Raw genomic sequence first — 288358 nt, forward strand, 5'->3', positions numbered from 1 at the left:
GCAAATGTATCATCTTACTTATCTCTCTTGTTGGACAAAAGAGATCATGTCTGCCCACTTAGATAGTCCTAACTACGTTTTCCCAGAAAGTCTAGCAGCAGCAAAATGTCCCAGCTTCCCCCTGGCAACTGCAGCTCCCAAGTCTCCCTAGCATGAAAAGGCCAAACCCCATAGCAGAAAGCCCAATGTCACTTGCTCTCAAAAGGGTCATTTATTGCCCACATCACAGAATTGCTTTCACAGTGCATTTCACAGAGAAATTCTCTCTTTAGGCCTTCTGATGCCTTTGCTTGGAGATCCTTGTGGCTAATTAAATAAAACTACAGTGTGAGCTCCCACCCACAAGTGGCTCTAGGAAAGTAAAATTAACCTCCCCAGTCACCTTTACCATCTCTCAAGAGGCTTTTAGGAATGTAGAGTCACACATACTTTACCGTTTGATGGGAAAACAATAGCAAGACATCTGATAGTCCTCTGTATGTTTACAAAGAAGAAAATAAGCAAGTCTAATCTGTGCATCAGGAATTCAGTCCACCCTCCTATTCCAGTCCCTCTTATTAAAGGGTTGGCTTGAGGAAGCCTGGCCATCGCCAGGGCACTTGCACTCTTTGGCTTCCCTGAGAGTTCACCCTTCCCAGATGACCTCCTCCAGCCCTGAGACAGCAGCGTGCCAAGGCCTTCTCCAGAGGGGCAGCTCTCCACAGAGCCCACCGCTGCCACCCTGCAGCCCGCCCGGCCTGGGGCTCCCTCTGCCGCGGAGCCAGCTCGGCACTGCCACCATGTGTCAGGCCCTGCTCGGCACTCACACCCAGCCCGGGCAATGGGTCCTCCCCGAACAGGGAGGTTTCGTGCGGTACAGCAGTGCAGGAACCCTAGCCTCCTTCCAGGCAGTGCCCTGACCGCTGCTTGTGGAGTGGGACTCTCCCTGGCACGATGGAAACCTACCCCATTCTGCAGGGACCATACACAGCAGCAGGATGGAGAATGTCCCACCCTGAGACATCCTCTAACCTGCTGATCGGGACAGCCACGTGGGAGATGTGGGTTCAGACCTCCTCTGGTAGAGAAAGAGATGGAGGTCGTGTGTCCCACATTCTGGCTGAGTGTCTTAACCACAGAAATATCTGGACACAACTTTTAGGAGAAAGTTCTGATTTTGTATGTGTGCTCTGGGACGCCTTTTGGCTCAGGCCCTAGGTGACAAATATGAGCAGGAGAGGGATTGTGGATCATGTAGGGGAGGTAGGCACTGCTCTACTCAAAGCAAAGCAGAAGCAGAAACAAAGCAGACATGCCTAGAAGCAGAGATGTTAGGGACTGCCAGAACTTTGTTGGTGAAAACCTGATGCCTGCTAGCTTTATGTACCTCCTAATTTGTAGTAGATTAGTTCATTTAATGTCTGGGCTTGCTCTTCGCTAGGCGTGAGACTTCAATGCTGAAGTCTTTCTGTGAGTTCATTGTGACTATAATTAAATGACTGGTGTACTAAGAGCCCAATACCAACGTCTGGGAGAGTCACGTTCCAGTCCCTGCTCCAAATAATATTTTTTAATGTAGAACAGAAGCCCGCCATCCAGAGGCATTCATAATGATTCACAAAGTCCCAACCAACATGGAGTTGCATGCATACCCCAGTGCTCTACTACCAGCCAAAAGCAGATCTGAGCCCTGGCCTCCCACATGCTGTAAGTGCTCCCCAACACGCTCGTCCTGTCCAGACATGAGGGGATTTGGTTTCGTATGCTGTTTTCAGAGTCAGACTGGACCATCACAGCAAGACAGGTGGAAGTACACGTACCTTGTGAATCTTATTAATGAAGAAGCAAACCATGGCCTGCTTTCTCCACAGAATCATGCAGAGATGCAAATGTAGAAGTAATGAAACAACGGAGACATTCCTGGCAGAAATGGCAGTGCCCACAAACAAAAAAATGAGAGAGATGTTTTGAGGATCTAAGTTGGCAATTAGACATTTAAATCCTCCTTTCAAGCCTGCCTATCTCCATCCTTCTAGATCATGAGGACTCTAAGTGTACTTCTACTTACAGCAGCTCAGCACCTTTCTGCACTACCTGTGTTTGTTTAGTAGAAGCAATATTGATATTGTTGTCTCCACACATCACCCTTGCAAGCAATGGAGCTGACTACAAATGAGGTCATTAGAAACAGGCAAATAAACTATTATATCCATTAAATGTGTGGATATAAATGCATGTAGTCAGGCAGGACAATTAGGTTCAAGGCATCATTATATTCTGTACTTCAGATGCAAACATAAGTGCTGGATCCTGCCTGGAAAAGGTAACAAGATGAAATGGAAAGTGGTTATTGGGTTGAGGGGTACTATTCCTTCACATATTACACAATTACCTTATTTCCTGGGGCATTATAATTAACACCACAGCTCTGCCCACAGAGGTAAATACCTCCAGGATAGAGCTGAGGGCCATCACCGGAGCAGCACAGGGAGAATAACTTGTGCTATACTCCCTGGGGGACTTACGGGTATTTTTTCATAAACATTAGACTTTGACCTGTGTTTCCTGTCAAAATCCAATGAATCTGGAGCAACACCATTGGGACCAGCAAAGTGTTCAGAAATGTCCAACAACATATTCAGAGCTGTTAATGCACTTCTATTCTTCTTGAAGTGACACGGGTGTAAGAGACAAGGGGGAAGTAGCAAAAACAGTGTCTTCTCCCTATGCCTTTTTGATCTCTCCTCAGCTCCTGCTCAGCCATGGGAAATAAGTTCTAGAGATATGATCCTAACAGAAGGGCAGACCAACAAGAGAGCATGTGACACCTGGGTGAAAAGTACCGTAGGATGGTAAGGAGCAGGCTATGTTTTGAAAGCAGACTCTGACACAGGGTCTTGCATTTCATCTTGCTGTCACACTGTGTTACCACAACACATCACACTGTGTGACATAACCGACAAACCCTGTTGTAACCTGCCTTAGTATGTGTCATGGGAAGGCAACCTGCTGCTTGATGCTTGTAAGGGCGCTTCAGGAAAAAGACAATCCTGCTACTTCCACACACCCAGAAGTGTACCAGAAGCAAAGCTGAACATAAAGAGCTGCTCTCTTCCTGTCCATCCATAATCAGCTCCAAGCAGTCATCACTTGTCCCCCAGAACATTTCAGAAATTCCAGAGTACATAGCGATATAAAGCTGCTGAAATGGAGTAACGTCCCATGAAGAAAGAGGCTGCCTGTTGAAACCTACTATTTCATATTCAAGTAGGAGGAGGTATGATAGAGCACACCACAGCAGAGTCCTGGCAGCACACATCAGTAAGGACAAGTGAACTTTTCAGCGCTGTCTCAAGGCATTTCAGTGTTGACTTCCACTGAAGTTTGCTCCACTAAACCTCTTTGTGCCTTGCTGTCTTCACAGTAGTGATATCGGTTAGGAAGTGATACCAAGTAACTACTCAGAATCTGAGAACTTTACACTTTCCTTTTTGCTACATTCCCCAGGAATTACCAGTTGCCTCACTTCGTGGATGTCCCCACAGATGACATTTAAGCAAGCGCTGTCCTGATTTATCTTGTCCCCAGGGGATTTCTAACCTATGTGGACTATGTCTGTGGATAATGAAATACATTGTCATACCACAAATTAAACACATTAAACTAAATGACTGTGTCTCGCGCTCTTTCTCACTTTGTGAACTTCTAACCATGTATCATTGTCCCTGACATCTTAAATACCACAGACTCACCTTAAATCCAGAGAAATAAATTCTATCCCACAGCTCAATAAGCAGCATTTTCAAAAGCCTCTTTTTATATTCACCAAGCAGGTCATTCACCCTTGGGTGCCAGCTCAGCAAAATGGCGAGACGCTCCCTTGCACCTTGGCATAGAGGTGGATTTCATCCAGCAAGAAAAATTTGCTTCCCCAGCAAACAGAATTTCGCTGTGAGCCATGTAGGCCAAGAGTTGAGTTGTTTCTCTTCTCAAGACCCCCCAAAGCATTTTTTTGTCAACAAGAGGTATTAGGAAGAAAACATTACTCTGTGCAATGTGATGTACAGACCCCCCTGATGCCCACCTGTCCCACCAAAAGCATCATGGAGCACAGGCGGGAGCATCTGGTCTGTAACACGCTCATTGCAGAAGAATGAAATACTCACATCTTTAAGTGTTTATAGTTTGGGGTGAAAAAATAGAGCAAGATACAGGTCAAATTCTCCCACCCAACCTGCATTGCAATGCACTGGGCTCCACCTCGCGAGGCTGTATGTATATCCTCCAGTGTTTGCGGCCTTGTACCTCTGCGTTCTTGCTGAATTTCCTCAGCAGACCATACAGCATGATCATGACAGAGCCACTGGCAGCTTGCCTGGGTCTCTGCCTCGAGCAGCACTCAGGGGCCATACAAAGCCAGCAAATCCCCAGGTGCTGAGAGTCCTTCGGTGCATCAAGGCAGGCATTTCACTGCTTGCAGGAGTAGCCCAACGTGACATCAGTGTGAGTGGTATGGGGAGGAGAGCAGCTCACCCTCTGTGTACACAGCAGCCACCTAGGCAAATGGCTGCGGGTGGTGTGATTAATAAGAGCTGGGATGTGCAGCTATCTTGATGAGAGAAGCATATTGGATTGCAGTATGGGTTACTGTTCACATATTTGCAGGGACAGAGGTAAAGGTTTCCATGGACAGATGGACACAACCTCAGCACCAGCTGTATATCCAGGCACCTTCAGGAGCCCCAGGGCCCTGCAGCCATGGGCAGGCAATGGAGGAGAGGCGCACTGAGGGTTAAGGCTCAGGGAGTGGGACTGACTGTGTTGCCAGGCTAAAGACCAGATGGCGGTGGTGGGACTTTACAGCCAGCACCGTTCTCAGCTTTGGGGCTGCAATGTGGGCCAGCCAGGGCCCCCCCATCAGATGCTGCTGCCACCATGGGCCACAGACGCGAGGCGAGGGCCGGGATGGCGGGCGGCACCTGGCCCGCAAGACTTGACAGGCCCCTGCGCTGGTGGCACACGTGGGATGGTGACACAGCCATCAGGGCTGAGCGGCCAGCTGCCCTCGGGAGCGGGACCGGGACTGGCATCTGCAGAAAAAGAAATCTCTGGCTCCTGGCAGGTGGCCTGCCCTCCTTGCGCTGCGATCTCATTGGATCACCTCAGAGAAAATGGCTGAGTGCCTTGGCCGGCACCCAGGCGGGACAACAAAGGGTGAGCGCAGGTGACTCACCCACTGTGCCAGACAGCTCTCCCTCCCCACCGGCGCCTGCCCTGCTCCACAGCAGCACTCCACACGGGCACTGGCGGCCTCTGCTCTGCAGTGTCCCCCTGACACCATTTTTAAGGCTTTAAGGTTTTAATCCCAGCAAACTGGCCCAGCTTCAGCGTAAAACCCTCCCGGCTGACAGCACCCTCTCGGGGCATGCAGGCTCCCACCTCCCCCCAGAAGCGCCCAGCTTCATCTGCAGGCCAGCCCCTCTCAGCCACCACCCGACTGCTTCATACAGCCCCACTTTCCTCCCCAGACTGCACGTCCAATGGGCTGTTTTGGAGGAGGAACAGGAGCAGATTGCTTTTAATTACATTGCTAAGTCTTTGGTTTCCAAAGTTTTGTCCTTGTGTAGCTCCTACCACAAATCCCCAGTCCCTACAGGGCCCAGGCTGCTATAATTAGTATTAGGTAAGATTAAGATAAAGAGTAGCTAACTAGCTAATTTATCAGGGATCCAAGAAGGAATACATCCTGAATGTTGATGCACGTTACAGTAAAGGTCTACCTATCATTTCTCACATCTTCACCATCTTTAGTAATTTGGGGATTCATTAGAGCAGCAATTTCAACAAACTTGTTCACTGGGCATTTGAGACATTCATCTCTCAAAGCACTGAAACAACATTCGTGCTTCTCCATCCTATTTCTCAGCAGCCTTTATGTAATGTATTGCCCAGCTTTCAGAGACAGCAAGGCACAGAGGAAAGGGTTGGAGAGGAGGTTTACAGCCTCCCCTTTCATGGAATTTAAAATCTTGATGTTTCTTCAAAAATACAGAATTGAAAACGATTCAAGCAAATGTGCAGATGGTCAGAGGGGAACAGAAGGCTCACAGCTGGAGAAATTTTATTGAATGTACATATCATATCAGACACTGAATCAATACATTTCAATGCCCAGATAGTCCCAGAGCCCCAGCCCTCTAACCCAGAAGCCCATGTTTTATTCACTACATGTCCAATGCTTTGAGACTAGTACAGTTACATATTTTAGTAAACATACATGAACATCTCTATTGCATTGTTGTTATCGTATTTCTACCTCATACATAGATACAAAATATTTTGTGTTCCCTGTGGCTATGTATGTACTTCTTAAAAGCATAGTATTTTACAACATTGCTGTACAGTGTTTTCACAAATAGATGTATTATTAGTAATAAAATATCCTACTCCAATTTACATTCAAGCATCTTTTGCTTCTGGCTGGGGAAGCATGTTTGCAGTGACTTCACAACCTCTTAAACTCTATAAATACAGCTATACATCTTCTGTAGAAAAAGAAAATCTGTCATGATTTATGGGTAACTCTCTCTGTTAATCTTAATAATAGGGTTAGGAGAAGCAGTTTGCAACCTACTTTAACCTTTAGATTCAAGGATCTTCAGACTGTGTCCTTCTGCTGCTCTTCAGCACAAAGGCAAACGGGCAGTGAAAGAGGAGCAGCACACTTGGCCATCCAAAGCCAGAACTGCCAGATGAAAAACAGGAAACCGATCCGGTTTAAGAGCAACAGCAAACTGTAAATATGCATCTCAATGGAAACACGTTCTCAATCTGCAATGTTCTGAGCATACACCCTTATGCTTCACAAATGCCTGGAGGAGGACAGCAACATTGTAAAACTGACTCCAAGCAATCTCATCTTCTGAGCTACAGCCTGGCAGCCATATAAATGGCACAAGAATGACATTCCTCTGTCCCTCACCACTGAGTCACTGATTCCCACCTGGGGAATGGACACACAGTCTCTTCTGACCCTGTATTTTATGGTTCCCTGACCCCATTAATGCCTGCACAACCCTTACAGTAATATGGTAGGGACCAAGCGTAGCCTTTGCATGAAAGCGAGTCTCTCATCTGTCTCCGTACCTGTCTGTCCCAGCTAATGTCATTTCTGCTTCCCAGTCTCCATCGGTTACTAGCCTCATGCCTGCTTCTTGCTGCATGAGCTAGACTCCCTGGCTGGAGTCCGTCTCCGTAATGCACTGCAGTCATCAAATTGCCATGATGCATCCTGTCAGTGTAGACAGCACGGAGACTACAGTGCGGTAAGTAAGGGTAATGTAATGCAGCCACGGGGCCAAGAGGCCCAAGAGGAGCTGAGACTGGAAGCACAGGAAGCCTTCTCCATGAGGCATTAGAGATACTCATGCAGCCGCACTGATTAATATTGCCTCTCCCAAAATGGAATATGCCATCTCAAGGTCAGCATGAATGAAAAAGCACACCAGGGTAAAACTCCCAGCTTGCTCAGACTGAAAGAAGGAAAAAAGGAGTGCAGAGCAGAGGGAAGCAAGCGGTAATAGCAATAAAGATTATAGAGGAACTTAATAAGGATTACTGCCTGCCATGTAGTAAAGACGGTAGCTTTTTCTCTCCCTTTTCCTTTTTTATTTCTTTCTAAAGAAACAGCCTAGGCTGGTAATTCTGCAGATGGGCACTGAACAATGAGCTGATCTCAGTTCAGGAAGAAGTTCCCTTTACAGATGGCAAGACATGGAGACGGAAGAAAGTTCAAATGGCTCCGCAGGAAAATTGGACAAATGGTATGTGGAGTACAGAAGTTGCCTCAAATAGGGGCCTCTAAGGGTTACAGCTGGCCTTGAAGGCAAGGGGAAGACACTTAAATAATGTACAGACAAAGGAAGGAAAGGAGTAATACAGCAGGTGAGGATTTAGACATGTTTTTGCCTCTAGACTCCTGGCAGGAACATTTTTAATGGTCTGTGGGGGTGAGGTATTTTGCAGGAAGTCCAAGGAGGCTACAGAAGTTGGTAATTGCTTGCAGTAGATTTGTTTCAATGAGTGCTGTGGTTTCGCTACACCTCTGTAGATCAGGCCCCATCATGTTTGTGAGTGATACGAGCTCACGGCACTGTCTAAATGCAGTGGTTATTATTAGCACCCATGCACTGTGGATGTACAAGCTTTAACCACTCAGGCCCAGCCTTTGGGAAGAAACAGCCTGTGTTTAGCTGTGTACATTTGCAATGATTCATGAGTTTGTCTGCAATCACTGTAAAAATAGTACTTACGCAACTCAGGAGCTACTACTGAAATCCTGACATTATTGGGTCTTCCCCTCTTAGTCACACTCATTTCAATTAATTTCCATGCCGCCAAGAGAACTTCATACAGAAAAGGCATAAACCTGAAAGAGGAACTGGGGGAGTTAGGAAATGCAGCGAAAGGGGATGATCATTTCTTTGCAATTGTGATGAGGAAAGATTGCAGCTGTTATTCCCCCTGTAGAAGTGAAATGTGCAAACTCAACAAAAAAAAGGAGACAAATCTGCAGAGACCTTTTTTTTTTTGTATTTTGCCGAACTGATGTTTTTCTTTACTTTTAAACTGAGGAGCTAAGGCATGGCTAGAAGGTATGAAGGAACATAAGTTTTTCCACCCATTTTCTACCAGTGCTGTCCAATCCTTTCTCCATTTCTATCTAGGCTCTGCACTTTTTGCTGCATTTGCAGCCTAGTGCGTGTCAGCTCAGCAGCACCCTGATGAGGACCACTTGAAGGATGGCTCAGAGCACACATAAGCACATGGGGTTTAGCCCTTTCACACATAAGCAACCTGCCAGACCTCATCCACTGAGCCGTTGTTCACACATGGGGCCCTTGTCCCCCATGCCTTGTGGGTTTACCTGGTCTAGGCCCTACGCTTCCACCACACAACCACAAAGGCAGACAGAGAAGAGACCTGGGGGTCTGGATAGAGACAAGGGCTTCTTTCAGTGTTCACAGCTACCCTTAAAAAACTTTCAGAGTAGAACCTGTAGGGCCAAATCATGAGCCCTTTTCCTATATTGGCAAAAAAACTACAGCTGCTGCTAGATCTGTTGAACCCATGGGTGTTGTTTGGTGCAGGAGCTGCTCCCTAATGTGAGGAACACACAGGGTAGCCCACAGGCCCAGACCATCAGGACAGGGGCACCTTTATCACAAGAACTCCATGGATTCCTGTTCACTCCCATATTAGCTCGAACCTGTGCTGTTACATATCCATGGAGTTACACTGGTGTGAAAGTTCAGTCTCAGCACTGCAGATTGGACTGGATTTGTTCCTGGTTTATTTTCAAGTCATCTGAAATCCAGCTGAAATTGGTAGAGCTCTGTGCATTTGGAACACTGGAGAACAAGGCTTTTGGACTGCACTCTCTCAAAATGCCTATTTGATGGGACTGGGGTGGAATATCATTTGTGTGTGCAGGAGTACTAGATGAAGGCCTTCAGAATGTTCTGGCCATAAAGTTTGTTATGCACAGTGAAGGAAACCCAAATGACAAACTGCTTTATAGAAATCAAGCCTGAAGGAGTACTGCTCAACTTCGCATTCGCAGCAAAGCAGGCATGAAAAGTGGGGTTGAAAAACAAGTGGATGTACCTGGGCCAACTTGTACAATAATATGTGGTACATAAGCCCAATCTGGGTCCCTTATCACAGTAGGTGACAATGATCTAACGTCTGCTTGAATCTCACTACAGTCCTGCTGAGGCTGCCAGATCATTTCTTTGCTTTCTCACTCTGGGATTCTTCCTAATTCTTCATCCTGGCCCATGGAAATAGGATTTCAAAGCTCAAGGTGTTCAACACAAGCAAAAGCAGTGTTGGCTTCCCAGTAGGTTAAATACAACTTATACCTCACTGGGCCAACAGTTTGCTTCTTCAAGGCTACATGGTAGAGGATACAAAGAGGCACATAGGTTTTGTAGAAAAACAAGAACACAACAATCAAGCACATGTGCTCAACACACTGGAAGATCCTTTACCTGTAACCCTGAGATACCTTTTAGGCCTCCAGGTGTTATGAAAAGGAACACTTAAACAGAGAGACGCAGTCAGGGCAGAACATTGAGTTGAAATGCAAACACTGAAAAGAGATTCTTAGGGCCATCACATCAGGCTGGGCACCTTTTACACAAGCAGTGTTTCAGAACAATTTACAAGATTAGACCACAGCCTCTCAGAGTGCATGATCAGGCAGCAGTGTAAAAAGCATAGCCCATGGATCTCAGGAACCTGCCTGAAACAATGAGCAACAGCAGAGAGCATTCAGGTGTGAAAGAGATAGGTAGGACATGGGGAAAAAAGCTCTTTTCTAGTGTTTCCTGTCCTTTCTAGCAATATGATGCAACGTGATGTTAGTTAAGGACATTGGTGTAATCTAGTGCCAAAATGCGCATTTGCTTACTCTCCACAGAACAGAGACAAGAGATGTAGCAGGTCAACGTTCTTTTTACTCAGCTCTCTGTGTCTCCTGATAACTGAAACAGAGACATGTCCTTCGGAGAGATGTCCCCTGTACCCATTCAATTTGGTCTCTAATGCCAACAGAGGTGGTGATTTGCATATAGACAGCTTTCTACTGAAAAACTGCCCTTTCTCCTAGAGCAGAGAGCAGCCTTCAGTTGGTAATTAATGATCCACTTGATGCAATGGTGCCATACAGGCACAACCATTCAGAGGTCATGTTTTTCTATCCCACAACTGGACTTCTGCAAGCAAGCCCCCTCATCCGAACAAATCTTAAAAAAAAAAAAAAAAAAAAAAAAAAACCTCAGGATTGCAGAAGAAAAAAGAGAAGACCAAGAAGAACAGGAAGGATGACAGGGAGGGATACAGATTAAGAAACATCTGGACAGCTTAATGTGAAAATACTCCCACATGTGAAACAAAGTGACAGAAAGGAAAATATAAATCTCTTTTGTGCCCCACCTGATTCTCAATATAACAGCCTGCCTGAGCACTCTCTTTTCCAGAATACAATCATGGACCCTTAGTTCATGGCAATCAAAAAGGCCAAAAGTATCCAGAAGTAATCAAAACCTGAAGTAGCTGAAGAAAATACAAGATACTGGGTTTTCTCTGCACACAAGGAACCTTAGGTAAGGAGCAGACATCCACTGAGGCATCCATTGCCCCAGATGCAGGGACTCCTCCGAGTGTCAAGTGTTTCCTTTCTACTCTGCTCCTGAGAAGGGTTCCCACTTATTCAACACTCAGAAGCAAGCCTGGAATTTCCATGTGGTTTGGGTCCTTGTTGCATGAGCTCCTTGCTTCAAATCTCATTGTCAGAAAGTTTTCTCCTGAAATCCATCTTCATATTCCCTTTCTCTAACTGTCTGTCATCCTCCCATGCTGCACATTTTCCTTTGGTCAGGGGAACCGAAAATTGTGTTTGCCCACCAACCATATTAGCTTTCCCTTAAAGCTGGAGTCATCACTCTCACCAAGCAACACAGGCATGGGGAGCTCAGGGCAGTGGGAAAGAGAGCTGAGGTGTTCATGGCACAGCAGTGAGCTGTACCACTGGGAACCACATAGTACTGGAGGGCCCTAATGAAATACATTGGCACCAGTATAAACCATTGTCTCTCTGATTACAAAATGGTTGTGTTGAAATGACTACCAGGCCCTGCTAAAACACCAAGCTCTTATATACCACTTGTCAGCCATCATTTTCAAAGCACTTTCAGAGGGTGGGAAATGATTTATGCAAGGTCACTGAATAGAAGCAAAATTAAACCCCTCTGTGCCTGAGTCATCTGCCAGTATCCTAACCACTGAGACACTCCAGGAAACCCTGGCTTCTTTGTCATGTTAGCCATCCACAGGGCAGGGTATAGCAACAGCAGCAGCAACAGCTATACAGCTGGGATTTGCTTAGACAGTTATCAGGACAATTTTAAGTAAGTGGTGCAGCTCTGAAGCACTACATGTGAGAAATAGATCTTCTTTTCATATGCAGCAAAGCGATGCAAGTCACAGCATATTTTTTCTCTGGAATCTGTGGGACAGAGGTGCTCAGGAAGGCCATGCTAATATCACATTTATGCTTAAAGTCGTCAAAGCAGGAAACGAATAATTTGTGAGGTAGGAGAAAAACTGCAGACTCTACAGTTCCACGTGGTTAATGATCTTTCCGTGACCTTTCAGTTTTGCACCTCATCTTTTATTTAAACTATTTAGAGCCACAGGGCTTTGTACAAAGCACACGTCTGGATCCATTTTCTTACAGCATTTCAAGATTAAAGTGAGAGGTTTTGGTGAGGAAGCTAGAGGGAGAGGTGCTTAATATTTGTCTCTAAGCAGTTTTACAGAGCTAAGCAGGGATTCTGCACAGTACGGCACAAAGGAGGCTGGGGGATAAGACTCCAGTCTTGGCTTGCCAAGTAGCATCACGTTAGCCACTTCATCACTCAGCTTTTGGTACTTTGTTAAGCTGGTAAAATGGTTACCTCAGCTCCCTGTACTGTCAATGGAAAGAGGTAATAATGCTGAATCACTACCTAAATTCAGGGGCTATGGAGAACTTAGGGTAATGTCTCTATCAGCTGTAGGGACACTCACTACTAAATTTGGGTGGCCTGGCCTCATTCCTTCTATGTCCAAGGTCACCCCTCTTGAGTCCTTCGATTTGTTTGACAGAAGGATTGGGAACCTTAAAATAGCTCTCGAGAGGGCAAAAAGTATTCTTTTAAAGGAATACACTGAAGGACTGAATTGGACAGGATTAAAAAAAACGGCCAACTAAACTTTGAGTCAATCTGCACAGTTTTCAGAAGTAGGGAGCACTGGAAAGCTTTCTTTAATCTGCAGGGTTGCACATCACGTCACTTAGCAGGAGCCAGAAGCCCAGGCTGAAGCCATCACTTTGAACATCTCCTTGGGAAACAGCTTGGCCTGGCATCCTAGCACGGTCACTCCCACTGCACAGCCGGCACTGAAGTGCTGTGTGTCACTCCCTCAGTTTGCTGGAGCCATAAACTCATCCCATTCAGTCTTCTGGGAACTGTTTTGCCATTAAAAAATGTAAATAATAGTAGCTAAAAAACTAACCCATAAAAAGCTTTGAAGTTTGCTTACAAGCAAAATACCTTCATAAACTCTCCCAATCATGTTTGTGCTAAAATATTGACTTTTCAGGGAGGTAAATATTTCTCCATTGCTCATTGCATAGAAGCTTGTTCCTGCTGTTTATTCACATGCCAAGGCCAGTAAGTACTGCTGCAGTGTATATAATCCCAGTTTAGAGGCTGCAGTACAGTTCCCAGCCTGTTCCTCGGTGGCAATGCTTTCATTAACTTTGGGGAGAGCCAGGTTTTACTTGCCTGCCTGTAGTGCTACTCTATGCCTTAAAGTGTGCTTCAAAGGCTGTTGTGGTCTTTAAAAAGACCTCTTTTGCAAGCAGACTGCTGATCTCTCGTGTCCTGTTGCCAGACTCCAGTGCCTTGCACATGCCCTTCTACAAAGTTTGAATCATTTGTTTTTCTGAGGTAACAATCAATTGCGGATGATATTTGCAGGTGAGTCACTTCTAGCAAGGGCAAAAGGTAACACCTGTTTGTGCAAGTGTAAGCCGTATCCCTTCTTGGGGCTGTGCCATTTGACTGTGGAGGGTAATAATTTTGCCCATCCTCCTCTCCCTTACGTCTCATTCAGGTTTTATTTTGCATGTTTTATTTGCAGAACAAGGGAATTCTGTCATTATTTTTTTTTCATTGCTGTGACTATACCTCAGAACAGCCATCTCAAACGCTGGACAAGTACATGTAAAGCGCAGCTATCGATGCAGAGGAATAACCTCTCCTATCTGCCCTAGGAGGAAAGAAAATATTTCCGTGGAAACAGGAAAAATAAACCAACCTATTGTATTTCCCTGACAAAGTCACCTCCATATCCTCCAACTCACCTCATTCACTTCCAGCCTCCCAAACATCCTCCCTCTCTGCTAAGCCAGGAAAAGAAGGGCCACCACAGCACTGAACTCAGGCTGTTCCCAGGCATGGAGAAGATGGGCCAAACCTGGCCTTCTGCAGTGGAAATCCAATGCTCAGCCAGAAGACTGCTGGGGCCTGAGGTCACAACCTTATTACAAGAATGAGGAAAAGCTCCTGCAGAAGACAAGCTTACACAACTGGTTGAGGCAGACAAGGAAGCGAGCTACACAGCCACATAACTGCTAACCTCACGTGATGGGAGACACGTGCCTGCCGTGTGCAGGCTTAGCGGCGTGGAGGCATAGATAGATCTTCCTTGTCCAAACCCTTCCTCTTCCCTCTCCTGCCCTCAGCACTTCTGCAGCTGGAGGGAGGGGGTAGAACAACCCAAAGAAATGACAGAACTTAACTAAAGGTATATTTTAGGTCAGTGGTGGAGGTATGACTTGAATCAGCCTTCTGGATCCCAGGGTAATGTTCTACACACAGGAAGGTTTTCTTGTCCTGCTTTTTTTTCTTTTTACCTTCTTTTTGCCTTTTCTCCCTTACTCAGGCCCTGTCCAATCCCCAGCCTCATCATTTCTCCAGACACCTTACCTCCACTAACAGCCCCAGCAAAAGTTTCTCTTTGCCTAGTCCAGATAGAGGATTTTGGGAAAGGTGAGTCAGATTGACTGTAGTGGACTGGACTCAAAAATCTAATGCACACACCTGCCCAAGCCTGCCTGCTTTCCTGACAGACAGAAAAATTAATTCAGAGGTAGCTCCTGTCCAGATGCAGTGGCAGATGTGTGGGATAGACAGATGGGCTGAAAATAAGGAGATCCAATTCTCTATTTTTTCAAACCGCAGTCAGGAAATGAATCTGATTCCTGAACTTCCCCGCATGGCAATTTCCTCCTTCCCCACACACTGACACATCTTTATATAGTGACAGACTTCATGCTTACAAACAAAGAAAGACTGATCTGGGATATGAAGGTCAGGGGCAGTCTTGACTGCAGTGACCATAAGGTGGTGGAGTACAGGATCCTGAGAGGAGGGAGCAGGGCAAAAAGCAGGATCACAACCTGGACTTCAGGGTTTCTGCATGTATATCAGCAGCAAAAGGAAGACTAGGGAAAATGTAGGCCTGGTGCTGAATGGGGCAGGGGACCTGGTGAAAAGGACATGGAAAAGGCCAAGGTACTTGATGCCCTCTTCACCTCACTCTTTACTGGTAAGACCTGCCTTCAGGAATCCCAGGGCCCTGAGGTCAGAGGGAAAGTCTGGAGCATGGAAGAGTTACCATTGGTGGGTGAGGACCAAGTTAGGGAATTTAAAGCGAACATACACAAGTCCATGGGACCTGATGGGATGCACCCACGAGTGCTGGGGGAGCTGGCCAATGTCATTGTGAGGCCACTTTCAGTTATCTTTGAAAGGTCATGGCAATCGGGGAGGTTCCTGTGGACTGGAAGAAAGCAAATGTCACTACTATCTTCAACAAGGGCAAGGAGGAGGAACTGGGGAACTACAACCTAGTGAGCCTCACTTCAGTCCCTGGGAAGCTGATGGAGCAAATAGTCCTGGAAACCATTGCCAAACATATGAAGGGCAAGAAGATGACTAGAAGTATTCAGCATGGATTTATGAAGGGGAAATTGTGCTTAACCAACCCAATAGATGTCTACTATGAGATGCCTGGCTTGGTGGATGAAGGGAGAGCGGTGGATGTTTATCTTGACTTCAGCAAGGCTCTTGACACTGTCTCCCATAAAATCCTCATAGATGAACTGATGAAGTACAGACTAGATAACTGGATAGTGAGGTGGACTGACAACTGGCTAAACTGCCAGGTTTAAAAGGTTGTGATTACTGGCACAAACCCAGCTGAAGGCCAGTCATTAGTGGTCTACCCCAAGGGGTTGATACTGGGGCCGATACTCCAAGATCTTAAACTTAAACCCCTTAAACTAAAGAGGGGTAGATTTAGACTAGATATAAGGAAGACATTTTTTATCCTGAGGGTGGTGAAACACTGGAACAAGTTGCCCAGAGAGGCGGTGGATGCCCCATCCCTGGAAACATTCAAGGCCATGTTGGACGGGGCTCTGAGCAACCTGATCTAGTTGAAGATGTCCCTGCCCATGGCAAGGGGATTGGACTAGATGCCCTTTAGAGGTCCCTTCCAACCCAAACTATTCTATGATTCTATGATTCTATGATCTTCATTGATGACCTGGATGATGGAGCATCATCAGGAGTTGATCCTGCCCCTCTGCTCGACCCTGGTGAGTGTTGTGTCCAATGCTGGGTGCACTGGCCATACTGAAGTGAATCCAGAGAAAGGTCATGAGGTCGATTAAGGGACTGCAGCATCTGTCATATGAGGAGAGGCTGAGAGAACTGGGACTGTTCAGCCTGAAGAAGAGAAAGCTCAGGGGCATCTTATCCATGTGAATAAATACCTGATGGGGGAGTTAAGAAGATGGAGCCAAACTCTTCTCAGTAACACCCAGTGACAGCACAAGAGGCAACAGGCACACGTTGAAATGCAGCAAATTCCATTAAATTAAAAAAAACTGTAATGTGAGGGTGGTCAAAGACTGGAGCAGGTTGCACAGAGACATTGTGGAGTCTAAATCCCTGGAGATATTCAAAACCTGACTGGACATGGGGCTGAGCCACCATCTGTAGTTGCCCCCACTTTGAGCAGCAGGTTGGACTAGGCCATCTCTAGAGGCCCTTTCCAACCTCAGCCATGATGTGATGCTGTGATGCTGGGCTACCTAAAATATGCTGTCCAACACCCCAGGTAAACTGAAGGGGAAGGATCTCTAAAGATGATCTTTCTTGTTTCAAAGCAAGGTCCTTTAAAAACAATAAACTGTACCTATGTAATTCCTGTCAAGTTTGCCTAGTTTGTCCTTCAAGCTCTACAATTGATTCTAGTGTTTCATTATCTTTGATCATTAGGTTTTTTTCCCGGTGACTAATCTGAATCTTTTCTAATAAAATTTAAGCCACTCTTATAGTGCACTATACATTTAAGAAAGATTAAGTACTCTTTTTGTATTTGGAGAATGGTGTTGTGTTCCCCTTAGGTTTTCTCTAAGCTGACCACAATTTCTTCAGTCTCAGCATGACAAAGTAACTCTTTTCAGATCTCTGATCATTCCTATATCCCCCTTCTGTGCTCTCCCCAGTTAACCCACATCTTTACTGAAGTGCCCCAGACTCAACATAATACCCCAGTCAAGGCCTCACCAATGATAAGTAGAGCAGAAGGATGACTTCATCTGTCTCGCAAGCTGCATTCCTTTTACCAGAACCCAATACAATGTCTGTCTTTTTTGCAATCCCATGACACAGCTGATTCATGTTCAGCATGTGATCTACTATAACCCTAGAGTCTTCTCGAAAGAGAACTGCCAGCTAAACAATTGTTCCCTGTCCAAATTGGTCCAGTTACTCTATGTCTGCTCACATGTAGCATTTTGCACCTGCACCACTGAACTCTTCCTTTTTCAGCCCACTTCTGCAACTTGCCCCAAACATTTTGAATTTTGACCATGGCTTCTAGCATACATGCAGCTTTGGTATCACCCAGGTTGTTATAGAGGAGGGTGACCCAGGGCAGACCCTTACATAACTCCACTGGCTACAGTTTTCCATATCGATGGTGATTAACTCATAGTTAAACTAATAGTGTACTTTCCAAGCACAAGCCAATTTGCTGGCTATTACATAGTGATTTGTATAGATCATATACAATAGAGCATATTTGCCTGTCATGTGGGACTACATCAAGACAAAAATCAAGATGGAAGACCCTTACCTTCTCCCCATCCCCTAAACCTTTTACCCTACTATAAAAGGAAAGATCTGTTTTACATTACTTGCTTTTAACAAATCCTTGTTGACTGCTGCCCATCTCTTGGGCTTGCAAACAGTTTGTTTGATATTTTTTCCAGAGCTTTCCAGGGTTTAGAAAGTGGTCATCCTTCCACCTCTTCCTTCTCCTCTCCTCTGTTCTCCATTTAATACTGCCCAAGGGATGCCTATTTCATGGAATAGTCTAGAGGGAAATGATGCAGGAAGATGTGTCAGAGCTTCGAACTGGAACCTCAGGACTGGCCAGGCCTGTGAGACTCTTGTCCCAGCTCCAAGTCTCTGATCCATGAGTTGGCTCTCCTGTCTGTCATAAGACAGAGGACATTGACCTACTAATGTATGGGTAAATTTGAATAACACTTTCAAAATGCCCACCTTTAAATGTCAGCACTTGGAGAATAATGTCTGACTAGCAGAAATTGATGGCTCCTGTGCCAAAACCTGGAAAGACCAAGAATTTTAATATGCAGGTATCTTAGACTTCCAGTACTTGAGAGTAATTGGTTTCAGAATAATATATCTATGTCCTGGCATTTTGTTATGAATCCTTTCCTGATTACTGCTCTGCTTTATGGCTTTCTTGAGATAAACTGGTACATTATATCATGGGTCTCATCTATCAAATGTAGTTTTAAAAGTAAATCGTGCATGCTTTTGCAGAACATGTGTACTTCCAGGCCAGACTGCCTTGAGCAGTCAAATCAAATCAAACTGCTCCAGTCTCTGCGCTGTGAAGGACCTAATCAGTCACAGAAAAGGGCAAAATCTCCCACTAAACCTTTCCCTTCTCTCACCTTTCCCCTGACTGGCAGGTTTTCTCTCCAGTATTACACTTGCTGGCTCCCTGTCAGGCTTTATTTTCCAGCAGCCCGCCTGTCACCGGCCCTGTTTTCCCAGAGATAACATTTCTGTACGTCAATGTTCACTATCTATCCATGTCACATTTAGCTTTAATCCTTTCTTAGACTTTTGTGTGAGGCCTTTGCAGTCAGTACCTGTTGCAATGGGGGTCTTGTAACATTTGCTTGCAAACTTAGTTAGGCAACCTGATTGTGTTTGATGGAAGTATCTTGAGTAAACAGCTTGTTATGTACATGGCCACTTGCTCAAGAGGTTGAACGTTGCATTACTCATTTACACATGGGATGTTTTGAAAATAAAACCCAAAACACTGCCTTCTTATCAGATAGTGTTTAACTCATTCATGTTTGCAAAGGATGATTCTGAAATTCCCTTTCTATAGTTCCTTTCCTCTTATGACTGTTTATAAAAGGTGACCAAGCTTATGAATACCTCAGGGAGGCAGCCGTAATTAATCAAGGCACAATTGAGGTACTTACATCCCGCCTATCTGAAATCTCCCTCTAGTTTCAATTGAACAAGGCTTTCCTTTCCATTTCCTAGCCTAAATTGTTGCTCTGGAATGTTAAATATTTGCCACAGATCACTCCAAAGCTGGCTGTACTTCAGCAGGAGATAAAGTGGCCTCTGGGAACTATTTGTGACATTTTCAAAAGGTTCTGAAATCCTACAAGGAGGGAAAAAAAAGGATCTATATACAGAATAAGATTTTTTTCATGAGTAATTAATTAGCATTATATTCATTTTGCAAACAGAAAAACTGGATCAGAAAACCCTCAACCTTATCTGCACACCTAAACTAGAGCCAACTGGAACTGAAGAACATTTTCAAAAATTTGACACTAACACCGTGATTCCCAATAAAAGGTCTCAAAAGCCCAACTGGAGTGTCTGCAACTACAAGCGAGGTCATGAGTCTGACAGAAACTCACTGTAATCCAGATTTATCCTAGTCCTGGGGTTGTGCTGAATGACCAGCACAGCAGGAAAGAGTTTGAGGAATGCAGTCCCCAAGTAACGAGGCTGATGAAGAGAGAACATGTTAAATCACATCAAATTGCATTTGAAATCTTCCTTGCTATTAATCTAATGTGAATTAAAGAACAGTAGGTAATGTAGCTGAAGAAATATGAAAAAATTGCTAATAGAAAAAAATCCTATTATGATCCTCAGTGAAAAAAAGTTTTTTGTTCTAGTGCTAATTAACACCATTTAAATAATCAGTTTAAATCACCTGCTGCCATGATTCTAGTGCTGTGGAACAGGTATCCAGCAGCCAGAGCTCATGATGCTCGAATAGCCCCAGGCCTCCATTTTTAACCATTCCTGCTCTTTTTCCCTCCTGGACTCTCAAGGATTCCACTTTCTAGCTTGGCAATTTTCTCTGAAAAATGTTGAGTAACCAATTTTCTTTAGTCTCACAACAATCTGGTCAGCCACAATAAGCCACAAATTTCAGAAACTGCAATAAAGATAAAACAAACAAAAACCCCAACTCAAACCACCATGGAAATAGCAAAGTCAACTACTCCTATTGAATTCTGCCAGCCTTACACAGACCCATGGGGCCAGGTTTTCAAGTGTTTATTATGCACAATTACTGCTTTTTTTTTTTTAAAAAGTGCGTATTGGGTGCTGAGCACCCACCCTCTTTTAAAGATCTGGCACACAAAATTAATCCAAGCAACAATTGTGCGATCCTAATTACCTGTTTACGCACACTTAAATAAGTGGTCACAACCAAAGGCTATGTCTATACCGGTAAAATAAATGTGCTTGGGACCATTTCTGGCCCTGAGGCCAACTGGCACAGAACAGCATGTCCGTACAGTTAAATTCCTTTACCCATCAAAACAGGGTAGCCATATCCAACCTGCCCATTGAGAGCTGAATAGCCTGTGTTGACTCCCAAACAATGGTGCCTGGGAATTGCTTGGAAGCCTGCTAGTTAACACCGGCCAGCACTGCACAATGGAACATTTTAACCATTCAATAGCATGGATGATTGTGTATCAGGGCCCAGGAATGTGTGCTGCTTAATATACTAATATGGACATAGCCTGAGAGTCAACTATGACCTGAAAACTTTTTGTTAGATGGTAATTATTTATTTTATTCAGAACAAAAATAAATGTCCCACTGTAAAACTAGTGAAGGCTGTCTATGCCTCTCTATGGACTTCATTCAATTTTGGCTCAGCTGCTAGAAAATATATATTTATAGTGCATATTGTGAGTATTTATGTTGCAGTACTGCCAAGGAATGCCAGTCAAGGACAGGGACCCTTGCACGAGCTGCAAACACAAAACAAGATGTGTCTACTTCAAAAGTTTTGGGAGATAAGTGTTCTAGCAAATCCAGGATATATTATCAACATCTACGGGACTGACTGCATTGGCTGTTGCAGATAGATGGGAGCTTTCTCTGCCCATGCTAATCCCGGGGTTGGATGTGTGGGAAGCACGGTGTTGAGAGATTCATTCGAGCTGGCCAGGAGCCAGGTCGAGTCCAGATGTAGTCTAGACAAATCAGGCTGTAGCAGCCAAGAGCCAGGGCTTGGGAGCTCGTAGGCAGCGCCGTGTAAATACAGCCTGGCTTCTCCAACCTGGAGCTAGCTAGGCCCTCGCTGTGCCCTGTGGGTGTGCCAGCTGGGTCTCGGCTACCTCGGGCAGCCCCATGCTGAACCCTGTTTCATGGCGTAGATGTGCTCTTGATCTGCACTGATCTCCTGGTGCAGCTCCTGGCCACTGCGGTCTGGACATGTCCGCGTTAGAGCAACTGGGTCAGTGTGAGACTACCTGCCTTTAGCCAGAGCTCAGCGCAGGCTGCAAAACTCACCTGTGGAGCTCCCCCAGCTATTTCCCTGCTATGGACAGCACCCGCAGGACTGGCCACAGCCTGAAGACGTGTCACTGTTGGGGAGAACCCGTGGTTAATGCATGTGGCTGAGGCAGTGAGTGACAAGTTTGCAGCTGCACAAACCTAAATTAATCTTAGCACTTGGGCATAAATGAGGATGAATTGTGCCTGACCCACGAATGAATGAGAATGATACTTTGCGACAAGCATTAGATTTCTTTTAATATTGCAAAATATATATTTTATACAAAAAAAGGGAGGGTCTTTGCCCTTTTTCATGCCCGTTGAAAATTATTGATTTTTTTTTTCTCTCTGTGGTAAACAAAAAAAGCAGCACCAAACAATCTGGAAAAATTACACAGCCTGGTTGTAGCAGAAACAGTCTCCTGCATTCAGCATCACAGCCTTAGCTGCTGCTGGCCTATTAGCAGCCTCGCAAGTCACTGATTAAATCCTCCATACCGATTCATGGATTTCATCTGTGTACTGCTCCTGAGAAACTCCTGATCTCATAGCTCAGCTGTGGAGCCCACATCCGCATGAGCCCCTTCCTATAGCTGCAATGTTGGGGCTGCTGTCGGCCCCAGGGCAGCTCATCCCACAGCCTCCCCAGGAGCCTCCACTTCCCACTGCTTCTTCACAAAAAAAAGCCTTTTCAACTTAACTCCTCAGCTGAGCTCAGAACTGAGCCTTTTGATGTCTTCCTCTACTGCTGAGGAGCTTTAGGGAGGTCTGAGCCCAGGTGAGGGCTGCCAGCTCTGCCCCGCCAGCGTGGCTGCGTTTCATCTTCAGGTCTTTGCAGCACCACTGCAGCTGTTTTCTCCGCTCAGTAACGCTGTCTGATTAACCCAGGCTTGCAGCACCTCAGAAGGACAGCTTTGGAGTTTGCTCATTATTCCCTCTAATCCCAGTGCTTCTGAAGGAGCTCAGAGTAATTAGTATTATTTACAAATATGGCAGGAGATGTCTTAGCATGCATCATACTGGGGTGTCTGTGCACCAGATGGAGACAGAGAAATGCTGCCGCTCTGGGACTCTCCCATGAATCTGGTACTCTTGAAATTTATGTTAAGCTCTGCCTAGAGGAAAAATATTGGAGTCCGAACCCCCTACCCAATCTCACAGTGAATTATCTCAATCAGCAGCCAGCACTGAGACACACATTGATTGTGTTTAAATTTAATTTCAGGTACAGTAACGTGCCAGGGGCTGTAGGGCACTCCTTCCAGGAAAGGGCGATTCCCACTCAAACAGGTACCTGAGAGGAGGGAGGAGGATTGGCCATCGGTTTGTGAAGGACAGTATGTGAGCGCTTATCCGACAGCGACAGAGCTGACCCCCAAGGAGGTGAGGAAGAGCTTAATTCAACCAAGAGCTATCAGCCCATCCCCCGAAAAAGGAAGAAATCAAGTAGTTTCTGGGAAAACAGGTAAATGCTGCCAGGCCCTCTTAGTGGATGTCCAAGGGCAGGCAGGCTCTGAAACTACCCCAATCCACTGGGAAGGCAGATGGTCTTTCCAGGATGCCCCAGGGGTTTAAGAGCCATGGAAGAATGGCAGCCCCTGCACCTCCACATCAGGAGAGGCAGCGCATGTTAGCAGTGTCCAGGGGAACTTCTGCAGCTTCATCCTGGTGTGAGCAGATAAGGAAGGGGGGTCTCCACCTCCACCCTTTAGAAATGAGTCCTGGCTATTTTTTTCCACCATGCATCAGTGCTTTTGTCTGCATCCCATGTCACGCTGGCTGGTGTTGTGGGCGATTTTGAGATAACCATGAACAATAAGGCTTTCCTCACCCAAGGGTGTGGCAAGTGAACAAACGGGGGTATTGGGACACCTCAGCAAGTGCCCTGTTCCCCGGCACACTGCCTGCAAGGCCTCCTTGCCCAGTCACCCCACCTCCACGGAGGTGTCTCCAATGACTAGGGGAAGAGTCTCACTCTGTGTCATGATGTTGCAGCTGTGCCCAAGCCCTGAGGGTCCCCAGGAGGCTCTCCCAGGCCCACCACATCTCTTTTGGTTGTTACCCTGACCATGCTCTTGGCATTTGCTGACAGGACCTAGGTGGGTGCATGTTGGGGTCTCCAGAAAAAGCCAGCCATTGCCACTATAGCGAGATGGCTGGGGGTTCAGTCCTGTGCTGGGACCTCAGGAGGCTGCAGCGGGGTGTGCCGGCTCCATGCCTGGTTTTTGTTGCAATCGTACAGCTGGAGGGGTTAGAGTTTCTGCTGATTTTCCTGGGCGATTGGCTGTAATTACAGCATGGAGAGTGTTGTTACTGATAAAAAAAATGCCAGCACATATTGTTACAGGGCTGCAGCCAGGTAGGGCTTCCCAGCTGCTCTCCAAGCTCAGCACCTTGGCTGCTGTGCAGGCAAGCGCTGAGTTTCAGCTCCCTGCCCCTGGAGACCCCTGAGCTCAGAGGGGATTTCTATCCACATCTTCATTGCCACTGCTCCTGCCGCTGTCCCCAACGCCACCATGGGGTAATCACCCCAGCCTCGGGGGGACCTGCCTTCCTCAGGCGTGGGAAATGGCCTATTCAGGGGGCAGGCGCAGGAGCCCAGTGCTGGACCCTGCCCTTCCCGGACCATCCCCAGTATGACGCTTTCTGTCCTGTGTTTTGTTTATTAATCATAGTATTTTTTTTCATGAAAGCCCAAATGGGTCCAGGTGTCGGTTATTCCTGCTCTCTGAGTTGTTGGTCCTAGGGGAGATGTCATAGCTGGCAGCAATCCCATGTCAAGCAGAGGCACTGCAGAGGAAATAAAATGAATCTTGCTGGTTTCCAACAGATAATAAAATATTTGCAAACCAGTTATTTTACTTCATTTCCCTCTTCTTTTTTTGATAAAGACTCTCTCACCCTCACCTTCAGAACAGCTACTGCTTCTCTCCCTGCCATGCACAAGCCTGGCAGGGAGCAGAGCTACAAGGGAGGGTGCAGGGCAGCGCTGCTGTAAGCACTGCCTCCCCGAGGGGTTTCTCATTTCTTCTCCAGCCTTCCCAGGACAGAACTGGGCTCTACTTGCAGCCTTGCAGACAGCCCCCACCATTAAACCAGGTACCAGCTGCTGCTGAAGGGGTACTGAAAAACTTTGAGACACAAGCTTTTTGCTGTGCCAGCTGTAGAAACAAAAAATAAATGCACATATTAAAGTTTATCTTACCCGGCTTCTTCCTACAACTGTGTTTAACAGTCACATCAGCCTGTGCAGTACCCTGCAAGCTTATATTTCCTGTAAAGAGTCAGGTTGTCAGGAGAGAAAACAAAACAAGTGAAATGATAAATTAGGAGCAAATACGTGATGAGCACATTAGCATACAAGAACTTGTTTTGTTAATCTTCTATCAAACATTTAGTAACGGAAGAGGGTGGGGTTTTCTTTAAATGAAGTGCTGCTCCAGTTATTTGATGGTGGAAGTTGATGCATGTGCTGGGAAGAGAGCAAACAGTCAGTGCTGGCCAGCGGGAGAAGTTCTTTTAGGCTCTGCTGATGTCAATGCCTGCTCCTTGCATGGAAAAGATGCAACATGTGTAAGATAAGTGAGTCATCCCGGGTCAGGCCCGGAGCCAGTGACTGCTGCGCTTTATTCCCAGCCCTGCTACTGATTTGCTTGATGGCCTTCGTGGGTTTGTCAGGCCAGAAATTTGATATTGCCTGCCCAAACTGCCCCTTAAGAAATCGGCTGGTTTCTCAGCATCCACTGTTTCTCACAGCTTCCTAAAATAGCAGCCCATCTCTGTTACCTCCTTGTTACCTTATTATCCACTATCCTACCTGGATAATGGAGGTAATTGCTCAGATGTATCCTAGTGCTGTGCAAACAGACAAGACTTTGCCAAGACAAATGTGCAATGTTAAGCTCTCTAACCCTTTACTGTAGGATGGAGATGTTTGAGTTACCCAGACTGAAGCTACAGAAACACTGAACTTCATGTGGCTGACTTTACCCCTTTGAACATCCCTGGCCTGCTGCCATTTCCCCATTAATAACTACTTTTTTACGTCTGTCACTCAGCCAACTTTTAATCCAGGTAGTGTGTGCCCTATTCATCCCGTATAATGCGAGCTCATTAATCAAACTGTCATATGGTGGAGAAAGCCAAAGGATACTGTGTCAACCAGATCTCTAATCTTGTCTGAAGAAAAAGACAACAGGTTTCTTTGACAAGACTTACCTTCCACAAAACCCTGTTGATTAGCATTGGTTTTCTTTTTAGCCTCTAATGCCTTCTTGTTGGAGGCCTGAATTAACTTTTGGTGATTGTGTTGATAGATGCTGTCCTGCTAACCAGCCTGTTGCTCCCCGGAGTGTCCCTTTTACACCTATTAAGTCCCAGAGCTACCCTGGCAGTCTCCCATGTCTTTGGAGTTTCCCCAGGTTTGTAAATATAAAACTTCACCAAGCATTTTAGCTGGCTCCTTTAAGACGCAAAGATAGCCAGACCAGACGATGTGAAAAATGCTTAATTTTAGCAGATGCTGCCTCACATCCTCCGCTGCTCCAGATGGTAAATGCTGTACTCCATCCGCAACATCATATGGGATGAATATCCCGCTCCTTTCCAAATGCAGAGCAGGAATAGCTATTGAACATTTCTGCCTTTTTTTTGCACCACTGTTTATGATTTTACCATCTGCATTTAGCAATTGATCTATACTGCCATGGGGATGGGTTTGGAGAGGAGGCAGCATTGTTCCTGACATGATTTTTTGAATGTTTTCTGCATTTCTTTCACTCTGCTGGCTGTTGATAGTCTATTAATCCTTTTGTTTCCTTTTATCAATCACTTACATTGTTTTAACTTGTAATTTATAATCATCATAATTCTATTTCTTGGGGGGTTTTGCCTGCTTTATACATCGTTTCTTGATGTCATATTGTTCTTTCTACATCTCTTTTTAAACAGGCTGTTTCTTACCCCACCTATCTATTTCGCATTTCCGTGATATCATTGATTTTTGAACAGCCAGTAGAATAGTCGGATAATTTCCAGTTTTCATTAACACTTCACATTTTACATTTATCTTCCCAGTCAACTAGGCTAGCAACTGCTTTAAATATGTGCACGCGCATACATGCACGCACACATAAACAGAGCACAACCTTGGAAACTCAGACACAAGGGGACCACAAAAAAAATGGTCGTGTTAGCAATAATTTGTATGAAGTGGGAACACCAAAGAACAGACTTGGCAATGTGTTGTAATGACACCGAAGTGAGGGAGTGCATTTAACCCACCCTCGATATGGTGAGCAGGCCTTCAGTCATGTCATTACTAAAAAAAGTCAGTGATCTTTGTCTCCAGGACGGTGCTCTCTGCTGCTCCGCAGAGGTCTCAGTTCCATCAGTCACAGTGAAGTAATGTGATGTACCAGCCTGTGTCTCCAAGAAGTGACGAAGTTTGTCAGTGTGTGCTTGGGCTTCTGACAATGATACATGTTCTTCAGGTCTGCTGACTTCAGCAAGGGCACCAGCATCACTTGGATTTTCTCCTGAAGAGGCCACAGCTAGAAATTTGACCACCAAGTCACAAGGGCTTAACATGCCCCATGGCTACTAATGTTTCATTGGCAGAAACCCAATCTTCGATGCAATCTCTTCCAGTCCTACCAGGCCATACATTTGTCTATGGCTTAACTGTTGTTCCACCACCATCACAAGCTTTGCCAAATCCTCCACCTCCAAGATACCATCTTTATGAACAAGCCCAGATGACTGAAGCATCAAAAGCTATTGATGAAGTGGAGATTGTCCAGCACCACAGATTTGGAGATCCTCCTTCCCACACTGGGCAGCAATAACCTCCACTTGGGTTTTGAGTTCAACCTTGTGTGTATTTCTGAATATAGAAACATATGGGTGTTTACGTTCACAGATGTGTATGTGCACACTGCATACATAGGCTGATAATTAGTGCTCTAATCTACTTGCATGAGATGATAAATCTAATTTGATTATGATCTGTGGTACAAAAACAACTTCTAATTTTTAGATTGAGTGATTAGTCCTTCCATTTTCATCAGAAGGAGGCTCTCTTTTGAGTTAGCCAGAGCTGTCTGAAGTTTAAAGAATGAATCCCTATTTTTTTAAACTCCAGAGAACTGCTGTTGGCTGAATGAAGTAACCCAGCTAACGGTGAATTAAAATCCTGGTGGGGTTTCCTCCTCTGAGCTGTGAATAGGTGATTGGAGGATTGAATGCCCTGTTCTCTTGCGCAGTGAGGTGGTCTTTTCACAGCCACCCATCAGTATCTCATTTCCAGTTTTATTAAGTAGAACTTCACTCCATAAATCACATCTCGTTACTTGCAGCACCAGAAAGAAGACATTTCCTGCTGGTACTGGGCACAAATGCTGTGCAGGCTTTTAGAGCTTGGCAGCTGTACAGAGCCCAGTCCTGGTGCAGAAGCACAAAGGTCCTGGGTTTCCCAGAGCATCAGAAGTGGTCTGACTCTGCACCTCTACAACTGATCTGAATAGAAAGCATGAGTTGATGTGGATGCTGTTCAACTGGTTCAACTCAAGAAGGTAGGACGAGCCAATACCAGTATGAGAGGGGGATAGCAGACAAGCTTCCCTGACGTGCCTCAGCTATGCACTTGCCTCAGTGCCCAGAACTTCTGTGTACAGTTCGGGGTTGAGTTTCCGTATGCTTTTCAGGTTGAACATTTACCTGCGCTTAATGACCGTGTGACAGTAGCTGCTGCATCCCCTAGTACAGTGTCCCAAACAGCCCCCTCAATAGTACAGTAAACAGTTGCTTTGTCTTTTGTCTTTATTAGTCCCACAGGAGACAATATTGCCTTTGCTTATGACCCTGTGCTCTTGCTGGTACAGCTGTCTTCCTGCCAGAGCACGTATTAGTTCCTGAGCTCAGGGTGCGTACAATGTGTTTTGTTATGTGTTGACACAGACACACACATGCTGGTTTACCCTAATGACGTGGGTCTCTCTGAAAACTGAGAGCTAAATTCCAGGCGGCCATGGGGGCTACACAGGATCCAAAATATTACAGGATGTCTCCCTACATGTCAGAGCCGATTTCGGAGGGACAGGGAGGCCAGAGCAGGGGGGGGGGGGGAAGAAAGAAAAAAAAAAGATGATTTACGGGCCTAAACAGTCTTCTGGCATTGGTGGTCATGATTGAGCTTTCCCTTGCCAGAGGATGGTCTTTGCCTAATTGAGCTGCCCATCCTGAGAGCGCAAGGGTATCTGAGCTGCTCTTGGGTCCTGCTCCAAATCCCGGGGTTGAGGAGACATGGCCCCTGCACTCCGCTAGCTTCAGTTTCGTCATTCCACACATCTCCTGGCGCAGGCAGGCATGGGCAAGCAATTCTTGGCAGCCACTTCTGGAACCACATTAGTAGTGTACTATAGGAGCTACTGCCACCGAGATGTCCTCGTCTTCATCCGGCCCCGCCAAAGGGCACCTCTGCCCTTCCTCCAGGAGGGACTGCGGTGATCAGCAGCACAGCAGGTACAGAAAGCGAAGCCTAGCATCCGGAGGGGATTGACGTCTGCTTCAGCTGGGAAGCCTGGCTGTCTACAAAGCAGCTTAAAAGGTTATCCTAGGTAAAAGAAGGCAAACAAAGCAAACTTGTGGGCTTGTTTCCGTGGATACTTGCCTGGAAGTGGAGGCATCCTTTAGAAGTCTTCATAGCCTCAGTGCCACAGATTGTTATGAATCACTTGGGACAAATACATCCTCAAAGCAACAATGACTTTTTAGTCCATTGTAAGTAGCTCATGTGTTGATGTTTTAGAGAATAACATTGCTTAATGTGTTTATACTTTCTTAAGGATGACGCAACAACGTCTCTTTATAAGGTAACCAGCTCTTGTGGAAAGACCCATATGGCAGGTACAGCATCTACGGCACTATTATCCAGAGCATCCTGTTGTCGCTTGCACAGAGTTTTTCTTTGGGGTGTTCAGACATATGCTTTTCTCCGTTACTTGTTTTACTCCAGCAGATACGTGCATGGCACCCGTTTATAGCCCATTCCAATTTTGCTTGCCGCAGGGGCAAAACTTTTTTCAGAACCTCCAAAAAAATTTAGTAAATTCCCTTATGTGTGTTTATGTAGCCTTTCATCAAAGACTATAGAAAGAGGCCATGTGGTCTTGTGGCTAGATCAAAGCTAGAAAGCTCCTGAGATCTAATCTGGGCTGAGCCAATGACTCACTGGGTGGTTTTGGCAAGTCACATGATCTCAGTTTGCTTAAGTCTATCCATCTGAAAAAAGCAGGTGAGAAATACATGCTGAATCCAATCTGAGCTTTCCAGCACAGATGTATTTACAGGAAAGAATCTAAATTGATATACCACACATGCAGGCTAGAGTTAATACTCCATAACAAAGATGCCAGGCTCTCAGTAATATGTATTGACTTTGGACCTGTGGCTCTTTCTTTGCAGTTGCTGTTCTCAAACGACCTTAACATATGCAGGATTACCTGAACAAAAGGCTGTATATATGCATGAATCCTTAGGATCTTGTGCTGCAGTCACGCTTTTCACTCCATTCTTTAACCCACCTCCAATAGCAGGTATCTTACATTGTCCACTTTGCCGGCAAAGGAGTGTGTTCTGTTCTTTTTTCCATTGTTTTATTACCATTTTACCAGATTCTCTCGGAACGCAACATGTGAGTGCACAGGCAATTACCGTCATGCATGCATGCAACAGCATTTCTGCTGCGCATGGGCCTGCAGCCCATAATGCTGCTCCCAGGCTACCTCCGAGTGGGAAGAGCCCAGCTCAGCAGCTGTCTGATCCAAATCTCCAGTTAGTATTTATCCAACAATTCCTCCTGGAAAGATTCTCCACTGGCAAATAATTTCCCTCACGTGTTTTCCCCTTACACCTGTTTTGAGGCTGAGAACATTAAGAAGGCAGCCCTGATCCTAATCTATATTGTAATCCTTTCAGCCGAGCATGGGATGGAGTGAGCAATCGCTTTGCCTGGCAGTCGTAATATCTGGAGGACGATTGTGTGCCTGGAGTTACGCTGCCGTGTGGCGACAGCGTTGAGTCACAAGCAGGGCGGCAGGGAGGAAGGTAAAAGACTAAAAGTAAAACGTTCCTACACAAATCAGATTTTCATTATTACTGAAACCCTCTCGTTCTCTGCTCACGCTTGCAAGCCCAGGGAGCAGGTTGAAGGGTGCTTCTTGGCTTTCAGTAGGCTGGGTGCAACCTCAGAGTCATCCGAACATGTGCCCCACCACCCCCTTTTCTCCCCTCCCCAGTCTGAATAAGCCCGGAAGCTGAGCTGCCATCGCTTATTGAGGCAAGGGCCAGCAGGAGCAAAGTGGCTGGCGGCCTGGCATCAGCCACACAATTATAAAACTTGACCAGCATCCCAGGCAACGCTGGCATCACCTGCAAAATTCCCATCCTCAGTTGCTCCAGTCCCAGATCACCCCTCCACATCCACACTCTTCCTCCCCTGCCGAAGCACTGGTGGGTTCCTGAGCATCTCTCGTGCCAACACACACACCATCACAGCGCAACATTTCCATCTCATGGTGCTGGCGCTGGGTGTTCCCATGCTTCTTGAACCTCCATGGGCTGGTTTTACTTCCAAAAATTGCCATTTTTGTTTTATTTTCAGTCATTTACAAGTGAAGCTGCAGCTGAAGAGCTCAGAGCCATGTCTCATAGCTGGAAGTGTTAAAAAACTGGAGTCAACCTTTGAAGATGTTTTGGGAGGCAAAAAGAAATTCAGACCCTAAGTCTGAATCTCAGAAACTGTTTCGAAGCACTAAGGAACTACTCAGATTCATCTGCAGTAGAAGGGAAGGGAGTTTTGAACCAAAACTAAGCAAAGCACTTAAACATATATTAAAACCCACTCCTAGTTAACACTCTGCAACTGGCCATCCTGCCAATTTTATTCTAAACCCAAAAGAAATGATGCATGTATTTGCCCCAGGGGAAATAAAACCAGTTTTCCCTGAAAATACATTTGGTTTTGCCTAATGGGCACAATGGGGCTGCGAATGACTTCTCAGTGCCGGGCTCGTCCTTTCCATCGCAGCAGCTGCCACCACAGCCAGACACTCATCCCTGGCAGCTGCTGCCCAGGTCGGATCCAGAGAAGTGGGACTGCCTGATGCAGGGTTACAAGTCAGGATCTGAAGTGAAACAAAATGTCAGCAGGCTCCAATGGTGTTGGTGTCCCTTGTGCTCTATTATATATTAACAAGTAATGGCATAGTGAACTCCAAGATGCAGTGGAGTAATTGAAACAATAAAATCTTTAAGGTTGAAATGATGCCTTTTGTTGTGGGTGGAAGGTGAGCAAAAAAAAAAAGAGCTTTATATCTGCATCAGCTCTTTGAAAGAGATTCCTGAAAACAGCCTGGGAAGTGGTACCCTTTCCCTGCATAGAAACAAGAAGGGACAGAGAGGGTGTGAGTCCCCAGGGTAAAGTTCACCCCTCTGCAAGGGTGTAAACATCTCCTGCTTCTTCCCATCTTCCTATCCCACCCCTCGGTCCCCCCCAGAGCCTCTCCAATAAACCTTCGACACTGGGGCTCATCGGATGTGAGCAATGAGCAGTCCTTGCATTTTGCACGTGGCTGAATTTCACTCCAGTGAGTTAAAAAAAAAGACGACAGTTGAATTCAGTAAAAGGAACTTCCGCGCCTGTGTGTCGAATATGGTAAGAGTCACAACTTCTGCCCCAGGCTCATACAGCTCTGCCCTGGATGGAGAGCCCAGAGCAGCGTTTTACTTTGCACAAAGTGCTGATGCCAACAAATACCATAATAGTGGAAGTAGCTTTAACAAAACACTGCTGGCTAGCACAGCACTTCTGAACCCCAGCCGCTTTTTTTTTTTTAAAGCTGTTTTGAAAGTTAATTGTTGAGCCTCACAAAAAAATATTTGGAGTTGGGCAACTATTTATGCCAAGGTTAAATTGGGTCAAATCCTGAAATCCTGACTTCAGGCCAGACTCTACAGTTCCCATTGATTTACACAGGAATGTTGCATGCACTGGAGAATTTCTCCCTGGGTTGCTCCTTAGGCTCCACTGGGTGAACACTGAGTTAGGATCTTTAGGTTTGACCCAGCGCACAGCAAGCTGGATGGCAATGCAGTGGGCTGCTGGGGAGGCCAAGCCTGACTTTGCTGCAGATTACAGTGGTTGCATTAGAATTTATGCCAGAGTAAAACTCCTGAGTATATCCTGAATATAGTTGCATTATAGTTCACGTCAGAGCAAAACTTCTGGATATACCCTTATGATCCGGCTGGGGATTTTCTGCATGTGGGATCTGTGGGACCAGATACCCCATGCACAGAAACTGGCTCATCCCTGCAGAAAATGTGGTGGGGCTGCCAGGGTTTCATTGCAGCTCTCTGCTTTCTCAGAGGCATCTGGTTTGAGTGAAGCCTTTCTCACTTGCACCAATGGGGTAGGACCCACAAGGGCTCACAGCAGACAACTCAGTGACATGCTGGTCGTTCCCATCCTCGGTTGTCTTTGCCTCTGTAACTCCCTAGCATTTTTTGACACTTTGCTAGCAAAGGAGGAGCAACTGGGATATGAGATGGCTCCGTTGGTATCATGCTGTGTGTCCTTGTCACCAGGAGCATCCTCAGCTGGCCCATAAAGGAAAACTCCAGCTCCCTTAGGCTGCCCAGCATAGCAAGCAGATAGATGAGAAGCTGTTCTTGTGTGTTTTCAGAGCACGCATTTTCTATACTCACAGAGAGTGATTTATTTCTCATTACTTTGAACTGCTGCAGCAGCCTGGATCATGGCTGTATCATTATCCTCATACTTTTTTTATTTTGGTTGATTGCTTCCCAACTTAGCTCCTCCCTATTAGGTCTTTAACTGAAGAATTTCTCCCTTTGCTTTTGAGGGCTACACACGTTCTTTGGCGGCTGCAAACATACCTAAGGAAAGTGCATTATCAAGCACTGGTGCATTATCCTGTTGGGTGTTTTATATGATGGTCACTGGAAGAATCTCAGTGCTGAACAGTACTTTGTCTATGTTTGGCATGCGGTGAGACTAAATAATCCTGTCTGTTACAAAGTCACTCCTGCTAGTTGTTTCCGAATGAATCAATAACCCTTTTTAAAGCCACAGCTGCAGGACCGCGGTCCATCTACTGCTGGCTTTTGAACTGCCTACAGTCATACCCGGCATTTGTTACTCTATGCAAGTCATCCCATTGACTCCGAGAAGCGCTGGGGATGTTCAGGGCCTTGTGTTGAAGTGCCAAACCATGGACACGCTTCCACTCACGCGGTGCTGGGAGTCCATTGCAGCCGGAGTGCTTTCCAAAATGATTCATCCTGCCCTTTGCTTGAGACATGCAACAGCTTCCTAGCAAAGATGAACCCGATTTCTGGAAGAATCACTCTAAGACTGTAGTGGAAAATTTCCAGAACTAATTAAATACAATCATTTGCAGGGGTCAAGAGATCTGGACACCTGTTTCCTGGCAAGGTGGCGGGCGGCCGGCTGGACCATTGCTCAGCTGTCTCAGTGCCCAAGTGAGATTAGCACCTGGGTAAAGAGCAGCTGACGGTTGCTGAAGATAGCAAGACTGAGGTCAAGCCGACGGGAAGAAGAGAGGTAAAGACTGCATTGCTTTTCCAGAGGCCTCTGCCCAGCATAGAATCATAGAATGGTTTGGGTTGGAAGGGACCTTAAAGATCATCTAGTTCCAACCCCCCTGCCATGGGCAGGGATACCTGCCACTAGATTGGGTTGCTCAAAACCTCATCCAACCTGGCCTTGAACACTTCCAGGGATGGGGCATCCACAACTTCTCTGGGCAACCTGTTCCACTCTCACCACCCTCACAGTAAAGAATTTCTTCCTAATATCTACTCTTTCAGTTTGAAACTGTTACCCCTCATCCCATCACTACACTCCCTGATAAAGAGTCCCTCCCCCTCTTTCCTGTAAGGCCCCCTTTAAGTACTGGAAGGCTGCTACAAGGTCTCCCTGGAACTTTCTCTTCTCTAGGCTAAACAACCCCAACTCTCTCAGCTTGCCCTCATATGGGAGGTGATTCAGACCCCTGGTCATCTCCATGGCCCTCCTCTGAACCCACTCCAACAGGTCCAGAGCTGAACACAGTACTCCAGATGGGGTCTCACAAGAGCAGAGTAGAGGGGGATGGACATGGATCTGCTCAGCCTTGCTGTGCCTTCTTACTGTGGGAGATGGGCAGCAGCTTGGGATGTGTGTGCTGGGAACTCCCAGCAACTCCTTCAGCTCTAAGGTATGCAGATGCCAAAAGGCAGGCTCTGAGCCGCCTCTACAAACCCATGCCGCAGCATTTGCATTGAACCTCTGACAATGCGGTGGGAGACCTGGTTAGCTCCAAACCCCCTTCCCCGCACCACGGGTGCAGGGATTTTGCCGAGGGAGGCTGTCAGCAGTAATAAGCAATCTCCTCCATCAGCACACAGCCCGAGCTCCCTGCGCCGCTCTGCCTGCCGCTGGGTGAGGCCTCTTCCTCTCGGGCTCTGACTCATGCCCACATGCGTGAGCAGGATGTGCATCACGGGCCAGTCCCGGGTCACCAGCTCGGCCCCCAGTGCCCTGCGGGAGCAGCCTGGACTGCATCCTGCAGCCAAAGACCTGCCGGCGACCCCGAGCCATACCCAGTGCCAGGGACTGAAGCTAGATGCAACTCCAGCATCTTCCCTCCAGCACAGAAAGACATCTCAGGATGGACCATCTCCTGGCTGTGGCTATTAAAGGCGGTACTGTCTCCAGCAAGCATGGCTTGCCCGACGAGCCTGCAGGCAGGGGGGTCCCTCATGGCTGGAGTCCAGGTCCCATCCTGATGTGTCAAAAACACTCTCCCTGCAAAACCACCCTTGCCCCATGCTGGAGAGAGATTTTTCAGGGCTTTTGCTGCGGTTGGCGCATGCATATGAAGCGCTTGGGCCACAGCACAGCACGAAAAGGTGCTCCCCCTCCAGCCGAACCACAAATCCTGCTTTTCCCCATGCGCCTGGAGAAAAAGAAGAAGAGGAGATTGAGAAAAATGTTACCAAGTCAGGAAATCATTCTGGAGAAGGGGGAGTAGTTCCTCTAACCTCGCGCATGTGGAAAGAAAAATATTTGCTGACTTTGCCTTATTTTTTAATTTATTGTTTTGCCAGCTGCTCAGATAAAAGGACAAAGCTCTGCCTGCTGTAATGAGGCAGCCAGTCAAGCATGCCTTTGCAGCACGGAGCATCTGGCTGGGACACCAGTGACGAGTGGGGAATAGTCCAAAGAGTTCACAGGACACATCCTTTCAAATCCCTCTGCAACAGCAAGGACCGGACACTTGCTTGTTCTTCCGCACATGAAAGTTTGAAATCTCCTGGAGATCATTAACTTCAGCAGACAAGGCTCTTACATATTAAGAATCACAAGACCCGTGATAAAAAATCCCATGAGTTCACTGATTAAGCCTTCCTGCCCACTGGGCTCAAGTCCCTGTAGCCCCGTTCACCATGGCCGCCTCCGAAGGCTGCTGCCCTGCACAGAGCATGGCCATTCTGCATTGCCTCCGGTCCCCACAGGGAGCGAGGGCAGCACGAAGTCCCTCCAAAACTGGGCCAGTCGGTTCTCTTCAGTGGTTCCAGTTGTATTCTTGTGTTTTGGAGCATATCCCCTTTCCAAGCAAGGTAATTTAATGGAGCAGTGCCAAGCTCTGCTCTGGAATTCACTGCCACAGGATTTCGAGACCCCAAAGTACAGGTAGGGTCAAAGGCAGCCAAGCAACTGTTCGGTAGGAAGGTCCTCGGAGGATGGTTAAACACCAAGGAGAGCATCAGTGGGCCACGGCATCATAGAATCATAGAATGGTTTGGGTTGGAAGGGACCTTAAAGGTCATCTAGTCCAACCCCCCTGCTGTGGGCAGGGACATCTTCAACTAGATCAGGTTGCTCAAAGCCCCGTCCAACCTGACCTTGAACACTTCCAGTGAAGGGGCATCCACAACTTCTCTGGGCAACCTGTTCCGCTGTCTCACCACCCTCACAGTAAAGAATTTCTTCCTAATATCTACTCTAAATCTACCCTCTTTCAGTTTAAAACCATTATCCCTCATCCTATCACTACACTCCCTGTTAAAGAGTCCCTCTCCATTTTTCCTGTAGGCCCCCTTTAAGTACTGTGTCCCTGTGCTGCAGGGGGGACCTCACAGGGGGAGCCCAACGCGCACCTGCCCTGCTCCCATGCACATCTATAGGCATCTGACGGTGCTTCTCCTGGGGCCGGCTGGACCTGTTGGCCTGAGAGCATCCTGCCTTCGCCCAGATCCAGGCAGCTTAAGCACGGGCACAAGGGTGGGGAAGAGCAGGGTTCACCACCATGCTTGTCAGCCAAAAATTCCACACAAGCACCAGGGCTGGTTTTACCCTTTTGCCTGGGGTTTGAGAGCCGTTGCCCCCCTGCTTTGCAACGAAGGCTGCCGGCTGACCTTTATGAGCCTTATTCTGCCGCCTTTACTCACTGGAGGAAACACTTACTCACACCAGGCATCCCACTGCCCATCTGCAAAGTCATTATCATTGGGCTTGAGAGTCTTGCACAGCCTTTTGCCCCAAATTATGTTGATACTTTGCCCCCAGTTGCTAACACGGCAAAGAAAACTTGCAGTATTTGAACCTCAGCGAGACTACGAATCTGACAAGTAGAGACTTGACAGGGATGTTATCACAAGGCCCAACAACGGCTTTACACTCAATTACATTTATGGTTTCCGTGATTCATCTAAATGTTTATGGCTTTGTCACTACCTGGAAGTTAAGAAAAGAAAAAAAAATGAAAAGGAAAAAAAAAAGCCCTGTAATGAACAATTTGCTGGTGCAAGACACTGGGTGACACTGGAGAAACTGAGCAACTACCTTAGGTGGTGGGGAAGAGTCATTTTCTGCGGTGACTGGAGCTATATTTGATTTCTTAGGCAATGTCAGCTTTTGCATGCTGCATTCTTTGGCTAATCGCCAGTGCGATGTGTAATACTTTAGCCACACTGTTGTTACTTAATCCTTTCCTAATCTGCAATTTGCGCAAGAAGAGTAAAATCTAAGCAAAGCCACTGAGAATATCTCCACGAATAATTTATCAAACTTGACTTTTGTTGTTGGCAGGAGACGGTAGTCGGTGGAGGTGAATGTTTTCCCACAACAGCGCCGTATGATAAACACGGGGCAGCTGATTCATGCTGCACTTATTTTCTGTCATCCACCCTTCGTGTCACCCTGATATTTCTTTGAATGATAAGCCCGCATGTGTGCTCACAACACACCGCCGAGGTCCCAGTTTCATCTCTTTCTGCAAATTACACATTAATTAACCATTAATAACAGTGGGAGTTGCATGCAGAAATCCACACCCGCTGTGATGAGACCGTGCCCTCGGTGAGCAAGTGCCTTATTAATCACCTGCATTTCGGTGCCGGAGCTGCCTCCGCAGCCCTGCAAGACAAACGTCCCTTGAGAGAAAAGCGCACGGGCGCTCGCCAGCCCTAATCCTGCCGTAAAGAAAAGCGTTACCTCTTGCTCTATGAATTTTATTTATTTTGGTCCTCTGGGCAGTGCTTGCTGTTGTTAGAAACATGATTGCTTCATACAGTTATGTTAATGTTTGCGTTTGACAGAATGTAATTGATACTTCTGCTGCTCTGCCTTCAAAGCCAAATTAGGAAATGAAGTGCTGCACATTAGCTTGTTTAGCTGGTTAAATACCGTAAATAAATACATACAGTGCAATGAAAACTAATGAGTTTTCTTTAAGGCATTTTCTAAATAGCTGGCTTCATAAAAAAAATTAAAAAATGTTCCTGCTGTGAACTCATATCCTGAAGGATTTGTCGTTTTGCTGCAATAAAAATTGACCCTGGCTGAAATCTGAACTCTGGATTTCACCTGGAGACCGGGATGTTGCAAGTCATGGAGGATGATGGTAAGAACTGTTGCAAATTTCACGGTACTTTTACCAACAATAGTTCTGAGAGACGTTGCATTTAACAAAGCCATTTTTTGCAAGGGATTAATTCAAACTGTGGTTACATGTCAAGCTATTCTTCTCAACGCTCACTAGGAAAACATTATATTTGTAAGGAGCATTTGCATAGGATATTTCTTTGTGCTGCTAAATCTGTGCAGTGCCATAATGCTAAACGTTGGTTTTTTTCCCTGACAGAATGCAATAGCATGAAAAAAAGTGGGAAAAAACCCTGCTTTTGTATAAAGAGATAATCTGAAGAGATTTGCTTGACAGAATGCACTCAGTACTGATTGAATAAAATGTGTTTTTCAAGTTATCTCTCAGGCCTACCCTCCGTGCATTAAAACAGCTAGAGAAGAGCATGCACAGGCTTTACAAGCACGATGAATCTTTGTCTTGCACATCTTTATAAAAAATTGCTCTTTTCCCCCTTTTCTTTCATAAATAATACATTGATTCTAAGTGCCTTTGACTGACTTGAAGGTGTTCTCCTAAAATCAGGGCACTTTTTAGCGTAGGTAGAACTGCACCTCTACCAGTCCTTCTTAATTAACTGCAAATAACCTCAGCAGTATCATCTGCTTGGCAAAGAGATGTTGACCTTAAACCTGAGCTTGCTGAGCTGGCTATTTTACCTGGCGCTTTAAGAGGAAGCTGGTTTATAAATTCTGCAGTGCTACTTTAAAAAGAAAATTACTGAACTGATGCCTAAAATGCAGCTGAAGTATCAAGATTTGATAAAAATGTATATCTAGGATGTAAGATCTATCCTGACTGGGAGGCAGTTTGATGCCAGTTTAGGATGGAGCCCAGGATGTAGTGAAAAACCTCAATTTTTTTGTGTTTTCAGCAGCAAACAGAGGAGAAGTGAAGGCTCCCAGCACTTTTCAGAGAGGCCAGCAATATCTTGCAACTTCAAGATGAAAATGGTGACCAGCTCTGAGAAATACATAAGAGATTCAGACAGTCCTCATCCAAAAGGACCATTTAAAAATAGACAAATTATGACTCTCTCAAAAAGAAATGTATGCATTGCATAAATCAAAGTTCTCACACCCACCATCAAAGTTTAATCACTTAATATGCTGGTTCTTTCAACATGCTCTGAAACTTTGTATACAATAATACAAACAATGGGGTTACGAAGCAATAGCAATTTATTCTGCTGTACAAACGGATGTTGCATTATAATCCCCAAAGCAACACAGAGGCTGTTTGCAGATGTTACTACAATTTGGCATTTATTTTAATTGCTCTACAGTGTAGCGCATGTGAAATAAAGTCATGGGATGACCTACACATTCACCTACTCAGGGTGACTTAACTGCAGGGGAAAAAAAAAAGTGTTTTGAAAGTTTTCAAGGTTTCACCAAAGCACAAACCTCCTGCAGTTGTTTTAAGTTGTTTCAGGCTTCTGTCCAAGCCTGAAAGCATGGTAGGGCAGGGGGTAATTTAATCAGCCAGGCTATGTGGCGCATGTATTTTTACAAGTCTTTCAAGAATAACATCGGTAAAGTAACTTGAGATATTTTGGTGTCTGACATTCACTCAGCAAGTGCTAAGAAAATATGCTTACTGCACAGATTGCTGATTTCTCAGAGTGGGAGTCAAGGTGCCTAATTAAAGTCAGTGCACTTGGCTTTACCATTGACCAGGTCCCTATTCCCTCCTTTTCTCTTTCCACTCTCCTTCTAAAAGCAGAGCGTATTTAAAAGTTGCTCCTGCTCAAAGAACTGCCTGGAAGCAGTTGTTCTGGTGAACAGATTTCAAGCAAAAGGACAAAGTTAAACATGAGGCAAAGTATAAATAAAAATCAAGACTCTCTTCCTCCTCCTCCCTACTTGTGAGCGATGATCTCACCGCTCCGGGTGGATTACAAGGGTGGCTTGATCTCTTTCAGGAAAGCACATTCTCTAACCTTGATACTGCTGCTATTTATACTCCTCTCTTCTCACCACAAAGAAAAGCGGCTCTAATAATCTTTCCCTTCGTTTTTAAAGGGAGCACTGGGTGGCCTCTGCATTGCCTCCTGGCAGCGGGGTCAAGCCCCTGCCCACTGGCTCCGGCTCCCCGTTAAAGCCGATGCTCTCGACCACTGCCTCTGCTTCTGGCTGCTTACTTTCAGACACCTGAGATGTGATTTTCCACTGGCTTGAGCATCACATTGCCACGCACACAGGTGCAGGATGACAGCCTTGCCGTGCCATAGCATTTTCTCCTCATGGGGCACAGATGGAAATGAATGCACGTGCTGAAAGGCAATAGGGTTTCTAAAGTTCAGAGGCAGAGCTGTAACTCCTCTCCCCCTCGTTTATCAGATGAATAGGACACCCCGTTTCACATAGCTCTGGGGACATCTCAGGCCCTTCCCACCCCCCGAGAGGCAGGAGTCATCCCCTGTCCCCACTCATCTCCATGGGGATTCAACCCCAGTTAGAGCTGGGGGAGTCAGGGCTCAGACCCCGGCAGCTCAGGCACGATGGAGCATGCATAGGGACTGTAGATGAACTGATCCTCTCTGAGGCCAAACCCCATTTTTTCAGATTAAACCAAACATACTCAAGCTGCATTCCCCTCAAGACACCGCAAGAAATAGAGACAAACATTATGAAACGAAGTTTATTAAAACTTTCTACAAGTCAGACTTTATCATCCAGGTTTCCATATACATATACATATTTACAAGTTGGACATAGTGTTTTTAGCTTTTCTGGCAGAGTTTTCTACCAATATATACAAATGTACTGTTTTTCATAGAAGGGTTAAACTGTATCACAGATACAAATGTCAAGCAATCATGAGAGGTTTAGTGCAACGGAGAGCTGTAGTGCCCTGCTCTTAATGCTCATGATTCTGTCAAGTTAGTATTGCCAACAATAATTCACATTAAATTGCTCTTCGACACCTCTTATTAGGACAAACAAAGTACAACAAAACAAGAAAACAAAACCCCAAACAGTAAGGTATGTACAAAGTACACAGTCCATGAGGTATACATGGTATTCTTGCAACGCGTGGTGGGACTGCAGCTTGCCGGGGGTTTACCTTAAAATGACTTCACTCGAACTGTGCCGTGTCCGGGACGTACGTTACCCACCCACAGCCATTTCAGAACCTGCGCTCTCGCCTAAGGCGAATGGACATCTCTTTGCATAAGCCACTGGACACAAATGTGAAACGAAGCAGAAATTTTAGGCAGGACTAAGCTTTACTTACCCCCAACCCAGGAAGCTAATGATTTAGATATATTCATTATCCACGCACATTGGAAAGACTATGAATAATCATGCAAAAAAAAAAAAAAATTAAGGGGAAAAAAAGAAATGTAGCCAGAGGCAAACAACATACCTGAATAATCAACTAAGGGCATCTGGAGATTTTACTCTTAAGACTAACTTTTTGGGGAGTGGAGGGGAGAAGAGGAGAGGGGATGTGATGTTTTTAAGAGTTGAGCCTGTAGGAAAACACAACCGTGTTTACATGTACTGTACAAGATACCCCTTATCGTTTTCCAAGGGAAGGCGCCCCAGCCGATAGTGTTACGGTTTGGTAAACGGATATGTTTTGGCACTCAGAGCTAACGAGACCTGCTACTTGACAAGCTCGCTGAGGGCATAAAGTTATACAGGCTACACCATGGTAACACGAGGCTTAAGTCTATTTAAAATGCTTTCCTGGTCAGCGAATGGAATCGGAGGGGATCCAGCTGGGAGATCCACCAGTTTCTGCTTCGGAAAGAGCCACAGCAGTGGTTTGTCTTACGGGTGGATCTAGGAGCTTCATGCCTCTGAAAGCAAGATCAGCTGGAGGAGCAGCAGCGAGCAGGCAGCTGGCCGTGGCAGGTGAAGACCTCCTTCCCTCATTAAAGTGCGCTTACAGTCAGAAAGCTACTTTGCAAGCCGGCTGGTGTGGCACGCCGAGTCGATTCCCCTTTTTACGCATTTCTGTCAGATGTGCTCAGTTAGAGGCGCGCCTCGTGCCCCCCACCCCCTAAGCATCACGGCCAGGGCTCCGCACCCCCGTAGCCACCGTGGGAAAGCAGAAGGGGCTGCCTTTCTGTCTCACACCTCACCAGCCATAAGACTCTGCAGCCAAGATGCGGCCAGTTACACCAGTGGAGAATGCGGGAGGCAGGAGAAAAGCCAGGCGGCTCTCGCAAAGCTGCCCGGGTCCTCCAGGGCCAGCGGGTCGGACCTACCAGCAGAGCAAGAGGATGAAACTCTGAGTACGCTCAGGGAGCGGAGATCTATGGGTTGGCGTTTATTTTAAACAAGGTCACTTTTCTGACCATACTGGCATTTTAAGATGCTGTTGAGTTTGCAAACGTTGAAAAATGAAGCCCTACGAAGATGCCGGAGGTGAGAACCATGGAGGATTTTGAGATTTCGGGGTTAGCAGAAGAAGGAACTAATATCGTCATTGTCTCCGTGGTATTCTGGAACAATTTGATCTGAAGTTCCCGTCTCCTGGTCTGTATATCCAGGCTCCAAGACCGCCTCAAACCAAGGGTGAAGCAAGATCTCCGGAGCAGTGAGTCTTTCAGAGGGCTCCCGCCGCAGGAGGCTGCGGATGAGGCATCGGGCTTTGGGGGAGACGTGGTCAGGAATACAGAACTGTCCACGCCGGATTTTGGAAAACAGAGTGCTAGGGTCCGAGTCATGGAAGGGATAGCGTCCCACCAACAGGGTATAGAGCATCACTCCCAAACTCCACACGTCGGCCGATTTTCCAGAGTAAGTCCCTGTTGTGTTTAGGATCTCAGGGCTGACGTACGCTGGGCAGCCGTGCTTGTCTGAGAGCGCATCGTCTTCGCCTTTGATGATGTGTGTGTCTTCCAGGCTCTCCAGCCGCAGCTGAGTCCTAGGGAGGGCAGGAGAGGAAGCCACAGGTTAGAAATAGCAACACCCAGGCATAAGCAAGCACGGCGAGCCCCCCCCGGCTGCAGCAATCCTCACTCCCCTTCTCGCATAGGCATAAAAAGGAGAGGAAACACTTTTTAATTTGCAGCAGAGAAGTTGCCTGGACTCCTGGACCCGGGCAATGGAGCACAGCTATGTGCATCGGGTAGGCACTCAGCAATGCCTGCTTGTTTCATTTACTGGGGATTTTAACAACACAGAAGGCTCTCGAGGAACACCAGCAAGTCACCTTCTATCTACGCAGGTTGCACTGCAACTGCAGGGGGTTAATCGGCTACAATGCATCGTACACGCTGCTATTTGCGGTTCAGGCTTTGAGCAAACAGCGTCCAGCTGCGTGATTTTGCAAACCACAAAGTCCAGCTCCCTTCCGTGCTTGCGGGAATCATCGGCTCTCCCGAGTTTTGTATGTTATTTTTTAATTGTTACTCTTTTTGCCTTTCTGGAGGGTACCACCGCACCCACCACCTCCCGGGTGGAGATGGGTCCACCTTGACCTCCCATTTTGCGGGGAAAGGGGAGCTTCGCATCAGCGAGGAAGCCGTCGGCTCGCCCTGGAAGGACTCTACACTGCCTTGCAGCCCGCTGGGGTGTAGATGCATTGGCTGCAGCCTGTCCTCAGCGTGACCTCGCCAAATACCCATTGGTTCTGCAAACGGAAAATATGACTCAACACGAACCGTGGGCCCGGGATTGGCTGCAGGAGCCCTGAAACTGCACCTGTGCCGGAGAGCCCAAGTCCGCCTGCCATTGCTTAACCCTCTTCTTGCCAAATGGGATGCACATGACACTCGCCTGTGCAACGCGTTATTTCCAAATGAGCAAGACTGTGTGCAATGTAACATTTCAACAAATGTTTCATCTTCTTATGGGCGGGAAAAGCTGCAATAGTTTCCTTCAAAGGAATTACTTTCTTTGCATGTCAACATATGGTTGTTTCTGTTTAAGAGGGGCAGTGCTGGTTAATTTTCTTATCACATTTATAAGTGATATCCTGAAGAAGCATTAGCCCAGTTAAACAGAAAAAAACAAAACCAAAACATGTTTTCTTCTGCTTCTGTAACATTACTTCCAGTTTCATCAGATTAAGCACAACTCCATTACAGCTTTTACTTATTTTTTTAGCTTTCCACAGGATAAGCAGCTAGTCAGCATCAGTTTTGCTGATTAATAATGTATTTCTGGCTCTGCCACATGTGGTGAGGCACTACAAGAGCAGCAAACACTCCAGGGAAATACTGAATTATTTCCCTAATCTAAATTTAACAACTAGATTCTGGATCTCCTTTCTATAAACCTAGGCTTTAGGCTAAGTTTTACCAAAGTGCTTTTCTTCAGTGCAGGATTCCCAAAGCAATATTTAACTGTGTCCCACCTTCCCTCCCATGCATGCCCACATCCACGAGAACAGGGGGCACGGAAAGCACCGCCACCGGTAGTGGAGGAGGGATAAAAGCCTTGAAGGACACAGCCGGTCTTTCAGCAGCAGCGTAACCCTGATCAGCAGGGGATTTCAGTGAGGAGACCCCTCACGAGCACCCCTCTCCCGACCGCGGATCTGCCACGGGTCAGGTCCCAGCCACAAGGAGGGACCAGAGGCTCAGGCTCCTCACAACTCCTGCTCCCTCAGACGGGCCATTCCCTCTCCCTGGCCCAACGCCTCAGCCTCCCTCCTCTCCTTTTCTCTGCCTTTTATTCATTTTACACTGAATGAGTGGCACACATGACATCTTCTGGCGCTAACGAGCACCCGAACTATCGTCCCTTTGTCTACCAGTGGGTTTCACTGAACTTTTGCTGAATGAGAGGAAGCTCCCGGCGAGCTTCCTCCCTTTCATCAGTCGAGATCTAACTAAGAGTAAGTACATACCAGTTAGATCCGTGACCTACAACACACACGTGATGGGGACCTACTCGGATCGCTCGCAGGTGATGCCTGGCTGACATGGCTGTTTCCACTCCCTGGGACACTTTTTGCATCTCTGGATGTGGCATTCCTCCCTCCCCACTCACCCCAGGGCTGGCTGGTGACAACCGCTTACCTTTCTTCATTAGAGAAGACAAATTTCCTGAGCTTGAGGTCACCAAGTACGATGGCCGACTGGTGGCAGTGAGCTACAGCAGAGACAATCTGCTTGAACAGCCGGGCAGCCTCCTCTTCCCTCAGCCTCTTGCAGCTCCTCACGTAGGAGTGCATGTCCCCAAAGTCCTTTTCAAAGAACACATAGGCCTTGGTGTCCCCGAGGATGACTTCAACAACCCCGGTGATGTTTCTGTGCGACGGTAGCTGAATGTAAGGCCGGATCTTGTCCTGGTAGTGTTTGAGGGGGAACACCTGTAAAGAGGAAATTAAACCAAAATTCATTCTCAAGGGCGTTGAAAACAGCCGCTCGCGTAGCAACTCTCCCCAAACAATGACGAGGGAGCTGGAGGGGAGCCAGAGCTCAGCAGGAGCTCCGTTCAAAGCGGTTACCGAGACCCTTCCTGTTCATTTTATATTGAAAAGGGGGAAAAAATAAAACGAACCACCACCCCCAAAGCTTTTTGGGGAAGGTACTCCGAGGTAACCCGGAGTTACAGCTTATTTCAGCGCATATAAAATCCCCACCGGCGGCAGGCCGGGCGTTTCTAACCGGGGAGCAGCGGGAGGATGTTTTGCAAGGCTCTCCCCGGGTCGAGCGGTTACGCGGCGCTCAGAAACACCGGTAGGATCCCCCCCCCTCCCCCGCCCCGCTCCCCATCCGCGCCCGCGGAGCTCCGCGCTCACCTTGCAGCGCAGCTCCCGGCCGGAGCTAACGCTCAGCGCCCTCGACACCTGCTCCCGCTCGGCCAGCGGCAGCAGCAGGTAAGAGGCGATCAGGCTGGGACCCGCCGCTCCCCCGCCGGCGGGAGAAGCGGGGGAACAAGGCGACCCGGGAGCGCTCAGGCAATCCGGGGGTCCGCAGTCGGCGAGGCGAGGGCACTTGGCGGCCGGCGCTTCTTCGGCGGGGCCGTCGTGGAGAGGTTGGAGCCGCTTAGCCGGAGCGCTGCGGCAGCGGGCGGCCGGCAGGAGGGACGCGGGGCGGCTCATGGAGGGGAGCGGGAGCGGGCGCGGAGCTAGAGGCGGGCGGTGCGCGCTTGGCGCATCCCTTCGCTCTCCCCGCCGAAACCTCGGGCCGTGTCCACCATCTGCTGCCGACTCCGCGCTAAAGTAGTTGGAGGCTTTAAAAAAAAAAAAAAAAAAAAAAAAAAAAAAAAATTAAAGGGGGGGGGAAAAAAGCGAGTCTCCTCCTCCTGGCCCCTGACGCACGGGGAAATGGGAGGAGGGAGACTCGGACACGCCTGATCCGCTCCGCCCGCTGCTCTCCGCGGCCCCGGCCCCCGCGGGCCACGCAGCCAGGCGGGGCGGCGGGGGACCCGCCGCCCCGCCTGGCTGCGTGGCCCGCGGGGGCCGGGGCCGCGGCGGGGACCCCCCTCCCGTGGTCCCCCAGCCGGTCTGGAGCAAGGACATCTCGTGTCCGACTCCGACTCCTGAGGATGGCAGCGCTCGGGGGTCACCCCTTGCTTTCGGGGTTCGCCCCTGGCAAGCCCAGCGTGCTTGCAAAACCCTCAAGCCTCCACCGCCCTCTTGTAAGCACAAAGACAGAGGCAGGGAGCGTTTTCTAGCAAAGCTAAGCGGTAAGAAAGTCACCGGCTCCGAAGGATGAGCGTCTCTTCTGCAAAGGCAGCCCTGGAAATGGCAGCAGCGGGTTTATCCACGACCAGCGTGTGCCGCTGGGAAACGGTGCCAGAAATTTCAAATGCCGCTGTAGTGCTTTCGAGACAGCATCGCCTCGTGCCGTGTGTAAAAACAAAAAGTTAAGCCCGGCTAACTGTGGGGAGAAAGCGAGCCCAGCTCCATTCCCAGGAGCTTCTCCTTTACACATTTGCCACGCTTCTCCCCAGCCCCAATTTTTGCTTTTCACTAATCGCTAAATATCGATCGTTCATCCCAAGGTTTGCATCACGAAGCTGTTATTTACCACCGTTCGTTCACGAACGTGAACGTGCACCATCAGAAATACTTCGCATTGGGCGTTTTCCATGTTAAAACTGTCTGCTCTCCGAAAAAGGAATAGCATCGAGAGCAAGCAGCAGCCAGCAGCCGAAGTGACCTGTGAGGAGCAGAGAGTCGAGCTCAACAGCCACCATCGGGCTCAGAAGTGTGGGTTTAAAGGAAAAGTAAACAGATTTGCAGCCAGGGCTGTTAGTAAACGGAAGAAAAATGAGAGAAAACCAGACAACAAATCATCCCTAGAAAAAATGCAGACAGCTGTAGTTTTGACAAGAGTGCTTCAGAAGGAAACTCTCCAGCTTTTCTGTTTACATATATGCAAATTTTCTGTAATTCAGTGCTGAGGCTTCCCTAATAACACAGGGAGCCTGCGCTTTGTTATTCTCTAGGATCAGTTCCTACCCTGTTTTGGCTTCCCCAACCCTGGCCTGTTAAAGCAGCAGAGAGGGACTGGCACGGGGCCCCCCCCAGCTCTGAAGCCCGTGATGCCACGCGTGCAGGTATTCGCTCAGATTCCTGATAGATAACTGCACGGCAAACCCCTGCATGCCTTCAGCTACTTCTAGTGTATTTTAAGAAACACATGAAACTCTTGTGCAGGATGACTCATAGCATAGCAGTCCCATTAATGCATTTGAACATAAAATGCATATGCCATAAAGGGATATCCCAGGGCCTGCATTTTCCTTTTTTTTTTTTTTTTCCCAGAAATACAATTCTGTTAATGTCTGCAGATTGTTTCTGAGCGATTCACCACAACTCTGAAAGCACGCTACTTTATTTCGTTCCTCTCATAGGTAAAACATGCGCAAGTATCCATCAGACCTTTGTTTTACTTTTCCCTTCCTGGAAGTTTCATGATTGGGATGCTGCTGCCGGGTGAATTTAGGTGAACTCTGCATGCGTGGGCTGCTTGCTACGTCTGACATAGCGCGAGGTGGGGGGGGTGAGGGTGTCAGTGATTTTGTGGACAGGGCAAGGGTGTAGACACATCATAAAATTAGCAATGGACCTACATAAACGTACTCATGGGCATTATTGGTGTATAACGGCATCCCCTGTAGTCTCTCAGGCTGAGAGAGTGCACCTGGGGTAAGTACGGCCCTTTGGTCCTCACCCTCCTGAAGATGCTCCTCTCTCAGCTCCTGTGCCAGCTCACTGTCCCCGTTGAGAAGGCCCATACTGAGGATCCATTTGTATGCATCGTTGGAAGCCGTATCCTTCACCTTCCCAGCCGCCGACACATTTAAAGCCTGTTAGAGTCCACAGCTGGTCACCTCATGCTGGCCCTATGCCACCAGGACCAGCCCAGGTGCTTGGTTCAGGCTACTGGCAGCCAAATGGGGGATGGCACTCACTGGTCCTTAAGAAGGGCAAAAAGCCCCCCTTGTCATCCTGTCCCCCCAAAAAACCTATCATCTGGGGTGTGAGAGGAGAGCAGAGCACAGAGGTACACACAGCATTGCACCCCACAGTCCTGCCACAGGCTCCTGGTGTCTGGGCAGCCTCTTCTCACAGGGATTCCCCAGATTTCACACTCTGGGGGGTGTCCCTGCTAACTGGAGCACAGAAACTGGGAATGCAGTCCCCAAAGGCCAGGAAAAGATAATCCCTGGGCAGTTCATGCCAGAAGTGCTGGTGGGTGCCTTCTCCCAGCTGACTGTATAGACCAAACGTCAGTTGTCTATATGTGGCTGAGATGAACCCAAGCTTAAATCTCCCAGGTGTCAGGTCTTTGCAAAATGGGGGCAGTTCTTGACAGCAGGAAACCTTCATTGCTTCTTTAAAATGCCTGGCATGCTTTCAGGTACTCAAAGCATTAATGTCATGAATAAACATATGGTAGGAATTATTAACCAAATTAATAATGCTCACTACCTTATTCTCAGTCTTATGTTTTGGGTATGGATCATAAGAAGAGGTCCACATCCAGACTCCTTTCCATCCCCACCAAATTCATTCCAACATGCAGAGCAGAGAAATGATTCCCACTTTGGCTTTTCTGTTTTTTCTAATTTTGGCTGATTCCCAAAATGCAAGGAAAAAAGGGATGCCAAGGATCGTGTCTGATGCCCTGCACGGCATGGTCCTTCTCAAAGGGTTGAAACTTGTCCTCCTTACCCATCTCCACCAGTGCTTGCATACAAGCCTGGTTTGGTTATGAATCAGTGGAGAGAACAGGAGGAAGTCCAGGGAGAGGTTTGTGAAGAACAGAACTGTTGCAGCATTTCAGTATTAGAAGATTTTTGCAGAATATGGGGCTACCACACTTGCCATAGCGGTCTCTTGTTCATTGTAGGTCACACCACAGGCTTTTAAGCATCCAGGCATGTCTCCTGCATTAGTCTCCTCCTGAAATCAAAAGCCATTGGGGGTCTTCCTTCTATTCCCTGCACAAGCCTTCATCATTCCATCTCCCCCTCCCCCAAAAAAGATTTTTTGGGGGCTACCTGCTTAGCATACATGAGGTGAATACTAGCATGGCAATTCTCAGCTGTGCCTGCGGTGAATTTGAGTCTGAATGGCTTTACAGCCCTTCCAAATGAACCAAAGGCAGTGTTACGCATCTCTGATGGATAGCACTGTAAATCATTGTGGAGCACAGATCAGTGCAGAATTACACTTACAGACCTGACTCCGGGATAAAACATTGACTCAGTGGATGAGTCTTGCTACCCAAGTGCCAGAAAAATGAACCGCTGTGAGCCAGCAAACTACAAGGAACCAAACACTCAGCCTTGGATGCTCCGACAGGGGCCCGGTACCAGTGAGGTGGGGCAGGGATGGCCTTTGGGAGTACAGATCAGTAGTCTTTGTGCTTGGCAAAGGAACAACAGTGTGCAACAGGCACCTTCCAAATGCTAAGGCAGTCTGAGGAGCTCCCAGTTAAAGGACATTACAAAATCATTACAAAAAGTAGATCCTGCCTTGGAAAAGGATGGTCAAAGCAAGCAGGACTGCTCGCTGCCTCCTCTCTTCCTGGAGTCCCAGCTGCTAGGCAAGGAGCTGGGACTGGAGCAGAAACAAGGTCCTGTGGGATGTGTATCACAGATCTGACACGTTCCAGCAGAGGGAAGGGTCTTGTCCAGCACAGATTTGCCAGAGCTGTGGCAAGCTGAATGTTGCTCTTCATGTATTTTTTCTCTTTTTTTAAAACAGACAAACAGCACTATTGCATCTGCTAGATGAAGATTTAAGAATCCAGAATTTCTGGTGGTCAGGCATCGACATTCCCTTTTCCTGGCATGTTATGTTATTTAAGGGGATTTTTGTTACGTGGTATTCAAGCATCTACCTGTCTCTCCCTCAGCCAGTGCTTACACTCACCTGATCAGCTGCTTTTCCTTAGATGCTCACAAAATTATCTCCGCTGCTCCAGTTCTATGACCCTTTATCTTCGTAACTAGAACAGCCAGAGGCAATGAGAATTGTGTAACCATCTCCCCACTTCCCAAGTGCTTGGGACAAGTCTGGTAACTTTGATAATATGTCTCATGGGATACACAGAGTAAATCTCTATTGGATTAGGCCACTTATAAATAAACTGGCTGCTTGCTATAGAAAAAATTAAAAAGTCATTATTTTAGTTATCGGATGAGAGAGGCATGTCACACAAATACTTAAGCTAATATTAAACTATCAGGCAAATGATGAAAAATAAATATATTTATTTTACAAGTTATCTCAAGCCATGTAATGAAACTTAAACTAGTGCTAGATTGAAAGCCAGCAATTTAAAACCGGTAGGTCGTCCATAATCTATTAGTGTACAGAATCATCCTGCACAGACAGGGCTCAAAGAGTAGTTGTGTGGCCAGGTGATAAAGAACTTAAAAGTAATGTTTTTTATAGCAGGAATGGCATCTGTGATAAACCCACAACCATCCTTAGACACTGTGGAACTCAGCGGCAGATTCACTGTTAAGATATAAAACACATGACGAGCACACAGTGACATCAAAAGAAGTGCAATGTAATGGTGTTCAGATGTCTCCCCTCACGCCCACAAAGAAGCTGCTCTGAGGGTTGCTTTTGCTAGGAACTCTAAATAATTCCCTTTTGATAAGCCCATTGTTATCAAATCCAAGGAGTCTCATGAGCAGCGCCTCCTGACTTTTTTCCTTTGCGGACTAAAAAGCATGAAGGCTTCTTCTGTTGCTTGAAAGATGTGTGAAGGTTCAGGTTTTAAACCTCAAATCCTGTTTTTACTTCAGAAGTTGATTGCACAAGCGGACAGTGAATGAGTGCCTCTCCATTTCCCTTGCGGTCAGAGAAGATCCTATTCATACTGAGTTTACAAGCAAGCACTTCCTTTGGTAAGCTTCCCATGCAATTCAATTTATGTGCGTGCTTTCAAGCTCTGTCTTCGGGTCTGGACTAACATCAGAATAAGCGAGTGAGGCAGGCTCTCTTCTCAGCCCACCGCAGCATTTTCTGCAGCATTTTGAAATGATGAAACACACTGTGTTTTCTGTACATTGCTGCAGTCCTGTTAAGTCGCTGAGAGCTTAATGAGGCTAAGCACATACATGGGTATGTGCTCACATACATGAGCTTCAAGAGGCTAAGCACACACATGGGTATCATTTACTGTATGATGTGCATATATCCCAGAATTTTACTTAACAATCAATTTGATGTTTTTACTTCTTACAGTTACTGGCTGGCAGCCTAGAATCCGCTGGCACCTACACATAGGATTCTCCTCTGAGTGTTGCTGTGACCACGTCGTGTGTTTGAAATAATATGTATTAACAGTAAGTACTTTATGACCAGAAAATAAATCATTATTTATGGAAGACTTGGAATTTGTAGTCAGTACTAGTCTGTACTTGTAGTGAGGAGCCATCAGCTTAAGGCTTTGGCTGTAGCAAGAGGAAGGAAGACCTGTCCTTGAGATATTCTAATATTTTCCACTCCAGGAAGCCCCTTTCCTATGTGCATCTTCTTCACTGTATAACAGAGTACTATCCATTATGGAAATGTTCCATTAATGGACCACACAGTACCTCAGGATCCTTATATGGAGATTTTTAGGGAAGGTGGAGATCAACACTCACTTGAAACAGCAGTGGAAGTTAATCAAGTTGCACAGTGAATTCTAAGCTAGTTTTGGCCACAATACTAGAGCTATTCTTGAGAAAAACGTCATGAGGTACTTGTGACCACAGGTAGGTAAGACCTTTGTCATCAGCCACTCATGAGGAAACATGAGTGTGTCCAAGAGGACATTGTCTAAAATAAGGCAGTGTGTTGGCCTTGGCTGTTGAGTCATTGGTATCACTTCCTGCAGCCCCTGCTTTTGCTCCGGGTATTTCTCAAGGGAGCACTGACTTAGCCTAGTCTTTTTGATTCTTCTAGAGTGAATAAGATCACAGCTCCGGAGCAGTAATGATGAATATGTCCTTGATTCAGAGGAATGTGCGCTCCTTTTAGCACAAGTGTGCTAAATCTTCCATGAGATGCCTGCCTGATTAGTTTTTATCTTTACACGTCATGGCTCCACTGATTTGAAAACTTCAGAGTCTCTAGTTGTAAAATGGAGAATTCTGCTTCACGGGGAGAATCTGTTCAAGTGAGAGAGCTGTGTTAATGGCTCGTGCCTCGGGGTATCACTGAGAGCTGTTGCATATAGATCTCTTGCCTTTATTTTAATGTTTGATTAGACTTTTCTTTAATCACTCAAAATACTATGTGGAACTTCTGTTCTCTGGCAGAGACAGATTCTCACCGGGTTTCAGCGACAGACCCTTATCAGCTACATTGAGGTTTGCTGCATTTGTAAAGCACGCCTTATGGAAAAGAAAAAAAAAACTTCACCTCTGAGTTTCTTTCCTTAAATATTGTTGCAAAATTTCTGACGTCAAACAATGAGACACAAATTACCCTGTGAACTGTTAACATATGCCTGTTTACATATGATATCTTATAGCCAAAACAGATTAAGATTTGAAGGTCTAACTGCTGTTGAGTTTCCACTTCTGTGAATCATACAGATCAGCTTATTCATCACAGACACTTTTATTCTTTAACTCTTTCAAGCTACTTCTATCCAGAGCAGAGTTTATGGGGGACATGGGACACATGGGAATAGAGAGGTCACAACTGCATAACAAACCCCAAACTTTGCAAATGAAAAAGCAAAGAGCTGCCCGTAACTACAGCCACCCCAATGAATCAGTAGCGGTTTATAACTTCCATCAGGTCAGTTGACAGGCACAGAAGCCTTCCCCAGTTGCCAAGGCTAGTCTGTCCTTCCACCTAGTAAAGTGCCAGCTGCAATTCGCACTGATGACCAAGCCTGTAATCTTTCAATTTCAGAAGGAAAACTACTTGTAAGAACCAACAAGAGAGAACCAGCCATGAAAAATCAACAGGATGGCTCAAATTCCAGGTTCAGAGAAAAAAAAATTCACTCATCGTACTAGGATTCCTTGGATGATTTAAACTATATGATACAGTTTAAATTCAGAAATGCCAAACATTTTGGGGAGAACTTCATTGATTTCAGTAAATCAGTAAAACAGGCAGTTTTCTCTAGCAGTTGAATCTATGCAGTGCATCACTGATTTTGATGGGACCCAAGAACTCTCGTCAGCAATCCTGACGTAAGTGCACGAGTATTTGTCTTTTTCTGGATAATATGGCTGTGGCCATATGAAAAGAGGTACCTCTGATGATAAAAGAAAGAAACCTACCTCTGTTTAAATACACAAGCCTCTTCACGTCATATGTGATTGTTATTAAAGCTAAGCAGGTAAGTGCTGCCAAAAATCAGTCCATTTCTTTCAGCTGAAGTCTGAGAAGGATTTCAGAATTTAGGCTGCCCCTGCCCTCGCTGTTCAGGCTCTTTGATTCACTGACGCTGCCTGGCTCAGGCTAGCAAAGGAGAGAAGGAAGATCATGTATTTTGAGGCAGGAATGTGAACATTCAAAAATACCTTTCCACTTAGAGTGGCAATAAGTGAGTGCTTGACTATTTGTTCTCTTCATTTAAAGTGTTGCTTCAGATTTGTTTGTTTTTTCTCCCAGCTGCATCATCGTAAGCAGGCAGTTCACATTATTACCTGTGGATTAGCCAACACAGAGACAGATTGAGTGCAGCTTCCACTAGGGCCAACAGCACTGCTATGGGTCAAGCCTCTCTCTTTAATGTATGACAACAAGGTGTAACCAAGACAGCAATCTCCCTTATAGCATTACTCATTGGAACATGAGGGTAATGACCGTATCAGGAACTGTAGCTATCTAAGGTTATACTGGCACAAACACGTAGCAAACCAAACCTGCTGCCACCAGTTTGTCGGTACGAATTAATCTGGGTATAATTTAGTATTTATAATATTATGTGTTATTGGAAGGCACACTCAAGCATCCAGACACCTACACTAACTAAATTTGAGGTGTGACACTGCGGCGATGTAAAATGTATGTACATCTTTGCATCCGAAAACTTGGGAGACTGATTACCACTAGGGATTGAATTAGATCCATGCGGACAACATTAATGCACCTCTGTCAGAAACTGCAGAGATTGTTTAACTACCACAAGTTTCTGAGTGTTCTGCTTATAAATGGCACTGGAGTAAATTTAACCACAAACTTAAAGATGAAACAAAAAGCTATGAACAGTTTAGGATATTCCCTCGTCGTCGTCCCCCCTTTTTTTTTTTTGACAAATGCTGTAGTTAACATCCTCCCTTGTGGTATTTAACTGAAAATCGGTGACCCATCTTAAAAACTATAGGTTTGAGACCTGAGAGGTCTTAAAAGGGACCTGATTTTTACACATAAAAATACAAACAAGTACGTACTGCTCAACTGCCCCCCAGTCTCAGCTATTTCAGCTGAGCTTCTACAGACAGAAACACCCATGATCACTGTTCAGTTTTGAAAAGCTGGAACTTTGGGGTTAGACCACGTTATGAAAATTACCCAGCTAATTCCCATGCAGTGTTTTGAACACAAAAGCTCAGTGCTAACGGTTCAGTTCCCTTTTTTAGCTATGAAATCAGCTTGCAGATTAATATTCTTCAATTACAAAATAACAATTTCAGTTTGAAGTGGTTTGCACTCTTAAGTGCAATTGGGGTTAATAATGGTCTACGAAAGGAAAGCTGTTAGCAAACAGTAACCCAGGGTGAAAAGCTTAGCATTTAGGTACCTTAGCTACATTTGACACTAAATGTCAGATTTTAAATTCAGAAAAATGACCTAGGAAAATACCATCTAACCCGCTAAGGATCCCAAAGCTCAAAGAAACCTATATTTTCTGCTTCACATATGCCAAGAGATAATTGCCACCTGACCACCAAGGCAGCTCCTTTTACCTATGGCTATTTCTAATTCATATATGTAGTGCCTTATCTGCTAGATGTGTTCAGATCAATTTAGGTAATAAATATGGAGTGTCACAAAGTTTAAGTCCTTTTTTGGATCTGTGCCCAAATGCATAGATATCTGAAGCTTATATAAAATGAGATTAACTGCTTTTCAGTTCAAGGCATGTGGTTACAATGTATTTGTATTATCTATAAATTAGTTATTGGAAAAGATTTGTAAATAATTGTAGTCTCCTAACCTACAGTATTAAGGTAAAGCCCCCTGGGACTTCCAAACGCAAAAAGCCTGAAATAAAAGCTTCTGAATCTCAAAAGAAAAGCATAAGTTAGGGCAGAGTGTTCAATAATTATAAGAACGAGGCCAAGATCCTCAAAGGTGAGTGGTAATTTTGTGTGTCCACACACAAGGTACAGATGTGCAGCCCTTCCTGCAAATTAAGCTCTATTAAAGCTTCTTGAGGTTTGTATTAAAACACGGACGTGGTCCCAAGCAGGGTATATGACTTGGGTAAATCCTTGGTCAGAGTACCCTACTCCGAGTATTCCCAGCAGTTACAGAGACAGTAACAGCACTATCTGCAATATTGAGCAAAGCACTCGCTATTACATGCCAGCAGAATCTGCATCTCTAATACACTGAAAAAATTAGCACACTGACAAGGAAGGTTAAATGCTGCAAAACACGTTTTATTTATCAAATGCAAGCTTTCAGAATTTCAGGAAAGTTAAAAAAAACAAGTTAAACTGGAATTCCTCATATTCGGCAGTTTAAAAAATGCTTTCAGTTACAGCTGAGACCTTCAACTTTGCCTATAAATGAAACACTTTAAATAACAATCAGTTACACAACCTACTTACAATCAGCAGCTTATCTCACAAGACCTCTAATAACAGATTTTCTTTGTGGCAGCAGCGTATCCAGCTGACTTCTCCAGTGTTGACCAGCTTTGTTTATTCTGACTGTCAATCGCTCTTTTAAGTGCTTCATCTGGCACAAGATCTGATCCTTTTACATCAGCATGGCTACAGCCAATTTTAGGGCATCTGTTAAAAAGAAGAGAGAGACTCCATTAAATTGGAAGAATTGTATTTGTCAGATATAGGCTTTTACATAACATCTGCTGGTTTATTGTATTTATCAGGGATTCATTCTCTCTGTCAGTTCGTTACCTCTTTTCCACTTCACCAGCTCTCTGGGGGGAAAAATAAATCCATTTGTCTAAACTGGTGGGAATCAACAGCTGAAGGAAGGAAGGAACACAGCAAGAGACGGAGCCTCTCACCTGTAGATCACTCTCTTGCTTCACGTACACAAGCTGCCTGCATCAGTAATTATACTAGCATTGCATAGACATCTTTCTGTGTTGCTTTCTCTCTTTGCAGTCCTCTACAAACTGCATGTAACTACCTCTTACCTTATTAATCTGCAGTGGAGAAGTATAATCTTCACTGATAGATAAATAGGGAAATTAATTTCTAGGGAAATAGATAAAAGAGAATGAGACCTGCAAAGGCTGACTGGTGAATCAGATTACCTCATTGGTGTAAAAATTTACCTGGCCTTTTATCAACTGAGAAAGCACAGAAAGGAGAGATGGGGTCAAATTAACAGCCTCTAAATGATAATCAAATACAAAATGTCTTACAACTACTTGAAACGGCCTGATAAAGACAGCAGGGTGAAAGATATTCAGGGACCAAAGGTCATTTTCCTTTGGCAGTGGCCCAAATATGCACAGATGGTACCTGTATTTAGAAATAACACTTTTCCTGAATTTTTCCTCTGTTAGGAGTGACTTTTGTCTGAGGCACTGAAGTTTTTTATGCTCAGTACTCATAGCTTTTATTGTCGACAGCTTACTGTGTTTGTCATGGATAAGTCACTTAATTGCTCCGTGCCTCAGTTTTCCCATTTATCACCGTATTAGAGCAATAGGTTGCCAGATTAATGAATAACAAGTGCTCAGAAAGCTTCCCACATTTCCTGTAAGCATAAAGTATTAGTATATCCTTACAGGCAGTGGAAAATAGTGAGCAAATTGAGACACATTAAGAGTTGCCTAAAGGAGTCTATGGTGAGTCTATCAGCACAAAACTGGTGGCTGTGCATACATCAGCTGAAGAGCTGACATTCAGCCAGTGCACTGCCAAGTGCATCAAAGGGATCCCATGGATTCAAACTGGAAAGTACGTGTGAGGAAACAGCCACTTCTGTAACTCTGGAGTGAGCAAGCAGCTTTGATTTCAGAGTCAGGATAGAAAGGATCTCCCTAACCACGACTCCACTCTATCAAGATACCTGCTTCCACTTGAATATTGCTGGCAGGAGCGCAGTCAAGTAGCAACACCATGAGAACGGGGTACTCAAATGGGGAACTTGGTGCATCAACTGGCCTGTCTTCCCACCACAGCAGACTATGGTTTTTCAAAACTGACTGCATTTTCATGAGAAAGGTTAAAATTACAGCAGGTCAGTGAGACTGGGCAGAGAAAACCAAGAAGTCTTTCTTAACTTAGTTACAGAGAAGCCGAGTTATTGCTGTGCTTGTGCTTTTCTAGCATACTGGAAAAACTACTGTAAAAATGGTAAGGTTGCAAGCTAAAAGCTCAAAATTAAGAACTGCCAGGGTTCAGACTGCACAAATAACTTCAGTTTGGGTGTAAGGTAGCTTTTAAAGCTAAATGTTGTACAGCTTACATGATTTTTTTTATTCTATATTTTCTCTAAGTCTTTAATTTCTTAAAAGGTAAAATAAAAATTCAATCATGTGACCCTATTAGTTTTTCAGCAGTGCTGAAACTTTTGATTCACCACAACAGTCTCTACTACCATGACATTTTCCTGATGGATTTAACAACACAGAGAATTATTTAGATATGAACATCCTAAATTCAGTTCTGTATTGCAGAAGGTGTTTTTGTTGTGGTTTTGGGCTGTTGAGCACGTTTTCTAGCCTGTCCCTATCCTCCAGGACACTCACTTTCTTCTCTCCAACTTGTGAGCGATTTCCCAACTCCCGTTCATTTTTCCAGCCAAGTTTCTGTCCATCCATGTTGCTGGTTTTGTTGTTATTCCCAGTATAATGCACCCACTCCACTTTTTCTCCCTGGACCTCTTAACACAGGCAAGGTACTTCTGTCTTGTTCTTCAAGCTGTCTTGACACTAAGGTAGTGGCTGAACATCCCAATCAATGCTTGATTTCATAGCAATGCTTTCCTGTAGCCAGGAAGGAGCGTGGAATAAAAAGTCCCTCTCCACCCTTGTATCCCCATGGCGGAGTATGTAGAGGCTATCAGAAATGCAAGAGCAACAGATGGAGGAAGTAAGCCGCCCATGGCATTATCTTTGGGGAAATTAGGTTGCTAGTCTCTGACAGACCTTCCTGAGCATGTGCAAACTGCACATTTATTAAAAGGTCCACAACTGGTAAGTTTCCATGAGGTCATCAACCCCAAAGCATGAGGCTCTAGCATATATGGTGTGAAAACAAATGTGAAATTAATGATGAAATGATATGTCCTCTAAATTTGCTCTAAAAAGTGTTTGAGCCCCTTTTCTTCTCTTTTTTTTTTGTTTTTAAATCAAAACCATCCTAAATTTGAAACTTACCAGGGAGAATTTCAGGTTTAAAAATTAAACTGTTACATCTTTTCATTCAAAGAAATATGTCCTGTGTGGAAAGTGGCAAGCTGCTTTGATGATATAAAGTAAGAATTATTTAATTGCATCATAGTAGGAACTGCACAATCCTGTCTGATCATTCTGAAACTCTGTACTACCTAAAAAGTTGTGGTTTAATATTTCTCACTTTAAAACTCATTTAAGTGTTTTAATATTTCTCAGTTGTATTGGAATATAACTGCAAAAGAGGGTGCACAGAAGAGACTTTTTTTTTCCATTAACTTCAGGGATTGCTAAATAAGCAGCGGGAACAAAATGAGCAACTAAATTTTAGGAAGATGAAGTTTCTCTTTGTTGTTCATGGCTATACGAAATCTCTTTGCTCCTGTTGTGCAGGTACCATGAGTAGCTGTAACTTCCCCACAGACTTCCTGAACATTTCCTTACATATTGTTTTCATTAAAAATAAAAGCTCCTTCACGTGTACAGTACTAATGAGGAGACTGTGACTTGGGCAGACACTGAGGTATTACTTCCTGCAGCCTTGCCAATCCAAATACATTTCCTAGAACAAGTGGAGTAAAATTCCACTTACACAGCAAAGCAAATAGCTTTTCCACACATTCTTGTTAGCTTACCGGACTTTTTTCTTTTGCTGCTTTCGAGTCTGGATAATTTTTAGAATGGCGTCTTCTTCATAAGTATGACCACAGACTTTGTTTCGAACTGGCCTCTTCATTTCCATCTGTAATCAGTAAGGTTTGATTTAAAGGAACTGATAATGCCCATGAAAATGCTTCTTATGAGATTTTACGTAAAACAGCAGGAAGCGTGTTTGCCATTCATACATGGCATTCCACTCAGATTACAGGGTCAGGTCCTGCATGACTTACGTGGGTTTTTTTCCCAAGCAATGTTGCTCTTCTCTGGTAATGCTTGTAATTTATACTGCCTGATTTTTAACAAGTATTGCAGATTTGTAATAAACAATCCAATGAAGAATATGAAATAACTATTTCTCAATCGATTCTAGTAGCAGTGATAGCATACCTGTGTAATAGGACAAATAAAGTTCATCTGACTCTGAGTCACAGCTATATCTTCATCGATTTGTTCAATGGCCTCATTATCATTATCTGACTGATGACAAACTGTAATGGGAAGCAAGACAATTTTCATTTAATATTTTAGTATAGATAGCCAATACTTAAAATAAGCAAATAAAATCCAGCATTTGCCAAGCATCTCACAGTGATATCTAAGATGCCACAACATATTTCTGTACCACTCCATGAACAAGATACTGCAAAAAATACCATACTATAGTCTGTTAGAAAATGTGGATTTTTAAATGGTAACCACTTTTTTGCGTGTGTGTGCATGTGGCTATTTATAGCTATATATAGCTAGAAAGGAGGGCTGGGAAGGAAAGCAAGCCGGCCTGAATATATCCAAAGCCTTTGGTATTCTCTGTTCAAGTTCACCAAAAACCAGTAACATGCAGGTGAGTCCCCAAAATCTAACAAAGGATGAGGTGGAGCTTTTGCAGATTTGGCAGTCCTACCCTGAAGATCAGTTTGTGTCTGAATGTCATAAACGGGCTTGCTATATAGCCTCTATACATAGTATATACTTTCAAAGGAATTTGTACTATTTATCATAATGCATCATTTGTAAAGTGATGCCGCTGTATTTTAACAAGACTATAATTAGTGAAAAACAAAAGCCAAGAAAGTTATTTGAGATGGACAATAGAAACGTTATTGAAGTAACCTTAAGGAGGAGGGGCAGAATGAAATACTGAAATCTCCCAGAAAGCACCTGGTAGCCCAATGCCAGGGAATGAGGGGCAGACAAGCAAGAAGAAATCCACCTTGAGCTAGAGAAGATGCAGGTCCCCACCTGTACCAGAAGAAGGCAAGGTGTAAGCAACTCTGCATACCCAGGGGCACGCCAGCCCAGAGTTCCACGCAGAAACTAATTAGCCAGAGTCAAAAGCTGAGACACAGGAGCAGCTAAGGAGGATATATATTACTAAGTATAACCTTAATAAATGTATAAATGTTGTTTTATCTTTTCTGAACTTTGGTCTGTTATTGTGAATTTAGGCTTTTAGTTGAATGCAATTGTTTAACTTTAAATCTTATCTGGTAATAATAGCAAACTTAACACCTGCCATAACTTTCCATCCCTTTGGGGTAGTTCTGCAATGTTTTTGCAGCAGTGCCCTGGGGTGTAGTCCTCAAGGTGTCCCAAGACGAACAGAACATTTTTCTCTCTAGCTGCACAAGCTAGTTTGCAATGTAGCAACACAGGGTTCGGAGAGGATTAAATCCTTCAGTGGCCCGTGTTGGCTTTGAGTGCCAAGGGGGCACTGAGAAACACAAGTGAACACAGAGGGTTTAGCGTTAATTCATGATTTGCCTTCTACAAAGTCTCAGCCTTGGTTCCCGTTGCTGCTATTGCACACTATCAGCCAATCTTTGCATCTTTGCATCCCTGGTATTCAGTCTTCCATATCTGTTAAGGACCAGTGTTTCCTAACTTATGGTCAGTCCTGCATGCCTGTATAATACCATCACCTTCCGGATGATAACAGCAGACATCAGCCTTGGAGCAATCACAGTCTCTCACACCCAGTCTAGACTGAGCACACTGCCATGTGAGCCAGCACATCTCTGGTTGAGGTACTCTTGGCATCGGTATTGCAGCCATCGCTCTACCACAGCACCTCTCGGTATGCCGGTTTTATTTGCATGTTTTTCCTTCCTCCTTAACAGAGCTTGCCCTTCTCTCCATCCCAATATACCAAGAGTTTTCCAAGCATTCAGGAATGTTTCTGACCCAGGTACTCCTGCAAATACTTAGGCAATACTCAGACAAGCATCAAGGGTATTTCTGTTTCTGTTACTAAGGCCTCATTCAATCAATAGGGTGTGGATGCAGGGGGAAAAGGAGCTCAGGTGTCCAATGTCAATAATAATTTTAACGCTTTCATCTCCAAGAATATTAACATACCTTTACCAGATACTGACCCCGTAACAGAAGTAAACACTTGCAAATTAGAAGGAAAAAGTGGGCACAATTTAACGGTAAATACTGAAACTGCAATGGTATAGACATCAGAAAAAGACTTGCATCAGTTACCAGTTTTCAGAAAAGAAAACCTGTCACATATTATTCTTAGATTGCTCATATGTAAGGTTTATTCTATCATAAACACATGGTATTTTGAAGAAAATACAACTTTGGGGGGAAAAAAGTGGGGTTTTTTAATGAAGCTTTTGAAATAAAAAGCAATGGGTGAAATCCCTCCAAGACAGCAAGGCTAAATGATATTGCAAATATTGGTAGGTGCCAGCTTTGGCATGGGCTGCTTTATTTAAATACCATACTGATTTTTTTCCTATGAGTAATGCCAACAAAGAACAAGAGATTCAGAATTTCCTTAAATTCATGTATCTTCAAACTTTGACATACTGCAGCTCTAATCTTTCTGCTGAAAACATCTAGAAACTCACATTTTTCTATGTTGTACTTTGTTTCAACTCATGAACTTGGCACGTAGTTCCAGTGTACCAGCACATCACGTCGGTCAATGAAGTTAGAACGCAGCAGTACTAGCAAGATCTAGGACAGGTGGTTGTTTACACAGGATGACTTTTTTTATCAATATGTAGATGCCAAGGAAGGTGGGTGAAGTTTTAAAACGTGGGGCTTGTGCCTGTGATTTTACTTTTAATGCTCAGCACTCCAAGTTAGGCATGTAAGTGGCCTCTTCTGGAAGAGTGTGCACCTCGCACAGCACCTTCTGACTTTGCTAAGGAGTCACCACTTCACTCATCACTTCTGTGTGCGCTTACTTAGGTACCAACACAAGAATTTAGGAGACTACGTTGAAGCATCCAAGTTTGAAAATATGAGCTCAAGCTTGAGTACTGGTGCTTGAGTCTCCACCCTGAAGGCCTCAGGTCTCTAAATTCTGTGAGCTAAATCACAAGCTGGATTTACCTCTTTCTCATACTGGCTTTGGAGGTGATTTAGATGCCTCATGTTTAATGGTTGAAATTCCATGAGTTGAGACCCACTCCTTGTAGGTGGGATATATTAATCTTCCTGGATTCAAATCATCCTCTTGCTGAAAGCTTATCTTAAACATTTCAGGTTGCACTTCATTTGCAATGATTTTGTATACAGTCTACCAGAGTGGGGCCCTGGTTTCAAGAGGTTATCACAGAACAAATGAATAATTATTTAAAATATTTCCTTTTCATGAGCAGCTAATATTTTAAATAATAAATATGCAAGACTGGGATGATGCAAGTGATACCTCAAATATGTCAATTGCAAATTAGCATAAATCAGATAAACCACCCACAGATTTGTTGTTATTGCTTGATGTTCTAGATTACAGGAGGAGAGAGGAAAATAACTTTTTTCAATTACAGTAAATTTTGCAGAGATTATGCAACACACACATACATCCCAAACTGGTCAGTAAGGTGCTCTAAACCATAGATCTGTTCCTGTAAACTCATATTGGAAGATGTTTTTATTAAGGTCAAAGGGATTTTTTACCAAATGAAATGTATAAAAGTTTGGAGGATCTAACTTGCAAGTCTGACTATTCTATAGAAAGAAGAAATAAAAACACTGGGTCATACATGTTTCAGCTAAGTCAGGTTACATTTTTGTAAAGTTGAGTTTTCCTTGCAAATTAAAACCAGATGCAGAAAACACTAAGTTATTGTTCCTGAAATTCAGATGTTGCCTTAAGTAACAGAAGTTACATCTATTTTGGTAGTCTAAGAGATTACATTTTAAGAGCCTTAAGAGTTTCTAGTTTTCCATTCCAGCCAATTGAAACCTGTTATGAGTATTAGTAACACATTTGCTATCTGGCTATCTCAGCAATGATGTTTACAGCTAATTAGTGCCCACTTTTCTAATAAAACTGCATTCTCATAAAGGTATCTATTTTTGGTAACACATCATAATGAATTTTGCAACTGCCAACTGTTTCTTACTTATTCAATTTTAATTAAAAGCTGGTAGTACTTTATATCTCTATCACTTTCATCTCTTGATAAAAATGTGATTAATATGCCTTAGCTCAGTTTTTACCTACTCTGCTGAGAGAGACTGAGAACTTTTAAGCCAACTTTTAAAAATAAGAAAACCATAGTGCAGAGATATTAACTGCTATATTGTGAATTGTATTAAGCATGGATAGTATACATACTAAAAAAGCATTAGAGGAAAGATCCTCTCCGTTGTCATTGTCACTTCTGTGACAGACAGACTGCTGTCTGCTCACTGCTTCCAGTGCCAACAATGTCCTCTACCCCATTCCTGTTTCTCTAACCTGGCCTTGAGTGAGTACGTATTGCAATGTAAACTTAATTGATTTCTTTCCTTTTGCGCTGCGCTGTTCTGCCTTCTCACCTGCCATCAGTCAGACACTAATCCCGGAAATCAAAGGGAACGTTAAGCATGCAGGATTGAGTCTCTGTAAGCCTGAGCCACTAGACAGACAAGGTCTTTGCTTGCAAGAGGGTCTATTGTACTGCTGACCCTATAGAAACAACAGCAACTCATCCAGGCTGGGAAAAATATCTTATCTCTGAGAGCTCCAAGAAATACACGAATGTTATGAGGGCAAGTCAAATGCCAAGTGTTCCTGCCAGGAGGACACAGAAGATAATGAAAGTTGGTGGAGGTGAAGGACATCATCACATCCAAGAGTTGTATTCTAAGTCAGAAGGAGTCTGGGGCACTGCTAGCACAGGGTGAGGAAGTTCCAAGGACAAGTCTAAAGGAGGGAATGAGCCCAAACACTGCTTTCCATGAAATGCACTGCTGAGACCACCATGGGCAATGCTTAAGAGTGTGTCAGCCTGCCCATTAGTGCTCTGAATTTGGGTTAGACTTCTGATCCGGAGAAGCAGACCAGAACAACTGTCCAGTGTCCTGCCCCCAGGATGGATCCACAGTAAATGCTGTAGAAGGAACGAAAGAAGAGGGGAAGCACAGAGTAATACCTTCCTGGCAAACTTTCCCAGTCTCTAGCAATTTGTGGCCAAGGACTTCCTGAGTCAGAGGTAATATCTTTGTACTTAATAAGCCCTAGAGTTTTCCTCCAATGAATTTGTCCAAACTTGGAGAGGGGAATTTGGGCCTGGACTTTTCAGCTTGATTAGAGACAGTTATCTTTGCTAGAAAGGTTAGCAACAGTTTAATTTTCCTTGAAACTTACCGCAGAGGCTGCAGGTTACAGTTTAATTTGATTTTTAAGAGGGAAAATAAGGTGTGCAAGCTACAGCTGCAGTCAAACAGTTCAAAGGCTTTCTGCTTTTGCCAGAGGCATGCGATAGTTTAATTTGCCAACCAAGCCAAACTAGGCTTTGCATTAAAGTACATTACAATTTGATTACTTGCTGGTGTTGCAATACACAAGTTGATCTAAGGAAGGTGGCCTCTAACATGTTGCTCCAGATTGCAATTGCAAATCTACTTGCTCCTGCCCAGGCCAAGCAATTTGCTGATAATTTACCAACAAGTCCCTTGCATGTGCCCTGTTTTAAACATACTTGTCTAAGAAGTACATAGACATGCATTTGGTCAATCCAAAATAAAATTACAATCCTGTAAATGTAAGCCATTCTGATTTTCCTGGAGTGTGAAAGACAAATTAGATGAACAAATTAGCAAATTGTTAGTTCCTTTACATAATAAGAGTGGGGAAGGAAAGGACAGTATCCTGCACTAAGCAACAATCCTCTAAAAAACTCCTGTAATGCCATCAAATTTTCAGCACTTGCATATTTTAGAGCATTTTATCCCACTAAGCTACAGGCCTTTTAAAATACACTATTCCAAATGGAAAGACCGTTCCCATTTTGTCCTTTCACTACAGAGTAGAGCTGGTTGATGCCAGTTTTCCAGAATGACCTTAAAATGAAGAGAGACTATGATTTGATGGAAATGTTATGCGACACTTCGTTACAGAAACGTAAGTGAAGCAGATGGAAAGACACCTGAAGCTAGATATAATTTGCTGTTTAATGTATTAATAAATAAAACGTCACTACAAATTCCACCTAGAAAAAAAACAAAACAAACTCCAGAGGTGCCCTGTGAAACCTTCAACTCATACGCTATTTGATGTGAGAAGTAAGACATCATCTTTGCCTTTAGATTTTGGGAAATTCAGACTGTTGTGCAGTTGCAGCTGTGTCCCTAGAAATGTGAACAGAAAAGATATCTTTGATTATAAACCACGCAACTCGAACAGTTTGGTAGGCAAACACACAGAGGCAGCTTTCTTGCTCCCTCTGTTATTGCAAACAAACATGAGAAATCCACACTTCAAAGTCCGTGGATGACATTTCAAACAGCAGTTTCCTCATCACTGCAGTCTGGACTAGATCTGAAGAAGCTCCTGGGGGAAATGAAGCTTACCTAAAAAGATGTCATGAAGGCTCATCAGTAAGCTCAGAGGAGCCACTATTTCTGGAAAATCTAAGAAGGCCATATTCTTCCATCTTAACTACCATCTCCCACAATGGCATGCAAACTTAAGAAGCAAGTTAAACACCAAAGGCTTGCTGAAAATAAACCTAACTGATAAACAGATTACTTAAATGACCAGGAAACTCTAGGTCTACATGAAAGTGTGCCAGGCATGCGACAATAGTGCAAAAGTGTCAGGGATGCCACAGTACAAGCAAAGCAAGACAAAAACTGGAATATCTTACGAGGAAAAAATGTATCAGACGCAAGCTACTAAATTGCAAATATATGTAAACATTTTTATTACTTGGATTTTCTCCTGGTCTTCAGAAGAAAAAAGGTTGAACAATCGCTGCTTCATACAGTATACTGTATAAAGGCAATTTCCATGCTTAGAGAGCATCATTTCATATATCAGAGATTAGAAGAATATCACACACATTGAAAAAGTGAAGAAATTCACTCTAGACACATGAAAGAAAAAGTTGCAAAAGATGCAACCAGAAAAAAAAAAAAGGCCTACCATTTCATTAGAAGATGAACCACTTTCCATTACTAACATTGTGGTCAGAATCTGGAATGTCACTGATGCAATGCTAACCATCAAATGACATGAACATGTAGGGCTTGCCTACACAAGGAAGCTGTTGCAAAATAAGCGAGGGTGTGAATGTAGAATGCATTAGCTACTTGGCATTAACTCACTGTGTGGCATCTCTTATTCTGCACTAGGAGTGCCTTTTGGCTGTTTAGCCTAATCCACTTCCACAGTGGACTCGAGAAAGGCACTGTTAATGCTGGACAGGAGTAGTGAGAGGAAAGCCGTCAGTATTGACAGCAGTTTGGAGCCACATCCATTTATGCATGAGTCTTTAGCAGTCCTTGGATGGTCTGTTCTGTAAATTTAATTCAAATTCTCTCAGAGCAATCCATGCCAAATATTCTCTACATATTAGCTCACAAGCAGAAACCACGTCTACGACATCTCTGAACAAAAAGTAACGTCATGTATCTTGTAACCTATATGGTTGGAGGTCACTTTGCCCATTTCAGTATGTCCTTTGTGCATTCTTGTAGTCATTCGCTTCTGAAAAGCTGAACTGGTGACAGTTTTTCAGGTGGAGCAAGCTTCTGCTAGAAAACACACCTGGACAGAACTGTTCCAGGGTAACAGAGGGGCAGGAAACAAAAAGAGCAGTGATCAGGCAAGCGGACCAGGCAGCATAGCTTCCTAGCAGTCCATCCAACAGGGTGCTCTGGAACTAGTGAGCAGAAAAGCCCCTAGCTAGCCCAAATGACCACACCCCTAGAAGATTATCATTCTGATTATCATTTCAGTCCATCTCTTCACGTTCTCCTCAAAAGACTTTTTGCCAAAGACTTCACTGTATTTCTTTCCTCAGCAGCTCTGTTGAAAAACATCTTTAAAAAGTCACCAAAATAATGCCCCCGGCCCCAGTGTCAGATGCGTGTAGTTTGCCATGTGTTGGGGCATCGGTAGGAATTTTTATGAAGCATAGGGTGAGAGGGCATGAAGTTATAATCCCTGAATATTAACCTGTTGATTTTGTGATTGGTGAGGACGGCACCGACTCAGCAGCTGTCCGAAACTGCAGAGAGAACACAGGAAAGGGCAATCTCTCACCTTTGGGAATCAGCAGGTTTGTAGTACAGGAAACCAGCTCCACTGCCTCCTTCACCCAAGGAAGCTGGAGAGACAGATCTGTCTCTCTTTACCAAGAAAAAACAGATGTACTATATTGCTCTTGAATAAAGACATGAGTACAAATAAGAACAGGTGAAACTGAAATGGTGGGGACAAAATATTCTTTTCTCCACCCCCTAAAGCCCCATGTTGAAACACTTGAAAGAAACTTTTAGGTGAGATATTTTATTTCAAAATTAATATTAATGAAGAGAGCAACAGCTGCAATTCTGTTCTTAGTGATGCATTTCAATCCTTCAGAGTGCTTTGTAAAACTCTTTACTACTTCAGAAATGAATTTACTTCATTTAGAAATATATAACATCAAGTGATTACAACTCAATGTGCAGTGAAGCACTATATATATCCGCACAACTTACTGTAGTTATATTAAGTTATATTATTATACTTAAGATGTATAAAGAGAGAAGTTGTGTTCATTTCCCAAGCTCTTACTATAGAAATGAATTTCTTCTGTATTTTACATATAAACTTAACCACTCCAGTTATTCTGAATTCTGCAGCTTTGCACTGCCTGAAATGCCTCTGCTGAAATGGCCTCTGGGATGGGCAAGAAGACTCAGCCGCCTGCATGTCATGGTCATTACTCCAGCACCATCTTGGAGCTTGTCCCTGCTGCAGTCACTGCTCCGGGCACTGGCTGGGCAGCCGCTCAGGGCTGCATCTCCCCTCTGATCCTGTCTTTGGTCACCAGCCTGCGGCCCCAACAACCTCCTCAGAAGAGGAGTTTTCCTAAAGCAATGAATCATTTGTGGAAGTAATAACACCAAATTCCTTCTTCTCTTGAACACAAAGCACTATAAAAATGTCAGTTTTACTACCATGACCATTTCACTGGTGGAAAACTGAGGCACAGGGCAGGAATATGTCCAGAGCCACTAGCACATTTTGTATGCTAGACTTTTGTCTTTCCCAATAGACCACACTGCCTTCCCCCTGAGTAACTAAGGCTATGAGCAGTTTCCAAATACGTTCTTAGGGAATGCATCAGTTCCATGCTAAAAGCAAAAAATACAATACAGAAACCAGTATCTTCTAGTAATTGCACGATATCTTGTTTATTTTGAGAAAACTAACACTTGCACTGAAGAACACATCATCATTTTCTGGTAAGTCATATTTATAAAATAGTGCTTCTTTGCTAAACTACATAAGAAAAGGAAAAAATCAACATTTAATATCATATCGAAACAAGAAATAAAACTCACAGGTGTTTTTTTTTAAAGAGGAACTTACAGATCTGCCATTGCTCAATCGTAAAACTGCAAGGTTTTCATTTAGGTTAAGGCAGAGTGACATATTACATGTGTGTGTACTAAGACATTCTGCATAAACTACGCTGTGCACACTGAGCAGATCTTCACTATAATAATCCTCGATAAGCTGTTTCCTAAAAGAAATGTTGCTAATCCCAATTTATACAGCATCCTCCAAAACAATGTCATGGGGGGCTTGTGCAGCTAAACATAATACTATCATCAGTTAGGAACAGCTGAACAGTTATTTTTCTCAGTCCTGTGATGTAAGATTAGGCTTCATGAATGGCAGTCAGTAGAAAAAATCTAACGCTAAAGCCCTGAGCTATAAATACTCATGGATTATAACTGCAGCAGTCTAGTAGCTTCTGATGGCAATTAGCAGTTAATTTTAAATCTGATCGATATTTATTTTAAATCTCTTTCTGCAGATTCTCATTTGCTGGGAGTATAACTGGCAGAGTGCATCTTCATTAATGCTCCATGCATCAGAAAATCATTACCATTCTATAGGTGTCATTTATGTAGCAACACATGCATTTCAGACTTCACCTTGACATTTTTGCATGGTACAGGTAATAGACAATCTGGAAATGACTGTGCTTTGTGGCAAATGTGCTGGGAAGATTGTGAGGGGCTTAACTAAGATCAAGCACAAGACAAAGTCTTTTAAACCCTCAAGGTCTCTCTATGTCTACACTTTCCTCTCCAGATGAGGTAGTGAAGTGGGACAGAGAAAGGACTTGAACACCCTCAGCACAGATGCACACAGCAGCAGAAACAAGAATGGCTAAGCAGGACAAGCAGAGCAAGGGAAGTTAACGTCAAATTGATGGGACAGCAGTTGCAGTGTCACTTGTGCTTCATAATAAGGATAACGAGCACATAGCTAAATCACATGGCATTCTGCACAGTCTTCATCTTTCTAGCAAAGCAGTTAACGTTATGCTCGCTATTTCAATCTTGTAGTTATTACCAGGATGGAGTAACATTATAGTTGTCCTCTTAAGAACTATTAACTTCCCTTGCACTCTTTGGCTGGCACATCAGCTCTTGCAGAAACACATACAATCCCTACATGTATACTGAGAAAGATCAAGATTTTATATCTCGAAATATACAGCTTAATATAAGTGAAACAATCAAACTGCACTAATTAAGGAAGGAAAACAAAACTGCATACAACAGAGCTACACTGAAGAATCACCATTTCAAAACAATGAAGGCACAGCCTGTTTTTGTCAATGCTCCTTTCACATCAGAAATCAAGCACAGCCCTGCAACCCAGAATTTAGCTTAGGTCAGTGTTACTGAGACTCTGGTTTGTACAGGTAATTAAGATTCCTCCTCTTCTACACATTTGGCTACAGCTAGCAAAAATATGTGGGAATTGGGTTCAGTGACTGGAAGGAATGGAAAACCTTTAAGGAGAGACTCAATATATAAAGGGGGATCATAAGAAAGATGGAGAGAGGCTTTTTACCAGGGCCTGCGGTGACAGGACAAGGGGAAATGGTTTTAAACTGAAAGAGGGTAGATTTAGACTGGGTGTGAGGAAGACATTCTTTACTATGAGGGTGGTGAGACACTGGAACAGAGAAGCTGTGGATGCCCCATCCCTGGAAGTGTTGGACGGGGCTTTGAGCAACCTGATCTAGTGGAAGATGTCCCTGCCACGGCAGGGGGGGCTGGACTAGATGATCTTTGAAGGTCCCTTCCAACCCAAACCATTCTATAATATTTCCCTGATTCCAAGCTTTTATTTGCAGATACCAGCACTGGCAGTTACAGCTCCTTGGGATCAAATACTACCTTGATATGGCATGCATGCCAATACTAGAAAATGTAACACGATTCAGGAAATTATTTGTTAGATTAAGAAGCTGAAAAGCACTTTTAGTGAAGACCATAAAGGGACTATATCCTTAAAAAAATGCAACAATAGAAAATGCTAGTCACAGACAAATGACACAGTTAAGCTCTCCCCATGACAAAACACACTCAGCCTTAACTGAAAAACTGCTGCAACCATACACTTCCTAGAGGTGTCCTGCTAGTTTTTTCATTGCAAAGCTGGTCATGGTACAGCATCCTATTTCATATCAAGGAAAACATATAAAGTATCAAAAGGGCTCTTCAGGGGCACATACTTGAATAACAAATAATTCTAGCCAGGGAGTATAGGGGAATCTAGAAAACAGCAGAGTTGCATGCTGATTTTGTAAACATAAGAAATGATCGCTTCAAAACTTTCAGCTGCTTGAGGTGCTGTCCACCCATATATGACAAACCTAACAGGGAAGAGTCACCGTGTTAGTGACACCCACAGGTATGTGGAAAGGGCAGTCATTTAGCAGTAAGCAGAGTTCCTTGGGAAGTGACAGTCTTTGCAATCACGCATTCCTGGGTTACTACATTTGGCCTCTGGCTTGTACAGCACAGAGCTTGAAACCAGGAGCTCCATTATCACTGACAATGCTGATCTGGAATTTCAGGAATGGGTTGTAGTGAGTCCCGGGAAGCAAACAGCATCTATGAAGCGAAGAAGCACTCTATACCTTTGCCAACAGAGAATGTTATGTTGCTCTGAGATGTTGCAAGAGCATGCAAGCAGTGTAGGAAAAGTGCAAACAGAGCTGGTGCAGTAGGAATTTACCATGGGGGGCAGGAAGGCATATGGAATTCCACACCACTCAGTGCCTGAAAATATTCTTCAGAAAATCATTAAACAATTTGACTGCATGCAGCTAAAGGATAACAAGGTAGTAAGAGGCAGTCAATATGTTTCTTGCCAGATCAAATCATGCGAAACTGATCTAACCTGCTTCTCTCATAGATTAACTGTCCCTACTGGACAAGAGAAGTCAGCTAACATATATATATATATTGATTTTAAATACAGCTTTTGATGTTCTCCAGATGACATTCTCCCTAGCAAACTAAAGAAATTAGTATAGATCTTCACCCAGATCTGAGAAACAACACAATAATTAAGCCTTCTCCTGATTACAGTTTCTTTTTTTCTAAAACAGATCACTGGTGTAACAATCATTACAGTAATGCCTAAAAACCATAATAGAGATCAAACAAGATTGTACAAGGCACTATACACATTCATGAAAAGACAATTTCTAGCATTGCAGAGCTACAGTCTAAACAATCAGGACAGACAAGGAAAATATCTTACCAGCACTGTCAGAGATGGGAAACTGAGGCAGAAAAAGATTAAGAGCCCGATTTTCAAAGGAGCTCAGCATATTTGTTGCTGACCTCGCTTGAAATTCTGGCCATAATCAACATCATGGAAATCACTAGATATTGAGCTCCTTTGAAAATCAAACTTCAATATGAAAATTTGGCCCAGAGGTCTTTTGAAAATCTACATCAAGAGGCTTACCCAAGGTCACCCAGGAAGTCGGTGGCAGGGCTGGGAACTGAACTTACATCTTCTGACTCCCACTCTGGTGCATAACTAATGTCGCTCTGTGTTCTGTTTTAATTAGCTATGGGGAGATCTCAAACCAGAGAACGCTTTTGAAATGAAAGAAAAGAAAACCCTCGCAAGTACATTCAGTTTCCTTTCAGAAGCATCAGCACAATGGGCTACCAGCAACTCACAAGCAGTAGGGATTTCTAGCTTCTTTAACAAGCTTCTGTTTTCCTTGGAGAAGATAAATTGTTTGCTGTTTACTTCTCATTTATAAAGGGATTCATTGGAGAACTGTTCATTTTTCCTCTAATAATATTTTTTTTGACTTGCACTATGCATCTGACCCATACAAATATTTTTCCAGTGACAAATGAGGATAGAAAAAGGAAGCCTGCAGAGTGCAAAGGCTCCTAAGGATTAGTAGACAACCTCTGGGGCAAGGAGTGGAGACTTATGCTATTGCTTATTATTACTACATTTTCCCCTAGGTAGAGAGAGTTGTTTGAAGTGGTTTCCTTGCTAATGCAGTGGCAGAGCAAACTATTTACTTTGCATGTATATGTGGTTGTTTCAGTACATCTCTTGCTGTTCCTGTGGAACACCTAAGATGCACTATTTTCAGCAGTCCACAAGTTCTTTCTGGAACATCTAGATTCTCCAAATTTTCCCTGGCTTTGGCAGCATCCGTAGGTCTCTAAGCATCTTCCCTGACAAGTCTTTGTTGGAGAACTACTGCAGCCATCTCAAGAACAACAAAATACAGAAAATTATAACCAAGGTGGAAAACAAGCCAAAGCTATAGTAGGCATCTGTAGCAGCTTCTTTTAGCCCAACGCACTTTGCTAAAACCTAGATGTGGCATTATTTTGTCAAAGACAGAATAATAGGTTAGTATTTCTATTCATATTTTTGCCATCAAAAGCTTTAGCCTACTTTCCTGTAAAAGACTAAGCAGGTTGATATGTCAGAATAGCTCTTCAAAAGGAGGAGCAGGTCATTTCCTCAGCTCTCTGACCCCTCATGCTGTCTGTGATCACAGGGGACTTCTGAATTCACTTTGTTGTACACTGGGAATCTCACTGATAAAAGCCGATGAGAATTTTGCCCAGTTTTCCTCAGACAGAAAGCTACTTGGTACATAGAAATGGAAATTCTGGCTCATGCTGATGACTGGAGATTTCATAAAAGAGGAGCTGCTGGGTTCATTATTCCCAGATTTCTGTCAAAAGTAGAAAAATGGCTTTCTTTCCTGTTTCCAACTTTCAGTCTCCTTGTACCTCTTTAGTGCTATTTTCAAATCTGCTGCCTACTTTGGGGTATGTTTCTCTTGGGCTCAGAACAGTATCTTACTTCTTTGTCAAAAGCACCTTCCACTTTTCTTCTTCATAATTTTCACTGCTACAAGTTCATGTGTCCAGCTGCAAAGCTGTGTAAGTTTAAAAACAACTTTATCTAGAAAAGCCAAGAAACACTTCACTGAAGACAAAACATAATAGGTATGTGAAGCAAACAGCTGGTGGAGTGAGAGAGATGGTGTAAAAGCAGCATGTTTGTTTCTACAGATTAGCTGGGCGTACAGTTTCTACTTATAGAGCATTTTTAGTTTCTTTTAACCAGTAAGAAGATATTATTAGCTTTAGTTTAGCACTGGTTCAGGGATTACTAGTGTTTCTACAATGGAAGTCATTAAAGCGGGGGTTTGAGGGAAGGCAAATTTCTTTTACAGGGCTCCCTTCCTTCTGGACAGTGTTTCTCATGTAAGGGATGGCACAAGAAAAAGCAAAGGGACGCTTGGGGGAAAATAAGTGAAGCTGACAATTGAGGTCGGCAGCGCTGCCCAAGCAGAGGGGAAGTGGGTGCGCATCAAGTCGCACAGTGCGCAGCTGGGTGCGGCAGCAGTCTGAAGGTCCTCACGGGTAAAGCATTCCCAGAGCCTACTCCTCCAAGAGTCCTATCTGTCAGGTTCTTTTTTTCCATCTTATCTGTCTCTTGTTTCGCTCCACACCCTCCTTTTCTTGTATGGCTTTTTCATTGTCTTGTCTCACTTATCTTGGATCGTAAGCATTCTGGGGCAGGGAACGCATCTTTATATAGTAAAGAGGCAGTGTTTTTATGGTACTATATGCATAATTAATAATAATTCATTCAGTATATAAAGTGAAACTTCTCAAATAAGCATTAAAAATCAGTTGTCTAGAAGAGGGGATCTCTTCAGTTAATGAAAAACATTACTGAAAATCTTGGGGTTAACCTTAAAGTGTATGCTTAAAACAAACCACGACCACTGTTAAACATGCAGGTTGCACATGTTCTGGAATGCTGATTGGGCAGGCTTATGTGGGATCATCCAACACCTTTGCAAGCTGATGAATCTGAGTAATTAAGCTCTCCCTCATTACAGGTCTCCAAAGCACGTTAATCAGGTCTCCACAAGAGTAAAGTTCACTCTGAAGGCAAGAATACATCTTTGACTAATTTGGTGTTTTGATCAGCTGGATTTGGTAAACTGAGGCTGCATTTGAGATATCAGTATTGACAATATACAATATTATATGCTGCCATATGTTACGCATTCTGCAATAAGTTATTGCATACTGACCATAGATCTACTGCAATAGAACTTACAATGTACATTATCTTACTCTATCTCTTTTCATTTTTGACAAGTGTGCATTTCTAAGGACCTTATGAAATACTTTCTCCTCTTCCAATAAAATCACAAGTGGAGTGGTTTGTTTTGGGGTTTTTTTTAGCTAGGGAATTTGACTCTATATTATGATCCTGACCACGAAATGAGCTCCACAAGGGCAGTACCAGCAGGCTTGTCAATTGTGTTGAACAGCCATCTTGTAGTCCCTAAGCTCACTGAAGGATGGAAATCCCTCTTTACATATGCTGCTGTCATGGCTAACATCTTGAGAAGAATTTTGTCTAGTCTGTTGATCACACAAAATTTAGAATTTAAGTAACACTTCGACAAAGCATATCCATGCATGAAAAATCAAATACAATTACAAGTATCAAATAATACAAAAATGCTTTTTAAGATGTAGGGAAAATTTTATTTGGAAGACCATAATTAGAATCCTGCTCACACTGATCTAAAACCCTGAAAAAGGTACAGAAATCAGGCAGTGTTAACATACTAAAACTGGTATAAACCAGTAGCATTAGCACCACCCCACTACACTCTTGCTTTAATCCTGCAAACTTGTCTGCCATAGGTAGCCACAGGCATCTTTTCTAATATGCAACATCGTAAAGATCTAGTTATTGGATGCTTGAACATTTAAAGTGGGTTGAGCATTATAATATTGTTAAAACAAGTTTCTAACTGAAATCTTAGTTAGCAGTAAAACATCACACATTTCTTTCCAAAAGGAATTAACTATCTTGAGATAATGCACAGCTCTAATGCTATATGTAAAATTTTTTGAGGCAGAGCACTTAACCAATATCAGCAACTTATACTCAAATATGATTTGAAATGATGAAAACTTCCTTATCAGAGGCCAACATCAGATTTAATCCATTGAGCAATACTTGTGATTAGTACACAAATAGATGGGTGGAAATGCAGAGTTATTAACATTTGAGAAATTAGGAAACCTTATAATCAAAACAGTATTTTACAAATTTATTTAAATACAGAAGAGGAATATGTTCAGGCAGGTCTTCTATTTCAGACATTTGATTTCCCTTTGAAACTTAAAAAAAAGAAGAAGCAAAAGAAGACGACAGACATGCCAATGGCTGAATGGGTGGGTGGGTCTTCCTGTGAAGTGAATCATACTTTTCATTCAGTTTTATGAAAGTCTTGCTTCAAGCATGCTTATAATTACTATTTGTTGCAATGGCACACCAGTCTGCCATGCAGTACAGTTTACAAGGATTTGCTAGTTTTCTGAGGGTGCAAATCTCTTTTGGGGACACAAACTGCAATGTGGGTCCTTTCCTCAGCACGCACTTGTGGGCTGGGAGAGCTGATAAAGAAATTTCAGTATAGGATGGTCAGGAAGGTTCTGTTGTAATAGCCCGAATTGCTAATTGCAGATGTATAGCAGTCATCAGTATAGACTGAGATAACTATCTAAATCCTGTGGCCAAAGTCAGCTCTGCATCAGAAGCTGTTACTACAAGGACATGCAAAACAAGCCAGATTATGGCCTGTCTTTGTCAGTCTTGACGTTTGACTATTAATCAAGACTTTCTATTAATGCCTTGCTTAGGTACCTGCTATGTTAAATTAAAAGTGATTCTTTTATGGGTGATTCCACCAAAGGTGCCCAGCCAACTGTGTTGGCAGAGAGCACCAAGCTAGGTGTTGAAGAGTTTTATATAGTGCTTCAGGAAAGTCAGCTAACCAGCAAAGGGATCTACAACTACCACCGACCTTGAAACTGCTAAAGATACCACACAGCACACGCTGATGACAGCACTTCAGATCTCTCATATTTGGGAGTTTGGAGCTTTATTTCACAAAAGCCTCCTACCACCAGAGATTTAGAGTTCTAAGGCTTCTCTGAAGTTCAAAGCTCTTTCTTTCAAAATGATAGCAGACAATATTGTTTCTTTCAAAATATGTCAGGAAGAGAAAGCAATAGCACCACTCTTTCCCTTTCTTTCAATAACTAAGAAGATAGAAAAAAAGTCCAGTTATTCTTGGGTAGCTTGCAGCCCTACTAAGGAAAAAGCAGGGGGCCACTCTGACATCTTCTGCTGAAGCTGGATCACTGTGCAGTTGGAGCAATGGGCTGCAAACGAGAGCCAAAAATCCAGAGCATGATTTTGCAGCTCCAACAGCAGGGCATTCAACTGGGAGGGAAAAAGTTTCGAGCTTCTCGCTTAGCTCCCTGGGTTATTTCTAGTATCTGTTCACATGCTGCCTAATGTAAAATGCAGTCCTCAGTATCTTGAGAGCAGTACCACTGCCAACACCTAGCTGCATGCCCCAACCACCAAAAAGGAAAAATGTTACTTTTTGCTTGGTTTCCTCCTGCCACCCCTACTCTTTTTGAAGAGAAGAGGAAGACAGGGGTCTACACTCAAATAAACAAATGCAGTGTCTCAGTTCAGGCTTTTCAACTGCTCACTGGAGACATGGAAGTGACTCTCACAGGAACAGCATATAGCACAACATACTAGCTCCTGCCCTGAACAAGGTACCTGTGTCTAAAGGAGAGACGCTTTCATCTCCATGTAGCAGTCCAGATCACTTAGGTGTTCTAAGTATTCTGCTGCTTAAGCTTGTTATGTGTTGTAAATCCTATCCTTAAAGGTCTGTTTTCATTCATTGTACAGAACGTGTAGGCGCCTAACAGCGTTAGGCATTCTACTACATCACTTGGTCTTCTGATGTTTTTAAGAAACATATATCTAAATCTACAAATGTCTCCCCAACCACTCTTACTTTTTCATCTGACTCTTTCAGGATCTAAATCTTTAATGGACTTCATGGAGTCTATGGCACATCTCTCTTTTAGCATAGATTTGTGTATTGCATGGCAATCTCATTTAAAGTGCAGATTTTGTGTGCTCATTACAATGAAAAAAAGAATGAGGGGAAAAATAATAACAAAAAAGCTTATAATCCAAAACTACACTTGCTTAGAAACTAATTGTGGAAAATATCCAACAGCTGAGCTATAGCGAACATTTTTTACTGTGTTGACTGATTCATACAATTATCCTTTTTTCCTTTCTGCAACTACAAATACTGGAACATACTTATTAAAAAAGATTTTTTCCTTTTTCAGGTTATCTGTGTTTTATATACTCAAAATATATAAGCCATTTAATGTAAAGCTTTAATCACTGTCTCCTTTTAGGCTGCTTCGTTAGTATGCAAACAATGATAGATCCTTTAGAGGTAGCCTGGAAAACCCCCCAAACCTTTCACGGACTATATTTACAGAACTCTACTAATTTATCATTTCTGTGTCATACAGACAATTAGTATCTTTTATTTTGTCACTATACTTTTATCAGTGAGTGACCTCAACCACTCACATAGCTTCAACTACTATCTACAGTTCATACATGTCTTTCCTTTTCTAACCTCACTCTTTTCAGCTGGTCCTGTATCTCAACCCATCTCTCTCCCATCTCATTTCACATACCTCAACACTGAGATCAACATAGAAAGGGCTGAAATACACATACACACAGCATACACATACTCACTTTGACAAAGCCAACATCTGTGTCTCTCAACTTTTTCTCTCAACTGATGACAAAACTAATGGGAAAAGGGAAATAAAGATGAGAGATACTGTTCAACAAGCAAATATGGAATATAAACTCATTAGAGTCAGAAGATTAAAAAAAGTGTGTAAATAGAAAACCTGTAAGAAAAAGAAAAGTATCTGTAAAAACAGAAAACCTATAGAAGACCAACACCTTGAAATTTGTCTCACATACTATTTGCAAACTGATTTTTAGGCACCTGAAGAAAAACATCCTGATTCTCAAGGTGCTCATTATGCATAACTCCTTTCCCCTGGGCCTCAGTGTTTCTAAGAAATCAGGACACCTACTCACATGTCTAAACACCGGGTCAGTTTATGCCAGTAAATGCCATAACAGTGAATCGGCATCTCTTCTAAGAAACGGTATTGCTAGTTACCTCATGCACTGAATGAAACCTTATGTTAAAACTGGCCTTCAGATTAGAACATTAGTAATCTAGAAGCTCAAAAGTATCTATCCATACATTACTTTTCTGTCTTCATACAAAATGTTCCAACAAAAGTAATTCTTTATCCACACATGAATGCAATATTTACACAGGAGGAACACAAAGTCTGCTACCAAAAGACCTTCTTTACTTTCCAGAAGTACACATTTTCTCTAGCACAAAACAAATCCCTTTGTGCTTATTTTTTTGGGCAACAAATAAACACAAAGACTATAAAATAGCACTATTCTCCAAAGACATAATGAAGTCATACATGTCATTAAAGTTCAGTCAATCTGCTTGAAATCCTCTAAGGCAAATACATCCAAGGTTAACGCAGTCAGTTCTGCTCTTCTACTGATTAGATGACTTGATCTCCTCTGAGAAATGTAGATTTGACCTTCAAATTCTGCAAGTAACTAGGAATTTCAAATTAAGCATATGTAGCTAGTTTTTGACACCAAGAAATCTTTTCCACCTTTTCAGTAAGGTAGCTGAGCAGAATGAAACAGACCCCCAATCCTGCCTTTGTGTTTTCCCAACAGCAATTTTCAGTTATTTAAGTAGCTTTTAAAGCACCTTACCTCAGTGTTTACCCATCTTTCTCCCACAAGTCTGGAGCTGCTGACATAATAAATCTGGCTTTTTAATTTTTCTGGGCTAGAAATATACTGTACTGTATCATACATTTTACTCCTTACACTGACCCTAATCTGTCTCAACCTTAATAATTAGACTGCAACAACTGTGCAAAAAAAAAAAAAAGAGATTAACTTACACAGTTCAATTTTGAAAATGAACACAAAAAAAAGGATGAAATATAGAAGCTGTAAAGCTACTGGAAATGTGTGAACTGTAACAATGTACACAACTATCACAGAGTCCTGGTTTCACTGAATCACTGTAAACACAATTCATGTTTTCAAGAAAGGCTTTTGGTTCAATAGCGGACTTTGAGACTCAGGGAATTCTGGCTTCAGCTCCTAATCCTACTATAGAATGCTTTTGTCTTATTCAATAAATAATGAGTTTTTCTGAGACATTTTTTCCCCTAAGTAAAACTGGGAGCATAAAAATTTCCTTCCTCACAGAAGTGTTCTCCTGTTGGAGAGAAGTTTTGGGCATGAACGTGCTAGGTGTTTAGATCAAAAGCAGAAAGATTACTTGTCCTCGGTTACAGAGAGAGGTATAGAATAAGTTTTAACAACCAGATCTTTAATATCTTACCAATTCTAGTGTTACTGAGAATAAAACAAAATCTTTAAAAGTAAACAGTTACAGTTACCTAATTATTTTTGCAGTGCAAAAGCAGATTAACAGAAACTACTCATCTCAGAAGGCTCAAGATCATTCCTAAAGTTGAAGGGAGAACGGCAAAGAAAGTTAAGTATCCCTGCCATATTTCTAAAAGCACAGTTAAAAAATGTTTTAACTTCTTCCTAGCTTTTAAATATTTTTGTTCGCAACACAAATTAGCATTGTTTGCTCTTAATGATTTTCTCTCAGAGGATCTGCTCTCTGCATCCTGCCAGTTGCTTCTGGTGAAGCTCAGCAAGGCCATAGAGCAATCTTTCTTTGCCATTTGTGGAGGCCTGCCAGAAGAGGCCAAACAGGAGTTAAGACTTGATTTAAACAAGTCTCAGTTTCCGTACAGCTCCCTGATTAGCTCCTTTGGCTAGTTACCACCATAAATTATATCAGAGAACTATGCTCTGGGGTGGGCAAAGTCGGGCAATGGGAGGGGGGAAGGTTCCCTATGTATTTTACCTGGTAGATACATGAAGAAGGATTTTAAGTGCAGGACTAGAAGTGAATTAATTTGTCCTGCTCCGATTGTGAAAGGCCATTTTTCTACAATTCCAGCAAATACAAAGACCCTCTAAAACTCTCTGCCCTTCTAAAACTATTCAAGTAGCAGATGACTTTGTAAGGATTCCTGGACCTCCCTTAGACCAGAATAATTTTCAAGAATGATGCTTCATCTGAGTTAATTAAACCTCACACTATCACTGTAAATTAGCTACCTTTCTTCCCAAATTATGTTTTCAAAATTTCATCCCTTTAATCCTTTGCATCACTTCCCAGCAGAAGGCAGGCTTTCTCATAATGTGAACTTACTAACAGAAATTATGGGCAGAATGATAGCAATTTTCAGCAGACATAATGTTGTTAAATTGTAAGGGTTCAGACAGAAATTTTCTGAGCCAGACTCTGGCTGATATGTATGTTTTGATATGAAATCCAGCAAATGTGGTACAAGTCTGTTCTGAGATTAAGTTAGGCCAAGACACACAGTAAGAATTACAAAGATTAACAAAATTGTGTTGTAAATGATGATCTCAAGAATCTCCAGTATCAGATATTTGGCAATGAAAGGGACACCATCATGTCATGGATTTGACACTTGGCATCCCCACACAAAATTGGGCATGTTAAAAGCTTAGCAAAAAAAAAAAAATTTTGCGCATATCTTGCTAAATTATTATTACTTAGGAAGTCAAAATTTCTCACAAGCAGGAGCTGAGGTGTAGAAAGTTCCACTTCAAAGATTATTGAAGAAATTATGTTTCTGCAGGACTAAGGAAAGATGCTTTTACGTACTGAAAGTTGGAGAAGAGTCAGCAGTAGGATCAGTGATCCCTTCTAGGGATCCCTGCTGGAACCAAATTTATTCAACATTTTCACTAATGACCTAGGGAAATGAGAAGGTGGTGAAATCTCCAAGTGCGAGGATGCTATTAAACTTTCAGGTAAAGTGCTGCCCTGATAATGAGGAACTACATTAAGACTTTACAGAAGTAAGTGCTCAAAAAGTTGACAGAAGAGCTTCAATGTAGACAAATGTAAGGTGATTAATCTAGGGAAAAATAATCTAAACCATCCCTGCACAGTGCTGAACTCAGACCTTGTAGTTACAAATCAGGAAAGAGATCTTGGAGTTCCACTATCAGTCCTGAAGCAGCTCAATGAGCAGGACAAGTCAAGGAAGCCAAGAAGCTGCTGGGCATCACCAGGAATGGCAGTAAGAACATAGAATCATAGAATCATAGAATCATTGAGGTTGGAAAAGACCTCTAAGATCATCGAGTCCAACCGTCAACCCAACACCACCATGCCCACTAAACCATGTCCCTAAGTGCCTCATCTACTCGTCTTTTAAATACCTCCAGGGATGGGGACTCCACCACTTCCCTGGGCAGTCTGTTCCAATGTTTCACCACTCTTTCAGTAAAGAAATTTTTCCTTACATCCAATCTAAACCTCCCCTGCTGCAACTTGAGGCCATTTCCTCTCGTCCTATCGCTTGTTACTTGGGAGAAGAGACCGACACCCACCTCGCTACAACCTCCTTTCAGGGAGTTGTAGAGAGCGATGAGGTCTCCCCTCAGCCTCCTTTTCTGCAGGCTAAACAACCCCAGTTCCCTCATGACACTGAGTGCCTCATTCCCAACATGACACTGAGTGCCTTCCTGCCTGTACATAAAACACTGGTGCACCCACATTTAGGGTACTGTGTGCAGTTCTGGTTTTTTGCAACTCAAGGACAAAGTGGAGTTACAACAGGTACAGAAAAGGGCAACTAGAACGATCAAGGAGAGGGACAAACTGCTTTACATGGAGAGACTAAAAATGCTGAAACTCTTCAGTAGCCTAGAATCTGAGTCTGCAGAGACTATGAGTGAATGAAAACAGGAAGCTAGGAATAGGAGAAGGAAGAGGAAGGGAGGCAGATTTGTGTAACAAGTAAGATAAGTGGCAGGAATGCACAAGGAGGATGAATTGGGCAGGAATTAGGATGGTAAGATGAAAAATGTAGTAGCAGTTGGGTTGAAGAAGAAGAGGTGGGAGTGACAGGCACAAGCAGGGGCTGGGTTGAAGAACATCAGGAAAATCTGGAAAGGGTAGCAGGAAGAAATATCCAAGGCTGCAATAGGAGAGTTTCTACAAATACAACACTTTTTCCTTGAGTCTGAAATTAAACTTGAAATTCCAGAACCTCAACACGGGGAAGATCTCTCACTAGTGGCTGCTCAGAAAACAGAACCATAAACTGTTGCTTCTGCTGGTATTTCTTTGCCTTAGTGGCCGGGGACACCATACACCCAGATGTTCCAAATCAGATGATAACATGCAATCTCAATACAATTTTATCTTTTCAATCTTTTCTGTGTGGTTCCATGTGAATTAAATTGCCTGTAGCAACACACTGAAAGGGAATTTCTTTGACAGTTCTTGATCCCCCCTACAGCAGGTTTGGGGTATCTTCTCAAGAAGTGAGGACAAGCCAGCTGCACCATTCTGCTTTATTGCTTATAATGGAACACAACTATTCAAACATTTCTGGCTTTTCTTTTCACACACCCCCCCATGAAAATAAGTCAAATTTACTCATTTTCATTCTGAGTCAGAATAAAAAGTTGGATTTTTTTTCTCAACCAATTCTAATCTTACTATATATGACATGAGATCAAAACCAATACAAAAAAAACCCCAACAAACCAAAACCCAAATAAAAACCAATGCCAGTTCTTGTATTTCCTAAGTTTAAGTGCTAAAAATTTCATCTTGCAAGTCTTGTAAGAGTTTTGTCGTGTTCTGGCATGACAATACATATGAAGTGCGGTAGTGGGCTAGCAGAAGGTTGGTAGGTGGAAAAGAAGGGAGGAGTAAGGCATAACAATGAGACATATTTCAGTTTTATAAGGCTATTTCTGTGACATTTCAATGAATCATTTTCCAACATCAATAAAACTTACAAAATACTCAAGCCTATTTATAAGCTGTTGCAATAATGGATAATAAACTAACAAGGGATTCCTTATATCCCTAAGAGGGAGTTGTCTAACTCCACATATGCTACTCAGTATAGTGTCTTCATGGAAATACAATAGCTTTTGTTCCATTTTAAAAAATTCAAATATTAAGACTTAAAAAAAACCCCCTCTTTCTGAAAGTATCTCCTTTTTCCAGTTGAAATATTAGTACCATTTGCGGTAAGCACTCCTTAACCCCTGTAGAAAAGTGGGAAGCTCTGTATAATTCTGATAAGATCAGTTTTACAAAAGAGTATGTCTAAACGCTGCCTTCATGAAAGATTTCAGTTTACAGGAAAGAAAGGGAAGTCCCTGCAGAAGGAATTGCACAAGATGTACCAATTACAAGGTATAACGTTATGACATAAGGATATGTTTTTATTTTGGTTTCTGATGACCATATGAACCGCAAAGACAAGACTTCAACAGGTTGCACTCTGCACACATAACTGGTGTCAGGAGGCAATAAATTCACTACAGTCACCTTATACAGACAGATATTTTTAGCATTGGTATGAAAAAAAATGGGTATTGAAAAAGAGAAGTAACACTTGTAAATATAAAATACAAAACACCAGGCATAACATTACAGAATCGATCACTTCTTTTCTCATCAGAAAAAAAGAAAACAGGTTTACTGTGATGAAAACTCTGACAAATCTAGTTCTATGAGCTGCTTACATACTCTTTAATAAAAAATATTCCTAAATAGAAAATAACACTTTTACTATAACATATATGGCTGAGAATTTTACTGAAAGCAAAACCAAAAAAGCATGGAAATTAAAAATGTTGAGCTATGTACATATATTTGTGGTTTCTCTACGCATTTAGAATTTACCCTTTTGACCACATGTCTAAGTAAATAAATGTCTTTATTCAAGACATTATCAAACTAAAAATCTTTTAAGTTGATTAGCCACATCCAAATATAATTCCATTCATATTTATTCATATCTATAGTTTTGACTTGAATAATAAAATAGTTCGTAACAGCAAGTGTGATTGAATACTTCCACCTTGAAGTGCTGGAATTGTGCAATATTCTCCTGAAACACCTTGCTAGAATACTCCTTGACACCACTTGTGTCTTGTCCTTCATGTTAAAAACATGCAATTAAAAAGGTATTCATATAAATCTTCTTCCAGTCTTAAATGCCCCTGTAAGTTCACTTAGAAAGACAATATCCATCTCAAGTAGCCAACGTAAACTCCTTTCTGTATATATTTCTCCTGAAATTATGATTCATTATACTGCCTATCTTTCTATTTTGTATTACATTTTTTTAAGTCTTGGAAACCAAAGAAGAGAGTAGGAAATATCAAATTTTATCAAGAATATTCGTTAACAGGATAACTGTCTAGAGTATTCCACTTCTTTGTTAACAGTATTTCTACATAACATAAAACTCTAAGGCAGCAAGAGAAATCTATTCTGTTGCTACAAAGAGAACTACAAAGTCAATTAACAACTTCTTCCTGTGACTTTAATGACTACTCATCTAAAATTCAGTGATGTAAAACATCAAATAAGTCTTAATAATAGCTGCACTGTATTCACTACATGAGAGTCCTCCAGCCCTCTGTTCCCATTACCGTCCAAGTATTTCACAATCATTTTGAATAGATGAATGGGAAGAGCTATCTAACTTTGACAAGGCTATCATCTCCTACGAGGATAGTTTAATATCTGTTTAATAGTTTTGATGTTCTAAATGCCTTAGACATAACTTCATGCATCAGTTGTTTCACAACTATCCTCTCAGGTTTCATTTTGGCTTTTTCATATTATAAGCTTCTATATAAGCTTATTTTTTTTATTAAGTCAATAATTTAACTTTTAGCCTTATTTTCTGTCTTATTTTAGCTTATTTTGCTTATTTTATCCTTATTTTACACTTCTTACTTATCTTTGCAGAAAAAAAATATTTGGGTGGTTCTTCCTGTAATGCATATTTTTTGTCTCTCTTTCCCGTACTGAGGTTTTTTAAAAAATAAAGCACAACAACATTAGACTACTTTAACATGATGAAAAAGAAACTCACTGATTTTACCATTTTACTTGCAGAATCTAAATTTGGGAGATTAGTACTTGTTCACAAATTCTCAAGGAAGTTACGAAAAGAGAGAAAGCTAAAGAATCTCTACTACAAATTTATGGTTTTGCTCTTAAAAACCAAATGCATTTGACCTTTGAACTTGAAGCTAAATGAATTTTTTATATTCGTTTTACAAATTTTGAATTTTTTTACTTGCATCTTCTGAAGGATCACAGTGGAGCACATCAAGAGTTACATGTCTACTTTTTAAAAATATTTTAAAAACATCACTCTTTCCTGAAGATAAGCTGTCACATGTGCATTACAAAACACTCCTTTAATTATACAGTTTCATATTTAAAAAAAAAAGAAATACATGGGTCGCCTGTGTTATTGGTAGCACAAGATAGCTACAGAGCAATAAATAGATCAGTCTTTAACATTTCATTCTATCATCATGACTCAGTGTGTAGTTCAATGTCTCATTCACTAGAGCCATCAAAACCAGAATTACAGAAAGATCCATTTCCTCCTAGGCTTTTCCATGCCATTGGCCTGTATTCCTGACACTGCACTGACTGGTGGGGTGACCTTCAGAAAATCACTTTCCCTTTTGGTGTCTGAATTTCCTCATTTGAGATGTCTTTGTGGGTAAAACCCATCAAGATCTAGTGATTAAAAACAAGGCATATATGCAGTAGTAATTAAGTAAAAGCCAGTTATCTTGTATTTACGGTGCACAGGCCTGTAAAGTCATCAGCAATGATCAGACTGGTGGGTGCACTAGTCTTGACACAATGGTACCCATGATAATGACTATCGTTACTGTTAATACATGAATATCAAAGAAGCTATTTTCTGTATAGATGCTGACAAATACTAGATTAAAGTGAGGAAATTCAGCATCAGGTAAAGAAGGATACTAAAAGCAATGGACTTCTGCAAGTTCATTCATCATCTGTTATGTGCTCTCAGTGAATCTGCTGACATGGAACTAATTTTACTAGCTTTTCTCCAGTTTCCAGCCTTTTAAAGAAACTCCAAAATATATTCAATATATCTAATGGAGTTGTATGTATAATCAAGAGAAAAAAATACAAACAGTAGCAGTGAAAGAAAATAACCAAGTAATGGGGTTCCTTGCTGGTTCTCATCCTAAAAAGCCCATCAGTGCATGGAATCTCATAGTGGCAATAGTGATGGACAAACGTGCAAGAAAGAATAGAAGAGCAGTAACTTGCCCTGTTGCCACCCAGGGAAGACTTTACAGATGCCCTCCATTACACCCCTAGAGAAGATGATCGTTTTGCATTAAAATACATTCTGCAGCGCCAATACTTTCTGTACAGTAAAATGACAGAATTGGTGCTAGAAAAAGGGACTGCTAGATATTTAAGCATATCAAAGAGAGCTCATATTACAAAAGACTCAGAAAGGATGTGAAACCTCACTTCCAAGTACTTATGAAATAAAGCATGCTTAATGAAACTTCTGCTGAAAATGAGTAAATAGCACATGATTATGCTTTGCTTCTCTATTTTAATATAAACTCTTCAATCTAACGAGTTGACTTCAATTGAGAAATTATTTCTGTGATCCTTAGTGTTCTGCCTTACAATTTCTTACAGGGTACTTTTGCTTGGTTAATTTAGATTGGGACCTTCCACTCACCATTTTCCACCTTGTCTTCAGAATATTACTTCAAAATAGGCCTCAAAGTGTGTAATACTAATTACTTACAAAACCAAACAAAACCCCTTTTCATCACCCTCTCCTCCTCCAACCATTACAAAATAATATTAATGAAAAAAAATCCAAACAAAAAATTAGTAGAGGCTGTCAATATTTTTCCCAAGGAGCACCCCAAAGCAGGCATCAGTCTTGTTGCAAAGGAATAGTTCGGAACTCAGATCTGGGCATTATCACATGAAATCTTTGGGATTTTGCTTTACAGAAATTAGGAATAGTACTGAATTTCTCACTGTCCATTCTGCATCTAGACTATAATCTATTCTGAGCAGGGATTATTTCTTCTTATGCGTATGTGTAGCATCCAGTCTGATGGGATATGCATCTTAATTGAGATTAATACAATTTATTCCTGTGAAACTCATTAATGCATACATAAATATGAATAGTACAGCTATAGGAACAGATTGGTGGGTGGGGAGGAACTTGAAAATAGATGCAATAGGAACAACAAAGCAATCACTCAAGAAAACCCTCCAAACAATACTGAAAATTTGCCTAATAACTACGCAGACTGCAAAATACAGGTAGGTGGCCTTAATTTCTACAAAGTGGAAATACAAATACGCACATGAACAGTGCAGTACACAGTGCCATTGACATTGCTTGCAGTCTTTCTACAGCACAAATGTATGCAGTATTTGCAGATTTCATAGTAGAAATCAAGCTATTGAATTATTTTCCCTTGGTTTTAATTTATAAGTTACATCCAATTTTTTATAAGTACAATGTTTTTCTCTCTGTAAACCTCCAACAGTTCTCTCATTGCAGCAAACATCTACAAATGTCAGTTACAGGTTCATTTATTTCCTTGCTGATTTCCTGTAAAACTTGTGACTCAGCATGTCATCTGAACCTGTTACTCTGTACTGAGAGGACATCGAACAATTTGCAACTGTGCTCCAGCTGCACACTTTCTACCTCCTTTTCTACGAGCAATGTAGAAGTCATCACTGAACTTGGGGTGATCATTACCCTGTTACTAAATTCAGCCCTGCATGTATGATTGCATGCACACACACCTTGCTAACTGTGCCAGAACTATTGGTCATCTTTATTCACTATAGATGAAAATACTTTTTTCTCTATTCACTATAGAAGAATGTTTTTTTTTCCTCTCAGGAGTTCTGACGTTAATGATAGTCTTGAGTAATTCCCTTGCATCACTGTCCTCCAATAATTCTTTTTGAATGAAATCTACTTTTAAAAATGTAGCTATCTTTTCAAATGCAACCCAGAATCATTCATGTGTTAATTTTTGAGTGTTTACTGGAAATATTTCTAAGACTCTCCTTTTCACATATTTATGACGAACTCTTTCAGTCTTAATAGCTGGCTATTTAGCATCACAGACTTAGGACTAAAATCATTACGCCCTTAAAAAAACCCTTCTCACATGACTTGTTCCTATTTGGTCTTTGAATTTCTGTAAAGGTTTGACTTCTGGATTTTCAGAATGTCTCGTTTCCTAATGTAACTACACTGGTTTCTGGAAGCTACTTAGAAAGTTTTTTGGTTTTATTTGAGGAGGTATTCAAAATACATACTTTAATTTTTGTTTTTAATATTTAATTACTCTAAGCTTCTGCATTTAAAATGAAGAGAGTGCTTCACTCTGCAGGTTTAAACAGAACCTACTTGAATACTGTAGAGCATATCTCTATCTGAAATAAGTAGTAAATCGTACTCTCTAATTTGTTTTCTTGGCATGATTCATCACTTTACGGGCCTCTCTTCTGTCATTTCATTTCCAGTCTAGATGTCTTCATACAAGAAAGTTTTTTTGTGCCTTTAATAGTTTTTCCTGCCTCTCTCTGAACTTTACTTTAACTGCCTTCTCTTTGAAGATAAGATCTCTGCAGATGAATACAGCATTCACAGTGAGGATACATAATTTGTATATAATCTCTCAGCTTTCTCTATTCATTTTTAATATGATCCTTTTCCTCTTGCTGTACTGTGATGGGCCTGATTTTGGGGACCCAGAAAAGAAAGCACTCATTGTTTTGGGCCCTTCTTGTCCATTTGTCAGTTACAAAACAAGGCAACATCTAGCTGGAGAGGTTTAGGCTGAAATTATTTCTGCTTCTAAAGAGCTTGGGAGGAAAAGCCTGCGATCAAGAAGGCTTTATATAAGGAAGCTAGTGTGGTGCCGGGATCAGTTCTTGGGAAAGTCAGAGCTCTCCTCCACAGAGTTATTCTAAAGAACACAAGTGCAGAAAAACAAAGCCATCCAACTGTAACATCTACTTGACCTCATGAGCCGAGTCTGTGTTTTGAAGTGTATTTTATACTGACTTAAGTAAGAAAATCTCTTACAGGAAAGACCTTAATTTCTCCTTCCGAAATGCCTCGATTTTCTGTACCAAGTCCTTTGGAAGAAGAGAGTGCTGGCTGCCAAGCAGAAGCACCTCGTTCCACCCCTTGTGCTTGTGCCAGGCTGTGGGACCCGGGCCCACACTTCCCAGCTGTCCTTCAGGCAGACAGAAGATTTTGAGTCTAATCACACGTAGGCAGACTTGAAGTTCTCTTTTCTGTAGGCATTACCCCTAAACTTATCTGTGCTAGCTTGAAATAATCTAAGGTAATGCTTACCACAGTTCACACAGTTTTTCTACTCTGGTCTAAGTTAATTTTTTTTTTATATTTACTCAATAAAATAAGATATTGTGTTATGACCTTTTTTCTGAATGGGCTCCTAAGTCACCTCAAATTGACTCTCCTTCATGACAAAATGGATTACTTATCCCTGTTCTTTATTTTATCCTCTCCTGGTCCATATTTAATTGCTTTTTGAAATAAAAGGCTTCTCACATGCCATAGAAAGGGACTTAATTTTTCCAAATCTGATAAAGACTTTATTATCCACAACAATTTCAGATTTTGTGCCATGGGTCAGGAGACCAGACTAATTCCGTAGTTCAATAGTACTCTATTGAAATTATTCTTATGCTTAGAAAATTCAACAATGTTAACTTGTTCACCACCTGAACAGAAATACTTTAAAGGCTTTCTGAAAGCTTTACAGGTTCTGGCACTCTAATTCTGAAAATTATGTCTCTGTTCATTAGGGGTAAGTTTCATTTGCACAGCTTTACTCCTGGTGAGCAGGCATTTTACTAGGGCTCTTTGTGGCCAAAGACACCATACAGCAAGTACTCTCCAGGTATATGTTCTGCATTGAGGTGTGTATAGAGACAGACTGAGAGGGAAAATAAGGAAAGATATGGTTGAGAAAGGATGATTTGGAAGAAAAAGTATTAGCCTGTGACAGAAGAGAATTGGATTCAATTCTCTGTTCTGAAACACTTTCTGAAAGCTCCTGTACAAATCACTTCAACCCAGATCCACAAGGACAATGATATGCCTAATTTCCACTGAAACCCCTGAGAGCTAAGTCCCTGAAAATATTTTTGTGGAAGTAAGTCTTGTTTTTCTGGGTCTCCAGTATCCATCCGCAAAATAGGTATTACTACAAAACAGCATTTCTTCTGAAGCAGCTCACATATTCCCCGTTAGTATGCACAGTATAAAAGAATTTAAAGACAGTTCGGACTGTGTGGGATATTACACAAATAGACAGGAGAAAAAGAGACCTAGAAAAATACATTTCAGTCCCAAAGCTGTACTTGTCTTTAAAATAAACAGTCCCAGTGTCTCAGCAGTCATGGTTTCTCTGACACACACTGCTGCACTAGGAAGATTCCAGAATAGCAAAAACCTTAGTGGCTCTACTAGCATGGGAAAAAGAAAGATAACCAGCAAGGGTATAGCAACCTACCCTTCCTTTCAAAAATTAATAGAAAGAGGAAACATTTCTACATTTGAAACAGAATCATCAGAATCAAATATTGTTGTCATTAAGTTTCATGCATTTGATTTATTGCCACTTCCTGCTGTTCCTATTTAAACTCTCCTTTCCAGCAGGCATGTAATCAAAATCATATGAAGTGTTCCAACAGCTTGCTTGTCGTGGCTATTTATAGTAAATATTTACTGATAGATACTTTAAGAGAAAAATTAACTCCTACACATGACAATTATTTGGAAAATACTGATCAAATTCAGCTGGATCAACACTTCAGTATAGGAACTGAGGTTTAAGGCAGGATTAAATTAAGTCACATTTTGCTTATTTCTAGCACCTATTTCATATTGCCTCACTATGAATCTACAGTGCCGTTGCATCCTGGAATGTCACAGAGATGTGAAGCAAAGAGAGACATTTTTGCTGCATTGAGTTATTAGGTATGAAAAAGGTTTTCACTATATGAACTCTCACATTGGTGAGAGCAGTTGTCATTTGCTCAACTTACTTACAATCTATTCTAATAGGCAGTGTAAAATGGGTCTCAGGTTCGATGACAGCAAAAGTTTTTGAAAAGCCATACTTTGGAGTTTGGAGAGTTTGGAAATTCCATGTCCTGCTAGAAAATAAAATGTGTGCGTTATTCAAAAGTTCAGTAACATACAACGGAAATTACCGTATATGGTGTTCAATAGTCTGCTGAACAGCTGGAATTTTAAGGCTGCAAGATTGTAAATTAAAGAGCACCCAAGCAATTTTTCAAAGAAACACATTAATACAGCAAGCTTGTGACAGTGCCAAAGCCCCTTATTTTAGGGCTTTTCAGGACTTATGCCTCTCATTTCCTGATTAAATTGTCAACTGAATGTATTTCATGCTAACTGTCTCAATGCACTAGAATTGTGATCAAGCTGATGATTTAAGAAGACACCACAACAGACTGCCTAAGTGGCAGGCAGCATGAGTACACATCTCCACAGATGAAGCTAACGAAGGATGCATGTATTAGATACACTAACATGAGGGTAATGGATACCGGTATGAAGAGCTCAAAAGAAACAGATACACTGCCAGAATCCACTTCATTAAAAAGACATGGTGCAACTCTGTGGTTAACCTGTTACTCTGGTAACAGTATAAAGAATCCAAAAACAAGTCATATATGTAAAGGTGCATGCAAACTGATGAGCAGCTGTTGGTGAATCAACGAATTACCGGCAACAGAAAAGCCCATCTGTGAGCACTGATGCATAAGGTATATGCTGCTATTCTGATGCAATTACAAGCAAAATAAACCACAGACAGCACAAACTGTGAGAAAAAATACATCCTAATAATCCAACACAGAAGATTTTCTGTGAAAAGGGCACAGTCCTAAGAGATTCTGAGAACTTTAGCTTGGCGTTGTTACTTGTGAACACATAGCCTGGATAAACAGGGAGACAAAGGCAGAATAAACCTCCTTATATCAATGACCTTTACTCAGCAGCAGCACTTTAGTTTTCCCAGGGTTGAAAATAAGGTAGCTTTAACAGAGCCAGCTGGCAATATCATCCAAGCATTACTTCACAGGAGATGCTGAACTTTCAGGTTCTTCTGAGTAGAGAGAGACACGTCTGTATTTCACCAGCATACTGATGAGTCTCCTTTCTAAATTCTGAAGTGGTGGCTCTACAAGGCATCATATTAAACTACCTGGGAGACAGAATATGGCCTTAAGGGCTGCTACATTTCAAAACAGTTGATGATGACATACAGTTGTCTGCCAGTACCTGTTAAGCCCTTTCTCAGAAGTGCAGTGAAGAGCAAGAAGAATAGCCTCCAACGTATCAGCAATGTCCCTCATTCACCAAAGCAATAAACCACAATCAAACATTCTTTTAGACATTCAGCAGAAATGTGATGATGAGGCAACCTAGATCTGAGAGTGAAGAAATTAATGCACAACCAATGCACCTAGTACAAAACACAGAGGAAAGCCAGACTTGGCCCAGAACCTTTCCACATGCCATTGACAGGCAAATTCAAACTATTCTCTACTCGGTTTTTGCAAATGGATGAAATCTTGGTATTACTGAAGTCAAAAGCTAAACTCTCCATTTAACAGTGCCTGTAATTCATCTGCAGGAAATTAACTGTCAGGCTTTCAAGCATTTTTCCTCTTGGGTAATACTTGAAACATTCATCAACTGTGCAGCAGGATCCCAGCATCTCTGTTTAGTCTTCCTCTTGGTAGATAAAGATTGCAGCAGCTTCCATGTTGCTGTTTTTATCTACATTTTGAATAATAGAATAATAATCTTTCTACTTCCCCTATCAGGACGGCCTTTTTCCAGTCTGAGCTCTTCATGTTTTCTCATCTGCAGCTGTTAGTAAGCGAGAAGCTGCTTTGGATCGTTCGAGTATTCTACCACTTTCTGCTTAAGAAACATGATTCTAGGAACAGACAAGTCAGCTGTCAAGAGGTTATTTCACAGATGCACTTGGCATCATGTGAAGCTATTTTCAGCTGGCAATAGCTTGAATAAACATGTAATTCCACCACAGAAAAAAGCAGGCTTAGGAAAAAGCGATGATGAAATCAAGAGTAAGCAACCAGCACTGCTGAACTGTTTTTTGATGTTCAGCATGCCCTTCCAGAACTCAATGCATATCTCACTTTCTGTTTAGCCCTAGAAGTCCGCACTCCTTTTATGACACACCAAGCACAGAGGGAAAAGGAGACTTAACAGAACAAGGCAGGGAATTACGTAAGGGTATCAACAACCTAGGCAAGTGGCACAGCGAAGTATGTGGGTTTAGTGCTTTGTTTCACCTACCAAACTCCGTATTTTATAGGGCAATACAAATATTTCCTTGATTACACATAGTTGGACATTCAGTTTCGCTGCTTATGTCAGGAATATGCTTATGCTCCAATTTCTGTTGTGTTAAAAAGTATGAGACTCACAAGCCTCGTAAGTGTAGAGAACACTGAGTATTTGATGTTGAACAGTCTGTTATCTTGCCAACCACAGTCTACACTACAGATCAAGTTTGATTACAGACAGGTAACGTTTGTCACAAGGATGTTTTATGAGCTGAAATATTTTCTGATCACTCTGTGTAGCTGGAAGAGAATAAGCGAGTTTATTATTTGTTACTTTCCAGGTTTATTTGTATTCAAGCAGCACCCAAACTGTGCAAGGTGTTTTACCTGGAATTTTTACTTGTGTTCTCCCAGAAGAGTTCCCAATCAAAGGAAACACAGTAGAAGAAAGATCCAGCTAATAGAACATTCAATTAACCACTTTTGCTTCAAATAAGAGGCTTATTCACAGTGCTGTAAGAAAAGACTGAAAATGCACGCTACACTGTGTGGATACCGAATCCATAGCTAATCCTATATAAATGCACCAAAGCAAATATTCCAGAATTAACAAACAATGTGCATTTTCTCTTGCACATCACATTCCATCAAGTATTTGTACTGTAAGCTGCTTGGAGCAGGGATCTGTCATTGTGAATTAGTCCATAAGAACTATGTACATTAGGGACCGCATTTAAGACTTTTTCTTCTTTTCTAAGTTCCAAAGAGTAGATTTGATTTTACAGTTCTCCTGTGGTTTAGAGGCTAAGGAAAAGAAAGCAAAATACCATTTTAAATAATGTAACTGATTACTTGGGTTTTATTCTGACTATTTATTTACTTATTTACTTGTGATTTACATTAATGTAAATGATAGGACAGTAAGTTTTGGTGTTTGGGTTTAATTTTTAAACAGGTGTTCACATCAAAATATACATACATTCACAATTTCTGCAGTCAGTAAGGGGTAAAAACATCTCTTACATCAAAAGATTTTGTTGAAGCAAATACTTGGTTGGGGACTACAGAAACAATAATAACTGGAAGGCCACATTTTGGTGAACCTTGGGCTAGATTTTTCTTTTTCTTAGAAAGTGAAGACAACATAAGTATAAACTTCCTTAAAACTCAAGAAGAGGAAGTTAAAATCTTCCAGATGCCCAAATTCATAACTAACTGATCTTTGAGCACAAATAATAAAAGTCATTAAAACATCAACAAAATCTTTTATGCCCTTATTGTTCCTCCCATACTGCTGACCACACTGACTCTTTCAATATGCAACTCTGAAGAAGCCAATCCAAAAGGAAAGTATTTCTGAAATGCAACTTAAAAAAATGAAAGAGGAACCAGACTGGGCACACACATTTCAAAAAATCTGACCTTGCATGTAAGTTTTTGAATCAAAGTCTGTTGTTTAATAGCTTTCACATTAGTTACTTCCATATCCAGAGCATAAAACCCAACTGAAATGGTCAAACTGCAATGTGCCTTTGCCCTGATATTTTCTTCTGAGATTGCTAAGAGGATAAAATAGCATGTACCAAATGCAAAGTTCTCTGATGTACAGGTAAAGCCATGATTGCTTATCTTGTGAAATCAGCCCCTCGTGTAAATTCGAGTCTCCATACGGACATAGTTGCAGCAAATCACTCTTCTAATTTATGCAAAGAAAGGGTTCCCACTCCTGCAGCTTTAACCACACTCCCTTTACACTTTCCAATCCATTCGTTCTCAAGCAGCTCCAGCTTTCATATCTCCTCTGATACTGTTTGTTTGCCAGAATTGCAGCTTTTAAGTTAAGATTCAAACCCAAACACTCCCCAACGGAGCTGAATACTCTTAATTCCTGTGCATATATATAGAATCATAGAAACATTAAGGTTGGAAAAGACCTCTAAGATCATCCAGTCCAACCATTGACCCAACACCACCATGACCACTAAACCATGTCCCTCCTAAGCGCCTCATCTACTCGTCTTTTAAAAACCTCCAGGGATGGGGACTCAACCACTTCCCTGGGCAGCCTGGTCCAATGTTTAACCACTCTTTCAGTAAAGAAATTTTTCCTCACGTCCAATCTAAACCTCCCCTGCCGCAACTTGAGGCCATTTCCTCTCGTCCTGTTGCTTGTTACTTGGGAGAAGAGACCGACACCCACCTCGCTACAACCTCCTTTCAGGGAGTTGTAGAGAGCGATGAGGTCTCCCCTCAGCCTCCTTTTCTCCAGGCTAAACAACCCCAGTTCCCTCAGCCGCTACTCAGAAGACTTGTTCTCCAGACCCTTCACCAGCCTCGTTGCCCTTCTCTGGACACGCTCCAGCACCTCAACGTCCTTCTTGTAGTGAGGGGCCCAAAACTGAACACAGTATTCGAGATGTGGCCTTACCAGTGCCGAGTACAGGGGCACAATCACTTCCCTAGTCCTGCTGGCCACACTAGTACTGATACAGGCCAGGATGCCATTGGCCTTCTTGGCCACCTGGGCACACTGCCGGCTCATGTTCAGCCGGCTGTCGACCAACACCCCCAGGTCCTTTTCCGACAGGCAGCTTTCCAGCCACTCTTCCCCAAGCCTGTAGCGCTGCATGGGGTTGTTGTGGCCAAAGTGCAGGACCCAGCACTTGGCCTTGTTGAACCTCATACAGTTGGCCTTGGCCCATCGATCCAGCCTGTCCAGGTCCCTCTGCAGAGCCTTCCTACCCTCGAGCAGATCAGCACTCCCGCCCAACTTGGTGTCGTCTGCAAACTTACTGAGGGTGCACTCGATCCCCTCATCCAGATCATCGATAAAGATATTGAACAAGACCGGCCCCAAAACTGAGCCCTGGGGAACACCGCTCGTGACCGGCCGCCAACTGGATTGAACTCCATTCACCACAACTCTCTGGGCCCGGCCGCCCAGCCAGTTTTTTTACCCAGCGAAGAGTGCACCTGTCTAAGCCGTGAGCCACCAGCTTCTCCAGGAGAATGCTGTGGGAGACAGTGTCAAAGGCCTTACTGAAGTCCAGGTAGACCACATCCACAGCCTTTCCCTCATCCACTAGGCAGGTCACCTGGTCATAGAAGGAGATCAGGTTGGTCAAACAGGACCTGCCTCTCATGAATCCGTGCTGGCTGGGCCTGATCCCCTGGTTGTCCCACTCATGCCTTGTGAGCGCCCTCAAGATGAACTGCTCCATAATCTTCCCTGGCACCGAGGTCAGGCTGACAGGCCTGTAGTTCCCCGGATCCTCCTTCTGGCCCTTCTTGTAGATGGGCGTCACATTGGCAAGCCTCCAGTCATCCGGGACCTCCCCCGTTAACCAGGACTGCTGATAAAAGATGGAGAGTGGCTTGGCGAGCTCCTCTGCCAGCTCCCTCAGCACTCTTGGGTGGATCCCATCCGGCCCCATAGACTTGTGAGCGTCCAGGTGGCATAGCAGGTCATTGACTGCTTCCTCTTGGATTACGGGGGGTTCATCCTGCTCACTGTCCCTGTCTTCCAGCTCGGGGGGCCAAGTACCCTGAGGATAACTGGTCTGCCTGTTAAAGACTGTTTATGTTATGAATCCTTTACCTGAAAGGTTTTTGACGAATACTATCATGAACAAAAGCATTTTTTAAGAAAGAGCTCAACTTTGAGTGTATTTTGCTATACCTAGAGCTATTGCAGAAGCAAATATTTTGAACTATAGGTGTCTGCGCACCTGGGAAGTTGACAGCCAAACCTTAGGCAATTAGCACATATGGAATGTAACTTTCCTTTAAAAATCTCAAAATCCTAATTTGGACAATTAATCTTAAATATAATGCTCTTTTTATATATATCTGGTTATGCTGTGTAAAGCACTTGTGAATTTTTAAATTCTGAAAGTTCCCTCTGTAGTGTAGTACCATTTATAATACAAGTCCTGAAATGCTATTTACTATTGTGGTGCTTTATGCATCCATGCCATTTAAAAATATTTTTAAATTAACGTTTCTGTCTTCAAGGAATTGCAAGGTAAGGCCCCATTCATTAATGGGCTGTAGGTCAATGGTTTTCAGTCTGTGATCTGTGAGACTGTAGGGTTTAAGAGAAGCAAACCAATCTTCATGAGACTTAGGCTTGTTTTCTAAGGGCCAACACCTTCATTGTGTGAAGCCTGCATTTGAAATTGGTAACTACTGCATTAGCAATAGACAAATCACACCAATATTAGTAGGGCCAGGATCTGTAGACCAGCCCTCCCACAAACAAGAAGCTGTTTATGAGATTCCAAGTGTCCTGGATTTCCCCTAATACTCTCTTCATTATTTAGTCCATACTGTCTACTGGATTTACTAGCTCATGAAGCTGTCTTTGGAGATGGGTCTAGACTTCCGCTTGTCAAAAAATTTCACTACCTTCTCTTTTTCTGCTTCCAAAAATGGGAAAAGTTCTCTATTCTTACAGCTATCAGTCACTACTCTGAATTTGCCTTAAACCTACATGTGCATCTCTCTTCAGTCTTACTTCAGTTAGAAAAGTTGAAAACCATTTTTCTAATAAACCCTGTTGATCTCGTTATCTTTCTCATCCAGCACAAACAAAACCCATGATAGCAATTCAGCCCACAAATTCAGAAGCTATGAATTGCTACACGATAAGATTTCTATTCACAGTACTTTCAGATAAACAAGCCAGTTGCTACAGATGAAACTTGCTTTCTCTTTCTGGCCTCACCAGACCTGATTTCTACCACGTAGTATATATTCTGTTAAGGTATGAGGGCATCAAGCAGAATTCTCCAGTATTTCTGCTGTCCTGCCAATACTGTCGGTGCTAATATCTGGATGGAATAGCTGCGTAGATGAACAAATTGTCTGAGACAGGACTAAATATAACATCCTTTACTGTTAAAATATGGATAAACTCTGGCCTGCAATCTTTCCAAAGTTTGCTGCTAGACTCTTGCAAGTGCTACAAGAGGATCAACCCTAGAACACGCCATCACAGAGGATAACTATATTCTGTATCAGCCCCAAGACTTTGCCGCTCCTGTGGATACTCAAGTTTTTCTGCCACTCTTCTGCTGTATCTGTGAAGAAGAAGCTAAAACACTCTATTGTATATAGTGCAATAATATAGCAGCAATTTAATCAAAGAAGATTAATTACTAAAAAAAAAGAGATCTATACATTTCTTTCATGTCCCAATGTAAAGCCATCTGATAAAGCTAGTATCAAGTAAGTTAAATTAATGAAATTTTGTTCTCAAACATACACACAAACAGATCACATTCAGCAGTTTTATTAGAAATAGCAGTGTTCGTAATACAGCAACATACAGCTTATAATTTTGCTAAATGGTACCCACTTGGACTGAAACTGACTGACTGAATTTCAGTCAAAAAAGTGCACCCAGAGCACCAAAATCACAAAGCTAAGGAAAATTATGCAGTTTTACCTCCATAATTCTGACAATTTGTTCTTTGGACAGCTCCAGTGTCCCTTTGTGCTGAAGCAGGGACCTGAAGTTAAGCTCAAGTCATCTCTGTGTTGGGAATAAACTTCTGTCTTTCCTATAAGAGTCTGTCCATTTTACCCAACAATAACTTTCTGAAAAGCTGAAATCTGCACATTCTCTTCCGGGCTTCTGGGCTTAGTAATATTGAGATTTCATCTAGACTGGGCATGAGTCCAGAAAGAAGAAAGGAAGATGATCATTCCCTTGACTAAACTAAGTGGACTAAGTGGAGGAAGAGGCTTTCTGATCAAAACGGGGTAAGACGCACGCCTTGGGGAGGAAAGAGGAAGATTGGGAAAAGCAGCCTGAGGGGGACTGAACAAATAGAGGACTGGTAGGGAAAGGAAAAGGGAAGTTAGGCAGGGAGTTTCCTTATTCCAAATTTAGAAAAGGAGTGATTCGAGATGACCTACGAAACCTGACGTAAGACTGCAGTCTGCTTTGCATAAATGCTGAAGTCAGTGGGAACTGCGTGCCATATAACAACAACTCTGATAAACCAAGTCCTAGGCTTCTCAAAAGCTACCAAAAACATTTCTGTTAATCTCTCTGAATTTCGGTTTCCCATCTGTCAGGTAGGAATAATAATAATCCTCTCATATGGGTAATGTAAAAACAAATTCATTAATGCTTGCAGATACTGTAGTAATGAGTATCATTAAAAAAGCACAACAGAAGTACTAACTCTGCATTAAGAACAGGGTTTGATTAGTCTGCAGTAAACAACGAATGGGCCTTTTGTTCTCTGTCTATGTTTATAACTTAAAAGAATGAAGTCTTGGTATTTAATAACTCATAGACTATAAGCAATACCTGTAACAGCAGTAAGAAAAAGGCACTGACCATATAGCCAACAAGGCAGAGAATACAAAATACTGAATCAGGATTGAGAGGAAGAAGTAAACTGTGACTGTGTAACTTAAAGGCTATGTGATTGCTTATGTGTGGGGGAAGGAGGAGGGGATAAAACAGTAATTTTAATTCAGACACAGTTTGTAAGGTTGCCTTTGCAGCCTTCATAATTTCCTTTTAACTCCACATTATGTGGAGTTATGTGCACATACTGATGTTCATGCAGGCACTCACAAATCTTCCACACTGACACTGTGTGTACACCTATATCTAGATATTAAGTAATTTTCAGTTAAACCAATAAAATACATCTAGAACTAATATATTCAGTGTTACTGCATAATGACATTAACAAATTCACTTATAGCATAAATTATTCACGTACAATAGCAGCTTGAAAATATATTTTTCAATTCTTTTGAACTTAGACTAATCTTAAAACAACAAATGATGAAAGTTCAAACAAAAGCTAATTTTGTTTAATGAACTAACCAAGGAGGTATTGTGAAAGTATTGTGTAACCAAATGCTAAGCTAATTATTGTGAGATCAAATAACTGTTGCCATAGTTACTGGACAGTGTTTTCCATAACCACTTTTATCTCTTCAATAAATCTTTGTGACGCAACAAATATAAAAAGTTCACTGTAAAATGACTATTATGTTTTGAACAGCATTTAGTTATGACTGACCTGTCATTGCGCTTGTGCTCCCATGTTTGTCAGAGGATAATAAAAGACAAGTATCTGCCCAAGTTAACAGAGAAACAGTTATAGCTATAGCTTGGCTTGGGGACTGCAGTTCAGGTTATTGATTTTAGCATAAGACATTTTCTTTTGAGTATCAAACACATTTGTGTTGATTTGTTTGTCTTTAGACTGTAAAGTATCAAGAAGGCCAGCTTGTTGTCTCTTTTTCCCCCACTAGTGTATTATTCTTTTCTATTAGTTCACATTAGATGATGCAGTGAACTCTACAGTAACTGAAAGCTAAAACCAAAATTTGGGTCATAAACAACTGAATATGAAAGTCAACATCAAAAGCATATACCACTTCATAATGAAACAAACCCCGCTGCTCTGATTGAATGCCCCTGTAAGGGAGTCTAGTCTGTATCACGTCATAGACTCAATAGCTGGCTTCTGCAAAAATTGTCCTGAATGAATAAATATTTTACATTATCTACATTTTTATGTACACATTTATACCATGGGATTCATGACTAAATCTAATGCTTGGAATTAATCTGAATTGGAAAGGTCTTGAGAAAATACTGGTTTTGACTGATGAACTCCAGAAAATAAAGACAAAGATTGATACTGGAGAATAGGCTATTTCAGGCTCTCAGTGGAATTTTCTAAATTCAGCATCTGAGTATAGATGTTGAAATGAAATCCCCAATAGCAGAAATTAAATGTCTTCTAGACATTTGTATTAAATGACAGTTCTCTGCTTTTTTAGTATCCTGCAATTTCATGTAACTCCTGCCAGCTTACACAGGATGCTCCAGAAAGTCCCACAAACCAGATATGGCTCCAAATATGCTTCTGTCTTAAATTCATGAGCAACTGATTATCAGCTAAAGCTAGCCACAAATCCTACAATGAAAAATGTAAAGTTGACCAATTTCATATGTTTCAAGAAAACACTGTGGATTTATACACCTTTTTTCATGTCACCAGCATGTTTCTCATTTTCTGATGAGTTCCTGGGGGAAAAGGAGCTTCTCCAAACACAAAACAGTCTCATTGTACTAGATGTCCCAAATTTCCTGCTGCATGCTCAGGAATCTGGCCATTGCAAGACCCACAAGATCCTACTCTTGCCAGACTTTGCGGCAGTAAGAGGCAAGGAAGCCCAAAGGTCTAATTCAAAGCCACGTTGCATGGGAGAGGCTCCATTGCCATCATAGTTTCTCTGACTGCCCTGACAAGGGACTGGAGGTGTTCAAAATGTGGAATATGGCAAGACAGAGAAGCAGGAGGTAGGTCTTGCAAGGAGAGGTTGCGTTAGAGCAGTCTTAGGGTTCTTGAAGCTGGAAGTGCCATTCCTGCCAGTTCCATAGTAGTTACACAAACAAGAACACCACAGTTCAAGTCAACACTGATACAGTGTGTATCATTTCAGAGCAACAACTTGTCCATTTTTTCCCAGCAAGTATTTTCACAATTTTCAATACATAGGAAATTTTCTATTTTAATCAGTTCAACAAACGAAAATCCTACTTTTGGCTATTTTCGCCATATCTGTCAAGCACCAGGACAAAAGAAATGAGATGGAATTTACAACCCAAAGAAATTCCAGTTCTAAAATAAGCTCTAAATAAAAAAAAGGTACATGGATTTCTATCAAACTTAGATTTGTGCAGACCCCACAATGTTTTTTAAACTTTGCAGCTCAGCTAATAAAGCTCAAAACACTACCATTCCTCTCTGAGGCACTTGCATGGCTCACAGAGGAGACGAGTGGCATGGGCCATCTTTGCATTCCACTGATTTTTGCTGCTCCTATGGACCCTCAACAGCCTCACGGCATCTGGGCAGTTCAGACCTGAGCCTAGAACTGGGAATCAAAACCCTGTGCCATTTATATTCCTGCTTCTCAGCTGAATCAGAATCTAATGTATTGTGTTAAATAAGAAAATAGGTGCATAAAAAAGGTGCAAAAAAAATGAGGTAACTGAGAAGGCACAGCATAGAAAATAATAGCTTATAAAATAAGATTTGAAAACAGCAAAGAATTAAGAGGAAATCAGTTCTACAGAACTAGAGAAAAGAAGATTTTCATAGTGCTACAAGGGAATCTAACGCTGAATTTTGGATCACAAGTCAATGATTCATGCGTTGCTGGGTAGTTTTTTCCTCCTTTCTCATTTTCCGAGCCTAGTAAGAAGCTTCATTATTAATTTACCTAAGTTTGAATGCTGAACTTAAGCTAACCTTTAGCATGCTTTTCAATGTTTCTGTAATGATATCACATGCCTGCAATACAGAATCATAGAATCATAGAATCATAGAATAGCTTGGGTTGAAAGGAACCTCTAAAGGTCATCTAGTCCAACCCCCCTGCCATAGGCAGGGACATCTTCAACTAGATCGGGTTGCTCAGAGCCCCCTCCAACCTGACCTTGAATGCTTCCAGGCATGGGGCATCCACCACCTCTCTGGGCAACCTGTGCCAGTGTCTCACCACCCAAAATTTCTTCCTTACACCTAGCCTAAATCTACCCCCCTTTAGTTTAAAGCCATTCCCCCTTGTCCTGTTCCAACAGGCCCTGCTAAAAAGTCTGCCGCCATCTTTTTTAGAAGCCCCCTTGAAGTACTGATAGGCTGCAATAAGGTCTCCCCAAAGCCTTCTCTTCTCTAGGCTGAACCACCCCAACTCTCTCAGCCTTTCTTCACAGGAGAGCTGTTCCATCCCCCTGGTCATTTTCGTGGCCCTCTTCTGGACCTGCTCCAACAGGTCCATGTCTTTCTTATGCTGAGGGCTCCAGAGCTGGACACAGTACTCCAGGTGGGGTCTCACCAGAGCAGAGTAGAGGGGCAGAATCACCTCCCTCGACCTGCTGGCCACACTGCTTTTGATGCAGCCCAGGATACGCTTGGCCTTCTGGGCTGTGAGTGCACATTGCTGGCTCATGTCCAGCTTTTCATCCACCAGCACCTGCAAGTCCTTCTCAGCAGGGCTGCTCTCAATCCCTTCATCCCCCAGCCTGTAGTGATACCGGGGGTTGCCCCGACCCAGGTGCAGGACTTGCACTTGGCCTTGTTAAACCTCATGTGCATATAAATTGTCACTTACTAAAACTCTTTTTCAGGTAGAAAATAAAACACTACATGTGTTCCAAGGATAATTGTTTAAAGAAAGAGACAAGTTGGTCAGTTACATTCACGTCACTTCGAAATGATGGAGTTTTAGAAACCTAAAAAGCCTTGCACAAATAAACAATAATATACCCTGTCAGTAGCCTAAATCCCCACAGTCCTCACTCAGGGCAAATGTATGTTTTGTTAGAGAAAGGATAAGGTTGCAAGAATTGTATTCATAGGAATTACAATATCAGCTAATTTTACAGCAATTCTATTTAGTGGTTGAGAATGTTCATTTTTTTCATCTGGGGTATGTTGGAGATAGAGATACTTACTGTAGCAAATAAAACTTTTTTTTTTAATACTCGTCAACTGTTCATTTGACTAGAAGACTGTGCAGATCTAGTGCTGTGATGGATTTTAGCTTTGCCGATGTTAAACTGCAAAGTATTCAGTGTATTACACAGAAATTTCATCAGGTGAAAAAATTTAGTCTGCAATCCCTGTTCATGGGCGCACATTTTGCATTGTGAGCCATGCTACAGTTTTGAAGATATTTCTGTGCTTTTTGCTTTTTGCAACACTCAAAAGCACAAAGTTACACAGACTTACACAGTGCATCTCGGAGACAGCATCTCTTTCTCTGTGTATCACAAAGACCTTGATTAAACTTTGAGCACCAGCTTGTAGAGCATTTTGGAACTTATTTCTCCAATACCTTGTCAGAACAAAACCCTTATGAACCCAGATGATAAGACTGTATAACCTCTGACAATACAAGCCATTCCATGATGCCAGACAGCCCCAGAAAGCAGTCAGCCTGTTTCAGAGAGCAAAGGAGGTGAAGTGAGGAAGAAAAGTTGAATAGTAGTTGAAAGAAGGAATTCAGACTTCAGTGGTTGGGAAGATTTTTAGATTTAGGTCAACAGCCCCATTGCAGTGATTCCTAAGATTTTCTTTCATAACCCCACTTCTAGGATTACAACCCTATTTTCACTGCAACTTTTGATAGTGTCCATACTTGCAAATCACTGCTCTTAGTAGTAATTTTTAATAAAGTATTAAAGTTTTTATAAAATCATATGAAATTATTCGAAAGCATTGGACACAAGAGAAACAAAATACACAACTCCTAACTCTGCACACACTTGCATCACTTGTTTAGTGGAGTTTCCCTTGAATTCTAGCAGTGTAAACAAAGGGGGGGATGAGGCTATGCATCTCTTATATAAATAGAAAACATTCTTTGTACCATCACATAAAACTCATTTCGCAAAAGACTTTTTCTAAAGCTTTTATACTATTTTACTTATTTCCTCGCCTGATTAGCTTTTAACCAAATGTAGATGTTTTCCCTGACCTATTTTCAAAGCTAACTAATCCCTAAATCCCACAGTTATGCAATCTTGAAGGATTAAACGATTGTCATGAGAGAGTCTGGATTTGTTTAGACTGAATAAATTTCAGTGGTTTAAATACAGTTCATTGATTAAATTACATTCATAGAATGCTGGCTCTTGTCACAGGGAGCCTGCCAAAGTAGCTCTATTTAGATGTATATGATATAAGCTTCTGCTCGTAGTTAAGCCCACAAAATATTTGCATGTGGTGCATCTTGGAAGAGAATGAGGCTCTTTTTATACAAAACACTTGTTCTGTCTCCACAGAAGTATTACAATTATATAATATCTATATTGCACTAGCACCTGAATGCCAGCCTGGGCAGAGCAGCATTATACTAGGCAAAATGACAATCTCTGCTCTGAAGCATGCAACCTAAAAGGCAAGACAAACCAGGTGGAGGAAACAAACAAGTGAGTTGGTTTGGGGGTGGTAGCAAAGACGGGGTAACAAATAATAGGATGCACAGGATTTGCAGCCAATGAGGAAGAACAATCACAACATGCCATCTGCCCACCCATAATTAGATTAGAGTTCTCTATGCAGTACAGCAGAGCAGTTTTGAAGAGACACTTGGAGGAGGACAGGACTTTGTCTTGGAGCTTCTCCTATGCTTAGTAAGGTGTCATGAGAGAAAGGATAAAGATGCCCAAGGAGAAGTGGAAGACTGAGACCAGCAACAAAGGCAGGTGTCAAGGATGTAGTGAGATAACAGGTCACAGATAGAAAGGGCTAAATGGTCAGAAAGGTATATTCTGCTTGTTTAGGTTTTGCTCACACAGTCAGAACATTCTTTAAAAGTCACCTTCACGGTGGTTTAAGCTAACTGGTTTTACTTCTCATTTACAATGGACTGGGAACTATTTCCAGTTACACTATCTTAGTTGAAAGGGTACAACCTCAACTTGTTGGCATTGAACAGTTGCTTTGTACTTCTTAGAATGCACTGAGATCATTTGCAGTGAAATGAAGACATCTTTATTGGAAGTGTGAACACCAAGAGAGTGATTTAAAAGAACTGAAAACTTATTTCCTCAGGGTTATACATGAACCTCTCTAAATGAGGAAGTAAAGAATATTTTTTTTCCTTAGACATAATGATCCCTGCTTGGGTTTCTATCCTTTCTTCCAAAACAGTATGTCTGTCTCTCTCAGGATATGAAACCAGAATACATGAACTGCTTTCATGAACTGCTGCTTTCACCTACTCTAGCAATCGCTATTTTAAACAGCTGAAATAGAATGGTCATACATGATTCACCTTCAAACCTTCTAAATCTGTAGATTCAGAACTTACTCAATGTATCTAGATTTGTGCCCTTCAATTCTGAAGTGAAGAACTTAAGATTTCATTTTCAATTCATTCTGATAAATCACTCCATTATGTGAGCAGGCACTATGGATTAAATAGTCATGAAATTCAGGTTTAGCAAAAACAGTTATTATAGCATTGCAACATGTCTACTGAAAATAAAGATGCAAAAATAGTACTTTCCACATTCCATGACATTTTCTGTAAATACAGTCTTTTACACAATTACATGGTCCCTTCTTTCTGGAAATGTAAGTCATTTTCAGTTTCTACTAGGACAGGAAAAACAGCTCACTGAACTTGAGGACTCAGTATTGCAAAATTCTGTATGGATAAGACAGCTCTTGAAAACAAAGTCAGACTACTTGCTCACATTATGGGTGGATACTCTGAGTGGCTACAAAATACGACTGCAACCATTACCCTGTAGCAAGCAACACATAACCACAGTTTTACAATAGGTACTGACAGCAGCAGACTTGCTGTATTTAAGACAAAATCTGGGGGAAATCCACAGCTGTCACAGCTGTGTGTCTGCGTTTGTAGCACCCCAAAACAAAAATACTGATCAAGGATGAAAAATAACTGAGTAAAACTGAAAGTAGAAAAATAAGACTACTCTTGAAAATAATGGAAATGAAGGAAATTAAAATGAAGGGAAACTTAGTTACAGTGAAGCACTGGCAAGGACGTCTAAGGCCTTGAGAAATAAAAGGAACTATGCTAGTACACGTGCCTCGTGCTGGGCAGTCTCACCAAGCAATCTCTGAACAGCTAATACTCATCAGAATATGGCTTAAACAAAACAAGTCAAAAAAATTGTAAGTGGTGGTGAGCAAGAAGATTTAACACAAAATCTATTTCCAGGAAACTTAGCTCACAGAAGTAAACCAAGAATACAAGATTAATAAAAATAGCAGCAAAGGCATGTTTTTGTGTTTTATTTTCCTAACTTTTAAAGCAGGTATTTTGAATCCACTATGGTTTTTTTCCTAAACCAATGCAGTCACAATACACTGTCAAAGCCATTTGATTTATTTACACAAGCTAGACTGCACATTAAACAGCTTTTACTGTAGCCTTCATACGGAAGAGTTAAAAAGCCTTGCTGGATTATCAACTGAATTAGCAGAAATCACCCGGAGCGCTCCTCCTGTTGTTCTTACTTCAACAGCAGGTAGGATTTAAGAGCAAGGTTATAGGACTTGTCATTAGAGATCTCTCAATGTAACTCAGTGCTGATGCATGACCCTCCATGTACCTGGTGACACACCACAAGGGCAGTGGATATCTAGATCCTCACTGAGGACAAACCAGATTGAACGTCTAGAGAGGGCTCTGGTGCCAGGCTGTTTCTCAAGGAAAGGACCTTCTAGGAAGACCTTCCCAAGTGGGGATCTGGCTAGACAGCACTGCCACTGTGAGAGCAAAACTTCAGAACACATCCATCAGCCATTGACCAGAAAAGGGAAGACTGCAGGGTTGAAAGCAAAGAAGTGAGATACAGGCACTGCAAGGAAGGAGTCTGAGATAGGGCTCAAATCAGTGAATCCCCCACAGCTGGCACAACGCTTGACAGGAGTACGTAGCAGGCACAGTTACAGAAGTGAATGTATACACAGCATGTAACATATACATGATGTCATAAAAAACATCAGTAAAAGGGGAAAATTCCTGCTTAAATTGACCACACTGATAACTATAAAAGACCATAACCACAAGTTTTAAGAATAATGATGCTGGGTCAAGTCCCGCAGTGGCCATGGGTACAGGTCTACCTGTATTATATATATATATTTTGCATTCTTTAGTGTTTCTGGACAGACTTTGAATTAGTTGATAGTATGTTTAAACTTAATACATGCGTTTCTAACAGCACTTCAAGTACATCGGTATTTCCTTTGATGTGTGCTTAAAATATTTATTTCTGAATGTAAAATTCATACATCTCATTCAGGAACAGCAAGCCATTTGTATATTTACTCTCAAACCTCAGCAGAATACTGTACTTTTGCTAGATTTTGGAGAAAGAGCAGTCAAATAGCTTCCAGTTCAGTTCTTAAAGAAAAGCTTAACTGAGAAGTAAAAAGACTGTCAACGTCAATGGTTACAACAGGATCTGGGGAAATGACATTGTCAATGGTTACAAAAGGATCACCGCACACAGTCCCTAACCAGTTAGAAGATGCAATTTCTCAAAAAAAAAGTGCATTAATATCTCTTTGCCATGTTTACAGTCATCAGGTTTCACTTAAATATTTCCATCTGAAATAATGTTGAAACCAAGCATTAAACCAAATGTGTATGGAACTTCTGGAAAAAGTTCACTATGGAGTGGGGATGACATTTGCCTCAGTGCTGATGACCTGCATAAAATCTAGGCATATTTTATGATGGTGTGAAGTGCTTGCTGTGGCACATATTTCCTGTAGTGTCTCATAAGACTTAGTCCATGCAATATGCAAGGTCTTCCAGATTAAACTCTAGTGCTGCATATATGAAACATCCCTTATTATTTAATTATTGTTTATGAATTAATTTCTATAAGGGAATTACATTTTGGTGTTACAACACTACCATCAATTTAAAGAGAACTGCCTAGAAAAAGAGCAGAACAGAAAGCATTATTTCAAGTTAGATCTTTTGTTCAAGTCTTTGGTTGTTTATTTTAAAGACAGTATCTTAAAACAATTTTTTGCCTAAAGACTGCTTTTCTATTTTAAGTCTTAAACAATCTGTTCCATGAACCACCTGGAAAAATGTGTTGAAAAATAGGTGAAAAACATCCTTTCATTATAATTCCTGGAGAAAATGTGACAGTCATTATCTATCACGGGACTTTTGTATTTACAAAGAGTTAATTTAAATATCATGCTGATCTCTCCTTCCCCTTCCAAGCAATACTGAACAATCAGAATTCATTACGTTGCCTATTATAAATCAAATGCCATTATTTCTTGTTTTTATAATGAAGACAGCATAAAAAACACAGCAGAGTAGAAAATATCACCTGGTAAAATGAAAATTACGTTTTACATAAAAAACTCTTTTCTGTCATGTATACTTGGATCAGACCTGCACTACAGACCACTAAATACTGCACCCTAGTTTTCATGATCCACTCTCAAAGGTTGACTGACCTAAAGAGATAGTATCAGGGGTTATATTACTCAGCCACACATCCTAATGAGAAACTTTCCCATTCCTGTACCCACAACCACTGACAGGTTGGCTCACAGACACACCTTTCTATGCATCATCCAGGCAGGTCAATGGATTGTACCGATGGTCTGAGAATACCAATGTTCTGTGCTTTTATGCAACTGCTTCTAAGGAGGTTAAGGAGCTGTAATTAGTATACATCACCTCTCTGTCAGTGGAGCTAATCAGGCTGAAAAATCCCAAGCATCTCCACTCCTGAGCAGTCCTGCTTCTTGCAATGGAATTTTCAAGCTGTTTCTTGCTAATTGCTTACACTGCTTTCAGACTCACTGGCACCACGGAAAGCTTCCTTCTGGTGTGGAAATTGCGGGGAGACTTTTGCTATGGAAGCAACCTTTTCTCTCTGCTAGGAATCTCATTAGAGCCATGGACTCTTCTGAAGACATCTATTGATACTAATGATACAGACCACTTTGAAGCTAGTGTTATTCATTCAACTTAATTCTCACTGAATTTCAAGGGTAATTCCTGGCCTCTATCTATATCGTAAGGTCAAGAGCTGTTTGAAAGCAAAGTATCTAGGTGTCACAGCTGGTACCATGCTGCCAGCTGCCAGCACAGCTGCAGCTCAGGCTCAAAGCATCCAAATTATGATTACAAACAGCAGAGGTTATGTGATCTGCTGGTGAGTTGTGGTTGTTAGGTGCTCAAATCTACTTGCACCTGATCAGACCAGACCACAAGATTGACAGCTTGGGGTCAGACTAGCAGCCTCAAGCTTTCCTCATTGAGAGCATCTCCCAGCGTCAGACCCAAGTCTGCACCTGAGCACACACCCAACATAAACAATGTGGTCGATGGCAAGTCTGTAGCTGAGAATGGGCTTAAGAGTTACTATTCGGTTATCTTGAATAGGCATTTACTCAAACTTCAGAATCTATATACTATTCACTTAATGCCTGCTCAGGTCTAAATGTGATGTTCACACATCACAGACACAGATAATCTAAGACCCAGCTGCTGTAAGAATATATCTAACTAGCTGCTCGTTCCCAGTTACGGCTAGTGTCTGTTGGGCTTCTCTCTACCTTGCCTTCCCAGGACCAACAGTAAAATATTTTTCATTGCAGGTCTGGCCTTTTCAGCTTGCTCTCTCAGGTTGTTGGATACTGTCTTCATTTATCAGCTTCAGAGTAATTTTTCACTGAAGTTATTTTGAAGATTACATAACTGTTTCACACTATGAAGTAAGAGTGTACTTGTAGCAGAGTGCTTCGTGTTATTAGAATTCAAACTCCAAAATAAGTCACTATGTAGGGAATGCCACGAGCACAAAATAAATTGTAACAGCCAAGAACTAAATAATATTTAGATGACCTTTTATATCCTTCTTATATCATATCATGTTTAACATGATTATTTTTTCTTTGTAGCTATTTTTTCAACCAGATAATTTTTAGAAATCAGGGCTTCATGAGTTCACCTTGAAAAAAAACCCTACATATAAACTAAACAATAAATAATTTTGTTGTGTTGATATGTCAGAAGGATGACATATAAGTTGCTACACCAGGAAAACATACTTTTAATGTCAGTCTCTCAATATCAGAAATTACTTTTTTTACAGTTAACTGTATTGCCAACATAAATGCAAACCTTAAGTAGATCTACACATTATAAGATTAATAAAAAGGTAGAAAACACAAAAGCTTCTGAATATTTTACTAGAGGGCACAGTTTAAAAATGTCAAGGATGGAATTTGCTATGTGCAAAGTGCACTACATCCTCATTCAGTTTTTAAGTTAAAAAACAAAAAAACAAACCAACAATCTCCCTTCTTTATTGAAAGGTCACTGTAATGCAATAGGACACAGTAAGCAGTTGTGAAATTAAGCCCTCCAGAACCTGGTTGCAGCTTTGGAATGTGACCATTGTTGTGCAATGGAGTTGGTCACCATCATATGAAAAACCCATTGGGAAATAAATCTTTTGTTTACCGGCTCATCACAGATAACTATCGACTGATTCACATTCTGTAGTATTTTACTAAGGTCTAAAACAATATGTGAACTGCAAACATGATCTTTTTCTTTAAACAACTCTATTCAAGCAATTTTGGAATAAGCTTCATACACCCTACATACAGAATGTTTTCCTTTTTTTTGTGTTCCTCTTTAAAGAGAAGGTATGTCAACAAGTTCACGGCCTATTAAAAGCTTCTCAGTTCTCGCTACCTATTTCTACCCACTTAAAAAAAAATACAGTAATGATGCTGTGCTAGATATCCAGTGTAATATTAATCATGCTAATGTCTCAAGCAGAAGCTTGACCTCTGCTTAGGAGGAACAAGCAGTAAAAGCAAATTAACCCACATGTAGAGACATCTATATAAGCAGAAGTATGAGCACATTGTTCTAATTACAGTCTTCATTCTCTGGAATTTTGGAGAATCTGAGGGCACATCTACATAGGTAGGTATAAACAGAGCTCCTTCACCCATTCCCTTGGGTGAACTGATGGAGACTAGTGCTGATTCAGAATTTGTACAGCCCCATTTGCATGGCATTGAACTGGCTAGATGTAGAGACAATGCAGGCAGAGGAACTCAATATGTCTGTACATGTCTGTAGACACTCATCCTGAGCTGCAGACTTCCCCCGATATACAGAGGGCAACATAATAAAGATGATAATCAAATTTCTCAATCAGGGAGCTAAAGAGATACTCCAAGTGTATATATGAACTAAAAATACGGCTCCAGATTTAGATTCCTAAATGTGGATTTAGGAAATTAGCTTTGTAATGTGCAGTATTGATGAAGAAAGTTAACTTTCAGTGTCTTAAAATTCTCAACTGGCACAGTTGATCTGAAACACACAAGCTAGTTATGCCTTAAAGTAGGCGTTTCTAACTTGCTTAGTGAAAAGCATGTCTCTTCACTCCCATCATCTTTGGTGACTTGACTCCCCCAAGACTACGGACTCTCATGACTTGGAAGATCTTTTCAATTGCAAACATCTGCAAATGCAGTTTCTGGTCTGTAGTTAATCTCAGGGCATATTTGTCCACTAATACTTCACAAAAACACCTGCCACCATAAGTATAAAAGGCTTGCCATAGATTTTAAGTGTGGAAAAAACAAAAAACAGAAGCAGTGAAATCTGCTAGACTAATGGCTTTTGAAAAAGAAAAGAATATGGCAGCTGTTTAGAAATGAGCAATTTAACATTCAGTCTCTTCTCAAAAGGTGACAGTGATTAAATGCTACTGGATCTTGTATGACTATGCTTGTGAATCAACCTCAGGCAAACTGCAGCAAAAAGGGCTATTTTTAAGACTAAAGGCTCACAGGACAACCTTAGTCAGTAAGGTTGGTTGTATAAGGGCAGAGTCACATAAAAAATAGTGCAACAGACAAAGAACAGTTTTTTCTGGCCATCTGTAGCTCATGCTATGCAAGTACTACATTTAATGGCAAATTTGCTTACTAATAAATAATTGTGAATACTATAACTAAGTTGTGAATAGTATTATTCACAACTTAGTTATAATATTATTCACAACTCATGGGGAATAAGGAATTACATCCTAAGCATCCCATCCATTATATATGAAAAAGAGTTCCTCAGGTTAGATGTACCTGATAAAATCAATTTGAAGGGTGGGAAAAAAAAGCCTCCATTCTGCTGTTGAAAGCAGTGCTGAAATTGAATATATCCAAGGAACACAACTTGTTAGTCCAAAATTCCTATCACTTTTTTATTGACAACTCACAGACGTACTGGTTCCTATACTGTACCTCAAACACACTTTAAGACCCAGGAGAAGAATGCAACAAGATGGATAACCTCACAGCCTGTAGTGGTTAAGTGGATATGAATTCTTTCAGCACTGTGCATGATTTACAGCTTTGCATAATGTGTTCTGTTTGTTCTATCATATGAAAATACTAAAGAAAATCATCTTGGATTCATAACTGGAACAGAAAGTGATTTGAGAACTGAGAGTTTTCATCTGTCATTTTAAGATGCACATGTAACAGGATGTTGGTTTCAGTTCAACAGAGTATTTCTTAGGTATTTATGGAAAACAGTTAATACTTTGTAATGAAGTTTACATTCTGTGCTAGACTATCGTGCTCCTGTGTGCTTAATCTAGAGCTCAGCACATGGTCTTCTGATATGTCCTAAAGAGAAAGACTCCACGTCACTGTCCTGCCCATACTCTCTGTGTCAATATGTGTGAATGTGTACACAGAAACACACGCATATGTGAGGGGAATAATTTGCTATAGCTTAATAGAGGCATTACTTACACGACATGTATAGAGATGACCAAGGGATATCATGCCTTAGGCAGCTCCAATCTTTCTGATGATCCTCAGAGCAGAAAACCTCCTACACAGAGCTGTCTTTTAAAAGGCACAGTCTTACTCCTAACATAAATTCTCATGTCTATATTCTGCATAACATGTCTGGAGGTGTGGCTGAGGTACAGCCTATTCAGTAGCTATGAAGAGATTGCTAAAGAGCATATACCATGAGTAACTACTGAAACCATTTTAATAACAGTGATTTGGGGGTCACTGTCAAAGAGATAACACAGAATAAAATCAAAACCCTGCCCCACTGTACACTGTTTGATATAACACAATCATTTCTTTATTCTAGGTTTAGGAAAATAACATGGTATCATTTTTTAGTACGATTGTTAGTCAGGAAAACTTAAAGAAAAATTACTTTAACCTTATTTTAGTTAAGTTTACTGAACAATTTTGTGTTTTAAACAGAAGTCTCTTCAGTGCAGTTGTGTCTGTACTTTTATTCACAAATCCATGTTGAAATAATGTAGGATAGTGCACATCAGGACAACGCATAGGATGCCACTGTGAAGCTTAATTAATCATTCTTATTTCTCTCTTGAGTCATCATAATGAGATTTTTTTTATAGGGAAATCACTTCAAGAGAAATTTTTGAAGTTGGTGTTCTAACAGATTAGATAGAAAAAATGCTTCAGCTTATAAAGATCCTGCAACAGCATGTATTATTAAAGGTACAAATGAATGTACCATACAGTCTTTATTTCCACCATCTGTAGTTAAAGGAAGAGATACATAGCAAGCTTTTTAACCATACCCAGGTATGTGGGATTTTACTTCTGTAGATGTTTTGAACTTACATTATTAGTATTTTAATTTGATTTATGGTACCTCCTTTAAACACATGCGGATAGCATAAGATTTTTCTTCAATTATCATAGTAATATTTTTTTTAAGTAGAAAAAAATACAGAAAATATTAAAGGATTTTGTTATCTATTGTTCTAAGAAGTGGCTTTTAGTTAGAAATGACATTTAGCTGGCACGAAAATTTTAGCATACTGAAGTGATATTTGGCCCTGCCAGCGTATTTCAGGATATCATCACATGGTTGCCTCAGCAAGTTGCTTTTGGTTTCAGCCCTCTCTCATTACCCTTTCCCACCTGACTGAAATCAGCTGATCTTTTATAGGCATTCCCACAGTCAGCCAGCAAGCTACTCGCTGTCAGATACCGAGCACCATATTTAGGGTGTGCCTTTTAAATACAGAGGCCAATAGGAATACAGTTGCCTCGTTTTGTCTGCCCCTTAAGAGTTGACTGCCTTCCCATCATAAAACCTCTGCCAACCAGAGAGAAAACGTTCTCAACCTACAGGCTTAGCTTTCTGATTCCACGTATGCCTTTGCTGAAAATGCAAATTAATAATAAAAAAAAGAGATTTTAAAATGTTTAAAGTGTATCTTACATAATCTGGATAAAATGTAATTAACTTTTAACATCCATGCAATCATTTCGTTATTGCAGCTAAAAAATAATTCTCAGAATACAGCTCTTCCAGAATCTCCAAGAAAAATACTCTTTTGTTTCACCATTTTCTGATTCATTCGACTTTGGAAGCAAAATAAACACATTGCTGTGTTTAATATTGTTGCACAAGAGAATTCACAAGAATGAAATGTGTTCAAAGTTCCTAGAAAAAAATGTAGCAATGCAGGCTGCCAACTTGTTCAATGTCAAGCTCTAGGCAGTATAGCAGGACTAGCAGTAAATGACTCATAGTGAGTCACGCTTTAGCTATTTTTGCTTTTAAAGTAATGCCAGGCGCTGTGTTAATATTCAACCCAGAGTAAATTTAGCAATGCAAGAAAACAAGTGTTTCCATGGTTGCTCCTTCACAATGTTTATGGTATATACACAGCCATTAGGCACAGGAATTAAGCCAAATGAAGAATATGGAAATGTTCCTCTTTCATTTACAACTGAATTTTGCTACATTGGGTTTCATGACTCACTTAGCTACTAGATTTTCCAACTCTAACAAAAATGTAAAGCTATAACTAGCACACCACCAACTGTACTGTTAGTGGTCAATAGCCACTACTTTCCTCTAAATTATGGCTTGTGCTGTGTACACAACTGAGCTGGAAGCATACTGGCACATTGGTAACTGTGCAGTCAAAAGCAAGTGTAAATTAACCAAACAGTTTATCAAGATAATGAAGTTATGTATATTTTTTTCAGGACAAACCAAGACTGACATGAAGGCCTCACTAGCGAAACTAAGTACATCAGTCATGGGTAACATGTTCTGTGACACTTCTAAGGAGTGGAGGAGGTGGCAGGGAGGAAAGCCAAAGAGGAGCATTGAAGGGAGGAAGGAGGTTGTGGCGTCATGTGAAAAGGGAAAGCAGCTGCAGAAAAACGAGGAAGGATGCTGATTCAGGCTGGGGAGCAGTTGGGTAAAATGAGAGAAGTGGTAAAGAGAGTACGACAGAGCTGGAAAATATCTGTCTGTGACATAGCTGTGATATGACAAAACCCATATGCAGGCATGATTTCAGTGGAGCTATCTGCCCAGCCGTGTCTTCCTAGGTGAGCAGGTATTTGTGAAATTGAGGAATATGAGCCTAACTATGTAGACATCTGACATGGCATAACAAAACTCTGCTGGAGATCAGGAAGGGAGAATTTAATCTGGGTTGTAGGGAAAAAAAACCACAAAAAACCAAAAAACCGAAAGCAATGGATGCTGCAGCAAAGGTTAGGTGAATAGCTTACTTTGCCCACACTAACGGAGCTGCCAAATGATTACATATGATTGCTTGTTAAACTTTTTTGTTCACATTTTAATACAATGATTTATTCATTAGTCTTAAATTGCAGTAATTACTATTTTTACTGTAGAGGCTGATAAAGCAATCAGGAAGCTTTTACATTTTTTCCCCTCAAAGAAAACTCTTTAACTTTTCTGCATGAAGTCTTCTTCCATGCTGCAATAAGCAGGGCATTTTTTTCCCTGTTTTCCTATCTGATTATAAACTAGCCACTTAGTTTATACTGGAAGTTTATAGATCGATCCTGATGAACGTCCTTCCTGGAAAGACTTCTTTTGACTTCATTAAGTCTTGGATTGACTCATAAACTTTCAGATAGGGAGTAAGGGAGAATACTTAAGTCTGGGCCAGATCCAAAGAACTGAAGCAAACTACAGACACTAAAGTCCAAAACGATGAAAAATCCTCTTCAGTGGCCTCCTAACCCTGAAGGCATCTAACTCTGGTAAGCACCTCCCAGCTTCTCCAGGGATCTGAAGTTCTGACTTCTGTACTTGCCCAGAGCTGCCCCAGCCTGAGGAACAAGGAATACGTTGTTTGTCCTGCAACCTCTTTGGGTCTTGAAAGTAGGCACAGCTGCATCCAAGTGGAAGAAGAGAAAGTGATGACGGAGATGTAGAGAACCCAGTTTCCCATTCCTTGCTGAGTGAGTAACTACTGGAGTACAGAGTCATGCACCCTCTTCGCATCCTTCCTAGCCCCCTTCCATTTCCAGCTGCACACGGTGCAGATTTTGCTTCAACTGAAGGACTGAAGAGTGCCCTCTACAGACAGCCTACAGCTGAGGGGTTGCTTAAAAGCGTATGAGCAACTGTATGATGTCAGATGTAAGGCCCATCCCATCCAGCAGTCTTACTCTGATGATGAATAACAGCAAATCCCTATAGAGGGCACAAGGCAGGGAAAGCCTACAGTGATGTTTTCCTGGAATTCTTGTCCAGACTCCAGTCCCAGATCTTGTCCCAGATCTCCAGATCAGGGGCATTTGGAGGATCCAGAGAGGAGCCAAAAGTGACATCTTCCCCATAAGGGATTTTTCTTACAGGCTTATTTGTGAATTTATTTGCACCACTTCTTGGGCAACTGCTGTAGACACAATGCTATGATATAAAATATAAGCACTCTCACCATCACTCCACTAACTGCTTCCCTCCCTCATGAGGTATTTTTGGTGCCTGCTGGAACACCTGTTAAGCAACTTGCCTTTAATCCTAAGATCATTCACAGCAAGTCTGGTAATACAACAAATCTACATCCATATTTGAGATGATAAGACACGATAAACCTATCCACACTTGTAAAGTCAGATGCCGTGTCTCAAATGAGAGCTAATAACAGCTGAAAGATGACAACTTAAACCACTCCTCAGTTGTGACAGAACATCTGAATGCTCCAAGCCTGTTTTAGAGTAAGTGTAAATGCCATCGAAGGTGTTTGACTTTTTTGACTTTGTGCTAATGGTGACTGAAAGCAACATAACTTAAGTTACTTCACCTCCCTGATAACATCAGTAATCGTTTCAGATTAAATTCCCAAATCCACAGATGCGAGCCATGGTCCATTTCCTCTCCAGCTACATAATATAAGCATGTGTGCTCAGTCTCACAGTAAAAGCCCTGATTCATTCCCTTTGCGTTACTTTACAGTTGGCACGTTTTTAGTCATCTTATGCAATACTGTGATTGACGTACAGATGTAAAGCACGCTATGCTGACAGAATAGATTCATCACTGAACAAAGTTGTTCACGCAGATGTGCCCTAACCCTCCTTGTGGGAGCCAAGGCACTTAACTCTGGAGTCTGGCATCCAGTCTGAGGTCTACAAACCTAAAAGATGGGTTCTGCAGTCCTCTAGTGCTTCTCTAGCTTCCTACCTCCATTTCAGGTCAACTTATTTAACAGGTTTGAGGTAGTGTGAAGAAGATCTCCAGTACATTTAATGGCATAAAATTCAAGTTGGAAGGAAGTCATGCTTTACTGTGAGGTTATTGGTGCCTACAGCTTTTGAGAGGGAAAAGAAACAATATGGATATAAAAAATTATGGGAAGCAGCCAATGCACGTGAACTTCTGATAAGGAATTGGAGGATGTTTATTAATCTTGCTGCACATTACTAGTTTGCATGTTACTGTATGTTGCAAGTATAAATTAGGGAAATGCCATTGATTTCAGAAGCTACACTGATGCTTACCAAACCAAGACCTAGCTCAACGTGCAGCTCTTCTGAAAGACAGACCAAAGAGCTACATGGCAAATAGTTTCAGGAACCATAAAAACACCAAGTGTTTTCCTTTTTCTGAACTGGAGTACTCTGAAGTTACCATGCAGTGTGATATGCACTGATGGATTATTATTTAGTCAGCATTATCTCAGATCTACTTCCTTGTTCTTCCTCAAATGCTTTTTGTGCTGGCACCCAATCCAAATGCATTACTTGGAGTAGAGTTCTACATGAAGTAGTATTTCCTTTGATCCCTGTGCATACTGGTGGCACAAAGTCCCACATATAAATGATTAAAATGAACATATAGGAAGGGTAAAAAAACCCCTGCTGACCCTCCAGGAGTAAGATAAACACTCAAGTAACAGAAAAATGAGTAAATAAAACGAAGTTCCCTAAGTTTAAAGCTCCATTGAGCTTTATTTTCCTCCTTCCTCCTCAATATCCTAACTTCAAAATGAGAACATGTCAACTGAAAAATCGTAAGACTGAGATGCTCTCCCTTTCCTCTTTCTTTGCTTTCTTCTCCTTGGACTGCTCTTCACCTATTTTCCTGTGATCACACTTGAAGTTTAAGCTGTAAGCTCATGTCACAAAATGGAATTCCTCCATCCTCTATCTTTTAAATTTGTCTGAATAGCATGCAAAAGACATAATGGCAAGTAAAATTGTACTGAGCTGGCAGAGGCAGTCCTTGCATTTTCACTGCTCAGATTTTTACAAGAAAAATAGTATGTATTATTACACCATGACAGAAGTGAATGAAAACTCTTCATGAAATCACTCATGTTTTATTACCAGAAAGCAAATCTTCCATATGGTATAATCTGTCTATTGCAGTTTTCAGAATTTCAGGTACAGGCAAGCTTTAGCATCTATCTCTATGCTTCTTACTCATCTGAAATTTAGAAAACATTTCTGATGAGTTCAAATATGATCACAAGACATGAGATTTTATAAGTTTCCATGTTGCACAAATGGATTACCATAGAGCAAGAAATACAGGAACTGACTGAATTGAACTAAACACCATTGAGGGAGAACATCTATATAAGCTAGGGTGTAGTGCTGGCACAAGAACAAATGAGCAAAAACTTGGTCACAGACTTGCTTTGCCTGAAAATTTCTCACCATCTGAGCAAGGTTCTAAGGTTTTTCATCACTCTTCCAACAGAAGTAAAGGGGAAAAAATTAATGTATTTTAAGATGGCATTTTATTAGATAATGTCATTGACTGTAACATCAAGGGAACGGAATCAGATTCCAGAAGCTCCCTTCCTGACCTGTATGTTCTTACAAACAGTAAAAATGCCATGCTGGTAGCCATCAATGTGCTCACTTAAGAGAGAATTATCCCATGACAGTAACAATAAATTACCCAAAGTATTATTCCTAAGTGTATAATAACAGTAAAAAATTGTTTCTACCCAACACTCCACTTCCTTTCTAGATTTTATATACTCAGTGCTGATGTGAAAGCCAGGCTGATATAAAAGCAAGAATTATATCTTGCAGAGACTTTTGCAATGGAATAAAATGTAGATCTTTTAAAAATACATGCATAGATCAGATAAGACACAGAAAGAGATAAAAAGAGTTTACCCTGAAGTATTCACTGATTGGAAGGGCAGATATTTATAACAAGAGAGACCTACATCTGATGCTCTTTCTGATTTAGACACCTCCCTCAGCTGAGTGCCTTTACCATAGGGCTAAAGGATCGGTCTCTCTCAGTATTTCCTTCTGCATTTGCTTCCATTTTTATACATAGTTAAATACACACTGAACAGAGAGAGAGGAAGACTGATTCCAGAGCTACAGGTCAATCACCTAGTAGGCCCAGAGTCAGTCAAGTTCTGATTTTAAATTGCTGAGACTGAAACCCAGGTCTCCTATACTCTAGGTTACTCGCAATGAAGAAGGGCTGTTTGAGAGGGTGGGTTGATTCCTCTTTCATTTTTCCTACGAATTCCACGTCAGAGCTCTAAATGCCAAAGCAAGAAGCTTCTTATTTTGATCAATCACATTAGAAAGGCAATCATTTCATCAAAGAAACCCTCACCAGATCCATTGGTAATTGACGTTCTTCATTAATCTACTAACAGAATTATTGTCAATGCAAGCTTCTGCCTGTTATCCTATCAACATAGCTAATTTTTGACCTGGAAAAATTGTCCCAGATTAGAAAAGAAAAGTTCTGACAATTTCATTCATTCTAGAGTTGGTCCTTCTTTGCAAACTAGCAAGGACACTAGCTTTCCAATAACCTTGTGAAATAGAGGGTTTGTATGTCAGACATAATCATCATCACTTTAACTCATTCCATTTCATTCCCAGGCCCTGATCTCCTAATTCTTCAAAACTACAAGTGGGCTAGCTCACTCCTGAGCAAGCCCACTAGTTCCTTCTAGAAAATATCCACACAGGACAGTCCCAAAAGGACAAAACCACGCCAAGTTTCTCTCTCAGGGTAGTTCTTTAACCCTATCCAAAAGTCAGATCTCATTCACACAAATGCCTCTAAACATACTGATGTCACTTCTCAGGGGCTGCAATTTGCTCCCTCAGCATCATGCCATGAAAACATTACTCTGACAGACTAAAACACAGTTATGTTATTATTTCCAGCTCTTTGAACTGAAAAAATCACAAAAAATAGTAATGATGCCACAGGAGGGCCACAGGAGAAGCAAGGCAACTGAGTGTTTTGCAATGCAGAGTGGACATGGCTACTTTGCTCCATAAGGTACGAGCCCGGAGCAGCATGGATATGAGCCAGTCCACGTTCATTAGTCTCTCCTTGCACAGTCCACAAACACAGTATATACATAGCTGAATTTCAGACATAGGTATAAGGTTCAGACCCACAAAGATTTTAGGCACCTAACTCCCAGTGATCTGATCTGAACCTAAATGACTTGACTTGATCCAATACAAGAAGACTGTAAAAAAACAAAGAACTAAACCAAGGTCTCCTAAACTGCAAGCAACCTTCCTAAATCCTAGATCATCTTCCATTTTTTACTAGTCAAAGGGCTGTCTATAAGGAATTTTACATAAATGAAAAGTGCATATCCTACACACACCACTGAACTGTCATAACACCAATCCCACTTTCAGTTAGAATTTTCAACTTTTGTGCTGAAGTTGTTTTCCCATAATTAGTCAGTAAGGGGATTTTAAATTATTATTTTATATTAAAAATACAAAGAAAAATACACTAATGTTATTTTCCAGCTGATCCTCTGCCAACACATATAAGTATAAAGATGAAAATAGACCATAAAAGAGGTTAGGTACTACTGAAAAGAAACCCAGATCTGTCAATCAGTTATGTGACTCTGCACAAGTAACTTCAACTATTTACTCAAGTTTCACCTCTGTTATATGGTGAGGAATAAAATTAACTCACCTACCTCAGTGTGATGTTGTGAGGATTAATTGGATGAAACTTGTCAAGCATTATACTACACAGTGTCGTGTTGCAGCTTGTTTTCTTATCCTACTAAAAGCAAATCAAAGACTTTAGTCTTTCCTGGAATCTCCAGATAGACCGTTTTATGAATTTAAAGAGAATTCTTTTCAGTGTCATTTTTTTCTACCTCAAACTGCATCTAAAATAACACTTTTTTACATCATTATCTCTCAGCAAATACATGGCTTAAAATACATGTATCAACAGGGCATAATGGTGTCTACTTGAACGCTAAATATTAAATTTAAAAACTTCTACTTTGCAAATATTTGCTTATTGATAATGACTATGAATGTCTCCCAGCAGAATGTTAAATCATGATACATACTTTCTCCTTTCAAAACCTCTGAGACTTTTTTCTTCAATGGAGAAGGCAAGGATGAGCTTTACAACTGCAGTGCTGCTACCTTCCAAACTACATTACGACAACTGGTTTCCTATGACAAAAAGTTGCCTAAACTACTATTGCATCTCAAAATTATTTGTTCCCTACCAAAAAAATATTATCTTTCTTACATTTGCCAAATTCACTCCTTAAGTTGTTTGGCATAACCAGCAATATTGTCATTCACTCAAATCTTAGCACTTTCTACAAAATGACTACTGAAGCATGCATCTGTTGGGTGTTCGTACAGACCGTAGTTATCAAGGATTCCAAAGTGCATGTTATCAGCTGCTATAAAAGGGCTATGAAACCTGTCATCCTTTGTGCAACAAATGTGAAACTAAATAACTTTCAGCAAATACAGCAGTGGCAGCTAGGGTCACAGGAGTAGAGATTATACCTTCTGATTAGCTCTCTTCACAGAGTATCAGAAACTTAAACTGATACATAGAGATTAAAGACAGCTCTTATTTTCATTTTGTGAAGGCAAAATTCTCATACTCTGTGCCAGAAGATGCCTTTGATATATATATATATATATATACTGGCATGAAATAAAAAGACTTGGTAATACAACTTTAAACAGAAGGTGGGATTTTAAATTTACAGAAGATACAAAATGCAGAGTTACAATTCCTGCAGTAATCATGACTTAGTTCCTATGGGCTCAGTTCTACAAGGTTCTGTACTGTGGTTACACTCCAATAAGGAAGTGAAACATGCCAGCAATCTCACTCATTTCAAAGGACCTACTCATGCAATTTAATTTAAGCAACTTGCTTGCATTTCACTTAATCAAAAGATCACTAAGCACTTTGCAGGTCTGGGACCCTTATGTGTAAGGAGAGCATCAGTGATGAAGGGTTAAGGTCACAAAAAATTTTCCTTACAAACCACACATGCAATTATTTAGAACTTTGTGATATTACCAGATTTAGTGAGTATCCTTCCAAGTGCTCAATTATTTGGAAAAGTTAATGTAATCATTTCGGGGTACAAGAAACAGTTAAAAAAATTTTTTAAAAAGAAATTTAAAAAATTAATCAACACTTCTACTGCTTACATTCTAAGCAGGTTTGAGTAGAAAAATGAAAATGTTTTCCATTAAAAATAAGAAGTGGGAATTTAGGAATGTAAGATAGTTCTGAAAACAGACTTCAGAAAAATCACTTGCTGTTCACATAAAACCTGTCTGACAGTGTTTTGACACATGTCATCAGAGGTGGAGATTTTGCATCATTTTGCACAAATTCCAGCTAAAGTAGCTGCATAATAAAGGCTCACAGATTGAGGGAAAATGCCTGCAAACTGTCTGAAAGATGAGCAGAACCGAAACGGCTCTGAGGCACAATATCATCCTTACTGCTACAGAGATGCACTTTCCCAATTTCACTTCTGCACCTTAGCTGCTGCTAAAGTTCAAAGCTAAGAAGGTCTCCTTCCTGCACAACTGCCTAGAGGACAATGTGAAGGTGATACAGCGCCTTTCTCCTCCCTGCGTATTAGAGCTACCTACCGCACTGCATGTCACCTGTCAGATGGCAGGGAACAACCATGCAGCTCCCTTTCATCACTGTGGCAGGAAATATCAAGAGAGAAAATGTATTAGCTTTCTTAATTTTCTGTTAAAATAACGTTATATTTAACTGCTTCACACTCTGCACCGTACCTAAAATCTTTGTGTCAAGAAAGTTTTTCTCCTTCAAATCCTAGTTAATTTTTAAGTAGCAAAACAACGTGAGAATATAACGTTTTCTTGTTCAGCTATTCTAGAATACAAATGTCAAACTCTGCATAAAAGAGATGTAAAGATTAATGGTAACTCATCATGGAAGGCAAATCATTTTAGCATCTACCCCATCTGCTCCTTTGAGATGGAAAAGGCTGGGACAAAAGAAAACTCTAGGAAAGCTCCTCTGAGAAAACTTGGCTGGAGTTTTGGTATTTTATCTGATTTAGCAATAAAACCAAATCCCAGGAAAGGGCTAAAAATTGGACCATACTGTGTATGTGTGCTTGAAACAGGCCAGGAATTAAGCACTAAGTTGTGCCCAAACCTGGCAAGACTAATAGTTGAAAACAAAATATTAACCAGGTAGCTGCTGCTGAAGTTATTGATATATGTAACTCACATCAAGTAGTTTTAAAGTGTGTCCCAAAATTTGCAGACACATTATAATATGCTGTATTATGGGACCTGTATTGTAGGACTCATGCTTTTGAAATCACAACTCATACAGGAGAAGCTAAAGAATACACAGATGACTTGAATTAAGCATGGCTGCTGAATTTTTACCAGGGTGACCTTAATGTTCTCCTTATAAAAGAAAAATAAACCATGTACACACAGTGTGCTATAAGGTAAATCACCAGTTTATTGAAACTAGTAGATGTCTTCTACAGATTTCATGAATCTTCAGTTCAGCTGGTATTGCGACTCAGAAATTCCTGCCTCTGAGACCACTATTTCTCTACAGTAACACTACTTTCTACGCGGCATGTGTGATATTTTAGATAATATTGACAGAGCTCAATTATACATCTCAGCATAGTAATTTACTACGTAGAGCCCAACAATGAGAAGAGGCTTTTTGTACCAGATGGAGTACACGTGTCAGTTTAGCCTCTCACAAAGATGTTAAGACCAGAGGCCCTGATCCTACAAGAATGCGGGTATCTGTCATTTTTAAGCTTGTGAATAAACTTGTGATATTCAATTCTGTGGGTCTTTTTAAAGGCTAGCTATGAATGAGAAAAACACACAAAAGGAGAGGGGGAAGATAAGGGTAATGGCAAGAAGATCACATAAGTACAATAAATAGAGAAACTGGACAGTCTTACTGGTTCCAGGTCACTGTATCACATAGAAGCAAATTTACACATGTGAATATAAACAGACTCCACTGATCTTCAGTCACCTATTATTACTCAAGAATTTCTGGGAGCCTTCCTGGTAAAAGAGCCTTCTGAAGAGGAAGGTAGGAAAGTGACTTTATGGTGGATCAACAGATTATTTAGGCAGGAGAGACAACACTGATGCAAGTTTAAGGCAGCAGAATTGTGCTTGCTTTGAAAGATTTAACTTTGAATTTTCCACCTCTTTCCTATCTGCAGACCTGAGGTGGCATTTAGTCATCCATTTCAAAAGAAGGTGGGCTGAACCAGACTGTTTATTTGAATACACAATCATTATATTGCATCCAAGACTGTGAAAGCTAACTAACGATTTTCCATTCAACCTTTTAAATTGCATTAAATACTGCAATAGGAGCCAATGTGATGGATTTACCTCATCAAAAACATCATGAATTCTACAAAACCCAAGCTGACCCAGCTGATCAATAGTCCATGTACTGAACACAGCAGTCCATCCAACATCATCATGCATTTCGTTTTGGGCACAGTCTGACCTCTATGCACAACCAAAACAAAAGTACAAGTGGCTAATAAGACAAATCTGGATTTCAGGCAGTAGTAGCAGAATGATGTCCTCGTATTTATTTTTTTTTAAAGAATAACTCTTATTGTGCTTATTTAATTTGTTTTTTTTTCAACGGGTCTGCCAGTTAGAACTCAGTCCCATAGCCTGAGCTGAATGTATTACTAGGGCATACACCCCTTCCTCAGGCACTTACAGGGTGGAAAGTAAATCCAAAGTCAGTTATCAAGATTTTATCTTCTCAGTTACAAACACCTGGAAATTAGGAATTACAACATATGGTGGGGCAGTAATAATTTTATGGTTATGTAGGGAGTGAAAATTACACTGTTTTGTGGTCTGCAACTCGGTATTTTCATTCTTAAGAGTAGTGCCAAGAGCCTATAAAACCCAGAGATCAGTGTTAATACTCAAATCCAAAATCTTAAAAACCATAAAGATGGGAGACAAATATATTAAGCCCTCAAGCTCTAATCCTAGGGAGTCTTGAGATATCAGATCTAAAATTCACCTTGTCAAGCATGTCCTCACACTTCATAAATCTCTATAGGGAAGTAATCCAAAGTCCAGTGAAGTCAGAGGGAAAATTCTTTCCACTAGCTTCAGCGGGTTTTGGATAGGGCTCCAAAAAAACAAAACTCAAGGAGAGCTACAGGACAGCATCCAGAATATCATTTTCCAATGGTATAAATCATTAATCTATGACTCCTGAAGTTCCTGAGATACCAGTTTATGTTGAAATCAAAATGTAGGGTGGGAGGGAAAAGGTACAGGGGTCAAGGGACAGCAAGCAGAATAATAAGATTTCAAAACATAATCATGATTGGGGAAGAACAGCAGAAATAGTGTTAGAGCCCATGAACTTTCCCGGCAACAGTAATCAGAGTGATATTTTAATGGCTGCTATATGTGCAGGGTAATAAAAGCATACAATTTTGTTGTCTTGCATAAATAGAACTGTTCACTCTCCAACTTTTCTGGTAATTCAAGCACAAATAACTTAAAATTTTAACACTTGATAAATCATGTGAATGAAGAAAAACAGATTTTAATAAGTTGCAGTGTTACATGGTGCATGCATAGAAGCTGTAAAGTTGAGAACACAAACAGTAAGCATTTTCCAACAATATAGTTCTACGATTAAAGCAAAGGTCTTCTTAGAGTTGCAACACATCCTAAGTTGTGAAACAGGAGCAATTTGTTTAAGTGACAAATGAAAACAGCTTACCTAATCCTTTTAGAAGATCCTATCAATTAAGAAAAAAAATGAAAAAGTCTTCAAATGAAAAAGCCCACCTTACAAAAAGAAGAAGTGAAGCAAGATTTTCATGATATTTGTATTCAAACACGGCAGGAATTGTGGGAGTCTAAATAAAACTATCAAGGTAATTACACTGGCTTTTTTTGTACACAGATATCAATTTAAATAAGTTTTTAAATAAGAACACTCACCTCAGTTTGAGCCATAGCTGGCAGTTCTATATTTTAGGGCAGTTAGTCACATCTTACCATTTAGCATTCAAAGAATCTATTTTTTTTAAATAAGACTTACATTGTTTTCTCATCTGTTTAAGTTGATCCTTAAAATATACATATTTTTCATTCCTTTGCAAATCTGAGTCACTGTTCTTGCTCTCCAATGCAGTAAATTTTTCTTTTACTAAATATTTTAGATCTGGTATATTTTCTGGCTTTTCACGTTTTATCTGCAAGGAGTAAGAAATAGAATGTTATTCATTATGACACATATTTTAATACAAAGCAAAAGACGTGAAGCAAAAATTCATAAGCATAATCTCAGTTTCTTTTGACTCCAGTTGGGTTTTCTGCTCTGAAACCATAACCTCCAGGTTATTATTTATTTCAGCAAAAGTAACTATAAAATGTAATGTTTCAGTGTCATTTAACTCAGTTGCTGTATACAGGGTATTTCTCACACTAACAACAGGGAAAATTGAACCTCTGTAGTCAAACTTACTTCCGTGAGTAGTAAAGGTCAACATGTTAACAACAACCAGCATAAGAGTGAACGTGAATGAAACCAAATACGATTCTGTCCAAAAAAGTGAGATGACTGAAAAACAGAAATAACTTTTTAAAGAGTTTTCAAAACCTCCACTCTCTCAGCATTTCTGAATCAGCTTTTGAGAAGCTTATAATCTACATGGATGACTAGTGTGATAACACCAGCAAAAGTAGTATAGACAGCTAACGTAAAAGGAAACCACCTCAATTTATTTGTCCTGTGTGAACAAGAAGCATTATGTCATACAGGCAGGCAAAAAGACAGTTTCTTGAAAAGCCCTTGCTTACAGTAATTGTATCTGGAATAATCTGGAGAATAAATGACTAGAAATAAAAGGGAAGTCACCACACAGGCAATATTAAGCTACTCCAAGAATGCAAAAAGCACTTTGGGAACCCCCAAAAAACAATAATTAGAGTTTTTCCTTCTGTTTCTCAAGCCAGCATTAAATTCTAGGGAATTGTACCTTTGACAGGTCTTCATAAGAACTAGCTTACAGGTGGTGGGCTGGGGACTGTGCTATGCAATGATGATCAGCAACAGCACAAACTCTGAAAGAAGGTGGACATCTGTCAAATCCTTAACGCTAAGCATTTTCCGAACCAGACAAAGGTTATTTCTAATCTAGCCTATCCCAAACAAATGGCAAAACATGCCAATCTGAAAAATGGGAGGAAAGCACCATTTCTGCTGAGCCACTCTTCCCCTACCACACACAGTAAATTCTGCTCCTCACCAGACCACCGTACAATTCATTGTGAAAGACGGGAAAAGAGCCTACTGAGAAAAAAACAGTCCACTTCATCAAACCATTTACAGCTTCCAGAGTTTACAGAGACACTGGAAATCCTACAGAATGTATTTTATTTCAGGAGCCAAAGAAATAATAAATGTTCATGTAAAAATGGACTTTGCAGATATATAAAATGCTACATAGCCAAGAAACCTTTACTTTCCTTTTAATCAAAGCAAAGCAATCCATAGAATGATTATTTCTTCCAAGAATAAAGCCAGTTTGGCACATTTACTTTAGGCAGATGCAAGTTGTGGCAAGAAGAAAAATAAGAAAAAAACATGCACTGCCAGGTGATAGCATGCAGTTTTCAAAGGCAGCACCTGGAGACAAAAGATCACCTACCACAACATCCATCTGCGAATGGGAAAGACTCGGGAATACCTTGGTACCAAAGGAGCACAGTGACTACGAAAGACCAACAGCAGTTCATTGCAGATGCTTAGACTGCTGCATAAAGCCAAACAGCAGCATACAGTCCTCATCCTGTGAAACTTGACAAAAGGAGCAAATGAAAACAAAACATCCTGTGCCCAGGGCAATGGGGGTAATCATATGCACTCAAATGATTTGCCTGTGTCAGCATCACAGCAAACTGCTGTGAAAGAAGGCCTATCACAACCGAAACCAACATTGTTTAGTACTCAGCTGGAGAAGAAACGTGGCCATCAGGTGTATGCAAGCACAAGAAAGCAGTTACTAAATCAAAATACATTTAAAATCCAACACATTATAAAATAATTATTTGGTTTGGACAACATATAGTGCAAACATACTCCTTTCTGCAACAACTCCATCAGGCTGTTTTTACAAACATCCTCTCTTTAACATAAAAATAATGTATAAACACAGGACCACACTCACAAGCATAGTCCAAATAACAACCCATCACTCAGGCCTGCCCTCATCACGAATGAGAGCACTATGGCCAGATACCATGTAGAAGATCCAGCTGTGTATACTAAAAAAAACCCAGGTACTTCTAAGTTGCCGATACTCACACAAAGAGCAAAAGAAATGATGTGGACATTCATTACAGACATCCGTCTGTAGCAAAGACAATGTCAATAATCTTTTCTTCTCTTCTCCACAGGGTCTATGTTACACATTGATATAGTTACATCAGGCTCTTTTTATCTTTTTCTTGACTCATGGAAGATTTGAGTACAGAAATTCACCAACGTAGCATCTTCAATCATACCGTCAGAGTGAGAGGTGAAGGGCACAGCCAATGTTAGTTCAAACAGTGGTTCTCTCAACTCCAACTTCCAGAATTAAAGGACTTTACACACGTGAGCAGAAAAAGAGCAGGAACTGTAACTTATACTGTTATGTTAGCAAGAAGGACAGATGTTTGACAAGCTGCATTATATGCACACGAATAAGCTTTGCCCCTGCCACTGTGGAGCTACAAAAATTTGCATGTAGACATCTGTACTAACCTCAAGAGAACAATTATCCAAAACCCTCCCTTGGCTACGTAACTATAATCCCACGGCTTGCTGCCATATATCTAACAAAGTTAAGAGCTAGCATGCTATTTGCTAAGGGCAACATGAACAATTCCACCAGTTATCAAGAAAAAAAAAAGTCTTTCACACCAGCTATTTTCCCAATAGCAATACATTACGTTGTGAGGATAGTCCAGCAATGCAGCACATATGACATAGGCTCAGACAACCATCTAATATAGAAACCTAAAGAGTCAGATGAGAGAGATGCTCAATGAATGCTTTGCTGTAAGTTTAACTTCTTTCACATTTGCAATTTAAATTCAGTTTCTGTTCACCTCCAGACGATTGCTTTCATTAAAATGATTAGTAGAGACACCATCCCTGACCATACTCAATACTGTACCATCATGTATGGTTTAACTGAAATGCCAGGTAGACCTTCTGTAAGGTCAACACGTCACAGGTGAATAATAAGGCATGTCCACCCACTATAATAACAAGTAAAAACGTTTGCTGTGCACAAGCAATTTCTCTTTAGTGCTGCATATGCTATTCCATGAAGAGGGTTGAGAATGGTCTAACCCAACAACATAAATGAAAACAAATGAAAGAAAATGTGACATCAGTTCTAGTTCCTCACGGTGGGACAGAATTGCAACATCTTATACACTGCATCAGCACAACACCCTTACAGGTGCATTACAGTTTTCTTTAGTTCTCACCACCCACTCCTACTCTACAGATTCATGATGGATGTAGTGAGATCAGCATAACAAAATGTATGAGGACAATACAAACATAGGATATGGCTAAGGGACAGGGCAAAATTATCAATATTCAGGGCAACAAGTTGGGATCGTACTTCTTTTTGGTCTCAGCAGCATGTCAGACAGATGCTTACTAGCAAATCTGAAGCCATTGGCATGTTCAATTTGTCAGTAAAAGTTACTTCACATGAAAGACATGTTAAGCAAACAACTGTTCGTTTAGTAGCACTGTCAGCCAAAACCAGCATGCTAAGCAACACCTTGCAGTCATTAGTCAATGCATTGAGAGTTACATTGATTTTGAAATGGGGTGGAGGCATACACACCCTAAAAAGCATCCTGGAAATGACATATAACTATGAACTGGGAGTGTTCAGGACGTATGGTGAAAAGAAGTATCAGTCAGAACAGCTTGTTTACAGCAATAGAAAAAGCAAAAGCATCTGCTGTGACAGTCCCATAGCAGCAAAGAACCACATGGGTATTTACATGGGAGCTCAGCAATAAGAGGGAGAACAGACATGTTATATATGATAATTAATGATACTCCATACTTGATCTATCAGCAGTGCTAATAGGAAAACACATTTAGAAACACTAAAAAAATAATTGTTTAGAAAAACGTAGCTGTGGTTTACCTATCAAGAGATACATTTGCTCATGGCAACACACCACACCACCTGGTCACAGCTGATACGTGCGAAGAGGTTACTGTGTTTGCTGGGCAATGCTTATGAAATGAGCCAGTTCATGGCAGGTCTTTGATTTCTGCCAATATCTATCTGTAAGGATGAGCCTTGCTTTTGTAGATTCTTTCACCGGTAGTGTGTCTATTCCATGCATAAACTGTTAGACTATGCCTCCAAAAATCAGGCTTTTTGAAAGGCCAGCTTGCACAGCCTAAGGTAACTGTAAACTCAGGGTATTCTAAGAGGCAGTCTGGGAATTTTTATTTCATCAATTACCATAATCACCAAATGGGAAACAAATTATTCTGTTCCAGACCAAGCCCAGAACCAGCGAGGTCAAAGGTACCATAGACTAAAATTGGACCAGCTTGTGGTATTAGTCTACATACAGTAAGGGATCAGTGTCTAAAAAGGCACTAATTAGCATAACTCTGCATGCAGCATTTAGTAATTTGTCCTTCCCAGTATTATGTCCGAAAACAATTTACAAACATTAAAGAATTTAGCCTCAAACGCCCATTGTGACATATGTACCATCAACTGTATTTTACAAATGGGGAGACTGTGGCATGAAGAGATTAATAACTTGGCCTAAGGTTGCACAAGGACACTGTGGCAAAACCAGGAATAAATAAATCCCGGTTCTGTGCTTTGAGCACAAAGCCATCCTTTTACTTTCTCCTTTAGCTGAGGGAAAGTTCAAATTAACATGTGCATTTGGTTCACCCTCTACAAAGAGGCCTGAAACAGCTTGTGGCTGCTTGGCAAACTGTGATAAAAGAGCGGCATTCTGCGTACCACAAAAATGCTCCACTGGACTTTGCGTTGCAGTGGTTCAGCATGTGACACTCCACCGTTATTTTTTAGCCTTTTCTCTCTTCTCTCGCTAGCACAGAAGTCCTTTAGCTGCATGCTTTTAATCCTGTCACTGTTCCTAGGTACCCTTTGTCAGGGCTATCTTTTATGTCACTTGGTTTTTGGGCGTTTGCCAGTGCCATCCATTTTATTTCTCAGAAATTTCTTGCCGCACCTGAACCATGTTGAGGTTTCCTCAAACCAGTGACGCAATCTACAAAAGAACTATCTTTCCAAAGAAATCAGAATTCTTGCCTTAATCTTTCAAGCCACACATTATTTGTTCCCTGCAATTTAATCCCTACAAAATATGGACTTTTGAAGTTTAATTTATGGATATTATTGACACTTGGTATTTGTGAGGCAAAGAAACATTCCTGATTGCTAATGACCTTTTTTATGACCCAGACAGCTGACATGGCAGAATTTCTTCATTTTCCAGATTCTTTGTTGTTTCATTTATGAAAGGGAGGGTGATTAGTCACTCAGTGCTAAGAAGCTCACAGGTATGTAGTCACCTAGATATTTATATCCTTTTAGGACAACCCAAAAAAAGATACGCTGACGTCTCCAGCTAACTCTAAACTCAGAGTAATTTAGACTGTATTTACACTACAGCCATGTGCCTGTGCACATGCTTATGGAACACTGATAGCAGCTGCACCTTTTGAAGAAAAACTTAGTATCTTATAGCTCCTGTTGGGACAGAATTTCTTATCTCTGTGAATTTGATATTGTAAAGGAACTGAGTCAAGATTTTTCAGACAGACAACTTCAGGTACTTCAGGACTTGGGGTGACTAGCCTAAGACATCCTACAAAGACCCAGTTTTGAGAACCTGGGTATCTCACACTTTCTGAATAGACATCACTTTAAAATGTCTGACCCAGACATGGACATATCTAAAACTACTTATTTCAGAGAACAAATGCCGAGAATTGGCTGGCTATAGCAATAAGTACAGACACTGTCAAACAGCCTCTCTGAGCATCTCCATCAGATAAAAATAATTATTCTTCCTTCATTTACATCTGCTATGCAACAAAATCAACCAAAAATGCATGTCACATTTCTTTCTTGTTTAATGATTCCTACGTCCTATTATTTCATCCTTACCTCACTAAATAATTTATTATTACAAATATGCAGCCTTTCAACACACACATTTATTTTACCTCAGGATAAGTCAAAGTTTGCTGTGATTATTTATTATAAACAATTTTTTTCACTGAGAGGGAAAATAACATGGGAGCTAAGTAAATTTGTGGGTTGAGTCACCCATACACTTTGTGAATCATGTGAGAACCAACTCTATGTGAGTCACCACTGTAACTGAATCAAGCTGCAAAATTTCAGCTCAACCTAAACAGTCATTTATTATTCTTCAATGGCTGGATTCAAACCCTTAGCAAATATCAGATCAGCTGTTGATGCACAAATAAAACACAGCTCTTTCTTGGAAATATCTGCAAGGGCAGTCAAAAAGGATATGATCATTCAGCAGCAGGAGCTGCACTAGTTTGAACACAGCTCTGCTGCAGTCAGAATTGCCTAAGGGCCCACATCTGATTCAGGAGATTCAACACCTCTATACATCATGGCTGCAGGGCTGGGACTCCGGTTGAGCAACACCTTCACAGACAATTGTGAAATTCCAAGAGAGGCATATTTATGAGGGCTGACCCATACTTATGACACATACTGCCTATTAAACCGGGCCAGCACAACAGAAAATGACTGTCAGCACCTTTCAAATATCCCAAAACTCTGCCAGAGTAACAGTCTGCAGGTGAGGCAGGGTTGCCATGGTTCAAAAGCAGCATGTCAATATGGTGGTTGTAGCTAAGGCGTCCCCCACAATTAAATTGTTAGTACCTTCCACGGTTTCCTTTCCCTACTTTGAATGCAGCTGGAGATGTTTAACCTTTATGAAGAAAGTAAGCACAGAGGGGCACATGCTGCTTCCATGTATACTGCGGTACATCCAAAACTAACTCCTCACAAGTCGTGGCATGTTAGATTCATTTTGGTAAAGCTAGAAATGGACTTTGGCCCACCCTGTTTGCTTTCTTTCTCCTGTTTAGAACGTAACCATATATACAGAGTGGGATTAAAGTAAATGAGCACCAGGTGAAGAAATAAAATTGCCCGGGCGCAAATGCAAAGTTTATAGCCTGAACAGCATTTCTTGGGGTTCCCATCTGTTAGATGTTTCACCTCAGGTAAAATGCTTTACTCTGCACATGTTTTAACAGAAAAAAAATGTTCTTTATATTTTCCCCAGTTACCCGCTATGATAGAGACAAGACTGTGAAAATCTTTTTGTTTCTCTCCAAGACCTCTTGTGCACTGCTTTGCAAAGTGCAAAGGGGTAAAAAGAAGCAATGAAAGGAGGTCTTATTTATAATACCAGTATTGAAACTACTTGCTACCAATAGTGTAAAACTGGCTTATAAAGACAGCAAGAAATGTGAGCATTAGAGGTGATGTTTTCCCAAGGTACCAAAGTGAAGAAAGTTAATGGATATTTAGCACCTCAATCCCTTCAGCATTTCTGAAAGCCCAACTTGCCTGTGGGTTGCCGTGAGTGTTGAACTGAATTTTCTTAATGATTTCAACCAAACAGAAGTCTGTCTTCATCTTGTTTCTCTGTAGTTTTTCAATATATGAAGTATGAATACGACAAAGCAAAAAATTCTACAGTATTTAGGAGACATTTATGAAAACACCTAAAAAATATGGTTCAAGACACAGTGGAGAAAGTACATAAATTTACTAATCCTTTCTTCTCTGTGTAAAGTTCTGCCACAAACATAGCTTATATGCAAGCTAATTTTGGTGCACTAGAGATACACAGCATCTTGTTCTAAGTAGTTTTGCCTGAGCACAGATTAAGGCCTGTAACAGCAAAAATAACTATTCTTATAAAAATGTTGCTTTGTTTTAACAGCATGTTAGAAACTGTGAGGCAGATGGTGCATCTGTTTTAGCAAGGTTGATTCAGCAAATGCATCACACTGTTGAACTAGTTTACCAAGCTGCTGATTAATTCACATATTTAGAAAATAGATTAACATGGATATTAGAGCATTTTTTTTTTGTCTTTAATATCTCACTCAAACTGATGGGAATTTAGACACTGATTTCAGTGGGAACAGAAGAAGGCCCTAGGGTGATTTCAGATTAACAACTGGTTTACTCTTGTATGGCTCTGCTTGGTTGACTGAGATCACTAAACCCCATGTTTTCCATAGTGTGGAAGTAAAGGGCTAAATCCTAAAACAAGTACAATTCTGTATTATCTTCACCAGCTCCTACAAAACACTGCTGATTTATGCCAGCTGTGAAGCTGATCCCTGTTTAAATACAAAGTGTGACTTATCCTTTGGAGAACGGCATACAGCATGTATTGTTAAAATCAGCTGATTTTCCAGAGGGATGTTTTCCACATTCCTTGGGTATACCTCCAGTGAAAGTCAAGCAGACTTTTTCAATTTTTACTCCTCTCAATTTTTTTCATTCATCTGATGAAATTTTTGTCCCCAAAAAGTTCTTCAGCACTGACAGCATTTCTTCTTCATACTCTCCAAAACAGCAATGTAACCTCTAAACTTTTGGGAAACAGCAATAAGATTTCTAAGTACAAACTCATGCTTTATTTGAATTTACATTAGTTGAAAAACATATATCCTGGCTGACACTTACAGCCTAGACTCACTGAATTAATATGTCTGTATTAATATATGGACAAAGATGGCAATACTTCCATCAGGGTCAGCTCCACCTTTAACACAGAACAATGAATTCAGTGATGGTGCAGAGCTGCACTAACCAGAAAAAAAAAAAGAGTGCACTGCAGTATGCCCCCCAAATTTCCTTATAAGCAGGGAGGACCTACCTTACTTACACTGCAGTGGGTGCAAAACACCTACCTCACTTATATGACAGTCCCAGTCTGTGCCCTGTGGCAGAACTGCCTTTTACTTCGCACTTTACTGTGAATGCCTTAGAGACAAGTGTCTCCTTTGAGTCTTCCCACATATCACATTCTTCAATCATTATTAGTGATGTTTTCTTATCCAGCTTCCTGTTGGGACAGCCCTCAATAGAGTTATTAGCCACTAAATCCCAGGTCCTACTTCCATTCTTATCCTTCTTGATTTACCAGTTCTGGCTGACAGCTTGCACCTCTTCCCTCGTCTTGGCAAACACTATGTGCTTTGTATGTACACTACGTACATGCACAAGTGACTCTTTTCTGTTAGGTTGCATAGGACACTCTGGAATGCTAACATACCCTTTTTGCTATATAGGTATCCCAGGATATCTCAGTTCCCTAGTTTTTATAGGCTCCCTGAAGGGAGTATATCATCTGACAGAGAAGGATATTTTCAACTGCAATTCTTTTCCTCCTCTTTGCTTATAGGTCCCATCTTTGTTAGTAACACAAATAACAGCAAAGCCTCAGAAACAGAACTATATCAGAAAATTAGTAAAGGACCTTTGTTCCTAGTATGCTAAATTAAGCTGCTTATATGTTCCTCTATAGTCACCAATTTTTGCAAAGACGACACATGCCATTTAACAGCCTGGGTTAATCTTGTCTATGTTTCCACCCGACACATCCTTCCCACCAACTTTCCAAAATCCCTGGAGTCTACCCACACCTTTCCTGTTATCTATCAGAGCATCAAGAGGTTGGTTCTTGCCAGTAGATATCTGATGATGCCAGTCCCTGTCACTATCTGTTTGATTTTCAAAAAAACGCCTTGACACTCTCTCCTGGTCCTCCTGCTGTGGGAAAGCTCCTCATAAACATTTGGGAATGTATTTTTAAATACTTCTTCAAAATCCTTGTTTAAAAACATCTTCCTTTATTATGATGCCCACAAACCCCTTCACAACTGTCCGACTGTTTCTGTGCTATGACAGCTGTGTGTCCTGCACGACTGAGCCCAACCTCCTGATTCCAGAGCACCCCTTCTTATACAAAGCCTCGCAAAACTGGGTCCTGAGAATTTTGACAAAATCTAAACAGTTTTTTTATTATAGGTCATAACACGGACTTCCACATCTTAGTTCAAACCCAACTTGCTTCATAGTCTTCACATTAAAGGAAACCTGAAAAATTGTGAACAATGTGATAAGCTGTAATTAAACACAGTATTAGCGATAGTAATACCTAACTGTAAGGTGGAGACCGGATGCAATCTGATAGCTGACTGTAAAATAGAAAGCACATAAGAAGAGTTTTCAAATATTCAGACACATTTGTTTTGCAACTCTCTTGCAATTTATATGCCTTTTTTTAAATCTAAATGTAAATTATCAATCCAGGTTTAAAATTATGACTAAAAATGAAATCATATTCTAACTCTCCAGCCAGTATAGATTCTTCCATTTTACATAAGGCCTTGATTTTTACATGTTGTTGGAACTAATTAAAATCCAACTTTAATTTAAAACAGTTTTTAAATAGTTCATAGTTAAAATAACAATTTCTGTAAATGAGACTGGTGTGTGACAGCAGTATTAACTTACTCATGTCTGCAAAATGTGACAGCAGGGTGAGAAGAAACAGTGTAAAAATAAGAGTCCACAACTGCAGCTATATGGCTGAAGGAGATAGCTCTACCCAAGAGTTTGTCTGCATGGCAATAGGAAAAAAAGGAGCAAAAAACAGAAAAATTCCTAAATGGGGGTACTCCTCACATATACTGATGAAACATTGTTTGTAAAAGCAAAGTAAATTAAAAAGCCTAGCCTCAAATTTAAGTACACTTTTCTTAACATTGCCTCGGCTGACAAGAAAAGATTATGGAGTACAAATCTTGTCTCAGTAAGAACTTACTCACACAGGAAGTCAAACTAGTATGAGTTTGGCCGCAATACTGAAAAAACTCAGTACTTTTTTGACTATCAAAAACATTCCCGTTATGCTGGCTGACAATTCCAGAAACGCGATGTTGTCCATGACTAGAAACTGTCACTTACTGTAAGATTTAAAAGCATAAAAAAGCAGTCATTGTCTTCTAAACTTATCACTCTATGCATGCAAGTATTTCCTTTCTGTTATTTTCAAACTCAATAGATACATTTTTTTTCTTGTTACTCAGTTTCTGCAATGCTATCAAATTTGTCTCCCTAGATTCTTTCAGGCTGCTAGCATAAACCCTATGCCAGCCAACTCTCTTGATCACACCTCCCCTGCCATTCGAACTTCTCCCTACATCTTCCTGAATTTACAGTCCTAGCTCTTATATTTAGTATTGGTTTTGAACTCATCCTTCTTCTTTCTCATATTACTTTGCTTTCCCTTTTTTAGCTTCTTTTGAAGCTCATCTCATCACCATTCATCACAATTTTTCAGTACTGCACTTTCCTTCTTATAACTCTATCAAACTCGCTTTTCCTTCATTTCTCTGACTCATTCACTGTATATCACATGCTAAACTGATTCCTCTCTTATTACTAGCCCTAATTATGGGATGCTTCCATTATTCCTTTTATATATTACATTCTCACCAAACACCAGCTCCTGAGTCACTGGCAAAGGATTTAGGGAGCAGACAGAGTGAGTGACTGCCTCCCCTCCATGCATGGGTCATCAGTCTCACAGGAATGGTAGGTTTCGCTGACCTCTTCCTGCGGTATTGTAGCACGTGCTCTCCCAAGTGCACCCACTGGTACCTAGGAATATTTTGTCCTGAGAGTGCTACTGCTGCACACTTTCAACTGTCAGTGACCTCCTTAAGTCACCTCACTACAAAGTGAAAATACACCATCGAAAGTGGAATAGTATAACTCACCATAGGTAACTAAACCTTATAATTGCATCTCACGCTTCAACAGGGATCTTCTCTATGAGTACGCATCACAGTAAATTATTTAAATTGGACTTGACGCTACTCTGTAGTTATTTACAATCAGATGAAATTTCAGCTACTTCTCAGCCAATCACTTGCTATTTTGGCCAGTTCCTGTAGATTAACTATTATTAATCTCCATCATGATTGCTCCCCTTTGTTTTTGTCTTCTACCATGCAATATACAGTCACATGATAGTATTTCTTGCTTCATAAGTTTCTCTTCTCCACCAACCTCACCAGCACATACTCTTGTCCAAGGAGCTTTAGTCTGGACAGCAGACACAGCTCATGTCTACAAAATATAGGGCAGTTGATATCTGCCCTTGTTTCTCAAGTTCACGACAGACTCCTGTGACGAGCAATGAGGAATCTCATCTTGTTATATAAAATAATACATGTAAAAGAACCCAAGAACAGGACAAACAACTCCCTGAGGAAGTTATGGATTACAATCAGTAAACAGATGGAGCATTAACTGGTCAACCGTTTCATTGTTCGCATGTCAGAGAGAATGAGACATGCCTACTGCAAAGCTGCGTAACAAACCTGAAAAAAAAGAACACCCAACTCACTGGCAGAAGAAAAAAACTCTTTTGCAGAGTCACTAACTCAAAATGGAATAATTAAAACTCCCACTTCAGAAGCTACCACTTTGAAGTGGAACTGCAGATCTGTATTTGCATATTAGGAACACTTGTGTTGATTTCCATGCTCCATCTGGGCAAGAGATTGCAGATGAGGATGACAAGGCTCTGAATTAGGACAAATGGATGCAGACTCATGAAATCCTGTAGAGATAATTATGAGTCTCTCAACATGATGTAATTAGTATATTAGCATGGTTTCCTCCTTTAGCAGTAAATACATTTTAACAATATGTAATGTCTTTATGTCCGCTATTTAATATGTCAGCCCTACGAAAAGACATTTGCACCCTTCTGTTTGGTGTGTCAGCACCATTATAAGCCCCTCCTTTGTGGCACACAACTAGATGCACAAAAAGACTAAGTTGTAGCAAAGATGCAAATTGTAGCACTTAAGATTCAGAGACCCTGCTACATAATGCAATCCCCTCCCTAAATTAAACAGTTAAGACTTTTTATAAAATGGATGGAGAAAGCCAAGTGTCAAAAAACAGGAATCACAAAAGCCAGCTATCTTAGCAAAGATTGTCTAAGTGACAGGGAGTCCTATTCCTCTAATGGCAATGGGTGCCTCCACCACAAACCCTTTCCTTGAGTTGGTTGCTTAAGCCAGGCTAATCCTTCCTCATAAACAATGATGAGAGAAATTCACATACTATCAGATTTAATATCTCGGTGGTTAAAACAGTCATCAGTAAGGTGAGTGACCCGTTTTCAAATCTCTGCTCATCCCATATTAGTTGTCCTAGCCCATAGGCTATTGGGTATTCAGGGGTAAGACATCTCAATCTCTCATGTTTGAAGTTGTTCCACTTTGTATAACTAATTAAAAGATAATTGGAGCAAGTACTTGAACCTGACTCTCCCACATCCCAGGTTATTGCCTAACCATTCAGCTGTGGATTCAGCCTCTGATTTTGTTTCTGCAAGGTTCTTAAATCATGTAGGCACTTTTGAAAATCCTATTCTCTGTATTTTACATACAAATATTCACAGAGCAGAAAGTCACATGCATTTCAGAACTACCACTACAAATGTCTCCCATTCTTCTCATATATAGTATCAGCTCCCTTGCTCAATGGTGAAAGCTAGCTGTTTTGTTTGTTTTTTTGTTGGGGGGGATGGGGTGTTCTTTTTCAAACCCTTTGTCACAATACAACCCATCTGTGCAAGCACAAAACCAACTTTTTCTGTGGTTCTTAGTTTTGATTCCTTGCTTGTAGAAGGCAACAAGAAGCCTCAAATAATATTCACAGATAGCAGAATAAAGGGATATTGGTCTTTCACACTGATTGATGATAGTTCTTTGGATTCTAAAAATATGGTATGGGCTTCAGAAAGCACATGATGTGATGAACAGCCCTCTGCCCTAAAGAGCTTGTAACGTAAATGATGGACCTGGCACACAAGCAAAGACGCAATATAAACCACACATCAGGAGAAACACAGATTAGAAATCCAGGATAATGAAGCACAAGTGAAAGCTTGTAAGGTATTTCAAAATAAGGACAGCCTGGTATAACAGGCATTTGTTCAAGGACTATAAGGGCATCGTGAGCTGATAAGAGAAAGATAGCAAACTAGGGAAGAAGTAGTTCAAGAAGTAGTACACATGACAAAGTAATTCAAGGAAGGCTGTTCAACTGGTCTACACAAGCAATAAATGCTTACATTTATTTTACAGTTATCCCAGTATAAAACTTGTGATCCTTTTATTTAATTTCATCTTACATGTCCTATATGAGAGTTTAACAAAATAAAACAAAAGAAAACCCCACCAAAAACAAACACAAGAAAAGCAAAAAAAAACCCACTCATCCCAGAGCAAGAATGCAGGGAACACTGATATAACTGTTTTAGTTCTGTCACTGGCAAAACCTTCCCCATAAACAAAGCCTTAGTTTCAAAACGTGAAGTAACTACAGTCTGAGAAAAGATGAGGGAAAATTTTAGAAATGTTGGGTGAACAGTGGCTTAGGAAAAATAAAGAGTCCAGCAACAGTATTGTGAAATGTTAAACGCAACAACATTACACAGCAAGCAGGGGAAGATCTGATTCAGAAAAACAGAATTTTGGCTGTGCAAAACCACACTGCCTCATTTACAGTTTCCAGAAATGTTTTTGCGATACAGCATTCTGTTAGTTTTCGGCTTACGGGAGTTCTTCCCCATAGCAGAGGCTTGTGGTGACATAATACAGGCACAAACCAACCCCCAGAACAAAAGGTTAAAATCTTTTACAATATTTAATTTCTGTAGAGATTTAAACATTTAAATATGTCATTACAAAACAAAATGACTCAGTATAGATGTAATTCAGATGTACCAAAATGCATTAGTCATTCAATAAAACAGGCACTGAGGAGTTACTAAAAATACTTTACAGAAAAAAATAACAACATATATTTACTTTACTGGATGGTTGTTGTGGAAAACACATAAAACGAAATCCTGCATAAATCACCTTAATTTGCCTACCCCAAAACTAGGACTGCTAGTCCTAGTCCTAAAGCAGCATGGCCAACTCACATCCAGTTTCCAGCCCTTGTTTTGAACAGCAGTGCAAGAGGAAGCAATGTGTGATGTGATCACAAGGCAAACAGGGCAGGGAACTAGCTAACTAAGCAGCAGCATGAGGAGCTCCCTGCCAGGTGGGATTCCCACTAGGGACAGAGTTAACTTGCATCAGCTTCCTACTCATCTAGTGATGAGATGGTGTTCCTTAGGAAACACCAGCAACAAGGAGCTCTGCCATCAGGGCACAAAACCAGAAGCAAAGCAGTTAATATGGCAGTTGGATTGCAGGGAGTGCAAAGAAATGCCCAAGATGCCACCAACAAAAGCTGCTCCCAAAAGGTGGTAACACAGGACAGGCCACCAGTACGGCCTTTCTGGTCCTTTGGCAACCTCAGCCTCCATGGAAGTGCTGAGGGTACATTCTGCCATCCAGGGCTTGGACTGCTCAGACACCCAGTGCTCCTCCCTGGGGCAGGGAGCCAGGGAGGTGTGTTATGATAAAGTCACTGTTGTGTTCAGTGAGGAGCTGCCAAGTGAGGTCAGTGGACTTCACTGCATCAGGGGTGCTGCACAGGAGACCAGCAGGATCTTTGAAGAAATTTCTCCAAGACACAAGCTTAAGTCCCATTGGGGTAAGAAGAAAGGTATGACTGAAGGACCAGGAAGAGGATACAAACTTGCAGAGGGTGGAAGCTGGAAGCCCGTGACTTCAGGTAACAGGAATAAAGCTCTGTTTCCTCCTCCAGCTGTGCCTAGCTAACAGTTTCAGGAACAGTAGGGGCTGTTTTGGGAGAAAATTCTGAGTGGGTATCTCAAGTCTTTGGATTAGTACCAGTACTATAGAAAGCATCGGTGTTAGTGGCTGATGATGCTCTCCTGTGTGAAACAGAAGAATCCATCCCTATTATCCAGGTGGGTCTGTTGCTTGCCCAGAACCTAGATCATTGATGTTGCAGAGAAATTGCCAATGCTCCTCCAGCCTTCCAAATTCTACCTCTTGCTGCTAACCCTTGTGGGACAGAAGTAACGCAGCCAAGGGCAGCAGCTCAAATGGAACAGAGAGCTCAGAGCAAACATGAGAAGGCAGAAGTCCCAGTGGTGCTCTCTTCAATCCTGCTAGTCAATGGAGAGGCCTGGCTAGCATATGTAACCAGCAGACTGATGCCTTGCTGTACAGCTGCTGTCACGAACAAGACTTTGGTTTCTTTGATTACAATGCCTCATTTGATGAAGAAGGACTGCTACGAAGATACGGAAGCCACCTGACAAGGAGAAAGACATCTCTGTGAAGAGACTTGCTAATCTAGTGAGGATGGCTTTAAACTAAATTCACTGGGGAATGGATACTTAGGCCCAAAGGTAAAGGAAGGGTGCATATGGAGGAGAAAGTGTGTGTGAGAAAAGGCCACAAGGGAAAGTTACACATTTCTACTTGGAGGGAGGGCATGCAGAGGCTTACCTCAAGTGTCTGGATACTAACGCACAGAGTTTGGCCAACAAACAAGAAGAACTGGAAGTCTATACACAGTCAGAGAGTTCTGATGTGATCAAGATCACAAAGATTAAATGGGATAGCATCCATGACTGGAACAGTGTTGTGGAGGCTGTTCAAGGAGAACAAGCAATGAAGAAGAAAGGCAGTTGCACTTTCTTACAAAGCACCTCCTTCTCTATGCAGAGGTCCAGTGTGAAACCAGAGACGTATCTCACAGGAATCTTCTGGTCAAAAGCAAAGGCAAAAGCAACACTGGCCACACAGCCATGCGTGCCTGTGACACACCACCTGCCCAAGGGGACGAAGCGGATAAGGCTGTCTACAAACAACTAGCAAAAGCAACCCAATTACTGGCCTCGGTCCTCATTAGGGATTTCAACCATGTGGGCACCATGGCATTGTGCAAGCAATCCAGGATATTTCTAGACTGCATTGGTGATAACTTTTTAATGCAAATGCTAGAGAGACCAAACAAAGGTAATAATCTACATGACCTTTGTGCACAAACAGGGAAGAACAAGTGGCAAATGTGGTCACAGATAGCTTGGGAGCAGTGACCACAAGATGATTGCATTCAGGATCCAGGAGAAGATTGGGAAGGTAAGCAGAAGAATGAGGACTCAGGATTTTATGCAAGTGGACTTCGGGTTATTCAAGAAATGGCTCAGCAGAATCTCCTGGGAAGTTGATGCAAAAGGTGCCTAGGATAGCTGGTAAATTTTTATAGAAAACTTATTGAGAGCTCAGGAATAAATAATCCTGTTGTACAAGACGACTGGAAATTTCAGTAGGAGACCCACTTGACTAAGCAAGGAGCTGCTTAATGAACTGTAATGCAAAAAGACAGCATACAGGAAACAAGAACAGGCAACAAAAAAGGAGTACAAAAGCACTACTTTGGCACTTAGGAACAAAACTGGGAAAACCAAAGCACATCTAGAATTAAAACAAGTGAGGGATATAAAGAGCAGCAAGAGGGAATTGTTCAAGTTCAGAGGAAATGTGGGGATGTTACTGAATGGGGGAGACAACCTAGTGGTTGTTCAGGTGGAAAAGGCTGAAGTACTCAATACATTTTTGCCTCAAACCTCACAGGCAAAGATTACTCCTAGATTTCCAGGTGTACCAGGATGGTTTGGGAAGGAACAGGTTAGGGACAACAAGTTAGGAATGAGTTAGAGCAGCCAGATGTATTCAAATCCATGAGGACAGATGAGATTAATCTGAAAGTGCTGAAAGAGTTGGCTGATGTGACTCCAAGAGTCCTGCCTGTCATCTCCAAAAAAAATATGATCATTGGGGCAGGTCCCTGAAAACTGGAAAAAGGTTAGCGCTATGCCTGCCTTTAAAAAAGGCAGGAGAAAAAGAACTCGGGCAACTACAGGCCGGTTAGCCTCACCTCAGCCCCTGGAAAGATTATGTACCACATCCTTTTGGAATCCAACTCCAAACATGCAGAGAATAAAAAGGTAATCAGCAACAATCAACATGGACTTACAAAGGGCAGATCATGCTTGATCAAACTGATTGCTTAATGTGATGAAATGACCTGAAATGCAGATGTGGGGAGAGTGGTGGATGTAATCAAGTGGTCTGGTAGGTAGATTGAATATTATTGGGACAACTGAGCTCAGAGGGTAACACTCACAGTAAACATCAGTTTGGCATCCAATTGGTAGCCAGTACCAAGCAGAGTATTCTAGCGGTGAACGTTAGGGCTGAAAATGTTCAATATCCTCACCAACCACCTGGATGATGAAACACAATGCACTTTCAGCAATCTTCTAGACAACACTAACGCAGTGGCATTTGACACATCAAGCAGCAGAGCTTTAACCAAGAAGGACCTTGAGAGAATTCAGGACTGGATCAACAGAAATGTCAAGTTCAACAAGAAAAGTTCTGCAGCTTTTCTAGGGGCAGATTAAGCCCATGCATCTGTGTGTCCTAGGAACTGACTGGCTTTGTAGCAGCTCTGCTGAAAAGGACAGGGAGGTTATGGCAGATGCCAAGCGAAATGTGAGGAAACGTTCTCATTGCTAATAAGGCAAATTGGATATTGGCTACATTAGGAGCAGCGTGGCCAGCAGGACAAGGGAAGTTACTCTCCTCCTATATGAAGCACTGATTAGGCAATAGCTGAAATACTGCATCCAGTATCAGACTCCCCAGTTCAAGAGGTTTGTGGAGAAACTGGAGTCTGAGGAGGGGCCATGGGCTCATGACTGATAGAAGTTGGAGCAGCTAGGCTTTTTTAGTCTGATAAACAGGAAGCTAAGAGAGGCAAAAACTACTTGAAGAAGAGTTACAAAAATGGTGGAGCCAAGCTTTCCTCAAGTAAATGAAAGCACATGTAAAATCATGATTTTTTTCTGACAGTGCTATGAACTTAGTGCTTTCTTTTTTTAAAAATAAGACATGCTTTGTTGTCTCTTATTCGGTATCTCCTGTAATAAGGAGTTCATAGTCACAACTTAGTTGACCATATATATAATCCCAGTTGGACCACCTTTCTAGGTTATAACACTGTTGATGGGGATATAAAAGGCATTTTTATGTTCACTGATCCAGGAATCTCAAGGACTGATCTGAAAACTTTCAGATTCTGATCTATTAAAATAAGTAAAAAACCTACACTGGATGGTACCTAACCATCTAGGAAAACATTTCATTCCATTTGGTGTGGTTGAGATCAGAGCAGGTACTTAAGTTGGAATTTCATCAAATTTATAAGAAGGGGTCCCAACAGATACTGTTGGGGGTTCCAGAACTGTAGTTCACCTCCTCCCGCCAATATTACAAGCCAGATTTATTATTTAGAACAAGTTATTAAATTTTTCTTGGGCATTAAGGGAGAAAACTGGCTGCAAGACAAGGATCTAGCTGAAGATTCCTCCCTTCTTTGGTCCAAGTGGGTGTAGCTCTGCTAACTTCAAGCAGGATTTTATCTGCTGGTACCTAATTATTAAATGGTTTGTGTGGTTTTATATGATACAGATTTGAAGTGAGCTTTGAGATTAAGAATTTTTCAATTATGTAACAATGCCCAGAGCAGGAGCTGTTCATTTACTTATTTTTTAAATCATCAAATGTAAGAGTAAGAACACAGAGGTAAATTATTAGATACCCTGAAGACTTTCCAAATATTAAAATTATGGATGCAAAAGATAGTTTTTAGATAGAACTATGTTCCAGAATAGGTTTGAAACATAGTGTAAATGTTATTTGTCTAAAGCTACATAGTCAGTCAACATAAATGTCAGGATGCAGTAGTGCTTGTGGACTCTATATTTTCTGTGTAGTTTGTTTTCTGCTGCATAAAGACATGAGTACTGCATCAGACCAAAGATCCACCCAGCGTATTCTCTTTTCTTTGACAGTGGCAGAAGCAAAAAGCTGGAGTAGGAGTATAACAAGAGTGTCAAATAGAAAGATCTTCCCCTGTTTCCCACCATATACTTTCCCTACTTCTAGCAACTTGCAGTTTAGGGATTTCCCAAGACAGTGACTGTATTTGAATCTTTACATCTAATAGCTGTCAATGAGTTTTTCTTCCATTAATTTGTCTAGTAGCTTTTTGAACCCATTAATGCTTCTGGTCTCCATAACATCCTGTGGCAATTAATTCCACAATTTAATTATTCACTGTATAAAAAGTTACTTCCTTTTGTTGGTTTAAAACTTGCTGCTGGATAATTTTATTAAATTGCTCTTTGTTTTTATGTGACACATTGTGAACAAGCACTTCTGTTCCATCCATGACTGTACACACTGCTATTATAGTCACCTCTTATCTGAATTAACTGGCAGTTTCTCCTTGAACAGAAGTAAAGCCACACCTGTCATCCTCTACAGGTGCTTTTTGCTTTAGCGGGATTTTCTCCTTACCATAAATACTGTCCTTCTAATAAAAAGTTCACAGACAAGTAAGTACTGAAAAGAACTAGTATAAGGAGGGACTAATATAAGGAGTTTGGGTTTGTGTTTTGTGGGGTTTTGAAATGGCTGAGTGTAAACTCACTTTGAGCTGTAATGCACGTTACAACTATAGTTATCTATGCTGTGCATATAAACCTGGTTGATGGGACTTGTCTGTATATATGTTTATAAGCCTGACCGATGAAGGAGGCCAGGCATATGCAAACCTAACTGGTAGATTAAGGAGGATGACTAGCTATACTCGGGCCTAATTAGCTCATAGAGGGTTAGCAGAGACATGCGTCGTTATAATTGATGGGGCAGCTCTGTGCAAATCCGACTGATGGGCCAGATTCTCTTAAGACACTGTTCAACAGGATCTCCACTGTTCTGTCAGATTTTGTCTGCCAAGAGATATGCACTGCTGTGGACGGGAGAAAAGGCAATGCTTCTGTAAGTCCTCTCCAAGTGCATGCCACCAACTAACAAGAGCCAACTCTGGTTTTGGTCAGAAGAAGAGAAAGGGGTTCTAAATAAGAGGGGAAGCAAGGGGAGAGAAAGACGAGCTGCCCATCAAACTGAACATAAGCAATGTGACTCTGGGGAGAAGAGGGAGTGGTGAGGCCTGTGGCTCCAGTAGTTAGTGGAATTTAGCAGACAGCAGTGGGGGAAGGTGGGGCTGTTTTGCAGGGAGTAAGGGCTTACAGTGGGGTTGTTAATAGCCAAGTCCAGAAATGTCCCATTTCAATAGACAGTTTTACTGAACTGGACCAAACTGCCTCTAGTGCAGCCCAGCCTTTACCTGTACCCCTTGATCACCTCCAACTAAGCATAAAAATATCCATGGAGAAACATTTCATCTACAGCCCACACTTCATCATTACAATTATCACACACCACTAAACCACACCCCATGGGTTTTCCCTACTAGAGTTGCCATCTTCTCAGCAACCCTTGTAAACTCACCATTGCATCCAAGCCCTTAATAGCCTATCCTCTCCCCACACAACAGACTGCTGGGGAAAAAATAGCATCGTAACAGCTTTGAAGAGGATAAGTATCTATTTGAAAAAACACTGTGAATTGTTCACACAGAAACAGTGGCAATGCAGTAAGGCACAAACATTTGAAAAGAGCCAGAAGAGTTAACAGTAGCGATATCACTGAGCTTTTAATTTCTCTGTTTTTGTGGAATTTATCAGGCATAGTATGTGTGAGTACGTGTTAACATGGGAACTTTACAAGGAAGTTTTGAGTGTATCTGATGCACACGCTTATTTTCTTAAGTCTTTTAAATTACTTTTTATTCACTGTCAGTGTTAACACACAAGTCTAAGGATAAAAGAAATACTTCAGCTGGTTAAATCAGCTTACTCAGGCTATGCACTTAGCTCAGTTAAATAAGATGAGAGCCCAGAAATTAGTCCAACTTGCCAACCCTTATTATCAAGCACAGTGTTTGTAACTCACAGTAGGTTATCAACAATGGGGCCATGTTTGGGAAATACTGTGACATCTGGTATTGATTTCTGGCAGGATTTAGGTCTTTTTTGAAACCTCTGCCTCAAGTTGTAAAGATAATAAAATGGATACATACTATTAAGCAGATTTTTTTTTTATTTTAGTAGGCATTAAAATAGGCATAGTTACATACTGCAGCAAATCACAAACACAAAGAAGTCATGCTTCTTCTTTTAAATCAAAGCACTACCTCCCATCAACAACGTGAAAGGTGAGAAAGAAAGACAATGTGATATTTGCAGAACAGGTTGAGTGCATGTGTTAAAAATCATGAGAAACTCATTATATAATTTAATGAAATAAACATCAAAAAGCTGTTTTTAAACCCCCAACATCATAAAATAAAACAAAGAAATGCTCCACAAACCTTCAGTTCCTTCCATTTTAACGAAGGCCCTAAATGTGCAGTTCTGAAAAAGTTAAAACATCCAGAACAATTCATATTATGAAGTCGCAAGAATTTGGTACGTTCTAAACTACATGTAACGTTGCATGCACACTCCTGCTTACGCCCAGTATTGGATAGCTCACCAAGAAAAAGTCCCAAATAATATAATTGATGAGGAAGCTAGGAATGAGAGTAGCAACTTCTACTAACTCCTTCTTAACTGAAATTCTTTAATAAAAACAAATTCATGGTAGTAGCAGCTGCAAAAAAAAGTGATCTAGTTAATGCTGTAAGCAACATTTTATTTGTGATAAAGCTGCTAAGAATTTTGCAGAGGGAAAGTCTGTGTAATTGAATATTTTTATTGATAAGGTCAGATAAAAAACATACTAGGAGAAAGAGTAAATGTTTTTAAATGAGTGACCTAACATTTAAACTTTTGGAGGAGGAATATTAAAATACCCAACATACACATATAATCTCTGGAAACAATTACAGTAATTAAAACAACACTGAACATTTGGAGAGAGACATTTTATGGAAGGCATTCCAGAACTGTCTCCCCAAAGACACTGATCAACCTGGGTGTGTTCAATTAACAGGAGAAATTAATTTCAAGTCAAAACCCCTGCTGCTGAGAATCATCCAGCCTTTAGCGCTCCCTCCCCACCCCGCGGCCCCAGCATTTAAATCCTTGGACTGTCAGCACGATCTTTCTAGATGAGATGGTTAATTTGGAAGACTATTTTCACTACTGATCAACTGAAACTACAACTCCAGTGTTTCCAGTAATAAGTTTCATCAACAAAAAAAGTAATAATCCATGATTTGAGATGAAGATGGCCTTTTAATTTGCACTGGCTATCTACCTCAACACCTACAAATTTCATTACGTTTCACAATTTCATCTTCTTCCTCTAGGCTAAGCTAAGCCAGACAGAGTTAACTCATGTAGACTCTGAAATGCAGACATTGCCCAGAAAAGCAGGGATCCAAACCACAGAGGCTCTCAGTTGCTTTCTGTTGTGACCTTCTGGAATTCCAGAAACAGTTCAGACTGCCAATTACAATCCTTAATATTAAAATAAAATAATTAAAAAACTGAATTCAAATTGCTTTGAAATCTTCAGGTAGAAAAAAAAATAAATCTCTTTACAGACAGACATATGGGATGCTGTCCACATGACTGAGATCGTGGTTGAACTAGATAGTAAATTCAGTTTCAGTATGTCTAGTACAAGATCAAAAACACCACAGCTGCATGACGCACTGATTAAGTGCAACCCACTCTGCCAATTCTAATTTTGCACAGAGTTACGCTCCATCAGGTAGCGTCTGTCCTTCTGCAACCGGCATACAGCCAGTATAAACATGATATCGTGATCTGGCTTATTTGATGAGAATGTGCTACCAGGTGATTTGGTACTGCACAAAAGTGGTATTAATGAACATGGGACCATAGCCCAAGGCACAGAGTGAAACAATTTGTCAAGGTCAACCACACAGGCTGCTAGTAGACCTGAAAATAGTATCCAGTCCTCCTTAATCCCAGGCTAGCTTGCTACCTATTGAGCAGCACTGCTGCCCAACATAACAAACACAGTTTTCAAATTACTATGGGGTTCTGAGCATTTCTTTGACACATTTGTTCTAAATACTATCCCTGCTGCCACCCTGTCTACGGAGCTCCCAGTTCCATGTGATGTTCCTAGGTCCAGAACATTTATTTTCACCCAAATCCTCACTCTGCTAACTAGCTGTGGCCCTTGCTGCCTGTGCCTACACAGCACTATACCAGCTACTAGAAAGAAAATTAACTCTATCCCAGCCAAAACCAGGACACTGCCCCAGCCCTAGCCACACAAGCCAAGGGCTGTTTCCGCAACTGCAGTGTTGACACTGCAAATATTTAGGAAAATGTTTAGCCTGACAAATGTAAGTAACCGCAGTGAAGTCAAATAAACCTATGTTTGTGTGCAAGGGTTTCCAGGGTTTAGTCTCCAAAAAGCAGGACTCATTTTTATGCTTGCTATGAGACACTCAGACACACTACCGAGGATGTGCTATATAACCCACATAAAATCAAACGCTACTCCTACTTCTTTATATACTGCTCACTAAAAAAATATTTTTATTGCAGCTCATCAAATGTGGACTCTAACATACTACTGTAGTGAACTATACACATAGCTTACTAATTCTGGGAAAATATAAAAGCGGCTTCCTCAAATGCTTAGCCCAACACATACAGAGACAGACACAAAAAAGTAAAGTAAATATTAGAAAGTAAATATTAGAAATGTGTTGAAATGCATGCTTGTCCCAGTTTCTGCAGGAAATGGAGTACATGCCTACAACAGGGCAATATTGTTTGAATTACTGTTTGGAGATGGCAGTAGGACAGAGCAAGCATTGCACTATTGATTATAAATTATATCAAAGAAATTGCACTGAAGAAACTTTAAAATGTTAAAAATCTCCACAGCTAGTAAATGCCAGAATTAAGTTTGCCTGTAGAAGTTTTATTAAGCCCTATGGCATTATATATATACAGAGGCATAACTGTAGAGTCACATATTATTTTCCTCTACTATCCTGCCCGAGTCATGATAAGGATTTGATCCAATGTCCGTATTTTGCTTATTCTGTACATGAATTACCAGTCTGAAGTGGCTTCATTAGTAGATAGCAAGTAAACAAGCAGTAAAGAACAATTCCAGTTAGCATTCAAGGTACCAAAATAACGGCCAAGGAGACATCCATTGTTAACAAAAACTTTAAAGATGAAACAAGTTCTCCGGAAATCTGTTTACTGTTTGATGGGAGAGAAGACACTGCACAGGTACAATGTGTTTCACCAGGGAATTGACTTGTTGCTGCTGATGGTGCACTTCAGTAACACTGTAAGTGAACTTCAAGATAGATTCACTAGCTTCTACAATTACAGAGTCAGAATAAATGCAGTGAAAGACTACAAGAGCTCTTTTATTTTTCCTACAAGCCCAAGAAAAGATATATCCATCTCACTAAACCCATTTTCATGGTAGCAGACTTCACAAACATCTTCCTGAGCCGTTTCTGTGTAGCAGAGGACTTTTTTTATGAAAAGAAGGTCTCGAAATTTTCATGGCTAACATACAAGATTCCAGAACCAAGAAACACTAATGCACTGCACATATCAGAAAATGCTCTGAACTCAGCTGGAACAGTAAAGGTCACAGTTGCAGATATGGATATCATCAGTGGATTTTGCCCTAAAACATGCTGTCATGACAGTGCAGCAAGAAGAAAAAGAAGAGCAAAGTGCTCATTAAGAAAGCATCAGCACCAAACAAGGCTGTTTGTTCCATGAAACTAGGAAGTTCCACGTCAAAAATTGTTTTCACTGACAACACTGTAATGGGTATCACAGTGCCAGTCACTGGCAGAGAGTCCTGAATCAATTAAAACACGATTCCCATGGGATTCATAGTCTTCCTGTTACTTAGCCCTACAGAAAATTAAGTGACAATCTGATTTTGAAGCACAGCTGTGTCTCTAGCAGGCAGCAGAGGTCATTGATGACACTGTCAGTGCCTGCCACACAGACTGGACTTGGTCATCACACCAGTACTGCTGCCATAGCTATGCCACCAAGGAGGATGGGAGCTGGGTGGAATCACATCCGTGGTTGACCTTGCTATTCCTTCAAAACCCACACTGCAGGTGGAGCTACCACTACACAAAGTGTTTTGTTGGTTTAGTTTGTCGAAAGAGATGACTTGGATATATTGGCAGAACCTTCTCCAATAGGACCCACAGCCAACACAGCTATGCTGGCAGAGCCGGGTAACAATGATGTTATCTTTAAGTCCCTTTCATTTTTCTGAGACCAAGGAAGACTTTCCATGTCGCTAGAGCATTATATTATGGGTTTTAAGTGAAGAAACTGGAATTCTTCTAAATAGTTTGTGAGTCAAACATAGCCCGTGGACTTTCCTGTACAGCAGTTTTAAATAGGATCCTTTCCTTTTCTGCAGATGCTCCTTAGATCATTCACAAGCTGCACACTTGGAATGAATATGACCTACATCACTGAAGGGAATTATTCCTCTGCAGGATTAAGACCTACACACTTGGCCATGAAGACAACAGACCCCAATACTAAGTAATCTGCTCTGAATTACTGACAAAGTGAATAAACACCCCCTCCTATCCCCTGCCCAATGAACTTACCAGGCTAAAGGGAACTATTATCAAAAATACAAAACAAATGTAGGAGTAGTTCCTGTATATTCTGTAGAGACAAAAACACTCTTGTATAAGGAACATGGTGCACTCTTCATCTTTGCCAAAGGAAGACTGAACACTTGACAAGGTGTGAAGTCACACAGGCATGAATGACCAATGCATCCAGACTTCAACCCCTATACAAGACACACCTACATCAGTTCTATGTAGTTTCACAGATAAAACCCAACAAAGAACGTGTTTAATTTCACTTCCTGTGTTCAAACAATAATTACCTTTGATCTAGTTTACAGTTATAATTGCTCAAATCAGTTTCCATGCAGGACAATCAGAAAACAAAGATGTAAGCAGCCACTGACATGGTGCTAGAAATTACTCACCTAGAACAACGTGGGAAAGCTGTAGCAGAAGTAGGGATAAAACCCAAGCACCAACGCAACTTCTAATATTTCCACCTTTTTCTTCCAGCTCAACACCACCTCCTTCCTAGCACTCTTTCAACCAGTCTCTTCCCCATCTGTCTATATGACCTCATGACTTCCCAAGCCCATGTCCTTTACGTCTCCGTCTGCCTCTTCCCACTCTCAGTCCTTCCTTAACATGGCTCTTAAAATTTTTCTTAAACACATCTCCTATGTTTTTCTTCCACCTCATTCAGGTTTAGATTTTATCCTCCCTCACAGTGCTCAGGCTTAGCAAAAGGCAGACACAATTCAAGCAGGACAGACTTATGTTTGGCAAAGCAGTAATTTACAAGAGGAAGTACTAAGCAATCTTTGCCAGAGATGCCACTATCACATTCAACACTTCACTCTCACCTGCAAAAGAAACAAAATAGCCCAGGTTCTCTTTCCCTGAAGGAGAAGAAAAGAGAGGTGGGAATAATGCAACATTAGAAAGCTATTTATGTCTTCCTTGTTCTCTAGATAGACCTACAATACATTGTGATTCATTTTATTTAGGGAAGTCTGAGGACTTCAGAAAACTTACCCCAGCTTTTACAGTCCCAAACAAGCCAAATGCTTGAAAAGCTGAAATAGTGATCAGCGTCCACCGCCAACATCCCTGCTAATCAAGAGAGCAGAGTGGGAAAGAGCGAGCAGGCACAATATGCTGGCACTGGCCACTTGAGAACTCTCCCAGAGTAGAGGACACTTGAACTGGCTAAGTCAGCCTGGGTCCCAATCACTTGGGTCCACTTCAAGAGCATAAAGAAGTTTGCAAGAGATACTCCAGCTCCATCAGTCTTTTGCTGTTGTCACACTAAAAATAAGAGTGCTGTCTGGACTTTGCATGGAAAGGACCCGAATATTGTCTAATTTATTTTAAAAATACCCATTAAAAAGGAAAAAAGAAGCAGCAGTAGGAGTCCAGTCATTACACAGGTACAAAAAAATCCAGTGGCACAGGGAGTTTCCACAGACAAAGGATTTCCCACAGCCTATTGTTGGAAACACTGTGATTCAATTGCTCATTTCTTGCTTAACAGGCTGCTGATTCAACCAGAAGAGGATGCTGATATGTTTCACCTTCTGCATTCCACCTACTGCAGCCTAAATCAACAAAAAAACTTGGCTCTTAAAAACATGTGACTATATCTCATGCTAGTTCCTAGTTATTTACATTACATACTTTTGTCGTACAATATCATCTTTTTGTCAATGTCATTTAAAGGTAAACATAATAAAATAATAAATCAGGAATTTTAACTGTTGCTGCCTCCTTATCTTGCTGACTTCCAGTTGGACATTCACTATGAGCAGGTGGTTAGAAGGTGAAACACAGAATATAACATACTTTCAGATTCACTGCTGTATGAAGAATCTACAGACCAGAAAAAATGACAACACACAAACTCACAAAATAATCAGATAAAATGTGGTTTGCAGCTTGAGACAAATACTGTTAACACTGTGTATGAAAAACAGTCTGCTTGTGAAAATAAATGGCCTGCTGCAACTCCCCAGAGAAAGCCCTCAGGTAAGGAATTCAGATGGAACCAGGGAGAAAGCCAGTGGAGGCTATTTTAAACCCAAGCCTTTCTACAGCTACCTCCAGGTGCAGTCCTAAATTCAGCAACAGTATCTGTTTCCCAGAAGCAGATTTTAAGCTGTCTCTGACAGGTAACTGAAGATATGCTGTGCAGTACTAGAGGCATGGCATGTAGCTATCCTCCAAAACAAAGCACTAGCTGTTATTTTTTAGAGAACAGATTGTATGTCTGTTCTACTGCAGAAGCTTATATACATTTCTTTCTCTTATTTAGAAAGGTTTGTTCAGGATGCTGGCAGTGGAAAGTACAGAAAATTCCCTAGAGCGAGATAGGAAACAGAGATAGGAGAAGTGTGGCTAGAGGCTAATAGATTAGCCATTACTGATTTTATAATCCATGTAGACTCTTAAATGTGTTAATGTCTTGGAGCTGCATTTTTAAAACCTTAGGAATGAAAGAACAGGAAAGAAGCTTCTTTTAGCAAAGCAAGGAGGAGTCTCTGACACAACATAAATGAGCTACATTAGGGAAAAAAAGGGGAAAAAATGAAAACCAACCCTTACAGGACTTTATTTTTTTTGCACACAAGCATAGATATGCATACAACAGATGCTGCTGAATCCAATCCTAAAAGTCATGAATGTATCATTGCTCTACCTAAACCCACAAAAATATCTTCACTTGAGTCAAACAGTTAAACCTGTGTTTAACTTAAGAGATCATGAGTGAATGCATCTGAAGTAAACAGGATTTGAGTGCTTTGTTGGTGAAGGCACAGGCTTACTCTTTATATTCCTAAGGATGAAGAAAGTGTTTTGCTGATACATAGGAATAATGAAAGAACTTACGTTGTTGAAAATGACTTGAAATTCCTATTATACAATAACACATCAATTAGTTAATAGTTTACAATCAAAATATAAACCTACTATGTTTCACTCAAGTCTGGATATGTATCATTAATCTCTAATGATGTGAGGACTATGTTATATTTTACTAGGAAAGCTTTAAAAATCATGAATATTCCAAATAAAAGGAAAAAGTTCTGATCCATCCAGTTTCTGACAAATATAAACTAGAAGGTCTACAATTATGGTGACATTTGAGTTGAAATGTATATTTAAAGACTGCATGGGGAACAGTGACTGTATTTAATGCTGTCCAACATTTGCTGATGTAGACACAGTTTTCAACTCCTTTTAAACATGTAATATTTAATTATTTGAATGAAGATTTTTCAGTTAAGCACCTGACTCAGCAGGATTTAAAAAAATTATTAAAGGAAAACCTTTCTACAAAATAAAAACCATGTAGGCATTTTTCAGAATGGAACTAGTGGAAAATGCATTGCTTTGCTCTCCTGTTTTTGTTTTAAAAATAGCAAAAAACAATAGCAAGATAATAGTAAGACAGGTTTAGTTGAACAGCTCTCTTCATGCTTTGAAACACAGATTTCACATCTTGAAGGGAAATCAAGGATGTGCTTTTTGCCTTTTCTAGAGAAATCTGTACAAAACTGACACCTAAAGGTCTATTTGCAGGCACTAAAATAGGTTACTTTCAAAGTTGAGTTCTCCAAGCATGATGTGGCCCAAAAATGAAGTGATCAAGTACAAACTGCACTGAGATTGACTCTTTCAATGTCTGGATCTGCTGTGGAGCCTACACTTTCAATGCCTTGCTTGCTAATGGCCAGGCTGTGATGACCAGAAAAGAGAGAACTAAGGAGCGGCTTCAAGAGAGTGGTCAGGGACAGCCTGAGAGAATGTGGAAAAAGCAGCCGTGTGCGGGAATGGGGGTAACAAGGTTACAGAGCTGACTGGATTACGCAGAGTCCAAGAGCCAGGGACAGAGAATCAAAGGGGGCTGACAGGACGATAATCATGAGGAAATACGAGATAATGGCGGAGCGGGAACGGCCAGCAAAGCGGGGAGGCGCTGGCGGGCAGGGGGCGGGAGCAGAAGCGCTGCGCAGGCGGCGGGGCCCCGCTGCGGCCCCGGCCGCCACAGAGCGCGGCCCGCGGGGAACGCAACCGCGGCGCCCCCTGGCGGCCAGCGCCGCCGCCGCGCCCCGGCCCCGGCCGTTCCCCCAGCGCCGCGCTCCGGCCCTCGGGGCGCAGCGGGAACGTATTAAGGGATTTTGTTCGACGTCGCCTTCTGTCCGCGAAAGGCAGGGAGGGAGAAGTCCTCCGAAAGCTGGTGTTCGGCTGCCTAACCCACGGCGCCCTCCGTCGAGCCCGGTCTGCTAATGAAAAGGAGCTTACGCAACCCGTGCTGCGTGTGTTTCATGCGAATAGCCCCGGCACCTGTTGTGCAACTGCAGTCACACCCAACGCCGAGCCAGAAACCCCCTGAACATGCTGAAATGCGACAGCTCTTGCAAAAATGAGCAGTCAGGTAGCAAACGAGACCTTAGTTAATTGAGTGAACAATTAACAAGCTCACCCTTTATTAAGCACCAGCAAATTCATGTGGCAGGAAGACACTGGAAACCAGGCTTCATTATTTCCCCGCTGCCACAACCACTTGTTTATTCCTGAAATCAGCTGCCTCATTCATTACGCAGCTTCCATCTTCCGCAATACGAGAAGCAGGTATCATCTGAGACTACGGTGTCTAAACTACACAGTCCCCAGTCATTCCCAAAGCACTATTCATCCCATATTCCAACTGGTGCACGCATTTGGTGGGGAGGAATTAGAAACTGTATCACACTGCATGCAAGCTAGGAAGAAAAATTAGTAGTTGTACTGGCAACTTTAGTATTTTATACCTGTCAAAGATCTATCTTTCCAACTATGTATTGTTTTAATGTAACATTTGTATCTATTAAAAGATAATATTTAAATAAGGATGGATTTTCATAACTTTAATAGAAGTGACAGTTTACCTGATTCACCGTTTCTTCAATTGCTCTCATATAATGATTAAGTTCTCTGTCCATTGCAGCATATTCTAACATAACATTTTCCATACTGTTAACATCCTCTACATCATCTGCAAAACAAAATATTTTGTACATGGATGATCAGTTGTATTATTTTCAGGCAGCATTTTTTCTTTACAGATACGAAGACAAGTATTAATGCTGTGAATTTCTAAAGCATCTGTAAGGCACAGCAGGTGTTTTCAAGCTCCTCAAACATATACTTTTTTCCTATTTTGCAACTGTAAACCTTGACATTTCTTGGGTAACTTGAACAAACAGCTTACTCAGAAAGACACTTCCCTGGTTTCATGTGAACAAGAGAGAGTGTGTGTAATTTCATCTACCAACACCTAGTCATTAGGCAATCAGGATATTTTCTGCAAAAGTTATATTTCATGACTCATCACATTGCCTCAGAAATAGTCAGAAGAAACTTAAATGCCCTCTCAGTACAGTATAGTTCGCAGCTATAATTAGACCCCTTATCCCCAATAAACATAGCTACTGCAAAATCAAAACAGAGCCAGCATTTTATAACACAGGAAATAATGGAAGATTGAATAGCATTAGTGAATCAAGCAGTAAAATTTTAATTGCCGGTGAAAACCAATGAATACAGGACATGTGCTTAGTAATTCACATCCACTTTTATCCTCTTCTGCATTCCTCCTAATTTCACTCCTTTCATCTCTAACTACACCTCTGCTTTCCCATTCTAACATTGCTGTGCATCTGCTTAGCTGGATAAGGACTCTTCACACATGCTACAGGGCTGAACAGCCACAGCTGTATCTCCTGACACAGGGGCACGTACCACACCAAATACCGCCAAGTGCGAGAGGACAGCCAGCCACGAGTCCCTAACCCATTTAGGAAATTAAGAAATTAGGAAACATAGGTTTCCACTTGTCCTACTCCCATTCATTCCTGCCCTGCAGTTTCCAGGTATAGAGAAAAGAGCTGGAAGCAGCTGGAAGCTGTAAAAGAGCCCCAAAGTCTGCCGTGCAGCATTAGGGGTTGTCATTTAATGCAGTATTCTTCTTTACAAGCGGTTTAAGTAGCCAATCTGTGCTGTTATTTTTAGGAAGAAAATCATGGTATAGCTTTTTAAATTACTTTTTTTGTGAAGAAAGGAAAATGTCTTCTGATCTGGCAAGCTAGTGCACTTCCTAAGTTGCTAACTATATTAGTATCTTAGAGCACAAAAATCTGTCTCTGGAGAAAGCTAACATAAAGCATTGTATACGGCTGTCTTAGCTTGAGAGCAAAACCTGAAACCGTTGCTGAAACACATCACTCAGGGATAGAAGCTTCATACCATATGAAACAGTGATGGATCCAGGAGACAGAAGGAAAAGTGCTAAGATATATTTACACAAAAAAGTTACATAATAAGCCATACTATTTTGTGAACATGGCAATTACAGTCATGATGTTTCCCTTAATTATATATAGGCTTGGTATGTATCCACTTTTCATTAAGTAGATGAATGGATATTGCAGACAGAATCTTGGCATTCCTGCAACTTTCTTCTGAATAATCAGCATTTCCGTCTCCCCTTTCCCTTCCCTCCCACCCAATTTCCATATCCTATCTGGTAACTACGATCATCCTCTTTTTCCTTCCTGCTAGGAGGCATATGAAGTGCCTCCTTCAAGGCTGACACAAATGGCACTCCATGAATCACAGGAAAGGTTTGTGTAGCAAGTAACTGTCATTCTCCTCCCATGGCCAAAATGAATCATATCCACGACATAAAGAGACTACAGTGGCCTAAATCTTTTTTTTTAGGGGAAGACAAGTGCATTGTTAAAACACCAAGAGAGCTGTATTAACATCGTCTTTCCTAAAAGTTAAAAAAAAGCTTTAGATAAAGACTAATAATGTTGCAACTTGAGAGACGCATTGAAATAAAGTTCAAACCAAGAGGTAGAACACAGCTCAGGCAAGAGGGACATTATCTGTACATCCTGCCCTACATGCTTCAGGTACTGACCGTTCCATCCATTCACCGGCCTGTTTTAAGTCTCAGTGATGTTCACTGCTGTTTTCCTGTTGCTGTTCTTTCATGCACATGAAGTATGTTATACTGGGAAATTGCTGAATGCATCACTAACGCATGATTATAGCCTGCCCTTGAAGGCATTATGGACATAAAGATAGATCTGAAGGACTGTATACAGGTCAGTTGTTGTCCATCCCCTATTTCTGCCCTCTGACAGATACTAGAGTCCATTTTCTATCTGCAGTTCAATCCATAGTCAAAGGTGCTAAAAGCTAAGAGGAAATCTCCCATGTTGTTCCCAGCCACTCATCTCCCCATGTTCTAAACAAGATTTAAAGGAAAATTTACATTACAGGCTATCCTATTTGCCTTTAAAAAACTCTTGTCGTCCCACATTACACACTGCAATAACCCGCTGTACATGGCTCCTCTGCTCCCACCACAGTCTCCCTTCCCCTGATGAGCTAAGAGCACTTCTGCCCCTCCCTGGTAAGGAGCAGACGCAGAGCAGAGCTTGGGTACACGTGATGAGAAGCTGTGGGTGACTGTATGGGGATGTAAAGTTTTATAGCTCACCAAGGCAGGGATCCCAGCACCTTCAATGTTTCCTTGCAACAGACTCCACCATAGACTAACTAGAACACACCAGTTGACCTGATCTTACTAGGGAACAAGAAATTAGAAAAAAAAGACTTCCCTCTCCTCACCACCATCCCACAATTCACTCTCCCAAATCCCACCAACCCATTAGTTTAACAGCCCTACAATATGAAGAAGAATCAAAATTTAATAATTATATCAGGCTTTTAAAAGATTCAAAAGGCATTGTCCGTTACTCGCTGCTACTTTTATTTCAGTTGTGAGGAAGGCAGTAGAGATTCATGGTAAAGGGATTCAAGGCACTGTCTCTCTTCCAGCAGACTGTGACCACTTTATCTGCTGAATACCCTCCAGCCAGGCTTCTGCTACAAAGCCAGCTAACTCCCCAAAGTAATCAAACCTTTCACTCTGCAGGCCAACGACCTAGCTCAACACCAAAATCAAATGCTTTGCAAGTGCTGGATCAGTGCCTTTCTGTTATCTAATCAAAATTTATCCTAATCTTGTTCTAATTCATATCTAAGGAATGCATTCCAAACTCTCTGCATATGCTTTTAGCTACTGCCACAAAATACCATCGAAGTTGCATACTGTAGTTAAGTCTCCTTGTTATCTAGGCTAAATATGTTGAGTTTAGTAAGCATCTCTCCACAAGTCCTTACCCTCACCACCCAGAGATTATACATTTTGCAATATTACATCTTTTACTCAGAGAAAGCCCAGTTCAAGGCCATAATTTTCATTTTCAAAGGCTCATGTGCATCATGTTAAAATTAGCTGGCTGAATATGCACACTTCATGATTATGAATTCCAGCTCGCGTGACTTTATGAACTCTTTTTATAATGGAAACGGATATTATTCTGAAAAGTCTCGCTAAATATTAAAGAACAAAATTACATAAAGAGACTGGCAAGAGTTCAATTTCTCATTTCTAATAAGAGACCAAACTGATCATGCTCAGGTGCCTTACTGCTGATTCAAACTGTAATCACTCAGGGCTGGGTTACATATCATGAACCCCACAGTGTTAAAACAGAAGTTGCAATAACAGGATAGAGTCAAGTCAGCACTGGTTTAATACTTCCTATATTAACACTCATCTAAAATGCCACCCATTTATCCAAAACTTGCATTTCCTTCTAACATCTGAGTTCATATTTACTTTAGTTCCCTGTATACATCCACAAGTTAGCAAAATTTCTAAAGATTTTTCACAACTACCTCTTTTTCTGTGCAAAAGTTACAACATCAGTATTTGCTTATTTAGGGTATTACAGCTGTCCTGCAGCCGATACACAGCAATTCAAATAAGCATTCACTTCCACCGCAGACTATCTCAAACACAAAATAGTCTGGAATACCATGAAATTACAGGAAGGCTCTTAGCCTACAAATATAACAGTACTTAAAATGAATGCTTAAGCACAGACAACATTGATTAACATAAATATATATATACTCTCATATCGTTATAGTATTGGCTAACAAAAGTCAAACTTTCAATTTAAAGAAAACAGGACATTATCAGTTCTACCTCTTGCACTACAAATTAGGTTGCTTTGAATTTCAAGGCTACACGCTGTTTTATGTGTAAAGCTCTCCCATCATTCAAGGCAGAAGAAGAATGGTATACCATTGCCCACAAATTTTGACAGTAGATTTCAGACTGTTAAAACACACGTAGCACAAACATCTGTCACTTGAGCCAACAGCAACAGCAGTAGTAGGCAGTTGTCTTCATATACACCAGCAACAGATAAAATACAAACTTTGCCAGCAGGTTCAAGTTACGGCTGACAGCAGAGGAACACAAGCTCCTCGACTCCTTAATTTAGTTCCATCTTCTGGAAGAGAATGTATGTTCTCAATTCAGGATACAGCAAAGCATTTTGTTGTTTTCAGCAAGTACTTCATCTTCAAAACCAAAAGTGCTAAGACACCCACCTGTGCCCCCAATTTTGGTCTACTCAAAAAGTGTTGGTAATTCAAGTTGGACAATACATCTTGAAAAAAACTATGAACCAATCCACACTCTTTAAAAATAGATTCACAAAACACTTGGAGAAGACAGTAGCAAGATGTCCCTCTACTGTCTAGATGCTTGGTAGTGAGAGGATACAGACCTATGTAGAAGACCACTGTCTTATTTCCCTCCTCTGTCTACATATACTTGAACCCTGCCATGGTCCTCCAGACTGTATAGATCAACAGGAACTTAAACAGGAGATTGATTGGTTCTGTAGCACTGAGGGTGCGTCTTCACTTTTTCTCCTGCAGATACATGGACAGCTCCTCAGAAAACTTTCACCGAAGGATACTTCTTTCCAAATCTCATCTCCCTGACCTGTAACATATTTTATCTATTAGGCTGCAAAAAGAGCAGAATGCTAATACAGAAACTTCTAAACTAAAATAAATGAGAAGTAATACAAAGGAACAGCAAAAGACAGAAGAAAACCAATTTGATCTCCTGAATACAGGTGTCCTCACATCAAAACCAGAGAAATGGTTGAAAGTGGAATGCCCAAAAATCTGCATGGAGCCCTTTGGAAAGGGAACTAACCACTGAAATTCATAAGAGAAGAAAAATTATTGCTGATTAGAAGGCCAACAACCATACAGGGAATGGCAATTGGTGGAGTAAAGGGGAACTCAGGGCAGTAATTGCAAAATTTCCCTCCATGTAACAGTCAGAAGCTACTTACTGCTGAAGCTGGTCCTAAAGAAACCTCCAACTTCTCAGGAAATGCCTTAACTGGGCTGTAGAGTATTTTGAGCTAGATTTCCCTCACCGTTCCCTAATGAAGCCATTCTGCCTGCATAGAAAACTTTCATATACACAGAGTTAGAGACTGAGTGTGCATGAGTGATTTTACAGACCAATACCTTCGCCTAGATACCAGCACTACAGTGAAAAGTAGGTATGTCTCACAAAATGAAATGACATCAATGAGAGAAAGAGAAAGCTACTCTAGGTGGCCCTGCTTGGGCAGGGGCGTTGGACAAGATGACCTCCAGAGGTCCCTTCCAACCTCAACCATTCTGTGATTCTATGACATTCCTCAATATTCAACAACCTCATCTCTAAACCATTCTTCTAGAAGATGGTTGAAAGTTAATTCAAGTTCAAGCCCTCTCAAGCAAAGAAGGAACTTGAATCTGAGTTTCCTATATTCTATCAAAGAAAAAAATCTGAGTAGAAGGAATAAAAGCGAGAGGAGTGTGGGAGACAGGACTACTAGAACTTGTAAAGGAAAGACCAGCACAGAAGAACACCGTTAGTTGACTGTGCCTGCAGTTGTACCAGAACTATCACTTGTGAATGATTTCTAAAGTTTCATCTTATTTTCTATTTGGCTTCTGTTAAGAAATTGCAAATCAAACTACAATACTTGCATTCAGGTCAAGCATTTTGCTGTACTTAAGTCTTCTGATGTTTTATTTTGGAAACGAAAGGGTGGTGCTTTTCAGTCTGGATTTAAACATTTGTTTTATTCAGCAAGTAACTGAAAAAAATCTTCAATTATTCATTTCTCCCTGCTTAATTTTTTTTTAAAGTAAGATAAGCCAAGAGTGTCTGTTAGATTACAGACTACTCCTGACAAAAAAAAACTCATCTTGTGTTACAAGCCATTTCCCTGTAGGCTATGACAGTCTGAAATGGGAAGAGACAAGATTCAGTGACCCAGGAGGCTCCTGCCAATCCCATGGAAATGAAACCCAAGTACATTATATGTAGAGAGAGTCAGAATTTCAACAGTGAGTGCCCACTTTGAAACATCTCAATTGCTGAATGCCCAGTTTGAAACACCTCAAGGGGCCAGCATTTCCAGTGAGTGGGTGTTGCACACATTCTGAAAACAGAGTCATCTCAGAATGGGCACAGAGAAGCTGAGGCACCCAGTATTACTAACCACTTTTGAAAATAACTTAACCATATTATTCTATAATAAAGTAATCATGAAACTTTTGCTCAACATGAAACTCCCTTAAACTCCATTGCCAGCAGAACTAGGCCAACAGTGCTTTTGAAAGCAACTTCCTTACAGTACTTTTTTTTCTTCAAGACTACCAGGGGAAGGCTAAAAAGTCATAATGATCCCAGTTTACACTTGAGAGCAGTAACAAAGATCTGTCTTACCAGGTATTTCTGTCAGTATCCAAACAGACTGCAAGGTAAAGAAGGGCAATATCTCCCAACACCTGTTGACACTGTGGTAATACCTAATGAAATAAACAGGATTCTCACAGAGAGTATGATTTAGCAAAACACTCCAACATGTGCTGACATGCTCTGCTGTACAAAATCCAAAGTAAAATATTATTCAACACAAATAGAGATGGTTTAATTTAGGCTGAGGCACACAAATAATAAGACGACATCAACTAATCTCTCATACAAGTAAACAGAGTTTGCTACGGAACAGAAAGAGAAAAAAGTCTTCATATCATATCTATATATTTTTTGCTACTGTAACCTCTATGTTTGGTGCCACACATACAGCAACAAGACATGAATCAGGTAGTATGTACACACTTCCCCAAATAAAAATGGATGCTTGTTTAACTAAGTATTAAGGCCCATACAATTCCCAGGCTACTTCCCTCCCTTCAGACAAAAGAGACCAGCACCTGACCATCACCTCTTTTCTCCTTAGTAAATTCCAAGGTCACGGTGAGGTTAATCTCTATTTCACCATTTAAGACCTACTTAATTTTGCAGAAAGACCAATTATAGTTAACAAAGAGTGTAACTAGTAAGCAGGAGCACTGAAGGGAAGATAACAGCATTTACAAGGTGCAGCAGTTTTGAGAAGCAACTCAAGCTCTCCTCTGTCGTAATTCTGTATCAGTTTCCTGGAATTATGGTGACATCCATCCAGAGCTACTGTGCTCTGTTCAACAAATGAGTAAATCAGCATTCCTCAACACTATTTACACCCACAGGCCCAAGAAGAACAGAAACACAAGTTACATTGACAGACAGGCAGCAAGAAAACACCAAGGCTGAAGTTCATGTACCTTTTCTTCAGCAACAAAGGGAGTTTCACAGGTCATTTCCCCAGGCACTCATCCTTGCTGTTCCTCTATGTTCCTCCTCTGCTGCCCCTCTGCCAGGACAATAGGACTTTTCACAGGGTTATACTATAAATTGGATTAATGAAGCAAGCCAAGCTAAAAATAGCATTCCGTCCTCCAAAACCAAACCAAACCAAAAAAACCCAAACCATGGTATTCCAGTAATTGAATCTGAAGTGCAGATATACAAACAGATGTACCAGTACAATTGAGGGGGTGGCAAACAGTAGCAGGGTGGAGTTGGGGGGAAATAACTTCCTAAGCCAACTTGTTTGCCAAGAAAAAGGTAGAGGAACCACGCCTGTATTTTCTAAGCAAGTACAAGGCATATGTTACCTTCACAAAGAAATCTGACCGATCTCTCACAAATTAAATAAAAAAACCCTCTCTATTTTCCGAACTATATATATATATATATCCCTCTCTTCTCAGTGGATTTCAACATATGATGAAATTAAGGTTGAAAACAACATTCACTAATAATTTTAATGGGAAAGGATTTTCCTATGACTAACAAGCTTCTTGCCTGTGGAGGCGTGGGCATGTCTTCACCACACAATAGCGCATGGTTCAGAGCCCCGAGCTGCTGCTGACCTTGCCTTCCTCAGAATGAGAGATGGGAGGGCGGGGAATATTTAAAAAGAAGGGGACTACTGCTGTCCTCCTTCTACCCACTTTCTCCTCTCAGAACTTGATATGGCAACATTAGAATTTGGGCAAAAATTTTCTTGAATTATTTTTCCTTACAAGGAACAGTGAAATATTTGTTAAGGTGTTGTAATTGCTACTCTTTGATCCCTCAGAACACTTTCTAAAGCTGCTATTTCAAATGAAGTATTTTATTTCAAGACTTTTAATAGGCATTTACAATTTCCATAAAAGGTTCACAGGCTGCTTTATCTATGATTTCCACTGGAAAGGAATACCAGCAAAATCATTTTTTTATGATTCCAACAAGTTCATTTCCAACTTGTTACAATTTTTTTTAAGACGTACAATTTCTTCTGCATCACACAGGATCTCTACTTACGCGTTATGAATTCTACAGAGATAATCTACCCATTTTGTTTACAAATCAACAGTGTTAATGCTTTCTTTTGTCAATAACCAATTCTTCTCTTATTTTAAATTGTATTGACAGGTGGAAGATAAGTATTTTAGTGTGAAGTGCAAGTCTGTCTCTAATAAAAGGCATGATTGCTATTATCCAGCAGTAAACAATACAATTAGGTTTTTCATGAAAAAACTTTGCTTGTGTTAATGAACCTATTATATTTCTCATCTCAGAGAAGCTCATTCAAAGTGCACCTTCATTAAACTAAATGCAGTAGTTACTTAGAATTTCCACCATTTGGGGGAAACAGGAAATGGGTTGGAACAACATTTCAGTAAAAAAAAAAATCAGTAAAGATAGGAAAATAAACCCTTTTCACCCAAGACCTTCAAAATTCTCAGAAATATTACTTCTCTGTCCAGAATTGGAGGCAGCCTACCTCAGAGACCAAGCTAACAAGCCCTCATCAGAGCTTATTTAATCAGATATAATGTTTCAGTAAATGCAACTATCTTGGTTCTGGGCTCAAGCTACCATGATATTTAAGGCTGGTGCAGATGTATCAGATTCGAAATCTAATTGCACAGACTAGACATGCTGTATATGGCACCACAAGAAACAGGAGTCACATCATGCATCATCAATGGCCTGGCCAGAAAATAGGGCCATGACACAGGACAGAGGCATGGGAGAGTCGCCTCGCAAAAAGACTGAGAGTGCAGTTTCAGTACAGAGGCAGTCTCACTCTTGGTCCTTCATTGCACAGTCCCTTCATAGTTCACAGGTGTCAGTACTAGTGCTTGTGCACGAATTGCTCAACAAACTGGTCCCACTAAAACTGAGAGAGCTGTTCTTTCTAACGCAAGCGAAGTCCAATTACCAGACTGCAGTGTGCATGAGCTCTAATACAGGTTAAAGCAGTAGAACACGTGTCAAACAGGAAAGTAAGACCAAGACTATCCTTCACTTCAAGACAATCCAGCACCAACCTATTTCGTCTCAGTTCAGCGGTCATAGTTATATTCCCACACAAAAAGAACACAGAATCCAAACTAAGCTTTCATAACCGACAGCAACAGCTTCATGCAGACACAAATGAACGCACTTCCAGCACTGAAATTTTAACATTATTGACATAAAATGAAACAGCTGGGGGAAGAAAAATGCTAAAATATGTCTGGTTTTTAAATGTCAGATATTTTGAAACTTTTTTTCTCTCTGAACCCACAGTCTCCCATTCTAAGTTTTTATATTTCTGCTTCTACAACCCTTGGCGCTACTGACTTCAGAATCTAGAAAAGTTAATCAGTAGCCCCAGAGCAAGGCTAGACTTCAGCTAACTAGCTGGGAGACTAGCTGTACTGCAGCTGCAGCAGCAAGCAGCTCAGGGTGGAAAAACAACCTAGTTTTATAGTCAGCTTTTTAGACGAATCTGGCTGGCAGGCAACTCCACGTTCTACACCACTGTGGACAGAGCAGTGATGTGTTTTACAACAGAGCTGACACTGGTCTACATACATAAAGGAATAAACAAAAGATAAATCAGATTAATAATATACAGCTCACAATGGAAAGTTTGGGGGGTTTAAATCAGAAACACTGATTTGTTAGATTATCAGAAGTGGGAAGGTTAGTAAAAATAGATATGAGTATCATCTCTGAAGTTAATTGTTTGTTGAAAATGTAGATACTTCCATATGCTTTGGATATTTTCCAGTTTCTGTTGAAGAGAGCTAACAGACAGAACACAACCAAGGTTAAACTAAAGGAGTCTAGAAAACCAGTGTCTCATGCAAGCAAAGGTCAAGTGACATCCAATTCAGCATGAATCACATATTGATATGGTACTTGAAGTGCTAACCATGTACCAATACTAAAGCTAGGACTTTCAGAGCCCGTAATTCCTCAATACGACCAAAAAAAGAAAAAAAAAAACCACAAAAAAACCAACCCACAACCTAATCCTCTTACACAGACAAGGCAAAGGCAAAGACTGCACACAAACTGCAAGTATAATGAAAACCAGCAATTCATTCTGCCTCTAGCAGGCCTCCTTTGCATAAACTCTCTTCTGTGAATTGGCAGATCTCCCCTTTTTGGCATGAATCGCTGGTATGTGGCATTCATTCTGTTGCTTGCATACTGGTAAGTGACAGAGCTAAGTCTTTCCATTGCTGGAATCTCATTTCCCACAAACTTCATAAAAAAATTTCTCCTACTATGAGGAGCTGCTACTTCGTTATCATGTGGAAAATGCACATCTCTATGGAAAAAAGGGCAATGCAATTCTGCATTGCCTGGATCTCTCACATATGCACAAACATTTATGATTTTGAGAGGAAACAGGAATTTGTTTGAAGGCTTACAGTACACCACAGATGATGGTCTCTCAGCATGTTTTTTTAGATAATGCTGTTATCTTTGTCCATAGTAGGAAAGAAGTAGCTCTGTGGGGGCCTCATGGCATTTAAAGGGGCAGTTTTGAAAAAACAGGAATATAAATTGAAACAGAGTGTGGAAATGTTCTGTAAATAGACAGGAAGAAGTAGAAGGCTCCCTCTGTTCAGTACTTAAACAGAACTGGTAAACTATCACATAGCTATCAGACATTGTGTTATTAAAATAAATTAAATTCAGAACCATATGACTATGCTTGAGATTTGTGTAGCTGACACATACTAGTTGAGAGAATTTTCTCCCCTTTATACTGATATGCTTTTGAATTTTGTTCAATTTAAAATCTGATTTTCTATAAAAGTGACTGGGCCAAATCTGTGCACTAAAGTAAGTATGTTCAGTGGAGGAAAAGTCTTGATTACCTTGAGACATCAAGACAGACTACACACCTCCAACAAGGCACGGATAAAAGATTAATCTAAAAATACTGAAGAAATACAGAATTTGAATGAGTGATGGCATACCTAATTCACTCAAAAAACAGCTGTGAATTAGATCCACACCCACAAGTAATAAACTTTAAAAAAAAAGTCTTGTGAAAATGTCACATTAATCTACCCATACAGTAAAAAGTCTACTCACCCACTGCTTACTAAGATGATTAGTAAGGAAATCACAAGTTAAACTTTATTCATCTGCTTAAGAAAAATAGGAAAGAGTTTGCAAGGTTGATTTAACTCAGAAGATATTATTGTCACTTGACATTTACATGCAATGTATAATTCCATGCCCACTTACAGTCTGGGGAAAGCCTGTTAAAATACTTCCTTAATGTGTGAACACTTCTTTGAATTGTGTTCTTTTCATCTGCCACCTTTTCCTTAAGCCAGCTGGCTCCTTTTGTTAAGTCTTTTTTAATAAGAAAGTTCATTATATGTAATTTATGGAGCAGTCTGAGATTGTCACCTTCTATTGAGTGCTACAGCACATGCATATTTCCAAGCACTCTATAGCATTTGTTGATAATGTCAAAAAAGTAAGGAGGTTCACACACATATATCCTGAACAACTCTAGCATGAGACTAATCAGAAAGACCACATCTCTTTTCTCATTTTCAGCCACATAAATCAGTCCTCCTTCGATTTATATGCCAGACTAGTCTTCCCATTTGCAAAAGCTAACACCTCTGTGGAAACTACAGAAGTTGCTTACGTGGGAAACATCATTAGGAAGGCATTTAAATATCTTTCGTCATCTAGAGCACGATCAGCGTACTGTCCTGCTTAATCCTTTTGCTGTAGCTTTCTTATTTCTTACCTCTCCTTCTCCATTACACGTTTCTTTACCACTTGCTCCTCTACCCTTCTCTTCCTCCTCAACCAGTTCCCCCATTCCTGCTTTTTTTTTTTCCCCTGAGCACTTGCTAGCCTGCTTTTTGATTCTTTCTCTGTTAGCAAGTGATATCTTCCTGGTGATAACAATCATTGGGGGTCACCTCCTACTTTCTCCCATCCTTTTATATAATAGCAGCTCTAACAGACTCATGGCTGTTGATTTTCTTTTATTGACATAAAGGTCCATTAACACACAAAAAAACCCAAACAGAAACAACAATAACAAAAAAGACATAAGCTCACCAGTCATTAATACTAACTGCTATGTAGTGCACAGTTTGGGAACTAACCTAATGCAAACAATGTTTGAAAGGGTGGCTGGGGCAGCAATGTGAGTGATGACAGGTTACCTGGCTATTGCTGTATGCCCTACACAGAAGGTTGTGCTATATGATGCTCATGATGAATGCCAGACCCTTGTTCAAAGTGTAAAGAGGGGTACAGGGATTGTTCTAATATATTTTTTTTTTTTTTTAAAAAGGGGCTGATTGTATGCTGACAATTTTGCAGATGCATCCCTATCTTTATATGGCACATAGTGTATAAATTGGGCAAAGGCTCTTTCTAGACCAACGAGCATGAGACTAAATCCTGCTAATTGCATTTTCCTTCAATAAGCTCTTTCAGTATTTCAAAGAAAGAGCAACACAAATTACTGAGTGCCTGGAAAGTGTGACTTACATCAAGACTGACTAAAGCAGCTCAACTTGCGAAGTTTAAGAGATGCTAAAGGTGACTTGCTCTTGATCTAACACTACCATCCTGAAAATTTCTGAACATATTGGGCTCTTTGATTATCAGACAGAAACAAAAGATCCAGTGCCTGAAAACTGAAACAAAGCTAATGAAGAAAGAAAATACAAGGTTTTCTGTCAGAGTTGAACTGTTTATTCTGAGATGGGATGGATTCTCTATCACTTCAGTTGACTTTTTGCTGGACTGTGGGTTTCAGTGGTAAATTTTCTTTCCATAAGCAGTTTTAGTAGCACATTTTTTGAATCAGTATACTATTTTCTCTCTTCACATAGTATTATTTATTGACCCACTAATAAACGTTAGACTATCCCTGTAGACATGGCTGAAGGATACACTCATACATTTCATCTAAGTGCAAATCTTCACTTAGTGTCCTGTGTATATTTTAGTAGTTCAAACCATTTCATATCACCTATAATGGTTCTTGGAAGTGTGATACTTCCTATTTGTTAATTCACAAAAGGTAAAGATGACATCTTTGCTAGGCCGTTGTTTTCTGCTGCCTTTTATTTCCCCTGCACATATATTTTTCCTGGCTACCTGCCTCCTATCTTTTCCAATCACCTACTGCCATTACAGACAACTCAAATTATTTCTAGACTCTTGCAACGTAATTTCCACAAGCACAGAAGACACAAGCAACAACAGAAGTGAATACCTACACAGGAGTTTGAGATACTCAGACGTTCATACATCCTCTCAAAACACTCCTGACACCTCTTTTTATAGAAGGGAAACTGATGCCTACTGAACTTTAATGACTTGCCCAAGGCCACACAGTGGCAATGCCAGTTTGAAAGTACAGTTGTTCCTAGCCTCAAGGCCTCAGCAAAATCAGACTTGGAGCATCTCAGTTGTTTTATCTCCTTCATATAATGCTATTGTGAGTTCCTTGTTCTTCTTGAGAGAAAATGGGAAAGAAAATGAAAAGGGAAGCAAAACAATCTATGAAAATTATAAGAAAAAAGATCCTAAATCTACAGTTCGGACAACCGACCTCTGCCTGTCCTCCAAAGGATGAAATTTTTCATAGGTCTCAGTGTCAGCAATCACAAGGAAAACACAAGTCTTACGTGTGATTCTGACTGATAAAGCAAACATTCCCATTTAAATTCTTGGAATTTAATCAGTACATATTATAATCTTCATTCTTCACTAGACCATCAGCGTGCTATATAATATTGGTGTAAATGGAAACATGTCATAAAACCTGGATTTGAGTCCGAATGCATTTTTAAGTTTTCTTTTTTTAATTATTTTTAGCTGGCAGTATTAAAAACCTCTCATAATTAATTCTACATGCACTGACAAAAAGTTATTTGAGTATCAAAAAAAAGAAAGGTAAAAAACCAGCCACAAGTTCTTGAATTCTTGAAGAGAACAACAAAGAAGAGAAAGGAAAAGAAAGGAAAAAAGGAAAAAAAAGAAAAAAAAAAAAAAAAAAAGAGATGAGCGTCCTGTGTCTACTGGTAGCGGGATCAGGATGAAGGTTTCAGAATGATCATGTCTACATAAGGGCTTCTTTCATGTTTTGACCAAACATTGAGAACATGTCAGCACAATGCTTACTTTTAACCCAGATAAATCTTTCCCTAATGGAAAGAATCAAGAAAAGAAATACAATTGCTTTATATTCTTAATCTTTCTGACTGCTGCCAACCCCAGATTTTTTTCTACTTTTGTGGGTTCCTCCTCCCTCACTAGTTATTTAGGCACACAATTAAATCACTGAAAGCTAAATACTGATCTACTCAAATTGATAAAAATTAAAGCCTTCAGAGCGGGTTCTTCAAAGCCCACACTACTTTCTATATATACTGTATGCCTCTACATTTAAAGAGGAGTTAGCCGTATTTTCTTATTGCCACATTTCTGTGGCAGAAATATGATGATAAGAAAATGACAGATTAATATACTACAGAGAATATTTTCATACAGTAAATTATTCAGATAAAATATTCCTCTCTGGCTCTTGTTCAAAGAGGTTGATTTATCTTTGTGCTAAAGAGCCCACACAAGACCTCTGCAGTACTTCATAGTATTTTGAAGCTGAAACAGACCATTAGGATCATCTATTCTGATCTCATGCATAGTAGAGGCCAAAGAACCTCACCCAGCAATTTCAAGCCTGTAACTTACAGCTGTAAGCTCACTCATTCTCTCAAGGTTAACACCACTAGTGTGCAGAGGGTCTGCAAAAAGGTCTATACAGCATTTAAATCCCATGTATGATCTATTTTGAAGACTGCTGAGAATTTATGAGGTCTACGACACAGAGAAATTAATAGTGACTATGGGTACATGAGATAACCCACCAGGTGACTGCAAACCTCCCTAACTCATAATGACCTCTGGGGAGAAAATTACCCGCTTCCTTAGGAAAATACATAAGAAAAAAGTATAAATATACACACATACATTATGTATGTATGTATTTGAAATCAGACGCTATGTGAATACCACCTACCGAAACCTGAGAAATAAAAATTGTGCAGTTTTCATCTGAGCACTCACGAGAGTTCTGACAAAAACTGAGACTGTCCCAAGTATGACCTTCTGTTCAGGTGCAAGCTTTCAGTACATTTCCATGAGGATGCACTAAAGACAGTTATTCAGCAAGCTAGCTTTAAATCAAGACTGAATTTCACTCTGAATGATACTCTCTAGTTCAACCACAACATACCAGCTTCATGCAAGAATAATTCTATGAAATGCAATTATCTGTATTATGCAGGAAGTCAAAGCAGTAGATCATGCTGGTCCCAAACAGCTTTAAAAATCTATGATCTGATAATCCTAATTCTCTTTCTCCACTATTAATCTTAATCCTCCATTTATATTTTAGTGTTACTAAATGCAAGAGTACTGTGATGTGGCACCAACACCTCGACCTCCGTTCTGGGAGCGAGTTACCGCCGTGCCACAGCTGACCACAGCAGGTGAAGGAGTAACGGCACAAGCTGCAGGAAAGCCTTTGCTGCCACCTCATGGGTTTCCCGTTCCTTCGAGAACTGCAACAGTTGAGGAACAAAGCTACTTGGATGCACTCAGCTTACCGAGTACCCAAAACGAAAAAGAGCCAGCAGAACAAAAGCATAGCTACTTTCCCCTCGCTGTGCTGTGTTCTTTTTACAGTCAAAATTCCAGCTAGGAAAGAATAACAACCGTACATATTTGTTCCTTCCCACTTTGTAAGATTACAGACTATGGTCAGGGTGGGTTTTGGATAAATACAAAAGAACGTAAATCTTTCACTACAAGTCATATTTTTCCCGATTTTGAAACAAGGCACATTTCCAAATTCTCATTTTTCAGACAGCTTCTTTGAAGAACAGCCTTCAGAACCAACCACCGTATTCCAGCAATGGGCTCATCAGTGCCGGCTATAGATGTTTTAAGTAATTTTTACACTGTAATTACTGAAGCACAAAAGTAGGATAAAGAAATAATCCAACCCTCTGTTCTCAAAATTTTGGTATTGACTGAAGAGCATAATGCACAAAATGTAATTTTTTTGTCTTCAGAAAAGCATTTCACAGGAACCCAACCAGTCCTTCTTGTTTCAAAAAAAAAAAATTACTTGAAGAAGAAATACTGAAAGTGTGACACCATTTACCTACCTACTTCAAAAAACATACATATCTTCCTCACTGTTAGTTGAAAGGTTAAATACCTATCAAACAATCCAAGAAGCACAACATAATAGAGGACAAGCATAAATTAAGATAAAAAAGAACATCTTTCCTAAAAGGATGAATCTTAAGTAAGGGATTTGAAGGAAAGCAAAATTAGTATTTTTGAGAAAGGTAATCTGAAATATTTTATCTCACATAACCCAAAATACAAGTTGACTTTAAACGTTTAAAGGAAAAGAACCTTCCCAAGAGGAAAGATGTAATTTTGGTGCCTACACTGAGTTTGTGCATGCCACCAATTAGTACCACAGACATTGGTGTAGCAACAAAGCAGACGAGTTAACAAACAGCTTCTGGCAGATAAATGCCTGGGATCAGAAAGAAACTTCCTCTGTGAACAGACTGAGATCATAAGGGAATTCTTGCAGCTTCACAGGAAGCATCTGGTAGAGGCTAACACAGAAGGGTTACTGAACTTAATGGATGACTGGTCTCTCTTCATTTTCTACAGTACCTTCTCTCAAAGCTAGAAAACATCTTTGTACAGCAAGCGTCAGTGAAAAGCCATTTCTCTCCAGGGTGGACTTTGACATTCTACACTTACATTCTCCAACAAGAAAAAAGAAAAAAAAAATGCTGCAATCCTTATTTGGAATTACTCTAACCTAAAGACAAAGTAAATTCTGAGAGACTGAGGCACACTCTTGGGGATTTCCAATCCAGGTAAGATTGTTTGCTTGTGTCCATAAAGAAGTAATGGATTGCTCCATTCTAATGCTACTCCTGCACTGAGAACCTTCACAGATATATGGGCTCGCAAGGGAAAAACAAGGTCTGATTCCTCATGCAGGGTCCCTACAACACAGGCCACAGCTTTGTCCATTATGAGGCCACTGTGAGGTGGAGAGCGACCTAACAAAACCACAATTCATATGCAAAGGAAGGTAGGATGTGCAAGAAAACATCTTGACACAGCTTATCTTCCCTGGACAAGAACAGGATAGCAAGTCAAAGTTTAGTCCTGCTCATTTCCTCAGTCAGCAGAGTTTCATGCTACCTCTTACTCAAGCATGTATACTATATACTATAGTATACTATATATACTATAGCCTGTTCTCAGGACAAGTACCTTATGTTTTGATTATTTTTATGAAGGACAATGACCTCTAACACCATGGAAACTAACACAGCATGAAAATTTTAGAAGCACAGGTGTCGGCAGGTTCATTTCTGGATCCCAAAACAATCACATCATGGTCATTTCATGCACAAGAACTTTGCCAATGTTAAGATTCATGTTATATTATGGTACTGCAGGAATTCTGCATTTGAATTTTCAATGAAAAATAAACTGGAAAAAAAAGAACAAAGGAAACAAATTAAGCAAACCATTTTATATTCAAACACAGCTATAGAGTCCATCCTTATACTGGCATTTGCACCATTCCAAGTAGGAGAAGTTTTAGGTCAATGACAGAGAAACTTCCATGGAAAGGTCCCCTGCTCTCAGTGATGAATGAACTTATGATCTTCAAGTCTGTTTGTTTGTTATAGGTTGCTGCAATGTGTTTAGAAAGCCACTGCATGTAAGAATAGTGGATATTCCATAGAAACTCATGAACCAACTGTCTATTAAAAGGCTGCCAATAATTTTAGAAAACTAGGCTGACTGCCGTGTCTATAGTCTCTACACTCCTTCCTATGTCAACAAGGGTCAGCAATGTTTAGAGTGACTCCCGTTTAACACCATTTTAAGAGAGCAGTGAGAGAAAACAAAGTGCTGTGGGTAATCTCACAGAGCTAAATACACACTGAAAAAAGATCCTACATTACCCACTGCTGTTTGGCTAGTATTTAGCAGGCATCATGACACAAGTGGATCCTAAGCAATCTGGAGAATAGAAAGCAATCAGTAAAGGGAGGAGATTGCACATGTGAGATGCAGTGCAGCACACATGAAGAAAAAAGCACAGAGACAGCTCTGGGGCAAGGGGAACAGACAAATGGGATAAGCAGCCGGAACTGAGGTAAGCTCTGCTGGCACAGCGAGCAGGTTATGCAATAGGAAACAAGCAGACAAGCAGGAAAAGCCAGAGCTGTAAAGGGCTAACTTAATCTGGGGCACATGCCAAAGAATCGTATCACTAACACTCTGTAAGACCCATGGGCCTGCCCTGTACATACTGGTGAGCAGAAAAATCCTTCAAAGTGTGGAGGAAGAGAGGAGGAATTCTCATGCAGACCCCGATACTGCTACAGGAAGATCACTGCTATCTAATACAGATGGCAAGCAGCCATGAGTAGCAGCTGACCATGACATTTTAGGGGAAGTTTTTGAAGAAAAAGCAGCTCATTTTTTTTCCCCAAATAAGATTAGAGTTCAGGTGCAATAACTGCTTCCCACCCAGCTATTCTACACGCCAGGGCCTCTACACTTCACAGTGGGAATGTGATGTGTGGTTGGAAGAAAGTCCCAGATATCAAGGAAGCATCTTGCGCTCTACTCAAAAACCTGTTCAGCTAATTAGAAAAAAAAACCCTATCTGTTAATGCTTTAAAATGCTTTTCAGAAGTTTTATGCTAAGAAATTCTTATCATCTTGTCTGTAGTTAGCATACTCTCCAGCCCTCCCAAATATTTCCCATTTGTACTGGACATTCCTCCCAGTCCCACACAGCGTTGGCTCCAGTCCAGAGACAAAAGCAACGGCCTCTCTAAAGAGCAAGCTGCTGGGCTGGAAGCCTGGAGATGACCACGAGTTAGTCGTCTTCATTCCGATATCTACAACTCTCTGTAATTCACAGTCCCATATTCTTGAAAAAGTTCTGCTGCTTTCTCCCGAGGAGTCAGATAAAACTGCCACCCTCAGCAAGTTGAGAGAATTCACATCCGATGACTTTGAGCAGAGCTGGGAACGGATGCCTGTTTTGGATATGGCAGAACTATATTGGGCCAGCATATTCACATCATTACCAGCACATCAGTCAACACACATGGCAGGTTACACGAATTCCAAAAACAGAGAATAAGACTTCTGCTTCAAGTATTTCATATGCATGTCCAGCAGTGCTTTCTAGAACTACTTTAAACAGTTTGAGTAAAGACAGTTCAGCAACTAAGAAAAGTTAAATTAGCAGTGCAAACAGCTGTTCCTCAGTGTGCAGAGGTGTCAATATGGGGCTTAAAGTCCAATACAAGGAGCATTACAATTGAGACATTGCCAAACAAGTACTGACTTAGTGAATTCTTTTTTCAATCACACTACTAAAGCTCAAACAACAGATTGAGGCTAAATTTAGGAAGATGCAAATTATAGTAGAACTTAGATGATTTTACTTGCATTATAACTGATTTTGAACAGCATCACCTTCAAATTCACATATCTATTAGCACTTCAATCCAGCAACAGATGTAAGCATGTGCTTAAGCTTTAAAATATACAAACCATTCTGAAAGGTGGTGGACCACTCAAGAATTTCAATGTATCCTTTCGTTCAGTATTTTGCTAGGCTGGGCCACAGAACATCCAAGAGTATTCTGAGCACCAGGAGGACATACTGAAACCAACTGTGCACAGTCTGTTTTTCTGCTTACTTTTTTTTTTTATATAGTAACATTTTTAAATGTTTCTATACCACAATGGTATTCTTGAAAGAAGAGAAAAATACGATCTTTAGACAATGTCGGTATCTAAAGATAATCAGCAGAAAGACTGAGATGGACATAAAACTTATCTTTCTTTTTAACTCATTAAATAAAATGAGCTTTTAAATTGGCTGTTTCCCTTTGACATTCAGTTTGGTGAAACTAGTTTTCACCTCTAGGTACAGATCCTTAATCCCTTACAGGATCTTTTTAAATTTTGTCTTTTTACCAGCACATGCTCCCAACACAACACCATGAAGATGCTCAAAACTAAAAGTCTGCAGATTCTCAATAGACAGGGAGGTCTTAATCGACAATTTAACTTCATGGACATCAACAAAGTTATTTGAAAAATAAAAGGTTTTCAGGATCAGATGCATTAAAATTATTCTTCACCTAAATTAACAGCAGTTAACAGAAACTCTGCCTTATTTTGCTAGAGATCGTACATGTTCATAAATGAGCAATGCCTGACCTGAATATTTAACACTAGTAATTTCTTTTCATAAATCTATACAGGACTAGAACAAAATGGACGTAAATGTATTAGTGGACTAAGCAACAGAATCACTGATGAAATTAAGACTTGGTTAAGCACAATTTTGACAATGAACCTTACAGTAGTCTAAGTATCTCATCCTTACGGCACACTGTGAACAGTGGATTCCTTAGAGGAAAGAGACTTGGGAATCACTGTGGTTAGAGCCAACTTAAGATTTATCTCCAGAGTGCAGCAGCAGTGAACAAGATGCTAGAAAGCACAAAAGAAAGGGGAGGTAGTACAAAGCTGGGAACAGATTCTGAGTGTTTATATCATTAGGGGCCTCACAGACACTTCAGGCTGTTTTAATTCTACTGTGAAATATTTTCCTTTTGACTTCTTCATGTGAAGTCTGTTATTATTTACAATTCCATAGTAAAAAATCCATACTTCCATATTATCTCTCATTAGGATTCTCAAAACATCTCACAGCATTAAATAAAGCTTAAATGGACAGGAATAATTTTAAATTTACTGTTGTGAACTGCAAACAGACATCAAGAGAACTATATGCATAAGTAGAGATGAATGTGAATCCGCCTAGAAATATTGGGTATTAAATCTTTCCATTATTCATATGAAATGGGAAAGCACTGCTTTTATTAGTATTATTATTTTGCAGAAAGTAGTAAAACAAACTTATTCAAGGTAATGGAGAATTAGATTAATTGGTACATTCTGTCCTACATTTCAAAATGTGGGACCATGTGATGAGAGGTTATAAATCTTTAGATCTTCAAAGTCATCTGAATTGCAATTTGTACCCATGAAACTGCTTCCCTCACTTTTCTAGATTTCTCTGACCACTATTTATTGCAGAGCTACAATGTTTAATTATTTAATTGAACCCTTCTTCCCCCATCAATTTCTCTAACAGTTGTTTATACTCGTCAGAATAGCTGTGTCCAGTGAGATTACTTTATCTTTCCAGAACAGAAAGTCAAAAGCTATAGGGGAAAATAGCAAGTTAATAGGAAGTTCTGATCACAATTAACGTGTAGGAGAAAAAAAAAAGAAAAGCAAAGCACCCCAAACCTGAGAACTGTATCCAAACTAAAAGGCTCTGTTGTTATTGCCAGAAAGTAATGGCCTCATTCATGTACGTTAACTATGAAGAGCAAAAGTGTTCATTTTTAAGAATATAATGAATAGATGTACATAGGGCTCTTAAGACAGAATAAATTTAACTACAGCAGCACAGTAATGAACAGTAGGCACAGTAATCAATAGTAGCATCAGTACGTGCACTGGCTTGCAGCCATGCCGCCTTTACCTAGGAACAGATAAATTCCATTTAAGCAGGACTGAAGCGAGTAAGTAGGTAGATGGCAGGTTCCTAAAAGGAATTATGGTGCTGACAGAAAGGATAGTCTTAATTCAACAGGAGGTATTCTCCGTATGAAATTATTGTTTAAATGAAAACCCAGTGTTTGATTTAGTTCGGAAACTTTCAAACATTATGTCAAAATGAAGCTGTGAAAGATCTATTGTGATATTTATTCATGAGTAGGCAATTTAATCTGATGTCCCTGACATCCAACTCAAAAACCTCTACCTGTCTTCTCCAGTAAAGTTTTCTCAGTTGTTTCAGTCAGTTGGAGGAAATTTTATTTTTCTCTTTTGGATTATGATACAGTTACAATGTTTCTATATAGCAGCCATTATTCACCCAAAAGAGTTTCATTTCAGTGGTGGTGAAGTAAGTAATCCCTGTAACCATTATTTACCTCCCAGAGAGTTGAGAGCCTTAGCCAGTGTTTGCAAAGCATCTGAGATGTCTGAAGAAAGGTTACTATAGGTTACGAGGTTACTATAAATCATGGAATATCCTGAGCCAATTCCTGCCCACAAGTCTAGCACCCCTTCCTACCAGCAGCCCTCTGGTTTCACAGTCAAACAAGTAGTTTTATTCCCTCTTTATTCTATGTAACACTACCACCATCTGTTTACAAAGTTCAAATTAAAAATCATTCTCAGAGGATTTTATAGCTTCCATAACAAGTGTAGGAGTTCCTTGTTCTCTGGATGGTTTAACTGGAGCGGACTTTAGGCTACTCAAGGGTCATGGCCAGATCAACAGCCAGGTAAAGAGGCCAGTTTCTTTTCAATGTCTTTTTTTTTTTTTTAAACTTAACTGGAAGTACTGCTTACTTCCTATCTTCTGCTGCCCCCTAGTGAGCTTTGATTTTCACAACACCTGAACAATCGTGGCTGCTTTATCTCTTACATGCATACAAAAGTGCTGAAACACCAAACTCACTTCGTTTTACATCCTTTAGAAGCGTTCTTCGTATCGTTCTCCACTAAACACATCAGAAACAGAAAAGCCTTTTCTATGCCTACAGTGCTAATATGCAGGAAGTGATTTTTACTGAACAGGGAAACACCCAGAAAATTGGCGTACCATAAAATCCCTTTAAACATGTCAAAGAAAACTTAAATTTTTTCATTTATATTTGTCTGCTTTACTAGAGCTCTGAAGTTAGAAAAACCACACACAGGTTCTTTCACAAATCACTGTTTAATTGTTAAAAAACCAAAAAAACCTATGGTGTTTGCTGCCTAGAAACCATATCAAATACAGCACCAGAGCAAACCCACTACCATACCTAAGAAAGTAGGGAAAAGTGATCCAGTTAGATCTTTTGATCTAACTTAGCATCAGGTACGTTTATGGGAAGTCCCTCCATAATACTGCATTAAACAGTAGCCAGTCCAGCAAACACTAGTGTGTACTATTTAATAAATATGCTTACCAGTAAATGTTTTCAGGATTGGGCTTGTGGAGAACAGCAACTAAGAGAGGAAGCGGACATCACTTACTGCACTAACTTTGCCTGCCTTTTCAGTTATCTCCAGATGTAAATGTAATTTCTCTCATGTACTTGCTATGAAAATTTTCGGTACTATTCCCAAAAACCAGCATTGTCCAATATGAAAGTCCAAAGGAACAAAATACCTTCACAGAAATAGTGCTTGTAAAATAAAATAACAGTCACAATAGAATTCTTTGCTTCTACAAAGCCTGGCAATGAAACCTGTCAGAAGCTGGACAAAGTCAGATTTTGTAAAGGAAATTAAAACAAATTGCAAATGGGACAGGAACAAGAATGCAGAAACATATTATCTAACTCTGGCTCAAAATTAAATTAATATTTTGCCTCAGAACATGAAGGCAAGTAGGACAGACAAGTAACAATTCTAGAAATAGAAATGGGCGCGTATAAGCTGGAGGTAAGAGCTGAACAGTCAAGTACGGCAGATCAGATGATGCTCATTTTAAAACACCAAAAGTATTTGTTTACCAAAAGTATGTCATGCCACAGAAACCCTGTATCTTTCCTTATGGCATTGTATAAGGAACATAAGAACTTTAAGTCCAAGTGAAGTGGTCAGGGGAGTGAAAACCAAAGCTTATAAAAGTGAGGAGCTTCACTCATTTGCTTCTTCTGTGTACACATGTACATACATCTGCAAGGAGAAGTGTAGGAGTGAAGAAGACAACTATTGTAAGTAAAAAGCTAACACCGTAACACCAGACCAAAGAGGTATAAGCTACAAATACAAGTCTGGAATAGCTTTTCTGTAGAGCAATGGGATGGACTGTGTTAAAAGGTCATGCTTGATAATTCTCTAGCTATGATTCTAAAGGAAAGTTGCCCCTGTTAAAATAAAATTAGTTTTATGGTCTAGGAGCTGTTTTCCAGTCACATGATATAACTTAACCATAACAACAACCATAGGTATTTCATCAAGAGTAACCTCCTCCTCTCAGGATAGAATGCTAAATATGGTCCTTTTGGTTACTGAATGAAATGGACAAAATAATTTCAAGGTTGTAATTAAAGATTAATGTGTCAGAAGCAGGTAAGTGAGGAAGAGAATGACATTTCCTAGGAGTAGAATGCACAGACTTCCAGCTGCAGACCTGCACAGTGAAGCTTAAGTTGCCTTTCACCCCTCCAAATGGGAATGCAACGGGGGCTTCTCCTGAAAGGTGAAATTAATCAAAGCTTTTAACTTTTGTAGCAATAACTAATTTCTGTGGATTGTTCTGCAGTCTTGGGACTGAAAGAATTCAGTACATTCAGTGTATTTCCATGCATTGCTTACGGCAAAGTAGGAGAGAGAGTGACTGCAAAAGCAGAGAGGAAACAGAACTGGTTATACCAGTTTTACCTCAAAGGGAGTCCCCAGTTGATGGTTCAGACAAGCTTTCCATTTCCTCTACCCCGCTAGAAATGGCATGTCAATTGTCTCTGACAGCAGTATGGATAAAAAAGTCAAAGGAGAGAGAACTATCACACTAGACAAAGAGAAAAGCATTCATCTTGATTGTACATAAACCTTGGCTTAGTTGAGTGCAAGATTTATAATGAACAGCAAAACTTTTGTTTCAGAGGATTCTCACTCTCCACTCATAATTAAAACTATTAGGGTTTTGGAGCTTTAAAGTTTTTTATTTTTTCCTAGTGAAAACATCATCATAGATCTAAGAAGACAGAGAAATGGGATGCCTAATATTTGTCTTTGAAAAATAGCTTTGCAGTGCACCTGTTATTGTGAAATAGCAATGACAAGACTGTTAGAAGAGATTACAGATTTAAGGTACCCCACTTCGCAAGTGTCCAAATTGAAGCACCCTAAAAAGGGTCCGATTTTCAGCAGAGAAAGAGACAGCATTTAAAAAAATCACATCCCCTTAGAGGTGTCTCAAGCTTTGTACTCAATATCATTAGCATTATTTTAATATATCTTGCCCTAAACATCAAATAAAACACACACAAAGAAGCAGTATTAGAATGAAAAGCCATTTTATTCACCCACTTAAGAAGCCTATCATTCAGCAACATTAGTTTTTACAAAGCTGTAGGGTGTAGGTACAAAGCTAGTCTTGGGTGTTACAAACACTGGGACAATGTTTGCCTGGTATTTACATTTTCACTGAATTTATCATTTAAGACAATGAAGTGATTGGAATGAAAACACCCTGGTCTAGCCAAAAGAGCTACAGTTCCTATAATGAAGATAGATACTGACAATAACTAAGTCAAAACATGTAGGCCTAGGACTCATCTGTCAGATTCGGGATGCAATACAAGAGAGAATATACTTACTGAAGCTTTCCACAAGGTCAAGGGCAACATGAGTAGCAATATCCATTCCAGTATTTATGTAAGACTGGCAGTTTTTCAGAGATGAAAGAGAGGAATCCACACAGTTGAATGAGATTCTTGCACCACCTGGCATCTTGAAATCATTACTCTAGAAATAACAGATACAACATTTTGAATGCAGTTTTCACCCAAAGAATTTGGGAGAGAAAACAGAAGTACAGATAGCTAACCATAAAGCACTGTCAACAGAACGACTGAAACATCAGGGAGCAGGGGTGAAATCTTAGCTCCTAAGATGTTAGTAATTTTCAGTCGAACTGCAATTCACCAGAGGTTTTCAATTCACCTTCTACTCACCTTCTACTTAAGCAAAACTACACCACAAAAACCAACTTGCAGTTTTCATCTGCTCATTCCTATTGCTAAACCACAATGAGGTTCAAACTCAATGATTATGTTCGCTTGAAAATTACTGCTCTATTACAGATCCAAAGAAGCCCACATGCTCAAAAACTTGTCTGTGTTTTCTAGGCATATTATCAATTAGCCTAGAAAGAAATAGGACTCTCGCATCTAATTCAGCCTCACCAACTACAAGCCTGTTTCAACAGCTAGCCCTTGGAAAAAATAATCTAATAAAGGGCAACTATTCCAAGAATGTATTTAACAGTAAATCACCTAGCATAATTTTTAAATAAAAGCCCATCTTACAAATGGTGCCTACTTCCCCCAAAGATGTCACAAAATTTTAGTACCAATGTTCCACTAGCACAGAATAGTGTCACACAGGAATCATGTTTATCTTCTTTACCACCATCTTCCTTTCCAAAACAGATGCATGATCTACAGCCTTGCGAGGTTTAACTGCTTCTCCTCTGTCATTAAGACAACCTTCAAGTGGGTTTGCTTATCCTTTGCCTATACACACTGTTCACATCAGTTGGTTTCTTCTCAAAAATCCCAACTTCTGCTCTTCTTTCTTCATGCTTTGCCATAACTCGCTTGGATAACATGTAGCTATGATAAGAGACATGAACCTGGTGTGCAGAATTTTATACTTTAAGTTGCAGGAGATGAGAAAAATTCTGCTCAGCTTTAGATATGCAGTTGTTCACAAAAAAACCCCACAAAAGTCTTGGACAGACAGAAATACTGCATTAGTCCATGTAAAGAATAACTGGTATGTTCAAGGACTATACTGAGATCATATTAGGGGAGGGAGAGAATGAAATCCACAACCAAATTTGGGGTATACCGGAAGTTTTATCTGAATCGTATGCAAAATAACAAGGGGATGAGTTGTTCTATCAACAACAGCCTTTGACAGGCTATAATCCAAAAGAAATGTGGAAAATATCTAAATAGAAAGGACAAAGGTTTACCCAAGCTTCACATACCCAAGGCTGTATCACCCCCTCTGTTACTTTCTCTGGGACTCCAGTACTACATGTTGCGCTCATCCTAACCTGAACAACATTGCCACATTCCTCACAAATGTCATGCAGACTATGAGACCTGAATACCTGCTGTCACACGCTCTTCTCTCGTAATGTTTTCTTATCTTTTTATTTTTCCATTTAAAAAAATGTGCTTGGCCACTCAAGACTGTCTTTTATGACACCATTTTTAGGTCATGTGCTTCCAACAACATTTTAACAAGAGTTCAAGCTCACCACTTGAACTTCTGAATTGCATACAAACTGCCTTGCTCTCTATCCCCTTCTAAAGGTGCATCTTGCCACAGAGGAGCCAGTGGCCTTCAACAACAGCTCCAGTTATGTCAGCTCATGCTCTCCCCGTCAAAAGACAGGGATTGCTGTCTTTAGAGGCTGTCAAACTAACAACAGAAGACAAGGAAAAAGTTCCTTACAGAACTCCTTGAAAGTAAAGGAAAAGGATGCTCTTAAAGATTTAATAATCAATGCTTTCAGCTGTTACATTATTTAACTTTTTTTTTTAAAAACACTTGTTTACCATCTTAGCAAGACTGTATAGAACCTCTGTGATCCAAAAATACACTATTAAATAGTCACATAAAATCATGTTAGCAGTTTTCTCTTTCTGGGCCCATTTAGTATATCAAAGTTAACAGTGAGAACCTAATTCCCTTCTTGAACTTGGTGGTAAATCTCACTCACTGAGAAAGCCTGCTGTTCTTTTGGAAATTTCACAGATACACACTGTGAAAGGCAGGAATCTGAAAAAAACAACAGTGAAAAGTTAAAAAGGCTTCTTCATTCTCTTGACATTTGTGGAAGCACTGAGAAAACTACACAGGAACAGAAGTTATTGTTTACAATATTAAATCATACCATTGCACTGGTAGTTTCATCTCAATTTGTCTTTTGGGAAGTAATTTAAGTACCTTGAACAAAATTTTCCTTTTTTTTTTTTAAATAAAAGATTATTTTTCTTAGAAACTGTTTATGATCCCAAGCAAAGATTTCACTCATGAATTTTCTAAGTGAATTCTTCAACTTCAGCTTGCAGCTGTCCATTATGTCTTCAGAGGAAAAGCCACATTCCTCACTGAAATTGTTTTCACAGCAGTGTTTTTAAGGCACTCTTTTTTGCCAGGAAGGTCTTCAATGGGTACATCAATGAAGCACTTAAAATGTGCAACTCCGACCCCCCCCAACGCCCTCACTTCTGGAAAATACAACCAGCAAAATCAGAGTTGAAAAGCAGATCAAGTGAGACTAACGAGGCAGGGTTTTTTTCCTTCCAACAATAAGTGATCAAATGGTCCAGACAGGATTACCAAGCAGCAAACTTAAATTACAGTTTCTATTCTGCCACTTATTTTAAAGATTTGAGCAAATGATCTAATTTCTCTATGCTTCAACATCCCAAACTACGAAGCAGAGGTAAGAAAAAAAAGAGTTACTTCTGTAACACAAGTTTTATAGGTGACAAGCGCTCACTGACTACCAGGATTAGTGTCTACCTCCTAGGTTCACTCGGTGACCATCTATCTGCTTCCCTGCCACAAAGGTAGGGAGCAGAGCCAACCAAGCAGCAAGCTCCGCTCTGCCAGCCCTCCACCTTACTCCCCTACCCCCTCCATGACAAGCCAGGGCAGCTGGCCAGGCCCACCCCGCCCCTTGTCAGTCATGCACGGAGGGCAACGGCCCCACATCCCCTCCCCGCTCCCTCGGCCGGGAGAGCGGGGCCGCGCACTCCCCCCGCCAAAGGGGAAGGGGACGGCGAAGACAGCCATCCTCACCAGCGGCTGCTGCTCACCTAGTCCCAGCCGCCGAGGCCTGAAGGGGCTCCTGGCCCGGAGGTGGCGCCCGTACCGACCCTCTCGGCGGCAGGAGCAGGCGGGCGAGCTGGGCCCGGGGTAGGCGGTCTAGGCGGGCGGCGGAACCGCCTCATCAGCCGGCGCCTCTCCACATGACGGCGCCGTCATGTGATGGGAGGGCTCGGCCGCGCCGCACGGAGGGACGCCGCCGCCTCCTTCCCTGCTGCCTGCGCCTCACCTGCCGCCGCAGCTCCCCTCGGGCGGCCGCCGTCCCTGCCCGCAGGCGCTGACGGAGCGGAGCACCCTCCTCGTTGCCGCCACTCACCGCACCGGCGGCGGGGGGGGGTGAGCGCCGCCGAGCGGGGGTGGCACCGCCGGGGAGGCCGCTGGGTGAGGGGGGGCGGCGGGCGCGGGGCGGGGGTGTGGGGGGGGGGAGGTGTGGGGTGGCCGCCGCCGCTTCGAAGCGGTTGGTCTCGCGCCGCGGCGGTTGCCCTGAGGCGGGGTTCAAACCGCGAGGGAGGTCGCTGGCGGGAGGGAGGCGGCACCGTTCAAACGGCCCGGTGGCTGGCGTTGGCGGAGGGGGTGGGATGTAGTTTAAAGCCCAGTCCGGCTGCTGTGGGGCCCAGGGCCCGCTCTAGGCCCTGCGGAGCAGCTTGCTGCAGCAGTAGTAATGCCCTGCGTCTCGCCTAACGGGAAGGTCGGACTCCTGGTTCTCATTTTGGGCGGAAGAGGCACTGTCATCTTGAATTTATCTCAGTGGTTTGGAAGGTTATTGGTGAAAAGCAAAGTCAATTCATAACTTCCCATAAATGTTTCTAAACATAAAAGCTTATTTTTAGCAGTGCTGTGCTCTGTATCTTGCAGGAAACATGTCAATAAATAAAACTGTGACCAGGAAATGCAGCTACAGCATGGAAGTAACCCTTCAGCAATAAATAAAGGAATGGAGCTGTAGCGTTTCCATTTGCTATGGAAGTTTTCCTTGATGCCTATTACAATCACTTTGGTTGTATTTTTAAAGTGCCTATTATAAACACATCTTGTAACATGTTTTTGCTTTCTTTGCTGCTATCTCCTTGTGTGGTCTCAATTGCTTCAGTGTGATCGTTGAGTCAAACACTATGTGCTGAAGATGAATTCAGTGCATTTTTTTCATTTTACAAAGCTGTGGATAATTTAGATTTCATAAATTGAAAGATTTGAGAGTATGCTTAAAAATCCACATAGATTAAACTATCAAAAATACGAATATGAACCACTCTGAATGTTTTTACAGGTTACACTCTGTTTTGTTTTTACAGGTTATTAATGGAGCAGCTAGTTTTCTCATCAGACTTTCTTCTTCAAATAACCTAAAGACTAACGATCAGAATCTGGCTGCAGGAATTCTGCTGTTCTGTCACGTCCAGCTCCACAATGGTTGATTTTCTAGCTGAAAACAATCTCTGTGGTCAGGCAATTCTTCGGATTGTCTCCTGTGGAAATGCCATCATTGCAGAACTTCTGAGACTTTCCGAATTTATTCCCAGTGTTTTCAGGCTAAAGGACAAGGCTGATCAACAGAAATATGGGGATATCATATTTGATTTCAGTTATTTTAAGGTAAATCCTTTTATTGTTAAACTTCTCCTTAAAGCGTTGCTGTCCTGCATGAGGATGCTTCAGGTTATGAAACAGCCATTCCTGACTATTGTGTTTATTACTAGCATTCTTCAGAGTTGACTATCATGACTTCCTACTTGCTTAGTTTTTACCAAAAAATCACCAAACTGAGATAGCGATTGGGATATGCTTGCATGCTAGCGTTCCACTCCTGAGCTGTCTTGTATTTTATATACTTCTGATCATACTCAGTCTCATCTTAACTCATTTCAGTGAGCAGAAACAGTCTAGGGGAGGTTCTGTGCTTAGGCCCCTAGGCAGAATATAAGTATAACCAGTACCTGCGTTGAGAGTTTCAGGGCAAGAAGGAGGAGGCAATTTTAAGTGCATCCATACAAGAGCAGTTCCAGCTACATATTTCAAAATGTTTGGTGAGTCATCTGGCCTGTGAACTTTGATGGATACTGATTATATAAGACTTGAGTATTGAATTCTGGGTTGTTTTTTATATTATTATTTCCTGCAGAAACTTTAAATTATCCTTTCACCAGCAGGTTCTGAGCCTGTGCAGTTGGTTGTTTTCCTTTGGAGCAGTACTGTGGGCAGTATGCCCATCTTCCTTTGGTTATCTGTAGCTTATTCTTTGCAGCCATGAAAACTGCTTTCTGCTTTCCTGTTTGACAGTACTGTGATTGTTCATTCACTGGACTTGTCACGTGTGCTGAATAAACAAGTAAATCAGAGTAGTGTCCATGAAAAGCCCTTGTTTCCCTTACAAAAAGACCACCAAAATCCATAAGAGACATACTTATAAAGCAGAGATTAGTGAATTTACAGATATTTTCACTGTGAATGCACCATTCCTGTATTCATGATTCATAGAATTACCTAATGAGAAGAGATTTGAGATTTTCGAAACTTGGGCTGTTTACTTTGTGTATTTGAACTTCATAGGCAGTTTGTAGCCTGCTTTTACCCTTTGTTTTATTGTAGGTATTTTGCACAAAAAGAGAACTGGAAGAGCATTTTTAAAACCACACAAAAATTGTCAGCTGGGTATTACGCTTGATATTTTATTTTAACTCTATTTTAAGTTATTTTTATGGCGTTCATGTTGACTAAATCCTTTTAAGCAATGATCTCATGCTGTGAAAGTGGTCTGTGGAATGATGTATTTTCAATTAAGTGTTAATAATATTTTCAGTTAAACTAATGATATTTTCATTTAGATGGTGGTGGTAAGACCAAATGATGGTTATGAGAAATGTTGACAGTGGTAAATGGTCGAAAAAGTTTGTACCATTGCTTTAAGGAAATCGGGCTCTTCATCCCAACCCTTTTTCCCCCGCGGTCGTTAATGACATAGTTTCTGCATTGATTTGGGGGACTAGCGCTGAGCTAGATCCAGGGTCTGTAAAAAAATTCTCACATAGGTCTTATACTGTCAAGCAGTTTAAATGTGTGAGAAGGTACTAAGCTCACAACTGTTTATGAGGCCTCAATGTTACGGTTTCTAGCTGAGAAATCAATGGGATCAAATGTGTAAATGACAAAATTCCAGCAGGGAGATAGCTCTACGAAAAGCACGCAGTGGCTTCAGATGCACTGGGGCTTTACCCAAAGCGTTAACTATTCTTTTCCATTGGGTACAAAGGATAAATTGTATTTAAAATCATTGCAGATTGTAACAAAGTGTAAAACTCATCTTTATGGAATCAATGTTCAATCATAAAGTAGCTTGGAAAACTTGTTTTAGTAAGAAATGTTAATTCTGGTGTTGCGTGCATGGTGGTGGTTGTACGTGTTCTGTGTCCTACTGAAGAGATGTCAAATAGAGGTCAAAGTCAAATATTGTCTCTACAGATGAATTTCTTTTCTTAGGGGCCTGAGACATGTGAAGGCAAACTGGAAGCCAAACCTGAGTTACTGGATTTAGATGAAGAATTTCGTGAAAACAACATTGAAATTTTGACGAGATTTTATCTAGCTTTTCAGAGTGTACATAAATACATTGTAGACTTAAACAGGTATGGTATCTTAAATACATGTGGATTTTCTTAAAGACTAGATTACTGTTTGGTCTTAATAATGAGAATCTTTTTCCTCAGAGACCCAATACGCTCGCTGTTGAAGCATATTCATGTGTACCTGGAAACCTGGATTGCTGGAGCAAACACTAACTTTTACTCCTACTGTTGCTTACCAGCTTAATATATGACTTGAAAACACTTAACCTCTCTACCTCATTTCCTCAATTGTACGTTAGAGCTAATTTTTCTTCTTTATCTTGGAGATTGTCTTGAAGATTTTTTTAATAAAATGAGTCTCCATATTATTAAACTAAGTTTTTTGTGGTCTTGCAAAACAGAATATCAGATAGGTTTTTTTCTTTAACTTTCATTGGCATTATTTTCCTGAACTTAATTTTTCAGTGGAGTTGCCATATTCTCAAGTTTGCTACTCTTACCTGTAAAAAACAATACGAAAGGTTCATGAAATACTCCAAGAAAAAGTTCCAGAGAATCTTAAGCGTAATAATTGTTTTTGTTATTGATCTTATATGAAAAGATTAATTAAAAGATTAAATGTTTAACATTACTTTTATTAATAAGTAGTGTTACTGGGAAATCCTTTAATAGGAAGAAATCTGTTAATTGAGATGAACATACTCTACTTCTAGCCCTACCTTCCAAACTGCAACTGAGATAAATTTATAGTATTTCCAGGAGATATTTTTGAGGTAACTTGAAAATGACAGTTTCACTAAATTTTGGAGTAGAAGCCTTCTCAGTACTCTCTTCTCAGGCTGTTGTCCATCCATAAGAAGATTAAGAGGATGTTAGCTGTAAGTTACAGAGCATCCTCTAGTGTCTTTCACATACACCGTCAGGATATGGAAGGACGCTTTTGCCAACTGATTGGCTCTAGCTAGGAGTTCTAGCCTCTCATTCCATAGTAGAGCATGTCTTCTTCTTTGTCTGAAAAACTCCATGCTGCTGGTACTAGGGAAATGTTCTGATGTCTCTGTTGGCTTTCAGAGAAAATTGGCCAATTGAGTTCTGAGAACATATGATTTGAGAGCAAAATAGTCAATGACCAACTCTTTGTTATGCTCCCTAGATATTTAGATGACCTCAATGAAGGAATTTACATTCAGCAAACATTAGAAACGGTCCTCCTTAATGAAGATGGAAAACAGCTTCTAGTAAGTATCGAACAGTTCTGTAATAGTAGCAAATGAACCAGCTAGTTTAGTGCCAAACTAGACAAAGATTTAAATTTACTGAATGCATGGAAATGCTATGACTCACTTTTAGGAGGACAAAGACCAAAACACACAGCCTGCCATTTTTGATATTGTAATGACTATGTAGTTGACATTGAGTTAGTTTGCCAGTACATGTTTGTCTTCACATGTTACTACAAAATTGTATTTTATGTGTGTGATTTCTTCCCTTCGTTATTCCTTTTTCTAAACAGTGTGAAGCGCTCTATTTATATGGAGTCATGCTACTGGTCATTGACCAGAAGATTGAAGGAGAAGTCAGAGAAAGAATGTTGGTTTCCTACTACAGATACAGGTAATGTATATTGGTTTTCAGAAGCACTCGAGGCTGTAAGAATGTAACATGCAGTATATTCAGCTAACTAGGTTATTGAATTAAGATAAATGGAAACATCAGCAGCTTTTTGACTGTCTGACCATACAGATAGACTCTGATAATTCTGCAGAGCTCTCTGCGTGTCAGTAGAACTCCTTGCATTAGCTGGTTTTGCAGGTCTAAGCTGCAAAACTGGAGCAACAGATTTTTCATGCTGTCACAATAGAAATTTGAAGTCCGCTGACAAATAAGCTAAAGTTTTAACGTAAGTGCCAGCTATGAAAGTATCACAGGTTCCCAAATGTGTGAGCAAATCTTGGTGAAAAGTCCTGAGTATCTAGACGACGAACGTATTGTGAGTCAGACTTCTTGTAGTTACAGTGCTTGATTAGTCAAATCAATAATGAGTTTCCAGGGTATGTTGACAGCATCATTGTATGACAGTTAGGATCTCAAAGGGTATCAGTGCAAATGCTTTCACATATGTAAAAAAGGGGGTATCCTGTTCCTATGCTTCTCTGACTACATTTATGCCTCTGAGTATATAATGAGAGAGGATTCCTTGACTCTGGAATGCAGAAAGGAATCAACAAGGGGAATTCAGAAATGGGGAGCAAAAAAGAAAACGAAAAAAAAAACCCAGAACAAAACTCCTCCTCTGAATATAAAGCTACTTGTTTCTGTTCCTGAATAAAGTTCATTTTTCTGTTTGTGCTTTGTGTGCTTATCTGGGATTCCAGTATGGACATTTATCAGTGTCCTCCTATAACATGGTGTGTATATGTATGTATGTATGTATGTATATATATAAAAAACACTATATTCATGGAACGAACAACCAAAAGTCTCCCAGACCTTAGTATCTGATCATTTTCTTGGAGAAAAGGCATGGTTACAAGGGGAGGGAGAAGAGAAAATGGTTAGGTCATACAGCTCAATTTTTGTTCCTTTCTTTTGTAAAACAGTGCAGCCCGATCCTCTGCTGATTCCAATTTAGATGATATCTGCAAATTGCTTCGAAGCACTGGATACTCAAGCCAACCTGGAGCTAAAAGACCTCCAAACTACCCCGAGAGTTACTTCAGCAGGGTACCCATAAGTGAAACGTTCATTAGCATGGTTATTGGCCGCTTACGGTCAGATGACATTTATAACCAGGTAAGTGACTGTGCGATAAAAGAGGGATCTAAAACTGAATATAAAATGGTTTCTGAGGTTAGTTACTCAACCATGAAGCCCAGAAAAAAAGAAATCACAGAATCATGGAGGCTGGAAGGGACCCCTTGAGATCACCTAGTCAAACCACTGGCTCAAGCAGGGTCAGCTAGAGCAGATTGCCCAGGACTGCCTCCAGCTGTGTTTTGAGTATCTCCAGAGGTGCAGACTGCAGAACCTCTCTAGGCAACCTGCTCCAGTGTTTGGCCAATCTCACAGTAAAAAAAGCTTTTTTATTTAATGTCTTTAAATCATAAATGATTGGCCACTCTTATAATAACTCTGATTCCTTTGGAGATTCCCATTCTTTTAGTTACTGCAAAGAGATTCATCATCCCTTAGTAGACAATGTGTTTAAAAAGAAAAACTAATATCGCACTTCTTAACTATGACAATTGTATTAATAAAGGAAAAGAACAAAAATTGAAGCAAAGCATGAGTAATGGCTACTATATTTGCAGTCTCTTCTAATATGACTCCTTTGAGAGATCTCTTGAGCAGGTTTCAGTCTTTAGCATGGACAAGCAATCTTATTTGTGTAATTATTGGCACACTTTTAGTGAATCCTGGAAAACTGAAGCAGTTTATAGATGCCAGAAAACGAGCATCTGAAGATTAATGAATGATTGTAAGAAATAAACAAAGGCTTAAGTCTTTAGGCAGGAGTAATAAAGGTAGGGACCTTATCGAAAACATTTTCATACTACGGACAGACATATTACCCTTCCAAGGGGAAAAAATGCCTTTTCAGGTACTGTACTGTAAGAATTTTTTAAGTTGTACAGAGTTCTAGGGAAAAAAAAAAGAGAACTTAGCAAGTTGTGAAGAGAGCCCATTTTATGACATAATCTATGTCTCTGATAGGAAACTGTGAAGTGTTCGTGAGACTGTTCTCTTGTAAAGTACTTAACCTAGAAATCTTACTTAAATCAGCTGATACTTTGTATCAAAATTACTTTTTCTCTTTTTTATATAATATTGTTGGTTTATTTCCTTTGCATTAAAATAATATTACAATTTGTGATTTTTATTTTGTAGTGCTTACAGTTGATAATGAAAAACATTAATGTTTCTATACAAAGCATGATTATAACCTATGTACTTTTTCTAAATGTAGTACAAAAAGTAGGGTAGAAATCTTCAGCTCAACCCAAACTGAATACAGCCTGTTTTACTAAATTATGTTATGTCTGAGGTGTTCTCTCCTTTGATACTTGCAGCTTATTCTTGAGGGCAGTGGGCAGAAGCCTCCTGACTTTTCTTACTAGTCTGAACACTTAACCTGATAAAATAACCAAAGAAAATTAAAGAAAAATAGAATGTTGCTAAATAAAAGCAGAGAACTATTTTCCTAATGACAAATCATTATGTCTTGTTGAATATGATTTTGATGACAACTTTTTTGTTAGCATGGAGGTCTTTTAATATATTATCCTATGTACTTTTTAACTGAAAATTCAGTTGATAATTGGAATCTTTTTGATCTTGCTGGTGCATGGAATTGGTGAATAATTAAATTATCTGCATCCTAATTGCCTCTGACTTCAGTTAAATTAATACTTGTTTCTATCTGAGAGGAACTAAACATACCCAGTTGTTATGAAATACTTATTTCTAACTCTGCTCCTTTCAACTCATTTTAAGCTCTTTGGTTCATCCCTCCTTTGACTCATTTGCAGCATAGTAGTATCTTACTCTACCCTGTTAAAGTTAGCAGGCATCTACACAGTCAACTTTTATGTTCTGTAAAATATATCTGGTAAATATGCTGCATGTGTAAGCATGTCCAGCTTACCCACATATCTTCCTTGCCTCCTAGTATCTATATACCATACTCTTTAATGTGCCCCATAATGTTTGCAAGTGGTTTATGTTGCATTGTATTATGTTCTGTTTTGTTTTGTTCCCTTTTCCTAGGTTTCTGCATATCCGTTACCAGAACACCGCAGCACTGCCCTGGCTACTCAGGCTGCTATGCTCTATGTGATACTGTATTTCGACCCTTCTATTCTTCACACTCAACAAGCAAAAATGAGAGAGATAGTGGATAAATACTTTCCAGATAATTGGGTAAAAAATAATTCTATTTTAAAACTGTTCCCTGGATTTAATGTTATAGGAACAATTTACCTTCTTTCTACAGCATGCATTATAGAAAATAATAATGTCCTGAAACTAGAATAGGTTCTTCTCTGGGGAAATTTTACTTTGTTCAGAATGAAGTGGCCTGAGTCAAACCTTCTGGATAAGTGTGGAAAGCTATCTTTTAAAAATATCAGTTATTGTCTAAAATATTTTGTTGTGGTTTAACCCGGCAGGTAGCTAAACGCCACACAGCTGTTCCCTCACTCCCTGCCCCTCCCTGCCCTGCAGTGGGATGGGGGAGGGAATCAGGAAAAAAAAGTAAAATTCATGGGTTGAGATAGAGACAGTTTAATAGGACAGAAAAGGAAGGGAAAATAATAATAATATTAATAATAATGATGATGATAGAAGAATATACAAAAATAAGTGATGCACAATGCAACTGCTCACCACCCGCTGACCGATGCCCAGCCAGTCCCTGAGCAGCGGTCGCCACCCCCCAGCTGACTCCCCCCAGTTTATATACTGAGCATGATGTCACATGGTATGGAATTTGGCCGGTTTGGGTCAGCTGTCCTGGCTGTGCCCCCTCCCAGCTTCTCGCTGGCAGGGCATGAGAAGCTGAAAAGTCCTTGACTTTTGTAAGTGTAAGCACTACTCAGCAACAACTAAAACATGGGTGTGTTATCAACATTGTTCTCATCCTAAATCCAAAACACAGCACTGTACCAGCTACTAGGAAGAAAATTAACTCTAGCCCAGCTGAAACCAGACGTACTTAAATCAACCATTCTTGATACCATTGTGGTAAAGTGAATCATAGAAAAATGTAGGCTGGAAGGTAATACAGGCATCTTCTAGTCCAGCCTTTTCCTCAAAGCAGGGCTAGCGTCAAAGTTAAGTAAGGTTGCTTGGGCTTTGTCCAGTTGTTTTAAAAATATCTAAAATATCTACAGCCTCTGTGGGCACCTGTGGCTGTGCTTAATCGCTTTCATGGTGAAGAATTGCTTCCTTCTGTAAAAGTGGAATTTCCCTTGTTGTAGCTTGTGACTGTTGCCTCTTGTCTTTTCACTGTGTATGTCTGAGATGGGTCTGGCTCCGTCTTATTCATAACTTTCCTTAAGGTAGTGGAAGACCGCAGTCAGATCCCTTAGTCATCTTTCTTCCAGCTTAAGCAAACACAACTCCCTCAGCCTCTACTTTCATAGTGGGTCCCCGTAAGTGTCTTAGTGGCCTTCTATTCGATTCATTCCAGTTTGTCTATGTCTGTCTCATACTGAGGAGCCCAAATCTGCACACATTACTCTGAATGGGACCTCATGAGGGCTGACTAGGTGAGAATAATCACTTCCCTCAATCTGCTGGCTACAGTGTGGCTGACATAGCTTAGTGTATGGCTAGTCTTTGTTGCCTGATTCATGTTCAGTTTGTCCACCAGGACGCTTAGGTCCTTTTCTGCAGAATTGTTACATAGGCAGTCAGTTCCCAGATTGTGCTGTTGCAAGGGTTTGGTTTTGTCCCAAGTGCAGGACTTTGTATTTATCGTTACTGAACTTCATGTGGTTTCTGCTGGTGAATTCTACCAGCTTGTCAAAGGTGCTCTGGGTGGCAGTCTTGCTCTCCAACAAATCCCCCCATACTGATGTTGTTTGAAAACTTGTTTAAGGATTCATCCCATGCCATTGTCCAAATAACTTAGAAGTAAAACCTCTCACTCTGTGCAATTCTATAGATGTTTTCAGATGCAGTGATCAAAATGGAATTACTACGTGTCTCAGTATTGAGATTTAGGATTTCCATCCAGAAGCCCTAATCTGCAAAAAATGCTACTGAAATAGGCTGGCATGTAACAATAGAGTCCCCAGGTAGTCTATATCAAAGGGAATCAGACTTAACAAAGAAACTATGAATTAATTTGTGTATCTCTATTGGTTTCAAATTGTATTCTTCTGTACCATAAATGGAACAGTGAAGATAGGAGGGAAGACTGTAATAGCTGGCTATTTTAATAGACACTAGAACCCATCAGTTTCTGAAAAACTGCAAGCTTATTTTAGAAATGAGAACTTGACATTGTGAATTTTTGATTATGCCAGCGTTTTTATTTACTTGACTTCATAGTACAAGCTGTTATTTTAAGACAACACCTATCTTCTTGTGATCAGGTATGCATGAGTTAGCTGCATCATACAGAATACTTGACTCTTAGGCTGGTTTCACATCATTGTTAGCAGTTGAAGTGTCATCTGCAGGAAATAATGAGCTTCACTTCAACAATACGAGAGGGATCCTCGTATCAGCAGACCGGTGTCCCATTTGCCTTTACTGGCTTCCTTTTTGACACTTGTCAGAAGAGCTCAAAGGCTGACAGTGTCCCCCTAGATGTGATCACTCCAGAATGGAGGAATATTGGAGCAATAGTGTGACAAAGCTCATAATGCCACAGCTGTATATATCCTTTGTCTGTCAGTAACCCAAGACTTCCATTTTTAAGCAAGTATCTTACAAACACTTTTAAGTCAATCACAATTCTGTATTTTTAATCACACCCAGAGTTGGGCTAGGGGTCTGAAATCAGTTCCTCTTTGCTCCTTAAAAATCACAGCATGGAATCATAGTTTCCTTCTGTTTGCGTTCACTGTAGAAGATGCATTAAATTTCAGTTTTGTCCTTTGGGCTTTCTTAGAGTAGGATTAATTCAGATTTTTTTTTCCCCTATCATAGTCATTTCCCCAGTTGCTTTTGTCAGTCTCCTGCATAGCATCATGGAAAAGAAAAAGAAATCATAAGTTCATGGGCGGGGGGAAATAGAGGCCAAGGATCATACATAGTGACTGAAAGAACTGTCAGCTTGTTTTCAGAACTAAGCCTCTAGTTGACTGCGTGCCTTTTATTTCAAAGTCTTCTTACTCCTTGATTTCCAAAGGTGATGGAGCAAAAAGTGCAGCTACCAAAAAAGTTTAGTTGTCTCATATTTATACCCACAGCATATCGCTTTCTACTTATATTGCTGTCGTGGTTTAACCTCAGTCGGCAACTGAGCACCACGTAGCCGTTCGCTCACTCCCCCCCACCACGGTGGGATGGGGGAGAGAATTGGAAGAGCACAAGTGAGAAAAACTCGTGGGTTGAGATAAAAACAGTTTAATAATTGAAATAAAATGATAATAATAGTAATATGATAATAATAATAATACACAAAGCAAGTGATGCACAGTACAATTGCTCACCACCCGCCGACCGATGCCCAGCCAGTCCCCGAGCAGCGGCCCCCCCCGGCCAGCTTTCCCCAGTTTATGTACTGAGCATGACGTCACATGGTATGGAATGTCCCTTTGGCCAGTTTGGCTGTGCCCCCTCCCAGCTTCTTGTGCACCTCCAGCCTTCTCAGTCGGTAGAGCATGGGAAACTAAAAAGTCCTTGGCTAGTGTAAGCATCACCTAGCAACAACTGAAACATGGGTGCGTTATCAACTTTGTTCTCATCCTAAATCCAAAACACAGCACTGTACCAGCTACTAGGAAGGAAATTAACTCTATCCCTGCTGAAACCAGGACAATTGCTAAATGAAAAGTATGTATTTTTCTTAATAAAAATGTAAGTGCAGCTTCTTCTTTTCTGCTTCCAATCTTAGGTTATTAGCATTTACATGGGAATCACTGTAAATCTAGCAGAAGCATGGGAACCCTACAAAGCTGCTAAAACTGCCCTCAACTACACGCTGGATCTGTCAAATGTCAAAGAGCAGGTACATAAGCCAGAGTTAAGTATTTTTAGCAAGATTCAAGCTGTGTGGGCATCTCAGGTATATTATATGACATCAATAATGCATGGGTCTTTTTTTCTTGCATACAACTATTTGTATTACATTCAAGTACAATACTTTGAGTACATAACTTTGTACATAACTTTGAGTTAAAAATACTTCGAAGTTTCAAAATCTGGTCTTCACTTCCTCTTGCAGTGTTTGGTTCCCCTAAAAGTTTCAGGGTTGTGGCTTGATCGAATAGGTGCTAGCAGTCATTGCCATGTTGTTCAGTATTGGGATGTCTTAAGCTGACTGTAGTGTTTGATCTTTCATCGATAACAGTTTTAGAAGTTACGCATTTATGCTGACAGTGTGTGGCACTCAGTTTTAAATGGGGCCTCCCAAATTAAATAAACAATTATCTGGAAAAAGCATCTGATTTAAAAGAATGATACTGGCATGTTGTATGATGCAATGCAGTTAGTTCTTTTTATGTGAAATCATTTTTTCCATGCCTAAAAAACAGTGAGTAATATTGAGTTGGTTGATTGTTTGCCCAATCAACAAATCAGTTTTCTGATGATAGCTAAATACCTCCTTAGAATCTGGCCCCAGTGCTCAGGAAAGAACACACAGAAGTGTCTAATTAGGACAACTGTACTATATATTGTCTAGTAAACTTAGGGAATATGAGCAGACGTTTTTCCTTAGTCTTTAGGGAAGAAGTTTGCTAAGTAGAACTGACATTTAATTCATAAAAAGTATTTCCATTCTGGAATAGATTTTTGTTGTTGTTCTTTTGCATTAGGCAATAAAATATTAATACCATTTTTTAGGAATGATTTCTAGAGATTACATAAGTGAATATAGGAAGTTTACAAGTCTGCATTTTTGAAACATTATGCTTCCTGTGTAGGCTCTTTGCTTTAAAATTTAGCTTGCATCCTTTGTCATGCAGTTGCAGTGCATGATATTGCCTACTAGTAATGATGATAATTTTTACAGCACTTTTTTGATCTGTGTGCCCTTTAAGTTCTTCAGAAGCCACTGTCACACTGTACATGATGTATTCCATTTGAGGCAAGGATTAGGTTGATGCAAGCTTTGTATATTCTAAGGCAAGCAGATATGCTGCAGTCACTGAGCGAGTGCACACTCAGGTGCAGCAGTTTCTCAAAGAAGGCTGTCTAAGGGAAGAGCTGGTGCTGGACAATATTCCCAAGCTGCTGAATTGCCTGAGAGACTGCAATGTAGCAATCCGCTGGCTGATGCTTCACACTGCAGACACAGGTAAGACATCATGCTTTTATTACAGAGCTGTCAATCCTGCTATACTGGTGCTTCATGTTACGTCCCAAGGAAAGTTCAGTGTGTGCTACTGTTGAAGTCAGCAGTTTCATCTACTGTTTTCAATAGATTGTTGATCTGTTCTTTTGCTAACAGTCTCCTAAAGTCTTCAGCTGAAACAGCACATGTGCATTTCCTTAATTGTTGTGAGCTAGACACAGGTATAAAAAGTAGTAGAAGAAGTCATGATCCTGTTGAATAATACTCTGCAGAAGAAGAATTTTATCTTTTTCTGCCTTATCACTTAAAGCATCATTCTGAAAGTTTTACCTAGCACCAAAAGGAAAGCAGTAGCCAACTTCTTAATATCTTAGTAATTAATAGTTTAAAACCAAGGTTTTTATTCTGTTGAACTGAAATTCAACTGAAACTGTTGAATAATGTCTCTGACATGAGTTTGGGTCTGTAAACTTACCTATTTAGACATTCTCTTGGTTGAATGCTTGTGCTGTCTTCGGGGCTTCTTGGCATGTGAGAGGGCTTCTGTTACACCTCCATGTGTTTTCTGTAACTGTTTTGGAAATGTTGATCTCTGGGCTTCTCAGTCAGGTGTACTAAATTCACATTTAGTTTGCAGAAGCCAACAGAAGAGTTTTAAGAAGGCCGAAGCACCACAGAAATCTTAATTATTTCCTATTCTAAGGAAGGGTTGTACAAGGGTGGTGAAACCCATGTAAACGGAGAACAAGTGGGGACTTGCATATCAGAGCAAAATGTTTTTGCTTTCAAGCTATTAAAAAAGAGTCTATTTACAACGATTGAAAAGCTTGGCCAAATTCTGTAACAGTCGAGAAATGTTGTCTTTCCATTTTCAGCTTGTGATCCAAATAACAAACGTCTTCGCCAGATAAAGGATCAAATTCTCACAGACTCAAGGTACAATCCCAGGATCCTTTTCCAGCTTCTTCTGGATACAGCTCAATTTGAATTCATTTTAAAAGAGGTAATGTGCTGCTGCCTTCTTCAGCGTCTTTCCCTGAATGGCAGAACAGAGCTGAAGACTTGAATAGTAGTGGTACATTTACCGCACAGTCCACTTACATAAAGAACGATTATTTTGATTTGTTAACTGTGAGTTTTCTATAGAAGATTACAAACTGCTATTGCCTGGAAGTGACTTTGGCAGTCTTCTCCATAATTGGCAGTTTTCATTCTTACCCAACGTATTTATATTTACTCAGAATTTTGCATGAACATCCTGATAACAGGCATAATAAAATCTGTTGAGTAAGCTGCGTAAGTTTTTATCCTGCCATACTTCTGTTTTTCAGGCTTTTTTTTAAACAGAGACGAAAGCCTGTGTATGTTGAGGATAAGCTGCTAAGAAAACTCTTACACCTATGTATGAAGTTCTGCCGTTTCTAAAAGATTCCCCATTAATGCTCTGGTACTAACCTGGTAGAATATGTAAGAGTATGCTTAACTTCACGTACATGCTTTTTTGAATTGGGTTTCTCTGCATAGGCTGAGATGACTATGTGAAGTATAAGTCAACATTAGAACAGAGTCTTCTAGGATCTCTAAGCTAAAAAAGTTACTGGATATTTTTATAAGTGATTAAAAATCAACAATATCTGCATCACACTGTTTTTTAAAATTCAGTTAATTTATATCACTATGTCCATCACACTGGCTGTATTTCTTAATGTTTTTAATTTTGTATTTAATATTCTGGCAAGATCTTGAAGTTATGTAGTAATCACTGTAAGTCAGTTCCATCTGTTTTCAGTATTTTATCTATTGTAGTATGCCTTCTTGCCAGTTTTGTAAACCAAATGCTTCATTCTTCAATAGATGTTCAAGCAGATGCTGTCAGAAAAACAAACAAAATGGGAGAACTATAAAAAAGAGGGATCTGAAAGGATGACTGAGCTTGCTGACGTCTTCTCAGGAGTTAAACCTCTCACTAGAGTGGAGAAAAATGGTAATTGTTAGAAACTAAACTGTGGGGAAAAAAGTAATTTTATGTTTTATTTCTAAGCTGATACCAAAAGAAAATACATGAGGCTAATACTGATAATAAGAAAAATTTTCATGTCCCTCAGCTGCCACAGAGGTCTCTTACATGCTGTCTTGTTTAGGTTTTCTGCATGTATTCCATATGTAAGCCATATTTAGGTACCTACTATGTAGATGACCATATTTTTAAAAATATTTTGTATCACTTTATTTAGATATGCCAGGTAAGACTACGAAATGCCAGTTCACTTTTCTGTGTATAATGGAGTTCACATTACTGTGCTCTACATACAAAGGAGTGCGAAGATCATGTCCATTAAATATGGGGATGGTTTAACTTCTCCTCTCATTCTTTCCCTAGTTGTAACCTGGATTTCTGTTGTATCAGCATTTTTTCAAACCTTCTTTTACTTCTCATCTGTACTGAGTGGTATTCTCCAAGTTCTCCAAGGACTTAAAAACGTTGAATCTGTACTTCTTTCCAAATTTCTTGCTCTATTTTTTGAAATATCTTTTTTTTTTCCTTGAACTGGTGTAAGAATAAGAATTGTAAATCACTCTCTCATTTGATCAGGAACACTGCATAAAGTGGCAGTGTAAGGGCAACAGTTGTAATCAATCCAAAACAACAAAATTTAGAATACAGGCAATTTTCTCACTTGCTTCCACTTAAGCAGAATTACCTTACTGAAATATTTCCCTTTATCTTTTTGATGTCAGCAAACTTGTAGCTAAAACATAGAAATTGCAACTGCCAGGGCAATTAACATTGTAAAATGGTTCATAAAACACAAATTTGTGATTTAAAGGGCTTTATCATATATATATATCTCTCTCGTATATAATGCCCATTTGTGTTGGTAGTTGGTTTTTTTAATGTTGTATGTGAAACTTAACCTGAGCATTTGCCACTTTACAAGTCTACATGTTGAGAGACTAGAAACGTAAGAGTAAGATGAAAACTTCTAAAATAATTTCCTACATGTATAGCTTGTTTGTTTGTTTTAACTAGCAAGTTCCCTGTGTCTTTGTTGCTTATCATACATGCAAAGATTTGATTACATTTTTCTTGTTCTTACATAGAAAATCTTCAGGCTTGGTTCAGAGAAATCTCCAAGCAAATAATGTCTCTAAACTATGATGATTCCACTGCAGCAGGCAGAAAAACTGTGCAGCTAATACAGGCGCTGGAGGAGGTATGGCACAGAAATTTTGAGATAAATGACCTCGTCCTTTTGAAAAACAGCATTTGATACACACGCACTGACTTCCAATAGATGAGTTACAAAACAGATCTGCATTTTAACAATTGTTTAAGTCTGTAGATCTTTGCAGCTTTATATATACAGTCAGCAGGACTTGCTTATGGACCTTGTGATTGTAAAATAAGAGATACAGTATGAAAAATCATGCCACCTGCAGCTGAGGATTAGTAGGGTTTTTCAAAGAAATGAATTCAGTATTAAACATTATTTGGCAACATTACTCATTTTATTAGAAATTCTGAAAATAAATTCATTTGAAGCTAGAGAGGGTAATTTGAAAGGCAAAATAAAAATATCCATATTTGTTATGTGTACATTTCTTCTACTTCCAGGGTATAAAAGAATACTCAGTATGGTGTTCCACAGTACACCTCCTCGAGTAACTTTGTGAAATTTATTATTTAACACACTCTAAAGTAGGCCAGGATTTGTTAAGTGTCTTACTGTAATAACATCCTGAAGAAATATGTCAGTTTACTGATTCTATTTGTATTGCTGTCCTTAAAGATGAACAGAAAAAAAAGGGGTTGTTTTATGGGGTTGGTTTGTTTTGTTTGTTTTTTAAATATAGGTCCAAGAGTTTCACCAGCTGGAAACTAACCTGCAAGTTTGCCAGTTTCTGGCTGACACCCGCAAATTTCTCCATCAGATGATCCGAACTATCAACATTAAAGAAGAGGTCTTGATCACCATGCAGATAGTTGGTGATCTTTCTTATGCTTGGCAATTAATTGACAGGTATCTTAGCAAGAGCTTTTTCTTCTAAATCAGTCATCATTCACGAAACTTGTGGGAAATAACATGCATAAATATTATTAATACTATAAATTTTCCAATTTAAAAACAATCTTGAAGCCTTGTTCTTATGAGTTGTTGAGTATATTTAACTGTCACCAACTTGAATAAGAATTAACAGCCATCCTTGTCATTATTGTTAGCTGCAGGTTAAGTGATGCTGTGACTTTTTACTGTCTGTCCTGTTCTAACTATAACAATTCTGTTAAGCTTCTATCTCCAGCCTTTTGTTTAATTAAGTGTTCTCCAAAATACTGGAGTTCCTGTTTCAACCAAAAACAAACAAGGAAAGACAAATGTTAGAGAACTCCTTTTCCATGGTATGATTTTGCTGAGCTGCTACTTCATTACCTTGGCTGTTAACACTCCCTGATGCCCTCTTCTTTTGCCCCACCTACCCCTTTATCTTACAGGTTTTTCCTAGCCAATACCTCTTCAGACCAAAATCCTCCTTTAATGAAGTTCTTTAGTGACCTCCTGTGCCATTTCCAGATTACACTGGTGCTGGTGACATATGATTTAAGAGCTGAAAATAAGAGTTTCAGGGGAAGAAGCTGATTTGTTTTATTTGTTTCCTACCCCAGCTTTACATCTATTATGCAGGAAAGCATAAGAGTCAGTCCATCTATGGTAACTAAACTCAGAGCCACTTTCCTAAAGGTAAGTATGAACAACAGTGAATGTAGTTGAACACTGCAGGTCAACCAGAGCATTTGTTAAATAGGCCTTAGGCTGTGAAGTCACAAAAGAGTCAAAACTTCCTTTTACTAACATTTTCTATATCCAGATTTTTTAGACTGTATTAAATTAACTCAAGGTTAGTTTTAAAGAAAATAAAACCAAGTTATGCATGGTTTTTTATGCAGCCAGATATATTGCTGCTGTTAGGCAAATAAGTCTCATCATCCAGCCTCTACTCATTAGTTATTTGCTGGAGACATTGGTGCATAGATGGGATCCTCTGCGTATGTATCAGAGGAGGCTGAAGGAATTACAAAAGTTATGTTGGCTATGCCCTTTGTCTGTCATGATGAAGATCTGGCATCAGATGAAAATATTTTCTGTAGAAATAAGAATAGGAAATGGCATGGGGAGGAGTGTAAAATTGCAATGAAAAAAATACCTCGCACAACTGGTAAGATTTTAAAAAAAAAGGAATAAGAGGAGGTGTAGCATTATAAACTGTTGGGCTTTTTTGACTTAACAATTTTTTTTTTTCTGTTGGCAAACCTGATGTTGCAACACTGCTCTTTAGGAATAATCTAGTGCTGTGAGTTGTAGTACGTTAAGAGCCTGAGCAAGAGAGTTCAAACATGCAATTTATATTAGAAAAACAGACCTGTGAAGTTAAAATGTTGACTTTATTTCTAGCTTGCTTCTGCTCTTGACTTGCCACTTCTCCGCATCAATCAAGCAAACAGTCCCGATCTTCTCAGTGTATCTCAGTATTATTCTGGTGAATTGGTTTCCTATGTTAGAAAGGTAGGCATTTGAAGAGACGTAATTGTCTTGTTCTCTAATTACTTCTCCTTAACTGAAGATTTATTATTTTTAATGAGAATATACTGACTATGTTTGTTTCTTCTTTCATTTACAAAGGTTCTACAGATAATTCCAGAAAGCATGTTTACATCTCTTCTCAAAATTATAAAGCTTCAGACTCATGATATTGTTGAAGTGCCTACTCGCCTTGATAAGGACAAGCTACGAGATTATGCTCAGCTTGGACCACGATACGAGGTACAGTTAAAATAGGGAATGCTGAAAAAGCATATCTTATAGGTGGCTGACTTCAACCTAAGTTTAAAAAGGTACAGCTCCATAGAGTTGTACTTCAACAATGAAGTTGGATTTGTTGACTGAGTAAGAATTAAAATTGACTAGTGTTATCATGAGTATACCTTAGGTTTCCTGAGGATAGATGAGTAACTTTTGCTCTTCTGTTTGTAAAAGTTTAAACTTTTGATCTTGTAGAAAAGGGGAGGAAAACTAAATAGGTTTATAAATGAGAGTAAAGATTTTTTGATTTATTTAGGTAGGGCCGGGGGGGCGGAGAAACTAAAAACCCAAGTCTGAAATGAAGCTCTCCACATTTGGAACACTTGTTCCAGGAGAAGAAGATTGAAGACTGAATAAGCCAACAGGGTTGAGCTTTTTGCTGCCCTCAAATGTGAAGACAGGATGGAGGCACGTTGATTTGATCAGCTAAAGCTGCTATTGCTCATTGGCTTTTTGTAGGTTTTTTTTCTGCACTGTTATCAATCTGGAAGAGTGAGCAAACGTTAAAATTATTTGGTTTTAGTTTTAATAGAGGAAGATGAGGAGCAAAAACCTGAGTAGACCAGTAACTTCCCCTCAAAGAGTATCTTTTAGCTCTCCAATTATCAGTTAAGATGCCAGCTTTTTCCATCAGTTTTTGCCAAAGTGCTCACTTGTTAGGAGTTTTATACAAACAGGCTGTGGTCTCGGATTAAGCTGACGTTCAGACCTAAACACTAGGTTTAGACTCCCCCCTTAAACTTTTTAAAGACAGTTTATTTGGGGGGGGGCAGGGATGGAGGAGGAGACAGTATTCAATAATATTTCTTTTATTTTGAGAAGGTAGAGGGGAAATGAATCATCTCACACAAAAGCTTTTCACTTTTGATTTCTGTAGAATTGTAAGTCTGAACTATGTTGTCTCTATTCTATGTTGTAAATGTCTTAAAGGCAAAAGACTGGCTTGCCTGAATTCTGAGCTTAAGGATGCTCACCTAATAATTTAAAACTAAGTGAATGTGCTACTGTATTAAATCAGTGGAAATATTGAAGTGGACTCATTGCTGGCTTTATTATGGAATAACTACTTCAAGCTGTGTCCCTAGCCTGCTCAAAGGGACCAACTTAGAGTTTTGTCCATGATGTTTTGTACGCACATGATATAGCCAGCTAGGTCTTTCCTCCCGTAATCTCTGTAAAGCCTTTGAGTTACCTGTTCTTTCCCACTGGTAACATACCTATATTGATCTAATTAAAAGGAAGATCATTATTGTACTATAAGTAAATGTAGAACAAGATATAAAATTGAAAGTATGTCAGCACAAATTACTTTAATCTAAAATAGGAAGCTACCACTGTGAAAGATGTATATCTTTTTAGAGTAATTATTTGAATCTATTGAATCACTTCAATAAATTGTATTTTCTCTTTCTATTAAAGGTTGCCAAGCTAACCCATGCGATTTCAATCTTTACTGAAGGTATCCTCATGATGAAAACTACTTTAGTTGGTATCATCAAGGTAATGTTCCATCATTCCAGTAGGAAAAAGTCATTCAGTAGCAAGTAGCACTTTACCACAGATATTTCAGCACATTAAGCAAGACCTTGAGGAAAGATAAAAAGACAAGAAAAAACAAGTTTGCATACAAATTTTCAAACAGCGACACCTAACTTGGCATTCAGATAAGAACTATATTATTTAAGGTTGTTAAGAACCCACAGTCCTCATTGTAAATAGATTCATCAACCTTAATTGACACTCTTTTTTTTTCCCTACTGGAAAAATGACTGCAAGCTTTTCTGAAGAGCTGTTTCTTCCATTGGCAAAGAGTGCTCTTCCTACATTAAGATACCTCTTTCAGGACCAGGAGCAAGTATTTTTGAAGAAATATACACTTCTTAATACACACTGGCTTCTTAGATGTGTACGACATTCTCAATGGATCATTAACAGAGGTTGAATATGGGAACTACAAACCTTTGCCATTCAAAGGTTTGTTTATTATCTAGTAGAAGTATTTCAATATTTATTCTTTGGACAAGCACAAGTGGGAAAGTGCATCTGTTAGCAGTGCTTTCCAATTTGTCATAAGTATTTAATATCTGTCTTGGTACAAACGAAATCCTTTATATTTTTTTATACCTTTCTGACTTTAAGAAAAAAATGTTTCTTCTACTTAGGTGGACCCAAAACAATTACTAGAGGATGGAATAAGGAAGGAGCTGGTAAAACGGGTAGCCCTAGCTCTTCACAGGGGACTCATCTTTAATCCTAGAGCCAAGGTGTGTAACAGCTTGATTTGATTTTATATTTTTATGTATCTTGGATTTGCTGGGACCTCTTTTATTATACTACCTTCTAGAAAATAATGCATACTTTTCTGTGCAGATTTCCTTTTTGTAAAGAAGTACACTTTTTTAATTTCTTAAAGATTATTTGGAATGCCTTATTTGATGTTAAAATGAGTTTATAAACTGTGAAGAGTACATAGAATTCAAAAACATATTTTTATTCTATTGCCAAGTGTCCTGCCAATTCTGAGTTCACAGTTCTGTCTTTGTCTGTGATGACTGATGACAACACATGATATGTATAAGCCAGGTAAACATAGAAAGGCAATGACAGAATAAGGAGTGTGACTCCTTATTTTGATCCTGTCCAGATTCTTGAGTCTCCCACATCAATCAATAGTACCACTGAAGCCTAAAATAAACATTAAAAGCAGGAGGAAAAAATATCTAGTAAGAAGAATTACTTCAGGTATCAAACAACCTTTGATAAATTTCTCAGTGTTTTTTCAGTTCTGGCTGGAGCATAGTGAAATCCTCTAGAGGTTGCTGTGTAAAGGCATTTAGAAGCCTTTTACATTTTCTTTGTATTCTACCTGTTCACAGTTTTGGTTTTATCTTTTTTTTTTTTTTTTTTTTTTTTTTGCTTTCGTCTGTAGCCAAGTGAACTGATGCCCAAACTGAAAGAAATGGCAGCTACAATGGATGGGTTCCATCGATCATTTGAATATATCCAGGATTATGTCAACATATATGGTTTAAAAATTTGGCAAGAGGAAGTGTCTCGTATTATTAACTACAATGTGGAACAGGAGTGCAATAACTTCTTAAGAACAAAGGTGCTGGTCAAAAACAAGAATGAGTAAAAAGTTGATAGATGTCTTTATATTTGGATGTTAAAGCTTGTGACTGAAGGAGCATATGTACCCCATTGTGCACAGTCCATACTGTTGTAACTTCAACTAAATGTGCTAACTACTGTGTAAAACATCTGCCCCCAGCTTTTTCTGAATGATTTCAGCATCCCCACTGCATTAGTTGTACATAAGAAAAACAAAGTACCCCAAACAGAATATTTTAATATCTCTTGCCAGTGAACAATATCCTTCCTCTCTTTCTCAAAGAAAACGGAAAGTAACTACTGAATCACAGTAGTCCTCTCTGTGTCTATTGTTAGCCGTGAGAATGCAGGCTTAGAAAGACTGCAGTAGTTACCAGCTCTTTTTGTTGTGATATTTCACAAGTGGTGGAGTGAATAGATCTTAAATTTAGCTAACAAAATGGTGGCTAGTGTTACTGCTGAAAGGAGCAGATGGAATTCTCACCAGGAGTGTAAGTAGTTCTCTCAACCTCCATGCTTATCTTCTGCTTGCTCTTTGTCATAACACTCATCTTTCTCTTTGCTTTATTTTTATAGTGTTCTGCTGTGTGTAATTTACAATATTGTTTTACAGTGTACTACTTTTAAGTTAAACAAAAGGAATAAAATTTCTAAGCAAATTAGAAACATGCAATAGTAACGCTGCAAATTACTGTAAAACTTATTTTTCAGATTCAAGACTGGCAGAGCATATACCAGTCTACTCATATTCCTATACCAAAATTCACACCTGTGGATGAATCTGTAACATTTATTGGTCGGCTTTGTAGAGAAATCCTGAGGATCACAGACCCGAAGTAAGTACTGTGTGTCACGAGCTTGTATTATAGCACCATGCATTGGATTGCTCCAATTCCACCATATACAAACAAAATATACAACAAATCGTTTTTCCTTAGCTGTCATATCACTGTCTTTATCTAAAACCAAATTTACCCAATCCGTCTTGTACATTTTAAATATTAGTCTAGAAAAGTTGTGATTTTTGTCTAAGAAGGAAAACTGCGTTACACAAATAGAGGAGAGAGAAATCAGGGAAGGGTGACAGAACCCTTACAGAGAGAGGAGTAAGTAAACATCACCTGAGATACTTAGAGAGTCTTTCTAATCTCTGCCTGAATAAGATAGCTCATTACTCAGATTATCACAGGAACTGTCTGCAGCTTATTCTGAAGTAGTTGTTTGTTTAATTTTTCCTCAGAATCACGTGTTACATTGACCAAATGAACACCTGGTATGATATCAAAACTCATCAGGAAGTAACCAATAGTCGTCTCTTCTCAGAGATCCAAGATACTTTAGGTACCTTTGGTCTTAATGGTTTAGACAGGCTGCTGTGTTTCATGATTGTAAAGGAACTGCAGGTAATTTTTGAACTTCGGTTTCTCAAGGTCACGATGCTTTTATTGTTTAATGACTTCTAGTGAAATAAAAAAGTCTGTTAATTTTTGAAATGATAAATTGAAATTAAAAGCATTTGAAAAATGTGTGTTCAAACCCAAAGGTAAGAATTTCAGTTACAGATATAATCGTGAAAGTTGATACTCTTGAATAAATGTTGCTGTGTAACACCAGGTTATGTGTTACATTAGACGGTGGTTTGCAAGGAATGCCTTTTGAAGGTGTACACTTGGTGTATACTTAAAAGTTGATCTCAGGTCAACTTCTATTTTTCTGTCTAGATATCAACAAAGAATTAGATTGTTTGGGTCTACCGTGATATAAATAAGGTGTCAATTCTATGTAATGACTTTTTCCCTAATACCTCTATGTGAAACCAAGTTTTTTTTTTTTCTGAGAAGAATCCAGTCCTAGCCTGGTTAAAGATTTTAAGGAAAATAAGTATTGATGAAGACAGTTCTTCCTCAAAAACTGAATTAATAGTTGTCTACAGTAGGTATTGCATATTGATGAGGGGGATCTGCTAATTGTCCTAAAACTGATTAGCATAACTCAGAAAAGCACAAAGTCTAACTACAGATTTCCTCAACTCTTCATCTGTGGAAATATTCTTTCCCTGCCTTTAAAAAATGTGGCTCTGGTACCACCAAGATTAAGCACAGCATACGTGTGAGGATTTTACTTACTTACTTACTTCTTTCTTTTATTTAGAATTTCCTCAGTATGTTTCAGAAAAATATATTGCGTGACAGGACAGTACAGGATACCTTAAAAGCACTTATGAATGCTGTCAGTCCTCTCAAAGGAATTATGGGTAAGTGCTTACTGGTTAAGATGGAAGAAAGCCATTGTCTTTGTACGCTTGTATTTATTTCTCTTCTTACTTGTTCTTTTTTTAATGCCTCACCCTTCTCTTCTCAGCAAATTCAAACAAGGTTTATTCTGCAGCAATTGCAAAAACTCAGAAGATCTGGACAGCATATTTAGACTCCATAATGAAGGTAGGTTTACATGACTTAGTGATATGCAGAATTCAGTCTAGGCTCTTTGGTTATATACTTTAATTTGCTTATTTTACAATGTTGTATTTTGTTGACGTGGAATTCTGTAGCTTCACAAGTGAAGCAGGCCTGGATTTGCAAGAGCTCATGGGCTTCATTTGTATAGACAGCTCACACTGTACGAAGTGCTTAGCGCTGAGATTCATGTGTAATAGTTTGCCAAAAATGGAGTCTGGCACTAGAGATCTGATCTGGGAAAGACTGAGTTTAGTGCCTAGTAACAGGAGCTCTGAGACTCCCCACAGTGCCTTGTGAACGTAATGTACCTAAGGCTAAAATTGGAGCAGTAGCATTTCCTGAACTTGCCTTGTTCACGCGGAAGGCAGTCTACCGTGCCGAAAATTTAAACAAGCTATCCCATTAACCTATCTCTTTACCTTGTCTTTGTAATGATATTTTGCGACCCGTGTTTTTCAGAGTGCTGTGAATGTTTATGTTACTGAAGAGAAGAAGAAAGGTCAGGGAAGGAAGGGGAAGGTTGACTACAACAAGCCTCTCTGTTGGTTTTTATCCCTGCCATTGCTGACCCTAAGGTCTAGGGAGAGGTGGGGAAAAGAGTACAAGCATTTTCATTGACCAGTGCAAAAAAAGCAAGTGACTGGGGGTTTATACCTGTTACCTTTGTAGTGCCCTTTTCACACTGCCTGTATTTGCCACCATGAACTGTGTGTAAATCTTGAGCGCTGTGAATACTCCTCTCCTTTGACTGCACTGCACAGCTGGGGTCTGTCAGATCCAGCTGCAGGCAGTCTGAATCAGTGCTCTGTTACCAAAATGAGGAAGTAGCTCCAACCAGTATGTATGTCCCTGCTTTGGGCAGCCCTGCAGAGGCTGTTAGGTGTAGTGAGGACTTTGTGTAATCTATTTAATGGTAAATTGTTACTCATTAAGTTTTTCTGTAGTTTGACTTTACTCTTCCTTGGTTGCATTCAGTATAACACCCCACCCTTTTTTTGTTTGTTTGTTTCAACAGGTTGGTCAGATGCAGATTTTAAGACGACAGATTACCAATGAATTAAATTATTCCTGCAGGTTTGACTCCAAGCATTTGGCTGCTGCTTTGGAAAATCTCAATAAGTAAGAAGCAAAATGTACTGAAGAGCTGCATGTATCACTGTGATGTAATTATTAGCAGCTCAGCCTAAATTACGGCAAAGTATGGAATCTGATTGTATTCAGGTTTTTGTTGATGAATATTTGAATTTGAACCCAACAAAAACATTAAAAGTAAATAACTTGGCAAGTAATTTGTATGAACATGCTAGTGGACAACGCAGCTTCTAATTGCGTTTGGTCATACCTGGATTTGAGGTCATATTTGGATGAGAAGTAAAAACAGTGACAATGTGTGGTGCTGATTTTGAAACAAATATGATGTTTGTAAAAAGATATTCCAAAAAAGGTGGTTTACTCTTGCTTTTAACCATTTACAGGTTTTGTGTCTTTGAAGTTTTTAAATTAATATGACATGTGGCATCGTGTAAGGTTTATTTAGGGATAATTTAAATAAGTATTTAAGATAATCAACTTATTTTCCTTTTAGAGCAATACTGGCTGACATTGAAGCACATTATCAGAACCCATCACTGCCTTACCCTAAAGAAGACAACACTCTTTTGTATGAAATCACAGCTTATCTGGAAGCAGCTGGCATTCACAATCCATTAAATAAGGTCAGGCTTACATTCCGGTGCTTGGTACAGTTTGCTTTTTCTATTTTATTGATTATTAACTGAGAAAAAAATTAATATGTGGAAGAACTGTGTTCCTCTTTTTTTTTCCCCTCCTCAGATCTACATAACAACAAAACGTCTGCCATATTTTCCCACTGTCAACTTCCTGTTTCTCATTTCCCAGTTTCCGAAACTTCAGTACAACAGAAATTTAGGTATTGTATAAGTTGTTGCTTGTCTAAATCTAATGAAAACCTATGTGAAATTATCTGTAGAGAAGATAGTAAAATTATCTGCATAGAAAATACTCGATTTCTGACTTCAGTCCATCGTGTCCAGGCAGGCTTGTTATAATATTGAAGCCAAATACAATAGAGTAGGAAACAGAATCCAAACTCCTGACTTTCTCATTCCATCCTATCTCTTAGTTAATATCTTTAAGCCATTTGCTATGGAAGAAATGCAGTTGTTACATTAGTTTTTAATTTTTATGTGTGGGCAAGCAGAAGGGGAGGCACAGCAAAACAACTCATGAGAGTATATTATCGCAGTTTGCCTCTGCTATAAATAATATGTTCTGGTTTATAAACGTGTTGTTTTGGGGTTTTTTTTCTGTGCAGGAGTGGTGTGCAAGCGGCCAGCTGATCAAATTGACTGGCTTCCTTTAGTTCTGGGACTCCTTACCCTGTTGAAACAGTTTCACTCAAGATACACAGAACAATTTCTGGCTCTGATTGGTCAGTTTATTCGTTCAACGATGGAACAGTGCACAAGGTATCCATGTTTTACTTTTTCCCTAAGTATCACCTCTGTGAAAAGGGCTTCAGTCATATTATCACTGCTTTTTCAGTATGTTTTTCTAGCAGAGTATATTTGACATAATAATAACAATATATTTGACTAAATATAAGATTAAAATACTATTTCTTTTTTTAATGGAATCACATGGTACCTAGTGGAAACGGTGTTATTTGAAGGCTGGCATTTTCATGTAATTTTATCTAAATAACTGATTGGCTAGTAGGAGCATGATCTTCATGGTGGTTTAATTTTAGCCAGAAGATACCAGAAATGCCTGCTGATGTAGTGGGTGCCCTCATGTTCCTGGAAGATTACATTCGCTACACAAAGCTACCAAGAAAGGTAAGAAGGAATTCCATGTCTCCCGTACATAGCACTGAGCAGGAGCCCTGTTCAGATGAGCTAAATCTTGGTTTATGCAGTGGTTACGTACTAGCAGTTTGATCACACGTATCTACTCTGGAACATGGCATCATCTGTAAACAAATATCCAAAATAATGGACTCGTTAACCTTGTCCAAAAAGCAGTATTGACCCTTTTCAGATGTTCTGTAAAAGATTGCCAGAAAGAAATACAGATGGAAAATCTGTTACCTGATAGGAATGGGTCATAATGAATTCTTTTACCCTGTACAAACTACGAATTGCGTTGCTTGCATACTTTGTGTAACTATTCCTATGCTAGCCCTATATGTAGTATCCTTATGGAAAAACTATTTTCTAGAAAATACAGAGGGGATACAAAATACAGAAAGGATTTCAACTTTGTGCAGATTTAAGAAGAGCCTGTTCCATTTAATCTTCACAGAATGTGTACATTGCTGGGGGGCTTTTGGGAAGGAAAGAAATAAAATAGAAGTTCTGAGATGTTGCAGAATTAATAATAAAATTAGCAATATTCTAAATGCAGGGCAAAAAGCTAATTAGCAAGTCTAAATTTTGGTGAAACACCATCTCCAATCCTTGATTTCCTTCCCTTCCCTTCCTGCCAAAGCATGGCTTCCCAGGCAGCTTCTTTATTTCACATGCAAGGGAAGTTCTGAAAGTCTGGGCCTGTGGAGAGACTTTATTTTGGGATTAAATGCAACTTAACTGCATTTGAAGATGATATATTATTTATACATGGTATTAAAAATAAGTCATTATCCTATTTGCTATGGGCTGTGCCTCAATGATTCTTGAATAAGCCATTTCCCAGCTAATACTCGCAACTAAAAGAGAGAGATTCTTCCAGTTTCTCTCTTCTTCCCAGCCTGCAGTGCAATGTAGTAGAAAGTCCCCGTGTCAGTCTTGCAGCTGATGTATCTGGTACCTGTGCCAGCCTCCACTTCAGCCTGGTGCTATGTGGAGAAACGGCAGAGAGGGTGTCAGTGTTCCTCCAGTCTTACACCGTACCTATGGTGCCGCAATTCCTCACGCCCAGGGCTTGTCTTACCTGCCTGAGATGGTGTTCCTTCCTTTCTCTGTGCACCAAGCAAGAACACATCCAGGAACACATCCTAAAGACAGGGTGGTTCAGGTCAACAGTGTTGTGTGCTCGATTCATAGATTAGGCATGCTTGTTAATGGATGGATAGAGCATACAAATGAATAATGAAGAAAATACCTAACTGTGCCTGCCTGTTTACTTTAGGTTGTTGAAGCACATGTGCCTAGCTTCATTTTTGATGAATTCAGAACTGTTCTATGAGTATGGAGAAAGGACCAAGTCTTTCCCCCAAACCTGAAACGGGGAGTTGGGGACTGAGGATGAGACGAGTACAGCTTTTCAGAACTGTGTCTTTTCTGTGCTTTAAGGCAGTGCCTACAACTGTCTCTATGAAATGTAACCATCAGCACTAGTCTATATAATTAACACTTGTTTAAATCTTGGCATGATACGCAATTCGTATCTCATCCAAACAGTGTACATTTTGTACTGCACATTATAAATGCTGTATGTAATTGTTTATGTGTAAATCATTTAGTTTTTTGTTCTGAAGAACTATTTGTGGAAGTTTGACTTTTGTATCACAGATGAACAATGAAATTGGAAATAAAGGTGTTGGATAGTTTGCCAGGACTGATGATTCCAAAGTGTCCTGTTAATTTTCCTGTTAAAAGAACCATTAGTGAGAATGAATATACAGTGAAAAGAGGTTTGGTGTCTGCCTCTGTACTACAAAAAGTTAATTTTCCTCTATAGAGGACAGAAAAACAATTAAATAGCCATAGCTGAAAAGTCCTGTCATGCTATTTAAAGGCACAAATATTTCTTCCAGTGCAACTGTAACATGACTAATGTTGGGAGTGAGGTGTTTATTCAGGTAACTTTCAGTCTTGGTATGGAACATTTTACACCTGGCATAATTTTCTTGCTAGGGGCTGCTGTGGGAAAGTCAGTGGGGGATGTTACTCTATCACTAGGAGAGCTTGGTGATTATCAGACTGGAAAAGAGGAGACAAATGCAACAGCTGAAGGGAAAGGTTACTCAGAAAGAGGCATTTATGGCACTAAGACAGGCTGGAGTGGCTAGATGGCAAATCGACTCCTTGTTTAAGAAAGGAAGAGCAAAGAAGAAGGGGTAAAGGGAAGTGCGAAGCCCCAGGACACTAGCCCTATCTGCGTCGCCCTCTGTCTGCAGTGAAGATGCGTCTTCTTCACCTGCCCCTAAATACCCCAACCTTTTTCCCTGGAAACAAGAACAGGGACTGTGCAGTACCCCTCCGCTACGGCTGATGAAGGGATCTGGCCAGGGAGACAGCTGCCCACCCCTTCCATTTGTACTACATTGGAGCCAGCATAATAAATAACAGGTTAGGGCCCTGCTGGTCACCGCTGCAGAAGCAGCCCTAATTCATAGAAATCAGTCCCGTTACCACAAGAATAAATAGATGAATAGCAATGAATTTGGGAGGGGGGAAGGATTGGATCAAGAAGATTTTGTAATCCTGCAACTAGCAGGGTACCCACAGTTTTTGGATCAAGTGAGGATTATGAGAGTGCCTGAACATATCACAGGGCACAATCTGTTAACAGATCATCCCCTACTAGGGGAAAATACTCCTGGTGCCTGACCAGCTTGGACCCTGGAGCTTGTGGCAGGGAGGACTGTGGCTCCCACCATTGTGCTGATCCCTCCACCCAGCCTTCAAACAGCACCAGCTGCTGCCTCAGGGATACCTGCACAGCCCCACGATTTGTCACGGGGTTGTGGCTCAGCCCTTGGAGGAGTGCAACCTGTCCCCAGTGTGTCACCCACTCCATTACATTGATGACATCCTGCTGAGTGGACCTACCCCCAGCAGGAGGTCAGGGAGGCACTGAGCAGTGTCATGGGCACCGTGCGAGGGCATGGTTGGGAAATTAGTATGAGGACCAGCAAATGAAGTACAATTTTTAGGCATCATCTGGCCAGGGCCCTGCCAGATTATGGAAACAAACAAAACTTCATACAGCTGAGCCCCAAAACAAGGTTGATGTGCAGCACTTTGTAGGATTACTGGGGTACTGGCGCCAGTTTATCCCGCACTAAGCACAGGTTTTAAGGCCCCTGTATAATGCAGTGAGAAAGAGGAAACAGTTCGTATGGGGGAAAGATGAAAAAAGCTTTCAAGCAAGCCCAGCACACTGTCTGCCCTGTGGTTGCGCTGGGACCTAAGGAGCCTTGCAAACCTTTTGAACTGGATGTCCTCATTTCGGGAGATGATCTTGCACATTGGAGTTTGAGGCTAAAAGGTGAAGGAAGGCTGCTACGCCCTGCCTGGGCTCAGGCAGCCCCGCCACACGCACAGACTCACACACGCCCCACCCCCAGCAAAATATGTCGAGGGGTGAGGCAGTGGAAGGATGCTGCCGGTCATCCTGCCAAGCAAAGCTTACTCAGTAAGGCAGGGGTTAGCAGCCAGTATGCAGAACTAATGGCCATGCTCTCGATATTAGAAGAGACCCCCCACCACCACTCCTGAGTTACATACTGCCTTCTGGGTAGTATATAAGGCATTAACTGCATGGGTTAGTGGTACGTGGACAGCTGGACAATACACAGGGAACCATGGTGGGGCGTCAGGATTTATGGAAGCCCTTAACCCAGAAATGTGAATTTACACCTGTGGGTTTGACATGCTGATGCTCATGTCACCCGGGGTGGCGGGGAAGCGAGGAGCACAATGCCACAGCTGATCAATCAGGTCAAATTCATGGTGCTACTTCCTGATACCCCATCCCCTGATGTTCTGCCGCCCAGTGATGAAGCTCTCACTAAGTGGGCCCACAAAAAAATTTGGCACCTGGGTGTCGATGGCATCTACAGATGGATTCGAAGCCAGGGCATCCCACGTACCCAGATGCTGCTCAGGAGCCAGTGCAGTGGGGTGCTGTCTGTAAGTTACTGAATGCTAAGGTTCCTTAGCAGCCTTATGGGCAGCTCCGATGAGGGCAGGCAAGCAGCCGGAGGCTGAATGGCTTCGTGCAATGGTAGCACCTCAAGGACGGACAACACTATGCTCACACTCAGCTGGCTTCAGGTCCCCGAAATTAACATTAATTTTTATTGGCTTTTTATTACATTTGTAAATTAAATTCTAGAACACTGTGAGCAGACTGGCACAGCTGCACTCCTATTTCTCAGTGCTTTTGCATGTAAAAGATTGAAAGCCTCAGGAGAAAAACTGCTAGAAAAAGAAACAGGACTGAACTCTTTGATGGTTTCCTGTTCAGCTGATGCCTGTCCATTCTTCGCAGTGCTGGGCTGTACCCTTCTTGTCTCCATTGCTTTGAAATTAAGTCAGAAGTCCCCCATCGGGACTGTCCAGTCCACCCTCCTGCCCCGAGCAGGGCAGCCAGCACCGGGTGCTCAGGGTCAAGGCTGGTCGGGTTTTGAGTATCTCCAGGGATGGAGACTCCACAACCTCTCTGGGTGACCTGCTCCAGTGTTGGACCACCCGAACAGTGAAAAAAGTTTTTTCTTATATTTAAATGGAATTTCCTGTGTCTCAGTTCATGACCATTGCCTCTTGCCCTGTCACTGGGCACCACTCAGAAGACTCTGGCTCCATCTTCTTTATTCCCTCCATCCATCAGATGTTTATCCACAGAATAAGACCCCCCAGGCCTTCTCTCCTCCAGGCTGAGCAGTCCCAGCTCTGTCAGCCTTTCCTTGTATGACAAATGCCCCAAACGATTAATCATCTTCATGGCCCTTCACTCCAGTACGTCCATAGAGTACATCCGTCTTGTACTGGGGAGCCCAGCACTGGACACAGCGCCCACATGTCTCACCAGGGCTGAGCAGAGGGAGGGACAACCTCCCTCCGTCCGGTGGCAACGCTCTGCCTGATGCAGCCCAGGAGGCTGGTGGCCACCACTGCAGGAGTGAACTGGTGTCCCACAGGATCCCAGGGCCTTTTCTGCCAAGTTGTTTTCCAGCAGTCGTTCTGGTGCCTGGGGTCATCCCTCCCCAGGTGCTGGGTTTCACGCTTCCCTTTGCTGAACTTCATGAACTTTCTGTCGGCCCATTTCTCCAGCCTGTCCAGGTCCCCCTGAATGGCAGCACAACCCTCTGCTGTGTCAGCCGCTCCTCACGGTTTTGTATCACCTGCGAACATGCTGAGGGTCCATTGCCCAGGTCATTAATGAAGATACTAAACAGTACTGGCCCCAGTATCAACCCCTGGGGTACACCACCATGGACTGGCCTCCAGCTGGACATTGTGCCGCTGATCACAGCCCCTTGGGCCCAGCTGTTCAGCCCATTGGTTAAGTTTGATTTTCCCTCCATAAATCGATGATGACTACTCCCAGTCACCTTCTTGTCCTTTTCATGTTTGGGAACGGTTTCCAGGTCTATTTGCTCCATCACCTTCCCAGGCATCGCGGTGAGGCTGGCCATCCCGCAGCTTCCCTCATCCTCCTCCTTGCTGCTCCTGAAGACAGGAGTGATGTTTGCTGTTGTCCAAGCCCCAGAATCACAACCACTGTTCACAGAGAACTCGGAGTGGCCTCACGCTGACAGCTGCCAGCTCCCCCAGCACCTGGGGTGCATCATGCCAGCTCCCATGGACTTGGGTACACCCACGTTGTTTAAACGTTCCCCGACCTGGTCCTCCTCTGCTGAGGGACTAAGTACTGCTCTGGGGGTTCAGCGCCGCCAAGCGTTGTTGTTTCACCTATTCCCAACTCAACCTTTGCAAAAGCTGAACCTGTGTCACAGTAACTTGGCTTTCAGGGGGAAGGATTTTAACTCCTGCCTTCTGCACCAGCAGCTGGCTTTGTTAGGAGTACAGCCCTTCCCTCTCCAGCAGGCAGAGGCTTGCCCAACGCCCATCTCCCTGCCCACGCAAGAGCTTTGGCGTGTTCGTGCCAGCCGAGATACAGCGTAGGCTTCCTCACCGGCAGCCAGTGCCCTCCTGGCCTCCACGTCTCCCTCCAGGTGTGACGGATGCACCCGCTCTGAGCGAGTGAACAGCACTGTGGTTCAGGCACCACCGACAAGAAGGCCTGACCGAAATCAGCCCTGCTGTGCAAACCTTGAGAATTGTGCCGGGCCGCATCTTCTCGGGAACTAAGGAGTCTGGGCCACATCTGATCAGGAGCTAAGAGTATCAGCCCGAGCTGAGACTAGACATAATTAAAACTGCTACAGCTGCACTCCCGCACATACACCAGAGGGGGGGTTGACTACAAGTCAATCACTTTACACTATAAAAATTTGTAGCCCCTCCGAGCCCGTTGAGCTCTCCTGCCCGGCAGCGGGCTGCACGGTGGTGATCTCCCCTTGAGCAGGGACGCCTCTCAACGTTACTCCTTGAGGCTGAGAGACCCCTTACCCGGCATCTGATAGCTATAACGAGGTAAGCGACATTTTACATTGGGCCTAAAGGTATATTGTATGCTAGCAAAATTTATATATCCAGCTATTATTAGAAGTGTGGTAAGTAGTAGAGTGTTTGACTGCTGTCTGATCACCGTCTAAATCATCATTTAAATCATCATCAAATCACTGTTTAACTAACATTCAATTATTGCTTAATCACCATTTGATTACCATTTGATCTTCATTCAGTCATCAATTAATTACCATTTGATCATTGTTTGATCATTAATAAAACCTTTTTAGTTAACCTCATAACGATGACTTCTCTTAATAATTAACCTGTGACACCAGATAAGCAAATGGAGATGTACAGCAGGAGAAAGAGGGAACACAATGGTAAGATTGCAGAAAAAAAAAAAGGATAGGCTGAACTGGGGAAGGAGGGGAGTAGGTGTCCAGCTTTAATAACCTGAAGCCTTTAACGTCTAGCCCACGCTATAACCACGTACTCCTATTTTAGTGGGTAGGAAAGCCAAGAGCAACAGAGGAAGAATACAAACTGGTGTCAAACTATTTTTTCCCTATTTGAATTTATTTTTAAGCTTTTCCTTTAGAAAGCTCTAAACTTTCCCAGAACAAATGCAAATATCCTGTCCCCACCACAGAAGTACAGCTTCCTAAAGTTGGTTAAGATAAGTTAAAGCACACAGAAAACTCTTAACGCATTATGGCTTTTCTTATTAATGCAATTATTTATGATTAAGCTTCAAGGTTTAGGTCCTGTTTAAGAGTTGCACTGGACCCTGGGGGAAAAGCAGATTACAAGGGGCAGTTCCAGAGCAGTGTAAATTACTGCTGTGATTCAGCAAGCAGAAAAATCAATAATTATTTTATTATTAAGGAAAACTAGTGGTCACAGACAGACTAGAAAAAAAACTCTGTAAAGATACTTGTAATTAGTTTCTGCAGCTGAAGTAGCCCATAAACATCAGCAGGCATCTTTCCTGTGCTCTAGTTCGTCACAGTATGCCTCAGCAGGGAATATATCCTTGCATGTCTTCTTTAAAACATTTTATTATGCCAAAAGTCTCAATAATGCTTTATGAAGACCTGACTCTGAACTCGTTTGCTTTGGGACATATCCACGATGCCAGAGTTAACCGGCATTCCTCCCTGGAAATTACCACCTCATGCTTTATTTGGGTCTAAACCACCAGTGCAGGGATTCCCTTTCACTTCAAGCAGGTACAAACCGACCAGTACATAGCATGCCACAGAAGTTAAAATGCAATTTATGCCATTTTTAATTACAATGCTTAATTTTAACTCCTGTGTCTCTTCAGACAAAAACAGAAAAATTAATACTTAGAATAATTATAGAGGCATAATTCTAGCAGACACCTATTAGTTATACCCATGATATTTTCTCATCCTTCCACATGATCAAAATAAGTAGAAATCCACAGAAAACAAGGCTTCCAGCTTTCACAATCTGTATTTTTAAAAACATAACAACAAATAAGACATTAATGAAAATCCAGTTGTACACAAATGAAGCAACATCAAATAATGTCCTCCGTCTTCAAATGCTCCATCTATAAATCTTTGCAATGCGACAATTAAGTATCAGGCAAGAAGAAACAAACCCTAAGTTCTCGTCTCCCAAGAAACCCCACCGGAGCAGGGACTCAGGACTGAGCTGCTGCTCTGCGCAGAGGGTGACGGTCACTCCACGCCACTGCAAACCCCATCCCCAGGACACCCGACAGCAGCGGCAGGAGCCTTCGTGTGGGGGGGTCACGTCCCACTGCTGCCCAGAAACCAGAGCTGCCGTGGCTGTAGCTCACCCTACAGCCAGTTCCACCGCAAGCTATTTGGTTCCCATTAGCACTGGTGGGAATTAAGAGCAAGTTATTAGCAGTATGTTTAAAATATAATTCTCAATTCATGTTCTGGCGTGAAACAAAAGACCCATTATGTTTGACAGTGGCAGACAATGTTGTCTCCCAGCACCACTATCCATTGCTTAATTGGTTAACCAGGCCCAGGAAAGCTCATTAGCTGACTTCAGATAAGCTCAAGTACAAGACTCACACCTAGATCTGCCCAGGGGATGCTTGCGTTTATTTAGCCTGCATGTTATTTATTTAGCCTGCACGTTAATGTGGCATTTGAAACACCTTCCTGGGGAGAGGAGGCATCTGTTGCATCTCCACAAGACAAGAATCTCCATCGAGACTCTTCCAGTGTTAAAAAAGAAACATGCCCTGGCGCAGGACTCCCTCCCGGCCATGCACCCCAGCACCACAATGGCTGTACGAGGATAAAAGATTTGAATCCTCAAGCATCTTACTGGCTGAATCACACAGGGCTTTTAAAGCTGATGTTATACACTAGGGTAATGCAGATACAATCTCATTTCTGTGTGCTCGTGTCTTTTAAACCTTTGGATGCTGTGTTCTTCTCTACTTTGCATTTGGCGAATAAGCACCTTCATTTACTTGTCCAAATATAACTGAATAAAATCAAGATAATCCTTTCTACAGGTATGCCGGTCCTCAAAAGCAGGTTATAAGGATATTTTTAAGGTGTGCAGCTCCCCAGAGTATCGTTCCAGGGCATCGAAAGAGTCTTCTTAACAGCATCGGGCAGCGATGACTGTAAGCAGAAGTCTGAGAGGAGAAATGCCTTCCCGTTACAGGCTTTAATTTATCTGATTATAAAGATGGTATGTGACAAATACAGTAGCTGACAGGTACTATGTAGGTTCTATATGGAGTAGAACGATGCCGGGTGATGCTGATGTGATCAGACACATGAAAACAAGAGACCTCCGATTTAAATGCCCCAAGCTGGGCTTGCAAATAACATCTATATGCACTGTTTTCAGATGTTGTTTGCAGGAGAAAATAGCTCTGGACAAGATAAAAATGCAGACACCAAATACATTATTGAGCGACAGAATGGCTCTGTGTATGCTTTATAGCAATTAGCAAGTGTGCTCTGTGTGCAAAGGAAACCGTGGTAAGTCAACATCCCGTTTCCACTGCCGTGTAATTACCTGTGGTTACCCAGTTACCATATGGCCAAACCTGCGCCATGGTGGTGCCGCGGTGCAGCTCACGTTTGACAGAGATAAAGCAACTGGAGTTCAAAACTCAGGTACTGGACCTGATTCATGCCTGGTGATGGTAGGAGAAATTGAGACCTTGGAGAAAAACGCCATATAGGCAGCAGTCATTAGTCAGAAAAGCTTTCTGGCATGGGGCAAGGTACCAGGGAGCACAAGTGACCCCCAGCATCCCAAGGCAGCCTGTGGCAGAAGCTTCTCCTGCCTCCTGTTGATTCTCAGTTGAAAGAGAAAACTTGCCTAGAAAAAGTGGTATAAGGCTCAAGGTTAATAGAATCGCTTCCAACCACTGAAGGTGGTAATAAGGACTCAAGGGAGGCAGGGACACATGCACAGAGCTGAGATGGTTTCCTGCCCATGACGGTATCTCATCTCAAATGCTTGAGGGGTTTATGTGCCTGCAACAAGATGTGTATCGAAATGTCATCATTGTCAACAAAATGCACTTCAATCCACCGTTTCGATCCACGTTTCAAAAAGCAAAGCAAAAATTAGCCAAAGTCAAAGTACATCCACCACCTTCTCAAAATAGCAACCAATTTCTTGTTACCACTGTCCTCTTCTGCACAAGTTTCCTCCAGCAGACAGAAGGACAAAGCACTCGATAAAACGACCGCTGTCCTGGCACGGAAAATGCAGAGGCAGCAAATATATCCAGTCATAAGGAAGGTGGTAAAGCTTTGTAACCTAAAACCTTAATAGCAGGTTTCTTTTTATGCTGAAATATAGGTGAGGGATATGTTTATGTCATACTTCCCACACAAAAAGTACATGAACCAGTTGTTGCTGGACTCAGCACTGTGCCCAGGAAGCCCCACATGGACATTTGGGTCCAGGATCTTGGTATTCACTCCACAGCTTCATAAAATATGTCAGGACCCATCCTGTGATGTAGGAACCACCTGGCACAGCATGGCTCACACCCAAAACAGGGCAGCCTGACCCACCCAGTGCTGGCAACGATCCCTACTCCATGCTAATCCCCTTCCACTCCAAATCACACCCAGGAGGTGCCTGGGAGAGCAGAAGCTGGCCTGTGCCAAGACCATTACGGACAGAGCACCACCAGTGAAGGGGACAGCCAGCCGTGGCCCTGCTGTGTCTCCCGGTATAGATGAAGCCTTCATGCCAACAAGCCACAGCTGGGACTATGGACTCCCACCCCTCTGGTGCAAGCTTCCCCTTTTTGTCCTGCCCTTAAAGAATCCAGTCTCGTAGCCTGGAAGAACCCATAAAGTCAAACCCACACCAACAGTACTGCCATAAGTATACAGACAGCAGTTGGAAGAAGTTGGTATTTGTATATATAATTCTGTATACTTTTACTAGACAACGAAAATTTTTGGGACCGTGTATGTATCAGCCCCTGTATTAGGACTATCAAAAACCACACCTGGGAAGACAGCGTTAAGATGCCATTGCCTGAAGAATGTGAATCTGCATCTGAAGGAAACCAGCTGCATCACAGAAATCTGAAAAAGCAGTAGATGCCTAAGAGTGACCCACAGGTAAACAAGGTGTTGAGCTGAAGAAAACCCAGGCGTTCCCATGGAAAAATAAATTAGCCACTGCAATAGCATAGGTGGAACCATTTAAAATCGTGTATGAGAACGCAGCGCACCCCACTAAGTCGTCTGGGTGCTTCTCCAGAATTGCTGACTATGTTTGTGCCTATTGCCTTAGCACCGACAAGTATTTCAGTATTTGGCCTATGGTTCTGCTGTTTGTGTTTGGCTGGCCCGGTAACCCGTGCTTGAAGACCAGCTCTGAAACCTGGCTGTGACACCAGAAGCCCCTTCTTCCACGGCTCTTCACTCTCTCTTTACCTTCGGAAACTGATAGCAGCAAGGGCCCAAAGCTTCACCCCGCAGTTTCTCTTGACTCTGCCCGAAGCATTACTAGCTCCTGCTCTGCCATACATCAGTTGGTGCAAAGGTTCATTTCATGCAGAATTGTGGGTTTTTGCGTTAGCCCTTCACCAACAATTTCCAACATCCCGTTTACCTTTTTGACTGCCGCTGCAAACTGAGTGGAAGCTTGGAGGGGAGCAGTCATGGTGATTCCAGGACACTCACAGCTGGGTTCCACCATCAGGATTATTTTTCCTATTTATGTTACTTTGCTTATATTAACAGTGGATTTCAGTTACTATTTAAAATAGCCAGTCAGCTTTTATTTTCAGTACCTTGAATAACTTTATCTCAGCAAACTCTGTCATGCTGCTGTTCGCTATGCACAGTACAGGAGCTTGCGCAGCTCTTTGGAGCTCCACAGGGAACAATTTAGGAACTGCTGACACTATTTTCCATGTAGTAATGTCACACTGAGTGAGCCAGAATTTCAGGATGCATAATTTACCAACTGCTCATATTTATTCTGGATTGAATGGATTTTGCTTTTGTCCAGAATACACAAGCTGGTTCCAAAGCGCAATAGGTGCATGCACCGTGAGCCAACCATAAATTACTGCCCTACTGACACAAAACAACCAGTGTGCATCAACTGTATTACAGTAAATACCAACACGTAGGTTTTAGGAGACGCGAGCGGCCTTTGAAGTAGCACAGGTCACAGCTTCCACACGGGAAACCAGTCCAGGCAACACACCCAATGCACCTTTCCTAACTAACCTTTCTGCAGTGCAGCGACTGAGTCCTATATTGCACCGTGCTTCTGCCTGTGAACGCGGAGCAAGGACCAGAAAACTGAGTGCTGGAAGGCAGAGATCAGGCGTATGACACAAGCACGACAGAGAAAGACAACACAGAAATTGGCATTACCAGGGAGGGAGCAATCAGTTTTAATCATCCCCTTTTTTCAGATTTCTACAGATGTTTGGAAACCCTAGGAACAGCACTGGTGTTGTACAGACTTTGGAACAGCTTGATTACAACCAAACTCAAGTGTTGTTCTTCAAAACCAAATCATTGTTCAACTGAAACAGAGCTGGGGCAATACAAATGAGGAATAGCATGTGTTCCTTGTTATTGGTGGTTGTTTTTTCCCCTGAGTGCATGGCAGATATCAATGTGATAGTTTTAAGTGTAAAGTCCTCCAAGTGCTATTCAGACATCATTATTAACGAATCATTTACATCTAGAGAAAATGACCCGCTCCTCTTTTCTTCAGTTGCAGAACAGACCATTTAAGCCCCTATTCATACACTTCCCCAGAGAGGTGCTGTAATTATGCTTGAGATTTCTAACATCACATTATACTACCACTGTCTCAGAAGCACAATCAAGTCATAAATTACAAAATCCATCAGCTGACCCAGGACTAATGAAGTGCCTTCTCTTTGTTCCAGGTGATTAAAGTGAAGGTGGGAGGAAAACTACCACCACTCTGCCTTTTACTTGCTTGCACTGGAGCTAGAGGAGGCATTAAGCACGTGCACAGACCAAGCAAGTATCACTCCTCACACGAAATCCAACACCGCATGCCTGCACTAGCAGGCATTTTAAAGCTGCAATAAAACCCCCTCTCGTTGCCCCATATATTTTCCAGTCAAGGGCTTGTTCAAAACAAAACAAACCCCAAAAACCGGAAGACCAAGAACACTTCACCCACACGATACAAATTTCTCAAGCAAGCTCCAAGAAACGTGACACTCGCATTGCATGAACCAACTCCCCACCTATGAACAAGCCTCCAGACCACTTCCTAGCAGAGAAGGCAACTACCGTTTCCTCTTTCCTCCCCACCACTAGCAAGTTTTCATACTCCTGCACCATGTCACAAGCTAGAATTTCATCACTACGTATAGCTGCTTTTCTTGTTCCTTCTGCTCTCTCCGTTAGCTGTAGCTGTCACTGGTCCTGCAATATAGGGATAACCACATATGCACGATGCATGTCTCGTGCCCACACCACTTACCAAAGCACACTGCTGAGGGTACAGGATGGTATTAAGTTTTGCAGTGCACAAATCGTATACATTTGATGCAACTCGTGGGTTGCCTGTGTGTGCATTGTGTTCCTCTCAGATTCCGAATCATGCCTGTGACACATCTTCCCTGGCATATCGCTTCCCTTTGCTGCATGCGGATGTAGAAAATGAAAACCAGGACTCTTACAGACTGTCTGCTGCATATTTTGGCTAGCATTAGATGTTGTTAGATTCCATTTCACCTATAGACATTGCCCACTCACTGCCAACTTTACTCTTCTTACTCTTATTTGGCTCAAGAACTGCTTCTTTCATGACCCCCCCCCCCCGGCCCCCCAACCTCCTTCTGTGCCCCTGAGAAAAACACTGCAGCCAGGGACTACAGAACAGAGCTTGAAGTTCTGCCCTGCGACTTTCCTTCTCCACGGCACAGCACTGCTGTGTGCCACTGACCAGCTGGAGCCCAGCCAATGCTGTCAAACGCTACCGAAGACTAACTCATCCATAATTTCAGTTAGAAGCCCTCACCCTGTGCTGTCCTGTATCCAAGTGATCCTGGTTTGTTCGATACTTCAAAGTGAGTCTTTCATCTTGTCCTGAGGACAAGGCATGTAACCATTTCAGAAGTCATATTTGAAGGTTGCTCTTCCTTACACATACACGCAAGATTTTTCTCTCCCCCACGGTAATTTCCAACAAGTGATCGTTACCCCGATCATCAAGACACTTAACCAGGCACTGGGTTCAAGAAAAGAAAAGAAAAAAAGAGCTTAAACATATATGTAAATCTAAGCACACTGGTACTTTCTGATAAATTGGGACCTAACAAAACTCATTAACCAGAGATACACAACAAGAAAACCCCTACAGATATCATAACTTTTTATTTAAGTTAGCTGAGGATGCGTATTTGGCTCAGGACTGTTTATCCTTGACTTTAAAGAGACTGACTGCAAATAATATAAAAAAAATAGAAAATGCCAAATTAATCAATATTTTCAAAATTGTCACAAATTTTGAAAACACTTGTATAAATTCTGCAGAGTTTGTATACCCTTAAAGGGGCATCATTTAGTTACCATTTATAATGATATTTGAAAATATTAGTACTTTACGCTAAAGTTTAAACACAGACATATTCATGATGTGTGTAGTTTCAAGAGGGTATCAAAAGTGATATGGTTAGAAAAATATACATACTTTTGCTTCTGGAAAAGAACAGGTCATTTGAAATATCCGTCAAATAAAATACTAAAAAAGCCTCTCCACAGTTGGGGTTTTTTTTCCACAGTCCAACATAAAATGTATGTTTATGTACAGCTTATGCACTCTGTCATTTTCAGAAGATATCGTCAAAGTTTCGCCAGTACAGAAAAACGTAATCTGTTGCTGCTCTCTGACCTGTTGGCTGCACTGATGTGATCGTTTAGGCAAGCCAAAATAGGAGAGCCACACAGCGATACACAAAGCAATCATAAGAAAGGTAAGGAAAAGTGACAATACACAAGAACAAAGGAAAGCATATCGACAAAGATAACACTGAAAGGAATAGTGTGACCAACAGTAAAAGACATGAACTCTTTAGTAGCATGCAGTAATTTCTACAGGAAAAAAACCACACTCCGAGTATTAAAAGGACACTTTTGTGGTATTTGTCATGAATTTTAAGAAGTGATATTAAAGATTACTGTCTTCTGGAAATAGCCTGGACTGAATTTGTTTCAGTGGATACGGTTTGTTGCTGTGCTTCAGTTCATGGCAGTGTTAAACTTCAGTTGCACACACGCCAAGAAACCCAAAACAAAACCCCTAAGTTTTCAAAAGGAAGTGAGATAGGAAGAAAGTTTCAGAAACATGTGCTTTCAGTACCTGAGTGCAATGCAGTAGCCAACGTAATTATGGTTTGATTATTACTTGTTTAAATTAATTCTGGTGTAAAGAATGATTTCAGAAGAGCAACGTGGCACTTGCAACAGTGACCAACGTTAAAGATATGGTGACACTTCGAGACCTGAAATCCTTTATGGTGTCCTTTTAAGCAGTAGGCTAGTATCTTGGCTGCAACTGAAAAGGAAGAGGCAAATCCTAATGAAATGACCCAAATCAAGAATGTTCTTACAATGTTTCACAGTAATGAAGAAACAGTCTATGAACTACTGAACAGAAAAAAGCATGAAGGATAATAGCAGCATATGGTTTACAGTTTTCACTTTTCAGTTTATTAATATTAGTGGTGCACTCGGCAATGAATAAAGCAAGGAATGAAATTCTGACAAAACTGGCAATTATCTACCACATGTCAACACTTAATTATGGTCCTTGTAAACAGCTAACTCCTTTTTGAATTTTAATTGCAAAGTAAAGAATATTTACATATAATATATATGTATATAACCACAAACCCAAAATTAAGTCAAATCCTTATCAAGGAAATTGCATTTTGAAGATAAGGAAACATAATACAATATTAAATAGTACATGTCCAAAGATTTTGAAGGCATCGTGATTTTCATGTTTTCTTCCTCCAGTCATTTCCCCCTGGATTTTAGTAGACTAAATACTTCATTTCAGAGTAAATAAGTGGAAATATTATAGAGCAACTCTGGTAAAGAATAGCTCCACTACTGAAAAATGCTCGAGGCGTGGTGATCCATGACTCTGACTTAAAGCAAAAATAAACAGCGTATAATGCCACAGCAAAGAAGTGGCCAATCAGTACCGTTGGTTTAGGAGATAACCTGTATTAAAAATAAACAGATAAAACATGTAAATAAACAGAATCAGAAAGCCCTGACAAATTTTCATTTTACAAATAGACATCTCCACTCAAGATTACACACAGTCTTCCGATTTAGGCAGCCCTGGTCCTGTGGTCTCAAGTGAAAATATGAACTTGGTCTTGGAGCTGCTACACACCCTGTATTCCTTTCTACAGCATAGCCAACATACACTGCTGCTTCCTCTGCATTTCCAGTAGTGTGTGTCTGCCTTTATCGACCCCAGGGGATTATTCTCAACAGGCTTTATCAGTTTTAGCTCTCATTCCAAAAAAGGGAGAAACATAAATGCACACATTCTCACACGTTCAAAGTAGTATGATTTATTGTGCATTCACTAGATTCTGAGGGGTCATTCAAAACACCTTGATAGTTACCCATTTCCTTACGCTCTTTTATGGAAGACCAAGAATTTGAACTTGTCAAGCATGAAACGTCTCCACCAGCTCCTCTGCTAGTCTGGACCCATCTACCTCATTCAAACTCCCATGCCACCTACATTAAATTCTCTCCAGCTTTTAGTGACATTTTTTACAATGAAAAAAAAAGAGTTGGCATTTAAAGACATAGCTTCTAATAAAGCTCCAACCTTTAGTATAATCCTAAAAATATAGGCTCATGTGGACCATTGCAGACAACACCAAGCTGGGTGGGAGTGTTGATCTGCTTGAAGGTTGGAAGGCTCTACAGAGGGACCTGGACAGGCTGGATCGATGGGCCGAGGCCAACTGTATGAGGTCCAACACGACTAAGTGTCGGGTCCTGCACTTGGGTCACAACAACCCCATGCAGTGCTACAGGCTTGGGGAAGAGTGGCTGGAAAGCTGCCCAGCAGAAAAGGACCTGGGGGTGTTGGTCAACAGCCGGCTCAGGATGAGCCAGCAGTGTGCCCAGGTGGCCAGGAAGGCCAATGGCATCCTGGCCTGTATCAGAAATAGTGTGGCCAGCAGGAGGAGGGAAATGACTGTGCCCCTGTACTCAGCACTGGTGAGGCCGTACCTCGAACAGAGTGTTCAGTTTTGGGCCCCTCACTACAAGAAGGACGTTGAGGCGCTGGAGCGCTTCCAAAGAAGGGCAACGAGGCTGGTGAAGGGTCTAGAGCACAAGTCTTCTGGGGAGCGGCTGAGGGAACTGGGGTTGTTTAGCCTGGAGAAAAGGAGGCTGAGGGGAGACCTCATCGCTCTCTACAACTACCTGAAAGGAGGTTGCTCCCTTCTCCCAAGTAACAAGCGATAGGACGAGAGGAAATGGCCTCAAGTTGCACCAGGGGAGGTTTAGATTGGATATTAGGAAAAATTTCTTCACCAAAAGGAGTGTCAAGCATTAGAACAGGCTGCCCAGGGAAGTGGTTGAGTCACCATCCTTGGAGGTATTTAAAAGACGTGTAGACATGGTGCTTAGGGACATGGTTTAGTGGTAGACTTGGCAGTGTTAGGTTAATAGTTGGACTCGATGATCTTAAAGGTCTTTTCAAACCTAAATGATTCTGTGATTCTCCCTGTGCAGAGCTGACCAATTGGGAGCAAAGCAGACCCTCACAGAGGCTCACAATGCTCGACCCAGTTCACATTAACTATTAGCAGCACACTGAACTTACACAGACAGCAATCCGACAGGACCCGAGACACATTCTCCACCAAGTCTGAAGTAATGGAAACAGGCTTTCTTTAGCTGATGCAAGGAATCTACAAAATGAATTAAAATGACTCAACAAATATATTCAATACATACCAAAAACTTTTTCAGAATATGCAACAGTGGTATTAAATTCAGGACTTCGGTAGCTGTTCTGTTAAATTCAGCTGGATTTTGAGCTAGTTTTATTTAAGTAAAAGGATAGTCTTATAGAATATCTACATATTCTTGAATATTAACTGACACAAGAACAAGTGTTTTCAGTTTTTTTCTTTGTTTGTGGGGTTTTTCTTTGGTTTTGTTTTTTTAATAGTAACTCCAGACCTGCCTTCACATTGCTAAAACTCAATTTACATAACACTAGAACTAAACAACTAGGCAGAGAACACAAGCTAACTTACTAAAAACCTTTGATTGATATATTTTTAATATACACATCAATATACACATATACATAAATATATACACACACAAACACATGGACATATGCTCATACACATACACATGCCCTCCCCAGGCATATTTATTTACCAAGCTGTAATTCATCAGAAGTTATCTTTAAAATATATTTACCATCTGTGGCAGCAAAGAGTTCATAAAGTGCCTGGGCAAGAACATTCACTACAAAAGAATGAGATTTTTTTCTTGACCAGTAAAATGTTCTTTTTGCCTGAAAAAGGAAAAAAAAAAATGTATTTCTGTCAGTAACTACAGAAGAGCATTCAAAAGATTCCCAGAGGTGGTAAGAGTCATACTCGTGAAAATGTAGAGTGGATTTAGTGATACACTAGATCAGTTCCAAGTTAGGTCATTAAGGAACTTTGGAAACTTGTTGAACCAGTTATCTAGGCTCCTCTTACACTAAATATAGAAAGAAAAAAAAAGGTAGTTCCAGGGTGTGTTTCATCTCATCCTATAGTAGGTGGCTGGGGTAGGTCAGAAACTTGAAGGATAACACTCACCTAGTTCCCTCTGTTGACTGAGAACAAGTAGGAAATAACTGAAAGTCTGAGGTGACTAGCTGAGATGTAAGTATCTGCATTTGATCAGGTAAATCCTGTATTGTCCTGACATTCAGGGTCCCTCTAAGTGCTTCTCAATTTTGAAATACACTTTTTGAATAATTTACTTGTAGTCTACAATTATTCCAGCTGTAGTTTAGCCAAGACAATATGCCTAACCCAATTAAAAGCAGTAAACAAATAAGTAAGAAATCTTATTATCTACTGATCAGAATTTTGGGTATAAATCTCACTGAAAAAATAAACCCAGCATCAACACTGATGGTGCTGATTCCTGGGAAAGAAGGATGTCTTCTAACTTACTACTCTGAGATTAATGCAGCAGTCAAGAGGCTAGTGGCGCATTGAGGTGCGTCTTGAAAAACTCGGTACACATGCTCATTATTCTCTAAGTACCACTCACACAAGTGTAATGGTCCAAACCCACCCCATTTAAGATCAATCTACATTACAAATACACTGCTAATATGGGAATATCAGGTTATACTAGCAAAGCATGCTGACTAGACACAGCACACCAGTCTTCTTAAGCAAAACATGACAGGTCAGTAAGCACAGTTTTGAATCTGCCTTTTGCCATGCAGCCATAGCACTCACAAATCACAGCTCCGCTTACTGGCGAATGCCTCATGTATGATTTATCTATCCAAAGCTTTGAAAACAGCTGTGCTTCACTAATAACTTACATGTCCCCAAGTTGCATAAAACTTAAAAGTGTGTCACTAAATTGCAGCAAAAGCTGCCTAAAATAAGTCCAAAATAAAGCTTCACCTTAAGAACATCAGAATCTTCATAAAGGTCTGGAATATCCTGGAGCAAACTTCTCCATATTTTAACATCATTTAAAATAACACTCATTCCTCCACCAGTTAGAGGGTGTCTTATATTATATGCATCTCCTAAAAGAAGCACACCTAGGTAGAAGAGAAAAATTAATGGGATACTGCATGACCATTATGCAATCTTAGAACTCAAACCCGCTATTTTTTTAAAAATCAAACTTACTAAGAATTCATTCCCACCAGAAAATAAGACGAATAACAGCTAGAAATTAAAAAAGAAAAAAGAAAGGGGAAAGGGAGGGAAAAAAAAAAGCTGTCTTGAAATTAACAGGCTTAACAAGGCTTTAAGATGATCAAAGTTAGAATATTTTTTTCCACTATAGGTATGCATGTGTCAAAGAACACAAACACACAAACACACACACACTTTTCAAGGTAATTTCTTTCCTTTTTTAATCAAGTTTTCCTTAAAAAGACCACACTTGTATGAGCTTGAGCAATTGAATGATTTAAACTTAAAAATAAAGCAGGCACTGATTTGAAGTCTGGTGTCAATATAACATTCCAGTTAAACTATGCCCAAGGTACACATTTTCAAAATATTATTTTTCATAGAAGAATGATGAGACAGTTGTATTGAACAACAAACAGATGTCTGTGACAACAAAGCCTTAAGTCCCAGAAGAAGTTTATAATGCCTTTTTCCCTCCTTTTATTTCATAATACACACCTTTTTTGTTAACAGCTGAAGGCGGCAAGAAGCTGGCTGGCATAGTCCTTAAACGATCATTCTGAACTGCTATTAAGAATGGTTCCTTTAAGTGATCTGCAATAACCAAAATTTTGTAGTTACATTACTCAGATAGAGTCTAAAATAATTTGCACACAACCCATTTTAACCTCTTCTTAGAGATATAATCCTTCTGACTTGCTAACCTCACAGATGTAAGCTGAACAAACCGCTATTTGATGTGGAATTGAAGAAGGATGAACGGTTACTGAAACGATAATTGCGCACAGGGAAAAAGTCCACACAGTTCGACGGATTCAATGAAATGTGCCTTTTTTGGCACATTTAATTGTGACAATTATGGATGGAAATCTTTCTAGACTTACCAGGTAGTTGTGGATGAATGTTCTCAATCATGTATTCTTTTAAATTTTTTGGCATTTCCCCTCGAATATCAACAAGGACCCGAGTCTCAGTTGAAGAAATCCGATAGATTAGCACTGGACTAGTTTTAGCTAAAACAAGTTCAGCATAATTAGCTTTAAACTGTGGTGCATCCTTAAAAAGAAAAGAAGGGGGAGAAAGATTAAGACTGATTAATGAAAGGATATTAAGCTTCAGATACACAAAATAATTTTCTGAAATTGTTTGAAATAATATCCCATATCATATTAAGTTTGTGCTATTTTTCTCTTTAAATGAAGAAGAGAAATGTTTTCAAAAAGAAAGTTCTGAACTTCAGTGTAGTTACAATTCTTTTGGCAATACATTTTAATATTTTTTAGAATGTATGTGAAGTTACACATTTCATTTGAACACCTCACTAATATTTAATACACACCATTGAAAACCTGCAATGTAATCAATGTAGTAGTTTTCCATAAGATCATTTTGTTTTCTTTTCATAAAGGAGGTGGTGGGAGGGAAAGAAATACATTAGTCTGTATACAACTACAAGGAGATACCAACTGAGGAAGAATCATAGGGTCCTATCTAACCAGGTTGTAAACAAGTTTCCAAAAGTAGAGCAACAGGAGGCACTTGGGCAGTAGTAGCTGTAAGGGTAGGGACCCAAGAATTGCTAAAGTTCCTCCAAGTCAGTGTTCCCAGTCCAGCGAAAGTTCTGTAGTTTTGGTTCCTTCTCCCTTAATTATTTTTGCTGTTAATCCAACGATTATTGCAGCAGCCACGGAGGGCAAGACCCAGCCAGGATTCCTACCCGAGTTCTCCAACCACCCAGCTACCAAACTAGACTCCCACTTTCTCTCTTAAAAGTTTATAGGTCCTGAAGGTATATATGTACCTGGTTACAAGATACCCCACCTTCAAGTAGGAGCACAGTTTGGGTATTCTTCTGAGTATAAAATATAGGTGGTTTGACCCACAGCTGCTAGCATGATCTAAAACTCAAGATTTCCGCTCCCTGAACAAGTGCCGTAAGCATTGTGAAAAAATGAGCGTCACCATCTTAGCTACTGATACCTTAACATAAACCAGTCAAAGCATCTATAGCCAGGGAAATAATTTTACAAATTTTACAAATTGAGTTCCAGCTTTACAACGGTGCCTACCTCTAATCCAGAGATGAGTGCTATGTAAGATACAGCACTAATAGCACACATAGCACTACCTTATATGAGATGCTGAAACATTTTTTTCTTAAAAAAAAAAAAGTATTTTCTATGAACTGGTCTAGCGAGTCCAGTGCTCAGTTTAAACTAGCTATGTTGAATCCTAATCCAGGTTTTCTTAAACCCTCCCTTGTTCAACTATTTGCTTAAGATTAGCACTGTATTCCACTCTTAAAACCAGAAATCTAACTTTTAACAACAATATCCACTTCAAAAAAACCCCAAAACAACCAAAACTGGCTCACAGTTACTTAAAAGTGTTTTAAGAGTTGAAAATCTGATCTGTAACTGTATCAAATATGTCAAGTCTGACATAGCAAGTTCAGCTGTCCTAGAGCTGGGACGGAGTATGCATAATAATGCATACTCTCAATAATTTAAGAGTTAAAAACATAGACCAAAATTTCCCAGCACTCCTCAAAGGGACACAGAAACCGATAGAACAGCTGGAAAAATATCTAGAAGCATAGTTCTAATTGATCTGTTGGAAAAGACAATGAACAACAACATATTCAGTGAAATTCAGACCCACGTTAAGAAGCGGTAGTATACTGGCTTATATAGTATTATATGTAAAAGTTACCTTTAAAATGCAACCAACAAAATGGGATGAAACGGTAACTTTGTTGGAGACCAAGTTTTTTCTAAACTTGGAGAAAAGTCCATCAGCTACAACAGTAAGTGGTGCATGAAGTTCCTGTAGCATAAAGAAAAAAATAAAGATATGACATTTTCCATTTTGCTTCAGAACAGTGGGAAACAACTCGCCAGCTCTCATTTTCAATTGCACATTAGATGTTCTACAAAACAATAAACATGTAAGAGGATCACTGATCATAATATATGTATTAAGAAATACGGTATTTTTTTCCTTCCTCATTCATATTTAACTCTATTTCCTCTAAAAGTTGATCGAACAATATACTCCAGCTTTATTAGACATGCAATCAGAAAACATAGTTATGGGGACCGTGTAGGAACTTGGATTAAAAAAAAGACAAGAAAGTAGAGTAATTGCTCCCTTCAGCCTATAATGGTCTTCAGGAGAAAAAAAGAAGAAATTTTAAATTAAAGAACCATGCATAAGCAACTAAATAAAAATCAACCAAAGTGTAACAAACTGAAATGCAGGAAGCATACCAAAATCTTCTTTGAAAGACCAACCAGTGAACTCTGAGCAGTTCCTAGTATACTTAGGAACTATAAGAATAAATAGCGTATATAGACAAAGTACAAAATAAAATCTGAGTAAACTGATTAGGTTCAGCCTGAATGTATGCACAAGTTCCTAATGTTTAACACATATATTGTTCTCTAACATAAGCAAATTATTCTGATTATTAAAATATATTTTTAAGCATTTTACTGTTATGGTAATATAACAACATGATTATACTAGAAAGCGTTTAGAGGTAGATGTTTCCTTCTACCTACAGCCTTCTCAATGTCAGTATATTCAGTGATTTAATGGCAAACGACTATAGATTTATATTGCGCATTAGCCCTTGGCCTTCAATAATCTCACACATTTCGCATGAGCTGAAAAAAACTGTTTTCCTTTCAAGCTTTCAGGATGTAAGCAACAAGGCAAAAAAGCACGCCGTGCTTCATTCGTACTTTTGGAAAATATTTTACTATTGGATGGAAGCATCTGGTGAGCCAGTACGTGAATGGGTTCTTCTACGAGCAGTTCTCTCCTGCACAGGAATGGACTCAAGTCACTTGTGTCACACAATCCTTACATCTTTTGCTGTGTGAAGTCGGACAAAATCAGATGAGAGTAGAGCTGAGTAAAATAATACGTTTATGGTGTCTGCGCTTACAGAAGTGAGCTCCTGAGTAGAGCTAACAAAACCTCCTTCTGTGGATTCCTGTCTCAGATGATTGCAAGCTCTAATTACTGCTGCAATTAGAGCACGGTCACCTGCCTGTATGGGTTCCCTAGTGTGTAATGATCTGAACATTCATGCTACAATTTTTTCACAGTCAACATACTAAGACATTTACTCTATTCAGTTGCCTGGTTTTGATAAATTTTCTAAGTTGATTTGTAGCATACTGGCTAATTTCAACCTCATTTAAGAGACTAAAAATCCCAAAGGTAATGTGGTGGACAATGGGGACGGAGAGAACAGAAAAGCACAGACACACAACATGGATCAGCCTCCTTTCTTTATGAAAGCAGGCTAAGGAATGTAAACAGGCTTTGGTTCTGGGTTTGGTGTGTCGTGTCCCCCCCCGCCCCCCCAAGTAGTTTCCCAGCTGTAAAAAGTCACAGGAAGGTAAACACAGTTAAGAAGAAATGTTTAGTGGAAATTTCTTACACTACATTTCTACAGTCAAAGGAGATCTAGGCCAGCAAATGAAACAGCTCTTTCTAGCCACAGAACTTCAGCATTCAGAGCAAAACATGAATTTGCTTATCCCCGTTATACAGATAGGAAACTCAGCGCCTTAAGAACAACATCCATGCTCTCAGGAAAGATGCAGGCTAAAACACTGGCCACCCTACTGCTGGTCAAATAAGTCACACTTAAAATTACAACATCATCATCCATAAATGTGTAACATCCATAAATGTGTAACATCCATAAATGTAAAACAAATCTCAAAGCAAAATATACACTATCCCCGTTCACCCCCCAAACAAACCAAAAAAACCCTTCTACATTGCTGGATACTAAAGCCAATTGGATTGGGGGGGGGGGGGGGGGGGGGGAAACAAACAACAAACCACCCCACCCTCCAAAAAACCTCCTCCTCTCCAAACTCCCTATCTTTCCAGCACCCATGTGTGATTCAGTGGCTTATTCTACTAGAGTGGATTTCCTAATATGGTTTTATTCATTTTACATGACATGTAAGACAGACCAAGGAACAGGACTTGAAACTGCCCCTTCCTCCAGCTACCTCAAGAGGGGCCAAGGATGTTGTTTCCACTCAGCTCTCTTACAGCTTCCTACTTACAGCACTTTGCCATCAAGTGGGCTGAAATGCCTTTTGCCTGAGGAGGGTCTAAAACCAGCTCTCTGTCATGGTTTAACCTCAGTCGGCAACTGAGCACCACACAGCTGCTCGCTCACTCTCCCCCCCCGGTGGGATAGGGGAGAGAATCGGAAGAGTAAAACTGAGAAAACTCATGGGTTGAGATAAGAACAGTTTAATAATTGAAATAAAATAATAATAATAATAAATAATAATAATAATAATAATAATAATAATAATAATAATAATATTCAAAGCAAGTGATGCACAGTGCAATTGCTCACCACCCGCCAACCGATGCCCAGCCAGTCCCCGAGCAGCGGCCCCCCCCGGCCAGCTTTCCCCAGTTTATGTACTGAGCATGATGTCACATGGTATGGAATGTCCCTTTGGCCAGTTGGGGTCAGCTGTCCTGGCTGTGCCCCCTCCCAGCTTCTTGTGCACCTCCAGCCTTCTCAGTCAGTAGAGCATGAGAAGCTGAAAAGTCCTTGACTAGTGTAAACACTGCTCAGCCACAACTAAAACATGGGTGTGTTATCAACATTGTTCTCATACTAAATCCAAAACACAGCACTGTACCAGCTACTGGGAAGGAAATTAACTCTATCCCAGCCGAAACCAGGACACTCTCCTACATCTTGGGCAAGTACTTTTACAACACTCTTTTACATATGGTTTTATACCACCATTTCCATTTCTAAATGACCTAAAGATGAGAGATTTTTGTTAGCAATGCTCAGAGCAGGATCTTCCAGCAACTCACAAACTTTCGCAATCTTGTATGGAGGGCAGCAGAGTGTAGACGGAGATGCCCATCTTCCCCATCAGAGCACATCTGAACACGCCAGCTACGTAACTTTAGGCAGCAAAGCAATTTTAAAGCCAACAAAGGGGGAGATTTCAAGTTTGGCTTTTCTAGAGAATAGGCAGTATATCCAGAACTTCAGCACGTACACTCTACCTACATTGGTCTCTCTTAAACTTTTTATTCTAAGTTCATACAGTTTCATAGCATTTAGCCAACAGTTTACATTATTTGAGGCAAAGAACATTAATCAAATCAGTGATGCAATTAAAATAGGCCAGAACTCTGGTGGAAGTGTACATGGAAATGTAGACCATTACACACAGGCAAAGCATAAATCTTAATATATTGTTTTTTCCACCAGTAACTCTCAAAAGATTTTAAACTCCAGACATATGAATATTGAAATAAATAATGAACTGAATTCTCCAGAGACACTGAAAGCAGAAGCTGCGCAAGAACTTATAACAAGAATTCCCGTATGCGGGACTGTATCCACTAGAAAGTAATCTCTCTTTATTAAAGCTTTCGCTTTCTTGATAATTGCATTATTTCTGTACCAGTGCTCTGAAATAGAGGGTTTTTTTTTTTATTTTTTTTTAATATATATATAAACCAACCCTCCATTTTCTCAACAGTTTAAAAAAGATCGTAACAGAAAACTGTCTTACCTTGGTGTCTCCAGTTTCTTTGTCCTTGTACTGAACACCCACGACACAGTCATCTTCCTCAAGCAACTGTAACACAGTCCCCTCAATGAATTTTGCACTGAAATAAAACAGAATGTTAGAACAGAATGGAAGAAGATTAATGATGCCACCATTTCAAGGCACTAGAAGGAAAGCCAGATTTTCACTAATCTTGTCTCTGCCAACACAAACACTGTTTAAATTCTACAGACAAAGATGTGTTCTTGACCACCTTCAGAAGCCACACTGAACGTCAAGTGCTTGTCATTAATTTCAGTTCAACACTACCATTTGGTTTCATACTTGAGAATATTCTAAAACTGTAGTGCTTATCTTAAACACCCTACCACTTAGCAGAATCCCCACTCGTGCTTCAGGTGCTTCACGGCCATGTGCGAGACGCAGAGAGGAGTCTGACACCTAATAACGGTCAGAAATCAGGCAGCTGACTGAGTCAGCCCTGCTAAATGGTGGGAAACGCTGACAGTACAGGTGAGACCTAATTCCAAGCAGAATTCAGGAGCAAGATCCGCAGTAGCAGTTCAACACTTAACACGTACACTAGATAAAAGTGAGGTACCTAATTCTCAGAGTAGTCCAAAATAATCTAACCAACCTGATTAGGACAGAGACATCTAGCTATTCACCTCAGAAATTCAGGATACACTTTTTTTTTTAATTGGCTATTTATGCTTTTAAAGTTCTCCTAATGCTTACGTCTGGAGTTTGAACTGAGCATCCTCAACTTCCACCTCCCAACCAGGGCTATTTGGGTTTCACTTAAATCTCTGTAAACTTAAATCCCTTGTTGGGTCTGAGCTGTTAGACCCGATCCCAGCAGTTCAGACTTAGCAGTTTGAAATGGACATTTTCTCTCCCTCACAAATATTTTCATATCCATATGGAATTCCACAACTTGGAGAAATGAGCTAAAGGTCCATGTGAGAATAAAACAGCTTGATATTTTAGGCTCTCAGAGGGAACATGAGCAATTGCATTCATGTCTTTTCTACATGTCAGCCAGCACAGAAATTTCAGAGCAGATCGTGACTGGCTTAATTTGCCAGGCGACAGGCAGGTTGGCTGTATCAAAATATGAATGGTTATGCCTAAGCACACTAACAGAAACTTCAACGGCAAGGGAGTGCAGCAACATGTCAGGTTAATAGCAGGTGAATCAGAGTTCTGCGGATACTATCAGCTTTAAATTTCTTTTATAGTTGTCACTTCAGTTATCTAAGTAAGTGCTCACTTCCTTTTCTGGTTCTCATCCACTATAAAAATAATTAACTAATGATGCCCTACCTCTTTCCTCTGCAAAGTTAATTTTACTCATCTGAAATAAATTCATATTGCCTAGTACTTATAAAGAGGATATATTAATCAGTAATAATTATCCCCTATATTTTCACAAGTTATGAGATGAAAAACAAAGCCTCATGGCACTATTAAGAGTTCTTGATCTCTCCCGCACCTTAATTTAACATGCAGTTTTCTATGCTACAATTAAAACAGAAAGAAAACATACACAAAATGGACATTAGAGAGATTGTGGAAAAAGGGAGAAGAATTGAATTCAAATCACAAACATTAGCTTTTGTAAGTTTCTGCTTCAAAGACTGTGTAAGCTACTGGAGTTTTCCCATAAGTTGAACAAAAAGGTGCCCAAATTTCACTGAACCTGAAGACTCAACAACAAAGCTTTAGCTTTTATAGCTAGTAAACGCGGTTGTCATTAATTTTAACTGTACTACAGAGGTGCTATCTTTTAGTGCTACTTTTAGTAATTCATATCATACAACAGGTATGATAAGAGAATGCGATTTTCCAGTACAGAATAAAAACATGTAAGGTAAAAAGATGATAAAGCCATGTTTCCCTTGTAAGCATTTTTTAGGGGAAAAAAAAAAGACAAAACAAAAAAACACCCCACAGAAAACAGCACCTAGAATCTATTCTGTTTCAATAAAAGTTTCCTTCTCATCTCTTGTATAAAAGACAGTAATCCGTTAAAAGAGGAAATACCAGACACTAATTTTTATTTCATTAGGAAGAGAAGGTGTCTTCAAGATTCTGAAAAACGGAGGTTAATAACTGGCAAGAGCTACTTCCATTTAGTGCTGCTTTCTAGTTATTTTGCTTGACTTCTTGTCATCATAAAAAGCAGAACAACATACAAATGTAAAAAAAGCTTGATTTCTGGCATCACGGATAACATCAGTGGAAGAAATAAATGCCCCTGCTCTTTGCAGGAGGGTTAGACTAGATGACCTTTAAAGGTCCCTTCCAACCCAACCCACTCTATGATTCTAAGAAATTGTACCAGATTTGCCACTCGTTTCTTGACCAAAGAAGTTCTACGCATTCCTCACTGAGAAGAGGTCGCTGCTTCTAGTAAAATGCCAAACCCAAGAATCAGTAGAAGAGAATCAGCTCTTTACCCTTGAACTGTTCTCTCACACAGATGGGCCAGTACCTTGCCTAATATTTAAAGCCTATATTCCCATAGTTTAAAAATTAACTTGTCTGAAAGGCTAACGTATGATGTATACACAACTCATGAACATGTCTACAGAAACCAGAGCAAGTAACTATAGCTGTTACTTTCTCTCAGTCTTGTTCATTGCAGCCTTCTGTGTTGGGACAGAGTGAAATGGTTAGGGAATCTCACGGCTGCTGGGAACAGTGCTTCTGAATCTCTGGATCCCAACTGCGATGTTCACAAGGTGACTCACTTGGGCTCTGCCATAGCTGCCCTTCGGAGACCCATGATGAACTGGCCATGATGAAACGATCTTCCACTGGCCACGCGGCCATCCTCGTATGTTGGATAAGGAACTTCAACCTCCAGCTTGCTCTCTGTGTCATGAATTATGTAACCATTTACTATTTGTGAATCAATACCTTCTACTGTATCTGCAAAATATAAGCCAATAGATGAGTTAAAAAAAGGTTTTAAGAAAGCTTAATTATGTATGAAAAGTATTTCTTCACATAGAGTCCAATTTTCTTAATCGAAACACACGTTGAAGGACAAATATTTTCAAAATGGCAGACTGGAAATACGCAAGCAATTTTAATTCAAATATTAAGCGTAGATAATGTATTTCTTCATTTGCCCTGTAGGCATGCTTTTTCTAAAAACATAATTGTGTGTAGTAACTTGTGTTATAGATATATTTACATTTTGAAATGCACTCACCTTCAAGACCCAAGTCTCTAAGTGCATTAAAACCTCCAGGCTGCAACAATTCTCCAACTATCCTGTCAGGTTCTTTCAGATCCCTCTCTATCACAGTCACCTTTCTTCCATCCCTCGAGAGCACCGTGGCCAAGGAAGAACCAAGGACGCCTGATCCCACAATGATAATTTCTGGATCGTATTGGGGCGATAATGTTGCATTTGGAGCAGTCTCTGTCAGATACACATCTGAGAAGTTTACTTCTCTTTTACCCTTTAGAAAAGAAAGCCAACAAAGTTACATGTGCCAATGTATCTGCACCATAACCTTGTCAGAGGGCTGACTTTGGACTAGTTCTACTTTAACCCAGGGAACTGAGAGTGCATCGGTAGTTGGAGAGCATCTTCCAGTTTAGTTTTGTCCAAAATGAAATCAGTTGTATTCTACAATGCAACAAAAACACAACAAGCAGAGAGAAGAAAAAACAACACCCCCCCAAACAAAAATCAAGATACTTGCTTAAAACTGCCCCACTGATCAAAGACAAACCACTAACTCAGAAAGACTGAAAGTCAAGTTCCTATAAAAGGCAGTAAGCTGTGGCTGTCCCATATTCTTGGTCTATAAAGTAACATACCAACACCTTCATACCAGTGAGCCACTACTACACAGAGGCCTTAGCACTTTGCAATGAAAAAGGTTATCAGATTCACTGGAAAATGTATTTCTCTTTAATTTTACTGTAAGTGAACCTACCTACCAAAATAACAGCTTATGGTAATACTGAGCACGGAAAAGTGTCAGCAGAAGCAGCTACCTGGGAAATGTTATAAAGAAGTGGTCCTGAAATGAAAACTCATCAGACAGTCAAAAGTAGAGGCAAAATTACCATTCACCTACATTTAAAACTGTTAAGAATTGACATACATTAGATTACATACCAGTTACCATATAAACTGGTACCTGAAGACCAGCTATGTCATAGTACCTTCCCAATAGCATCTAATCACATACACTTCAAAGTGATAAAAAGTTGTAAGGGCAACTCCAGTGCAAACCTGCAAGTCATTTCTCCAGCTGGTAGAATAGAGTCCAGTTCACTCTTTCACAAATGCCTCAGCAACTACAGTGCTGACAGTGGTAAAAATATGATTGCATCAGTGAAACAAATGCCCAGAACAACACTGACACCAGGATTTCTTGTGGCATAGCATCGTGTTTATATCTACAATGCAGCAAGGGTGTGCAAAACTATCTGAATTCAGATAATACAAGAAATTGGGGTAAAGGCAGGCTTTACCAGAAAAATGAAATAAAAATCCAGAATCTTTGACTTGCAGCCAAAAATAATTTCAAGTTCTTTTGTGCAAAGGGTCAGTGCCCAGCTGAAAATGCCCAGAGGCACACAGGAAAGTAGCTAAACAGTGCCAACCCACAGATGTACTGAATATGCATGTCCAGTCGGTAGCCTTAGATGGCAGGACTCCAGCTAAGCTCCAGCCACAACCTACAGCTCTCTCCACTGTCTCACAGCAAGTCTCACACTGGGCTCAGTGGAACAGACTGACTATCTGAGCTCAGGTCCTGTAGCTACTGCACAAGCAATAATTTAGCAATAATATTCAAATAACTGTATCTGCAGTTGCCTGTTTTATATGGAAATATTAGGAAGCTGATCACAGAATAGCTGAGGTTGGAAGGGACCTCTGGAGGTCTTCTGGTCCAAAGCCCCCCTGCTCAAGCAGGGTCAGTTAGAGCAGATTGCCCAGGACCACATCCAGTTGGGTTCTGAATATCTCCAAGGATGAAGACTCCACCACCTCTCTGGGCAACCTGTTCCAGTGCTCGGTCACCCTCACAGTGAAAAACTGTTTCCTGATGTTCAGAGGGAACCTCCTGTGTTTCAGTTTGTGCCCATTGCCTCTTGTCCCGTCACTGGGCATTGCTGAAAAGAGCCTGGCTCTGTCCTCTTTGCACCCCCCCTTCAGGTATTTATATACATTGCTTCAGGTATTTATATACATTGATGAGATCCCCCCGAGCCTTCTCTTCTCCAGGCTGAACAGTCCCAGCTCTCTCAGTCTCTCCTCATAGGAGAAATGCTCCAGCCCTTCAACTCTACAACAGGCTGGCAATTGAAGGTATTTTTCTGCTAGTGTAATAATCCTTTACTACGAATCTTTCTTCGAACACTTACATTTGATTTGACTCTAAAAACCCCCTGCTCTATCACTTAAGTAAGTTTCACTGTTCCTTTTGTCATCCAAAACTAATACAAAACATAACAAATCAGATATCCAGCATCTGCAGACAAACCCTCTCCAACCCTTTCTTAGCTCCTTTCCCTCACCAGGGCAGAGGGTCAGTGGCCAGAGGGAGCAGAAGGAAGACATTGCACCCCACATGCCACGTCTGAATTGAACCTACCTTTCTGGATTTGGGTTGTTCGACTTGTTGAGATCCTGGGGTGGGTTTTGCCCAGAAGAAGCCAACAAGCGGTAAAGCTGAGAGAACATCTGAGAGCATCCCCAGGCGGGTCTTCCGCTGCTGCTGCTGCTGCTGCTTGGGCCCCCTGAAGTGGTACCTGTACGATAGCAGCAAGCCAAGGGAGAAAAACACTAACACGGAGAGTAGCACCTCCTTATTAGCGTAAGTCATGAGGTCTCCGCACTTTTTATACACGTAGATGAAGGAGGCGATACCCAGAAAGGTCCACATCGTGAGGGGACTGGTCACTGTTCCTGGTTGCTTCCTCCAAAGCTTTCTTGCGCAAGGTATGAAAAAATATATGTATAGAAACACAAAGACTTCCTTTGCGATGGAAGGGAGGGAGTTCTCAATGAAAAAACAAGGAGCTCCACAAAACCCCGTAGAGGAACAAGCCCCACCTCGCTGTGCTGCCGCAGGAGCCCAGAGAAAGGTTCCAAAACCGTCAAAAAAAAAAAAATCAATATAAAACGTCGTCTTAAAAATCACCGAGCTCCGCACAGCACCTTAAGGAAACGCACGACGACGCCCGCCACACGCGATGCTCGCGGAGCCGGAGCTCGTCTCTGCCGCGGCCCGGGGGCGTCCTTCCCCACCGCCTCCCGGGGTCACCCCTCCGCCGTGCCCAGCCCCGCCTCGGCTGCCGGGATGGATGCGCGGCGACGCGGCCGAAGCCTCCACGCCCGGCGAGTGAGGCGACGGCGCTGCGATGGGGCCGCCCCGGCCGCCCGTGACGCACCCAGGCGGGGGGCTCGGGCGGAGGAAGGCTCACGCCCCGGGGGGGCGCGGCTGATGCTCTACCTGCTCGCGTCAGGGCCCCCCCGCAACCGCCTCACGGAGGAGGGATGCGGCGATGCGGCGCTGCTGCCTCCTCTGCCTCCTCCTCCCCCCCCCCAGCCCGGCCTCCCGCCAGGCAACCCCCCGCCCGGCGCCCCGGGCCCCGGCAGCGCCTCACAGCGAGCACCCCGCGAGCGCGAGGGGGAAGGGGGGGGGGAGGGGGGGCGGAGAGGGCCGGCCACCGGGGGGAGTGGCTGTGCTCATGACAACCGCCTTCGCCTCCTTCTAGGTACCGCGCGCCCCGTGCCTCAGCGGCATCTGGCCAATCGGCGGTGCTATGCCGAGATGGTGCTATGGCCCGGCGCCCAATCCGAGCGGGAGGAAGGCGGGGCTTGCGTCCGCCGGGCTCCTAGGGCGATGTGACGACGGAGAGGGCGGGGCGGGAGCGCTGAGGTTGCCATGGTCACGGGATGAGGGGCTGCTGCTTGCCGCGGCGGGCCGGCGGCGGAGCGACCCCTCCCGCTCCCCCCTTCCCCGCGCCGCTGCCCAACGGGGGCCGCGCATGCGCGCCGTGGGGGGCGCGGGTGCCTGAGGGGGCGGAGGGGAGGCTGAGGGCAGCGGGCGGCAGCCGGCGGGCAGCCCCGGGCGATGGCGGTGGCATCCCGGCGGCGGCACCGCGGTCTCCCGTGCTCGGTTCGGCGCCTGCCGGGCTGCGCGGGACAGGAGGCTGACGGCGAACGGCTCGAAGAACGAGGGAGCGGCAGCGTTCGTCCCTGCGCTGGTCAGTCCTGAGGGACGGAGCAGTCCTGCAGCCTGAGGAGATTCGAAAACATTTTCCAAGGGAAAGGCGTAACGGTGCGGTTGCAGGACAGCTGGAGGGACAGGGACAGGGGCAGGGACAGGCTGGCAGCCGCTCAGCTGCAAGCCGGGCCCAGAAATGCAAAAGCCGTGGGAAAAATGGGAGGGGGGTGAAAGATATGGATGACCCCTCAGTGCCCCAGCCTCATGGATGGCAAGAGGAATTTGGAGATTTGCTCCTGGGATGATTTGTATGGCTGGACAAAACGAACAAACCATGAATAATCCTTTTTTAGCATTGAGCTCTGCAGAGGCACACACCTGTGGTCCTCCCTTTTCTCTGAGAGAGCGACCGTTCGTGGGCTATGTACTTGTCGCAGCGCAACAATATTGAACATGTCTCTCTATTGCAGTATAATAATATTTAAAAGTGATGATGCTATGTAACACATCAGGACCCCACTCCAGGCAAAATTGGTAAAAGAATGAGCAAAACCAATCGCATCCAAATGGAGCGGCATGCTCCAGCTTGAGAAATGAGGCAGGATCCTTGCGGTGGCAAAATGGAGTAGATTTTGAAGAGGGGAAAAATTAGAAGTTTCTCACGCAGTAAAAAGGAGACTGAAAATAAATGGGTAGACTTGAATGAATACAGGCAAAAACAGGAGCCAGTAAGAGATTGGGGTTTGGTTCATTCATCAGATCAATCAGTTTCGGCTAAAAGTAAAGATCCTGTGAGCTAAAGGGGTCAAGCACAGGTTTTTCTAAATGGTAAAGACATGTGTCTCATCCAACGATGATGGTTATTTCCTCAACGATGAAATGCAAACTCTGGTGCAGCACAGGCATCCATAATCATAGGCATCTACTTGTAAAAATGTGTTCACAGCAGGAACTGCTTTTCCCCAGTTTGAACTAGGGTTATTACAGCTGTCAGCAAGTTTTATATTTAAACCACTTGAGACTGAACCTCTTAAATACATCTGCACTTGATTTCCTATGTTCAATTTACTAATGTTCCCTGTGCCTGCTAAAAAATGCCTTTTTTATGGACTGAGCTCCACAGCGTCACTCAGTACGTTGTAAGACCAAATTAAACTGTGTGTAACCCTTCTGGGCATTTCATGGTAGAGACCAAACATAAGAAGAACCATAGCCTTTAGGTTACTGGAACCAACGCAAACCTTCTAAAGACTAAGAAATGTCAATTGACATACATGAACCAACAACTACTGAAAATAATACTGCGGAAATGCAAGTGCATAGTCAGAACTGTACCAAGGACCAGCGCAAGCTTAAGTGGCTGTTAGAAGAATGGTGTTTAAGAAAACAGACTGAAGCAGAATTACGTGAATGAAGATAACGCTATGATGATTTTAAGATTAGAGTAAAATTCCATCTTCTGCTTTACTGCAAACTACCAAAACCCCTCTTCACCTGCCATGGATCCTGCTTTATGCAGCTGTAGGGTTACTTGCGTCAACTCAGTGACAACGTGTAAATGTAACCCACTACAGAACATCAACTTTCTGTCTCGTCTAAGTCACCGTGTAGCCACTGTGTCTGAGCCAGAGGAGAGGGCAGTAATACATGGCTGGTACGGAAGGAATGGGTGTGGGTGTCTCTTCGGCTGCAGGCTGTAATTAGATCTGATTAGGTGACGCAACAAAACTCCAAGAAATCACCTTCTGTTGATGAAATACTCATGCAAAACATCTTTCAGGATTATGTAATTCATGAGTCATTTTTCTTGATACTTGTATTTGGAGTGGTTAGCTGGGAATTGAAGCAATTACAGAATTCTGGCTTTGAATGCAAGTCTCGGAGAGGCATCTGTTCGAGGCTCAGATGTCATCTGAACATTTCCGTATTTCCAGCCAAACATCGAAAGTGGCTGGCTCCCCACTACCTCTTCATTTACTCTCACTGTCCTGGTTGTGCTGAAGAGCTTGACATACTTACATTTCTTTGTTCTCTGCAAGAGCCATCTTTTTTTTTGCTTACATTATTGTAAATAAGAAGGTATTTCTGTAGATAGATAGGTAGAGCTACTGATTTTTTGCTATGGCCTTATTTTCCAACTTTACAAAACAACCTGCTTTTTCTGTTTTGTATTTATGTGCATTCTTGAATTTTGTTAAGAGTTTCTTTCTAGAATAAGAAACTTCTTGCTTCACTTGTGAAGCACTGTCAAGATGACCACTGTGAAACATCTTTTAATGATTTAAATCTCACAGTGGCAAATATGAGCAGGCTGAAACAAGAATTTCTAAAATTCCATAACAGCTTCACAACCAGGAAATAAAGGCACCCCAGAGGAGCTTGGAGTTGAGCAGGTTTTTCTCTTAGTCCTTCTCCAGAAGCAGCTTCACTCAGTGAAATGCTGTTTTCGGGCTCAGACAACGAGCAGTTGGCAGGGCAGCAATGTGAAATTGGAATAACCAGAAATGGTTAGCTGAACTCCAGGGTATAAAAAATAAATCACTTGATGAAGACTTTGCCAGTTGTGCAGAAGCAGGCGTCATATGTATGCCATCTTAAGATGCAGACCCATAAAACACAAGACAGGCCCCTAGTTTGCAGTCACAACTACCAATATCTCAGGTATCAGACCTATTCCTTATATGTCGCACAACTGACCACCATGTGCTGCATGGAACTGACTCTTGCTGTCCATGGACATGCTACGTGTGATGTAGAGCCTGGTCTCACTACGCATCCAGTTAATGGTCATCCACCCGCACTGGTAGATAGATGGAGAAAGTCTGGTGTGTAGACTAAAAGATGAAAGAAAAATATCTATCCTTATGGTTCACTAATGATCATGAGAAGCAGCAGAGCGTGGTAAATGTTTGGAAGAGGAAGGTGGTAGGGTTCCTGAAAAATGAGAAGGATCGTTATATGAAACCAGTTATTCAGTTAGAGATGCTTTGAGCTTGGAAGCAAGAGGCCACTTGCATAAAAAGCTTTAATCATTGCGGATATATCAGTAGGTGTGTGAAGGAATACAAAACTGTTACCCTTCATGTGGGGATTTTATTATATTGAGAAGTTAGGTGCTTTAATTCATTTTTCTAACAAAGTAGTGCAGTGCAGTTGGATACGTTCAAGACTGATCACAATGAAGAACTCTGCAGATGTTTTCAGTACGTTTTTAATAAATGTCAAAAAAACAGCTTAATGTCTGAGCAACAGCAAAAACATTATCAAATATATATGTAATGCATGAATTGGAAATCCACTAAGAAGTTTTAAATATTATGCAGCACATCATGAAAGTTCATCCTGATGACATACTGTATTTATAAAGTGTTCAAAGGGATGCTCAGCAATATTTTCGCTCTGTCCCGGTGGGAAGATTGTAAAATAATTTGTCTCTTATTAATGCATGATTAGGGAATTAAAGCCTGTAGCTATTATGTTCTTTGCAGTCTGATAGTACAGAATATTTAAGAGGGCACCTCTCTGGGGGCAAAGCTGTAATGCCTGGGGAGTCCAGGCTGTAATTTGAAGTTATTTGGGCTTGAGGAATACAGGCAACATACAGGCTGTGGTATAGCCAGTGGCCACATGCCCCCTATGTCAGCCCCAACAGCTACATCTATAAGCACTTGTCCCCTTCTTGGTTCTGTTTTCCCTATAAGGTTGGAATTATGCCATCTATTTTTCTATCATTTTATCTCTTAGATTGCACATTATGATTTTTAAATGTATTATCAATGTGTTTACCTCTTTTCCTTACTATATAGGGTGAGCGAGTGTTCAGTCAATGATATCCATAATCGCAAGTCAGTTGACTGGGACAGAAGGAAGGAAAAGGAAAGGCTAACTCATTATTTTAAGAATTACAGTCATCGCACCAGCAGTGACAGAGTTTTGTGTTTTAATCTGATTTTGAAGTTCTGTTCCATAGGCGTTTCCTAGTCATGCCTTGCTGAAGACAGCAAAATGTTTTACCAGACACTACAGGCATATACAGTCCTCAGGCTTGAGGTGAGAAGGTGGCAATGTGGCAATAGGGTTAAAAGATAGCAGACAGACTACAGATACCAAGAATGGAAAAAGAGGTTAACGAACCAGAAGACAGAGGTAGGGTAGAGCAGCATATCAATGTTGCAGTGGCATTTATTGAAAAAGTCTGTCTTTTTGTGCAGTTATGCAGCATTTAACAGAAATGCAGCCTCTGTAGTGTCTCTCTCCACGTGCAATCCAAATGGTTCTTTCTCTTTACAGCAGACCTCGCTTGGATCCCAGAGGCCATTTCTCTCCATTATTTGCTCAGAGAGCAGTTTGTGCTGGATAGCTGGAGCTCACATTCGTCCACAAGACAATCAAGTTCAGTATGGAGCAATGCTGAAGTAAGACATGCACTAGCTCTGTAAATGGGAAAGCAGCTCATATTGGTGAATTCCCATGAGCTGGAATTGTAAATTACACATCAACAATAATCCATCCATGCACTAGAATTTCAGAACAGGTGAGCTCTCAAGGGCAGATAGAAAGGACAAGCCAGACAACCAGAAGGGAACAGCAGAGAGCTTAGCGAATACAAAAAGAATATTATGAGACAGGAATTAAGCCACATCGACTTTGCTGTGAGTGACCTTTTCCTGCTGCTGAGCAAACTTACTTCCCAAGAGGGTTAATTGCCACATACTAAATTCCACATGACTTCATAACAAAAAATATTGCTTGCCAATAGAAGTGTTTTACATATAAATCATTTGACATCTATAAATGTCAAGGATAGGTAAAGTTTATGACTGAAAATTACGGAGCATGTGATAAAAACTTCTGAAAATTCATCATCTCAAGGTGCAGATAAGTTCTTCCACTCAGTTCTGTGCACTTTCCCTGCCATCCATCTTCCCTGTTTCTTTTCAGTCTTTTCTGCATGTACTCTAATTTTTCTTTAGAAGCTGCAATTGCTTCTTAATCTTTAAAAACTGGAAAAAGTACTCCTAGACAAAATACCCTTTTGGATCGGAGAACTGAATATTTTCCTCTGAAGTCCAAGCTTAATTTAGTGGCACTAATCTCTTATTTCACCTCCTTAAGGATACTGATTTTTATAGTGATTCACCCTGACCAGCTGAGGATATCAGAGGCCACTTTGTTCAGGTAACTTTTACTGTCTAAGCAAAAACTCTTCAGGCAGGATAAATGGAAGTGAAGAGCAAAACCCAAAAATTTGTTGGCCAAAACACATAACAAATACAGAGCTAGAACTAATGAGCTGCTGGGCTAAGCATATGATACTCACTGCCCTAGGTAAGATGCCCTATGGCTCTTTGCTTTTCAGAAGAACGTCAGTCAAGTGGGGAGAGCCTGACCTCCATTGCTCTGTGGAGAATGAGAGATCCTCGGTGTTGCCGAGTTGCTATCTTCTGATCTCCTGATTGTTTTTTTAGGATTTTATACCTTTCATATCATAATTTTCCTCTAATCCTTATGCTGCTGTTAGGATTTCAGCAGCCTCACTTCTGCTTTTAATTTTTCTTATCTGGCAAGGCTTTAGTTCATGTATTTTTTCACATCTTAACAATTTTCTCGATAAAAGTGACTGAAATTCACTCAGCTGTGCTACATCAAACGTGGCCTTGGATGAGAGACAGAGGAACCCCTAGATGAAAGGTTGGCTGCCTTCTAACTTACCGTTCCTCCACCAGAGGGGTGTTACCTGTACCTCAAAGGAAGCTCACTACGTAGTCTCTCTATGATGGGACTATTCAGGTACCCACAACCATGGCTCAAGCCTGCATCACTGCTACAATTATAAACAGACAGCTGCTGAAACTGCTGCCTATCTCCACCCTTCTTGTCTGCCTCACCATCTCTTAGTGGTGACTGCTGAATGTCCTGCTCTAGCTCTACCTCTGCTCTAGCTTCTTCCACATGTTTTTGTCAATGCCAAGTCATAGAATCATAGAATCATAGAATAGTTTGGGTTGGAAGGGACCTCTAAAGGGCATCTAGTCCAACCCCCCTGCTGCGGGCAGGGACATCTTCAACTAGATCAGGTAGCTCAGAGCCCCCTCCAACCTGACCTTGAATGCTTCCAGGCATGGGGCATCCACCACCTCTCTGGGCAACCTGTGCCAGTGTTTCACCACCCTCAGCGTAAAAAATGTCTTCCTTATAGCTAGTCTAAATCTACCCCCCTTTAGTTGAAAGCCATTCCCCCTTGTCCTGTCGCAACAGGCCCTGCTAAAAAGTTTGCTGCCATCTTTTTTAGAAGCCCCCTTGAAGTACTGATAGGCTGCAATGAGGTCTCCCCAAAGCCTTCTCTTCTCTAGGCTGAACCACCCCAACTCTCTCAGCCTTTCTTCATAGGAGAGGTGTTCCATCCCCCTGATCATTTTCATGGCCCTCTTCTGGACCCGCTCCAACAGGTCCATGTCTTTCTTATGCTGAGGGCTCCAGAGCTGGACGCAGTGCTCCAGGTGGGGTCTCCCCAGAGCAGAGTAGAGGGGCAGAATGCCCTCCCTCGACCTGCTGGCCACGCTTCTTTTGGTGCAGCCTAGGATACACTTGGCCTTCTGGGCTGTGAGCGCACATTGCTGGCTCATGTCCAGTTTTTCATCCACTGGTACCCCCAAGTCCTTCTCGGCAGGGCTGCTCTCAATCCCTTCATCCCCCAGCCTGTATTGGTACTGGGGGTTGCCCCAACCCATGTGCAGGACCTTGCACTTGGCCTTGTTAAACCTCATGAGGTTCACATGGGCCCACTTCTCGAGCTTGTCCAGGTCCCTCTGCATGGCATCCCATCCCTCTGGCGTGTCGACCGCACCACTCAGCTTGGTGTCATCTGCAAACTTGCTGAGGGTGCACTCGATCCCACTGTCTATGTCATTGATGAAGATATTTAACAGTACTGGTCCCAATATGGACCCCTGCAGGACGCCACTCGTCACCTATCTCCATCTGGACACTGAGCCATTGACCAGTACCCTCTGGATGCGACCATCTAACCAGTTCCTCACCCACCGGACAGTCCACCCATCAAATCCCTACCTCTGCAGTTTAGAGAGAAGGAGGTTGTGGGGAACTGTGTCAAAGGCCTTACAGAGGTCCAGATAGATGACATCTGTAGCCCTTCCCGTGTCCACTGATGTAGTCACTCCCTCATAGAAGGCCACCAGGTTAGTCAGGCAGGTGAAGCCATGCTGGCTGTGTCGAATCACCTCCCTGTCCTCCATGGGCCTTAGCGTAGCTTCCAGGAGGATCTGCTCCATGATCTTCCCAGGCACAGAGGTGAGACTGACTGGCCTGTAGTTCCCCGGGTCTTCTTTTTTTCCCTTTTGAAAATGGGGGTTATGTTTCCCCTTTTCCAGTCAGTGGGAACTTCGCCGGACTGCCATGACTTCTCAAATACGATGGAGAGTGGCTTAGCAACTTCATCCGCCAGTTCCTTCAGGACCCGCGGATGGATCTCATTGGGTCCCATGAACTTGTACACCTTCAGGTGCCTTAGGTGGTCTCGAACCTGACGTTCTCCCACAGTGGGCAGCTCTTCATTCTCCCAGTCCCCGCCTTTGCCTTCTGCTGCTTGGGCGGTGAGGCTCGAGCACTTGACGGTGAGGACCGAGGCAAAAAAGTCATTGAGTACCTCCGCCTTCTCTGTGTCCCGGGTAACCAGGTCTCCCGTTTCGTTCCAGAGACGGCCCACATTTTCCCTTGTCTTCCTTTTATCCCCAACGTACCTATAGAATCTTTTCTTGTTGCCCTTGATGTCCCTGGCCAGATTTAATTCTGTCAGGGCTTTAGCTTTCCTCACCTGATCCCTGGCTGCTCGGACAATTTCTCTGTATTCCTCCCAGGCTACCTGTCCTTGCTTCCACCCTCTGTAGGCTTCCTTTTTGTGTTGGAGTTTGTCCAGAAGTTCCTTGTTCATCCATGCAGGCCTCCTGGCGTTTTTGCCTGACTTCCTCTTTGTTGGGATGCATCGCTCCTGAGCTTGAAGGAGGTGATCCTTGAATATTACCCAGCTTTCTTGGGCCACTCTTCCCTCCAGGGCTTTGGCCCATGGCACTCTACCGAGCAGATCCCTGAAGAGGCCAAAGTCTGCTCTCCTGAAGCCCAGGGTAGTGAGCTTGCTGTGCGCCCTCCTCGGTGCCCTAAGGATCTTGAACTCCACCATTTAATGGTCACTGCAGCCCAGGCTGCCCTTGAGCTTCACATTCCCCACCAGCCCCTCCTTGTTGGTGAGAACAAGGTCCAGCATAGCACCTCTCCTCGTTGGCTCCTCTACCACTTGGAGAAGGAAGTTATCATCGACGCATTCCAGGAACCTCCCTGATTGCTTATGCCCTGCCGTGTTGCCCCTTCAACAGATGTCGGGGTGGTTGAAGTCCCCCATGAGGACCAGGGCTTGTGAGCGTGAGGCTGCTCCTGTCTGTCTATAGAGGGCCTCATCCACTCAGTCTTCCTGGTCAGGTGGCCTGTAGCAGACCCCCACCGTAATGTCACCTGTCCCTTGCCTTCCCTTTAATCCTGACCCACAAGCTCTCGGTCGGCTCCTCACCCATCCCCAGGCAGAGCTCCATGCACTCCAGGTGGCCATTGACATAGAGGGCGACACCCCCTCCTCATCTCCCCTGCCTGTCCTTCCTAAAGAGCCTGTATCCCTCCATCCCAACACTCCAATCATAGGAGCCATCCCACCACGTCTCCGTGATGCCAATAAGGTCGTAGCCCTGCAGGCGTGCGCACGTCTAACTCCTCTCGTTTATTCCCCATGCTACGTGCGTTTGCATAGAGGCATTTAAGTTGCCCCCAATGAAGCTGCCTTACTGGCTGGAGTTCCTTTGTGCTGCTCTTCAGGCACTCTCCTGCTGACCTGTGTTCCTTCAGGCTCTGGGCATCTATTGCTGGCCCTGGCATCAAACTGGTAGGGGTGGGATGAATTGAGGTTCCCCTCCCCCGGCATCTCTAGTTTAAAGCCCTCTTCACCAGTTTGGCAAGCCTATGACTGAAGATGCTCTTCCCCTCTTCTGACAGATGGAGCCCGTCAGCCCCCAGTAGACCAGGTTTCTCAAAGCAAGTCCCATGGTCTAAGTAGCCGAACCCCTGGCTGTGGCACCAGTCCCGTAACCATTTGTTGACTCACCAGATTCGACTGGCCCTTTCAAACCCCTTCCCTTTGACCAGCAGGATTGATGAAAAGACTACCTGCGCTCCCGAGTCCCTTACCGCCGCTCCCAGGGCTCTGTAGTCCTTCTTGATAGTCCTCAGACTGCTCCTGGCTGTGTCACTGGCGCCCACGTGAAACAGCAGCAGCGGATAATAGTCAGTGGACTGGACAAGGCTGGGTAGCCTCTCGGTGACATGCCTGATGCAAGCCCCCGGTAAGCAGCACACCTCTCTAGAGAGTGTGTCGAGTCAGCAAATGGGTGCCTCCATACCTCTCAGAAGAGAGTCGCCTACTACTATCACCCGTCACCTTTTCTTAGTGGCGCTGGTTGTTATACGGGGGGCAGACCGGGCTGCATTACTCAGCTCCAGCGCTTCTCCCGGTGTGACACGACTTTCCTCTTCGGCCTGCAGAGCGGTGAAGCGGTTCTGCAAGGGCACCTCGGGCTTCGGGGGAAGTCTCTTCCTCCTGCTGGTCCTTGCCTTTGCAACCGTCCATTCTTCTGCATTATTGGCTTCCCCGCTCCCTTCTGCGTGTGCCAGTGGGGGAGTTTTTGGCTGTTTGGCCGTGGGCTGCAGGTCTGCTGCAGACTGCGCTTGGAACCAGCTATCTAGCTCCTTCTCTGCCTCCCTGATGTTATGCAGCCTTCTCACCGCCTCCTGCAGCTCAGCCACCTGCAGCAGGAGGTCCTCCACCTGGGCACACCTTTTGCAGGCAGGTCTGCTGCCTGACCCTGCCCCAGGAGAGAGGTCTGGGCACTCCCTGCAGCCTGAGGTCTGCACCGCAGCCTCTCCCTTCAGCAGTTCCGTCTGCGTGGAGGCATCGGACGCCACTGGGGGAGATGGTGCAGACCCCCCAGCTGGAGCCGCGGCCTTTACCCTCAGACGAGTGCCTGCCATTCTGCCTTGAGGGTCGGGTAGGAGGAGTGCCCTTGGCCTGTGCCCAGTTGCTGGGTCATGTGCACGCCGAGTCCCCCACTCAGCCTGTGCAATGCCTCTCCTTCGAAGAGGCGCCCTCCCTGTGTGCCCTTCTGCGCCAACTGCCGCGCCACGCCCTAGCTGATGCGCCACGCCCTGTTTGCCCCTCCTGGTGGCAGCGCTCCCTGGGGCTGCCTTGAGTGGGAGTGGGGGGTGGCAGCCGTTACTCCTGGCCCCGCCCACGCCTCCTCAGCCGCCCTCGTGAGAGCTGCCGGCTCCCGGCAGGTCTCTGCACTCCCCTGTGGGTTCCTTGGCTCAGGAAACCCCCCTGTACGCTGCGATCTGCCGCTCCGCTGCAGGACACACCTGCACCGAAGCTGCTCGCCTCTGCGAGTGATCCATGTCCCATGGATTCTGTCTCCCCTAGCTTAGGGCAGGTCCCTGGCTCCCAAATTTGTTCTTCTGCATTTAAGACCAGGCTGATTTTCGAGAATGCCAGCCTCTTTCAGCTCATCAATGCTGATGACCAGAATCAGGCTTGCTGATGGTCCTTCCTGGCCTGCCTCTTCCTCTAGGGAGAGGTTGGGTCCCTGACAAATGATGGGCAGGGCAGGCAATGGACATCCTCCGTACAGCCATTGAGGAGGGCAGGCTTTGTAGAGCTCCTGTCTTATACTCTAGCTGGCCACTACAACCAGCAGCAAACACAGGCACTGGGGACTGGTGGAAGGCCAAGAGGACTCACTCTAGTTGGGTAATCTCCCTTCCCTGGCTCGTTCACTGTGAGGAGAAAAACACCGTGGTTAGCGGGTAACACAGCAAGCACTGATGGGATGAGCGGTGTCTCCAAAAGTGCTCTACCCATGGTAGAGTGTGGTCACTCTCTAGATGCTCTCAAGCCCCGCTGTCAAAGTGTAGATGAATATTCCTGCATGAAACCCTTGTAGGAAGCACTTCAACAGCATTTGTGGCCTCCTACAGGACTTCCTACTTGCATGTGATGAGCTGATAGTCACCTCTAGTGGGACAACAGCCCATGTCCCTTTCCTCTAGACCAGGAGTTTAGGCTACAGTTACTGCATCTTCCACTGAAATCTCTTGTAATAGGTCTGAGTTACAACAGCTGCGGGTTGGCTTAATCTCCAGGACAACAGCAGAGGTAACCAACAATCATGTAGCTTTCAAAAGGAGAAAGGAGTGCATAATGAGTACAAATGCATTGCAGGGGAAACATAAACATCAAGAAATATAAACACACTGAATTTACCTGACATTACATGTTTCCCCAAAGGTTCTTTCAGGTACAGTCTCCAGTTTTTTCTTCTTCACTAAAACTGGGATGATTTTCAAGAACGCTGGTTGCTTTCAGCTTCCATCAGTGCTGGAGAAATTTATACATGCTGGATTGTCTGGAAATGAGCCCAACAGGACCCTAAGGTTGAGCTTTTTCTTCGGCAGATACGCAGCAATCGCAGTGTCCTGATTACAGAAGTACTTCTCTACTAAGCATGCAGCATTGAGAAAAAGAGAACGGAGCTGCATTGAAAATCAACATGTAAAACTCAGATTTTACAAGACTCAAGTTTGAGACTTTCTTGTTTCAAACTCTCAAGTTTGGAAAAAAACCACCCAAAGTTATCTGGGGCCAAAAGGTAAGAAAAGGAGTTAAATACGGATATAGATACTGCTCTGTATGGTGCTGTGATATGTGAACAGTGCTGGCTTAAATTAGATCTGTAGTTTCAACTCAGTAACATTCCCTGTAAAAAAGGGATATCTGGGTTTTTTTCCTTTTTTATAAAGGCATGGGAATAAATTCTACTGTTAAGTGTGGCTGTATTTCTTTCTAAGTCAGAGTTTGTTTCCTATTATGTCAAAAGCTGAAGTGACTGATAGGATAGTTTCAATCAACGTTTACTTCAATACATGTAATTATCAACTTTTATATAGAAAGTATTTCAGCTACTTTAGAATCCTGAAGTAGCTGAGGTAGGGCTGTCTAAGCAGCAACTACACTGGGACTGGATCTCCATCTCCAAAGAGCCCCCAGAAGTGCTGCCATCTAAGTTAAGCCTCACCGGAAAGCCCTCTGCAGACCAACCCAGTCAGATCACGTTTACATTTTCAGAGCAGTCTTTGCTTGTGGCTAGTATCCCCCTCTTGTGGAGTTTTGCTAAATTACATGCCAAAACTCTCGCATACTTTGTCTCTAAATCAGGGTCTGATTCACAGCCACGCTGCAGCACTACTTTGCAATACAAGCGGGCCAAAGCTAGACGGGAGGCGATTCAGTACAGGAATTTAACTTATTTTCAATTTAATCACTAATTTCTGTTTATTGGGACTTCTCAATCTGTGTCTTTAGCTTTTTCTGCTCTTTAGTTTTCTTTTAACTGCTTGATGCAGAATTTTTTAAAAAACTAATGGCTACTTGAGGGTCATCTCATGCTTTATTTATTTTTAGGGTCACAGGTCTTCAAAGCTCTCTTGACACTTCAGTCAATATAAAATGAGGGACTGTGTTGTGGAAAGAAGCACTGTGAAAATCACTGAACATGCACATCTGTGACAGTGCTGTAGCAAAAGGTATTAAAGTTAGTAATCTTTGGACGTATAAATGGGAAGAGTGAGTAGGAAAAGTAAAATTATTTTTACTGCAGTATATGGCATTGCTGTCAATGATACCAGAATGCCCTGTGGGAATTTGTGTTCTCAAAGGCAAAAATCAACCTTAAAAATTGAAAAAAAGGTAAGCAAAAGAGCACCATGCCTGATTTTTTAGACTGGAGAAAATGCATTTCAGTGGGACATAGAAGAAATTTAGTGTGATTAATTTGTCAAATAAATGACTGAGAAGTGGCTGGATTATAGCAGAGAAACACCTTCAGGTAAAAAAAAAAATCCCATGTACCAATGGGTTCTTTAATCAAGCAGCAGTGGCTCAAAAGCTGTGGCTGCCAACTGATCTAGAGTCATTCAAATGAGGGATAAGGCCCAAATGTTTAATGCTGAGCATGATTAATGCCTGGCACAGACTCCCAGGAGAGATGATAGAGCCATCTCTTTATATCTGTAAATCAGGTACCACCTTGTACATGCTTTAGCCAAGCACAAGCTATGCTTTTATTCAACAGAAGTAACTGGGTTAAATACAGAGGCAACTGGTTGACACAAGATGGTTTGTATTACATGTGACAGTTTAAATGACTGCGTCCCCTCCTGGAACTTAATTCTATGAATTTGTATTCTCTTGTGATTTCAAAACCAGCTGTTTACCAGTATGAGAGGAAAGTACTTAATGAAGGAAGGAGTTCTCCTCATGCTCTTGAGATACCCTGTGAGCATCTATAAAATGCCAAGGGATACTGATTAAATGAAATATTAGGAAAAAATCCCAAACCTAAGTACTTGACTGTAGCAGAGACACCTGTAAATGTCAGATTTGCTGCTACATGCAGAGTAGCAGGTGAGTGTTACATCATCCTATTTGAAAATGCTAGCTGGCAACCTTAAAGCAAAATGCAGCTTTGCCGCTCAGAAGGAAAAGTGAGTTGGTTACTTCTTGATAGCTGACATAATGAAATGAAGGTGAGTATGACTCTACCAGTGGAATGTCTGGGAAAAGGGGAGGACTGCTTCCTCCACAAGCAAGTACCTTAGCTGAGCTTGCAAAGAGAACTCCCAAACATACAGTAACTGCAAGAAGATGAAAAAAGCCAAGGCAAGTCTGAAGCAAATCCATTGGAGGGACAAAGAAGAACCTAGAGAAAGGGGACCTCTTCTATTTTATTGTCTACAGCAGTTCCCTTTTGCTAACATCTGTTTTCCATCTACTCTCTATTGTTGCAGTCTGGGCTTGGATGTGAAGAATCATAGAATCATGGAATGGTTTGGGTTGGATGATCTTTAAAGATCGTCTAGTCCAACCCCCCTGCCACAGACAGGGACGTCTTGCACTAGGTCAGGTTGATCAAAGGCCCATCCAACCAGACCTTGAACACTTCCAATGGTGGGGCATCCACAACTTCTCTGGACAACATGTTCCAGTGTCTCACCACCCTCATCGTAAAAAATTTCTTCCTTATGTCCAATCTAAATTTACCCTATTTTAGTCTAAAGCCACTGCCCCTTGTCCTGTCACTGCAGGCCTTGGTAAAAATTCTTTCTCAGTCTTTCTTATAAGTGCATTTTGTATATTGAAAAGCTGCAATAAGGTCTCCCCAGAGCTGCCTCTTCTCCAGGCTGAACAACCTCAACTCTCTCAGGCCCCTGATCATTTTCATGGCCCTCCTCTGGGCCGGCTCCAATGGGTCCATGTCTTTCCTGTGCTGAGGACTCCAGAGCTGGACACAGTACTCCAGGTGGGGTCTCACCAGAGCAGAGTAGAGGGGCAGAATCACCTCCCTCAACCTGCTGGCCACGCTTCTTTTGATGCAGCCCAGGATACCGTTGGCTTTCTGGGCTGCAAGTGCACATTGCTGGCTCATGTCCAGTTTTCCACCCACCAGTACGCCCAAGTCTTTCTCCACAGGGCTGCTCTCAGTCCATTCATCCCCCAGTCTGTATTAATATTGGGGATTGCCCCGGCCCAGGTGCAGGACCTTGCACTTGGCCTTGTTGAATTTCATGAGGTTCTCATGGGCGCCCTCCTCAAGCCTGCCAAGGTCAAGAAGATACTCAGACTCTGTTACCCACACTGCCTTTAGCCCTGTTGACTGGTGGTTGGGAAGCTTCAAGAGTGAAAGCAAGCCATGTGTTGCTGGACAACAGCTTCTGTGCCAAATCTGAAGTGCTAAAAGTGGGTATCAGTGAGATGAGCCTCATCCTTCGCTATTTACCAAAGGGCCAAACACAGGCATCAGGAGGGACTCAGAGAGGGGCTCAGGGTGCTCTGACAGGAGAGCCAGCGGCAGTAGGACTGAACAAGTAGGGATCATAGAGCCAGCGCCTCAGGGAAGTGGACACAGGATGCTCCCTGCTGCCCAAGCAGCCTGTCCTCCTATGCACAGTGCCTACTGTGCTGCTGACTGAGCTTTCCCTATGGCCTTGGTTGTTCCTCAGTCTTGCCAGACCTTAATAAGCTGATTTACTCACAGCCTGAACACAGACCACATTCTGGTATTTGAGGAATCCTGGTCTATAATTACCTAATGGGCTGTAGCAATGCAAATATTCCTGGAGATTGGGTGTGAGAAAACAGTGCTGGGACTTTACTGAGAGAGTAGCAAAGACTAAACATGGTCATTAGAGTCAAGTCAAGTGAGGTCTGTCCATTAACTTCCCCTGTGTGGGACACCAGCAGGCATTCTTGTTATTTGGAGCCAGAGCCAAAGAGAAGGTCCTGGAGAAGTCCTGATTTCACATTCAAAACCACGCAAGGGATTGTAATGACAAGCAGACCGTGCAAGGAGTGTCAGAATTAGTGGACAGTTCTGCCGTGAAAGAAGTCATTAGCTAAGGTCGAAATGGTTTTGGCCACATTCATGCTACTGTGCTATAAAAAAAAAAAAGAGAGTTGGCTGCATAAATAAGGGTATTTCTTATTTCCTCTACATCCTGTTCCAAGATACAGGTGATGGGCTAAGCAGTTAAAGATAAATCAATACCTCTTACACAACTGATCTCACCCACAAACTTCAGCTTTTCTGGCTTGTGCTTTCAGTATGTTTTTCCTCACAGATCAAACTGAACATTTTTTCTCAAGTTTGTCTTGTCCAATGACATTTCTTGGCTGAAGTTTCCTCTTCTTTGGCAGCAGCAGAACTGTAGTTAATGCTTGAACACAATGTGATGGCAGACTAAAATTGATGGCAGATTCAGCTCACCCCGCATATGTGCCTCACCCTGCCGTGGGATAAGTAAATGGCAAGTGAAGCAGCTTTTGGACCGCCACAGTTTTCAGGCTACTGTGATAAGGCAAGTTGTGTTTAGGGTTAGTTCACTTTTGGATTTTAGATTCAAAACACTGTGGCATTAGCTCTGCCGTAAAGGTCTGGCAGACAGCCAGAGACAGAACAATTTCAGCCAACCAGATTTAATCTGTCACTGCATATGTGTCAGAGACCTAAAGGTGAATCTGCAGCTGCAAGAAAATCCTGTTTTAATCCAATTTTTTGTTATCTATGAAAACTTTGTATCAGTCCTTTTTTCTGAAGTAAATGGATGTTTCATTTTATTAGCTTCCCACAGTTTGAAATTTTCCATCTGCAAGTAAACCATACATGTATACACATATAAGTGTATATTTGCCTTCAAAAAAAAAGTATCTCTCAATATCTCACAAGTGTCAAGTATTCATAAATGTCAAGAACTCAGAAATTTGTTTTCCTGAAATTTTCTTTTGCATTTCCAATTAGCTCTGTAGAAGTTCCCATTATGTAAAGTCCTGCCTTTGCTGTAGCAGTACCAAACGTGTTTGAGACTTCTAGTCCATTTTCAGACTTTCTGCTGATTCTCATTTATTTCTTTCCCAAAACATTTCAGTTTCTTTGCTTGTCTGCTGTGTCCAGATTTGCCTGCTTTGGCGATCAGTTTGAGCAATTCTCCTTTTAGTCTTGTATTATTGTGCATAATAACACACATTGTTCTTCAGTATTTGAAAAAAAACAGAAATGTAATTTGATATTTTAGTTTACTTTGTGACTGTCACAGAACAAAACGATAACTAAAAGTCAACTCTCCAGAGCATTTCAAGGTCTATTGAAGAGTTTTGCATTTGAGATGTTACAGAATAATGTTGCCCTTTTCGCTCAAGTGGATCATCAAATTGCAAGGCCTTCCAAGGATTTTTTTTCTACTTGTATAAAAATTGCTGATACAAATTAGATATGTTCTTAGTATAATCTTGTTTATTTGCAAAAAATGTGCATAAATCCTGTTTCTGCGTATGCAGAAGAAGAAAACATTGGTAGGAAGTTTCATCGCCCATAAAAGTAGGTGTGTGTGACTCCAGGGCCTGGACCCATAAAGACCATCTTTCAGCTTCTCAAGATCACACCCAGAAGTCTTTTCTCTGCCTTTCTATTGTTAATGTTCATAGCTTACAGGCCCTACCCCATCCTCTTTTTTTTCAACCACTAAAATCTTTCTTACTTTATCTTCCTTGGCTCTGGCTATGTACGTTCCTGTTCAATTGAATGCAGATCTGGACCGAGGGGCTATTCAAGCTGATCTTCTCAGGGAGGTAGTCTGGAACTTCTGATGCTTTAAATTCAAAACAGCAGGAGAAGACACTATTTGAGATTAGTTTAGTAATTTTATAATAGCAAATTAATATTATTCAGAATCTTCCCTTTGTATCTTGACTACTTTGTAGTCTTTTGATGAAACTTGTGTGGGAGAGGTCACGTTACAAAAATAATTGTTGTTTGTTTTGGTAAACATTTCAGAAAGGACAAAAAATTCAGTCTATGAAAAGCTACTGTTGGAAATACTACCTTTTAATCAGACTTTTACATGCTTTTCTGACTGGCAGTCTTTTTAATCCTTCATTGCAAAATTAAAGCAAGTGTTACAGTACTTCATCGGACAATAGCTGGCAGATCCCAAAAATTTCATCATCAATACATCAGACCTGAATAAAGAAACATGCACAGTCAGTAAGGCTGTGCTGGCATGGGTAGTTCAAAACAGAAAGTAAACAATGGGGAGAAAAATAAGGAGCAAGTGTAAGGAGAAATTAGGCATTTACAAAGTCTCACGTAAGTTAGTAACTTTCCCAATCTTTAATTTTGGGACGGTCAAAAAAAATTGTAAGTAATATAGGGGAAAAAAATCCAAATGGTTCCATAAGAATCTTTATAATTTTTTTTTTCCCCAGCTGTCAAATTAGCCCTGTCTTAGCTGCAAAAAATGGCAACATTCTCAGCGTGGAAATAATATAAACCAAAATCCAATTTGTAAAGTTCCCGGAAGATACTGAGCACCTTTTTTGCATCATAACAACCAAATGAGTCAGCCTTTTCCTGCTGTATAGAGGCAACCTGAAAATTGTCTGAAGATGGCAGAGCCCTGCTAAACAAGGTCAGCTCCTGCAAGTACTTCACTTGCCTTTGATTCTTACCTTCAACGTGAGTCAGATAAACAGCAGTGGGCAGAGCTGTAACAGGGTCGAATGCATCCTGCATAAAATCTTGAGGTGGTGACCCTTCCCAGGAATGGGAATAAACTAGTACTCTCTGGCTTTAATATACGCGATGGAGAGCAGCGTAAGCATGTGTCAGGAGGCGTGCATGCGAGCAGGACGCGCTGCTCTTCATTACATGGTGATGTTTGTGCATGTAGGGCTGCTGCTCATCATATGCCAGGTCTCAGGAAGACATTGGTACAGCTTGGCCATTATCCCTACACATTTGTGCTCTGAAGCTCTCTTCTCATCCCTAGAGATCTGCGGCAGGTGTCTCCTGTGAGCCACTTCTGCAGTGGCCCATCATTAAGTGATCCAGAGTTTTTGGGGATGCTGACTGTTCAATTAAATTGTTAGATAAGGCCCAGCTGCTACTTACTACATTCATGGCTGTCCTGAATCACTGCCATTTTTCTAGGAAGTCTGAGGTTTATTTTAGCAAAAATTGGGAGACCTTCCCTTATGATCAAAATTAAAGCACTCATTTTAGATAAGGTTTTAACTTTTTATCTTGCTTACTTTTAATGCTGCCTGGCCAAACAGGACAGCTTGATGACTTCAAAAAACATTTTTCCCTGGATGAAACTCCAAAGAACCACCTTTAAGTACGCCTTTTATACCCAATTATATCTACCTCCTTTGCTCAAGCATTTCCCGTTTCATGTTTTGTTAACACCATAGTGTCCCCTGCAGGCCCTGAGGAATGTAACTTTGAATTTGGCCCAGCTTTGATGGGGGAGTTGGACAAACCTACCTCCAGAGGTCCTTCCAAACTAAATTATCATATGACTTTATGATTCTTACCTGCTGAAAAATCACTCAGTTGCATTTCTATCACTTTTACTTCAGCAGTTATTATCTCACCAGTGTGATTATCCTCTTATTCCATCTTAACCTTGCACTTGCTCATTGACACAAATTTTAGTCAACAAGGTGAACTTAAGAAAAATATCATGTCGGTGTTTTCTTTGCTAATCAGCAAATAAGATCACTATGACTTTCTCAGATAATTGGATCCTTTATGAATATTAATATGTGTTCAATAATTAATGTCAAGCATTCCTCTCAGACTGAAGCTTTCCTGCTTGTATTTCTGCAGAGCTTTTAAAGCACTATGAGAAAAACTCTCCAGTTGAGCAACAGAAGCAACGACAGAGTTCCCACTAAATTTAACAGGCTTTGGATTATATTGTGAAGGAAAACTGTGTAAGAAAAAGATATAATACAGAACAATCATAGAATCAGAATCATAGAATCATAGAATAGTTTGGCTTGGAAGGGACCTTTAAAGGTCATCTAGTCCAACCCCCCTGCCATGGGCAGGGACATCTTCAACTAGATCAGGTTGCTCAGAGCCCCATCCAACCTGACCTTGAATGTTTCCAGGGATGGGGCATCCACCACCTCTCTGCGCAACCTGTTCAACAAGTCATAGGTAACTTCATAGCTAAATACTATTCTTGAGCTGTTGCTGGAAGAACCAATGAATTTTTATATCTGCCGAATTTACTACGTAAAATTAATGTAACTTGCATTTATAAGTATCCCCTGCTAAAGTTCTTGCTGGGTAGTTCTAAGGAGCTAAAAGGAGCAGGTCTTCTCTACAGCTTAATAATAAGGCTTTCATGAACAAAAAAGGGCTAGGGGGCAAGAGAAAAGGGAGACCATTTTTGCAGTCATTCATAAGAGATTTATTATCTAGCTACAAGACTTTATCAATGGAAGCTTTACTGTACCTCCTGTTTTCTAACCATTTGCACTTGGGGTTCTGATTCTGCACATACTGAGGTGTAATTCTGCTCTTGGGAAGACCTCCTTTGAGATAGAATGAAGGTCATCAGCCCTTTCAAAGGATAGCCAGGAATTGACCATTTACCTAAATGCTCAGGGTAATTATCTAGCTGCCCGGCTAAGGCACCCAGGATGTGGGACACCAAAGTCCAGGTGCCGTTATTCTGGAGAAGGTTTAAATCCAGAGCTCCCTCCTCCTTGCTGTCACTCTACCCATCTGCTGCAGGATATTCTGGTCGCTTGTGGAAGTTCTGCTTTGTATGGCATACCTGAATATTCAGCAGGACAAAGAAAGCAAATGAGTATGATACTACGATATGGTCATTAGAGCATTCAAGAAGTGGGTGTTGTGCCCAACTCTTAGTATTTAAGCATTTTATGGAAAACAGAGTTTAGAACTTCTCCCCTGAATAGTTGGGTGATTGTAGAACTCACCTAGCTACTTCCAACGTCCTGGGATAAAAACTGGAGAAGAATTAGGTCTAGGTGAATGCCTCATTTCTGAGCTATTATGGAAAAAAGGCAGACTCTTTCAGCCATGGCTGTATGGAATTTCATGTCAGCATATACATCATATCAAATCCCACAGCTGAAATAGGAGGGGCAAAAAATTTGTCCCCTGAATCTCAGTGGGGTTTCTGTCTAAATTCAAAGTATCTGGGTACTGTAATGACATAGATGTTGGTATCAAGGCACGATAAACATCTTCAGGTTTTGGCAACATCTAATTAACTGTCACTAATTTTATATTTTTTAAAAAATTATTTATTTATTTATTACAAGCAATAGCACCTATATTTTGGTCAAAAATGCCTAAAATTACATAGAATCACTTGAATACCAATTGTGTAACTTCAACATTCTGTAATGTCTTAAAAAATTACAGAATTGAGTCCTAATAAACCAAGAGTAACCATTTCTCAGATCCTTCTCAAAAGAGAAATTAGGAACCTCAGTGAAGAAGAATTCATAAGTTAAGAAATACATGAAGGTAGTACTTGCACAACTCTGAAGTGTTGAAGTTTCCTAAAAAAAAACCCCTAAAATAATCAAAAGAATCTTATTGAGTCTAGCTGTCAGGTAACAGGTTTTTTTTCTTCTCAAACCAAGACATTCAACATGTGAAAAGCTTTAGTCCAATCTGCACTACCTTGCACAACTAGTGTCAAATCTGGGACCTAGAAATACAACATTCTCAGGCAGATAATACATCTGCCCCTGATACCACATTTCAGCATTGCAGCTGTATAGTCATACTGTCCTGTTACTAAAGTACTTTTTTCTTCCTTGTAATTCTATGAAGAACCGCACAAACACACATTAATTTTCCAAGAAACCTGAAGATATGTCATGAACAATTAAAGACAGTCCTTGGCTAGAAGGAAAGATTTGTTAAGGCATACAAACATACAAAGAGCGGAAAGAAGAGAGTGAAAACAAGAATCATCCCTTTACCCAATTAGGACAGCACTGATAGTTTGCTCATCCCTTCTTTTTTTTATTCACAGAAATGAATTCCTGGGAAGGTTTGATTGTAGCAAAGAGATGCCTGGTGAATAGCTTTGGGAATAATATTGTAAGTACACCTTCTGCCAAATGGTATCAGCAGTAAGAGAGAGCTAAATTTAAATATCAAAGACATTAAAATTGATACACACACTGGCAGCTGGCCAGAGAGCTAGGGAAGGCTGTGTTGTTGGGTTTGTTTTTTAATGAGTTCCTTTTTTGGATCTCAGTGAGCTTGGTAGCAAGGTGTCTGTCAGGATGTAGCACTACAGAGGCAGCGAGATGTGAAACCGATGTGCGAAAGATCAGCAGTAGATAAGTATTTTAAAGGTAGTTGGCATAGAGGTAATAATTGCGTCCACATCAGCAGAAGAGGTCACCCAAGGACAGAGAACTGAGGGTGGAGGGGAAAGGGCACCAGGAAGTTTTGAGGGGGCTACACTTTGAGGTGGGAGGAAAAGCTTTGGGGAGAGATGCTTGAGAGAAAGTCTGGACTGAGAGAAAAAGAGCATAGAAAAGTCATGATGTCCAATGCGACAAGGTCTCAAAGGACAAGTATTTAATAGTAGTGTCAAGGGCAACAGATACATCAGAGAGGATGAGGATGATGTGCAGGCTTGAACCTTGGTTAGGAAGTAGACTTTCAGTGATATTACTAGGAGGTTATCTGCGGAGGGGAGCCAGCAGGAGGAGACTGAAACTGGTCTGAGACTAGATCACAGCCACCTTTTTTATTTCCTTACTGCCACCACAGTGTTCATCCACTTCTTTTTTGTTACAGTCTTAGACAGCAAGAGCTCTAGGACAAGGTGTTCCACTTTTATTCATTTAGGTAGCACCAAAGGTCAGAGATGTGAAGGGACCCATAATGGGCCAGGAAGATGTTTTTTTCCTAGGAAAAATTAAATCAATGGGGTAACTGAAGGGTTAATGCACCGAGCAGGGGAATAGGGAAGAAATGACACAGTCAGCAATACAGGAAGGGAAAAAACAAAAGATGTTGATTATCATATTAAATTGAGGTTAGTAGGCCCAATTAACATTTGTTACCTTTGCTGGGTTTGTTTATGAAACCTGTAACATTACTACAGAAAGTTGCATGTTAATTTAAAAGAAATCAAGAAGCACAGATAATATCTTTTATTGCTAAAATCAAAGCAGTCACTTACTGGCTTATCTTGATCACGCCTTGCTGAAGCAGGATGGCATCTTATCCACAGACAGCAAGCTGAAGAAACCTCTCAGGAACCACTCCCTTAAGCATGCCTTCCTATGCCTTATTTTATTTATTTCGCATATCATTTTCTAAGAACTTCTTAATTGATTAACATCTTTTTAAATGCATTAGGATATAGCTAATACTGGCTATGCACTTCATTTAATCAAAGTACAACCCGCAGCTTATCTACAATACATTCAATTTATGGCAGGTTTCTTAGGCCTGCCTTTCCCTGCTTGCACTCTTGCAAAGCTAAATTCAGCAGTAGGGAAGGACAGAGGGTGAAATGATTTCTACAGACTCCTCATATACTTCCTAACAGGGTGCAGCACATCTTATGTCCCAGCCTCTCCTTCCTTGGGGAGGAAAAGCATCTCAAGAAACACCAACAAGTATCAAGCTGTGTAGGCAAGAATGGTCGGAGAAGAGCCCATACCAATAATGCTGCTGAGAGACCTTGAACCTTCACCTGACTTACTTCTCAGTATTCTCTGCTGCAAAATGGGCATAATTATACTAATCTGCTTTGCAAAACTGCAATGTTTTCATTAGGTAATACGCACTAAGTGTCTGGAAGTAACTCTTGGCTTGTATAAAAGAGAGAGGGAATGTATATAAAAAGAGAACACAAAGGCAGTAAAGATCTCAAAGATCTGTTCAGAATGAGAATTTGCTTTCAAATTAAATAGGTGAAGTTTGTTTAAAAAGACATTGGCGGTATGAATGATTGACACCCAACCTTCTCGTTGTGCCTTGCAGGAGCTAGTGCGGAAACCTTCAGGATGCAGGAACAAGCCAGCAGGTGGCTGTAGATGCCAGCAGCTGCCCCGGAGTGGGGCAGGCTCCCAGGATGCCTTCCGCCGTGCCAGAGGAAACCCGGAGTGGGCTCGCTGAAGTGATTAACACCAGGTACCTTTACAAGCAGCCTTATGGCAGAGTCCGGTCCTTAGTTATCCATGCCCCAAATAGGCTCGGCCAAAATCCATTTCCCCTGTTCCCATTCCATGCAGTGTTTTGAAGTCCAAACCACTCACACCAGGGAATTTCTACTTCAGAAGTGCCTACTACTGAGTAAATGGTTGCTTTGCACCAAGTAAAAGGCCATAGCAAAACATACATACGTTTATGAAGGCCTTTCCCAACTCAACGAGCCAGTATACATCAATTCTTAACTAACCTGAACTTGTCCACTTACACTACCCTTTAATACTCTAATCTTGGCAGGCTCTGGATCAGAAGCTTGGTCCTACAGTCTACCAGCCACACTGACCTTGTTATGGCGAGTGGGATTTCAAGGAGAAGGGAAGTGGTTTGCAAAGCATTCTCTCCAGTCTTGCCGAGTGGGTATCAAAAGGCAAGAATCTGACAGATTTTCCTTAGAAAGTGATTGGGCAAGATTTTGCATTGGTCTGCCCGTTGGAATCCCATGCACTGGGATTTCACAACAAGGTAGTGCTTTTACGGGTCTGTCTGTCAGAACACTACCATGTCAAAGGATGAAGAAAGCACAAGGACCAGTGGAGGAATTGGAGAAGGGAACAGACTGGAGCCTTTCGTAGCTGCACAAACCAGCACTAAAACAAGAGAATTACACAACCATTGCACAAGGGAGGCTTCACTGGAAGTGTTGCCTCTGGCTCACATTCCTTTTAAGCTGTTATAAAATTTTAAATATAATTAATAAATAACCAGGCCTCTCAAGCAGAGATGAGTCCAAAGCTCTGCCCCCTGCATGAACCGAGTTTGTTATTTCAGCTCTTGATATAAAAGTACAGCATATCACCATGAGCTATAATGAGACTCTCAGCTGTAGGCTTGCCAGTTGAGGTCGGCCAGGCTGCATTACTGCTGTAAAGGAAACATAAACCCAGGCAGCTTAAATAGGTGGGGTAGGCTAAATCAGAGACTTAATTCCAAAGCAGGATGAAGGTACCTCCTGCCAGCTGCTGTTTGGATACAGGGTGAAGAAAACTGTGTCTTCCCCTTGCTACTACCCCACCCGACTTCAGGGTGCTTTCCTCCTCCTCCCCTCCCTTCTCCTTGCAACATCAGCAGCGGCTGAGCGCTCTGTGCTCGCAGGGCTGCGAGATCAGCATGGCACTTGCAGCCTTCACCTCAGTGTCCTGCAATAACAGAAAGGAGGGCCAGGGTGGCAGGAAAGGCCAAGGAGTCACAGTGAAGGAAGAAACCTCCACCTCTTAGCTGTGTGATGGGAAGGAGTCTTCACCTGGCCCACCGTGTCCTCCAGGCAATTCTCTAAGGCAAAACTCTTTGACAATAGTCTTCCCCCTCTTTCTTTTGTTTATCAGCCTTTACAAAGCTATTGGTTTGCTCTAGAATTAAAACATTCTCAAATTCTTTAAGTATGTAATGAAAATTTTTAGAGCCATGTTCGGTATTTTTATCCACTCACATTCATTTCTAAACTATTAGACATCTGTTCTCTGAGATACTGGTTGCAATTCGTTTATTGGTATGACCTGGATTATGGTGTCCCTTTGGCCGCTGCTGTGAAATATTAATCCTAAGCTTAAGAACAGCTTTTCTAATGTAACAGGCTGTTTAATGGGCCAAACTGCTCCTGGTGAAGGAGGTATGACTAGGCACAAATACATGAGAATATATATATAGCCTATTGTTTCTATTTGCTAATTAGGAATGCTAATAATTACTCTTAATTGATTTCAGTCAGGAATTTATTGGGGTTTTTTATGTTTCTAAAAATCAGATCACTTTTATCTAAGGATATAAATAATGGATTTAAGAGTGCAGCTTGTGACAGCTTTGAAAACATTAGCTATGCTTGCTGGTCTGTAGCTGACACAACATTGACTCAACAATTCCCAGAGCTGGGAAAATCTCTGTGGGTGTCAAATACCACACAGAAGGTTAAAGAATGAATATCATAATTGCATGCTTTATATTGTAGTAGTTTTCCTAGTAAGTACAGACTAACAAATTCAAAGTATGAGAAGAAATAAGCACTGAGTATCAAATATTTAGCAGTCAGATGCTTACACATAGAGATGACAAACAAGAATATCACTATAGCTTTATAAAATATTTGGCTGCTGTGAAGTAATAATTAATATCAGGTCTTGTTTAGACTTGCAAATTAATGATGCATGACAAATTGCAGCTCAAAATTGACCCAAGGAGTGCATTAAAATTAACTGTAAAACATTTTCCAGGATTATCACAGAAGATAAAGCCCACAGAGTACATTAGGTGGCTAATTTGTGACCTCTGGTTGATGATCCATGATTTCAAGACTAACTCTTGTAGCAATATATTCTTCTAATAAATTAATTTAATATTTTACCATGTATAAAATGGTGAAAGGCAGCTTATAATCTATGAAGAACCTACTTGCAAACTTTGGCTTTGAATTTGGAAATGTGAGTATACTGAAAGAATCTGTTAAATTTCAGATTTTACCTAAGAATAAAGATACAGTAAAAGTCAGAAAGATTAGAGAAAGAACAGTCAGAAACAGTGAGCAACATTTATACCAAAGATGATGGTGTAGTTACTCAGCTAATGCATTTACGTATCATGAGACAATAGACTTGTTGGTTGTTGCAGATTTTCCTTGTCTTCAAAACAGATATGACTTAAGTGTCATTGTTGACTCATATCCTGGGGCATCTAACAAGAACTGAGATGGAGCTTGGAATAGGAATGAAGAGAGGACACTGGTTTAGGACCTTCATGTACTTCTTAAAACAACACTCTTTTACAATCTGTCTCTATCTGTAGCATTCAATATAAAACACTTTCAAAAAAATTATGTTACATAGCTATATCCTGTGGATGCTATGAAATTGCCTTCTCTGCTATTCTCTCTGTTTAATAAGAAGCTCTGTGAAACTTGGATGACCAGAGAACATTTCAGAAACACTCTATACAGGTTTTGTAACATCACTGATGTTCCCTATTCTGTCCAGGAGAGATGAAAAAATTTCAAATGGAAATATTGTTCTGCTCTTTCTAAAAGGAAACAAAGAAATGACTAATTTTGCAACCAAGCTTAAAAAAAAAAGAAAAAGAAGAGACCCTTAAGGCCATATCCAGCAATTCTTTATCAACAATATTCTCTGTGGGAATACCTCGATGTACTTTTGAGGAGACAGGAAAAGGTTGCCCCTTTCTCCTTCATGTCTGCTAGCAACCCTTTGCTGTCCTTCCCTGAGAGCATCTAAACTACAAGACAAGTTGTATAAGCTCTGGAAGGTTTCTGCTAGCCATGTTTCCAAACAAAAGTGGCAGTTGTCATAGGAAGAAAAGGATGCTATAGGTGTTCATTAAGTGAGCACAGCAACTGGATCAAGACCCTCAGGAGATAGAAGTAGGGCGATGACCTGACTGTAGAGCTTCACTGGTGTTTCTGAGCAGGCCCAGAAGCAGAACTTTAAGTTGCTGAGAAAATTTAAGAGTGAAAGTTTAAATGTCTACAGGCTTCATATGTCTGTAGTGCTAAGTGAAATTTTTGAGATTTGCATATTTTGAAGTTAGTACCTAAACACCACCTAAGTCTAACTTCAGGCATTCATGACCCTTCACAGATCCAACCCAATGGGCTCAGAGAGATTTAGAGGGAAAAGCATAAACCAGGTAAACTTCAACATCAGTAATACACAAATATTCTATGTGTCAAAAAGCTCAGTCTTTCCAATTCTAGATCAGTTGCCTTCACATCTTCACAACTGATTTTATTGTGGCCTGCCTGCAAAAAGCAGGAGACTGAATACATTTCTATGGGCTTTTTAATATTTTCATCCACTAGACTATCAGCTTCTGATTAAATGATCCATTATAGAGAAAGGAGGAAGAGGCAGTAAACCATTACATTCAGTTTCACAGAAAGACAGAAAATAAATGAAAACACAGTTGCCATTCTTCCAGCATTTCTTTAAAATGACTTGTATGGAAGAAGACAATACATATTTTACACTTCTCAAAAATACCAGAACATAATCCCGATAATTCTTTCTGAAGGTGGTTATATGCTGAAGAGTAGCTATGAAAACACTTACAGTATATGTTTTCTTTCATACATTGTTTGAACACCATAAAACATGATTCTCTCATGTGTTACTGGAAGTCTGAACTGGTGATGTGGAGGATGTTGGGTTTCATAGAATCATTAAGGTTGGAAGAGACCTCTAAGATCATCCAGTCCAACCATCAGCCCAACACCACCGTGACCACTAAACCATGTCCCTCCTAAGCGCCTCATCTACTCGTCTTTTAAATACCTCCAGGGATGGGGACTCAACCACTTCCCTGGGCAGCCTGGTCCAATGTTTCACCACTCTTTCAGTAAAGAAATTTTTCCTCACGTCCAATCTAAACCTCCCCTGGCGCAACTTGAGGCCATTTCCTCTCGTCCTATCGCTTGTTACTTGGGAGAAGAGACTGACACCCACCTCGCTACAACCTCCTTTCAGGGAGTTGTAGAGAGCGATGAGGTCTCCCCTCAGCCTCCTTTTCTCCAGGCTAAACAACCCCAGTTCCCTCAGCCGCTCCGCAGAAGACTTGTTCTCCAGACCCTTCACCAGCCTCGTTGCCCTTCTCTGGACACGCTCCAGCACCTCCATGTCCTTCTTGTAGTGAGGGGCCCAAAACTGAACACAGTAGTCGAGGTGCGGCCTCACCAGTGCCGAGTACAAGGGCACAATCACTTCCCTACTCCTGCTGGCCACACTAGTTCTGATACAGGCCAGGATGCCATTGGCCTTCTTGGCCGCCTGGGCACACTGCCGGCTCATGTTCAGCCGGCTGTCGACCAACACCCCCAGGTCCTTTTCCGACAGGCAGCTTTCCAGCCACTCTTCCCCAAGCCTGTAGCACTGCATGGGGTTGTTGTGGCCAAAGTGCAGGACCCGGCACTTGGCCTTGTTGAATCTCATACAGTTGGCCTCGGCCCATCGATCCAGCCTGTCCAGGTCCCTCTGCAGAGCCTTCCTACCCTCGAGCAGATCAACACTCCCGCCCAACTTGGTGTCGTCTGCAAGCTTACTGAGGGTGCACTCGATCCCCTCATCCAGATCATTGATAAAGATATTGAACAAGACTGGCCCCAAAACTGAGCCCTGGGGAACACCGCTCATGACTGGCTGCCAACTGGATTTAATTCCATTCACCACAACTCTCTGGGCCCGGCCATCCAGCCAGTTTTTTTACCCAGCGCAGAGTACACCTGTCTAAGCCGTGAGCCGCCAGCTTGGACAGTTTCAGTGGACGAAATCCTATTGTCGTATTGTAATAATTTGAAAGGATGGTCCACAAGGATTATTTTTCTTTTGGTCTTTTTGCACTTGTCTCTGTAGTGTTGTATCTTAAAAAAACAACATTAAACAACAGTAGTCTGCAGCTGTGTGATGGACAGAAAACTGATCAGGGAATTGAGACACAAGGATTTTCCTCCCACTGCTCCCACTGACCTCTTGGCTGGCAGAGTATGTCTTTCACTTCTCTGTCTACCAGTTTCCCAATTGTTTTTCTGTAGTATTGATTTCCATTTAAGTGTGCTTAACGATCTGAGCATACCAGTGAAAAACACTTCATAAGAGCAAGATCTTATCACTTGATGACTCATGATATCATTCATGTGTTTTAACTTTGGTGTCTATCCAAGCAGGTGTTTTATCTTTCTTATGAACAACCTTCACAATTAGAATTCATTTGCTATTTGCATGTCACTAATAACAAAAAAGCCCCTTCTACTTAATAACTGGATATTGTTCACTACAGAGTAAATATTCTTATAGATACTGCTACCAAATGAAGGAAGTCTTTTTTTCTTTTAAATCATCACAGACATCAAAACTGAATTGTACTACAGGTGTACAGGTATTCTGGCTGCTCAGACATGGAAATGTATTAAATGACAGAGACATTTTTTTTCCCTCCCACTTACAAAGAAAAAATAATTTCATAAAACGGGAAGAAAAGAGGTTTATCCACCTTATGTTATACCTAGTATCAAAAAAGGAAATGATGTAACCTCAGGCATTTTCACTCACACCTCAGCTGTTGATCACTACCAAACACAGAAGACTGGCTCTGATGCACCAAGAAGTTGAGCCAACACTGCAGTCTTTTATGAGAGCACCTGATCTCACTGGCTAATTAGAGACACTTGAAATTGATTCTGTCTGAAGACCAGTAACAGCTGGTAGATTCAAACCTGCGTGAAGCAACCCTGGTGTACATAATTGCCACAACTGAGAACCAACAAACCCCTTAGAAAAATTAGTCTGTAAGGTGTCAGGGTTTTTTGAGGTGGTGCAGTAATGTGCTGTTTTAGTAGAGCCTCTAAGTGTTACTGGGAATAATGCAAAAACAGTAATGGTAATTTATGCAGAAAAAAGTATAGCTGCTCTGATGAGACTTCCCTACCTAGAAGAGCATATTTTGCTCTGTAGCTATGTGGCAAAGCTACTTCTATTCTGTATTGCCTTGCACCTTATAGGTTGGGGCAAATTGTCAGCCTGCCCTTGGTATGAGGATGTCTTCAAGAAAAAAAAAGAAAAAACTTTTTTATTCCCTCCCCTCCACCCTTCTTCAGTGTCTGTACTACCCGTGCTGTGTTACTACGTAATCTTGCCTATTGCTGGTTATTCAGGTAATATAGATATTTACAGTTTGTCATTACAGACGTATGAGATTAGATATTATAAAGACTTAACTTTTCTTATATTATCAAACGCTGATTTATAGCAGCCTTATTGTTTTCCACTGCTGATTAGCCCTTGATGAGATCTGGTAGCAGTGTTGGCTTACATAACCTACCTGAACCCTCTTCCCTTTGCTTTGAGATTTGTCAGTGTTGTTGAGAGCAGAATTAGGCCTGTTATTTATTAGCTCTCTAAATACAGTGTAACTTCTCATGTCTTAGAACTGAAAGAAACAGCACAAGAAGATGTGAGATTTCTAAATCATTAGAAATTTCTCAAAGGCAAATAAACTCTTTTTAATTTTGGCTTGGGTTACTACTTGCTTTTGTGGTTTGTATCAGCCCAAAACACTGACTACTCCTGTGATACCATGTCTCTGTAAATGAAAAGGCTAAAAATTCACTAGTGTAACTGTGCTTGTAGTTAAGGGCATGTATAAAGTCATTTACCTCAAAATATCTTTAGCTACTTTTTTATTTATATCTATCTTAGAATGCAGCTGTTGTAACTATTAAGATATATGTATGAGTTCATAGTGAAGAACTCTGTGAAGAGTATAATTATGTGTCATCGTTAACCCAGATCTTAACTGTAAGGAACAAAGATTCCTTATATAAGAAATAGAGGAACAAAAAAGACTATTGGGTCTATTCTGTTAAAGCTCAATCCATTCAGAAAACATTTCCCTGCGGTCAGAATCTAATTGCTTTCTGAATAACCATTATGTATTCGCCTTTGCCCACTGGGCCATTCCAAACATGACATTCCTTAGAGGGGAAAAAATGACATCCAGCTGTCTGGTTTGAATTTCTTTTTTTGTTAGCATATACCGATATTTCATCCAAGAAGCTGTATTAGAAGAAAATTGAGTTACAAATGCAGTAACTTTGAAGATAAGTATTAGAATTAACATTTGCCATGTTACCTTAGCTTATAACCTTTCTATGTGTTATGATACAGGGTTTTATTGCGTGACTACATGTTGTATTTTCCATATGATGCTTGCTTTGCTCAGTGCAAAAGAGGGATGATGTCTGCTGAATGATCAGCTTTAACAGTTTCACTGTGCAGCTTCGGACTGTGTTCCAGTGGGTTCTGTTTAATACTATACCGAAGTCATAAATGCTAATTTCCTAACAGGCTCTTCTGTGGTTCTCAGAACTATCGTTAATATTATTGAATTCATTTTCATACCTTTCTGGACATGAGTTTAATTCCTTGTTTTATTAAGGGAGAGCTGAAGCCCAGATAAGCAAATATCAAAGATATTCAGTTGGTTTGGATTTCCATTTTGAGGCCATGAGAAGACTAAGGTTTTTTGGATTACTTTACATGTGCTGTAGATAAGAACATATTACCGTGGAGAAAACCTGGAGATGAGCTGAAAAGTGGTACATTGTCCTTCCAGTATGGCCCCATCACAACTGCTTTTCTTTGCATAGTCCCATTCTGTCTGAACCCTTCCATCTGCTATCCTAGTCACTTAAATACTGTTTTCCTTGACTGTCAAGGTCAAGTCACCCTACTGGTGTTCTGCTCTTCCTTCTGCTCAGTCTCCTCTAATTCAACATCACAGGATACGTCCAAAGTAATTGCCAGGAAAAGTTACGCTGCTAGCAGTGTGGGGAAAGGATGTATGCCAGTATCAAGACTTGCAGTTGTGGCAGTCTTTGAAGATCCTGATGTTTGGATGGTAGCTGGTATCATTTGTATGGGAGGCATGAGAGGGACATGAAGCACCAGCAGAAATAGCAAGTATAAAGTGAAGAGGTGTCTGGTGGATAAGTCAGACCAGGAGTGGTGCCGGAAGAAAGCAAGGAACTGCAATGTTCGGCTTTATTTGGTTTTCTACTACTAGCCTGAGCCTTAATGAAATAGCAGCAATAGAGGAGAGCAGGTAGGCAGGCAGGCAGTAACAGCAGCAGTCCCAATGGTAAGCAGATATGGCTAAGACAGCAGTAACTGTGTTGTGACCCTTGAGCCACACATCATTTTCCAGCAGTTCCTATGTTACTCCTGGAATGACATGGTGTCTAGGGTCAGCACAACCTTGCTGCTGATCATAGACCTCACCTGTGGGAGGAAGCAAGTCTTCAGCTGCCGAGGTTGGTATCATCAGATCATCCAGAGGCCAGCTGGGGTACCTAAGACAGGTTTGTCCGGTGAGGAAGGGGTGAGGTCGTTGGGGAACCACTGTTTTCTTCTCCAGGCAAAATCCCTTGGAGTTCACCATCCTTCATCTCTCTCTAGTGTCTTCATATGGCTGATGGAGACAATTTCTTAACAGATACCTGAGTAAGGTAAGGAAGTTTGGGTTCCCTGGGACTGGAAGACAGGCTGCGGTGGTGATAGCTGAAGTTCTCTTAAAGGAGAACTAATCTGTGTGTCAAGCTCGATTGCTGTCTTCCAATGAATCCTGCAATCTGAGATGGGGCACACCTGTGAGATGAGGGGCTGTGTTTTAGAATTTTTATTCCTGAATATCCAACCACTGTATCCATTCTGATAGCTGCTGAGATCATTTGGCTTTCTTCTCCATGTATCTTCTAAGGCTGTGGTTCCCCACTTGCAAGTAGAATCTGGGCCCTGTTGGATCAGACTAGTGTGTGGGCTATCAATGTGCTTTTGTTCAACTAGCAAAGGCTCCCAAGAAGATGTTTATGCTGGTTTTGGCCAGCTGTGGGAGAATAGACAGGATGCAATGCAGCATACTGCTTACCCTTGCCACATTAATCTACAAAACTGTTTTTGATAAAAAAGAACTAGCAAATTGAGGGGGTTTTATTGAACCAGTGCTTGTCATGATGTGTGCATGATGTTTGAGATGCAGTGCTAGGACCTCAAACACAGACTTTAGCATCTCATCAAATTGTAGTCTGGGTTGTACTAAAGCAGTCCCACTGAGCTTAGCCTGAGAAATATAGGTAAATAAATAAAAGTCTGCCATTTTATGATAAAATTTAGTGCCCTCTTTTTCCTTCTCTTGAAACAGATGATATGTTTCTTTACAACTTACAAATTTTTCATCTGAAATATAAGCAGCTACAAAAATAAGGTATGTAAAAATGTCAGGAGGAGATCGACCTTTTTGAAACTTCTAAATAACCATTCTAACTTTAAATCTATTTTTCTGAAAATATAGGTCTAAGTTTAAATGCTGGCTCCAGGCAAACTGTTTGAATTGTTCAACTATCTAAAAATATACTTAAAAGCTGCATGTGAAGAGACAAGAAGCTGATGTAGAAGCAAAGGAAGAGACAGAATGTCAGGGCCTTTGGGAAGCTGTAGCACAAAGACTTCACAGATGTTCCTTTCAAAGAATCCCTCATCTCCCTGCTCTTAGTGCAGATATTCGTGTGGAAGGAGCATGCTGAATTCTTCCATGGAAGTTACATAAAGAGAAGTAAGCTAAAAATAAAACTTTGTGACCAGGAGACCTAGAGGCAGTGAAGACCAGAAAGATACAAAATATTTGAATTAGAGAAGGTATTTTGCTTCAGACAATCTTTCTAGTAAGCAACTAGGGGCAAAAAACCAGTGCTGTTTCACATAGCCCCTAAACACAGAAGACATTTCAAGCTGCTTAGATTTTTTCCTTGCAAATGTGAGATAGTAGACAGTAGCAAGACTTGTTTTGGGTGCTGGGTCTGCCAGATCAGGAACTGAGGAAGATAAAAGCAGAAGATTGCAGCAGTGACCGAAGGGGCAAGGCTGATGAAATGGGCTCTTGAATTTTGTTCTCTGAGGCGAAGAAGATTTTGCAAGGCAGATCACCTGATTCCTTGCTCCATGCAATCTCTTTTCATTCAGTCACAGGAGGACGGAGATAGTTTATGTGTCTTTATAAATGGCTTTGAAAGATTTCTGATCTGCCTTTAATTGGGTTACCATCCTGTCTTTCTCTGCTGTTTTGTGTGAAATGTTGCTTTGTGACATACATTTCCTCTTCCTTTCTGTACAAAAGCAAAAGATGAAGATCAAGTTATTTCTGAATAACAATGTCTAGACTCTATCGCTGGACTCCATCCAAAAATCTTTAAACAGGTCATAGCTTAAGCTGGTGTAAACTGGCACAGCTGCATTGGCTTTGTTCTAGTTATTCTGACTAAGGCAGGTGAGGACGTAGCATGTGTTAACCTATGCAGTTCTTGGTCCCTGTGCTCTGACAAAGACTTTCCTGAGCTTTGCTCAGGCTTATTCATTTTGGGTTTAATGTGACAAATTATGAATGGGCTTTAAGTGCATGACCCAGTGTCTCGACTGTTGCTTGCACTTAATCTTCTGCCTTCCATGTAGGCATTGGTTTTGTACTTTTTTTAATGTTTTACTCCTGTTCCTACCTATGTGTTGGACTGTGTGCTCATTTGTATGTGCAACTTAAGGAATGCACATAGGGGTGGCTCAGGATTGCAGAGAGATTGCTTCAAGTGCACCATGTTGCTGCTGCTTCATGCCTTCTCTTTTCTTCCTTCTTCCTCCTCTCACCGTCCTCAACAACCTTTGGTTTGGAGACAATGGCATCAACAAGGAGTTATGAATCATCCAATCTGGGAAGAAATACTTCAATTGCTTTTCATAATCACCTGTTCTGTCATCACTAACTACAGAAGAAACAAAATACTGTCAAGATTTACCTCCACACTCTTGTAAACAATCTGGTCTTGCTGTTTGTCTGCTGTTGAAACAATAAGGTATACATCAGGCTGCAGAGAGATGGGCCCAACCCCTTTGCCCAAGTTTTACAATGACTCCTCTCATCTTAATACATGTTCATTGCTGGCATCGTACAGGTCTCGGCATGCAGCACTTCATCACAACCTTGCTAACTCCACTTCAATCAGAGGAAGAAATCCTTTCCTTGTTAGCTTTGGAAAGAATTGGGTTCTGCTTGAATGCATTTCATATTAAAACAAAAAAAAATATGGAGGGGGTGAGACAAAATTGTTGCTGACACAGAGCTAAAAATGAGCGTGTTATCTCAAGATACCTAAAGGCACTTTGTTCAGAAAGAGACAAAATGCAAATTTCCTAATCTTGATTGTGTTCCAGATGATGGCCCTGGTTAAGCAATTGAGTATATTTTAACTCTGCAAACTGCTAAAAATAAAAGAGAAAAAGAGCATGGGCCAGCAGTTGCCTTGTTGCACGGGGCATGAAGTGGGAAAGACCCACCTGCGGCCTTACTGCTTGGGAACTAAAAGCATAACGCTGCAGGGTGGCACGTGCATACTGTGCAAGGGCTATAGAAGTGGGCCGTGTTGTCCATTTGGCAGGGGTGTGCTGCTGCTGGCCAGCACAGATGTGAGGCAGAGAAAGAGATGACCAGGTTACCGTTGCCTGGGCAGTTTTAGTTATGCAGGTTTTTTTCTCTTTTTAAAGTCTAATTTAGCAAAACAGCTTCTGAGGGCCAAGGCATGCCCAGAAAAGCTTGCAACTATATTAATGGATTTAGGGTTTTTGCCATTTGACTACTTAACTCTTTTAATGGAAGGAGAAATGTTGTTTGGAGAGTTGGTGATCATTTAGACAGTTTGAGTTAATACTTCTGATCACAGATGAGCCTTATGCAGGCAGGGAAATGATGGATCCCCCTCTTTGTGCTTCCTTATAGCCTAATAGATAATGTGATGGAACTTGAGGGTTTGTTTTTTTTTTTAAATGTCTATAAATGATAATGCCTGGAAAGAGGAATCTGAGACATGGTCTGTAGTTTAACTGCTGCTACTTTTATAGCAAGGTCTAAAAAAAGGTTTTGAGTCCACTTTGTTCCCCATCAACCACCACTGTTGCCAGATCA

At 41.3% G+C, this 288358-nt stretch overlaps 4 protein-coding genes and 1 long non-coding RNA gene across 9 annotated transcripts; 2 read left to right on the top strand and 3 right to left on the bottom strand.

The window, feature by feature from the left end:
* The first annotated feature begins 38032 nt into the window (after positions 1 to 38032).
* On the top strand, positions 38033 to 39878 carry LOC143157323 (uncharacterized). The gene is made up of 2 exons (XR_012994760.1): positions 38033 to 38533; positions 39429 to 39878. It is a non-coding gene; the product is annotated as an uncharacterized LOC143157323 (long non-coding RNA).
* Positions 39879 to 41183: 1305 nt separating this feature from the next.
* TRIB1 (tribbles pseudokinase 1) lies at positions 41184 to 47438 on the bottom strand. Its single transcript, XM_076329104.1, has 4 exons — positions 47168 to 47438; positions 46265 to 46698; positions 45540 to 45832; positions 41184 to 43438 (listed from the first exon to the last, which is right to left on the bottom strand). Exons 1-4 carry the CDS (start codon positions 47400 to 47402, stop codon positions 42970 to 42972), a joined length of 1431 nt encoding a protein of 476 aa, XP_076185219.1. The 5' UTR covers positions 47403 to 47438; the 3' UTR covers positions 41184 to 42969.
* Positions 47439 to 56538: 9100 nt separating this feature from the next.
* On the bottom strand, positions 56539 to 190741 carry NSMCE2 (NSE2 SUMO ligase component of SMC5/6 complex). 3 transcript variants are annotated; one of them, XM_076329109.1, is made up of 7 exons: positions 190593 to 190741; positions 187350 to 187497; positions 161084 to 161190; positions 129587 to 129740; positions 60546 to 60646; positions 60134 to 60240; positions 56539 to 56916 (listed from the first exon to the last, which is right to left on the bottom strand). In XM_076329109.1, exons 2-7 carry the CDS (start codon positions 187480 to 187482, stop codon positions 56757 to 56759), a joined length of 762 nt encoding a protein of 253 aa, XP_076185224.1. In that variant the 5' UTR covers positions 187483 to 187497; positions 190593 to 190741; the 3' UTR covers positions 56539 to 56756. The 3 variants fall into 3 exon arrangements, with proteins under 3 accessions (XP_076185224.1, XP_076185226.1, XP_076185225.1); XM_076329111.1 differs by having other exon boundaries at positions 190576 to 190741; XM_076329110.1 differs by lacking the exon at positions 190593 to 190741 and adding an exon at positions 189488 to 189510.
* Positions 190742 to 190814: 73 nt separating this feature from the next.
* WASHC5 (WASH complex subunit 5) lies at positions 190815 to 220138 on the top strand. Of its 3 annotated transcripts, none has more exons than XM_076329108.1 (29): positions 190815 to 190983; positions 191895 to 192195; positions 194077 to 194222; positions 195316 to 195400; positions 195676 to 195776; positions 196763 to 196955; positions 198930 to 199082; positions 202732 to 202845; positions 203964 to 204135; positions 205008 to 205135; positions 205987 to 206116; positions 207235 to 207347; positions 207988 to 208154; positions 208796 to 208871; positions 209583 to 209693; positions 209811 to 209951; positions 211410 to 211490; positions 212153 to 212254; positions 212920 to 213099; positions 213813 to 213937; positions 214342 to 214504; positions 215253 to 215355; positions 215463 to 215542; positions 216576 to 216679; positions 217146 to 217275; positions 217394 to 217490; positions 217896 to 218049; positions 218331 to 218418; positions 219710 to 220138. In XM_076329108.1, exons 2-29 carry the CDS (start codon positions 192010 to 192012, stop codon positions 219764 to 219766), a joined length of 3480 nt encoding a protein of 1159 aa, XP_076185223.1. In that variant the 5' UTR covers positions 190815 to 190983; positions 191895 to 192009; the 3' UTR covers positions 219767 to 220138. The 3 variants fall into 3 exon arrangements, with proteins under 3 accessions (XP_076185223.1, XP_076185220.1, XP_076185222.1); XM_076329105.1 differs by having other exon boundaries at positions 190894 to 190938; XM_076329107.1 differs by having other exon boundaries at positions 190894 to 190938; positions 204006 to 204135.
* A 12617-nt stretch (positions 220139 to 232755) lies between these two features.
* SQLE (squalene epoxidase) lies at positions 232756 to 251465 on the bottom strand. Its single transcript, XM_076329112.1, has 11 exons — positions 250554 to 251465; positions 248147 to 248399; positions 247680 to 247860; positions 244927 to 245023; positions 241049 to 241162; positions 239221 to 239392; positions 238835 to 238930; positions 238094 to 238236; positions 236874 to 236970; positions 236263 to 236350; positions 232756 to 234626 (listed from the first exon to the last, which is right to left on the bottom strand). Exons 1-11 carry the CDS (start codon positions 250842 to 250844, stop codon positions 234434 to 234436), a joined length of 1725 nt encoding a protein of 574 aa, XP_076185227.1. The 5' UTR covers positions 250845 to 251465; the 3' UTR covers positions 232756 to 234433.
* Between the last annotated feature and the right edge of the window lie 36893 nt (positions 251466 to 288358).

Source organism: Aptenodytes patagonicus, chromosome 2 (genome assembly GCF_965638725.1).
Source record: "Aptenodytes patagonicus chromosome 2, bAptPat1.pri.cur, whole genome shotgun sequence".
Taxonomy (NCBI): domain Eukaryota; kingdom Metazoa; phylum Chordata; class Aves; order Sphenisciformes; family Spheniscidae; genus Aptenodytes; species Aptenodytes patagonicus.

Bases quoted from the DNA above. Each gene is read 5' to 3' on its own strand.
- TRIB1 (XM_076329104.1), bottom strand. From the start codon at position 47,402: ATGTGTAAAGGAGAAGCTCCTGGGAATGGAGCTGGGCTCGCTTTCTCC. The intron at 46,699-47,167 runs GTGACTTTCTTA...TTTTTTTTAAAG, and splicing joins ACGCTCATCCTTCGGAGCCG to CCTCCAACTACTTTAGCGCG. The intron at 45,833-46,264 runs GTGAGCGCGGAG...TCCTCTTTACAG, and splicing joins GCCGGGAGCTGCGCTGCAAG to GTGTTCCCCCTCAAACACTA.
- NSMCE2 (XM_076329109.1), bottom strand. From the start codon at position 187,482: ATGCCAGGTGGTGCAAGAATCTCATTCAACTGTGTGGATTCCTCTCTT. The intron at 60,241-60,545 runs GTATGCTATCAC...TACTGATTACAG, and splicing joins TTATTTGTCCTATTACACAG to ATGGAAATGAAGAGGCCAGT. The intron at 56,917-60,133 runs GTAAGCTAACAA...TCTTTTTAACAG, and splicing joins CAGCAAAAGAAAAAAGTCCG to ATGCCCTAAAATTGGCTGTA.
- WASHC5 (XM_076329108.1), top strand. From the start codon at position 192,010: ATGGTTGATTTTCTAGCTGAAAACAATCTCTGTGGTCAGGCAATTCTT. The intron at 207,348-207,987 runs GTATGGCACAGA...TTTTAAATATAG, and splicing joins TAATACAGGCGCTGGAGGAG to GTCCAAGAGTTTCACCAGCT. The intron at 218,419-219,709 runs GTAAGAAGGAAT...TGTTTACTTTAG, and splicing joins ACACAAAGCTACCAAGAAAG to GTTGTTGAAGCACATGTGCC.
- SQLE (XM_076329112.1), bottom strand. From the start codon at position 250,844: ATGTGGACCTTTCTGGGTATCGCCTCCTTCATCTACGTGTATAAAAAG. The intron at 239,393-241,048 runs GTAACTTTTACA...TTTCTTTTTAAG, and splicing joins TTGTTGGTTGCATTTTAAAG to GATGCACCACAGTTTAAAGC. The intron at 236,971-238,093 runs GTGAAGCTTTAT...TTCCTTTTTCAG, and splicing joins AAGATTCTGATGTTCTTAAG to GCAAAAAGAACATTTTACTG.